This window comes from Balaenoptera physalus (genome assembly GCF_965194825.1).
Source record: "Balaenoptera physalus genome assembly, chromosome: 1".
In the NCBI taxonomy this organism is placed as follows: domain Eukaryota; kingdom Metazoa; phylum Chordata; class Mammalia; order Artiodactyla; family Balaenopteridae; genus Balaenoptera; species Balaenoptera physalus.
The window spans coordinates 36,671,140-36,912,912 of NC_138882.1; the positions used below are offsets into that span (position 1 = coordinate 36,671,140).

At 36.8% G+C, this 241,773-nt stretch overlaps 1 protein-coding gene and 1 pseudogene across 2 annotated transcripts; one reads left to right on the top strand and one right to left on the bottom strand.

Annotated features, from left to right (window-relative positions):
- Nucleotides 1-80,125: 80,125 nt before the first annotated feature.
- On the top strand, nt 80,126-239,943 carry CR1 (complement C3b/C4b receptor 1 (Knops blood group)). The gene is given in 53 exon segments (XM_082413050.1): nt 80,126-80,258; nt 86,296-86,475; nt 87,846-87,945; nt 88,373-88,458; nt 89,020-89,418; nt 91,335-91,511; nt 91,594-91,696; nt 92,333-92,418; nt 93,588-93,977; nt 95,380-95,568; nt 95,654-95,753; nt 95,981-96,063; nt 96,585-96,992; nt 97,594-97,770; nt 97,851-97,941; nt 98,236-98,312; nt 99,232-99,636; nt 100,023-100,210; nt 100,212-100,231; nt 100,233-100,361; nt 100,717-100,799; nt 101,664-102,056; nt 103,100-103,285; nt 104,375-104,563; nt 105,897-105,920; nt 106,616-106,691; nt 110,764-110,845; nt 121,280-121,512; nt 138,445-138,844; nt 138,969-139,206; nt 139,822-139,921; nt 151,239-151,473; nt 168,598-169,099; nt 171,540-171,909; nt 173,147-173,232; nt 175,026-175,244; nt 177,260-177,439; nt 178,031-178,130; nt 181,281-181,366; nt 183,476-183,874; nt 185,373-185,549; nt 185,633-185,735; nt 187,093-187,178; nt 190,666-190,895; nt 192,659-192,839; nt 193,474-193,573; nt 202,143-202,228; nt 215,808-216,206; nt 217,572-217,932; nt 219,114-219,199; nt 220,934-221,161; nt 222,126-222,302; nt 233,688-239,943. Coding segments are annotated over 53 exon segments (10,134 nt in total). The 5' UTR covers nt 80,126-80,200; the 3' UTR covers nt 233,981-239,943.
- Nucleotides 133,567-138,913, bottom strand: LOC309647510 (uncharacterized protein C9orf40 pseudogene; annotated as a pseudogene). The gene has a single exon. The product of its transcript is annotated as an uncharacterized protein C9orf40 pseudogene (transcript).
- Nucleotides 239,944-241,773: the final 1,830 nt, after the last annotated feature.

Here is a 241,773-nt window from a genome sequence, read left to right on the forward strand (position 1 = left end):
ATCAGCTCGGTGCTTTGTGACCACCTAGAGGGGTGGGATAGGGAGGGCGGGAGGGAGGGAGATGCAAGAGGGAAGAGATATGGGAACATATGTATATGTATAACTGATTCACTTTGTTTTAAAGCAGTAACTAACACACCATTGTAAAGCAATTGTACTTCAATAAAATGTAAAAAAAAAAAAAAGAGTCAATGCTTTGATGTCATTTCTCTAATTTCATTTTTTGTTTTCAAATTCACATATCTCATGAGAGGGAAAAAAGGGATATAAGAATTTATTTTTGCAAGTTAACACTCCTTTTAATAAAATATTAATTTCAGTACACAATTTTATTTTAGTTTTTTAAATTTCAATTGTATGCTAGAAATCCTTATTCATAATGGAGGCATGTGTCTCTCTGAGCTCATTATGTGCAAGATGCGCTTTTTTCATTCCTTCATTCAATGAACCTATTGTTGATTAGTTACTATGTAACCAAATACCGTGAAGAATAGAAAGAAACAGAGTGGGAGAGAGATAAAACCAGGATGATAGAAGAAAGACTTGAGCTTTTGTATCATAGAATGCAACCAGTAGTTTTAATGGTAGTGCAATTTGTTCATGCTAAACACTTTTATAGCTAAGAATACAATTTTATTTCAATCTCAGAATTAGTTCAGCTGCACGTAAAATAAAACAAAAATAACAATGGCTTAACTGTGATGGAAATTCATGTATTTCTTAGATAAACTGACTTCCAGCAAACTGACTTCCAGGTTGAACTCAAACCTGGTACCAAAATCATTAGAGACCGCAGTTTTTTTTGCCTTGTTTCTCTGTCATTCTCAAACTTAATTTCCACTTATGATCCAAGATGGCTGGTGAAAATCCAAAGATTATGTCTGCATTGCAAAGACAAGAAATTAAGAAAGAACAGAAAAGGTACACACCTCTTCCTTTTAAGGTCACATTCTGGAATTAACACATACCTGTTCTCCTTATACGCAATTGACTTCTACTTAGTCACAAGTTTGGTAGATACATTGTCTATTGCAGGTGGCTCTGTACTGATGCAAAAGTAGAAAATTCTACTCAAAAGAAAGAGGAGGTAAATGGTTATCGCATCCGTCCTGTATCCAGTTGTTTTCACGAGTGTTTTGAACTTTAGAATCACGTATTTTCTTGAAAGCTCTATTAGTGCTACGCTATTATTTTACTGTGTTTAGAGTTGCAAAGGGGTAATTTGTTTTGAAATTTGATTATTGGAGGAAAACCCAATCAATTTGCCTGGATGTTTATAGTATGTCTTTTTTACTCAGCAAATTTGAAAATAATGTCACCGTATGTGGTTTATTTTCATTAAGCTTTCCTAAAACACAATGTCCATTACTAATTTTCATAATAAGGAAGTGGAATTAGATATAAAGTTCACAGTGGTGATAAATTTGTTACAGAATGTGGAAGAATAATCTCTGTGCCATGGAGCTCTTTACTGAGTTTGGATGAATATTTCCAAGATCTTTGATTTTCTTCTAATCTTGGCCTGGCAACTCGTCTTCCTTTTCTATACACAGTTCTTCTCCAAAGAGAATAACATTAGTTGATTCTGTTTCCATTCCAAAAATTATACTTAAGTTCAAGATTTGTGAGAACACAAATGTACACCTATGTGACATAGATAAGAGTTTTGTGGATTGCAAAATACTTTAATGATACATTTACAGACATTTTAAAGATTTATACCCATCCATTATATATGGGTATATTTCTACCTTAAATCTGAGTCAAGCTTTATTTTCTCATTTTGAAGGGGGAGTCATCATATACTTGCCATTATGTATGACAATCTGTAGCTATGCTTCATTCTCACCCATCTGATAATACAGAATTTTTAGGGTCTTGTCCTTTTTTTTTTCATTGTTTTAATGGGAATTTGGTAGGGGATTGTGAGGCTTCTGAAGTCTTGATACCACTTTACCTGGTGATCAAATAATTTTTTCTCTTTTAAATAAATTTAAATTTTATTAATAAACTTAGCAGTTACATATGGTAGTAAAAAGTAGTGTTTTTTAAATTAATTAATTAATTTTTATTTATTAATTTATTTGGTTGCACCGGATCTTAGTTGCAGCCCACTGGCTCCTTAGTTGCAGCATGTGGGCTCCTTAATTGTGGCAGGCGGGCTCCTTAGTTGTGGCATGTGAACTCTTAGTTGCGGCATGCATGGGATCTAGTTCCCTGACCAGGGACTGAACTCTGGCCTCTTGCATTGGGAGTGCAGAAGTCCCAAAAGTAGTGTTAATACTTGAAATTATTTATTCTTTAGGAGATATGCATCACTGACATATGCATTCCTCAGATCCTTGTTATAATGTCACCACTGTGACCCTTTCACTGGCGTCTACTGCTTATACATGAAGAACATAAACCAATCATCAAGGTTTATAAAAATTAATAATTTACTAAAGATACATTATCCTCTCCTGTTATCCAAGTGTAAGTTTGTAAAAATGTAATCTTTTACCTTGTGTAACACAATTAGAGAAAACTTGATATTTGTCATTAATGAAACTATACAATATATTTTACATAATTAAATATTTGTGGAAAGAACACTGTCATATAACTGTATGTGATGGACAAAATATCACCCTTGCACAATCACACAATGGCATGATTGCTTTCTTTCTGCTCCAGACTCACTAAAATATAAGCTTTATGGGGGCATTGTACTTTTTTTCATTATATGTCCATTGCATAGATGGAGCCTGACACGTATTATCACTCAACACACATCAGCTTAAAAAATGAACTCTTTGGAAATGCAAATTTGAAATTTTAGGAAAAGATTTCAGTAAAGTATAAATGACTAAAATTGACCCAAGAGGATAGAATGCCTCAAAAATGCCAAAAAATTAATCAGAAACATTGTTAAAGATCTGCAATTTCAAAAGGCACCAGTTTCGGCTTCCCTGGTGGCGCAGTGGTTGAGAGTCTGCCTGCCAGTGCAGGGGTCACGGGTTCGAGCCCTGGTCTGGGAGGATCCCAAATGCCGCAGAGCAGCTGGGCCCGTGAGACACAATTACTGAGCCTGCGCGTCTGGAGCCTGTGCTCCGCAACAAGAGAGGCCACGATAGTGAGAGGCCCGCGCACCGCGATGAGGAGTGGCCCCCACTTGCCGCAACTAGAGAAAGCCCTCGCACAGAAACGAAGACCCAACACAGCCATAAATAAATAAATAAATAAATAAATAAACCCAAAGTTTAAAAAAAAAAAAAGGAAAAAGAGAATTAAAAAAAAATAATAATAATAAATAAAATGCACATCTGTCATTTAAAAAAAAAAAAGGCACCAGTTTCAAGACTGGATCGTTTTTTAAGTGAGTTTTTATAAGATATTCATTCTATTATTCAAAATATTCCAATCATATAAATTTGGAAAGCTTATCATTTCATTTTATAAAGTTAACAAAAGACAACCAACACATCATTAATATTGCATGAAAAAAATCCCTGCAATTGTAATTTTACTTATGAATAAAAATGCAAAATATTATTAAAATAGAATAAACATTATTAATATAAGTACAAAATGGTATAAATACGGATGAAATTAGCATATTTAATTCTACACTGTATTAAAAGAAAGCCCAATCATGATCAAACATGGATTATTCTGGGGCATCAAGGATGGTTCAATAATATGAAATCTCTCAAAACAAACCACTGGAAAATCTGGGGATTTGGAGACCTTCACTGGGCTTTCTCCCTCTTCCTTCCCAACTCCAACCTAGTTGCCTCGCTTGAGCCAATGGCTACTGTAAGCTCCAAACAGTTAATTATTTTCTAAACTTGTGATTGCTTGAGGTTTTAGCTAGAGATATATTATAAACCTTTATTCCCTGTCTTGAGCAAGGTATTGAAGAAGATATTTGGTGCCTTGAGACAAAGGAACGAAAGCCATAAAACCCAAGGAAAAATGTGATGTTCAGTGATCTAATGCAGGGGTCCCCAAGCCCTGGGCCCCTGACCATTACCAGTCCACACAGCAGGAGGTGAGCGGCGGATGGGCTAGTGAAGCTTCATCTGTATTTACAACCACTCCCCATCGTTCATATTACTGCCAGAGCTCTGCCTCCTGTCAGCATTATGGTGAGTTGTATAATTATTTCATTATATATTACAGTGTAATAGTAACAGAAATAAAGTGCACAATAAATGTAATGTGCTTAAATCACCCTGAAACCATCCCCCCCCATCTGTGGAAAAATTGTCTTCCATGAAACCAGTCCCTGGTGCCAAAAAGGTTGGGGACCGCTGATCTAATGAACTTCCTTAGGAAGACTGATATTTACTCCATGTGATTTTTCTAGACTCTTTAGATCCCCAAAAGGTCAAGAAGGCACTAAGGAGGTAGGCTGAATCTTCCCTGACTCTCAATAAATATAGACTCTTTTGGAATGTAAGTTTTAAATACTGACTTTGTGAGACTTTAAGGATTGAGGAAATCTGCAAAAGAACAAAGTAACATTATTCCCAAAAGTCTCATCAGCAGAGAAGGACAGAGAATAAAAGAAGGAAGAAGAAAGAAAAAGAAGTGTTCCAGAGATCTCATCTAGTTTATGTAAGAAGAAATTTGGGCTAATGCAGCTGTATGGAGAAAGATACAAATCATATATTTCTGATCTTGAGAGCATCACGTGAACAATGAAAGGGATGAAAACACACAACTAATCTTTGAAAGAACAAGTGAGATGAATTTATACAAAAAAAAAAAGAAAGAAAAGAAAAGAAAAAGTTAAAAAAGGAAATAATGAAATAAAATAGGTAACAACAAAAATAAGTTACAGGCATTATATAAAATGTGAATGGACTATCTTATCCTTCCATTAAAGCACAAAGACTGATGGTCTGGGCTAGAAAACAAAACTTGTCTACCAGAGACATGGTTAAATCAGTAAAGAAAGGTGGAATATAAAAAGATGGGCAAATATAAAATATCGATATAATAGGAACATTTTATGAAAAAAACACTCATAAATATGTAGATATCAAACTACATAGCAGCTGTCTAAATATATAAACAAAATTATTAGTAATTCACTAAATTTGATAAAATACAATTATAATGAGATTTCAATATACCTCTGCCAGAATCAGATATAATAGACAGAAAGAGACCAAGGGCATAGAAAAAGAACCTTATATCACTCAAAGAGAGAATGTGATGGTTTTCCTTTACTCTAAGACACTTTGATGCTGGTGTTTTCTTGACTTCTTGATCTTAGCAGAATGTGTGAACTGAACGTTTTACACAATTGCATCACCATTGCTATGGGCTGACAGCCATAAGGAGTTGCACCTCAGTTCCAGAGAGGTAAAAATGTGAGAGAAAATATGTTTCAGAATAAAAAAATGTTTTTGTTTTTCATATGTCCATAAAACTTTTGTACATGGACATCATATAGTTGGTCACGAAGTGTGTTAACTTTTTAAAAAGGTTACAATAATAAATATGAAATGATAAGAAGAAAGAAGGTGATCAGCAAAATCTTTACTTGGAAATAAAGAAACACACTCTTAGATCACCCTTATATTAAAGATAAAATTGAAAAATGAACAATTTAAAAAACAGTGAAAAGAAGAACAATTTTCACCAAACCATGTGGAACACAGAGAAAACTGTTTTTGCAGGCCTTCGTTATTAAGAAAAAGGATAGATTAAAGTTAAAGTTGGTGAACGTTTGGTAATGCGGGGAGAGTGGCTCACCTGGAGAGGGCATGGAAGCTCCTTACCCTTTCACCATCCCTTGTCCATGCTTCTCTCCCATCGAGCTGTTCCTGAGTTATATCCTCCTATAATAAACCAGTAATCTACTAAGTAACACTGCTAGAGGTGAAGCAGGATGAAAGTGGAAAGTAAAGTAACAATTACTATATCCCAATACAGGAAACCGTGAAAAAACAAAAAGACTTTAGTAGCCACAATGATCTCCATTATGCTAAAAACTGAGGGAAGAGCATCTCAGGCAGGGGACATAACAAACATTGTGGTAGGCTGTGTGAGACAACAGCCTGCTCCTCCCACCTTATATTTTGACAAATAGCTGGCCTCATTTAAAGATGGACAGGATCTCCCTAGCAGTCCAGTGGTTAAGACTCCATGCTTCCACTGCAGGGGGTGTAGGTTCGATCCCTGGTCAGGGAATTAAGATCCTGCACACCGCGCGGCGCGGCCGAAACTAGGAAAAAAAAAAAAAATGATTAGTAAAGATGGAAAGGAAAAGCAAGCAACCTAAGCCCTCCAACTCCATCAAAGAAAGATCAAGAAAATAGTGGAAAAGTTCAGATAAATATAATTCTTTTGAATCTTAAAGAAATTATAACGTGATCTCTGAAAGAGAGTTCAAAAAAGAGATTTTTAAGCCAAGAGACAACATTTACAGAGAATGATATAAGCAAAATGACAGAGCTTTGGGTAAAAAAGGAGATAAATAGAAATGAAAGCTTCTTTAGTCATAATAAAAAGTGGACTAAACACAATGAAAAATACAGTCATAATTGTAATAGTAGCTAGACTTGAAAAGGCATGTAAAACAACATAAAAAGGTCATAAAAAAGGTACTGTGATTGAAAAACAGTACGTGAGAGATGATAGACATGAAAGACAAAAAGAGATCTAACATATGCATACTTGTTGTTTCAGAAGAAGAAACAGAACAGGAGTAAACTTTTTTCCAAAGGTTTAACAGGAAAAAAAGAAACCCTAAAATAAAAACTAGTCTGAAAATCAAAAGGGCAAACTGTGTCCCAGGAAGAATATTATAAGCCTAATCAATTCCATGAGACATTCTGGTAAAATGATTTCAAGTTAAGATGAACATTTTAGGCAATTAGGAAGAAAAGCAAATTATGTATAAGGAGGAAAATCAGGCTGGCTTCAAACTTCTTCACAGCTACCCTTTACACCAGAAAAGAGTAGCCTAGAAGTTCTAAGAGAAAAAAGTATTGTTATGGGTTGAAATGTGTTCCCTTATAACTTATATATTGAAGTCCTAAACCCCAGTACCTCAGTGTGACCTTATTTAGAGGTAAGGTCATTACGGTGGAACCTAATCCAGTATGACTGGTGTGCTAAATCAAAATGCAAAGTTTAGACACAGCAACAGGAGAGAAGACACAGGGAGAAGCTGGCCATCTACAAGCCAAGAAGAGAGGCCTGGAACAGATTCTTCCCTCACAGTCCGCAGATAAAATCTATCTTGCCAACATCTTGATCCTGGACTTCTAGGCTCCAGAACTATAAGACAATAAATTTCTGTTGTTTAAGCCTAAATAAATAAACAAACAAACAAACTCAGAATTCCTCTGTAAAAATTAAACAAAGGACAGCAAACTAAACCAGAAGTTAACAGGAGAAGGAATTAATAAAGAAAGTATAACATTTTAGTGAAGATAGATATAAAGTAATATTAAATAAAAACTATGGCCTCAATCTAAGAACAATAGGAAACTTTAAGGTAAAGATTAGAATCCTAAGAGTTACACAATGAATACAGACATTTTTGACAATGGGAAAAGTAAAATAGATTTAATGAACAAACTCAATAGAAAAACAATAGGGGATAATTCTTTGTTACATAAATGATGTATAAATGGTTAGTGTCTATAAGCCAGGAAAAGCTTGTAGAAATTGACAAGGAAATGACATGAAACCCAATGGAATGGAAAAGCATACAAATAGGAAATCTTTAGCAAAGCAAATTAAATTGATCAAGAACACATGAAAAGATGCTCAAATTCACTAGTAGTCAAAGTAAAGAAAATTAGAATAACAACACTTCATACCTATGGGATTGGCAAAAATAAGAAGTGACATGATACCTACTTTGTCAAGGGTGTGAGGAATTAGAATAAACACTAGAAATGAAGGCACATTTTAAATTTACAAATTACATGAGAACATACCTAGACAATCCAATTAAACTTTACTAAAGTATATTGGATTAAATAATGGACTTGATATTAGGTAAATATTGACAATAACAAGTTATTAATAGATGTGAAAATGCAAAAATAATGCCACACATAAGAGTGGCAATTATTCTAAAATATCTAAGAATGTGGGTACCCAGAAAGATTCAGGACTATGTGAAGCAACTGTTAACATTTCATTAAAAATTATAAAAAATTGAAAAAATGAAGATAAATCATTCCCTCCACAAAACTATCTAAAAATTAAGAAGTCTTCACAAATTTAAAAGTAAAATAAATGCAATCCCAAATAAATTTTCAATGAAGTTTTTGTTGAACTGGACTGGAAAAGATAATCAAGCTTTGTATGTGTGAAATAAATTATTGTATTATTAATCATCTGAGGAAAATTTATTATTTCAGGAAAAGTATCAAAATCAGCTTTTTAATAATAAGCTTTACCAGGTAAGGTTGTTATTTTTAACTCCAAGAAATTATACTAAATTTTGTTATTTCTCCAAACAAAGTAACTTTTAGAAATGAAGCTAGTAAGTACATTGCTGAGTCATTACATAAATTGATGTAATTTATGAACTAACATTAATTTTCAATTTACATTGGCATATGACATTGTACCCAGATATTGTAATTGGAGTAATACATTAGAGCTACTTAATTTGTAATATGGTCTAAGATTCACAGGACACAATTTAGAAAGATACTGGTTATGTAAATTATTAATTAGTTTAGTTGAGCACTTATGGTAACATCTACGGAAATTCAGATAGTATTATAGATAACTTATCAAAGATCTATAAGCTTTATTTAATTTAGCCTTTTCTTAATTAAAGAAAAAAGCCTTGGCATATACTAAAATCAGGACCAACTATACAATTTGCAGAGCCCTGGGGAAAATGAAAATTCAGAGCTTCTTGTTCAAAAGTTATTAAGAATTCCAGGATGGTTATAGCAGAGCATTAAACCAAGTGTGAGACCCTTCTGAGCACACTTCCCTGTGCAACTGTATAGGTTGCATATCAACGAAGCCAGCACTGAGTAAAATGCCATGTTTGCATGATTTTACACTGTGAAGCATCAGAGAGAAGATATGTAGCTTTTTTTTCTTATTCCAAATTCACAAAATTATTTATTTATCGAAGAGTTTACCTTTAGTGTATTAATGAACTTGGATCATAATTCTTGCTTTAAAACACTTATTTCAGAAGTTTTCAAAGCCTTTAAATACATAAATTTAGGTTAAAATTTAACTTCTTTTCTTTTACAGAAAAAAAGGATATTTTCCCCTTAGACATTTTCATGGTTGAACATTTATTGGCTATTGTCTTTTTGATATCTTTATCTTTTTAATCTTGTTACTATGTACAGACAATGAAGCCATTAAAACAAAATTAGATTTCCCTTTTCCTTATTCAGATACTTTATAAAAAATAGAAGAAGTTTTAATTCTAGAAAACAACTTTTTGATTTGCCATTTAGATATTTTATGCATACTCTGGGTATTTTTCTTTTTTCTTGTCAAAGGTGTGTTATCTACCTTTAGCTAGATACCGTTAACTAAAAGGTTTAACACTCAATTGAATAACAACTTTTGGAAGGTATGATTTCCAAGGAGAAAGCAGCTTCGAGATAAAATTCTCTGATTATTAAATTCATTATCCTATTTCATATATGAAGATTACAGTGACCAGGTGATTGCAGAACCTTGACTATTCCCCAGTATGTGAGTTTTCTTATAGGAATGTAACATAGAAAGACTAAGAAAGTCTTGCCTAATTTCTTTATTTTTTCTTTATTTAAAAAAATTTTTTTATGTAACAGGTTCTTATTAGTCATCCATTTCATACACATCAGTGTATACATGTCAATCCCAATCTCCCAATTCGTCACCCCCCCTACCACTGCTTTCTCCCCTTAGTGTCCATACATTTGTTCTCTACGTCTGTGTCTCTATTTCTGCCCTGCAAACTGGCTCACCTGTACCATTTTTCTAGGTTCCACACATATGCGTTAATATACGATATTTGTTTTTCTCTTTCTGACTTACTTCACTCTGTGTGACAGTCTCTAGATTCATCCATGTCTCTAAAAATGACCCAATTTCCTTCCTTTTTATGGCTGAGTAATATTCCATTGTATATATGTACCACAACTTCTTTATCCATTCGTCTGTCGATGGGCATTTAGGTTGCTTCCATGACCTGGCTATTGTAAATAGCACAGAAATGAACACTGCGGTGCATGTGTCTTTTTGAATTATGGTTTTCTATGGGTATATGCCTAGTAGTGGGACTGCTGGGTCATATGGTAATTCTATTTTTAGTTTTTTAAGGAACCTCTATACTGTTCTCCATACTGGCTGTATCAACTTACATTCCCACCAACAGTGCAAGAGGGTTCCCTTTTCTCTACACCCTCTCCAGCATTTGTTGTTTGTAGATTTTCTGATGAAGCCCATTCTAACTGGTGTGAGGTGATACCTCATTATAGTTTTGATTTGCACTTCCCTAATAATTAGTGATGTTGAGCAGCTTTTCATTTGCTTCTTGACCATCTGTATGTCCTCTTTGGAGAAATGTCTATTTAGGTCTTCTGCCCATTTTTGGATTGGGTTGTTTGTTTTTTTAATACTGAGCTGCATGAGCTGTTTGTATATTTTGGAGATTAATCCTTTGTCTGTTGATTTGTTTGCAAACATTTTTCCAATTCTGAGGGTTGTCTTTTCATCTTGTTTGTAGTTTCCTTTGCTTTGCAAAAGCTTTGAAATTTTAATTGGGTCCCATTTGTTTATTTTTGTTTTTATTTCCATTACTCTAGGAGGTGGATCAAAAAAGATCTTGCTGTGATTTATGTCAAAGAGTGTTCTTCCTATGTTTTCCTCTAAGAGTTTTATAGTGTCTGGTCCCACATTTAGGTCTCTAATCCATTTTGAGTTTATTTTTGTGTATGGTGTTAGGGAGTGTTCTAATTTCATTCTTTTACATGTAGCTGTCCAGTTTTCCCAGCACCACTTATTGAAGAGACTGTCTTTTCTCCATTGTGTATCCTTGCCTCCTTTCTCATAGAGTAGTTGACCATAGGTGCGTGGGTTTATCTCTGGGCTTTCTATCCTGTTGCATTGGTTTATATTTCTGTTTTTGTGCCAGTACCATATTGTCTTGATTACTGTAGCTTTGTAGTATAGTCTGAAGTCAGGGAGTATGATTCCTCCAGCTCCATTTTTTTCCCTCAAGACTGCTTTGGCTCTTCGGGGTCTTTTGCGTCTCCATACAAATTTTAAGATTCTTTGCTCTAGTTCTGTAAAAAATTCCATTGGTCATTTGATAGGGATTGCATTGAATCTGTAGACTGCTTTGGGTAGTATAGTCATTTTCACAGTATTGATTCTTCCAATCCAAGAACGTGGAATATCTCTCCATCTGTTGGTATCATCTTTAATTTCTTTCAACCGTGTCTTATAGTTTTCTGCATACAGGTCTTTTGTCTCCCTGGATAGGTTTATTCCTAGGTATTTTATTCTTTTTGTTGCAATGGTAAATGGGAGTGTTTCCTTAATTTCTCTTTCAGATTTTTCATCATTACTGTATAGGAATGCAAGAGATTTCTGTGCATTAATTTTGTATCCTGAAACTTTACCAAATTCATTGATTAGCTCTAGTAGTTTTCTAGTGGCATCTTTAGGATTCTCTATGTATAGTATTATGTCATCTGCAAACAGTGACAGTTTTACTTCTTCTTTTCCAATTTGTATTCGTTTTATTTCTTTTTCTTCTCTGATTGCCGTGGCTAAGACTTCCAAAACTATGTTGAATACGAGTGGCGAGAGTGGCTATCCTTGTCTCGTTCCTGATCTTAGAGGAAATGCTTTCAGTTTTTCACAATTGAGAATGATGTTTGCTGTGGGTTTGTTTTATATGGCCTTTATTGTGTTGAGGTAGGTTCCTTCTATGCCCACTTTCTGGAGAGTTTTTATCATAAATGGGTGTTGAATTTGGTCAAAAGTTTTTCTTCATCTATGGAGATGATCATATGGTTTTTCTTCTTCAGTTTGTCAATATGGTGTATCACATTGATTGATTTGTGTATATTGTAGAATCCTTGCATTCCTGTGATAAATCCCACTTGATCATGGTGTATGATCTTTTTAATGTGTTGTTGCATTCTGTTTTCTAGTATATTATTGAGGATTTTTGCATCTATGTTCATCAGTGATATTGGCCTGTAATTTTCTTTTTTTGTAGTATCTTTGTCTGGTTTTGGTATCAGGGTGATAGTGGCCTCATAGAATGAGTTTGGGAGTTTTCCTTCCTCTGCAATTTTTTGGAAGAGTTTGAGAAGGATGGGTGTTAGCTCTTCTCTAAATGTTTGATAGAATTCACCTGTGAAGCCATCTGGTCGTGGACTTTTGTTTGTTGGAATATTTTAAATCATAGTTTCAATTTCCGTGCTTGTGATTGGTGTGTTCATATTTTCTATTTCTTCCTGGTTCATTCGGGGAAGGTTATAGCTTTCTAAGAATTTGTCCATTTCTTCCAGGTTGTCCATTTTACTGGCATATAGTTGTTTGTAGTAATCTCTTATAATCCTTTGTATTTCTGCAGTGTCAGTTGTGATTTCTCCTTTTTCATTTCTAATTTTATTGATTTGAGTCCTCTCCCTCTTTTTCTTGATGAGTCTGTCTAATGGTTTATCGGTTTTGTTTATCTCCTCAAAGAATCAGCTTTTAGTTTTATTGATCTTTGCTTTTGTATTCTTTGTTTCTATTTCATTTATTTCTGCTCTGATCTTTATGATTTCTTTCTTTCTGCTGACTTTGGGTTTTGTTTGTTCTTCTTTCTCTATTGCCTTTAGGTATAAGGTTAGATTGTTTATTTGAGATTTTTCTGGTTTCTTGAGGTAGGCTTGTATAGCTATAAACTTCCCTCTTAGAACTGCTTTTGCTGCATCCCATAGGTTTTGGATCATCGTGTTTTCATTGTCATTTGTCTCTAGGTATTTTTTGATTTCTTCAGTGATCTCTTGGTTATTTATTAACGTAGTGTTTAGCCTCCACGTGTTTGTGTTTTTTACCTTTTTCCCCTTGTAATTGATTTCTAATCTCATAGTGTTGTGGTCAGAAAAGATGCTTGATATGATTTCAATTTTCTTAAATTTACTGAGGCTTTATTTGTGACCCAAGATGTGATCTATCCTGGAGAACGTTCTCTGCGCACGTGAGAAGAAAGTGCAATCTGCGGTATTTGGAAGGAATGTCCTATAAATATCAGTTAAATCTATCTGGTCTGTTGTGTCATTTAAAGCTTGTGTTTCCTTATTAATTTTCTGTTTAGATGATCTGTCCATTGGTGTAAGTGAGGTGTTAATGTCCCCCACTATTATTGTGTTACTGTCGATTTCCTGTTATAGCTTTTAGCAGTTGCCTTATGTATTGAGGTGCTCCTATGTTGGGTGCATACATATTTATAATTGTTCTATCTTCTTCTTGGATTGATCCCTTGATCATTATGCTGTGGCTTTTCTTGTCTATTATAACATTCTTTATTTTAAGTCTACTTTATCTGATATGACTATTGCTACTCCAGCTTTCTTTTGATTTCCATTTGCATGGAATATCTTTTTCCATCCCCTCACTTTCAGACTGAATGTGTCCCTCAGTCTGAAGTGGGTCTCTTGTAGACAGCATATATATGGGTCTTGTTTTTGTATCCATTCAGCAAGCCTGTGTCTTTTGGTTGGAGCACTTAAGCCATTCATGTTTAAGGTAATTATCGATATGTATGTTCCTATGACCATTTTCTTAATTGTTTTGGGTTTGTTTTTGTAGGTCCTTTTCTTTTCTTGTGTTTCCCACTTAGAGAAGTTCCTTTAGCATTTGTTGTAGAGCTGGTTTGGTGGTGCTGAATTCTCTTAGCTTTGGCTTGTCTGTAAAGCTTTTGATTTCTCCATCGAATCTGAATGAGATCATTGCTGGGTAGAGTAATCTTGGTTGTAGGTTCTTCCCTTTCATCACTTTAAGTATATCATGCCACTCCCTTCTGGCTTGTAGAGTTTCTGCTGAGAAATCAGCTGTTAACCTTATGGGAGTTCCTTTGTATGTTATTTGTCGTTTTTCCCTTGCTTCTTTCAATAATTTTTCTTTGTCTTTAATTTTTGCCAATTTAATTACTATGTGTCTCAGCGTGTTTCTCTTTGGGTTTATACTGTATGGGACTCTCTGCGCTTCCTGGACTTGGGTAGCTATTTCCTTTCCCATGTTAGGGAAGTTTTTAACTATAATCTCTTCAAATATTTTCTCAGGTCCTTTCTCTCTCTCTTCTCCTTCTGGGACCCCTATAATGCAAATGTTGTTGCGTTTAATGTTGTCCCAGAGGTCTCTTAGGCTGTCTTCATTTCTTTTCATTCTTTTTTCTTTATTCTGTTCCGCAGCTGTGAATTCCACCATTCTGTCTTCCAGGTCACTTATCCATTCTTCTGCCTCAGTTATTCTGCTATTGATTCCTTCTAGTGTTTTTTCATTTCAGTTATTGTGTTGTTCATCTTTGTTTGTTTGTTCTTTAATTCTTCTAGATCTTTGTTAAACATTTCTTGCATCTTCTCGATCTTTGCCTCCATTCTTTTTCTGAGGTCTTGGATCATCTTCACTATCATTATTCTGAATTCTTTTTCTGGAAGGTTGTGTATGTTCACTTCATTTAATTGTTTTTTTGGCATTTTATCTTGTTCCTTCATCTGGTACAGAGCCCTCTGCCTTTTCATCTTGTCTATGTTTCTTTGAATATGGTTTTTGTTCCACAGGCTGCAGGATTGTAGTTCTTCTTGCTGTCTGCCCTCTGGTGGATGAGGCAATCTAAGAGGCTTGTGCAAGTTTCCTGATGGGAGGGACTGGTGGTGGGTAGAGCTGGCTGTTGCTTTGGTGGGCAGAGCTCAGTAAAACTTTAATGCATTTGTCTGCTGATGGGTGGGGTTTGGTTCCCTCCCTGTTTGTTGTTTGGCCTGAGGCGACCCAACACTGGAGCCTACCTGGGGTGTTTGGTGGAGCTAATGGCAGACTCTGGGAGGGCTCATGCCAAGAAGTTCTTCCCAGAACTTCTGCTGCCAGTGTCCTTGTCCTCACGGTGACACACAGCCACCCCATGCCTCTGCAGGAGACCCTCCAATGCTAGCAGGGAGGTCTGGTTCAGTCTCTTATGGGGTCACTGCTCATTCCCCTGGGTCCTGATGAGCACACTACTTTGTGTGTGCCCTCCAGGAGTGGAGTCTCTGTTTCCCTCAGTCCTGTCAAAGTCCTGCAATTGAATCCCGCTAGCCTTAAAAGTCTGATTCTCTAGGAATTCCTCCTCTGGTTGCTGGATCCCTAGATTGGGAAGCCTGACGTGGGGCTCAGAACCTTCACTACAGTGGTATAAGTGTTCTCCAGTTTGTGAGTCACCCACCCAGCAGTTATGGGATTTGATCTTATTGTGATTGCACCCCTCTTACCATCTCATTGTGGCTTCTCTTTTGTCTTTGGATGTGGGGTATCTTTTTTGGTGAGTTCCAGTGTCTTCCTCTCGTTGATTGTTCAGCAGTTAGTTGTGATTATGGTGTTCTTGTAAGAGGGATTGAGAGCACGTCCTTCTACTCTGCCATCTTGAACAAATCTCCCTAATTTCTTAATTTCTTATTTTTTTCAAGTTTTTATAGTCATCTTAGTTTATAACTTAGTTTACAGTTATAAATGTTTATGTAATATATATAATATCTATAAAGTTATATGTAACTTAGTTTATAGTTATCTTTAGATAACTACTTAGTGACTTTTAATACCAAGTAAAATAGAGATTCTGTTGTTTAAGGGAATATTGTGCCTTTAAATTTCAGAATTATTTAAAACACACATACCAGTGTAGATAAAATGAAATCTTCCAATCAAAACCTGTAAACTGGAATTATTTCATTTCTTGAGAAACACAGACAGCCATAGTGCTTCATCATCAAAGGCAGGAATCTCTTTTTTGGTGTTCTGGGAATCTCCCATTCCTCAGGGTGGATTTGGTTTTGCTGGGAATAAAAGATATACAACTGTTGGAAGGAGTGATGCTTTTTAAGAAAAAGGATACAAAACTGTGAATTCAAATGTAGTTACTACCACCTTGGAAAGGGTCATGCAAGGAAAGACCCCTGAGCATTAGCGTAATTGATGAAAATAGTCCATAAACAATCTATAATAAAAATAGAAAAGAGTTTTATTTGAGCCAAACTGAGGACTATAGCCTGGAAGACAGCCTCTCAGATAACTCTGAGGAACTGCTCCAGAGAAGCATGGTTTTTAGCAGTTTTGTATCTTGTCAGAACAAAGAACATTAAACAAGTCAGGGATACATTCCTTCAAGGTTTCAAAAACAACAAACAGAAACAAAAAAACAGAACAGATCAGTATGTACACACAGCAAGTCAATACGGCCTTGGCACCTGGAAAGGGAGTCTTATCATTGAAGGAGTACTTGCCTTGGCGTCCCAGGAAATAGGGCATTTAACCTTTAACATGGACATTATTTCTGGTCAATGTGCCCTTTTCCTAATAATTAAAGCAGATTACAATACATGTTTGATAGGCCACAACCTGGCTGTTTTAGTTGGCATAAAATTCAAGTTAACTCATGTATAATCCAGAATGTCTTCCCCATACCTCAATATGTGAAAATATCTTTTATCAGCTTCAAGCATAAATCTTCCTCTGGCCACTCCCCATCTCCATTCATGTTGGCTTTCACAAAGGGTAGAGAGGAAATGACCCTTAAACAGTGACTACACTTTTTTTCCACAGAAAAGAAAGAACTGTGTATATTCAGAACAAGTTTAGGTAAGCAGATAAAAGGTCATCTTTCTGCTTGCCTGCTTGACACAGGTTCAAGAGTGAAGCACACATTCAGAAGAAAAAATACACACAGCTTTCCTTTTACGCAGCTCCCCTGAGCTTCCACTTCTGCTAACCAGATCTTCACCTGCGTTGCATTCTCACTCTCCAGATGGTGGCAGTTTCTTGTGGTGAGGAACAGCCTCCTACTAAAGATAGGCGTTCACCAGAGCTTCAGCTCTGTACTCCTAGTCTACCTGTAGTGCTAGAAAACTTTGTCTCCTGAAGCTATAGGTCTCACAAAGGAACAAACTTCTTGCCCTGAAGTAGATAATTCTAACCTAATCAGCTCTCAAACACAGAAATATCTATTCCTAAAAGACAGACATTAAACACTCTTTCTCTTATCCTGATGCTAGCAGATCTCTTTCACTTTGTTGGGGAGAAAGAAATTTTTCTCCATCCTTCTACTTTTTTCTGGCTGGTCTAAGAATTAAATTGACATGAGACAGATTAACAGGAGAAAATCACACAAAAGTTTAGTAGCATATATACCTGGGAGAGACCCAGGAAAACTGAGTAACTCACTAAAATGCCTGACCCTCATCTTAAATACCGTCTTCAGCTAAAGGTCAAAGAGGATGTTGGGGTAGGGGTTTGGGGCTTCAAGGGGGGAGTGGGGAGGGAAGGCAATTTAGTGGGGATGGAAAAGCAAATGTTTGCTGGGCCAGGCAAAGATAATGGGACACAGAGAGGAATTTTAACAAACAGACGTTGCTAGGTTCCTCCCTGTCTATCATGCCTAGTACATACCATAGTTATCTATGGTGATAGCTCCCTTCCTGGAACAGGCCCTCTACCTACATTCTTTTAAGCAGTTAAGGGGAAGGTCAAAATTCTTCCTGAGACTTTTGGGCCTCAGAAACAATCAGCCTAGATTAATCCTTATGCCAAAGAGACAATTTGGGGTAGTGAACTTTGCTCCCCTAGGACTTCATTATGTAAAGCAATAAATTAATTAACAATTACATGCTGAATCCATCTATACTGTGGTTCCCTACAAGTAAAATGGGCAGAAGCTACAAAAATACAATCTCTCAGTGCTTCTGCTTTCCCACAGCATGGTATCCATAGATTTTCTCAGCAGATACCTCATTTAAGGTGGTTCAGAAGAGTTTACAGTGAAAAGGTAGAGGAAGGCAGGTTCTTTTAAAAGCATTCCCACTGGGTTTTGTCCTCTGCTTCAAAATACCAATTGTTATTTTTTAATGGAAACAAGACAAAGACTTTTAAAAATCTGTGTTTGAATAAAGAATTTAAAGCTATAGTCTCCCAGGCCTTCCCTAAGTCGCAAAAGCCTGGCTCAAGAATTAACGATTCAAGGGATGTGAACATGTAGTGACAAAAATAACAGTTGGGCCAGGAGAATTAATGCTAAAACCCCCACCAAATGGATGATGTTAACTACTTGATGACCATGAGCAAGTAGTCCTCAGACCTACTAGAGCCTGAAGATTGATAATGTTAATGCCTGTGACACTATTCTGTCACTTCACCATCAGCCAAACACAGAATTGTGCACAAGCTAATCACACACCCTCTGACTCCCTTCCCTCAGCTTGCCTTTAAAAATGTTTTCTTAAAACCCATCGGGAGTTTGAGGTTTTGAGCTGTCCAGACTCCTTGCCTGGCACTTTGCAATAAATGTTTCACTTCCCTTCACCACAACCTGGTGTCGGTATATTAGCTTTACTTCATACAGGCAAGAGGACACCAAGATTGGTTCTGTAACATAAGGGCTTTCCTATGGTTCCACAAAAAAGAAGTAGAAATGGGATACTTTGTAGCAGTGCTACTTATCATCATGCTCTGCTGCTTCTAAAAGTAACTCCCAGTTTCTACCCTCTTTTTTCTCTACAGAAGTTCAAAGTTGTGGCCACTATCAAGATTTTAAATTAATTTTAAAAGAGAAAGAAAACAATAATTATTATCTAAATATTGGCATGGGTAGTCAATATTTTATTTGTTCTAGTCCAATAATATCATCTCATAAATTATGACTAAAATAAATTAGCAAAAACTACAATCCACTTAAGTATCTTTTTAGTTGGTAATAGATCTTGGTAATTTAGCATATTTGTGAATTAGGTACCATCTTAAAAATGACGAAGCTTACAGTCTTTTAAATTATCACACACACATATTTTAAACATTTTCCTGACCAACTTTTAAACATGTATGTATCTTCCAACAGAAGTTTTAAAATTATATATTTTTGTCCACTATACCGTCCACTTGTCCCTGGAAAAATAGATACATAGATCTTAAGAAGCAAACAAGATTAGTGCATTCTGTTTAAGAATATATCATGATTATTTCTTTCACCAATAGCTTTCACTTTTCATAATTTTATATATTTCATTGTATATGTGTATTTCTATTAAATTAATCTTTCATTTTAATAACGTATTTTTCTCATAAGGAGAAAGAAATTCTTAACATTGCTTTTATGCATTTAAGCTAAGTCTCATAAGAATTCATTTCAGATGCTTAACTATTCTCGTTACAAATTTGTATCAAAGTGAATAGAAAAAGCATGAATGACTTCTGAACTGCTTTCGCACCTCTAGCATTATTATAGCCTGCCCACCAATGTATGACTCTTTGAGGTTTCATTATTTATATATTCCATCACTTTATTTTCTTATTTATTCTTTTTAATGTCTATTTGATGTGTAGAAGTGAATACAAGTTTATTGAGAAATGATTTGAAGAGATTCGCTTGATTTAAATCTTGTATTAGATCATTTCAAGATAATTAAATTTGTTGTCTTTTAGTGGCAAATTCAAACATCTGGAAATTTTCTCAAATTTTGGCTAATAAGTTCCAGACATTTTCCCTAGCATTACACTGGTATTATCTGTCCAGATTTTAGTGAATTTTCAAATAGATGTTTCTAATGGAAACCATTTTTATCAAGAAATAAATATAAAATTTTATGTTATAATTCTAATTCTACCAAAATTATTAAATTATAAGGAATTTTACATTTGAAGTAATTAAATAAAATACAAATTATATTTATGTCAAATAAAATTTAGCAATAGACTCGGTTCTATGAGGGATCTTAATATATGATTAAGGTATCATATATTATGGTGTGGAAAATGTGGTTTATTAAATTAATAATGCTGCAACAATGGTCGACTGATCGAAACAGTAATGTTGCTTTGTAATTTTTCCTAAGATTTATATTCTCATTTTAGTAGAATATGTGCTGTGATAAGTGTTCCATAAACCTGGGTAACAATGATAAGATCATATCAATATTTTTTTTGAAACTGTATTAAACATTTTACCTGAAAATGCTTCAGTATTTTTTCTATTTAATCATAGTGTTAAAGTTATGATGGTTTATTTTAACTTTTTTCATTTATTTTATCCACATACTGAAATAAAGTATTTTTTCAGAAATTTTGTTATTTCAAATATTTTAAGGTAGAATTTATTTAATATGTGTTTTTAATTTTTCTTTTTGATGATCACAACTTTTCTCTGAGCATGAGTTTTAACAGAACATTTTAGTCCCGTTTTGATGAAATATATGAGTATTTCATTTTTAAAGACAAAACTTTTGAGTGACATTTTCTCTCAGTTCTTTTCCTCCAAAGAGCCTTCACACAAGATGCTAGTTTTATTCTGTAGATTTCAGTCTTAATGACTGTCCTGTATTGGTTTTATATAATTTCAAATCCACTCATTTATAACTTAAGTGGAGTTGTTTTAATCCACTTGTTTATGACAAATACAAAAAAAAAGTCGTTTTTAGAAGTAAAGTTGTTTTGTTATAAGCATGAGGTCAGGATGTCATCATCCTTTCTGTTGTCGTTGATAAGCACTTGCAGGTCAGATGTTGAGGGGCCCCTCTGGGGGCTTAAGAAGAAAGTGTGGGGAAGCAACTCTGACGAGGGTACATTTAGACGAAGATACAGAGATTTTGTGAGGAGTATCCTAAACTTTGGGTCAGGACAAAGCTACCCTTTGCTGATCTAGCTCTCTGAAGATCTTGAGACATTTGCTTCTGCTGTGACCAGGCTACTTTTGGTGGGCAGTGGTAGTAAACCATGCAACCGTTTCAGGGAGAGAAAGGACATCTGTTCCTGCCCGGCGAGGCACTTAGGCAGTGGCTCAAGCCGTGTGACAGGTCCCAGTGAAAACCCTGGAAGCAACTTAGGCGGCCTGCCAACACTGGCGCGTCGGTTCCCTAGCAACAGTGCTCTAGCAACAAGGGACTTTTATTTTTGCTCTGGCCGCTGGACGTCGGTTCTCGGTTAGAAACCAAAACTCTCGAACTAAATTTGGACTTTATTCCTCTCATCTCCCCTTGCCTGGAACAATAGTGTGATGAATTTATCATTGGTTTGGAGTATGTTATTTCTTGATTATTGTATGCTGCTGGCTTGTGAAATTCCCGCAGTGAACCTGTGTTAAACTATTGGCAAAAAAACGATCTCAGTCTCTGAGCATAATTTGCCTCTCACCCAAACAAAACAGAGACCTTTTATGATCTGCCTGCCTGCCCCTCTGTTCTACCCACACCTTTCACTTCTCTCTGTCTCTTAATTTATGCTGCATCAAAAGCACACTTTCACATCCCCCACGCACTGTTCCATACAACTTATCATTCTTTGTTATTGTAATTGTATGTTTTGCTTAATTTTATGTCTTATCACTCAACTGTAAACTCCATGAAAGCAGGAACCATATTTATACTACTGAGCATTGCATTTCCACCCCTTTCAATGTACTGGTCCATTAAAGGTGCTTAATATATATTTATTTAAGAAAAATAAGCAAATAATGACAAAATGAACATATATATATATTTGTGATGTGATATTTATCCTGCTTTATTGTTGACTGAAAATGATAGTTTTATGGTTGAAATTATTAGTCTATTTAAATTCTTACAATGGTAAGAATAACTATTTTATAAGCTAGTTTTGTGAGTTATAAACTATTTTATAAGCTAGTTTTGTTAGTTATAAACAGTTATAGGTTCTGAATTCTACTGCTGGTTTCCTGATAAATGTTTCTTGCTTTATTTTTAGGGTTATCATGCTTCTTTTACAATTTTTTCCTCAGATTTCCTCTCTTCCTCTGCTAGTATTAAGTGTTAATCTAGAGGGCAGAATCAATCAAACAATTGATGAGGATTCAAATGAAGTGCTCACAGAGCTATTAAAGAAGACATTTTTGTTTCTTCCTAGCTTTTAGAAATAGTCTACTTTAGAAGATGAGATAGTTCTCATTAAAAATATCACTGAGATGCACTTTATAAATTACATTTAAAGGAACACAACATAATAAGAATGTTCAAAGCCCATTTGAAACATCTGTGGAGGTTTTATCTCAAACTCTCTCTCCTTTTATCACATAGTGGCAAGTAATCCTCCAGCTTTACAGCAGATTTCCTATAGATGTCCTAGTATACCCATTACTTTTATATTTAATAAAAAACCAAATAGAATCAATTGCTAATATTTTCTTTTTACACATAATGCTTGTATATTTACAAAATTATCAGACAGTGACAAAGGATTCTGTAAGGCAGTGGTCCCCAACTTTTTTGGCACCAGGGACCTGTTTTGTGGAAGACAATTTTTCCACAGACTGGGGGCGGGGGAGGGATATGGTTCAGGCAGTAATGCGAGCAATGGGGAGTGGCGAGTGGCAGATGAAGCTTCACTCACTCGCCCACCGTTCACCTCCTGCTGTGCAGCCCGGTTTCTAAGGTTTCTAACAGGCCGAGGATCGGTAGACGGGTAGAGGTCCATGGCCTGGGAGTTGGGGACCCCTGCTGTAAGGTACTCAGTAATTCCATAAGTTGGCTGTTATGAAACCCACCGCGTCAGAAATACTGATGCCTTGTTATAGATTCAGATAACTTGTATTAGATTTTCCAGTGGTGGTGAGGAACAGAATCTGAATTTGTAAAAGATCACAGGTGACTCTTACACATAGCCAAGTATGAGAACCACTGTTTTAGACATAAGTATTAATATATGTACAGAATGAGTAGCTAGATGTTTAAGTGTCTTCTGTTAAAGTCTGAAATATTCTGGTATGTACACCAAGGGTCCATCTACCCCAGTCTCTGGGTACAAGATGCTGAATTATAGTACATTAGTATTTATGAAGTTACTATAATTGAATTTGAAACCAAATTTATTTAATTTATATTTTTCTAGATTATTTCCCTTATGAGTTTCCTATTTCTCTAGTTTCTGCAGAATTCTTTCTCGCCAAACTTTTGCAATTTTGTTTTTAACTTGGATACTCCTAGCTAAGTGGCATAGAAGAAAATATCATCTTAAGCAAATTCATTCAATAAACCACAATCAAAATTTGAGTAAAATGTCACTTTAATTGAAATAGGCTATTTTCTAAAATCTTACATTTATTAGTTTGCTTAAAATCTTAATGAAATAATAAATAAAAATAGTATTTCAATCATATAGTTTTTAATATTTAAAAACCCAAGAAGAAATTACATCAGAAATTTACATATAACACCAATGCTTTACAATTATTGGGTTTTATTTTTCCTGACTTCTTCTTATAATAAAAGAAGCTTAATAGGTGATTTTGATTGTTTTAGTTGTGGTTTTGTTAAGACCCATTTTTGGTAGGTTACAGAAATCAACTCAATGAAACTTAAAAACAATTGAGCTCATGTGTGTGAGGGGATATTGTAAGGGTTAGGGGTCACATGGACCCCATTGACAATCATATAGCTGTCTTCAAACAGTGGGATCTGGTACTGGAAAAGCAGCCAGAGCTCTCTCTCCAACTCTCCTGTGTGCCTGCTTTTTTTTTTTTTTTTTTTTGTCTTAGCACAGATCCTCCTGCTACTTTGCCCATATATGGCAGGAGACACAACAACCAACAGTTCCCAGGTTTGGCATTTGTTTCAGGAGACACACCCAGACTGAAGGTGGAATCTCTTCGACCCAACCAAATTTTAGGGAACAGATGAGGCACTGGTCAGTCAAGGGCCAATCAACCCTTAGGTCAGTCTCTTTGGCCAGAGACATGAGGTCATTATGCAACAATATTTCATCACAACATCCAACCTGGTGACTTTGCGGATCAGCTATGTCAGTTTCCAGGGAAGAGGATTGCTGGGCAGAAGATGTAATAGGTGTCATTTCCAAAGCCAACTTAATGCATGTGGATAAAGGGTATTTTTTTTTTTTTTTTAAGTTTCAGGTACTATTTCATTATTTAATGCACACATTGATGCTGAATTAACTTTTAGACATAAAACTTTAACCATGTTACATTTACTTTCAGAATATTCAATGATTTGAAGAAGATTTCTCTCCATCTGTTTACTCCTAGATTCTTCACAATTTTTTATTGCCGAATATGCCTACTATGCTATTCTTGGGTAATTTCATATCTCCTAGTGGCAGAAAAAGATGGCAACATTGTTACTACTCCCAGTGCAATGGCTCTTTAGAACCTGTTTATATTGATATAGATCTTCTTATCCCTGTGTTTCCCTAATATCATTTATTCATTGTTAATTATATCATTATTCATTACATTGGTTATCCATTGTACTATCCATGATGTAGACTTAAAACCTAAAAGTTGAGAGTTATGTTTTATTCAGCAGGAATTTTTAAGACTTCAAGCCTGGGAGGCAGTATCTCAAGTAACCCTGAGAGAACTGCTCCGAGGAGGCCAGTGGGGGGAACTAGGTTATATAGTTTTGCAACAAAGGGCAGGTAATGAGGAACATCAAAAGATTATTGTAAATTAAAGAAAACCAGATATCCCAAGTTAAGGAATTTAGTGTTTTTCTATGTATGGGAAGATGCAAGAGTCTGGGCTCACCAAAATCATTCCTTTGATATGCACCTCAAATATCTGGGGCCAGTATCCTGTATTTTCACATCCTGAGTTTCCTCAGGGCTCAGTGTAGGAAGTGGCTGAAGTCTGATGGCTGCTAGATGGCAGGTATTCTTTCCTTCCTGAGTTTCTGCTCACGTTGGAGGGCTGCAATTGCTGATGACTGTGACATCCTTTATTTACTGATATGGTGGGAAATATTCCATTTCTCAATGAACACTGGCTTTCAATGACTCTCCAAGGTCATCAACCTTATAATATTGGCTTCATTGATGATAACTACAAATGCAAGTGTTATCCAGCCAGGAAAAATGTAAATAATACTTCATTTTCTAGTTGTGCTATATTTAGCATTGGGAATTTATTATATGTCTTAGCCTTGGACTTTTTACGCCATAATCACTGCGTTCTTAGAATGGGATCTTTTTTACTGTGGACTGCATCCCTGCCTTCCATCAGCTGGAGTGGGAGAAGTGAAAAAGCAGCCTATTCCTATAAGAATGCCTATCTCTTCTCCAGAATGGCCTAAGACTGTCCAAGGATAGCACAATATCTCTATATGGGTTGGATGCAAGAGAGAGAATTGAGAAGAAGATCTCATTGGCTTTGTGGAGCAATAATCTAGAAAGTTCTGAGGGAAAGATGGAAGTGGCCACCCCTGAATAATGCCTTACACATGGACCAGTGGAGGAAGTGGGTGACTGTTCTGGATACCATAAAGGGGGGAACAGAGGATAAAGGACATTGGTTACCACTCTCACCATCCTCAGGTGCCATATTCCAGAGGTTGGAACAAATAGGTGAGAGCTGTCACAGGGTCCCATACACATTCATAAGCCGCAGGGTTGGTGGTAGTTGGTAGCCCAGAACTCTAAACTGGAAATATATAAATAATCTCCAATAGATCTAATACAAAAAATAACACAGGCTCAGCTTCTTTAATGCAGTGTTATTGAAAAAAATAGTTACATAAAAACTATACCAAAAATAATTGGATCTTTACTGATTAAGGAGGAGTTGCAGGATTTAGTAGCATCTCAATGGTCATTTCCCTGTGGGAGTGTCAAATTATCACTTGTAAGATGGCTGCTATGGACTGGTTTTGTCCTCACCAAATTCCCAACCCCAAATGAGATGATATTTACAGATAGGGCCTTTGGGAGGTAATGAGGTTGAGATGAGGTCATGAAGGCAGGGCCCTCATGTGCGATTAGTATCCTTACAATATGAAACCCCAGAGAGCATGAACCTCCCTCTCTCTCTCTCTTTCTGCTTCCCTCACTCCCTCTTTACTGTATGAGGACACAGTGAGAAGGTGGCCATCTACAAGCCAGGAAGAGGGCCCTCACCAAAAACTGACCATGCTGGATGGCACTCTGACTTTGGCTTCTACCTTCTAGAAAGGTAAGAAAATTAATTTCTGTTGTTTAAGCAACTCAGTCTATGGCATTTTGTTATGGCAGCTCAAGCTAATACAACGGCTAAGTATAGTATTTACTGTTTATACTGTATTAGTTTATAGATGACTAGATAAATTCACTTTAAGTATATTTTAAAAGGACATTTTATATATTAATTTTTAAACTGAAAAGTACAGTTGACCCTTAAACAACATGAGTTTGAACTGTGTGGGTCCATTTATGTGTGTGTTTTTTTCACAAAATACATACTATCATGCTACACGATCTGCAGTTGTTTGAATCCTTGGGTGCAGAACCTCAGATCCGGAGGGTTGGCTGTAAAGTTATATCAGGATTTTCAAGTGCGTGGAGGATCCCCAAGTTGTTCAAGGGTCAACTGTATGTTGAGATCCTTAGCAGTGTTACTTTGTGCAAGGTATTTAACCTCTCTGTTCCCTCATCTAGAAATCTTATATAGAACCTCACAGGATTTTTATGAGTATTAAATTTGTCAATATTTGTAGACTGCTTAAAATAGTGCCTGGGACATAATAAGCTATAACTATATCAAAATAAATATTATAAAAATAAAGCACATTTCTAAAGTTATTTATATGTATGTTACTTGATTAAATGTTATCTTTTTACTGCAGAAAAGTTTAGGCCTAATGCCTCCAATGTTTTTCTCCTTTGGCCTTTTCATGACTATTAATTACTGGATTGCTGCTAATTAATATGTTGTTTTTCTTTATGTTGTAATTCAGCAATGACACAGAGGCCTTTAACTATAGATTTCCCTCTTCCTCATCTTTCTTAAAGGATAGAAAGCATTTATACTAGGACAGAAAAACATTCTCATTAATAATTTAGGTTTTTCTACACAGCTATGTGTATGTATTTTATTTCTCCTCCCATCAAAGTGTACTATTTCTTTAGCCAGTGATGCTATAACACCATTTAATAAGTCAGTATTTTTACTTGGAAGGCAACATTTTCAAATAGAGAAAATATTTTAAGACTTGCGCGTCTGAGTACTAATTTCTTGATCCTATATAAATAATGGTTGTCTTTGCAAACACAGTGGCTGCAATGCATGTACTTAACATTTTCATCTCTTCTACAGAGGGTTTTGCTGTAGTTTTATTGCTGTAGTTTTAGAGATAGCACGTTTAAAATATTAGGAATGTTATCTTGATTTTTAAATTTTTTTTGAATTTTAGGGACTCCTCCCAGATTTATATATGCATTTAGTCCTCTTTTTTATACTAATACTATGGAAATTCCATCGTATTCAAGAGGCATTATTGCCTTTCTGTTAAAGAAATAGGCACATAAGCTGATCTTGATCAACTTTCCCTGGGTCATATTCAGAATACATCAGGGTTATCTTCAATATACTCATTTCACTTCTCAGGAAATATGCAGATCCTGAAACTAATCTGTTTCTAAAAGACTAGAGCCCCTATTTAGAAATCATGCATTTCACTTGGATACCCCATTCCCCACCTTTTAATTCAGGGAAGAAAAAACAATCATCTTCAGTGATAGAATTCCATCAAATGCTTGTGCAAAGTGGAGGTTATGGTTATCCTTTTGCCCAAAGAAAAAAAGGGAAAGAGATAACTAACTCTGAAACTGGGCAAGTAGAGGCTGGCGTTGCAGAGGACTGTTCTATCCACAGGTTCCTAATCACTGCCAGGAGTGAGCTTTGGGGAACTAGAACATAACACTTGATATTTATCCACCAGGGGGTGGCAGTGTCCTGCTACTAAGCAAAGTATCTGGGGAGGTCAGAGGTTAGTCTACAGAGCTGCAGAGCTCCACTGCTGTCCACTCACACTGCAAAAACAAAACCTCCGTTCTGGGCCCTCACTTTGCCCAAAGAAACCTGTTGCCTGCCTTTAATCAGACTAAGGTTCAAATCAGGTGAACTATCCCACCAGAAATGCAAAACTTAGGAATTTAATAACCCATCCTCAAGTTCGAAGGCTTGTAGACTTCATCATGTCATTAAAAAAAAAAAAAAAAAAAAATCCAACTGGATCCAAACTCAGTAACAAACAGCAACAGGGAGCGATGGAAGCAGACAGCCTTCCCTCTGAGCCCCAGATGGAGGTTGATCTTACCTTTGTCAGCATACACCCCACCTCAGCTTAATCATTCAACCCTCAAACAGTTGGTAATTTAAAAGAGACATAGACTCTTAATTCTCTTCTTGAATAAGGAATTCAACAAAACTCTGGATTTTACTTTGTCTTTTGAATAATAGGAATAAACAATATTTCAAAGCTCTTCCTTAAAAATAAGACTCACGGGCTTCCCTGGTGGCGCAGTGGTTGAGAATCTGCCTGCCAATGAAGGGGACACGGGTTCGAGCCCTGGTCTGGGAAGATCCCACATGCCGTGGAGCAACTAGGCCCGTGAGCCACAATTACTGAGCCTGCGCATCTGGAGCCTGTGCTCCGCAACAAGAGAGGCCGCGACAGTGAGAGGCCGCGATGAAGAGTGGCCCCCACTTGCCGCAACTGGAGAAAGCCCTCGCACAGAAACAAAGACCCAACACAGCCATAAATAAATAAATAAAATTAAAAAAAAAAAAAAAAAGGACTCACAAGTACCTATATCTTTGATAAAACAGATACATGAATTTGAATATTATAACCAGGGCTAACATTATTAAAATAACCAATCAGAAGCCCATGCTTTCAGGGGATATGTTACAAACCATAGGATGACTTTTATATAATATGGTTCTGAGAATCTTTGTAGGAGAGCTGATGGGAAATACATTTTAACCAGGTTGGCTTCCAGTTAAGCAGCCAGTCCAGGCTTTCCCCTACTGAAAGTCCCACTCAGAGAAAAAGGCCTTTCACTAAGTTTAGGTAATTTGTGATAGGACAGTATGCCACACTGCTCCCAAGAAAACAGAATTATTTACTGAAGGGGAGAAAAAAAAAAACCCCAATGTAAATCAAGACAAAAGAACTATTCATTGTAGAAAAATTATTGAGACAAAAAGCACTGTGTTGTCTTTAGGTTTTAGGAAAACTAGGAATCATCTAGACTTATAATTTCTGATAAATTTATAATTTATCTTTTTTGATGCCTCAGAAAGAGGAAGAAGTGAAATTATTTATCTTCATCATCAGAAGTACAGGAATTATACTGAATTTGAGAGTTATTGTAATTTTCACAAGTCATTGTTTTATATCTTTATATAATTATTTAAAACAAGATTTTTCAAATTATCATATTGTATAGCTAATGCATATGTTCTTTTCCATATGCAGTTATTAGAAGGTGATGTCCTTTTTTCCTTCTTTTGAAGAGGAAAGTGAATTTTGTCAGTTATGATTATGTCTCCATCTAGTGGTGGAAATATATTTCAAGTACTTGGACAATAAGGAAACATCTTATCCTTATTTCCTATATTTCCACACTGTGAGACATCTGCAGTGCTGAATAAATAAGAATTACTGTGGTTGTTATTGGGTACATATCATTAGGGTCTCCACAATTTCTCTTGCTGTTATAAGGGAGGAAATACTATTTTCTGCTGAGTGATATCTTTATTTAAATTTTACTTTCTTCCGTTCAAATAGTAGCATCACGTTTTTGAAATATTCACAAGGTGTTTCCCTAAAATATGTAAAATTCTAATCTAAAAACATATAGTAAAGATGCTGGCACTTCTTATTTATGTGATGAAGTCAATTAGGTATATGGCCATTGTATCAGCTCTGCCTTGTCCTAACCTTTAGAGCTAAGGTTTGTTATTAACACTTTTCTTAAAAATAAAAAAGTTCCAGGTATAAAATTTAAATACTTTTGTAATGACTCTCACTCATTTACCAACTGAATCTTTCTGAGCCTTCATTTCTTTACCCATAACAATGTAAATAAACACTTGACAAACCTACAGTACTTCCTGCATTTACACACATGTTCTCAACCCTTCCTACAACTTTGCCAGGGGGGTAGGAAAGGTGTTTATGACTCTGTCTTATGATGAAGAAAATGTGGTGCAAAGAGGTCTTATAACTTATCCAACCTCAATAAACAGGTAATGGCAGAGATGGAAATTTATGGTAGATTTCCAGATTCAAAATTCAGTACTTTTTACAAGACCTCTCCCCACTTGACAATTATAATGATTAAGTGAAATAATATTCATACAAATGATTAAGCCCAATAGGAACATAAGTTATTGTAAAATTACATAATAAAGAGAATGATGAGGTCCCTGAATGTAAGAAGGTTATGGGCAGATAAGATAGAAAAATACTTCATAAAAGTATATATGTCAAGTTGAATTGAACTGACCATTAAAATAAAAAAATCTCCAGAAATTTGAGAAGCTTTTAATACATATAATTTATACAAATATATATTTTTCTACCACCCCACTCTTTTCCTATAACCATCTTCTTAAAATTCTGTTGGGTGGATTACTGGTAGGTTAAGATTTCTGCCATAAATTGGAAGAGTGACTAGGAGAAGATGCTATATAGCTCAGTAGACATTTGTTTATAATAGAAAAAAGAAAGAAAGAAAGAACAAAAGAAAGAACAAAAGAAAGAAAGAAGAAAGAAAGAAAAGAAAGAAAGAAAGAAGAGAAGAGAAAAAGAAAAAGAAAAGGAAACAAGCTAAGTGTTGATTGTATATATAAGGCACTGTATGTAAGAAGTGTGCATGTGGGGACTGGAGGCTGGCTGTAGAAAAGAGTAAGGTCAGGTTCTTTCTCTTGAAAAAGTTCTTGTTTCCTTCCTCCTATACTTCCCTTTCACATTTCACTCTATTCCCATCAAGGGAATTGTGACTTATATACAAGTATGTGACAATAGAAATGGAGGAGAGAGATAAAAGCTGAGTCACATCTTTTTCTGTTCCCATCAAGTTTCATGGGAACAACTAGTCTAAACAGCTAGTCTCCAAATTCACTTGGAGGTCCTTGTACTTAGTGGTACCTTAGGAACCTGCTGTATGTGGTTGTAGAAAAGTAGATTCTGAGTACATACTCCACGTAGAAGGGTAACTGAATTGCAACCTCAATTTCTCTTAACTTCTGCCTCCTGGCCCCCTCCTTCCCACCCCTTGTTCCTTTTAGAGATAATGAGATGCAAAACCCAAAGATCCAATCTCAAGCTCAGTCTTTCTTGTCAGCCATTTCTGAAAACAGAGGGGACTGGAATTACTTGTGGCCCTAATAATCCAACCAGGCATGCTCAAAGCCAATCACAGATTTTTATTTTAGGACTAAAACTGAGTTTGGAAACCTAGACTTTCCTCCTTCCTATCACAGGTAATAAGTACAGGCTAGCTCACATTTTTTCTGCCCTTGGAAAGGTCCCATTATGTCTGGACAAATGACTTCTCAACCAGAAGTTAATATTATCTTGTCTATCACACATAGGCCAACTCGGAGCATGTTCTCCAGCCCAGAGGAGCTGTTGGTTGTATCTGGAAAAGACATTAACTAGGTGTCAGGAAATCTGGTTCCAGCCCCAGCTGTCCCTGACTTGTGCTCACCTACCTTTCCGGACCTTAATGCCTTCTCTTGCAAATTGAATGAGTTAAACTAAAGACTCTCAAAACTTTCTTCTAGCATTAGTAAGCTGATTCTAGTGTTTAATAGAGAGCTGGGAATGAATCCCTGCCTGACATTTGCTTCAAAAGCCCCTGGTACTGGATTGAGTCAATTCTCTTAGCAATCCTTGCAGAGAATCTGCTGTAAAAATAACTGAAGCAAGCTTGGTATGAGTTCTTCCAAAACAGGATCCTTCCTTTCCTTTACGTTTAACATTTTATTTGTCAGCAAAGTTAACCTATTTTTTATAAGTTTATAATCTATTATAAACTTCATAAGTTTATAATCTATTTTTATAAGTGCCAAAAGGATAGACTCAAGTTCAGGGATGTCTTTATTTGACTTTGGAGAATCACTGTCATCATTGCTGCTTTTCCTCTTTCTTAATAAACTCTAAATTAAATTTTAAAATTACATGTAAATCACAGATATTTGATTGCATTTAGCTTTTTTCCAATATCAGCTGAATTTTTTCTTTAAGGGCTCTTCTAGATTCCCTCTCTGAAAGAGGAGTCACCTGTGGAATGAAACATGGCCCTCTGCTCTCAATTTGGCAACAGGCCCATCAAGTCTGTCATGCTTAGTACTGAGGCTGCCTCGCTCCTAAAACCTGCCCTTACTCCTTACTACTTGCCCCTCCAGGGATCCTGGATCCTTCTGGAGAGAGGTTTCCTAAGATCCTGATATAGGAATCAGGCACGCAAATAAATCACCCCCCTGCTGTGCTCCTAAAGTTTCTCAAATTCCTATCATGCCCCCTGCCCCCAATTCTCTCTGTATCCTCTTTAGGTAAATTGTCTAAAAAATTATCCAGAGTCCCAAGTTTTCCAAATGATTCATTTTTTGCAGAAAGCAGCAAAAAGTTCCTTCTTCCTTAAGGGAAGTCTGGAGCAACTCAATTGCATTAGTTACCAGCTAAGTGTCTCTAGGGATTTTCTTTAAGCAAAGAGGAATGGGGTACCTCTAACTACTGAAGTCTCCAGCTAGGAGGTCAACTGGAGGCCCTTTCAGTCCTGCACTGCATAAGCCCTCTGGGAGACCCCACCCCTTGTGGAGCTACAGGCAAGTGTGAGACTTGAAAGCTCCTACAGCTCTCGCCTCCTCCTCACAGAAGAGTCCCCTGCCTCTGCATCCCATTCTGCTCTGGCTCCAGATCCTGAGGCTGTCCCTGAGTGGTCCAATGACAGGTTCCCAAGGGTGCCACCACCCACTCCTTCCTGATGCCCCACCCCCATTTGCAAAGTTTTGTTTCTTATGCTGTTTACTAGATGTTTATTTTATCATTCTCTATGTATCTTTGTATATCTGAATTACTTAATGATAACCAAAAAAATTTCAGAGGATTGGATCTATTTTGTCACCTTCTACCTTAGTGAATTGAAACATTGCTTCTATGAGGAGATACTATTTCTTACTGAGCTTTTTCTACTGCTATATTTTCTTACCAGCTTAATAGAGAAAACTTTAAAAATAGCTACTAGTTTAGGGATCATTTATGTACTTAACTAATTAACAGGAATCTTGAGTCAAATAAAAACAATAAAATTTCATTTTAAAGAAATTGAACTTAATACGTACAAGTTTTTAATAAACTTTTAGAAAGCTCTCTTGTGTTCTTTTCAATAGATACTTATTCCACACTGTATTCGGCGGGTGTTGCATTAGGAGTCTTAGAGTGTACAAATTGAAATAACATGCTCCATGCCATTTAAGTAACTTATAATCAAATAAGGAGATAATAAATTCATGCACTAGCATCTAACATTATTTTTGGAACAAAGCATGGGATAAATATACTTTCATCAAGAGTTAAAAGCTATGATTCTGGAAATTGAGAGGGAGTATGATGCTCTTCTGAATACTCCACATACATCAAGGTGATATGGTAGATGGGACTGACTTTTGCAACTTCTCATCCCATACAAAATAATTAGAAAAACTGGGTACAATAAGTGCAAATTAGCTTTGAAAATACATAGCTGAACTTGGAGTTAAGAACGAGAGATCCCTAGGTAGAAGAAATGAATAGAATATTCAAAATCAATGTAGTGAGCAAGAGCTAAACCCAGTGACCCATAGAGGAGATAGAATGAAGTAAACCCCTATGGGGACCATGGTTTTAACACTTACCAGGATTCTGGACTTGAGCCCAAAATCCCAGACAACATTGGCACCTAGAACTGGGCCCTTTCATACATCTGAGAGCCAGTCTATAAAATGGAAAGTAGAATACCCTGCCCACCAAGTGAGTAAGGCAGCAAAGAAGCAAAAGGGAGGAAAAAAAGAAATAGAAAACATGCCTCTAAACCTTAGAGTGCTGTATGAATTTGCATTTTCTTGTCTATATGGAAAACCCCAACTGATAAATTCTTATAAACACTGAAACCCGTGGGGCCTTGGCAAAGTCAAATATGCTCCTGTCCCACAGGGAAACCACAAAGTAGTACACTGCATTACTGTGGAAACAACTCCCACTGAAGAAGAGCTCCTAGTAAAAATGTATAACTCACTAGAGGAGACAAAGAACTAGGGGTGAGGGTGGTGGGGGGGGGGAGGGAGAGAGGGAAAGCAAGAGAGAGAGAGAGAGAGAAAGAGAGAGAGAGAGAGCGAGAGAGAGCAATGAACTAGAGAAATCCCATGTATTATCTATCCCAGATAATAGAAAAATGTGAGCATGCCCTAAGCTAAGAATATTTATGATGTTCAATGAGAGGTAAGGAGTAGAAATTGTATTGCAAGAACAAGACATAATGAAGAGGATCAGACATGTTTAAAAAAGAGCAAAACAGAAATTCTAAAAATTAAAAATATAATAATTTGTACTTCCATATCTGGCCAGAGAGAATAACTAGTACCAGACTTACCCTGCTACATAAACAACAAGTAAGTTGAATAAAATATAGAGAACAATTGTTTTTAGACATTAAATTACAGCCTGAGAAAACGGAAACAAATTAGCTGACCCCTACAATTGCTCTGGCTTCTATGTGGTGACATATTTTGGATCACAACAGAGAGAGGGAACGCCCAAGCAGAGCACAGTTAGCTCAGAGAATTTAAGAGAAGAAGTCAGGGTTCAGGGAGGTTGAAGTGACAGGATTTTTCTGAGAAGAGTGAAGAGAGCAACACACAGAAAGAGCTCCATAAATTCCCTAAGCATCACCTTGCATCAGACATTGTAGAAGCAGCAACATAGGACTGTGATCCTTGAGAGAAGGGAAAGAGACAAGGTGAGCTTCCCCACAGGAACAGCTTGCTACCTGGAGATGGTTGCCAGGCTACAGTACTGGGAGCCAGCAGTCTCACTGGTTGACAGGCAGAGACTGGAGTTTGGTGTGGGCAAGGCAGCTAGGATTTGCAGGGTCAAGTATCAGACAGAAAAAGAGCTGCAAAGAAATCTACAGAGGGGTACTCTCAAGTATTTGGCTGAGTGCTAGCTACACATGTATAACAAATTACCTGAGACCAGAGAAACAACACCAGAAAGACAAAGGCAGAACATTCTCAAAGCTCAACAGACTGGGGTTAATTTGTGTTCTCACTGGAAAAACCTCAACACATGGGCCATCAGGTAGAAACCTGAAAGTGTATTATTGCCTTACCATTAAGGCCAAATTAACTTGAGTAAAGACTGTTCTGAATCAAGTTAACAAACTTTAGGAACAGGGAAAAAAAGAAAAACCAAAAAACTAATGTTTCTTTTTAGGATTTTTTTTATTGTGGTAAAATATACATGACACAAAATTTACCATTTTAACCACATTTAAGTGTACAATTCAGTGGCATTGTACACACACATTCACCATATTGTGTGGCTGTTACCAAACTCAGGTTCAGCTGCTTGCCACTCAAAAGCCAATAATCAAGGAGCAAGTGTTGGTAGAAAGGAAAGTTGTTTTATTCAGAAAAGCTGGCAACCTAGGGAGTAGGTGGACTCATGTCCCTAGACCAAAGATTCTGCTCAACCATGACAATTTTTAAAGGGAAGGAGGGGGAAGAATCTCAGTGAATCATCAAGGCAGGCAGTCAAGATCTGCATCATCTTCCATTGTGTACAGGCTGGCTGACTCCTCATGATCTTTCTTCAGATGTCTCATCTGAGTGGTCTGCCTGCAGGATTGCTAAGGTGGCTGCTGGGGGTAGAGAGAACTATTTAATTCTTCATTCCTACTTCTTTTAATCTAGGGAAAAAATCAGCAGGTTAGGAAAAGTATTGTGCGCATTTAGTAGAGCATAAGTCAGGAGTTAGGGTAAATGTTACCTATTGATCTCAGGGGTTTTTTTTAAATGCTTTTAAAATTTTTTTTATTGGAGTATAGTTGATTTACAATGTTGTGTTAGTTTCTGCTGTATAGCAAAGTGAATCAGTTATACATATACTTTTAAAAATATTCTTTCCTGTATAGGTCATTACAGAGTATTGAGTAGAGTTCCCTGTGCTATACAGTAGGTCTTTATTAGTTATCATCTGTTTTATATATAGTAGTGTGTATATGCCAATCCCAGTTTTATAATTAAGGTTTAAGGGGAACAGAAATGGAAAATGTCAACATGGGTCTGTAGCATCTCTTTGCTGACAGTTTCAGTTGCCCACTTACATACATGGGCAGAGCAAGCTACAATTATTTTAATGCCCACAAAAATATAGATTATTATGAACAATAAGGTTAATTTCATTCTCTTGAGGTCAGTTCTTGGCATTTTGCTAGCCATAGATGGAGTGGCTTATGTCATGGTTAGAGTCTGGTCATCATGCAGTTAGCTTTTTTCATCTTATGGCAGTTACAGTATCTGTAAAACAACTCAAGAATGTGCAGAGTCTGTGACTCTATTGTCCTAATTATTAACTGCTTGAGCCTGCTGTTTTGTGAGTCTGGGAGGCCTGGGAGACTTCAGCTTTTCTACAAACAAGAGACAGGGGATATAGAGGGATCTTTTTACTTGGGGAAGGAGCTGCACGTTTCTGCTCAGTTCCATAACTATCACCACTATCCATTTTTAGAAAATATTCATCATCCCAAACTGAAACTCTGTACCCATTAAACAATAACTCCCCATTCTCCCTTCCCTCTAGCCCTTGGTAACCTCTATTCTATATTCTGTCTCTATGAAGTTGCCTTTTCTAGGTACATTATATAAGTGGAATCATACAGTATTTGTCTTCTCATGTGTAGCATTTTCACTTAGCATAATGTCTTCAAGGTTCATCCATTGTGGCATGTTTCGGAATTCCATTCTTTCTTAAGGCTGTATAATACTCTGTTGTATGTATACACTGCTTTTTAAAAATATCATTTTCTGTTAACGACCATTTGGATTGTTTCCACATTTTGGCTATGGTGAATAATGCTGCAATAAACATTGGTGTACAAATGTATATTGGAGTTCCTGTTTTCAATTTTTTTGGGGGTGTGTCCCTAGAAGTGGAATTTCTACATCCTATGATAATTCTATGTTTACTTTTTTGAGGAACTGCCAAACTGTTTTCCACAGGGGCTGTACCATTTTTCATCATCATCAGCAATGCATAAGGGTTCCGTTTTCTTCACATTCTTCTTAAAAACTACTTAAGTCAATTTAATTTTTAAATCTTCCCATCACAGCTGGTTGAAAATTCCTCTTCATTTCTTCCTGTACCCTCCACACCCACCCCAGGGCTGTATTGAAGTCCAAGGGAGACAGGGTGTAGGGGTTTGGGCCCTTACATCACTGAAATGTTCTTTGCTGCGACTGATACCTTCAAGGTTGGCAGCTTTCTGTCACTTCCACCACCTTTACAACATGGGGCATTCTTGGCAGGCAGGGAATCCCAGGGTCTATAAGTTCTTCTCCCTATATATAGCATGCAGACATTTCCCTCTGAGGTCGCACAAGACCCCAGCATTATCAGAAAGCCCATCGTGGTGCCTGGTACTCTGAAATGCACAGATCCTCTCTTTCAATCTCTAGACTTCATTTTGCTCTCTGGGAGCAAGTTTCATCCCCTCCTTTTGTTTCTTCCAAATCCCCAGTTTCTCTTAAAAAATTTGCAAACTTTACACCTTCAAATGAAAGACCGGAAATCCTGCATATAACTTCTGCTTTCCTGCCAACCACATACTTTCCCAGAAGCAAGGAAGCCCAGGGTCAGTCCGTTACCTGATCAATTGAATAGGGGAAGGAAATAGGGAGATATGGGGGATGGGGGCATCATTAATACTTCAAAGTATTATCCAGACAAATAAACATTTAGATTTAAAACAAAAATAAACACTTATACATACTCATGGAGAAAATTTGAGAAATTCAGTAAATAGAAAGAAAAAATACAAATTATTTATAATCATAGCACCTAAAGTTAACATTTTGAAAAATAATCTTCCAATCTTTTCTCTAAACATAGAAATGTGCTTTACAATTTTAAGTTCATACAGTATATATGTTACCTTTCAACATATTAGTCACCGTTTCTTAAATAAATAAATAAAATACGTTAAGCTTCTATTTCACATGATTTCCAGAAATCTAGTGCCCTCTCTACTAGTTCTGAGATTTCTGAATGACAGAGAACCTTCTTCTGGTCATTTATTTTTCACCCACTATTTCTGGTTTTATCTAAACACTATGTGTTGTCCAATATGATAACCACTACCCACATGTGGCTACTTACATTTAAATTAGTTAAATTTAAATAAACTGAAATTTCAGTTCCCCAGTCACACTAGCCACATTGCAAATATTCAATAAGCACATGTGGCTAGTGGCTATTGTATTAACACAGACCTAGAGCATTTCATCACTGCAGAAAGTTTTATCGGACAGCACCGCTCAGGATCAACTAACTCATCTGACTTCTCCCCTGCAACTGCTACCATTTCCTCTCATCACCTAGCTCTCACTCCCACATTCCCCAGAACACCAAAAACACATTGCTGCTGGATGTAAAAAAAAAAAAAAAAAAAAAAGTATATTTATAAAAGTTTAGTAATTTCAGAGGACTACTATTGCAAAAGATAAGAAAATAACTTAAAACCAAATAATGGGTGTCACTGTTGCTCAAGTTCACTAACCTGCAGGCCCAGTGTATAAATCCAGGCAACTAGTTAACCAACCAACTAGTTAATCAGTTCTGCAACTGATGGGTAAATCATCATCATCTTTTAATCCAAATGTTAACTGGTTTTGAGTATTTATTATTCTCTTCTAATTAAAAACTGTATGTAAATATAAATATATACGATGTAAAGTTAAAAATTAAGATCGGGACTTCCCTGATGGCGCAGTCGCTAAGAATCCGCCTGCCAATGCAGGGGGCACAGGTTCGAGCCCTATTCTGGGAAGATCCCACATGCCGCAGAGCAACTAAGCCTGTGTGCCACAACTACTGAGCCTACACTCTAGAGCCCGCTAGCCACAGCTCGCCACAACTACTGAAGCCCGCGTGCCTAGAGCCCGTGCTCCACAACAAGAGAAGCCACCATAATGAGAAGCCCGCGCACCACAACGAAGAGTAGCCCCCACTCCCCACAGCTAGAGAAAGCCCGCGTGCAACAGTGAAGACCCATAGCAGCCAAAAATAAATAAATAAAATAAATAAATTTATTAAAAAAAATTGAGATCAAGTATTCCTATGAAATTAGATGTTCATTTTTATTACAAAAGCAACTTTTCCTTAGTCCCTGGCCTGCTGCTATAGTGCTGACCTTCTTTTTCCTTCTCCTCTCTTTCCTGAGTAAGTGCTCCAACTTTCTTTTAGGCTGCCAATGCACAAACTTAAAACTCCTGTTACATAATATGCTGAACAATTTAGCTCCTGATTTCTAAACCTCTACATATATAGACTGGCCCATGGCCTTCTCTTTCAGACCCAGAGAGTCTCCTTTATCAAAATTTCCTAAGCAAAAGAGTAGTTGTTCCCTAAGAATTTTGCCATTCTTCTAAAATGCTGAAGCAGCCACTGGGAAATTTGTTTTTATAACTGACAATTTTTCTTTCTGCTTCATGCTGCTTGTTTCACTTCTCAATATTTCATAAGTATTTTCATAATTATTTTGGTAGATGTCTGTAATATTCCTTGGCTATATCCTTTACTTAGCTATCTGTTGTTGGATACTTAGGTATTTTATTGGCTTGTTTTAATCTTATTACACATGCAGAAATTAGTAAATTTTGCACATGCTTATGATGATTTCTCTGACCTAGGTTTTTAGAAGGAGAATTATTTGATCCAGAATAATTTAGCAAATATTCACTACCCTCCCACTGTAGATGAGTTTACAGCCCTATGCTCCACACCACCCACCCCACCTCCATTGATGTTGGGTTTGGCCAAGCTACTTGCTTTGGCCAATGAAACTTTAGTACATGTGACACAAGCAGAAACCTTAAATGTGTTTCAGCAGTTGGGCTTGCCCTCTTGCACTTCAATAATCTGCCATGAAAAGAGCACACTCTGTGTAGCAACTGACCTTCAGACTTGGCCCTTGAATCCAGCCCATAGCTTAGCGCCAGCCCAGCTGACTCCTTCTAAAGCAGAGCCAGCCAGCTGAGTCGATCCTAGATTAACCAAACTACAGTCTACCTGTAGAAGCATGAGCATGAGAAAAAAATACTGTTTAAAATGGCAATGACTTTTAGGATAGGTAGTTACATATCATTTATTGCAGTGTTAACCAACTAATGTACTTTTCTTATTATGGTTTGCATTCAGTAACAAGGTTTCCAAAATGTTCTAGAGTCAGGAGTTCTAGCTGGAACTTATAGTTCTGATTCTAGAAAACTCAAAGGACAAAACCTTTACCATGACTAAAGAACTTTTTATTATACAACCAAGACCAAAATATAAACTAATCTTACCTAAACGAGACTAACATATTATAACTCAAGACATTAACTTTATAGTTCCAAAATCTTGTGGAATTCAGCTTTTAAACCCCAGGCAAGAGTCACTGTGATGATTTTCAAATGCGTATTCTTAAAGGTTTTACCACTGGGGCACAATAGTAACTGCCCACAAGGTAATACCTGGGTAACTTTGCTGCAGGCTCCAGCTGCTCAGCGTACACTGACCAAAGCTAAACAACTCCAAGCTTAGGAGATCTATAAACAAACATAACATGTGCCTCTTGCAACTGTGAAGGAAATAAATATATTTCTATTTTTTCATTAGCCCATGGATCTAATTTTAATGGAAATGAAGGAACTCTAAGGACTGTATCGTCCATTGATTGATTCTAAATGCACTGAAGAGCATGAAGGAAGAAAATGATAAGTTAAAGGCTTTAAATTCTCAATTCAAGGTTAATATAGGAACATGAAAAATATTTTGAATGCCATGAAAAATGTTATCTTTTATAGCCAAAGAGTCAAAATTTCTGAAAAACAAACCTACAATCAAATTCTAAGGGTAGCCAAGTTACAGTGTAATAAGAAACATTTATTTTGAAGAAGTTCTAATGAAATTTCCAGAGAAATTATACATGCTGATTCTCATCATGACCCACCTCTATCAGCTCTCATTTCTTCTAGACCTATAACCATTTCTAAATTCTATGAGTTCTCAGGGCTTGGGTAAATGTGTGACCTGGGAGGAGGTACCATATGCATGGAAAGAATTTCAAGTTTTTTCTAATTTATATTGACAGACACCTGGGAAATATGAATGGGAGTGTGTCCTAACACTGTTGGTTCAGGGTGGAAAAAATATAATGTAATATTTTGCCAGATTTCACATTGATGCACTAACAAGAAATGCTGAATTTGACGTATTCACTTAGGCAACTGGGAGTGGCTCTAACAGTTTGCTCCATTGGTTGACTTAAACCTAGACTCAAAGGTGGCCTATGCTGGATAAAATTGAAATGCCAGAATTTCCTTGGTCTATTGTAGAGGAAGGTGTCTAAACACTAAGGACATTTCTGCTTCCAACAAAGACAGAAGAATAGGAACCGGATTTACCCTTCCATCTCTGACAATCAAAAATGGATAAAATATATAAAATAATAATTTGGAAGACATTGGATATCACAGAACAAAGAACAGTGATCCCTGTGAGGTGGAGCGCAATGAACTCCATGAGTTGAGGAGATAATATTGAGTTTCAGGAGACCATGGGACCAAGGATGGTAGAGTTCATAGGACAGAGACAAAGAGGAGAGAAATACACAAAAAGAGAACTCTAGATATCTGTAGAGGGTCACCTTGAGTGTTCAGATGAGTAACAATCAATATATGCATGTGAGAAAAGTACCTGTCTCCAAGGAAAAATACACCCCCCAAAATGAGCTGTAACAGGGACTGCTGTTCACAAAAGGACAGGAACAGTGTCTGTTCTCATAGGCTTGAATTTTGAACCTCAAAATTCATGGGGCATTATGTAAAGTACCAGAGTGCTTTTAGCCCTGAATTGAGCACTGCTCTGGTCCCATCTAAAAAAACCTTAAAAATAAGATGCAAAAGCATCAAATGGTTTTTAAGTAAGTAAATTGCACCCAAGAACAAAGCTCAAGAATATAAAGAAGTACAAAAATATCTGCCACCCAACAAGGTAAAATTCATAATTTCTAGCATCTAATAAAAAATTACCAGCTATGCAAAAAGCAAGAAAAACAGTCCATAACAAAGAAACAAATCAACCAATTGAAACATACACAGAATTGACGCAGATGTTAGAATGAGCAGACAAGGACAGTAAAACAGTTATTATAGCCGTATTTCATATTTACTAAAAGTTAAACAAAGGTATGGAAGGTATTTTTTTAAAAAGACCCAAGCTGAACTGCTGGAGGTGAAAACTATATCTGAAATGAAAAATATAGTGGATAAGATAAACAGTAGATTAAACATTGCAGAAGTGATTAGTAAATATGAAGACAGCAATCACAGCTATCCTAATGAAATACAGAAAAAGGAATAAAAGGGGGACAGAGTATGTTTAAGCTGTGGGATAACTTCAAGTGACCTAATATACATGTAATTTGAGTCTTCAAAGAGGAGAGGAAAGGAGGACAGAAAAGAAATATTTGAAGAAATAATAGTCAGAAATTTTACTAATTTTATGAAAAACATAATGCATATATCAGATAAGCTCAATGAATCCCAAGCACAAGAAATATGGGGAAGAAAACCACACCAAGGCACATCATAATCAAATTACTCAAAACCAATTATAAAAAGAAAATCTTAAAAGTAGTCAGAGACAAACACCTTATGTACAGAGAAATCATGGTAAGGCTGACAGCAGATTTACTGTCAGAGACAATGCAAGCAAGAATATGGCACAGCAATGTCTTTGAAATACTGAAAGAAAAATCATCAATCTAGATTTCTATACCCAGTGAAAATATAGTGAAAAATAAAAGCTTTTTCAGACATACAGAAGCTGCAAAAATTCATCACCAGCAGACTTACACTACAAGAAATATGAAAGGAAATTCTTTAGGCAGAAGGAAAATAGCAAATGGAAATATTGACCTATACAAAGGAATGAAAAGCACCAGAATGGTAATACATTTGTAAATATGTCAGTTTTCTCCTATTATTCAAATACTAAGGGATATTGGAATTCTGAAATGGATTATGTACAAGCTATTCATCTGTCACATATTACATCCCATGGGAGAATCCAGAGGAAAATACTTTCCCAAGAGTTTGAGAAATACATTGGTGAGAGGAATTTCAAGATTCTTTAAGTCCTCTGTACTACATTTTCTTCGACGGCCGGAGATGACAGTAGGAAATTCTGCCATTTTTCAATGGCAGCATCCTGAAGTGTCTCTTTGAATTCAGTGGAGGTAATTGAATCCTGAAGTGGTAAGGACCAAGTGGTATCTCTTATTCAACAGAGACAAGGTGGTTATTATAATTAAAATCAATGTCAAAGCTGTAATAAGAATGGTTGACCCACAGATGTCCTTGGCTTTGGCTAATTGATTAAGGTTGTCCCTTTAACTGATATAGGTGAATGATGAGTGGAGTTTTTGACTCGGGTCTATTTCAAAGGGAGCTCATGTGGTCTCTGGACACATTTCATAGATATTTTCCAATTCTTGAATGCATAGTTGCAATACACATACTCAACAACTGGCAGAATCCAAATATTGTTTCTTTAATTGAGGGTTATTCTGAAAAGAAAACCAGAGAAATGACTAGTGGAAACCCCTAGAACTACTACTATTATCAAAAGAGTAAACCAAAGCAATCTCACTTTCCTTGAAGAAATTGCAGAGATTAATGCAACCATCACAGAATTGAAAGAACTGGAGATTATGATTTCTTCATCATCATTCAACTCACCTGTTTGGCCTATGCAGAAGAGAAATGGTCATGAAAAGGATATTGGTTTATTATTAACTTAATAAGGTGATGACTCCAGTTGATGGTGCCAGTCAACACAGTCCATCCTATCTGCTATGTAGTTGTTGATCCAGAAAATATTTTTCTTTTTACCTGTTAGTAAAAACCACCAGAAGTAGTTTGCTTTCACCTGGAAATGCCATCGATACACCTTTTCTGTTCTACTTATTATTACATCAATTCTCAATCCTTCTGTCTTAATCTAGTCCGTAGGGATCTTGATCATCTCTCCATTCCAAAGAATATTACAGCCCTGTGGCATAACTTAGGAACAAAGAGAAAGCTAGGAGGATAGTGGTAGAAGGCAAGGCTCGGAAGATTGGCAAGGGCCAGACAATTCAGCTTCTTTTAGAGGATTTCAAGAATGTTAAGGATTTTGGTCTTTAGATTAAACACAATGGGAAGTCTTTAAAGATTTTAAAGCTTGAGGGATTGATAAAAGCTGGCAACATTCTTTTAAAATTGTTATTCAATAACAATAAGAAACTTATTCTAGCTGAGAAGAACATGAGAATTGCATTTTGAAGAGACCACTCAGTATCTTGTCAAAAATGGATTAGAATGGTGAAGCACAGGAACTGAGGGGAAATTAATTAAATGACTAGTATGTTAATTCAGGTTAGAGATGGTGGTGGCTTAGAATATGTGACAGAAGATATGGAAAATGTGAATTGATAGAAAAGAATAAAGAATAGATGAATCTCAAAGAAGGATTAACTTTTGGAGTGTGAAAAGAGTCCAGTATCATGGATGAATCTGAGATTTTTAAGTTATGCATCTGTCTGCATTGTGTAACTATTCAATGACATTAGAAATATTGCAGAGAAAAATAAACTTTGGAAGGAGTTTGGTGTTTGACATACTGAGACTGAAGCATACATATGGAGATGTGAAATAAGATATATAGTAGGCTTATTAGGTTTAGTAGACTCTTAGGCTTAGAGAGAGATGTGAGCTACATTTAGAATTGTTAAAGTTATGTACATATACTTGGTAATAGATGTATTTGCCTGTAGATATGTAATAGAATGTGAAGAGAGACCAGGCTTGAGTCTTGAGAAAGTCCAACATTTAATTAACAAGTAGAGGAGGATGAATCTGCAGAAATTTTTTTTTTTTTTAATTATAGAAAGTTAGAATGGCCAGAGAGCTAGGTAGAAAACCAGTAAATAATACTACCCATGGAAACCAGCGGGATTGTTCCAAGAAGAAAAGTGAGGTTAATAATGTCAAAATCTGCCAAGAACTGAAAAGTGTCCATTGGGTTTGGTAGTATGGAGGTGATTGCTAACCTCAGAGGCCAAATTAAAGAAGATTGAACATCAGTCAAAGTGTTGAAAAGAACAGGGAATCTATAACTCTTTTAAGAGGTTAAAACATTTGGCTCTGAAAGTGAGGAGAAAGGTGGAAAGTGAGGTGATAGCCAGAATGGGGTCTGAGTATCGAGGTAAAAAATAGACTTTAAAACATATTTATGCATGTTTAAATGTCATTGGGAATGATCCAATGTTAGGAATCACTTTAACATGCAGAAAAGAGAGAGGAATTATTTGATTGTGTAATGTTTATGAAAAATCAGGAAAGAGTAGAATCCAAGACTCAGGTGAAAAGATTGACCTTAAATAGGAGTAGAGACAAGAGAGAAGGAAAAGATGAGTGCAGATGGAGGTTCATAGAACTGGTAGCAGGAAATTGGGAAAATGTATTTCTGATGGCTTCCAAGTGAGAAAGCAGGAAAGAGGCAGTATGTTTGGAAGGGTGAGGGGTATAAAGAAGATACAAAGTAATCACTGAGAAAGTGAATTAAGAAGAAAAAAATAATTGTAAGGTTGCTATGCAAGGTGGAAAACCGATTTGAAATTGGTTACCCTAAATTTATCTGCCATTGCAACCTGCAGTTGAAGGAAAACATTCAGAGAAAGAGGAAAATAGGGCTGATCCAGGTTTGAGGCTTTCTAAGCACTTAAAATAAGAAAGCAAAGAGGCAAAGGAGCATTTGTTATTGGCAGGAGTGCTATTGAATTTGAGCTTTGTAATCTCTAGACTGATTAAGGAACTGGAGAAAGAGTGGGCAAGTGGATTAGGAGAATAGGGAAGGGCAACAGAAAGTCCTGATGAGGTCAAACAAAGGTCAAGAGTGAAATAAGTAAGCTGAATATAGAGGAGATTATGGACAGAGAACAGGATGTTCGAATTAGCAATTTTGTGTGCAATATTGAGGTGCAGTATTATGATGTAACAAGGTCTAGTATATTACCAAGGAAGTAATTTGTTGGGAGAATCTACTTGAAACCACGCAAAATTTTAACCTCACTCTTCAAAGTCAATATAATGACAATTATCATTTTTAACCCTGACATTTGGGGTTTATATTATAAAAATATAATAAATCCACTAGGGATAGCTCTGCATGGTCAGTCTCTGAATCCATTCTCATAGACTTCATTTACATGTCTTCACCTGCTAGCAACTGTAAAATTTTATATTTAGAGGGCATACTTCCTCTCCATGGCATTCAAATTTCTCTTACCCATTTACCAGAGTTTCCTAAGTCTGTGGTTTCACAACCTTGGCTGATCATCAGTATCACCTGTGGAGCTTTTTAAATTCATAAATTCCCAGCCTGCCCAAGGTTAACCAGATTCAGTAGTTCTCAGGTGGGGTGTTGGAATCTGTATATTAAACAAAAGCTACCCAATTAATTCTGACAATTCGCCAGGGATGGCAACCATTGCCCTGTGGGTTGGGGGAAGTATTCTGCCTCTGACTTATCAACTCCTCAATACAAACTTCTGGAGCTAGACATGTCAAGGGAACCAGGTGGAATTCCACAGACTTTAAAATAATGGAGCCAAAATTTACATTTCATGGAGTTAATTTATGTATTTTGAATAATTTAAAATATTAAGACATTCTGTAATTTTGCCTTCTGGTTGTCTTTAAGTAAGGGGAAGGGGATATTTCACAATTTCTCTATTATAAGAGTAATACCCAGATAATAATTTTATTGTAACATTACTGTATAATAACAGTGTGATAGACTTTACTGTAAAATGGTATAATTATTTGTGATATCGATTTCAAAGTTTTCTTTTTTAAAATATTCCCCTCCATATCTGATTTTTGGAGACTGAAAAAGGAGAGAGGACTTGGGAAGCTGTTGTAGAAGACTACATTAGAGATAATGGTGATGGAATCTACAAAAGTAGCAAAATGAATCCAAAGAAGACAAAAAGTTGAAAGTGATTTATGAGCTAGTATAGAGACAATTTGGGATTGGGGATAGTTCATTCAGATTTCTACTGGAGTTCTAAAACTAACTTTGTATGAGTTATATCTTTAAGTGCCACAAAGTAGAAAGCGTCTTTATTTTGGTTTAAAGATTGTACCTTTGTCTTATTTCAAATTACACGATTATTCCTAATATTAGCTTAATTTTTTAACCAAAAACAGAGACTTAAAACCATCTTTCAAAGTTGCCACAAACACTCTTAACTCTTCCAACTTAAGAAGGACCAGAAAAAGAAGAATTGAGAAACAAGTGCAATGTACCTTGGTTCCTATTTCCTATGGGAAGTCTTATGAGAGTTTAAGCTAAAACCCGTGGGGGAAAGGAGGAAGTGAACTTAATTATGCAAGTCAGATCACCAGAGAACAGCTAGAATAAAACAGTAACAAGACTCACCAACTCCAGGTGGAGGAAATTAAACCCTTTTAAAGCCCACATGTAAGGAAATAGAGTTCAACACTACAGGGAAGCATATTCATGATCTATGAGGTTGTGCCTAAGTTAAACTCATTTTATTTTTACCTTAATCCTTACAAAATAATTATTCCTTTCAATTGATAGTTCATTCTAAACAGAAGCATGACTTTGGCTCTCTGGGTGACTTGGAAGAATTACTTATGGCTTGTGTATAAAATGTGTGATTGATATGAAGTAAGAATGAACAGCCAGAGCTAGTTGAAAGGATGAGGATCCAAAATAATATTGACCCAGGAAAAGTTTAGGCCAAATGAAGCATGAAGAATATTGTAAATATAACTATAAATACTGGTACTTAATTTTTAAAGCATCTCCAAATGTTCAAATGTATAAGTTCAGTATGGGAACTAACATGACTTAAGAGCAGCACATATTAACTTCAGGATTGTATCCAACTGCGAGTGAAGACAATGGTACTAGAACTTGAATCCATAATATCATTAATTAAAGAAGCAAAATACTTGCCTTATATAAGAGAAAGACATAGCTGGTGTCAAATATGTGAAGTAGCATTAGATTCATTCTGTGTAGTTCCAAGTGGCAGGACTCAGAAAGGCCAATGGGTGAAAAGAGCAAGTAAGCAAATTTTGTCTGTCTGCCAAAATAAGTAAGAAGAGAATGGCTTAACAAATTTCAAGCCAAGAGGGAACTAGTAAAGCTTTTTGGGGATAATACTAACACAGAAAGTCTTGCATAAGGTATAAGAATAAAATGTTCAGCGGCCTTCAAAAATTGTTCAGATATTGGTGCTAAACTGACTACATGCAAACAATCACCTGGGAGATCATTAAAAACAAAAGTTCTAGATTCTTCACCTGGGGCTTCTAAGTTATTTGGACTTAATTGGATTGTGGCACAGGAATCCAGATCTTTAACATGCTCTTGGGTGATTGTGATGAACAGCCATGTTTGGAAACCACTGAATCATATTTTTTCCAAAAGTCTATTTCAGCTCTTAAATTCTATAATTCCAAATACATAAAAGAGATCATACTATTGGCCAAATGATCTAATGAGATATTCAGTGAGGTTAAGATTTAATTTATATTTATTAATTTGTCATTGGTTAACATATATGAATGTCCTAAATAAACATGACCTGAAAGAGAATTTGGAAGAATTAAGAAGCAAAACCAAATACTAGTTTTTTTTTTTGCTATCTAGTCATTCCACTAGATCGTTTAAGAACATAGATGTTTGTTAGATGTCATGGAAGCCTTGGAGTCAAATATAATACTCCTTTGCAATCCTGCAGAAAGCACCAGTCTTTCTTAGTTTGATGTAGGGGTTTTCCAAAAGGGAGCAAGGGATCTTTTGTCCAAATAGTCAACTGTATTGTCTACTATCACTGCTCATTTAAAAAACATATTAGAAAGAAAGCTGTTATGATTAAAAGTTTCACAAAGCACAAATGTTCTTTAGTCAGCATGAACATAAGCCAGTAACACTTAGAAATTGTTTCTGCAATATCTGTTTTCTACTCCTGGATTCTTGTCCCACTGTGTGTACTCAAACATGTGGCAACCAGGACCTTGGACAGTAATTTGTTTCCTCAGAACAAGGATACCTGAACTGAAAAGGCTGGGATAAAAGCAGAGTTTTATGGGTGAGGCCGTAGACCTATTTTCAATAGGTCAGTCCTGAAAGTGCTAAGAGACTTAAAAATCATAACACACAAGAGTTGAAACAGCCCTTAAACAGTATAGAGTGCAACCCCCTTTAAAAACAAGAAAACAGATCCAGAGAAGGACTGTGACTTGACCTAATTCTTTCCCTTAGATAGTAATAGAACTGGGACTGGAATCTGAATCTCCAGTCTCAGGCCTGTTGAAAAAGAAAATCCAAGATGCCACTCTGAGGAAAAGGAGCCCCATATAAATGGAGAAGTCGTGATGGGAGATGTAATTAACACTTGATATGCTCTGTGCTGACAACCAGAACTGGATAGTGATTTGCTCTGCATGTAGAAGGCAGGCAAATAGGATGACAATAAGGGGCAATCAATAATTGTGGTAATTTAAAAGCCAGCCAAAGAAAAGAACTGCAGGCTAAATTCAGGTTATTGGGATGAAAATTTAATCTGGGATCTCTGGATTAGCATTTATAAAATGTCATTTATGTCATAAATAGAACATGAGAAATAGAAAGAGAACCAGAAACTTAAGAGTACAAAGAATACAATCCTGCAAAGAAAGAGAATTAGATGCATACAACACACTGTGGATTCTTTGGGGCTGGAGTGGGAGAGATAACATCTAGAGAGAAAGCATTGGAGTTCCCTGTACCACCACAGTAGTATCACACCATTCACACTAAAATACAGTTCTAGAGCAATTTTAAAATTAAAAATGAGGTAAATGTTAGAAGGATCTTCAAATAAATTAGTGTCTAGGAGGGAATATTAGGAAAGAATATTCTAGAAGGAAGTTAGGACTTTGATTCACCTATCAAATTGGAAAACAATCAGGTATTATAAAATGAGACTTTGTAGAAATGCTACAAACCTAAAACTTAACCAGCTCGCATTCAATCTTTTTGGATAGGAATATGGAGTCATAGTTAAATTGGATAAATGGTTAAGTAAATTTTGGAATATGTTTGGTGAATATTATGTGACTATTAAAGTGACACATATGAAAATTTTAGAAATAATTCTTTTAAATATAAGGCCTAGGATAAGTGAAACATATATCACAGGTTTATTGTGAGGATTAAAATAAATAATTGATGATAGTAATTTTAAACAGTAAAATGGCATTAAATATAAAATATCATTATTATGACTACAGGAAAAATATTTTGCATTTGGATAAAGATTTTAAAAGACCATAGAATATATATAGCTGTTTTTTTAAGAAGAATGGTCCTAATTTTTCATAAAATTGTTCAAATAATAAGCTTTTGTTTTAAACAGTTAAATTAAATTCTTTACCAAAAGTGAGAACTCACATATAATGTAAACTTCAGGGGCTTCATAGATGGAAATTAATGGATAAAATTTAGTTTTATCAAACCATAAAATCTTTAGGAGGAAACACTCAAAGAAATCATGTACTGCACTTATAATGATCTTATCGAAAGTGAAGGAATTGTAGAATGTTTTAGTGAAACATTTTCACAGTATAGAATTAGAAAGTGGACCAGATAGCTAATGACTGGGACAACAAAGTTGACCCCCAAACTCCAAACTGGTTTGGAAAATCTGCCAAATAAATGACAAGATCCAGAGTTTTGTGTGGGATAAATGGCAACTTCCCAAACAGGTGGTGTCAGAATCACAAGGAAAGAAGTCTGTATGCATTCTTGATTTAGCTAAAAGAAGTCTTCTGTCCTCATCTCACCTGAATCCTACCACAGTTAGCACTCAAACAGAAGTATCTGGATTGTCTTAATTCTACCATAAAAACCCTATGCAGCTTGGAGATGACTAAGGACATTCTCTTTTTAAAAATGCTTCTCTAAGTCACAGACATCTTGATGTTTCAAGTTTTTAAAATTACCTGCTTCTTTCATTAGCCCTCATCTTGATTTGTGTTGCCCCAGAAGCAAATCTGAGTACAAGAAGTCTGAAAGGGAGGCGACTCCAGGAAATACTAATAGGAGTATGAGAAGATGAGACATGGAAGGGAAAGAAACCAAAAGGGAGCATTATCACACTCCAGTCCACTGGGGAACTCCAACAGTGAAGAACCCACCTCAAATTTATCCCAACCGAGGGGCAGAGAAGGTGGGATGCTTCTCCATCAACTCCCAATTTGTCATTAGTTGAGAATTGCTTAGGGGAACATGGCTTTCAAACAGTTCTGACTTGCCCTCTTTGGGCCCAGTATTCCTTCATAGTGAGAAAAAAGTCCATAGACAGAGGATCCCAGTGTTTACAGTAAACAGCCTTAGGTGTGTAGAGGTAAAACAACAAGGGGACCTCTAGCTATAGCATCATCTGCTACAGACCTTTTCATATAGGACAAAAGATATCCCTCAAGAAGAGTCTCTGTGCTTCTGCCCTTCTCTCTATATATGAATTTACTCAGAGACCTAATTGTTACTTATCACTTTACACCTTTTCTGTGTTGCAAAATTTTAATCTGTATTTCACATTCTGTCTTTCCCTCAAACCCTGGTTCCACATCCCTGGCTGTTGATAGCATAAATACATTTGGATATCACCATCAACAAGTATCCACAAATATTTTCTGAGCCCTAGCTATGGTGCCAGGCATTGCCTAGGTAGTGGGGATATGCCAATAAATAAACTAAATTTGTCTTCGCAGATTTTAAAGCCTGAAGATGAAGAGAGGTATATAGTCAAACAAACAGGTGATTTTAGGGTGTGAAAAGCCCTGGGATACGGGACAGTCCAGAGTGCTGTGGGAGATGCTGGAGGGGCATACGTCTGGGTGTGAGGAGTCAGGAATGCTCCTTGGAAGAAGTAAGGCCTGAATTGAGACCAAAGGATGAGTAGAAGTTAATGATCCTTGTCAAGGCTGTTTTCCCAAGACTCAGCTCAGGGCCTAGAGCAAATTCCCAATTAATGTTTGCCAAATGTGTGAATAAGGAAAAAACACTTCAGGCAGAGATAAAAATATATAGGGGACTCAGTGTTTTGAGAGAAGTCACTTTACATTTGGGCAAATGGTAGTAACATTGTATGGATAGAAAAGGGATGAATCTCCATCTGAGATGAATAATACTGATGATAAAAGAAAACTATTCATTCCAATAGATAGAAATGTGATTGCAAACTTTTAAAAGTGCATTTCCTTCCTATGCATTATGCACTTCCTTCTAGCTCCAATAACATTGAGAATAGTTAAGCAGTAAAAGAGAAGGATCCCCAGGGGATGTGAGCTCTAAGTTTGAAACCTGAGAGATGAGTAGTTGTCCAAAAGAGGGAAAGTGGTAATAGTTGTGGAAAAGGAGTTGGAAAAATATCCTAGGCAAAGGAATACCTTGTTCAAGGATGAAAGCTCAGAGATTTGGCAACTTAAGGTGGTAAGGCAAGTGATTCAGTAGTGTGGAAGTGAAGACAAGAGCAAAAAGCCCAAAGGACCCTACTCATAAGTCTTACAGGTCTTGTTAAAATATTTGGACTTTACTTGAGGAAAATGATGAGTCAAAGATTTTATATGGAGCCATGTGATCAGTTAGAAGGAAAGAGTGAGGTGTTGAGAAAATCTGACTGGATGGCCACCCAGACAAGGTTTCTCATGGTTACTATTTGTATCTCCACATTCCAAGGTCTAATCTTTGACTTCAGAGTTTCAGAAATTGGCTTTCATCAGCATAAGGAGAATGGATTGTTCCTTGGTGGATAGTCTCACACTAACAGAACTTCCAAGGAACTTTTTCTATCAATTATATAAATTTTCCAGTGACCAGTATATTCACGTCTCCTACACGGAATATCACCTCCTTTCTCTGTATCTAAGTCTGGACCTCAGAAAGTTACTTCATAATTTAGAATCAGAGAAAAGAGACAAGTCAAATATATTGAGGGATATTTTACCCCAGCCTGCAGCTCTCAACCCTGACTGTACATTAGAATAATTCAGGGAGGTTTTTTTTTAAATTATTGATGTCCCTTTTAGCCCAATTAAATCAGAATCTCCAAGAGTGAGCCCCAATTTACTTTTGTAAACCTCTCACATGATTCTAATGCACAGCCATTGACCTAGGCCCTGGTATAACTTGATGAGACAACTCCTCTACTGAGTAGATGTTCACACCTTTCCAAATTCAGTGTTTGCTCACTGGACAAGACAGGATACATATTGACAACTTGTCTCTGACCCCAGGTTTTCTAGCTTCTGTTGCAAACCACCTCTGTTCCATTGACATATACTTTCTTTTTCACTTTAAAATATTTCAAACATAGACTGGAATAGAAAATAGAATAATGAATAACTGTGAATCCAAAACCAAACTTTGTCAAATCTAACTATTTTGTACATTTGCTTCAGATTTTTTGTAAAATTACAGATATGAATTTTAGTCCCCTATACACCCTTGTCCAATCCAATTTTCCTCCTTCTCTGCTTAGAGGTAACCATGATCGTTAAAGTGGTATTCATTATTTCTAAGCATATCCTTTTACCAAAAATGGATGCATTTTTAAACGGATGCAAAAAAACAGAACTGTTTTGTGTACTTGTAATTTTTATATAAATGGCATCATCCTTCACGTAGCCTGCAATTTTCCATCATTGATCAAGAGTATATTTTGGAGAATTATTTATTTTAATACATTTAACTTCAATTCAACCATTTTCACTGATGTATAAACTATATGAATTTATATAAATGTAGCTTCCATGCTAGAGTTTCTCTTGGGTATACATCTAGAAGTGGAATTACTGGGTCAATATATATATATGCATCTTTAACTTTCCTTGATGTAACTAAATTATTCTCCAAAGAAGTTCTAATTTAGTCACCGACCAGCCGGGTATGAAAGTTCCATTTGCATCACAGCCTTATCAATGCTAGATACTGTTGCCAATACCAACTTTAAAATTTTGCCAATCTAATGAGTGTAAAATAATATGGGTTTTAATTTGTAATTCCTTTATTACTAGTGAGATTGATCATCTTTTCATATATATTGGCTATACAGTTTTCCTTTGTTAGGAAACAAGAGTCAAATATTTTTATCCAGCATAGAAAAACTTAATGATATTCTTTAGGAGAAAATATTTCAAAAATATATTCATCAGTGGAAGTGTAGAATAAAATACCCATTTGGTCATGAATTATTACAAATAACAGAATTATAGGAGAAATATATAAATAGTATATTGTCGTATAAAAGCAGAAAGTGGAACAATATGTAATTAAATGCTTTATGAAAGAAAAGGATAGTTATAATACAATGGAAATTATTTAAAGGAAGAATTCCTCTATCTCATTGGCAAAGAAGATTGACCTTTCATTGGTTTTATGAACCCCACATTTTATCTACCAGAAAATTCAGTCTCATTATGGATCAGGTAAATACAGGGGATGTGCACTATCACTTTCAACAAGATGTAGTGCTTCCTAGAAAGGAGAGGAGGTTTCAGTAATACTGAAATCTTTGGGGAGCTAAAACATGTGTAGGTTCATTTTGTTATTCATAGATATTTAAAGCTATCCTTTGGGATCATTTCTAATAACACAAGAATGAGATTTTTGCCTGTTTTGTCTAGCAATTAGAATAATGCCTGGCCCACACCATTTGTTCAATAAACATTTGTTGGATGGATGAGTGAAAGAATGACAAAGTAAATGAATAAATTGATGCTAACTTGTAAAGATATCATTGTCCTTGCCTGTGATTTCTTTCCAAAAATAAATTCTATCTCCATGTCAGAACCCACAGGAACATGGCTCTTTAATGGCAGCAGAAGGGAACTGTATGTGATAGTGGGGTTGACCAGTTCTCTTGGAGACTCGGCATTTAAAACTCTTAAACCTCTAAGGACTTATAGCCCCTTCAACTATCAGAAAAGCAAAGATAAGTACAAGATAAACTGAATTACACTTAACATGAATATAGCGTTTGTACGTAGATTTTTCACAAAACGGAAGTCTCTTTAGGAAGTCTTACTATAGAGAAGCAATGGCCACTATGTTTTCAAAGAAACTGCAGCCTAGATACTAGCAGCCTTATTCTCCACCACTGTCCACACCCCTGGAAAGGTAAATGCTACGGACACCATTGTTATCCTTTCATTTTATCAATTCTACAGCAAAACATTAAGTTCCTTGATAACTACTCAAAATTCTTCAAGACTTTCTCTTCTGTAATATGTTAATACTGGTAGAAATAGTTCATAAACAGTAAATACAAACAGTAAATACAATAAATACAGACCCAGGAGAAAAGAACTGAAAGCATGTTAGCCATGAGAAAAGATGTTATGGAAGGAAGAAACCATGTGAGGTATTATTACATGTTGAAACTAGGGAACCAACTTCTGACTCAGTGGAAGAAGTGTCTTTATTTTTCCAAACAGACTTCAATGAAGTGGGAGAATCATGACAAAATTTACTCACAATCAAATGAATTTTTAAGAGTTGAAGAAATTAATGTTATAGGTTAAAGGTTAATGTTAAAGGTCCAAGGATAGAGTGATGCAATGCAGGAGCAATTCTGAATGAATGCAATAGAAGGGAGAGATAAACAAGCAAACAAGCAACCACCACCACAACAAAACCATTTACTGAGGCTTAAAACAGTTCCAGCATGTGATTGTGCAGTTTGCTCCACTCAAAGCTAAAGTAGAGGCTGAAGTCTGGTCCAAGCCATGTTCCCCAGCACAGGGCTCTTTTTGCCTAGAGTGGTACAAAATATGTTAACACATTTTCATGACTGCTGTTAAACTTTCAAAATCACCAACCAAAGAAGTAGCAAATGATCCCAAGAGGAAAAACTGCATGTCTAATCACTTTGCACAAGCTCATATTTTATCACTTATTCTACTTCTCAAAGTGTTTTGGAAAGTAAAATTTTAGATGTATGATTTACAGTAGACCAGGGAATTATTATCTATAACTTACGGTGGCTGAAAATATCCAAGATGCTAAAAGATAAATGGTTACTAAGAGGAGGAGGGAATATGCCTAGATGCAGTTTTGTTCATTAATATTTTCATGCAGTATTTAATATTGTTGCATGAACTGTCCTCTAAAACTTCTGAAGGAAGAAAGATTTTATTTTCTTTTATTTGCTCTATATACAGTGGAACTTGAAATGACTACTAATTACCAGTTAAAATTATAGGTTAACTGGCAAGAATTTATAGACTTTCTGGGAGATTTACAGTTTGGGGAATGACAGATTGTCTAAGTTTCCTATTTGCTGTCACTGCTGATTTTATGGAGCTTTGTTCAATAAAAACCAGAATCAAAAGTGAGATTGTATACATTGTGTGCTTTAGTATATTGACTCTATTGTCTTGTGATTACAAGTTGTAGACCCTTTATGAACTTTGACTTTTTCATCTACTTGCTATATGTGCAGGTGTTAGCTATCTATTTCTACCAAATATGTATAAAAATGCCATAATCCCAAATTGTTTTGTATTACCCAATGATCTAAGAAGTTTAAAAAGGAATTTTTCATAATCTCTAGGTCCATGCCAATGGCATTATTTCATTCTTTTTTATGGCTAATATTCCATTGATATACGTACCACATCTTCATTATCCATTCCTCTGTTGATGGATATTTATGCTGCTTCCATGTCTTGGTTATTATAAATAGTGCTTCAATGAACATTGGGATGCATGTATCTTTTTGAAATATTTTTTTTTCTGGATATATGCCCAGTAGTAGGATTTCTGGATCATATGGCAGTTCTATTTTTAGTTTTTTAAGGAACCTCCATACTGTTCTCCATAGTGGCTGTATCAAATTACATTCACCAACAGTGCAAGAAGGTTCCCTTTTCTCCACACCCTCTTCAGCATTTATTGTTTGTAGACTTTTTGATGATGACCATTCTGACTGGTGTGTGGTAATACCTCATTGTAGTTTTGATTTGCATTTCTCTAATAATTAACAATGTGGAGCATATTTTCATGTGCTTTTTGGCCATCTGTATGTCTTCCTTGGAAAAATGTCTGTTTAGGTCTTCTGCCAATTTTTTAATTGGATTGTTTGTTTTTTGATACTGAGCTGTATGAGCTGTTTGTATATTTTGGAGATTAATCTCTTGTCAGTTGCTTCATTTGCAAATATTTTCTCCCATTCTGTGAGTTATCTTTCCATTTTGTTTATGACTTCTTTTTCTATACAAAAGCTTTTAAGTTTAATTTGGTCCCATTTCTTTATTTTTGTTTTTATTTTCATTACTCTAGATAGTGGATCCAAAAAGATATTTCTGCAATTTATGTCAAAGAGTATTCTGCCTATGTTTTCCTCTAAGAGTTTTATAGTATCCGGTCTTACATTTAGGTCTTTAGTCTATTTTGAGTTTATTTTTGTGTGTGGTCTTAGAGGATGTTTTAGTTTCATCCTTTTACATGTAGCTGTCTACTTTTCCCAGCACCACTTATTGAAGGGACTGTCTTTTCTCCATTGTATATTCTTGCCTCCTTTGTTGTAGATTAATTGACCATAGGTGCATAGGTTTATTTTGGGGCTTTCTATTCTGTTCCATTGATCTATATTTCTGTTTTTGTACCAGTACCATACTGTTTTGATTACTGTAGCTTTGCCATTTGCAGCAACATGGATGGACCTAGAGATTATCATACTAAGTGAAATAAGTCAGACAGAGAAAGACAAATATCACATGATATCACTTATACGTGAAACCTAAAGAAATGATGCAAATAAATTTGTTTACAAAACAGAAACAGACTCACAGACTTCAAAAGCAAACTTATGGTTACCAAAGGGGAAAGGTGGGGGGAGGGATAAATTAGGAGTTTTGGATTAACACATACACAGTATTACATATAAAATAGATAATCAACAAGGACCTACTGTATAACACAGGGAACTCTACTCAATAATCTGTCATAACCTATATAGTAAATGAATCTGAAAAAGAATGGATATATGTATATGTATAACTGAATCACTTTGCTGTATACCTGAAACTAACACAACATTGTAAATCAAATTTACTCCAATATAAAATAAAATTAAATTAAAAAGGAGATCTTTCAAATTGTTTATAAAATTAAGGTTTTATCATGTTTATTGTTGCTGTTGCTTTTTATTGTTTTTGAGTTTAGAGGCATTGCTTTTATTTTAATTTTCAGATCCTATGAACTCAAGTGAACATACTGATTTAGAGCTTTTACAGAGGTGTTAAAATTGCTGTAATAAGGTTAGCAACTTTTTATGTATATCAGTATTCTTGTCATGAACAAATTAAAATTTTCACTGGGTTAGTTATACTATTTGTCATATTAATTACTAATTTTACAGATTATAGATTTTGATGGAAATTCAAAACTACTTCACTTGATTACTCTTTGTCTTATTTCCAAAGTTGAGAATAATTCCTTCTACTTCCTCTTAATACACAAACTGAACTCCAACTTATAAAAATTTGCTTAGAATACCAAATACTCTTGGGCTTATAAAGATGCCTTTTTAAACTCATACTTTGTTCTTTGTTCTTTGTAAGCTTGTATATATATTTCAGCTAACTACTGATAAACTGTATAATTTGGCACTGTCTTTCCTCAATCTTCAAATCTTCAACACAAAGTTTAAAAAATATACTTGATTGCTGAGTGAATTAGGGAAAGTGATTTTTTGAAAAATAAAATTATGTCTTAAGTGTTTGGAATTTAAATTAGTGTTATCAGTAAATTAGTCTGTTAAAGTTCTTTTTAAAGTGAACTCTCTGCAAGGAACATCAACTGAGGATTTCTTCACATGTCAGGCAGAAATGGGAGACAATGAGTGGTGAGAGTCCTGTGTCTTCTTGAAACCAAAGATCTTTGTTTAAATGAAAATTTGGATAAACCCCAAGTAAGAGAAACAAAGGAACCATTAAGAAGGTTGGAGAAGTCTGGAAGGAGTGTGAAAGGACACCTTCCTCCACTACTTACTGTCCCCTCGCTGCTCTTCTTAATCAGGCCTCCTCAGGAGGCAAGATAGGATGCCAAAAAGGACAGCAGTCAGTCTCCTTTCATAGGGCCTTCACGAGGAACATTCAGGGGTTCTGCACTTCTGAAAACTGTAATTGGTCAAGCCTTTGCTTCAGTAACCTATAAACACAGGATCACAGGATATAAGTTAAATATAGAAAAATATGATATGCAAATTCATGAGTTTTGCAGGTAGGTAGATCCAAATGGTAGCAAAATCTCTTCTGCCTTGACTTTAAAGGAATGAAAACAGAAATGGTGATGAAATGAATGTCTATAAAGAGTTAGGTAGCCTGCAAAGCCCCTGTAAATGTCCCTGTCCCCTAGCCTCCTGACCTCCCCACACCATTATCACCACTAGCACCACCACCTGGCCTCAAGGTTCTGAATTAGAAATTGATGTTTGACCACTTTCGTGGTCAGTTCATTCATTGATTAACATTATGTGATAGAAGTATTCTGAAGCAACTTAGTATAGGAGGCGCTTGTTTTAAACTGACCACTCACTGAAATAATCAAGCAGTTTGGGAGGGGGAAGGAATTGTCCTAGCCAGAATCTAGGCACTGATTCTACTCAGTCTGAAACTACATTCATTCTGCTTTCCAAAAAGGAAAGAACATTCTTCCTTATGTGACTCCTGAATGAACTTATTTAACTATTGAGGTCCAGCATTCCACACACCCAAGCCAGTGTGGAAACTCCCCAAAGGAGCAGTTCCTCTTCTGCTTTTTAAATGAATTGACCATATCTTTTTTCCCCAAGAAATCCCTAGGAATTCTTTCTTTCTTTCACACATTACTTTTTGTTGTATTCAAGAGACCACATTCCAAGCAATGTTAATGTTAATGTTAATGAATTAGATGGTAAAAACATTGCAGTTCTTTTAAAACTCCATATTAATGTCATGATAGGATTAGTGTCATGATAGATTTTTTTTAACACTATTTATTTTAAGTTGGGAAAAATTAAATTTCATGGAGAATGATTTTCCTCTCTTTTAGCTATCTGGGTGCTCTCTACCATGCCTATACACCCAGTATACATATGTGTTCTTGGCAATACCCCAGGAGGTTTGCACCCCAGATCCTGTCACCACTGAACATCACAATATGCAGATGTGGTAACCCCACTCTTATAATGGCAATTGCTCCATGCTGGAACCAGGTGCCCATCCACAACCTATGGTAACCTAAGCGTAAATATAATTTTGTCATAGGAAAGGGGGACTGGAGATTGTTTATGATGACTTGAAATCAATCTCCTTTATAATTCATCAGAAGTTTGAAAGTTCCAAAACTGATCATAGTCATAGATAGATATCTTTAGGTAAATCACAGACTGGGAGGCATTTTGCGAGGGAGTTCTGGGTTGATTCATTCAACAAACTTAGCATGACTTCTTGATCCATCTGCAGTAATGACCCTATAGATTTCTCTATTGTGGATTTTCGTATGAATGGATCATATAATGTGTGAAATTTTGTGACTGGTTTCTTTTGCTTAGCATGTTTTCAAGGTTCATCCAACTTGTAACATGTATCAGTACTTCATTCTTTTTATGGCAGAATAATATTCCATTGTATGGGTTGCTTATCCATTCATCAGTTGATTGACATTTGGATTATTCCCACCTTTTGGCTATTAAGAACAATGCTACTATAAACATTCGTTTACAAGTTTTATTATGAACACATGTTTTCATTCTCTAGGGTATTTACCAAGGAGTGGAATTGCTGGGCTTAATCATTTGAGAAATTCCCAAACTGTATTCCAAATAACTGCACAATTTTATATTCCCACCAGTGGTGTAAGAGAGTTCTGATTTCTCCATATTTTTAAAACACTTTTGTTATCTGATTTTGTTATTTTAGTCATCCTTGTGAGCCTTGATTTCTGTTCTCCGTGGCTCAAGAAACTTTCAGAATCAAAGCTCAAATTCTCCCACACCTAACTGGCTTCCCTCTTTCTCTTTTATTTTGCCCTGATAATTTCACTTACATATTCTGATTACATATACTTATATGGTTTTTCTAAATAGATAAATAGATCCATATCCATACATACACACACACACACTCTAGCACTTAGAATTGTTTTCAGTAGAATGATTTGTCTAATTTACCTAGGACATAATATAACTGAAAGGAGAACTTTGTTCTTTTGTCCATTTTTTATTGGGACTTTTTTATGATTGATATGTAGGAGTTCTTTACATATTCTGCATAATAATCTTAATTTTAGTTATATGTGTTGTAAATGTCTTATGTAGTTTATCTTAATTTACTCTTAATACTGTCTTTATTTTTTAATTAATTAATTTATTTATGGCTGTGTTGGGTCTTGGTTTCTGTGCAAGGGCTTTCTCTAGTTGCAGCAAGTGGGGGCCACTCTTCATCGCGGTGCACGGGCCTCTCATTATCGCGGCCTCTCTTGTTGTGGAGCACAGGCTCCAGACGCGCAGGCTCAGTAATTGTGGCTCACGGGCCTAGTTGCTCCGCGGCATGTGGGATCTTCCCAGACCAGGGCTCGAACCCGTGTCCCCTGCATTGGCAGGCAGATTCTCAACCACTGCGCCGCCAGGGAAGCCCAATACTGTCTTTTAATGAACAAAATTCTTAATTTTAATATAGTTGAATTCATCAATCTTTTCCTTTAGGGTTTTCATTTGTATGTCTATTATAAGAAATACTTCTTTACCCCAAGGTCATAAAAATACTGCCATATATTTTCTTTTAAATGTTTTAATGTCTTTCACATTTAAGCCTTTATCCATTTGGAATAGATTTAGTCTGTGAGGTTGGGATTCAATTTCATTATTTCATTATGTGTAACTGACTGTCCTAACAGTATTTATTGAACAGTCCCATCTTTCACCAGTGATCTACAGTGCCACCTGTGTCATATAGCTCTCTTCTATATATGACGTCTTTTTCTTTTTTTCTCATTAATTTGTCTGTGTATTTATAAATACCACACTGTCCTAAATATTAAGAATTTATGTCTTGATACCTAATAGAACAAGTTTCACCAAGTGCCACATTAACTGTTTCTGTCATTTTGCTTTTCTTATATATTTTAGAATTACATTACCAAATTCCTTGAAAATTGTTGTTAAATTTTGACTATAATTGCATTTAATCTATAGATCAGTTTGTAGAGAGCTGATACATTTTCTTTATCAAGTTTTCCTACCCATGGATGGGCTTACTTATCCACTTATTTAGGGCATATTCAACTTCTCTGAATAACATTCTATAATTTTCTTCAAAAAGATTCTTCACATATTTTGCTAAACGTAGTAAGCGTCTTGTCTTCTTTGGATTTAAAATGGGATACTTCTAATAGTTCACCATAAAAGATGGTATTAACTGTAGGTTTTTTGCAAATACCTTTATCAGGCTAAGGGAGTTCCTCTCAATTCTGATTTATTTAAGAGGGTTTTAAAAATATATATATAACTTAAATTTTATTAAATAATTTGATTGTGAGTTTATATTTGGTTGATCTTAATCTCTGAAAAATCTGATAGCCTCCATCAAGTATGCTTCCTCTGAAGGAATGTGTTTCCTTCAGTCAGAAGCTGGAGGATCACAATAACCCCCTTTTAGGTTACTCAGCTTAATTCAAGAATTTTAGATGGGGCCTTCCCTGGTGGTCCAGTGGTTAAGAATCGGCCTTCCAGTGCAGGGGACATGGGTTAGATCCCTGGTTGGGGAATTAAGATCCCACATACCGTGGGGCAACTAAGCTCATGTGCTGCAACTACTGAGCCCACGCTCTCTTGTGCTACAAGTAGAGAGGAAAGCACGCCACAACAAAAGATCCAGCATGCCACAGTGAAAATCCCACATGTCGCGACTAAGACCCATTGCAGCCAAATAAATAAATAAATAAATAAATAAACATTTTTTAAAAAAGAATATTAGATCAAATTACCTACCTTGTGCAAATCCCTACACTCAAACCTTAGTCTCTTGATTTCAGTAAAACTTGACATTTGCTCTCAGGCAACCTGCCTTTTGTGAATGCCTATAATTCACTGTTACAGTTTCAGTTCCATTTAGAGTTTTTAAATTGGCCCCACAGGCAAAAACATATGTATTCTGGATTTTGTTTATTAATAATAATTAGAAAATCCTCCCAATGCATACCTAGTGTCTTAACTGTAGTACAGGAGGAAAACCCTGTGCAGCATCCTCATTCCTCCATTGGATTCATATATTTTTTAAATTCAACAAATTTCTATTGAGTGTCCACTATGTACCAGACAATATTCTTGGAACTAGGGGGTTTGGTCATGGAAAAACAGAGAGACAAAAGAAATCCTGCCTTCATGGGTCTTACATTATAAACACAGATAAACAAGATCATTGTAAAATATATAAAGCATTCAATAGGGTTAAGTACTAAGGAGAAAAAATAAATAAATCAAAGGGAATATGAATGGAAAAGTAGGTAAAAAAGTGAGATAGGCTATCCAGGGAAGACCAGACTGAGAAGGTGTCTTAGAGTAAGATTAGAAAGAAATGAGGCAGCTGGCCATTGGGATATTCAGGAGAAGAGTCTTCTGGGCAGAGAACACAAGACACTCTGTCGTCACAGGACCTTAGTTAGAGCATGAAGCGTCTATTCTAGAACAGCAGAAGTCTTTGCAATCAGAGGGGAGAAAGAAAGGGAAGTTAGCAGAAGATGTACTCAAAGAGGTTAAAGGGAACCAGATCATATAGGGCCATATCGTTTTTACTTTGAATGAGACAGGAAATTATTGGAGGGTTTGGAGCAGGAAGAAGTAATTTTTTTTCTGCCAAAGGTTTAAATAGAATCACTGCAAAGCACTAGACACTCGGCACACTTACCAGCTGAGAACTTGGGTTTTGGTGTTGGTGAGAGGTGTTTATTTGCAAAAGAATATACTTTGGAAATCCAGGAATGAGCACAAGAGTCAACACCAAATTTATCATGGATTTACCTGTAAAATCAAGAAAATGATACAAGTGCAAGAACACATAGATGAATTACTTTATAACCTGGGTGTATTGTACATAAAGCTTTCTCACTATGGCTCATAATCCAGATACAATAAAAGAAAAGATTGATCAACTTGACTACATAAAAGTAAAAGAAAATGTTTACAAGGCAAAACCAACATAAACACACATCACTTGCACACCCCTCAGAAGGGCAAAAATTAGGAAGCTGGATAATGTCTAAGACTGGCAGGGATATGGAGGCAGAAGAAGCCTGATTCAGCTGTTGGTAGGACTGCAGACCAATGCAGGGGGGCCAATGGTAGCAGTGTGTATGGTCAAATAATACAGGCACACTGTAACCCAGTACTCTGCTCCGAGGTAAATTTCCCAATGAAATTCTTTTATAATTCCATATGGTACATATATAAGGATGTTCCTAATGGCATCGTAATAGCAGAGAGTTAAAGGCAGTCTAGGTGCCCAACATCACAGGGAGTAGGTAAGTGAAATGTGGTACATGCAGCAGTCAGAAGTAACAGATTAGATGCACATTTAGCAAAATAGGTGGATATTAAAAACATAGTGTTGATTGAAGAAAATAAATAGAACAAGGCCTATAGGATGATAGCATCTATGTAAATTAAAAGCAGATACCCATAAAACTATATATTTTGCAAGAACATATGCAAATAAAGGGATACACATCAAACACATTAGAATGGTTATTTATGGAGAGGAAGAAGAAGCATGAGAGTGAAGAAGGGAAATAAAAGCAAATGTCACGGAGTCTTCTGAGGCTCAACTATAGGTAATTCTCCTTTCCTCCTAAATGTATGGGAGGATAGCACTTCCCTGCCCCCCTCCACCCTTTACTTGGGCAATGTCATGGGGTTAGTTCTATCTTAAGAGTTGTAGGTGGAATTCATGTGTGCCAGTTCTAGACCAGAGCATTTAATTTCCGGAGGGAGATCATCAAGTGCTCTAGTCCCCTACTGCAAATAATCATGAAAGCACACATTGAGAAGAAACTTCCATCAGCCTGGATCTCTGAGTGAATACAAGGAGCTGAGCACTCCTCCAGCTCCTAACCCACTAACATGCATTGGACAGGTAGTTTTAGTGAAAGATATACTTTTGCTGTTTTAAAATTCTGGGATTTGGGGGTGTTTGTTACTACAGCATAGTCCTAGCCTATTCTGATTAATACAGGGAATAATCAATTAAATAAAATCAGAGAAGGGTCTTTCAGGGACCAATGATGCTGAAGAGCATGACTAACTCAAATGTATACACCTGAGCTTTCCCCTACCCCACCCCAAGTGAGATGGAGAAAGAAGACAAAGTAATTGCCTAAGATCACACTGCCTTGAATTAGGGCATGATAAAAACCCTCAAAAGAATGAACAAGAATAAATGCTTCACCAGCCTAGAATTCAATGAAGTTTTCACAGAGTTCCCTGTGCCATTTCCAGAGACAGGATGGAGACTTGTAGGCTGAGGAGTATCGCTACTGGTTTTCTCAAGGATGAAAATCCATCTTATCCTACAAGGGCTGAAGAGTGAATCCAAGTTAGCCTGAAGTTTCACCCCATTCAACCTTAAAAAAATAAATAAACAAAATCAAAATATTACTGACTGGGAGAAAATATCTGCAAAAACTGATAGAAAAGTGGACAAAAGCATGAACAGAGAATTCACAAAAGAACAAAAAATTAAAATTGCTATTAAACCTATCAAGATATGTTCATACTCATAATAAGAGAAATGCAAATTCAGAGTACACTGAGATACAATTTCTCACCTATTAGTTCGGCTAAAATTAAAAACTATGATGTCAACATATTTGTTTAATGAGACTGTGGGGAAATAGAGTGGTCTTATGCAACCCAGGTAGAAATGTAAATTGATACAACTCTTATTGATAGAATTTGGCAATATCTAACAAAACAAAATATTTGTTTTCTTTTTAAACCAAGAATCCCACTTCGAGGAATTTGCACTGAAGATGAACTCCCAATAGTAGAAAAATTAATATATACAAAGTTATTTTTTATAGCATTATACAGAATTGCAAAACATTAAATACAACCTAAATGCCTATATATAGGAAAATGCTTGAATAAACTATGGTTATCTACATGAGGTCCTGTAAGCTATGAAAGAATGAGGAATATCTCTGAACTTATGAATTCCAGCATATCTCTTAAGTGGGGGGAAAAGTGCCTAAACTATGCTTTTTTTATGTAATAAAGAGAGATAAGAAGACATACGTGGTCTGCCCATTTGGGCAAAATTTAAAAGATAGATAAGCCAGAAACTGCTGAAATTGGGTACCCATAAAAAGTGGGTGGAAAGGAAGAGGACAGAGTAGAAGTGGTGGGCAAAAGGAACATGTCGCTTATCATATCTTTTTATATAGTTCTGACATTTAAAACTATATTAATGTTTACTGATACAAAAAATAAAAAAATAAAAAAGGATGTGGAAAAAACTAAAATGGAATACAAAGAAAAACAAATACATCTATCTGTATAACATACCCACACTGCAGGGAGGAGGTAATTAATCTATGCAATTTTTGGACAAAGCAATGTTATTTTTATGCTCTCAGGCTAAAGGCAAAACAAAAAAATTTTAAACTATAGGTTTGATTTCCACCATGGTATAGGATTAGCAATTCCAAAACTTCTTTCTGTGTATTCTAAGACTGAATAAATAAGTTAATAGATTGTGGATAATGTGAACTAGGTATCTCACTGTTGGAAAGGGAGTTAGTTACAAATAAGGAAAGAGGGAAGGTTAAAATAACATCCATGGTATTGGCCTTGAGTTTGAAGAACTGATAAGAATTCATGACTTAGACATAAATATGAATAGAAATAGATTTAAATAGGTATAGGGATATATATACAAACATATATTTCCCAGCTCTGCTTTCTGAGAGAGTCTAGAAGCAATGTTACTCCAATGGCAATGAACACACTTAGTATCCAGATCATGGTTTTCAAATACCTTTCTCTACTAAAGGAACCAGAATCTGGTTCCTTTAGAATCTGGGACATCTTGTTTTGCCAGAAAAGAAATGTTCAAAGAATGAGGACTACCAGTCAAAGTGACACAGGAGCTACTTTGAGGGCTCCCACCAGCCATATCAAGGGCAATCAAAATAAATAATGATAGTAATAGATTATGACCCATTAAATAAATGAAGTCTATATTGATATAGATATTGAGTCTGTGTTGATACAAATAAATGGGAGAGAAGGGAAATCTTTTCTTTATAGTACAATGTCAACAATAAATATAGAAGTAATGACTGAATGAGAAAAAAATACAGTTTGGCAACCATCATGGTAATAATCGATTCAGGCAAGAATCATAAAAATACTAAAACTAAAATTAGTGGGTGAAAATTTGATGAAAAATGAGATATCTACATAGTTTTAAAGAATCTCTTCATAAAATGCTTATTCATTACAAAAGGAAAATATTAACTTTACACTAGAACAACTGATCAGACACCACTTTAACTAAGTGATCAAAATTAACACCATCAGTAACAAGACAAATAGATAATATATACCTCCTGATATAATGTACTGAAAAGGACATAATATCCCTTCTGTGATGTTCCTGAAAAAAATGCATAATCAGAATCTAATCTGATGAAGAAACATCAGACAAAACCAAATTGAGGCAAGTGCTCGCCAGCCTCCAGGATGGCTCTGAGTGATCCCTGCTTCCTGTTATTCTCATCCATGTATAATGCCTTCTCACACTGAAAAGGGCTGATCTGTGTGTCTGTATTAGTCAAGGTTCTCCACAGAGAAAGAGATATAGAGACAGAGACACAGAGACTCATACACACAGAGAGAGAGAGACAGAGACAGAAAAAGTGACAAAGAAAGAGAGTCAGAGGCAGAAACAGAGATTTATAATAAATAACCGGCTCACACAATTATGGAGGCTCATAATCCCCAAGATCTGCAAGGTGAGTTGGCAAGCTAGTGACCCACGAGAGCCAACAGTGTAGCTCTAGTCCAAAGGCCAGCAGGCTTGAACCTCTGGAAGAGCTGATTTTCAGTTCGAGTCTGAAGGCAACCAAAAAGCCAATGTCCCAGTCTGAGGGTAGTCACACAGGAGGAATTCTCTCTTACTCAAGGAATGGTCAGCCTTTTCTTCTATTCAGACCTTTAACTGATTGGATAAGGCACATTAGGCAGGACAATGTGCTTTACTTAGTCTACTGATATTACATGTTAATTTCAAGGATTCCAGTCCAAGATCATGACCTGGGAAGCTCCTGAACTTACCTCCTCCCACGGACATGCCAAAACACTCATCTCCCTGTCTTTCTCTGAAAGAGGCCTATTTCTATATCTTAAAAGATATAGCCTGAAGGTCAAGCTTCTATTTTAACACATATCTCGAGGTGGATTGCAATCCTCTCCAGAGACCGGGGACACTTGCAGGCACTATCTTCATGTTCTCCCCGTGGGCAGCACCAGGTTGCCGGTGTCACCCTGGAAAGAGCTTATGTACACATCTGGCATCCTGGCTTCTGCTACGGCCATCCAGGGGATGTACCCCTTGGATAGCCTGGTTCTGGTGGCCAGCGCTGCTTGAGGTCCAGTTCAACAGGACTGTATGAACAAAGAAACACTTCTTAATCAGCTATCCCTACCCCAACCCTCCAGGCTTAGTCCACAAGGAGCAGACAGAAATGGCCATCTCCTAGTCTTTCCCTAAAAGAGGTCTATTTGCCTGCTTTAAAATGTGCTGCCCAAGTGTCAGGCTTCTAATTTAGCAGACATCTATTAGACTGTGATCCTCCCTGGAGACCAGGGACGTTAGCAAGTGTCATCTCCATGTTCTCCCTCTGGCTTGCTCCAGGTCACCAGTGTCTACCTGGAATGAGTTTAAACACATGTCTGTCACCCTGGATTTTGTGGCTGCCACCCAGGGGCCTTTTATCACCTGCTTCTGGTGGAAAGCAGGGCTTGTGTTCATGTTACCACAGACTGTAGCAAACAATGAAACAGTTCTTAACCAGCTATCTCCCCAGGGCTCAGTGCAGGGGGAGCAGACAGAAATGCCCAGCTCCCAGTCTTCCCTTGAAAGAGGTCTACATACACACTTTAACAGCTGATTCCTGAGGTTCCAGTTTCCAATCAGCATGCTTCTAGGTGCTGACTGAGATCCTTCCCTTTGGGACACTGACAGATCTTGACACACCCACATCTACTGGGAGCCTCTGAGAACAAAGAGGTGGCTTGGGCAAAAAGTTTGAGAAACAACCAAGAGCTAGGGCTGGCATGAACAATATGATTCATTTTCTACATAAAACCACTCTGTCAAGACTGGAAGAGGTACCTGTTTTCTCTAATGCACAGAAATCAACAGAGAGAATAAAGAAGACGAAGGAACAGGAATATTTTATAAACAAAAGAATAAGATAAAACTCCAGAAACAGACCTTAATGAAAGGGATATAAGTGATTTACCTGGAAAAGAGTTAAAAATAACGATCATAAAGATGCTCGCTGAGATCAGGAGAACAATGCATGAACAAAGTGAGAATCTCAACAAAGAAATAGAAAATATATGAAAGAACAAAACAAAAATCACAGAGTTGAAGAATACAATAACTGATATGAAAAATTCAACAGAGTGGTTCAACATCAGGCTAGATCAAGCAGAAGAAAGGATCAGTAAACTAAAAGCAATTCATGCAATGAGTAAAGAGAAAAAAGAATGGGAAAGAACAAAGAAAAATTAAGGGATCTGTGGAACACCATCAAGTGGATCAATATTCACATTATAGGGGTCCCAGAAAGGAAAAAGTGGGAGAAAGGGACAGAAAGCTTATTCAAAGAAATGATAGCTGAAAACTTCCCTAACCTGGGGAAGAAAACAGACATCCAGATCCAGGGATCCCAGAGAGTTCCAGTTAGATTAATCCAAAGAGACTTATACCAAAATACATCATAACTGAATGGTCAAAAGTTAAAGACAAGGAGAAACACTTAAAAGCAGAAAGAGAAAAGCAATGTATTATGTATAAGGGAACCCTCGTAAGACTAGCAGCAGATTTTTCAGCAGAAACTTTGCAGGCCAGAAAAGAGTGGCATAATATATTCAATGGCTGATCAAGAATATTGTGTCCAACAAAGTTGTCCTTGAGAATTTAAGGAGAAATGAAAAGTTTTCCAGATAAGTAAAAGTGGAAGAAATTCATCACCACAAGAACAGCCTTATAAGAAATGTTAGAGGGACTTTCTCAACCTGAAATAAAAGGGTGCAAATTAGTAACAGAAAAACATATAAAGGTATCAATCTCACTGGAAAAGATAAATATGTAATTAAATTCAGAATACTCTAATGTTGTAATGGTGGTGGATAAATCACTTATAAATCTAGTATGAAGGTTAAAAGATAAAAGTAGTATAAATAACTATAACTACAATAATTTGTTAATGGATATAAAAAAGGTGTGAATTGTGATATCAAAAACAAAACATATGGGTGGGAGAGTGTGAAAATATAGAGCCTTAGTACATGCTCAATCTTAAACTGTTATGAGTCTCAAATAGGCTATTATAAATACAAGATGTTTTATACAAGCCTTGTGGTAACCACAGCACAAATACCTATAACAGATGTACAAAAGGTAAAGAGAAAGAAATCTAAGCATAACACTACAGAAAGCCATCAAATCACAAAGGAAGAGATACAGAGAAGAAAGGCACAAAGGAATTACAAAACAGTCAGAAAATAATTAAAATGACAATAGTAAGTCCATACTTAACAATAATTACTTTAAATGTAAATTGACTAAATTCTTCAATCAAAAGACATAGAGTGTCTGAATGGGGAAAAAAAAAGAGCCAACTCTATGCTGCCTACAAGAGACTCATATCAGCTTTAAGGGCACATACACAGTGAAGGAAATGAATGAAAAAATATATTCCATGCAAATGGAAACTAAAAGAAAGCAGGGGTAGCTATACTTATATTAGACAAAATATATTTTTAGTCAGAGACTGTAAAAAGAGACAGATGGTCAATATATAATGATAAAGAGGTCAATCCAACAAGAGAACATAATATTTGTAAATATTTATGTCCCTAACATAGGAGCACCAGAATATATAAAGCAAAGATTAACAAAGCTGAAGGGAGAAACAAACAATACAGTAATGGTAGGGGATTTCAAAACTGCACTTTCAGCAGTGTATAAATCATCCAGACAGAAAATCAGCAAAGAAACATTATACTTAAATGACGTTAGACCTGATGGACTCAACGGAAATTTATATTACATTCCATGTAACAGCAGCAGAATACACTTTCTTCTCAAGATGGAACATCTCCCAGGATAGATCATATGTAGGCCAAGAACAAGTTAATAAATTTAAGAAGATTGAATTGATATCAAACATCTTTTCTGACAACAAAGACATGAAACCAGATATCAATTACAAGAAGAAAAACTGAAAATTCCATAGGTATGTGGAAATTAAACATGCTACTGAACAACCAGTGGGTCAAAGAAAAAATCAAAATGGAAATTAAAAAATATCTTGAGGCAAATGAAAATGGAAATAAAAATACCAAAACTTATAGGATGCAGTAAGTGCAGTTCTGAGAGGGAAGTTCATAGTGATAAATGCCTGTATCAAGAAGAAAGATCTCAAATAAACAATCTAACCTACACATCAACGAATTAGAAAAAGAACAAACACAGCTCAAAGTCAGCAGAAGGAAGGCAATAATAAATATCAGAAAGGAAATAAATAAAAGAGAGACAAAACAAAAAACTAGAAAAGATCATTGAAACCAATAACTGTTTTTTGAAAAGATTAAAAAAATTGATAAGCCTTTAGCCAGGCTCATAAAGAAAATAGAGAGGACCCAAATAAATAAAATAAGAAATGAAAGTGGAGAAATAACAACGAATACCACAGAGATACAAATATCATAAGAGAATACTACAAAGAGTTATATGCCAACAAATTGGACAACTTAGAAGTTGACACGTTTTTAGAAACATACAACCTTCCAAAATTGAATCAGGAAGAAACAGAAAATCTGAACATGCCAATCACTAGTGGTGAAATTGAATTTGTAATTTAAAATAACTTCCAGCAGATGGCTTCACAGGGGAATGCTACCAAATATATAAATACCTACCCTCCTCAAAATATTCCAAAAAATTGCAGAGGACAGGGCACTCCCAAGTTCATTCTATGAGGTCACCATGACCCTGATACCAAAACCAGACAAAGACACCACAAAAAAGAAAATTACAGGCAATATCTTTGATGAATATAGATGCAAAAATCTCAGCAAAATATTAGCAAACCGAACTCAACAATATATAAAAAGGATCATACACCATTATCAAGTGAGATTTATTTCAGGGATGCAAGGATGCTTCAATATTCATAAATCAGTCAATGTGATACACCACATTAACACAAGGAAGAATAATCACATTATCACCACAATAGATGCAGAAAAAGCATCTGACAAAATTCAACTTCCATTCATGACAAAAACTCTCATCAAAGTTGGTATAGAGGTATATATCTCATATATGTTGGTATATATTTCAACATAATAAAGGCCATTTATGGCAAACCCACAGCTAACTTCATACTCAATTGTGAAATTGAAAGTTTTTCCTCTAAAATCGGGAACAAGACAAGGATGCCCACTCTTGCCAATCCTATTTAAACATATTATTTGTTTAGCAACAGCTACAGCAATCAGACAAGAAAAAGAAATAAAAGGCATCCAAATTGGAAGGGAAAAAGTAAAACTGTCACTATTTGCAGATGACATGATACTTTATATAGAAAACTCTAACATCTCCACCAAAAACTATTAGCGCTAATAAATGAATTTGGTAGAGTTTCAGAATACAAGATTTATATACAGAAATTTGTTGCTTTTCTATATACTAATAATGAACTATCAGAAAAAATAAGGAAACAATCCCATTTACAATTGCAAGAAAAAGAATAAAGTAGCCAGGAATAATCTTAACCAAGGAGGAGGAAGACCCATACTCTAAGAACTATAAAACATTCATGAAGAAATTTGAAAATGACACAAGGAAATGGAAAGATGTCCCATGTTCTTGGATTAAAAGAATTAATATTGTTAAAATGTCCATGCTACCCAGAGTAATCTACAGATTGAATGTAATCCCTATCAAAATACCCATGACATTTTTCACAGAACTAGAAAAAAAAATCTTAAAAAAAAATTATATGCCAAATCTTGAGAAAAAAGAACAAAGCTGGAGGTCTCATGCTCCCTGACTTCAGACTATACTAAAAAGCTACAGTAATCAAAACTGCATGGTACTGGCACTAAAACAGACACATAGGTCAGTGGAACAGAATACAGAGTCCAGAAATAAACCCACACACATATGGTCAATTAATCTACAACAAAGGAAGCAAGAATATACAATGGGGAAAAGACAGTCTTTTCAATAAGTGTGTTGGGAAAATTATACAGCTACCTATAAAACAATGAGAATAGAACATTTCCTGACCCCATATATGAAATATACTCAAAGTGGATTAAAGACCTAAATGTAAGACCTAAAACCATAAAACTAGAAGAAAACAGGCAGAACACTCTTTGACATAAATTGGAGTGATATGTTTTTTGGATCTGTCTCCTAAGACAAAAGAAATAAAAGCAAAAATAAACAAATGAGACCTAATTAAACCTTTTGCACAGCAAAAAAAAAAAAAAAAAATCGACAAAATGGAAGGACAGCCTACTGAATGGGATAAAATATTTGCAAATAATATGACCAATAAGAAGTTAATATCCAAAATATATAAACAACTTATACAACACGATATTAAAAAAAAAAAAACCCAATCACAAAATGGGCAGAAGACCTGAATAGACATTTTGCCAAAGAAGATGTACAGATGGCCAACAGGCACATGATAAGATGCTCAACATCACTAATCATCAGAGAAATGCACATCAAAACCACAATGAGATATCACCTCACACCTGTCAAAAAATCTACAAGTAACAAAGGTTGGCAATTATGTGGAGAAAAGGGAACCCTAGTAAACTGTTGAGATTGTAAATTGGTGCAGCCACTGTGGAAAACAGTATGGAGATTCCTCAAAAAACTAAAAATAGAATTGCCATATGATCTAGCAATTCCACTGTTGGGTATCAATGTGAAGAAAATGAACACACTAATTAAAAAAGATACATGCACCCCAATGTTCATAGCAGCATTATTTACAATAGCCAAGATATGGAAGTGCCTATCAACAGATTAATGGATATCATTTCAAACATTTAATGCCATAAATTTCTCTATACATGCTGCTCTAGTTCCATCCTACAAAATTTTGTATATTATGCTTTTATTATCATTCAGTTTGAAAATTTTAAATTTCTCTTGAGATTTTTGTCTTTGACACATGGGTTATTTATAAGTATTTTTTATAGGTATCTAAACATTTGGAGATTTTCTGGGTATCTAATATTTATTGATTTCCAGTTTAATTTCATTGTGATCAGAGAATATATTTTATAAGGTATCAATTATTTGACTTTTTTGAGACCTACTTTATGGATCAACATGTGGTTTATCTTGGCAAGTGGTACATGTGTGCTGAAAAAAAAGAATTGATTCATTGCAGTTGGGTTATTTAGCAGTTGTTTGGTGTTGTGTTCTTTGTTTTCACTTTTGTGCTTTTCATTAAATGCATGCACATTTAGAATGTTTGTTTTCCTGATGATTGTTTCTTTTAATATTATGTATTGTCCCTCTTATGCTCTTGTAAAATTCTTTGCCTTGAAATCTGCTTTGTCTGATATTAATGTAGACATGCCAGTTTTCTTGTGGTTACTGTTTGCATGTTATAACTTTTCAATTATTTTACCTATCTTTGTCTTTATAATGCATTTCTTGCAGAAAACATATGGATTTGCAATAAACTGATTTTCTAAGAAAAAATAACAGATGAATGGATAAAGAAGCTGAGTAATATGCAATGGAATATTACTCAACCATAAAGAAGAATGAAATTCAGTCATTTGCAGCAATGTGGATGGACCTAAAGGGTATTATGCTTAGTGAAATAAGTCACACAGAGAAAGACAATTACTCATGTTATCACTTATATGTGGAATCTAAAAAATGAAACTAATGTATATAACAAAACAGAAACAGACTCATACATATACAGAACAAACTAGTGGTTACCAGTGGGGAGAGGATGGGGGGGGAGGGGTGAGATGGGGTATGGGATTAAGAGACACAAACTATCACGTACAAAATAAATAACCTACGAGGATACATTGTATAGCACAGGAAAATGTAGCCATTATTTTGTAATAACTTTAAACGGAATATAATCTATAAAAATATTGAATCACTATGCCATACACCTGAAACTAATATAATATTGTAAATCAACTATACTTCAATAAAAATAAAATAGAATAAAGTAAAATGAAAAATAACTATACAAGACACACAAAAATGCAAAGATATTCTGTGCTCATGAATTAGAAGACTTAATATTGCTACAATATCCATACTACCAAAAGTGATCCACAGATTCAATGCAATCCTAATTAAAATTCCAATGGTAGTTTCAACATAAATAGCAAAAATAATCCTAACATTCGTATGAAGCCACAAAATACCCCTAATAGCCAAAGCAATCTTGAGAAAGAAAAACAAAGCTGGAGGCATCACACTGCCTAATTTCAAACTATAAAGAGAAAAATTCAGCTTTTTTCTTTCCTGTGTAGGGAAAAACCCAGTTCTTCCCAACTATGTTTTTCTTTCCTGTGTGTCTCCTTTACTTTTAATAGAACACTCCTTCTGACACTTCTGGTGACCAAATGTGTGCAGGATTTTCCTCACATCAAGCAATTCTCTGCAACACCTGCTGAGGTCCTACACTACAATTCTGACACTACCTACACAGAGATTGCATTAGATCTCACAGGTTAGGGGCTCAGTACCACAAAACTGCCCCCTCACCTCAATTCAGATGCCAGTCAGAAGCCCAGTTTATTTCCTGTGGCCGTGACCAACCGACTATAGATTGGAGGTTACAAAGGCTCCCTCCTTGAGTTTGATCAATTTGCTAGAACAGCTCACAAAACTAAGGGAAACACTTCCTTACATTTACCAGTTTATTAAAGGATATAATAGAAGATACAGATAAACAGCCAGATGAAGAGATACATAGGGCAAGGTCTGGGAAGGTCCCAAGTGCAGGAGCTTCTGTCCACATGGAGTTGGAGTGTGTCACCCTCCTGGTGTGGATGTGTTCACCAGCCTGGAAGCTCTCTAAGGCCATGCTATTGGGATTTTATGAAGGCTTCCTCATGTAGCTATGGTTAATTATTAACTCCATGTCCATCCTCTCTGGAGGATGCGAGGGGAGGCAAAACTTCCAAGCTTCTAATCATGGCTTGGTCTTTCTGGTGACCAGCCTCAATCCGGAGCCCACCCAGAGTCATCTCAAGGGAACAAAAGATGTTCCTCGTGCTCTTATCATGGGAATTTACTAGGGTTTTATGAGCCCTGTGTCAGGGATGGGGTCAAAGACAAATATCAGAACAAGAGATCTTCCTAGTACTCTTAACAGTTAGACAATTTCAAGGGTTTTAGGACGTCTGTGCCAGGAACAGGGGGCAGAGACCAACATATATATTTTATAGTATCTCCTATGAACTATATTACAAAGCTATAAAAATCAAAACAGTACAGTATTTGCATAAAAACAAACACACAGAGTAATGGAATAGAATAGAGCACTCAGAAATATACCCACACATATATGCTTAATTAATTTACAAAAAGGAGCCAAGAATGTACAATGGGGAGAGGACAGTCTCTTCAATAAAGGTTGTTGGTAAAACTGAACAGCCACATGCAAAAGAATGAAACTGAACCCCTATCTTACACCATACACAAAAATCAACTCAAAATGGATTAAAGATGTGAACATAAGACCTGAAACAATTAAATTCCTAGAAGAAAGCATAGGGGCTCAGCTCCTTGACATTGGTCTTGGCAATTTTTTTTTTTTTATTTGACACCAAAAGCAAAGGCAACATAAGCAAAAATAAACAACTATGACCACATCAAACTAAAAAGCTTCTGCATAGCAAACATGAAAAAATGCTCAATATCATTAACTGTCAAAGAAATGCAAACCAAAACCAAAATGAGGTATCACCTCACACCTGTTAGAATGATAATTATCAAAAAAGATAAGGGAAAGCAAATATTGGAGAGGATGTGGATAAAAAGGAACTCATATAAATTATAAACTGGTGCACCTACTATGGAAAAAGAGTAGTTCCTCAAAAAATGAAAAATAGAACTGCTATATAATCCAGCAATTTCACTTCTGGGTATATATCAGAAGGAAAAGAATCACTATCTTGAAGAGATGGATGAATGAATAAGGAAAATGTGCCATATATATATATATATATATACACACATATAAGTATATATATATATATATATTCAGCCATAAAAAAGAATGAATCTTGCCATTTTTGATACCATGGATGAACTTTGAAGGCATTATACTAAGTGAAACAAGTCAAGCAGGGAGAGACAAATACTGTATGATCTCATTTATATGTGGAATCTAAAAAAACTGAACTCATAAAAACAGAACAGACTGGTGGTTGCCAGAGGTGGGGGGTGGGAATCGGAGGAAATGGGTGAAAGTGATTAAAAGGCACTAAGATAACTAAGTTCTGGGTATACAATGTACAGCAGAATGACTATAGTTAACAATACTGTATTGTATATTTGAAAGTTGCTGAGAGAGTAGATCTTAAAAGTTATTATAAGAAAAAAATTGTTAACTATGTGAGGAGATGGATGTTAACTAAACTTACTGCGCTAGTCATTTGCAATATGTACATATATCAAATCATTATGTTGTATACCTTAAACTAATACAATGTTGTATATCAACTATATCTCAATAAAACTGGAAAGAATTAAAATAAATATATCAGTTACCCAAAAAAATTAATCTCATCCATAAACACCCTTACAGAAACTCTCAGAATAATTTTTGACCATATATCTGGGCACTCATAGCCCAGTCAAGCTGACATAAAATTAACCATCACAGTATCCAACAGGATATTATGGAAGTAATACAGTGTGAGTTCTGAGAATAGGTTTTAAATGACACTGTGGCTTCTGCCTTTCTCTCTTGTTCTACAGGAAGCCAGCTGCCATGTCACAAGACACTCAAATAGTCTTAGGGCAAGGTCCTCCTGGTGAGGATATCCGGCCTTCAGTCCACAACCATGACAGTGAGTCATCTTAGACTTGGATCCTCCAGTCCCAGTCAAACTTTCAGATGACTGCAATTCTGGCCAATGTCTGCACTGCAACCTCCTGAAAGATCCCAAGCCAGAACCACCTTGCTTAGCTGCTTTTAAATTCCTGACACCCAGAAATTGTGTGAGATAATACATGTTTATTCTTGCTTTAAATTAATAAGTTTAGGGTAATTTGTTCCTATGTAATAGATAACTGATTTAAAAGTCATTCTACATTTTTGTATAATTGCTGTGTACTCTTCAAAAATGTCAAGGTCAGGAAAACAGAAAAGACTTAAGATCTTTACCAGATTAAATGAGAAAAAGGACAATCAAGTGCAATGCATGATCCTAGAATGATCCTGGGCCAGACAAAAAAGGGGGGGGGGTGTGTGTTCGTGTGTGTGCACGTGCGGGCACCCGCCCACCCGCACGTGTTTGCTATAATAAGAAATATTAGCTGATTGGAGAAATCTGTACAATCTGTCCCTTATGTAATATGTTAATTTCCTCTTTTTGATCATTGTACTGAAATTGTGTAAGACTATGCTTTTGTTTTTAGGAAATACATACTAAAGTATTTAGAGGGGTATCATGCTTGTAACTCATCTCAAAGAGTTCCAAAGTAAAAAATTATATAATTATACTTATATACACATATAAAGTATATGTGTATATATCTAGATCTCTCTCTCTATAGCTATATTATAGCTATTTATCTAGAAATAGAGATGGAGAATGATAAAGAAAATACAGTAAAATGTTAACATTTGGAGAATCTGAGTGATGGGTGTAAAGAGATTCTTTGTATTATTTTTGCAACTTTTCTGTAGTAATTACTTCAAAATAAAAGAACAGCAGAGCTGGTTACTGTTCCTAAGTTTCCTTTGTAAATAAACGGTTTTCAAATGGAGGGTTAATAACTTTTGAAATGAATTTAGCGAATCCAAACCAGAATTTTCAAGAGAGAGAGTGGAGGGGAGTGAAGGGGAAGGGAGGGAATGGGAGGAAAGGGGAGGAGAGGAAAGGAGAAGAGATGATAATAGAATAGAACAGAATAGAATAGAACGGGAGCGAGCGTTGTAGATTAGTAAAGGCAGTACTATTTTGTTTCAGTTCTCCAGAGAGACAAAAGTGGATGCACTGGGTGGCGTGGTCAAAAACGTTGGAAAGCCACTGCACTGACGAGTAGAATCTGAGCCAAAGACTGAATCAGAGTTCTTCCGCCCACCCGCCCCCGGCCAACCCCTCGCCCCCTCTGCAGCCCTCACCGCGTGGTCCCGCCCCCAGCAGCCAGCAGGTGTGCGCTCAAGCTAGCACGTGGTGCCAGACACTACTTAAGGGCCCACCTTCCCCTGCTTGCAGCTGCCCCCTTCTCCAGCCCTGTCATTCCGGAGCTGCCGGAGGCTCGCGGGTCTCAGACGCATCCAGCCGCTGGGGCTGCAGCCTTGGCATGGGCGCCGCGGGTCCGCTCTGGGTTTTCTTGGCTCTCGCCGTGCCAGGGGTCCTCGGTGAGCTGGGAATGGGAGCACGGAGGTAGGGACGCGTCTGGGGCCGGGACGGCCACTGTGCCGCGATGCAAAGGAGACAGTCAAAAGTTAGAAGGCGGGGCAGTCTTGCATGCCTCGCTCGCTTTGGGGGACCCCGAGATCTCTTGGTCCTGAATATCCTTGCTCGCTCCTCCTGGGCTGGGGGACCACCAGAATTGCAGGCTGCATCAGAGACGCACTATGTGATCTGCCCAGTGTGGCTTGTGGCGTGGCGTGCCCGCTCTGTGCTCTCCGGGCTCCCCGCCCCCGGGACTCAGCATGTGCTCAGCGCTCTGGGTCTGGAGGTCTGCGAGCTCTAACGCCCGGACACATATCCGAAACCTACTCGTGCTGAGTGCATGCGACTCGGTTGCATGCTCCGCTAGGCGCGGGAGTTTCTGCGCACACTGAACTCCCTCCTGCCTGGTAAAAGCAGCACAGCCTCCTGCTGCCTTCCCAGAATAAGAATAATGTCTGATCCCCAGGCGTGGTTCTAAACGATAAACATCTTGAGTTATTTAGAAAAGTTGATACGTGAATAAAAATTGCAGTTCTTTGTGTTATTTACCTTCTGTAATGGCAAGGGCTCCAGAAGGTGTCATTAAACGTTTATTATAATTTTCTTCCTCCAGATTGGCTTAATTTTAAAGAAGAATTGTAATTTTTTAAGATTGGAGTCTCTAGGTGATAAGATAGGTATAACTTTTTAATAATTTTCAGAGTACATTGGATTCCCAGTTTATTAAGAAGTTTACTGTATACAGACCTCAATACCTGCGTGACTTTTGGCAAGTCATTTCGCTCCCTAGCCTCAGTTTCTTCATCGGTAAAATGAAACTAGAGATAGGCAGCCCTACACTTACTCGGCTGCCCTGAATATCAGATGAAATTAGGCAAATGAAAGTTAGATGTTGGATGTTACTACTAGATGCCAGTAATAAGACAACTGTCTGGACCTGTTTTGATGGAGTCGGCATTTAAGCTTGACCACTCCCAGCTTGTTAAGGGATAGTGCATACGTTTGTTCTATCACATTTCACTTTGTCTGCTTCCTGACATTCAACTTTATCCTGACCCTTAACTGAACATTTCCCCAAACCATTATCTTCATCTCTCTCTCTCCTACATATTAAATCTTTGAACAAACGCACTTTCACAGCATTCTCTAACACCTCCCGTGTGTTACAGTTCCCGACCTGACTTCTTGCCAGCATTCCATTCCTTTTTCTAAATTTCAGAGAGGATATTATCAATTGAAAATCAACTTCTTTTCCAGCCCTGTCAATTCATTGTACCCTACAAGGATGCCAGAGCATCCCCTTCCAGTACCAGAGCAGGACCATCCTTTCGGTCATTTAACTCCAGACGCACGAAAGGCCAGGTCTACCTTTCTGTCGACTGTCACAGCTAACGTGCTTCTGTTGTTTGTCTTATTCTTACACCAATATTTTAATCATATTCATTATGATTATCTTTGTAACAACCTCCTCTCTTACAGGTTATTCTGATACTAGTCTTTAACTTTTCCAATGGTGAAAACTAAAATTTAAAAACTTTTTTTTTTCATTATTCCACTCCCTTGCTCAAAAATCTAAAAGGGCTTCCTACTGCCTGTGGAATTAAAAAAAAAAATCTGTCTTCAGCCTTTCAAGCCTTTGGTAATTGGATCTCACCTAAGCATGCCCCTCCTGATTCCCCACTGCTTCCTATCACAAATGCACCACTCATCTTCTTGCCTGACCGACACCCCAAGGTCCTTTGCTCATGCTATACCCACGCCCCCTCCTGACTTTTGCAGGATGGTTTGATTTGCATATATTGTGGAATGATTACCATAGTAAGTTTAGTTAACATCCATCACCTCATATAGATACAATACAAAGAAAAGAAAAATTTTCTCCTTGTGATGAGAAATCTTAGGATCTACTCTATTAACAAATTTCCTACGTATCGTAAAACCATGTTAACTATAGTCATCATGTTGCACATTGCATCACTAGTACTTATTTTTCTTATAACTGGAAGTTTGAATCTTTTGACCACCTTCCTCCAATTCTCTCTCCTCCCACTCCCTGCCTCCCATAACCACAAATCTGATCTCTTTTTTTCTGAATTTTGTCTTTTTGTTTTTAGATTCCACATAAAAGTGAGATCATACATTACTTGTATGTCTCTGTGTGACTTATTTCACTTAGTATAATGCCTTCAAGGTCCATCCATGTTGTTGCAAGTGGTAGGATTCCCTTGTTTTTTTAATGGCTGAATAATATTCCATCGTATATATTCATCCACAACTTCTTTATCCGTTCATCTATTGATGGACACCTAGGCTGTTTCCATGAGTTGGCTGTTTCCATTTGTAAATAATGTCACTATGAACATGGGGGTGTAGTTATCTTTTCAAGTTAGTATTTTCATTTCCTTTGTATATATCCCCAGAAGTGGAATTGCTGGATCATATGGTAGTTCTATTGTTAATTTTTTGAGGAGTCGTGGTGCCTTTTTAGAATACAGGTTTCTGGGTTCCATCTCACCTTCCAGAGATTCATATGTTTGCGGGGGGTGGGGGGTGGCCCAGGAAGCTGAGATTTAACAAGCACTCTGGAAAATTCTGAAGCAAGTATCTTAAAGAGCAAATTTCCTTCTCAGAGTGTTTTCATTTTTCTCCTTTTATCTATTTGCATAAACCAATTCAAATTTCCTGCGCTGTTAAATTTCACTCTTGCCTTGACTGACTGCCTCACCTTAACCAACACTAAGAAAATAAAATCATTAAGTAGGAATTCCCTTATTTTCCAATCATCTACCTCCATCTGAGATCAGATTTTTTCTCTCCTCTGGTTAAAACATGCCAAGGGCTACCCATCACATTAGGACAAAATCCATGCTCCTTAACCTCAACTCCAGGCCTCTGCTTCTCTGAAGTTCTCTGTACTCCTCCCTCACTGACTCTTCTCCAGCCACACTGGCCTTCTTTCTATTCCTTAAACGGAGTCATGTTTGTTTAACTATGCACTAGGTGTTCCTCTCTTAAAATGCTCTTCTATGGGTCATCCCTTACCTGACTCCTCAACATTCAGGTCTCAGCTCCACTGACACTTTTCTGTGATGCTCTGACTCTTACCTGAAGTAGTCTATACCCCAGGTCACTCTCTATCACATAACCATGTTTTATTTTCCACAGAGCACCTATCATCATATAAAACCTTCTTATTTATTTACTTGTTTGTTCCCTCACTGGTATACAAGTGCCATGAGATCAAGGCCTTTATCTGTCTTTATTGCCTGATGAATCTCAGTACATGGTATTACCATCAACCAAGAGCTCAAGTCAAAAGCCTAGAAGCCATTACTGAATCCTCCCATTCCCTTAGCCCCACATTTAAGTACAACAGAGTCACCCACTTCTCACTGTCTCCTTGTGCTCAAGCTTCATTTTTTTGGTCTAAGCTACTATAATACCTTCCAGACTACACTCCCTACTTCTGAAAGTAAAAGTCCAGTCCATTCGCCATCCAATTGCTAGACTATTTTTTTAAAAAGTTAAATCAGGCCATGTGACTCTCTTGCTTGAACTCTCCAGTGACTCCTACCCAGAAAAACACGGGGACATACTCCTGTGGACTAAGAAGCCCTGTGTAATCCTTCCTTCAGGGCTTTTTAACTCGATTCCATTTCACTCTGATCACTAAGTTCCAGCCACACTTGCATTTCGTTTATCCCTAAAGCATAGTAAATCCATCCCTGCTGTTAGGCTTCTGCCTAACATGCTTTTACCCAGCACTTTACCTGTCTGGCTGGCACCTTCTTATCCTTCAGTCATAACTCAAATGTCTCCTCTTCATAAGCCTTCTTTAACCATCATAACTGAAGTCATATGCCATCCTGTCCCCTCCTTTTTCCAGTGCATTACATTTTGATACATCACTCTGTTTATTTCCTTTACCTACGATCTATTTATTTATTGGTATTTATTTATGGTCTCTCTCCCTCTATTGGAATATAAATTCCATGAATGTGAGAGCCTTGTGTCTAATGTTCACCGATGCATATTCTGTGCTTAAGACAGTATCTTGGTTGATATGCACACCCATCATTCAAAAATGATCAGATAGCCAGGAAACCCAGAGTTATGTTATGTGATCATAATAATTCTCATTATCAATAATAATTTTTCCTTCTACCTGCTGTCTGACCTAAATTTCAGGGTTATTTTGATCATCTTGTATATTTGTTCTTCATTCATTTCAAATGGATTTCTAAGCCAGTCCAGGTAAATCCCCTTAGACACAGATAAAGAGTTAAATGTATTTCTGTTCTCTAGAAAGGCCTTTGCCTAGTTAGTTTTAATATGGTTCAAGGGATGTGTATGTCAATGTTTTGTCACTATATTCTATTTTATATCCAGTCATGATCTACACTGATGTTTACTCCTGATTTTAAAAAGATGTGAAGAGAAAAAAAAAATGTGAAGAGGGTCCAATGACCCTTAAGAGAATTAATGTTACTTAATGGTTCATAGGCTAACTTTCCCTTTTCTGATATGAAAGAGAACATGATTGCTGGAAATTCTGTCCTGTGACCTGGGATTTTGGCAAAATCATTACTAATAAGAGCTGGTGTCCCCCAAGAGACAGGTGTCCCTAAGTCTCATTGAAGATAAAAATTTCCCATTGTTTCTCATCCAGAAAGTATGATTCTTATCTCCTTTCACCTTCTACTTTTTTTGCTTCAAGATCTTGGTTACTTCTCAGTCCATGTCATCACTAATGATTAAATCTTGTAAACTCAAATTGGTTTTCAGATTGTGGAAAATTATTTAGGATTGCCCTTATTCACATTGGATAATTACAGGTTAAATCATTTGATTAGGGTGAATTGGTACAAATAACAGCAGGGTCGTGAAGTTGGTCTTCATTGAGGTCAAACCCTGACTTTCCCTATAGAGTCTTGCTGTTTTGCGAAAGTATGCATTTGGAAACATTTGTAGGTGTTAATGGAGGAAACCAAAGGAGTTGAGGAAAGAAATAGGAGACCTACAGTGGGATCTGGGTCCCAAGAGTAATGGCTATTCTTAGATCCTGTCCATATGACTTCTCCAACAGAAGTGTTGGGCTACAAAAAGGTTGGGTCTGGCCACAGCTTTGGGAGTTCTGTGTTTGCCTTTGTGTCAGTTAGTCCATGTTTGTTCTTTGACTTGCACCTGTATCAGTTTCAGATTTGTTTGAAAAAGGAGATTTATAAATTTGATATTCAAATATACCACCATTCTGGAGTTGAAACTTGAACTCTCTTTCATACTTAGAAAAATTCTTTTCCAGGTACATCCTCAAGTATCTGGGTGTTACAGTTTCTTACCCATCTCCTAGAATAAGGTTTGTTTCATCTTCATCATCATAATCATCATCATAATTATTTTAAGTCACAGAGAAGTGTCTTGAAAAAACTGGCTCCTTTTATCTGGTACCCATCAGGAAGTATTTACTAAACTCTTTTGGGGGTATATTACTCTACTAAGTTAATGGAATAAAATAATGAAGAATAAAAACAACCCTATTTTCTTCTTGCTAGGACCTAAGGGTTTAATGACTAAGATAGTAATGTTAATTCATTAAAGTAATTTTAGAGGATCATACATGTGATGAGCTTTCCAGGTCTGATATACTTGATATACTTGTTTCCTGTGCTATCCCAGAAAAGTTTTTACTTATAAGGTTTTAGTTTTTATTTATGAGGTTGTAAGAAGATAGAACAACTCCAGGGTCTTTATGGAATTTTATTAAAAAATGATTTTCTCCAGCTCTTCTTCTGAAGTCTATCCTAAAAAGCCTTTGAACTCCCGAGCTTATTTCTCTGTATATGCATTCATACTGCAAGATATATCTTCTTTGACCCAGGAAATATTGACATCTTGGGTTTACTGTCTAAAGATCAAAGTTATTGTAACTGGTGACAAAACAAGCTGAACAGAGATTTTAGCCTCTCTTAGTTTTGATATTCCTGTGGTCTTTGTCTTTAGGTCAGTGTAAGTTCCTGCCAAGGTATCCTTTTGCTAAGCCTAAAATTCAGAGTGATCAGTCTGAGTTTGCTGTTGGGACAACTTGGGAATATGAATGCCTTCCTGGGTATGTCAAGAGGTCATTCTTTATCACCTGCCTAGAGACCTCCAAGTGGTCAGATGCTCAGCCAATCTGTAAACGTGAGTAATCAGTAATAGAAGAATCTTTGGGTCTATAGCATGTCTCTATGCACTAACCTATTATTTTCAAGATAAAAGATGAGAAAGTAAGTAATCTCAAATGAAGGGGGCTGCTAGGTTCTCCATGTTTTCTTTTACTCCTAAGGGTATTAAGTATCATGTGTTGGGGTTAAGTCACACAGCTGGCCAACCCTGTTTATCCTATAATCTTCATGACCTTGTTCTATGGTCTCTGTACTGTGTTACAGTGATCTTAGAAGTTAGTATACAAGGAATATTAGTTTCACCTCATATTAGTTTTCACCCAACTCAATTCAAGAAATATTTTTGAGTAACCACTGGGTATGAAGCATTAGGCTAGATGGTGGGGCTTGGAAGAGACATAAAAATTAACCTGCTAGTCTCTGTCATTGAGGAAGTCCTATAGTATTTGTAAAGACTGGTTTTTGAACAAATACTGTACTATGGTGTAATTGCTTTTATTTATAGAGATAAAATTTTATGATATCATAGAGAAGTAAATAATAAGTGCTATCTAGGAGAATAGAGAAATCTAGGCACTACAGACAGAGGAAACAGCATATGCCAACACATAAAGGTATGGAAGAACATGACGTCTCTGGAAAATAGGAAAATTCAGAGTGGTTAGAATGTAAGGTGCATGGTGAGGAATAGTAGTTGATTAAGTGGATTGGAGTTTAAGTGTGGTAAGCCATGCATTCTTTTCCAATAAACAATGGTAAGTCAGTGTAAGTTTTTGAATGTGGGGAGTGACATGACCACCTTTATACTTCTGAAAGATAATGTGTGCAGCAGCGTAGAAGATGTGCTGGACCAATGGCGACCAGCATTAGAAAGGTAAATTTTATTACTCGATGATCCAATGAGAGATTCTAGTGGTGGCAAAATAGTTGGTTTGGAGAGAGATTTCTGGAATTCAGTCATGAAAACTTGGTGATCTATTGAATTAAGGGCAGGGGGTAGAGAAAATGAGTTACAGATAGGAAATGATGACTGTGAGGTTTTGTTTGTTTGTTTATTTGTTTGTTTGTTTTAAGCCATAGAACTTGGTAGATGTTGCCATCAACTGACAGAGTATAAAAAGGGGAAATAGAGATTATAAATTATGGTTGACTACAAATAATGTTTGCATCCATGCTCAGAAATATAGACTACATGCATTAAACAAATAGTGTTATGGAGTTGACTGATCCTTTGGAAGATAGAAGTTCTGTAAATGCCCCAAATTTCTTTGAATAAACATAAGTAAACTACTCAGCAAGTCCAGTCAGGTTGGAATTTAATGTAAAACACAAAACATCCCCCAAATCCCAGTCCCAAATCCTGTTTTGTCTTGTTTTCCCTTATAGGTAAATCATGTGTAAGTCCTAGAGAACTCCTCCATGGCTTTGTCCTTGCACCCAGGGGTATCGTGTTTGGGTCAACAATTACATATTCTTGTGATAAAGGGTGAGTCACCAGGAGACATCTCCAGAGTACATGGATATTAGAACACTAGTTTCAACCAGAAATCACCCATCTTCCAAAAGAGAGCTGAATAATTGCCACCCACCCTTAACCATAGATAAGTAAAAAGAGAATCACTTCTCTGATCTGCTCCAGAGGCAACTCTTCAGGATTACCCACTAGAGAGGATCCCTAGAAGAGAAAAAAGTTTGGGCTATTCTTCTTCCAATTTTAAATCTTCAGTGTTACTGACCAGGAGGTCAAATTTCATTTGTCTTTAGATTGTTGAATCTTTTGTATGAGTCCTTAATCTGTCACCATTATTTGTCATATATGATATTCTATTCTTTGCCATTCTTTCAGTGGAAAAAGAACTAAGCTTTCCTAAAATGTCCAGCTGGGAGATGATCACTCATCTCTTTGTCTTTAGATATCGACTCATTGGTGACTCCTCTGCCACATGTATTATCTCAGACAATATTGTAACCTGGGATAAGGACATGCCTTTTTGTGAATGTGAGTAGAATTTTCCCTTTATTGCACCTAGGTAATTCCTCTTGTCACCCTCCAAAGGGAAAGTGGGCATCTACACATCAAAATAAGTACCCAGTTGGGTTACACTTGGCTTGAGTAGTTCTGGACACAGATCTGTGGTTTATCTTCTTCTATGCCCCCAATCCTATTACACTTTCCTTTGCTTACTGTCCTTTGATGGTACATTATCTCATAGTGAATAAGTGCTCAAATCTAAAATATGCCACAAGATTACACACTGCCAACTTTAGTCCATGCAAAATGTACATTTTATCTTTTGTAACAGTTTATCTGTACTCTGGTGGTCAGGACTGGTGACCAGATCATATTTTTGTGGGTTTTTATCAGGCCAGTTCCATGTATCTTCCTACCTTGCTACTTCCCATTTAGAACCATCTTTGAGATGAGGATACAGAATTTCAATAATAGGGGTTAATTGTAGGCTAAGTGGAAGTTTGGTTTGCAAGAGTTAAGACAAAATTCCCAGAAGGTATAACATTTAAATGCCTTCTCTCTTTTCCTATCTACCCCATCCCCCCCAAGCTATTCCTTGTGAGTCACCCCCCGCCATCTCCAATGGAGACTTTTACAGCAGCAGTAGCGAGGACTTTTACTATGGAATGGTGGTTACTTATAAGTGCCATGTTGGACCGAATGGGAAAAAGCTGTTTGACCTCGTGGGTGAGAAGTCAATATATTGCACCAGCAAAGACAATCGAGTTGGCATCTGGAGCAGCCCTCCCCCTCGGTGTATTCATGTAGTCAAATGCCCAATTCCAGAAGTTGAAAATGGAATTATGGAATCTGGATTTAAACGCTCATTTTCCTTAAATGATTCTGTGATGTTTAAGTGTAAGCCTGGCTTTACCATGAAAGGCAGCAACACAGTATGGTGCCAACCAAACAGCAAATGGAACCCTCCACTGCCAAGGTGCTTCAAGGGTGAGTTGGGCTGAAACTTTGGGGATCTAGAAATAAATTGAGACTTTGGGAGGAATAGATATATGGTACCTATGAGAAGAGGAAGATAAAGACAGTGAGTGTATGTAGTTGGGTGTCCTGGTTAAAGAATTTAAAAGTAAACTTTGAAAGTAGTATCTAAATGTAGAAGAGTTGGGAAATTTACTATATTCTGGGACAGTGCTAGATATGCATTAATGTAGGGGAAATTAGAAGACACTTAAAAAAAAAAAAGCAGGTAGTACCAGAGCTAATGACCAGAGATTTTTATATGATTAAAATCATATGTGATTGCCAACAAACACATGAGATTGCCAACAAACACATGAAAGAATGCTCAATATCATTAATCTTTAGAGAAATGCAAATCAAAACTACAATGAGATATCATCTCACACCAGTCAGAATGGCCATCATCAAAAAATCTACAAACAATAAATGCTGGAGAGGGTGTGGAGAGAAGGGAACCCTCTTGCACTGTTGGTGGGAATGTAAATTGATACAGCCACTCTGGAGAACAGTATGGAGGTTCCTTAAAAAACTAAAAATAGAACTACCATGCGACCCAGCAATCCCACTACTGAGCATACACCCTGAGAAAACCATAATTCAAAAAGAGTCATGTACCAAAATGTTCATTGCAGCTCTATTTACAATAGCCAGGACATGGAAGCAACCTAAGTGTCCATCAACAGATGAATGGATAAAGAAGATGTGGCACATATATACAATGGAATATTACTCAGCCATAAAAAGAAACGAAATTGAGTTATTTGTAGTGAGGTGGATGGACCTAGAGTCTATCATAGAGAGTGAAGTAGGTCAGAAAGAGAAAAACAAATACCGTATGCTAACACATATATATGGAATCTAAAAAAAAAATGGTCATGAAGAACCTAGAGGCAAGACAGGAATAAAGACACAGACCTACTAGAGAATGGACTTGAGGATACAGGGAGGGGGAAGGATAAGCTGGGACAAAGTGAGAGAGTGGCATGGACATATATACACTACCAAAAGTAAAATAGATAGCTAGTGGGAGGCAGATGCATAGCACAGGGAGATCAGCTCTGTGCTTTGTGACCACCTAGAGGGGTGGGATAGGGAGGGTGGGAGGGAGGGAGATGCAAGAGGGAAGAGATATGGGGACATATGTATATGTATAACTGATTCACTTTGTTATAAAGCAGAAACTAACACACCATTGAAAAGCAATTATACTCCAATAAAGATGTTAAAAAAATCATATGTGATTAGATTTTATTTAAATGAGGATGAAATAAACTCTCAATCCTATTGGCCAGGCCAATGGGAGAAATGGGCTGATCAGAATTTGATTCAAATTACTATAGGTATTATACATTCTCCTATTGAAAAACGTAGGCTTTATGGAATAAGGCTAGAGTTAAGATCAAGTCACTTCCCGCATTCCCCCTTTTTCCCCTACTCTTATTGAGAAGTGCCTGACTTATTAAAAACCTGGCAACATTGGGAGCCCCCCCAACAAGGCTCAGAAACTTCATCAGTGGTTTGGGAAGCAGGAAGAAAGAGGAGATTTTTGGTGGTAAAAATGCATTATAATAGTTTGATTCCTTTGGCTACAACATTAGTGAGAGAGTATATCCATTTAAATGAAATGGGAAAATGATGAATGGGAATAATGTTTCTTGGCATAGATCAAGGTACAGAGGAAGATAGATGAAAGGTTGATCGTGTCTAGAATATGAAACACATGTTAGCCCCACTGCAGCTCACCCAAAAGAGTGTCTGCCTTATACTTTGGAGAATTGACATGACCACCTTCATCCGACTCCTGCCAACCTCAAGTTGGCTTAGGTTGTAGAGAAGAAAGTTCTTATTTCAGAAATAAAAGGACTCTGGTCCTGTTCTTTTCTCAGGGTGTCTACCACCTCCACATATCTACCATGGTAATCATAACAAATTGGATGAGGAATTCTTTGCAGTTGGACAGGAAGTGTCCTACAGCTGTGAGCCTGGCTATACTCTCATTGGAACTAACCCTATGCAGTGTACATCCTTGGGAACCTGGAGCCATCCAGCCCCCAAATGTGAAGGTGCCTAAAGGTCTATTCCATCTCAAGGAAACTTAGCTGTTTCCTGACTCTTCATGTGCCAGCCTTGTCTCTTTTTTCCTAGCAAAATCATGTGATGCCATTCCAAACCAACTTCTCAACGGTCATGTGGTAGCTCCTCCTAATCTCCAGCTTGGGGCAGAGGTTGCATTTGTTTGTGATAAGGGGTGAGTGCAAGGTGATGGGGCCTGACTTGAGGCCTATGATCCATAGCTAAGCATTGCAAAGTGTGATCTTTAAAGGTAGTTAAAATTTTTTTCTCTCCTTTTCTTTACCCTTTATGATTAAGAATTCTGTTATTAAGCAAATTCCATTGATTTCCCCCAAATGTGTAAATTGTGCATGGCCAGCCAAAGCTGAGAATTATCCTTTCATCATTTGCAAAAGCAAAGTTTGGGCTCTGAAGTTAAGGCTTCTATTATGGAGTCTGAATAGATGTTGGGGGTTCAGTAAGAGGGACTCTTTAAAGTGAGCTTAGGGAACAAAGTCTCTGATGTTTTCTTTACTAGGAACTTAGGTTATTTCCTTCTAATTGTCAAGAAAATCTTGACATTTGGTTGCCAAAGAGGAAAGAGAGAATTCAAGAAAAGAACAGATCATTAGGACTGTTTTCTCTGTGTTTTCAGCTGGTCTGAAGGCCTCACATAGCTTAGCTGATTCACAATCTTAGACATTTTCCTTAAGCCAGAAATGCTTACAAAAATAGAGGCTATTAATACCATATACTTGAGAGAAGTGATGAATTCCATGCAACCGAGAATTAGTTTGTTCTGGTGATGATTTGCTACCCCTTATTGTTTAAGGTACCGGTTAAATGGCCAATCTTCTAGTCAGTGTGTCTCAGAAGGAATGAGAGTACTCTGGAATAATAAGTTTCCTGTCTGTGAACGTGAGTAGAAAGCAAAAATAATAAAGTGTGGATCGTGCCTCTTGATTTTTGGTGTATTCTCATGCATTTATCAATTATAAAATCTTATCAATATGAACATATATATGCCACTCTTCTATATGTTCTAGAATGCAGACAAAAACTAAATTTATTTAGTTGACTACATATGGTATTGAGTATTCTATGTGTATAAGGATAAAGGCTCTCAAAAATTATCCCTACTGAAAATGAATAGTACTGATGTGCTGAAATGGTTTGGCTGTGTCTTCTTATGCCATTTCCTCATCTGATGAGCAATTCTTGGAGCTAAATGGAAATCAACCAGAAGTTTTGGAGGTTGGCAATTTTTCCTTTATTCTAAGACTCACTCAGGAAAGGTGTGCATATACCAACGCAGCTATAAACAATTAATATTTTCATGTCTATTAGGACAAATAAATAAAAGATATGAGGTCACTATTCCAAACCTCTGATCACTTCCTGTGGGTCTTTCAAATGGGACCAGCATCAAAGGATGACAAATGACTTGCAGTGAGGCTGCAGTATCTTTTGTAACGGGACAGAATGTGGTCTCACTACTTATAGCCCCAGCTGTGTTTTTGAAACAGGCACTGCATAATTAGTATGTTCCAGGTATTGTACTTGCCCCTTTCAGGTACTTTTATGTCACTGGATTCTCATTACAACCTTGAATTATACTAGACTAGGAAACCGAGGCTTAAAGAGGGTGAGACTTGCCTAAGGTCACACAGCTATTGAATGACTGTGGGGATTTGAAACCAGGTCTAATGAGCCCAGATTTCATTAGTCCATGGTGCCTCTCCACGTGTGATTAGTATGTCATTAATATATTATTTTCATGTACTGTTTGCCTTTTGTTTCATTATTAAAGTTGATTAGACACAGAACTATTCAATAAATTCTGTTTCATTGTTATTGTTTGGTCAAGATGGCTTATAGTTCTATATTGCTTTGTTTGCTGAGGATCAAGAGAAAGGTAAGAATTTAGGAACTTGGGGACAGGCAGGGACTATGAGTAAGAAATAAATTATACAAATTTCTAAGTCTATTTCTGAAAAAGTGCCATGACCTATATTTGGACTTTTATCTAAATTTGAATCTTATTGTCATGATCAGTATGACCACATATTTTCTTTTCTACTTTGCAGGGATTTTTTGTGACCCTCCTCCTCCTATCAAAAATGGGCGGAATAGTTATCATTCTGGTTCCATAGCTGTTAACGCTGTGGTGAGGTACAGCTGTTTGGGTGCCTTCCGCCTCATTGGAGAAAGTATTCTTTTTTGTATAACTAAAGACAAAGTGAATGGAATCTGGGATAAAGCTGCTCCTATATGTGAATATTACAATAAAAATTCTATTTGCTCTGAGCCCATAGTACCAGGTGGATACAGAAATAAAATGTCTAGACCACCATACAGACATGGTGATTCTGTGACATTTACCTGTAATACCAACTTCACCATGAAAGGAAACAAAACTGTTTGGTGCCAAGCAAATAAAACATGGGGGCCAACACCACTACCAACCTGTGAAAGTGGTGAGTAGAATGAAAATAAAACTGATTCAGGAACTTGGAGCCTCGCATTTCTGTGCAGATTAAGTTTGGTATCATTCTGAAGGAAGAACAGTGTGGATGTGTGAGTGGTAAGGGTGGAGGGAGGAAGCAACGGAAATGGTGAAAATTATGATTTCCTGGCTTTTTCTTGGTTGTAGAGGGATATAAATATTCATTCAACAAACATCAGTAGAGCAAAGAATTTTAAAGTATAATGGGAAAATCTAACTAAACACACCTAATAATTGAATGGAATAAGTCCCACAAGGATGGGGGCCAGAATTTGTTTGGACTGCGGGAATTGGGTTTTACAGTTTTCAACTGCATATCTGAGTTATTGTTAAAATGAGAAGAAATGTGGGCTCTAATAGCAAAAACACAATGAGTGGATTTAAAATTGATCTACAAAAGCTGTTAGTATAGTCTGGCAGAAATGATGTGCTGATCTCTTTGGCCTCTATAAATACTTTCTGAGTGATCCACTATTTTTCAAACTCATGTCCTAAGCCATAACATTTCAAATCAAGTAACTTTGAAAATAAGAAGTACTGTAAGCTCTTCCTTTCCTTATTATTTGGTGTGGTTTATGTTGCTGCTGAACTCTAAATCTGAATTTCAGTGATGTAATTATGGGAACTGGCAATACTTGACAAAAATTATACCATCAAAATAAGGTATTTATTTTCTTAATAAAGAACAATATTGATAAATTCTAAATTGATTAAAGAGTTGAAAAAATTACTATTAGAAAAATATGATTCTATCTATCTGTAAACAGATATATAATCTTGGAGGAAGGGAAGATCTGAAGATAGTCTCAAATGGGGTGACCATGAAAAACAATTAAAGATTATAGATAGGATTAAAGATTATAAAGATTTAGATAGGCCTATATGTATTGACATGGAAAGATATAGATTATTAAGCAAATAAAGCAGGGCCTAGAATAATATGTATTGAGTATACATACACACCCAAAATATGTGTATAGATATATCATGTATAGGATCCAAAAACACTATATTACTAGTATCTGGCAGGATAACCCCATAAATAACAACATGCTACTTTTGGAGCAGAAAATAGGCTTAAGGGTAGAATGAGAGTATGAGTGAAAATGGACTTTTTTTTGGTAATTGAAGTTTTTCACGCTGCAAATGTGATTCATAAAGTGTAACTAAAAATAAAAAATAATGTACTATTTGCGGTATAAAATGGATATAATTAAACCATACCTGTTTGATCTTTAAAAGACTGAGTCGAAAATTAATGACGACTGCTGAGCATAGACCATGTATCATTTATTTGGATGTATGTACTAAGTCAAAATACAGACTGTGAAGGAGCTATCTGATGACCTTTTTCCTAATGTGTGTGTGTAAAGATATCCCCCTGGAGTGTCCATCACTTCCCACAATCGCCAATGGGCATCACACAGGGGAGAGTGTTGATTCCTTTGCCCCAGGATTGTCCGTGACCTACAGCTGTGAACCTGGTTACTTGCTTCTTGGAGAAAAGACCATTCGCTGTTTGTCTTCGGGAGACTGGAGTGCTGTCACTCCCACATGTAAAGGTACCCTAAATTTACAATCAATGTTAAGAATTTGGGCTATTATGTTACTTGCCACACTTTGCTCATCTTTGGCTTGTTTTCTTAGAGGCACAGTGTGAACCTCCAGGACCATTTCTCAATGGGCAGTTAAAGAGGCCCACAAGTCTTCGGGTTGGTGCAACTGTGAACTTTTCCTGTAGTGAAGGGTGAGTGTCTAGAGGGCCTATGAGATTTAACTCATTTGACTTATGTGTGCATGGTGTGAACTGTGAAACCTGCAGAAGGCTTCTCTGTGACGGTCGATGGACAGCTTAAGGTTGTGAGAGATAATGCCAATAAAAGGAGTTGGTGCCCACAAATTAAGTGAATTTGGATTTTAAATAGAGGGTTTTGTTCTGCCTAATAGTTCTGAATGACCTCCCTTTGTCTCCAGGTATCGATTACAAGGCCAACCTTCTAGCCAGTGTGTAATTGTTGGACAGCGTACTTTTTGGACCAAGATGCCAGTATGTGAAGGTATGTTAAGTGACTGTGGTTTGCAACTCGTTCCTTGGCCAGAGGTTCAACAGGACACCACATTCTCAGCTTAACTGAAAGTGTTTCCTCCAGTTGTTACTATACAGGATCTTATAGAACAAGGATCTCCCCCAGAGATCTTTAGATCTTTAAGGGATATGTTCTTCACTGAAACATCCTTGAATTATCTCTTTGTCCTTTGCTTACTCAAGTAAAACAGGGTTTCTAAGCTTTTCTTTCTCTGAAAGCTATGTACATTTGCCAGCCAGGTCATGCACATAAAGGAGATTATACACTTGGTAAAAGAAATCAAAGGATCAGCAAAGTAGATATATTAAGGAATAAAGCTTTAAATCATACTTTCTGAATTATATTGCTATAGTCGCTTTGACAGATTCATTACAGATTCCAATATTACTGTCCCTGAACCCAGGATGTGAGAGTGGCATGTAGCAACACCCGAGACATTCTTTGTTTGTAGTACAGTTGGAATCTTGTCATCTCTCTCTGTAATTTCCTAGAAATTCTTTGCCCACCACCTCCTTCTATTCTCAATGGAAGACATACGGGCAGCTCTTCAGTGAATGTTCGGTATGGAAGCACAGTCACTTATACCTGTGACCGGGGCCCAGAGCAAGGAGTGAACTTCATCCTCACTGGGGAGAGAACTATCCATTGTACCACTGATAGTCAGAAGACTGGGACCTGGAGCGGCCCTGCCCCACGCTGTGAACTTTCTGTTTCTGAGGTTCGGTGTCCACCTCCCCAGATCCTAAGAGGCCAAATATCATCCGGGCAGAAAGATCAATATTCCTATAATGACACTGTGGTATTTGCTTGCGTATTTGGCTTCACCATGAAGGGCAGCAAGGGAATCCGATGTAATGCCCAAGGCACATGGGAACCATCGGTACCAGTCTGTGAAAAGGGTGGGTATTCCAATGCTTGGAACAGGTGCCACTGATTCATCCTTCTGAAGCATTAGAGAAGGGGTTATGGAGTTCAGCAGGGCCTTGTCCAACTTCCAGTCCCCTCAATTTTACAAAATATAGTGAAGATAAATTATATAGAAGGCTTTTTAAACACTGTCTCCCATTCATTTTGTAGGATTATCCTTGGGGGGAAAAATCATTAGGGACCACTAAGTTGCCTATTTCTTTAAAGGGAAAACAACTGGGAAAAAATGTTTGTCTTAACAGTGATTTCTTAAAAGAAAAGTGATTTTGACTTCAGCAAAATAACCCTACAGATAGGTCAGAATCTCCCATTCGAAATGTACAAGATGATTCCTTGTACAACAGAGGAATTGGAGCACCCAGTGGGAATGGAAAAAAAAAAATCTGCAGCTGCCTAAATGCAGAAAAAAAATTGACAACCACTGGTCTAAAATTACCCAAAATTGGGCTGCAAGATTACTTCTGTACTGTACAACTGCCACCAGAGTGGAATTGTAGCATAAATGTCACTTTCTTTGGCTCAGTTTCTTCCTATCATTGTTTACATAAGAAAAATTCTGTGTCTTTCCTTTAGATTGTCAAGCTCCTCCTAAAATCCTCCATGGGCAAAAGGAAGATAGACACATGATTCGCTTTGACCCTGGAACATCCATAAAATATAGCTGCGACCCTGGCTATGTGCTGGTGGGAGAAGAATCCATACATTGTACCTCTGAGGGAGTGTGGATACCCACTGCCCCCACATGCAAAGGTTCCAGGCTTTGAATGTCGATGTTTTTTTGGTTTTGAGATTGCCTTGAGTTGACTTCTCATCCTCCTCTCTTTTTTTAGTGGCAGAATGTGAACCTATAGGAAAGCAAGTCTTTAAAAAACCCAAGAACCAACTTATCAGACCAGATGTCAACTCTTCTTGTGATGAAGGGTGAGTGAGGACTGTCTCAGTCTGAACTAGGTCTGGCTTATCAGTTACATTGCAAGCTCTGTGTAGGAGTTAATCTCAAAGACCCCCTCTGTCACGTGTTCATGGAAGTGTGATCACTCTATTTTTCCATTAATGGAAACTATGCTGTGCAATGGGTGGGTTGTGCTGATGCTGGCTACGTTTTTGTTCCTATTGATTCCTGTACTGAAAGTAATGTGTCTGCTATTGAGTCAATAGCTCTTGCTTAGGTTAGTGGTCACCAGATGGCAAAATGTCATGACTCTTTGTCCCTAGGTACCGGCTAAGCGAGAGTGTTTATCAGCAGTGTCAAGGCACAATTCCTTGGTTTATGGAGATTCGTCTCTGTAAAGGTGAGTAGAAAAATAACAAAGAATCTTGAATAATGTGAGATCTATAAATATGAATAACAGAGGGTCTAGAATCCTGTGAGATTTCTGTTTTAGGCATGTTATGGGAATAAAAATATTAGATTCTGTTCTATTCACTTTGTCAACAGTTATAGTTGCACAGTTTTGCTTTCTTTTACTTCAAAGCCTAGCAATCACTTAATTTAAATGCATTTAGTTACTGATTCTCTTTTGTGATATGGGAGAATAAGAGTAATGAGGTCAGTGAGTATATGAGCCACCATCCTTAATTTTGGGTACACTGTAGTTTAGTGGAGAGAAAGGGAACTGGTGTGGGATCTGAACTCGGATTCTATTTCTACTGCTTATTGACCAGGGGCAACTTATGTAACTTCTCTGAACTCTAGCCTCTTATCTGCAACATTAGCATCAGACTGCAGACCTCAAAGTTATTATAATTAAATGGTACTACCCCATCCCTCCTTTGCAGATGAGACAATTGCCTGTCAAAAAGTAGATGTTCAATCAACAATAAATATTCTTGGCTAGCCTATCATATCACCACAGCAAAACAATGTACCATCTCAAAAAAGTTTAATTCTATTCCCCTGTGCCTTTTATTGACCTATTGGTTATTAAAAAAAGAATTCTTCTCTTAATTAATAATTTGCTATCAGACTTTACTGCCTCACAATATGATATTGATCTACATCTTCATTTTTAACACATTACAAAAATCTTTCCTATGAAATCTTTTAAACTGAATTTTGCGTAATAATGAGCTTTGATAGAATGCATATCATCACATCTCACCCATATGCTTCAAGAAACCTGATAACAAAAGATTCATAACCAGCCTCATTTCTCTTCTTTGGTGTTTAATACTGGAACAGAACTGTACAGTAACTTTTCATCTCTCCAGATATCACCTGCCCACCACCCCCTGTTATCTACAATGGAGTACACACAGGGAGTTCCTCAGATGTCCTATATGGTACCACAGTCACTTACACATGTAACCCCGGGCCAGAGAGAGGAGTGAAGTTCAACCTCATTGGGGAGAGCACCATCCGTTGTACAAGCAACGATCAAGAGATGGGCATCTGGAGTGGACCCGCTCCTCTCTGTAAACTTTCCCTCCCTGCTGTTCAGTGCTCACATGTCCACGTTGCAAATGGATACAAGATATCTAGCAAGGAAGCCCCATATTTCTACAATGACAGTGTGATATTCAAGTGTAATAATGGATTTACTTTGAAGGGCAGCAGTCAGGTTCGTTGCAAAGCCAATAACACCTGGGATCCTGAAATACCAGTTTGTGAAAAAGGTAAAAACTCAGTGGAGAGAAAAATGAGGTATTTACTTGTTTATTCTTGTTTATTATCTTCCACCCAAAGCTAGAGTTATGGAAAAAAGCAAGGGGGCATAGATTACTGTCCCATTTCTTCCATTCTGTAACAAAACAGTCTATGTGTGTTGTTGTATATATTCTTTCTGCAAATGCTCCCTTGGATCTGGGATACAGTCAGGGTAAATAATTGAGAGGATCTTTTTTAAGGTTCCAGGTTCCTTCAAAAGAGCAGAAAGCACTCAGTAATGAATAAGAGCTTGATGATCTTTGGCTTAAAAGTTTCAGACTGTCTATTGTCAAATGTTGTATACTTAGTGTTCTTGAGTTTTTGTTGGTATTTATGTGGGAAGTTTTTTCTTTAGGCTGTCAGCCACCTTCTGGGCTCCACCATGGTCGGCATACAGGTGGAAATAGGGTCCTCTTTGTCTCTGGGATGACTGTAGACTACACCTGTGATCCTGGCTACTTGCTTGTGGGAAACAGATCCATTCACTGTATGCCTTCAGGAAATTGGAGTCCTTCTGCCCCTCGGTGTGAAGGTACTTTCAGTTCCTGAGTTGTCTTTCTCTTTTATATCAGTCATGTATAAGTAATTCCAACTTTGCTCCTCTAGAAGCACCATGCCAACCCTTGAAGGAAGGTCTTCAAGAGCTTCCACTTGGTTCACCTGTGGTACCAGTTAATATGTCCTGCCAAGATGGGTAAGTATGATTCATTCTCAGAAAGGGTCTCCACCTTGCTTTGTGCATTAATTCTAGCCTCAGTTTGTCTTGGTGACTCCCTCTAGAGGTTCCTCGTTGTCACACTAACAGAGATTGTGAGGTTCCAAAGGTCTAAGTAGCATCTCTAACTTTTCAGTCCTTTCTTGACATGGAAATGGCTTTGTTGGGAGTAACTCTAAGTCTAAAGTAGTTTGCTTACTTGAAGGGCCAGGAGTTTTGACTCCTTTCTGCCAAATTTCTTATTTAGAAGTGCCTCTGTATTAGTGGTTTGAGGAGGCTAGGTTTCAGAGACGTGATTTTTAGGAAGAGAAAACGTATTATAATCTCTCTCTAGGTACCAGTTGACTGGACATGCTTATCGGAAATGTCAAGGTGATAAGAATAGGGTTTGGTTCCAAAAGATTCCACTTTGTAAAGGTAAGTTAAAAAAAAAAAGTTGTCAGTGGGTTGTAGGGGATTAAAGAGACCAGGTCACTACAGAACTAATCTATACCTTAACAGTCGATGTGTTCTAGCTCAGTGTACATAAGAAACATGTTTTAGTGTTTGGATGGTACTAGCATTGGGAAACAAAATTGTCAAGTAGGAAATGAATACAGTTGGCCCTCTGTAGCTGAAGGTTTCAAATCCATGGAGTCAATCGACTGCAGATCAAAAATATTTTTTTAAAAATCCTGAAAGCTTCCAAAAGCTAAACTTGAATTTGCTATGTGCTGGCTACTATTTACCTAGCATTTACATTTTACTTACAACTATTTACACAGCGTTTACATTGTATTAGGTATTATAAGTCATCTAGAGATGATTTAAAGTATATAGGAGGTTGGGCGTAGGTTATATGCAAACACTATGCTATTTTATATAAGGGGCTTGAGCATCCTCAGAATTTGGTATTGATGGGGGATTCTGGAACCAATCCCCTGTGGATACTGAGGAATGACTGTATTTGCCATATACCTGCTAATTGCTCAAAATTTAAAAAATAACAAAAAGAGACTATTTCTCTATTTCATGAGAACATAGCTGTATTTACTCCTTTCTTAATACTTTACTGCATTTTCTGAATCTTTTTTGGAATGAGTGTGTATTATTCATGTAGTCAAAAATTTAATAAAGCTTTTTAAAAGAAAGCATAATCCAGCATCTAAAATTTAAATAACTTAATAGCTATGTGCACTACATGCAGTTGCATAGTTTTATTATTTAGTTTTATAGTATCTGATTGAAAACTGTCCACCATGGTGTACTAGCTGAAGTAGACTTTCCTAATCTCTTCTGCAGTTATCCACTGTCAACCTCCACCAGTGATTAACAATGGGAGGCACAGGGGTGTGATGGCAGAACACTTTCTGTATGGAAATGAAATCTCTTATGAATGTGACCAAGGATTCTATCTTCTGGGAGAGAAAAGTATACGGTGCATAAGTGATTCTAAAGGACGTGGATCTTGGAGTGGACCTCCCCCACAGTGCATAAAATCTCCTCCTGTGACTCACTGCCCTAATCCAGAGGTCACACATGGATACAAGCTAAATAAAACTCGTTCTTCATATTCCCACAATGACATAGTACATGTTGCCTGTGATCCCGGCTTCATCATGAATGGGAGTCACTTGATTAGGTGTCATACTGACAACAAATGGGTGCCAGCTGTACCAACTTGTATCAAAAAGGGTAAGATATTTTCAGCACTAAAATATGAGATGTTGCACAGAATAAAGAAAAAGGGTTTTGAATCTGCACTTGCCATTCCGCCTAAAGAAAAGCAAGTAAAAGCTAAGGCAGTCATATTATTTTACAAAATACCTGCCTTGCCTTATCTTCTCAGCTCATTCTTTTTTTCCCTTTTCTTTCTAAGCTTGTTGAAAAAAGGTACATGAAAGGATAATGGTTAACTTCGAAACTGATGGAGTCTCCCAAGTTTATTATTTTTATTACTTTAGAATGGGGAAAATGCACATACCATTTTGGGCAAATGTTTGGCAGTAATATTGCTTGATAATTTGATATGTAAGGCTGTGATACAAGCCAGAAAGGGATCTTTGAGTATTCTAGAGAGTGGAGCTGGCCTTAAAACTCACTGAATTGTCTTGTAATTTTAGTTATCATCGGTAGTTTTATCCCTATCAGTGGCTATCTACAACAGAGGCTGCCAACTGGTGACCAAGAACTGAGTTCAAAACTGTTTTCTTTGGCTAGCACAGTAGTCTTATTTTAAGTGAAACCCATCTCCACCACCCAAGGCAAACAGTGAACCTGTGATACAGTGAGGGCCCCCTCTGCTTTCCTGCAAGGTACCAGTATCTCGAATTGGGCAGTGGCTGCCATTTTTAGAAGGACAGGTGCTCTGTGACTTACCATATCTGGTGGCTTCACTTCCTGGCTCCTGTAGATATTTGAGGGTGTGACCCTTGACTACAGCCTTTTTACCATTTAAAGAGAAAAGAAAAGATTACTATTCTCTGATAGATTACAATTGTGGGCTGTAACCACTGATGTTTCATTGTCTTCCATTTGACATTTGTCTTCAGATCATATATGATATAGGTAGGAAATGCAAATCTCTGTTCTGTACTGTTTGGTTTGGGCTAAATGAATATTTTTGGATACTGACTAGTTGGCTTGTTGCCTGTCTTCTTTCTGTATTGCTATCACCCATTTGCTGGCTATGTGTTCCTCTGTACTAAATTAAAGATCTTTTTAAATTGGTGTCTAAGCTTTCTTAGGATGTCAACATCCATTTAAGATCCCCCACGGAAATCATACTGGTGGAGACATAGCTCGATTTTCTCCCGGAATGTCAATCCTGTATAGCTGCAACCAAGGCTACCTGCTTGTAGGAGAGGCACTCCTTCTTTGCACACATGAGGGAACCTGGAACGGACCTGTCCCTTATTGCAAAGGTGTGTTGTTTATTTGTTTTCTTATTTTTTAAATAAAATTTGTCCGAAATAGATATATTCAGTTAGGTACTTTCAACTTAAAATAGCCAAATAAATGCATTAATTGGATCATTTAATTAAATGCATTTAATTGGATTAATAGATGAAGTCATCTAAATACTGCAAAATAAGAAAAGTGGCTGAGGCTCTATCTGAGCTATCACTTATGTAGTCATTTAAATATGGAAAGTTGAAGTCTTTATGTAAATCAAACAACTAAAGTACAGATTGAATTTACACTGTGGTTACAGTTATTATAAGTGTGCATTTGACAAAATACTCATAAAAAGTAAAGTTATCTTTTGAGTATGTTTCCTCTAAGTGGTGGTAGGATTATAGGTATATTTTTATAAAAGTTTCAGAATGTCATTTTCATTATCATAAGCAGTGCATATGAAATATGAGTAATGAATTAATACTGAATATTAGTTAAGCACTTCTTACCATATGCCAGATACTGTGCACAGCACTTTGCATGCATTATCTCATTTAATCCTTGTGAGAACCATATCAGTGATTGGTGCCATTATCCCTGTATTATAGATGAGGTCCCAGTAGAATGGAGAGATTTGTAACTTACACAAAGTCCCACAGCTAGAAAATCCTAGAGTCAGGTTCAAATCCAAAATCTCACACTATTGGCCCCTACACTGAAAAGATGAAAGAAGAAATGAGGAAGCATTTACATGTAAGAAGAATTGGAGAATAAGAGTCAAAGTTGATGAAACAAAAATTCAGAAGTCTTAATGTTACTCATTCAGCCCTCATCATTTCTCTAAGAAGCCACAAAAATTATTCAACATTATTGGTTTAGAAACTAAAGCACAAAATAGGAAAGTAATCTGGTATGATTACCTGGACGTTCCTGAGGTAGATGGCTGACACTAAAAGGCTATGCCTAGGACATCATTTTGTGTTATTTCAGTGAAGTTTTACTAACTGAGAATAAACGAAATTGGTTTCATAAACCTTTCCATTAAGGGCAGTATCTACGTTCTTGGTAAAATGTCAAAATATGACTCAGCTTCAATTAGATTCCTTTAATTTCAGAGGTGAACTGTAGCTTCCCAGAGCATATAAATGGAATCCAGAGTGGGCTGGAGCCTGGAAAAATGTATCAGTATGGAGCTGTCATCACTTTAGAATGTGAAGATGGGTATACCCTAGAAGGCAGTCCCCAGAGCCAGTGTCAGGAAGATCACGGATGGAACCCTCCCCTGGCTGTTTGCAAATCCCCAAGTAAGTACAAAGGGCTTCACTGCAGCTCCTACTTGTTTCACTGGAAAGAAGAGAGTGAGTGGTATCCCTCAATGTTAGGGACTCCTGGGTTTTAAACTGACATAGGTCTGTGACCAGTGGTATAGTAACAGATGAATTTGAAGTTGGTGGTCTACTGTAGTAAAAGTGAGACTTTCAGAGAATGGGGAAAGTAAAGAAAGGAAATAAAGAGAGGAGAGCACTAATTTAAAAGGTGCAAAACTAACAACCTTATAGAGTTGTCCTTTGGTATCCTCAGGGGGATTGGTTCCAGGACCCCCTTGAATATCAAAATCTGCAGATACTTAAGTCCCTTATAAAAAATGGCATAGTACTTGCATATAACCTGTGCATATCCTCCTGTATACTTTAAATCATTTCTAGATTACTTATAATACCTAATATAATGTAAATGTTATGTAAATCGTTGCTGGGCTCGCAGTGTGAGTTTTGCTTTTTGGAACTTTCTGAAATGTTTTGCTTTTTCGAATATTTTTGATCTGTGGTTGGTTGAATCCACAGATACAGAGGACAGACTGTATTTTGAAAGGACTTGCTGCTGAGACTTCTGTTATTGCTGAATCTTGATTTATTTATAAGTGCTTAGCAATATGACAGGGGCCTCCAAAAATATGTTAACCAACCTGTTGTAAAAGTTAATGTTTGCATTCTGACCTGAGAAATCCCTGATTATAAAGTTGAGTTTATTGGTTTTTTTCATGAATGAACTACCCCAACTTAATTAATGTGGAAAAAAAATTTAAAGGCCAATGAAGTTGTTACATAAGAAATGAAGAAAGAGTGGGTAGGGACTTCCCTGGTGGTGCAGTGGTTAAGAATCCACCTGCCAATGCAGGAGACACAGGTTCGAGTCCTCGTCTGGGAAGATCCCACACACCACGGAGCAACTAAGCCCGTGCTCCACAACTACTGAGCCTGTGTTATGGAGCCCGCGAGCCACAACTACTGAAGCCCGTGCGCCTAGAGTCCATGCTCTGCAACAAGAGAAGCCACTGCAATGAGAAGCCTGCGCACCACCACGAAGAGTAGCCCCCGCTCGCCTCAACTAGAGAAAACCTGCATGCAGCAACGAAGACCCAATGCAGCCATAAATAAATAAATAAATACATATATTTATTTAAAAAAAAAAAAGAGAAAGAAAGAGTGGGTATAATTCAGGGTTCCAATACCTCTTTTTAAGTAGACTTAGAGAGGAGGGAGCTGAGATTAATTTCTGGGACATTACCATGGGACTTAGAACTATGTGGAACCATGCAACTAGACTAATATTTTCATGATTTTGTATTCTCCTTAGGCTCACTTGTTCCTCTTATTTGCGGTAAGTTTTCTTAAATACTCGAAGAAAACTTCTAATGGTGATTTATAAAAATGTATGTAACATTTGAGGCCCTATATCCTGACTTTTTTTTTTTTTTCACTTTAACTCATAAGAAGTTATCTTCTTTTTAGTGTTTTAAGGATCTTTTAATGTATACTTCACATCACAAACTGTCACTTTTGGATAGAATGGAATAAATGACTTGAACAGCTATTCCCAGTTTTTAAATTGAAAGTTAAGTTTACCAAAAATTTAGTTTAACTCTTGGTCTTTTGCATGATTTGGTTACTATCAAAATAGACTGGCTTATTCTACAGTAACAAAATATATTTCACAACTGAGAGTTAAATGTTGCTATGCAAAGTCATGGGATCCTGGTGTCCTGAGCTCCTAATTTCACCCCAGTGACAAGAATATTACTGATAAAACTGAAAAGAACAGAAAAGCTCAACAGAAACTTGACTGGAACCCTGTGGTCAAATGCTTGGTCCTTTAGATTAAATATGGACTGGATTGAATCCAAAACGTTAGGCCCACATATGATGATTTAGGAATTCAGTATTTATATGGTTTAAGAAGAACAAGTAGAAAAGTCACATAACATTTTCCCCACCACTAGGAATAGGCCCCACAGTCACTTCAAATCAAGGTAGGTCACATTTTTCTAGCATTTGATACTCTGTTTTGTTTTCTAGGTTTTTCTGCAGGGGTAGTAGCTCTTTTCTGCTTGGGTGCTATCACCTTACGCATGATATTAAAACACAGAGAATGGTAAGTTCAACGCATGCTTGACCAAAACGCACAAAAGGTTTTGACTTCTTGCCTGAAACTAAACACAGAAGGACAAGTTAAATGAAATAAATACTGCAATGGGATAACTGGAATAAGGTATCTTGTGTTAAATAGAAGGCCCTTTCTGTAAGAACTTAAAAGATAACAAACTAATTTTATTTGAATGGTGTTTATTCAGATCAGATTATGTTTATTTATATGTAATAAAAAATCTAGAAAATAGAAAAAAATCCCAGTCATAACAACTGCAGATATTTGGTACGTTCCTATACAGGTATGATCATTTTCCTTATATTATTTTTCTTTTTCCTTTTAAAACTGAAATTTTGGCCTTATAGTCTCCTGCCTTAATTATTTTTTTCATTTAGCCTCAGGTACAGATTTTTTTTTTATTAAATCATGTTTTCTTTTTACCTACTTAATTGCATATTTTTCTATTATATGTATCTATATTGTTGAAATTTTAGGTTGCTTCCACACTTATTTTGATAATAAATAAAGATATGAGAAACACCTTTAAAGAAACTTTTTCCACATCTCCTTATTTCCTTAGCCTAGATTCCTAGAATTGCTAGGGATAAGTGTATGAACATTTAGATGCTTAGTAAATATAGCCAAATGACTTTCTAGAAGGTTAGTTCTAACTTGATCATATGTTAAATAATTAATCTATCTGGATGTATTGTGTTTCTGGATTCTTTTGTTGTTGTTGTTGTATTGATCTGTCTATTCTATCACAAACCACTTTGTGTTTAAATAGTATAGCTTTCTACTATTATAATATCTGATAAAGCAAGAATCCCCTCACTATAATTTTTTCAGCTTTTCCTCTCTCTTCTGTTTGTTCTTACAGGAGTTTTAGATGATTTGTCATTTTCTAAAAACAGATATGTTGTGATTGCATTTAAGTTTATAGATTAACTGTTGAGAACTGGCACATTTTCTGTAATGCTTTCCCTTTCAGAAATTTACTAGGCCTTTCTATTTGTTCAAGTAATGTTTTCTCTCGCTTGGTTGTTTTCATGACTCCTTAAATATACGACTAGGTTTCTATATTTTGTTATGTTTTGTTATCCAGAAATTAGACATACTTTTACATTTTATTTTTAATTCATGCTTTTTAAAAAACATTTGTATCCATAAAGTAATGTTGCCATAGTGGGTCATGTGATATTTGGTGAGGACACAATCAAATGAGCAGTGCTTGGGAATTTTGATTAGAAAAGTTTCCATAGTGGAGAAGATATTTCAGGTGCATCTCAAGAGAGTGTAAACAAGGGGAGAAAGGTATTCCAGGTAGAAGGAGCAGTTTGAGCAAAGACCCAGAGGCTTGTAATTCCATTATATATTATGAGAACTACATAAGCAGTTGACATGACTGGGAAAATAGTATGTGTGATGGTGATTGAAGGTGAAGGTGGCATAGGTTTATGTGGAGGAGTGACATAAAAGACCCCTCTGACCACATACATCTTGTGGAAATTACAGAATATTCTGATAGGTGCAAAGGATACATTTTTAGCAAATGATATCATCAGGCATCAGCCTGGAAATGTTCCGTGTGCTCAGGTTCTTAAGTCTCCATACATGCTAGTGTTAGGGAGGATAATCATGTGAAGTCTTACCAAATCTCAGGTAACTTCCAGTGGGGGATGATCAAGTCATGTCACCCTAAACATGTCACCCACAAACTCCAGCAAAATTACTTTAACATGCCAAGTCACTTGGATCTATCTAAATGATCTGATTACACTGTTCACAGTTCTATAATGCCTAGTGCAGGCATCAGACATGAAGGGGTTACATTGAAACTATGTAATAGTGGCATCTTTGAACCTGAATAGTTTGCTCTAAGCCTGGGAGGGCCTGAGCACAGTTGGTCTTGCAAGGGTTTACATTTGAGATGTACTTTAGGCAGTAGTGTTTATCAGAGTATGTATCACATAACCCTGGTTTTGTGAATGATTTCAGGAGAAACAGTGTTCTCTGACCAAAAAAGATTGGGAAATACTTCATACTACATTTTTCTCATGGAGATTCACAATGACCATGAGAATATTTAAAGTTCTACAATAAAGATGCCTGTTTAATTTTTTAAAAACTAATCTCTCAAACTAGTTGGACTGCAGAACTTTTTTTTTTCTCATATAAGGCTTTTAACATCCCATTGAACTAATGTTTAATTTAACAGTCTTGGGGAAATCTGGAAAGATGGTCAAGAGCTAGATCATCAAAAGCCTTGCATGTGATGACAAGGAATTGGTGTTTATCCTGTAGAATCTTAAGCGAAGAAGCAATACGTTCAGATTTGCATTTTCAAAAGAAGGGGCGGTACTGGGCTGTCAACAAAAGCAGCAGTGGTGGGGCTCAAGAGGATGGAATAGATGTAAGAAATGCCTTCACTATGAAGAAGATAGGCTTTCCAGGATTTAGTGAACTGATGAATGTGGGGAGAAGGGGACACAAAGAATGAGTCAAGCAGATGTCACTGGGTGGGCCCAACGGTTCATCAAAAGAAGAGAGGGACATGTTTGTGGGGAAAGATGATGAGTTCAGTTCTGACCTGCTACTTCCAGGCACCCATGACGTAGGACTCAAGAGAGAGGACTGGACTCAGGTAGATGACATTTAAATCACAATTGAAGCCTTGGTACTAAACAGAACATAGAAGATTAAAATAGGGATGAGAACAGATCTCAAAAGGACAGTAATGCTTAAGAGGCAGGAGGGGAAGGAACAGTCAGAAGTAAGATGAAAGGGGAAAATAGTTTCACAGAATTCAAGACAGAAAAAGGTCTCAAGAAAACAAAACTAGGGATGTCATTTGCATGGCTTTCCTCACAGGAAGTTAGAAGATAATTTTAGCCAAGTGTAATTTAAATAGAAGTTTAAGTAAAATAGAAATGTGGTCTCTATCTCCTTCCTTCCTGCTACTAAGTTTGTTATCAGAGCATTACATGTGTAGGAAAATTTGCAAACTTTGGGAATGCTTACAAGCTCAAATAATTCATAATGTTCCGGTCTGATTATTAAGGTTATTAACATGTTTTTATCAAATACTATATGTAAGTGCCTCAGTTGATATGAACCAAACGTATATGTTAAACTAAATTCTTAATCATCACTCACTTGTTTTATTTCCATTTTCTAACTGACTTCAGTTTAGTTTCTGATACTTAATGTAGACATTTGAGTTGCCTTGAATACTTTTTGTAAGTAAGATGAGTAATGAATCATTCGAAAATTGATGTCTAGTAACAAAATTAAATATTTTTAAAAGTCATCCAAACATCTGAAGAAGAGAGTATGTTATTTTTTTTTCTTGTCTTCTAAGATATTTTAATAAAACCTAAATCTCACATTAACCTAAAAGTTACCATTTTATAATAATTTTAATGTATCTTCCCCTTAAATATGTAAGTTGACCTCTTAAATGTGATAGTGAGTGGCAGGCTGTAAGTACTCTCAACAGTAATCTTTTTTCCCCAATAATTTTGTATTACTTTATCTCAGAGTTCTACATGATAGTTCAATCACATTTTATTGTCCTTTGCTAATTTTGGCAAAGAGTTTTAGAAGCACAGCAAAGTACATGTGTTTTCAGAGAATAAAAGTAAAAATGTCTTCAAAATCATTTAAAACTTTTAGCGCTGCATGACTATGTAAGGATTTTGAATTAAACATCAAATCTAAAAAATTTATTTTTAAGTTAGATTGGAAGATTGGTTCTCCAAAGGTAAATTTATGATCATATTATAAAATGAAAGCTTATGACTTTTTTTCAATCTGGGAGTCATAGTTATTAGTCATTAAGAGTCCTGCCTAATATCAACTTCTGTCTTGGATACTTAGCAGCTTAGCAAGTTATTTTTATGGGTCTTTCCAAAAAATGGGGGTTACTTCATAGGATATTTAAGACAATAAAATGAAATCATCCATGAAAAGTACTTACTTGGTGTTGGGAATTATGGAAAGGAAACAACTTTTACACCTTTATAATAATCATGGCCAATGAGTAAAGAATTTCTTTTTTCTTTTTTCTTCCATTTAGCAATTACTATACAAATACAAGCCGTAAAGAAGACATTCATTTAGAAACACTGGAAGTATATTCTGTTGATCCATACAACCTAGCAAACTAATCAGAAGAAAAACTGGTATCTAATGAAATTTTAAATATTCTTATTAATTTATATGTCAAAATTTCCTTCAATTTAAATTTATCAATAAGCATAGTACTAAATATATATGGTTCTGTTGCACATCTTTACTAATCATGCACAAAAATTGTTAGCTTACCTATTTCACATTGCCAACTATGTCCCTGTTTTTGTTAAAATTTATTCATCTATTCAACAAATATTTAAATAAATAGCAAAATAATTAAGAATAAGATAAATAAGAACATGATTAAGTATTGTGGAGAAAAAGAAAGCAAGAAAGCGGATAGAAAAAAAAAAAAAAAAGAAAGCGGATAGATAGGCCAGGGTAGTTGGAAGAGAAGTCCTCATTAAGAAAATGACATTTGAGCAAAGACTAATGTGAAGTAAGGAGCTAGCCTTGTAAAGGAAAGAGCATTCCAGGAAGAACAGTAAGTGCAAAGATCATAATAAGGTGGAGTGTTCCTGCTGCAGTGTGGCCTTGCATGGACTGACCAAGGGAGAGAGCAGCAGAGACAAAACCAGAGAGGTACAGGAGGAGGGTGAGGATGGTCGACCCTACAGAGTATGCTAGGTCATCATAATGAGCTTAGTGTTTATTCTGAGATGGGAACAACTGGAGGGTTTTAAGCAGAGAAGCAAATGATCACTTTAACTGCTGTGTTAAGAAGAGAGTGTATGTAGCCACGGGTGGAAGATGGGGAATCCCTGTGGACCCTATCACAGAACTCCAATAAATTGTGAGGGGCCACCAACAAGCTGGTGAGAAGAATTCAGATTCTGCATGCATTTTTGAGATAGCGACAGTAGAGTTTGCTGACAGTTTGTATCAGGATATGAGAGAAAGGGAGGAGTCGATGATGATGCCTGGGTTTTTTGGCCTGAGTAACTGGAAGGACAGAATTGCCATTAATTAAGACAACTGAGAATGGAAAGCAAGACTGGGAAGAAAAATGAGTTCCACCTTGGAGAAGTTAAGTGTTAGATATCTAATAGATATCCACGTACAAGTGCCGAAGAGGTAGCTGGATGTACAGGTCAGTGCTTCGGGAATAGGACCAGGCTTGGCATACAAATTTGGGCCTTGTCAGTGTATGGATGTACAGAATAATGAAACCGAGTAAGATCAGCAAGGGGGTGAAAGAGGCTAGCGAAGAGGAAAGGTCCAAGTGCTGAACCCTGGATCCTCCAACATTAGGAGTCATGGAGTGGGGAGGAGCCAACACAGGGGTGAAGAAGCAGCTCTGATTCAGGAGAGAACCCCAGAGTGTGGTGTTCTAGAGTCATGCAAAGAGAGAACTTTAATGAGGATGGAGTGACAGACCCTGTCAAATGCTGCTGAGAGATCGAGAAATATTAGCCGTGAAAACTGACCATTGTGTTTAGCAGCACAAGATTTGCTGGTGAACTTGACAAGTGCAGTTTTGGTGTAGAGGAAAGAGGCAAATTAGAGCTGATTGAAGTGGCCTTAAGAGAGAATGAAAGGAGAGAAATTGGAGATATTAACTCTTTCAAGGAGTTTTTCTATAAAGAGGAGCAGATAAGTAGAGTAATGGCAAGAATAAGAAGTAAAGGGAAGTATTTTTAAGAATGGAGGAATAGCTGTTATTCCTGTAAGCTGAAGAGAATATTTAGTAGGAAGGGGGAAAATGATGGCAGGAAAGAAAAGGAAGAATTGCTGGAGCAACATCTGGGTAAGCTAGAAGGAGTGGGATCCAGGACTTAAGCAGAGGAGTAGACCTTAGATAGGAGCATGGCCTTAATAACAGGAGGGAAGGTAGAATATATGGGTGCAGATGAAGGTAGGTGGGGAGATGTGATGGTGAAAGCACATGTGGAAGTTCTCTTCTGATGCTTCTGTTTTCTCAGTGAATAAAAAGAAAAATGATCAGCTGAGAGGGAGATTAGGAAAGGAGATGTTAGAGATTTAAGGAGAAACGAGAAGGTATTAAATAGTCACCATGAGAGTTGAAACCTGAATGATAGGGAGTATAGAAAGTTTGACAGGCAACATGAAGAGTCCCCCTGAGGTTCCCAGGAGAAAAAGGGGGTGAACATTTGACAGTTTGCTAAGCCCAGGCTGTACGCTGAGGCTCTTTCATGCCTTATCTCATTTAGCCCTCACTATAACTTTAAAAGGTGTGTATTATTCCAAGATAATACCTAGGTGAGCATATAATATCCCAGCTGAGAAAACCAAGGCGAAAAGGCTCTCTTGGCCAAAGACTTGGGGGTCAGTATTTAGCAAAGGTAGAATTCAAGCTCCAATCTGACTTCAAGCTGCTTTCTCCTACATAATCTATAAGATATAAAATAAAGATACCACCTCTGCCCTCTTGGAACTTATTTTAGTAACAAAAATAAGACATATACATATCATAGTGTAAGATTAAGTGCTATAAACAAGATACAGAAAAACTGCTGTGGCAGTTGAGGAAGAAAAGCTTCCTTGTTGCTAGTGAGTCATAGCCAAAGGGAAGAAGAGAACAGGAAAGACTACCAGAGTGATATCTAAATCCAAAGCCATGGGGGCCCAAAGTAAAGTTATTACCTAAATGTTTGTTGAATGAGTATTTGAATGAGTGAGAATGAAACCATTGCTTCAATTTCTCCCTCATTTATTTTTATTCATATTTATCAGTATAAAATTTAATTATTATTTGCTTTACTTCATGTTATATGAAGAAGGACCACCTAATTGAATGATACCTTCTCATAGGCTTGATGCTCCATTATTTACAGCACTTGTAATTGGTATATATAGAGAGAATGTTAACACTCATATTTAAACTTTGAGTTATACCACTGCCTTTCATGCTGTCTCCTAAATAGAAATTCATCTATTTCAGTATGCCTTGCTGCTTGGAACCCAACTGAACATCGGTTGGAGAGAAACCTAATATCAGCAAGTCTATTGGTATGGTCTCAACATCAGTGAGATTATTTCATATGTTTTAACTCCTACATGCACTTAGCCTCAAGCAAAACAAAGAAAGTTTGCTTGATGATAAAGATGGGAGCCCAGTTTTACTGCTACGTGCTCTTCAAAGACTTTTTGAAGCCTCACCTGTGACGTACTTGGAGCCAGGCTATGGATATAAACAGTTACATAGCTCTGAAAATTGTCACATTTTTTAGGAAGGCACTAAAAAGAGCTGTCCTCATGTCTAGACTCTTCTTTTTATAATCAGCGTACTTACTGTTACCATATACTTTTGGTTATAGTGTGGTTTTAATTATTTAAGCAAAGTATGAAGCGTATCCTGTGGTTATGATGGGCATACATTTTTTTGGGAAGTCTGATTTTATTTTAATAGGAGTATCTTTCTCTGATATAGTTAAACGTTTCACTTTTATTTCTGCTTGGTTTAAGTTTTTCTCATCGTATATACTTTACCTTTGCATAATCACTCAGTAATTCCAATTTGCACAATTTTTTTTAAATCATGGGAGTCAAGTTTTAATTCTGAAGTTTAATCCTGAAGTAACTGTAGTTGCCTGTAAAATATCATTTGATAATGTGTACATTCATCATTCAAATAAATGTTGTCTTTAAAGAAAAACACTTGCCTTATGTGATTTTTTTTTTTTCTGGAGTCAATGAACTCTTGAATAACAGACATAGTCTTAGGGTTTTTAGAGTTCCTAATTTAACGTTTATGCATTCTGGATCCCACCACTTCATCATGTTAGCCAAACTCTCAACCCCCAAACTCACTTCCCTCATCCTCAAGACTTATCCAGCCAATACTTTCCCCCAGGGCACTCATTCTCTCCTTCCACACTCTAAATCCAGCTGTCAGTTTTCTCTGTTCCAGCATTTCAATTATTGAGAAAATAAAATCTTGCTCATTGGCTACCACAGACTTACTCTCCCCATTTTCTCTTAGACTGTGTATGCTGTTTGACATCTTTTTTTTTTAATTGTGGTTTAAAAAAACATGTAACATAAAATTTACGATCTTAACCATTTTTAGTGTACAGATCAGAAGTATAGAAGTAAGTATATTCACATTGCTATGCAACAGATCTCCAGAACTCTTTCATCTTACAAAACTGAAGCTCTTTATCCATTAAACAGTAACTCCACATTCCCTTCATCCTTCAGCCCCTGCCAACCACCATTCTACTTTCCATTTCTATGAATTTGACTACTTTAGATACCTCATATAAGTGGAACCATACAGTATTTGTCTTTTTGTGACAGGTTTATTTCACTTAGTATAGTGTCTTCAAGGTCCATCTATGTTGTAGCATGTGTCAGAATTTTTCTTCAGACTGAAAAATATTTCACTGTATGTATATACAATATTTTTTTAATCCATTCATCCATCAGTGGACATTTAGGTTGTAATGCTGCTATGAACATGGGTGTGTGGATATCTCTTCAAGACATTGCTTTCAGTTCTTTTGGATATGTACCCAGAAGTAGTATGCTGTTTGGTATCTTATTCATTCACAGTCAGTACCGGTTTCATTTCTACAACTCATCTGTTCATGCACCTCAAGCCATCTGCTCTATTATACCTTCATCTCTACTCTATTCTCCTTCCTTATCATAGCAGAGGATGAAAACATCACAGGATAACTCTATTTCCTCTCCCTTCACCTCCAAGCTTATCTATACCCACTCATCCTTATTCTCATTTCCACCTACCACTTTTTACAGACTATACAGTTCTCTTCTCATCCCTTTCGGTTTCTTCCAGGATATTGCTCCCTCAGTAATACCATCTCTCATCACTGGCTTCTTCTTTCCACCTACAAATATGTTCAAGCCAGTACCCATTCAGCTGTAAGTGACAGAAATCCATCTCACACTGGCTTAAACCAAAAAGGAATTTTATTATGTCACATGAGAGAAAAGGTCAAGCGTGCAGCTGGCTTCAGTCAAAATGGGAATTAACTATTCAAATCATATCCTCAGGACTCTGTTCCATTCCCTGGTTCTGTTTTTTCTTGCTGGACTCATTCTCTGATAGACATTCCCTAAAAACTGGCAAAATGTTTGTTGACGATGCCAAGCGCACATCTCGTCAGCTTAGCATTCCAGCACAGCGAACTTCTCTTGTCCAATAGCTCCTGCAAAAGTGCATTAATTACCTCTGATTTGTCCAACTAGGGTCACATGTCCCCATTTCAACCACTTACTAGGATGAGAGCAGTGAAATAAGCAGATGACAAGGCCTAGGCTGCTTGTCCAGGCTTAGAGCTACGGATAGGATTGATCTACTTCAGTTGTTCTCAAGTGGGGTACTCACACCTCTTCCCCACAGAGGACATTTGGCAATGTCTATAGACATTTGTGATTGTTACAGCTGGAGGAGGGGAGTGCTACTGGCATCTAGTGGGTAGAAGTCAGAGATGCTGCTAAACATCTTACAGTGCACAGGACAGCCTCCAAAACAAAGAACTGTCTGTTCAACGTGTCAGTAGTGTTGTATTTGAGAAACCGTGGTCCACCTGAACCACATGGAACTGTGGAAAAGAGGAAAAATCAGGGGCCCAATTCCAGAAGAAGGGGCCCAGTTAAAGCAACAAATATCCACTGCCAAACCTGAAAACAAATGCTCCCCAAACCATCCATGCTTTCTATCTTAAACTATCTCCCTTCTCTTTACCACTAAATTTTCTGAAAAAGGGGTTGACCTTAGCTGATTTACTCATTTCATTTATTCACTTAACAAACAATTGTAGAAATCATTCTTGTGTGCTAAGCAATGTTTTAGGTTGTGGGATATAGCAGTGATAAATGGACATGTTCTCTCATGTAGCTTTTATTCTAGTGAAGAAAGGCAGACAACAAGCAGATTGTCAGATGGAAATAAAATGAAAAAATAAGTAAAATTTTAAAAATTATATGAAGCAGAGAAAGAGGAAAGGAAGTTCTGAATGGACATGCAATTGTAAATAGTGGTCAGAGAAGGCTTCACTGAGAAGATCACATTTAAGCAAAAAAACTCAAGGAGATGACGGAGGTAGCCATGCAGATAGATATCTGGTCAGAAAGTGTTCCAAGCAAAAGAAACATTAGGTGAAAACAAAAAAACAGCAGAACAAACAAAAACAAAAAACAAACAAACCAACCAAAAAAAATCAAAGAGGGACTATGTCTGCTGCATTTGGAGAAATTTGTTTGCATGCTTATGGTAAAATCCAGTAGAAAGGGGGGAAATAATGATTCTGGAGAAAGAGGGGAATTCCTGGAGTGATGTCTTTGAGCAAGTAAGAACAAATTGAATCTAGTGCACTAGTGGAGAAGTTAGCCTTCGATAAGGGTGTGAACAATATAACCATACTAAGAGGACATAAGGAAACTATATAAACCAGATAGAGGTATTGGGATTAAGTAATGAGAGAAGTTTATGGAAGTTTTCTTTGATTTTTTTCTATTTTTTCTGGAAAAAAAAAAGAAGTGAAGCTATAAACAGAGACTAAGAATGATGGAGGAGAAGTCAGAGTTCAATGTCAAAATAAAAAATTTGAAATAGTCACTTGGAAGAATGAGAGAGTAAATGGACTAGGTAACTATAGTAAGAACACCAGGCAGCGTTACAAAGGTCCATTTGAAATGAGTTGTCATTAAACAGACTAGTTCTCATGGATATGTGTTTTTCTCCAACCACGTTCAGTTTCATGGGTACAGGGGCAAAATTATGGAGAAATGAATCTAACCAAGACTGTTCATTTAATAAATATGATAAAGTGGGAGAAGGGTAAGGAAGCTGAGGTTGTATGCAAGATAGTGATTATAATGATCGACCATGGAATTTAACCTGGTAAGGATGAAAGTGAGGACACTAAGGGGGTTTGAGATTGAAAGATGGTGGTAAGATCAGTGGACTGTAGGTACTGAGAGATACAAAGATTGTTGGGATCAGGGTACTAGAGGTGAAATAGAAGGATAGGATTGGTGGTTAGACAGTGGGATGGCCAAAATTATGAAGGGATTATAGTAATTGATGGTGACAGGGTCTAAGGTATGGCCATGGGCATAAGTGGCAGAGTAGAAGGAAGAACAAGATCGTTGGCAGAGAAGAGGTCAAGGTGCCGAAAGGCCAGGTATTTGGAAAATACCATCACTGTGAATATCAAATCACTGAGGACTATGACAGGAGTAACAGTAGAGGAGTTTGCCATGAGCTAGGAGCTAAAACCTTCAAGATATGAGGGAAAAAAGCAGATGTTAGGAGATTAGTGTAAAAAGATGTGGTAATGAGTGGCATATTCTGATAGCATGTGAGGTAAGCCTGGGGAATTGAATCTTCTATTCCCTTTTCCATGGCCTACCATGATCTGGCTTCTTTTTCCATTGCTCTGTTGAGAATATCTTGAAAGGATAATATCAAATCCTTGATAGAGTGGTATTAAAGTATTAAAAAGGAGGTGTGGTAAGTGATGTGATCAAAGTAGATGTTTCTTGCAGTAGAGTCTTGGGAGAGAGTCTAATGGAAACGAATGGAAAATTAAGAACATATCTGGCCTTTGGGACACTGCCCTTTCTCAACTAGTGAGGGTAGGAAGTGAGACTTGAATAAAAGGGACAAATGAAGTAAGACAGTATTCTGGATTGTTTGTGTGAGCTAAGGCTGTACATGTTGAGTGATATAGGTTTGCTGGACTGTGTGTACATGGGTTTCCAACAGTGAAAGTACACTGAGTAGAGATAGTTTTCAACCTTGAGTGTCTTTACTCCACCATGAATCATATCTATGCATGGAGGAGAAAAGAGCTAGCATATTTACTGAAATATCTGCTACAATATCTTTTCAACCCTCATCCACCTCTCCTCTCTACAGCATTTGATATTTGGAATTACTCCACTCTCCATACGACTTGTTCCGACTCTTGCTTTAGAAATGAGTGGCTCTTGTTTCTACTAATTTTTAAATCTGGAGTTCTTGTCTTAGGAACCACAGACCTCCAAAAATTCGTGGCTAGAACTGTATTTCAGTATAACCAGTTTTCTTTGTAATCCTATGTACTTTATTTTTTACATCTAAAAAATAATTCTGAGAAGAACAAAAATGTTAAAAACCTCTGGTTGATAAGTCAGACAGAAAAAGACAAATGCTGTATGTTATCATTTGTATGTGGAATCTAAAAAATAAAACAAAAGAATTAATATAGGGCTTCCCTGGTGGTGCAGTGGTTAAGAACCCGCCTGCCAATGCAGGGGACACGTGTTTGCGCCCTGGTCCCAGAAGATCCCACATGTCGCAGAGCAACTAAGCCCATGCGCCACAATTACTGAGCCTGCGCTCTAGAGCCCTCGAGCCACAACTACTGAGCCCACATGCCACAACTACTGAAGCCTGCATGCCTAGAGCTCATGCTCTGCAACAAGAGAAACCACGGCAGTGAGAAGCCCACGTACCGCAACGGAGAGTAGCCCCCACTTACTGCAACTAGAGAAAGCCCGTGTGCAGCAATGAAGACCCAACACAGCCAAAAATAAAAACAAATAAATTAATTAATTTTTAAGAAATGAATGAATATAACAGAACAGAAACAGACTCACAGATATAAGGAACAAACTAGTGGTTACCAGTAGGGAGAGGGAGGGGGTGAGGGACAAGATAGGGGTAGGGTACTAAGAGGTACAAACTACTATGTATTAATAAATAAGGTACAAGGGTATATCATACAGCACAGGGAATATAGCCAATATTTTATAATAACTTTAAATGGAATATAATCAATAAAAATTTTGAATCACTATGTTGTACAACTGAAACTAATATTGTACATCAACTATACTTCAACAAAAAATTTTTAAAACCTCTAGATGAATCCTTATCTTTCTATTGTTTATTGTACATGTTCTCCCTTAGCAGACCCAACAATTCCTGAGATTTTTAACCCTCTTCCATCCATTTCCTTTTCAGAAGTCCTCTTTATGGGCCTTACTAGAAGTCGAGCTTCATAATCAACAAACTACCTATATTCCCAAACTTTTCCTAGAACATTCCCACACCTCCTGGCTGTCACGAAACTCCATTTGTCCCATGACCATAACTTTCTCAGTTAAAAATCCAAATAGCCTTTGACATCCTCCCTTGATCAGGCTACCCTCCCTCCTCCATATTAATTTCCTGTTACTGCTATAACAAATTACCTTGAATCTTAAAACAACACAGATTTTTGTTTTAACAATTCTGGAGGTCAGAAGTCTAAAATGAGTATTACAGGGCTGGACCAAGGTGTTGGTGGGACTGACTCCTTCTGAAAGCTCCAGAAAAGAATCTGTTCCTTGCCTCTCCCAGCTTCTAGAGGTAGCTGGCATTCCTTGGCTTATGGCAGCATCCCTCCAATCTCTGCTTCAGACATTGCCTTTTCCCACTTGTTCTGTTGCCTTCCTCTTATAAGAACCCCTTTGATTATGTTGCCCACCCAGATAATACAGGATAATCTCCCCACCTCAAACTCCTTAATTTAATCACACCTGCAAAATCCCTCTTGCCACATAAGGTGACATATCACACGTCGTGGGGAATAGGATGGGGACATCTTGGGGGCCATTATTCTGCCTATCACACACCCCCATTTCTCTCATCTTTGAATTCTTACCTTTCCCTCCCCCATACTTCTTATTTCAATAAATAGCACTACCATTCATTTTGAATCCTCGGGCTAACTATTGATTCCCTTCTTTTTCTCACCACTAACTTTAAGAAAGAAATTAACCAAAATCCAATGCTTGAGCTAATTTTGTTCATCTCCAATATCTTTCTTAATTGTCTACTTTATCCCCAGTCACAGTCGCCACCAAATCCCACCCAGATGATGGCAAAAGCCTCCTTGCTGGTCTCCGCTATTGCCTTATTCCTATCCAGTCTCTATACTATAGACAGAATCATACTTTTTAAAATGCAAATTTGATTTAGTCACTCTCTTTTAAAAAATCTTTCAGTGGCTTAGTGTATCTCAATTCAACATAAAGAAATTGGTTCTTCATATTCCCTGTACACTGTGCATGCTGCCTGCAACTGTTGCTTCAACAGAGAGAGCAGGCATTTCTTTAGGTGACCTACCCACGTGGATTCTTGAGAAGGGGAAAAGTCGTGCAGGGGTGTATAAAAGCGAACTTGTGAGAATCCACCGCCTTTGTCTGGAACTGCCCATCCTCCCACGCGGAATACATCAAGGAGCTGAAAGCGCTGCCAGATTTTCCTGCTGTATCTGGATCTCTAAGCTGGTCTTTGGGAGTGATACTTGTTAGAAGCAATGCAAACTGGGAGTAAACAAGACCTTGCTCACCAAGGGGAAGTTGTGGTCAAAAGGTTTTTGTCCCGGAACCTCCGCCACGCTTCCCAGACCCTGGGAGCGGAACCGGCTGTGTGGTACGTCTCTCGGCTGCACTTCCCCCTGACTTCGATTTTCTCCGAGATCGCATCTGGTTACTAGAGGCCCTTGGGGAGGATGCGAGCCACTTCTCCGAGGAGCCAGGAGCCTCTCCTGCCGCCAGCGCTGCCTACCTCCTGTCCCGGAGGAGCCCTCCTGGCGGTTCTGGTGCTGCTCGCGCTGCCGGCGGCCTGGGGTGAGATGCGGGCGGGCGTGGGAGCGGGCGCGGCGGGCACTACCTCGTTGGCCCTCGCGTCCGAAGTGTCTCAACATGCGTTAAGCGCGCGAGAAGGCAAGTCGGCTCCGGGATTCCCTCTGTGTCCCGGGACCCTGGTGGCACTGGTCAAATTCCTCTCTTCGGGGGGCTTATGTTGTGCTCAGCGCAGACGATGAACAGGTGCTGCACGGAATTGCTTGCCTTTGTGTTAATACAGAGACTGGCTTATAGCAGTGTGGCGCTGATCACAGGGAAAGAAAGGGGGGTTGGAAATTCGACAAACTTGGGTTCTAATCCTAGAAACATATTAATTGTGAGGAAAGTTACTACACGTGTTTCGTCGTCTGTCAATGCGAATACTGATCTCTGTACCTCATGGGGTTGGTACCTAAATGGCATAAAGCGTGTCAAAGGTCTAACACAGGGCCTGCCACTTGATTTCTATCGTCATTACTTCAGCTCTTTGTTCACGAAGGTGTTTGGACAAGCAGTCCAGGGGTTGCAGTTATCACCTGAAAAGTGCCCTGCATCTGGCTATATTCACCCCACCCACACCCCAAACAACCACTGCCATCATTACAGATCCCAGGTGCTTGGGGTTAGAAGAGCTAGCTAAGCCGCAGAACCCTCAGTGTAACGGTTACCAGTAGAAGGAAAGTGTGGAGATGTTTACATATTGTCCCATTTTAGTCAATTGTTTAGAACAAAACTATCATGAAAATTTTGACGTGGCATCCTCCCTTCCTTCCGTTAGCTTCAAACAGGTAAACAGAGATTAGAGCCCTTCTCTTCTTATTTTTTACTTTCCTAGAAGTCTTCTTAGTTGCTTAGACTTGTGTCAACATCTTGGTTGAAGTGACAGTCTTTTTTTGTCCAGCCTCTTGACAACGCAGTTTGTTCTTCGCTGTCACTAGATGTTTTGCATTCATTATTTGATTGTGCCTTCTCTTCTAAGAGGAAAAGGGAAACCAAGTTTCCAAAGAAATTGTTATTAATATCTTATCTCCTTAGATGTCATAAAAGAACCTGTTCGGTGAAGAAATGGGATAAAACCTAAAGCTTTATTTTCAGAGGTGAAGCATGCCAAGTAAATTAAGCAATCTGTGCTTATAATTTTTGTGGACTTTGTGGGTATCTGGCCCCCTTCTTTCTGGAATGTTGTTGTAGCCTGTCCGTGTTTATTAAATTACTATTATAGTACAATCCCAGACACTATTTTTTTTTCAATGTCAATTTATCTCTTTATTTTTAATGTAACATTTGTTCAATTTATGGAACTAATTTTTTTAACACCTTTATTAGAGTATAATTGCTTTACAATGTTGTGTTAGTTTCTGCTGCATAACAAAGTGAATCAGCTATATGTATACATATACCCTCATATCCCCTTCCTCTTGCGTCTCCCTCCCACCCTCCCTATCTCATCCCTCTAGGTGGTCACAAAGCTCCGAGCTGATCTCCCTGTGCGAGGCAGCTTCTTCCCACTAGCTATCTATTTTACATTTGGTAGTGTATATATGTCAGTGCTACTTTCTCACTTCGTCCCAGCTTACCCTTCCCCCTCCCCGCCAGACACTATTAATTACAAAAAAAATTTCCTAAGGTCATCATAATAACTTCAAAATGTGAAACAGCCTAAACTAAACTATCTAGTAATTTACTTGCCAAAGTAATTTAGCTAAAGAAAATGCTGATGGAATGCTGACAGTGTGCACAGCACTTTGGAGTTTGAAAGAAATGTAAGAGAGAGCTATGCCTCCAAGGTGTATGCATACAGGGTGGTATGGTGGTGGGTTTTTATGAAATCTCCTTAATTAGGAGGCCAGGGTTCTGGTTTGTCCAGCCTCTGCTACTTACTAGCTGGGAGCCTTGAACCCAGCAAGTCAATTAACATTCCTGATCTTGAGGGTCCACACATATAAAATAAACATAATTGACATTCTGCTATCTTAGAGGGTTATTGTAAAAATCAGATGAGATAGTGTACGTGACAGGGTTTTATAACCTGAAAATCCCCATGGGGATCTACAAAACCATGACTAGGAAGTCACACAAGAGCCTGAAGGCCATGGGGTGATTGAAAAGGGAGACAGCTCCAGTGATCTTCACCTGAGTGGAAGCAGCATGGCTTTAACAGCACTAGAGGAGTGAATCCCCCCAAAAAAAAAGATTGTAAAGCATGTTTCACAGGTATATTTATTTTACATAAAAGTTAGCACACTAGTTAAGCATTACTAGGACCACTTTGAACATAGAGCAGACTCTGGCACCCTCACTGGGTCCTCGGGTCAGATCTCACTGTTACCCTGGTGTGGAAAGATGCAAGGTAGAAAGGAGGGGCATTCCAGTTGGCTTTCTGTAATTTGTGACCTATTTCAGTTTACATATGCTCAGATGAGTAGATTTATGTTACCTAGCTTTATCTAATATAACCTTCACAATGGGACAAGTAACTTCAAAATTTTCCTGCATAGAAACAATAATTCTAATAGGACCAACTCAAGCAAACAATTGAACGGCATAGCTGACAATCTCCTCCACACACACAGCCATTAAGAGGAAGAAACCCTGTCGGTTTAATCATAACTGACCAAAAGTTGACAAAAACAAAAAAATATCTAGAAAGTATCAAGAAGACAAGTTGAAATGTAGCTTTATATTCACTACTGGTAACAGAGAAACTTACTGTGATTCTATTTGTTCCAATATGATCATATTAAGTCATCATGATTAACAAAGCATTTAAAATGTTTTTCATCTGTTTCATATTCTTTAAAGTTCAATTTATATATAATATATATTGGTATATACCTAAAATTATTAAATATACATGTTTAAATATATTTAACATTTAAATATACATAATAAAACATGTTACATATAAATTAACAATATAATTATGTTATATTCTGTAATATAACATACTGTTTTATATACATAAATTGTTATATTTATATTATAAAACATATGCTATATTTATGCTCTTATATAATATAGCATGTATGATTACATTGTATATTGCAAACATATAATTATATATAATAGCTTTATTAAGTTATGTAATATATATTATAATGTAATATCTAATATTAACTTCTTATAGTTTGTATAGATTATATATAATATATATTAACCTATATAATACATAATGTGCATATTAAATATTATATATTATTTAATACCAAACTATACCAAAGTATATATTATATTATGCCATATAGAAAATCTAATGTATATTATACATTATAACAAAGTATGTAGTACATAATATTATATAATATATAATACACCAAATATATAACATTTAATATATATCACAAAATATATAAATATATTTAAATATTTAAATATAAAATATATAAAAAATTTAAAAGTGCATGCTCTTTTTTTCTTTAACTTACAGAGTCACTTAAGCAAAACATTCTCAGGTCCCTTCAATAAAGAGCAGAATATGCAGTATGGGGAGCAGAGCATACTCCAGGTTGTCAGCTGATGTTTGAACAGACATGGAAGAAATAATGGATAGTTTGTACTTATAGTATAGAATAAATCAACCTGCCTTGAGTAGAAGTTTTGAGTCAGGTGTATTTCAAAGTGGACTGTGTCATCCAAGACAAAAATCACAATGAGATGACACTATACATCCACCAGAATGGCTAAAATTTTAAAAACTGACCATGCCAAATATTGGTTATAAGGCGAAGTAACTAGAATTATCATGCATTGCTCATTGGTAAAATGATACAACCACTTTGGAAACAGAGTTTTGGCAGTTTCTTAAAAGGTTAAACACACATGTATCTAAGCATTTCACTCCTAGGTATTTACTCAAGAGAAATGAAAGCTTATGTCCTCATAAAGACTTGTTCATGAATTTTTATAGCGGCTTTATTTGTAACAGCCAACAACTGGAAACAATTCAAAAGTCCTTCAACAGCTGAAAGGGTAAACTGAATTAAGGTGTATTTTTGCAACTGAATGTTATTCAGCAAACAAAACAAAACAAAACCATGCAAATTTTTATATGCAACACCTGGATTATTCTCAAAATAATTATTCTATGTGAAAGCTAGACAAAAATAAAAAGTACAAACTGAGTGATTCAGTTTATATGAAATTCTAGAAGTCAGATCAATCTGTGTAAGAGGAAGCAGGTTGGAGGTTGACTAGAGAAGGAGATAGAGAGATGGATGGATTACAAAGAAACATTAGGAAACTGTAGGGAGTGTGATGGAAATGTTTGTTGTCTTGATTATGGTGGTCATTTCATGGTGCATACATATGTCAAGAGTCATCAAGTTGTACACTTACTGTATTTAATATATCTTAATAAAGCTATACAAAAAGGTTTTTTGTAAACTCTTGTAGATCTTGAGTTTACAGAGTTCATATTAATATAGTTATCATAGGAACCAGCCATAATTTGAGGGATTGGCAATGAAGGAGGAAAAAGAGACTAGATCAAGCTTTCTCAGGTGAAGTTTCATATAGTCCTTTTTATTTGGGATATTATCCAAATTTGAATTTTTAATTATTCTATATACTATACCCAGAACTCAGGTAAGAATTTTAGGTAATTAAAGGAAAGTAATGCCCTTCCAAGAACTATCCATTCCATTTGCTTTTTTGTTTTAGATCTCTGTCTTCTCCTTGTGAGCTTTGCTGTGACATTCAGCCTCTCCTAGTAAAACTTTTGGCACCAGAAGGTCCATTTGGAATCTCTTCCCTTGTCCAGCATCAATGGATGAGACGAATATCAAAATTACACTCATCCCACATATCAACTAAAGAAAAGGTGAAGACATAACATTTGAAATCGCAGGAGTTGTTTTTTATTTGGTAGCTTTTTCCTGTTTGTCACGGTGGTTCTCAAAGTGCTGTTGTCTATCAAAATCACCTGTGAAGCTTTTTAAAAAGATAGTTTCGCAAGCTGTAACCCACAACCACGAAATTAGAGCTTTTAGGGATATAGCCCAGACTCTTGATTTTTTAAAGTTTTGTAGGTAATTCATCATTCATCTATTCATTGCAACAAATATGCACAGACTACTTATAATTGAGTGCTAGGCACCTGGACTAGGTATTAGTTTAGAGGAGCAAAAATCATGGGGTTTCTTTGCCTTCATATTATGCATGTCTAATATGCATGTCTAATACTTATTGAGAGAAATAGATATTTTTAAAAGCACATAAATATAAAAAGCACAACTTATAGTAAGTGATATAAAAGGAAAAGTAAAGGGTCCAATTAGAAATTATATGGGGGTGGGCAGAGGGAAGTAGTCCAGATGCAAAATCCCTGGGAGGGTCAGGGAAGGCTTCAAAAAGGAAGCAGCATTTTAGCAGAGACCTGGAAGAAGAGTGAAAGTCAGAATGAAGATAAAAGTAATCACATGGAGGGAATATCACAGAAAGAAGAAAGAACATATATCTTAAAGAAGGGGGAGAATGGGTTGTGGCGAGGAAGGACTACAGCTCAGTCAGAGGAGACAGTGGTACAAGATGAGGAAAGAAACACAGGCAAGGGCACTCATGCTTAACAACTGCTGGTTTAATAAAGAGAATGTGTAGTGATAGATATAAGACTGTCTAATATTAGGAAAAAATAAGTAAGAAATATGAGCTTTCTTGGGTCACCATCCTTTGCTTAAGTAGGGTACACAGATTAAGTCCCCTAATTCTGATTAAGGCCATTAAACAGGAAGAAGCAACTTAGCAACTCTGCAGGCCTAATGGATAGTTGGATCCAGTTTCTTCAGGAATTCTCATGTCTGTCAGTGGTCCGGTGGGAACCATGATAGAACTCATGGGTTGCAGAGATTAAATCCCAGTCTGAATCTGGGACACACTCATTCAGGAGACCTTCTGAGATCACTGGTCACTGAGGTCCTTCAGGGCTTTTCCAACTAGATAAGTTTATTCTAAACTAGCTCTGTACACCTAGGTAGAAAATAAGCTCTTGGAAGCAAAGTGAGCATGCCCACTTTTGCAGAATATTCGAATCTACCTGTTAGCATCTACCTTTCTCTATGGATGATAACTATAACGACAATTTATTAAGTGCTTTCTATGTATAAGATGCTACTAAATGCTATGCATCTTTGACCCTCTCAGCGAAAGTACTAGGTAAATATTATTATCACCTTTATGAAAGTGAAACTGAGGCTCAGAGAAATTTAAGCAGCTCATCTAAGACCCCACAGCTAGTAAGTAGAAGACATTGGATTCAAGGCCAGGTCTCTACAAATTCAAACGTTTTAACACCATGTGCCATTATCTTTTGTGTTAGTTTCTTATTGCTGTTATAACAAATTACCACAAACTCAGTGGCTTAAAACAACAGAAATTTATTCTCTTAAAGTTCTGGAGGTCAAAATCTACAATGGGTCCATAGGGTTGTGTTCTTTCTGGATGCTCAAGTGGAGTGTAGGTTTCCTTGCTCTTTCTACCTTCCAGAGGCAGCGTACATCCTTTGGCTCATGGTCCCCTTTCTCTACTTTCAAAGTCAGCAGTGCATCATTTTCAAATCTTCTTCGGTCTCCTTTTATCCTTTGCTTCTTTCCTATAAGGACCTTTGTGATTAAATTTAGGGTCCATCCAAATAATGCAGGATGATCTTCCCATTTCAAGGTTTTTAACCGAATCACATCTGCAAAGCGCTGTTGCCATCTTATGTAACATTCACAGTTTCCAAGGATTAGGGCATGGATGTTTTGGGAGCTCATTATCTAGCCTATCACATATTTCCAAAATTTTAGCTGAACCTGATGAGGGAATCCATCGCCATTAAGATCCAGGTTAGCAGCAAATGGTTACAGCCCAGCAAACAGCCTGCAGTGTGTACGTTGATTATGACTAGTGTTAGTTTAAAATGTATGTAGAATTTAAGTACATGATAATGATAGAACAAAAGAGAGGAGGGAAGTAAATGGAGTTAGCATTTTCTATGATTCTTGCATTGTTGGGGAAGATATAATTGTTAATTACCTGCTACTATGTTAAGGATGCACATTATCTTTAAAGGAACAATAAAAGTAGATTATTATTATGTTCATAATAATCTAATAAAAATAAATAAGTAAAATAATAAGTATAATTGATAATCAATAAGAAGGCAAAATAGAAGAGAATAAAGCACATAGAAAACATAGGATAAATAAAAAACAAATAGTAAGATGATTGATTGAATCCCAAAGACATCAACAATTATATTAAATATAAACAGACAATTCCACTTTAAATACAAAGATTGTCATACTACTGCATTTCCCAAACTGTGGGTTGAGGTGCCCTGGGGGCCTTCATAAATTCACAGAAGACCTAAGGAATATTTTAAATTTTCAGTGGAAACACAGCAATATTTGATAGCTCTCACGTATTTTGCAAACTGCTAGCTCAGAGTAGCTCCCAGTTGCATTAGGTTGCAGAAAGTTCCGCTTGGTGACATCAAATCTTTGCAAAGCTGGGTTTTCAGCAGTGACTGTGATAAAGAAAAAGTACCAAATGAAAATTAATGGTATAGGAAATTAAGTGGCAGTTTACAATCTGATTCCAAGGTTTGGGATGTTGAGCAGTGTCTAACATTCTATTATTAAGAATTATGGTGGGCACAAGACTTATTAAGCTGTTTGGGTCCAGTTATTTAATAAATAAAACTGTTAAGTATTTCTTTTTTGGCTAGGAATGACGTGAAAAAATTACTAAGACCTCAAGAGCACTGTGAACTTAGTTTGGGAACCTCTATCATAATTAATTAAAAATAAAAACTACAGGGAATTCCCTGGTTGCCAAGTGGTTAGCACTCCATGCTTTCACTGCCAGGGCCCAGGTTCAATCCCTGGTCAGGGAACTAAGATCCTGCAAGCTGTGCTGTGCAGCCTAAATAAATAAATATATAAATAAAAGAATAAATAAAAGTAAAAATAAAAACTATGTGTTCCATACAAAACAAATAATATACATGTTCAGAGACAGAATGAATGAATATAAAAAGATGGAAAACACATTATGCAAAAATGAACCAAAAGAAAGCTGATTTGACAAATGTGGCATTATGACAATCTTTGTCTTTAAATTATCATTGTGTGTTTATATTTAAAATAGTTATAGATATATTGAGGACTAAATCTACAAACTTGTTATTTGTTTCTTAATTGCCTTATAAATAAAGCAGACAAAATAGAATTTGAGGCAAGATTCATTACTAGAGATAAAGAGAGATATGTTCTAATTATAAAAGAGTCTATCTACTAGAAAATATAATTTTAAAATATATAAAGATACATTACTGTACCTAAATAAAAATGTTAAAAATATGTATATATTAATATATAAAAGTAAAAGAATGGACAGAGTTAGAAAAAGAAATAAGACAAATGTACAATAGATGGAACATTATCTGGTAGAATAAGCAGACCCCCAACAAATCAGTAAGTGTGTAGAAGATTTAAACAAATATTAACAGATTGTGCCTCACTGATATACCCAGGGCACTGCACCCTCTACGACAGACACATATTTTTTACAAATACATACACATACAGTTATCTCAGTTGATCATACGCTGAGCCATAAAACAAACTCAATCAATCTCAAAACTTGATAATAAATATACAGCTAGAAACATTCCTCAAATGGTTGTAAATTCTGAAAAACATTTCTAAGTAAACCATGGGTCATTGAAGAAACTACAATGGTCATTATCAAATATTTTAAACTGAAAAAAAAGAAAATACGACACATTAAAACTTGTGGAATACAGCTAAATCTATGCTTAGAATAAAAATAATAGTCTGAAGCTTTTTTTAGACTATGATAAGCTGAAAATAAAAAAATTCTAAGTAATTATATCAAGAAATTCATTTTTTAAAAAAGAACACCAAATAAACTCAAGAAACTTTTAGTAAAAATAAAATGAAGATAAACATAAATCAACAAAGCCAAAAGCTGGTTCTTTGAAGACTAAAAAAATTGACCAGTTAATTGATTGGTTTCAATCTATCCTCCATTATTTGAATTAATTAGTAGGGAGTGTGGGGAGGAACAACAGATTTTAAAAAAAAAACAGAAAAAAGAGATTTTTAAAACTAAAGTAAAATGGTATATTTCCAGCAGATATTTCTTCTTGATTACATATTGATTAACTCTAAACGGTATTTTTATTACTTTAACTTAAACCTATGAGGTCTTAAGGGGTAGTAGCTGAGTTTAATATTTAAAATATGCATTTAAAAATATGCTTTCATAGTTGTTGAGCTTTGTCTACAAATCATGTGCTGAAATTTCTTTTTGCTGACTTGGCAACAGACTTCCAACAGTGGTTACTGCTACAACTATGAAACATATTGGAGAAAAAAAGAGAAAGTAGCATAGAAATTTCTCCACTAGCTTTTTTTTTAAACTCAAACACAAATTGTTTACTTTATTTCTTTAACAATAAAACAGTAATAATGACACAATCATTTAGTTGTAACAAAGCCCTCAACAGAGCAAAATAAAAACAAAGGTAATTAAGGAGGCAGAGCTTCAGCTCAAGTTACTTGTCTCCTTTAAACAGGAAAAACTATCATTAGTCTAGTGGTTCTTGAACAGGTCTGCTCATTTGAGGAATGGGAGGAAGGAGAACTGGTGCTTAAAAGAAATAGCTACACCCAAAGCCCACCTCAGAACAATTACATGAGAATCTCTCAGGAGTGGGGCCCATTCAAAACTTTTTGAAGTGTTGTCAGCGTTTACAACTACAAGTCTAAAGTAATAAGCATTAAACACCATACCCTCAAAACAATCCAAAACCAAGGAATTAAAAAAAAAAGAAAAAGAAAAAGAAATATGAAAAATTTCTTTCCTCTTATCCTGGGAAAAGGGGGAAGGAAGCACCTATTCATTTCTCTTTCTTTTTTATCCAATTTTGATTGCCCAAAGTCAAGTTTAACAAATGTTAAATATTGGAACTTATGCAACTATCCTACCCAATAAAAATTTTCACTACTTTACATCTAGAAAGCTCTTTTAAAACAATACAATGGGGAAGGAGCTTCAAGATGGCAGAAGAGTAAGACGTGGAGAGACCTTCCTCCCCACAAATACATCAGAAATACATCTACATGTGGAACAACTCCTACAGAACACCTACTGAACGCTGGCAGAAGAACTCAGACCTCCCAAAAAGGGTCTCTGTGCTCCGACCGAGTGTCAGGGCTGTGCCTCTGAAGTGGGAGAGTCAAGTTCAGGACATTGGTCCACCAGAGACCTCCCAGATCCACATAATATCAAACGGTGAAAAACTCCCAGAGATCTCCATCTCAACACCAAGACGCAACTCCACTAAACGACCAGCAAGCTAAAGTGCTGGACACCCTATGCCAAACAACTAGCAAGACAGGAATACAACCCCACCCATTGGCAGAGAGGCTGCCTAAATTCATACTAAGTTCACAGACACCCCAAAACGCACACCAGATGTGGACCTGCCCACCAGAAAGACAAGATCCAAACTCATCCACCAGAACACAGGCACTAGTCCCCTCCACCAGGAAGCCTAAACAACCCACTGAACCAACATTAGCCACTGGGGACAGACACCCAAAACAACAAGAACTATGAACCTGCAGCCTGCAAAAAGGAGACCCCAAACACAGTAAGTTAAGCAAAATAAGAAGACAGAGAAACACACAGCAGATGAAGGAGCAAGGTAAACACCCACCAGACCTAACAAATGAAGAGGAAATAGGCAGTCTACCTGAAAAACAATTCAGAATAATGATAGTAAAGATGATCCAAAATCTTGGAAATAGAATGGAGAAAATACAAGAAACGTTTAACAAGGACGTAGAAGAACTAAGGAGCAAACAAACAATAATGAACAACACAATAAATGAAATTTAAAATTCCCTAGAAAGAATCAGTAGCAGAATAACTGAGGCAGAAGAATGGATAAGTGACCTGGAAGATAAACGAGTGGAAATAACTACTGTACAGCAGAATAAAGAAAAAATAATGAAAAGAATTGAGGACAGTCTCAGAGACCTCTGGGATAATATTAAACACACCAACATTTGAATTATAGGGGTCCCAGAAGAACAAGAGAAAAAGAAAGGGACTGAGAAAATATTTGAAGAGATTATAGTTGAAAACTTCCTTAATATGGGAAAGGAAATTGTTAATCAAGTCCTGGAAGCACAGAGAGTCCCATACAGGATAAATCAAGGAGAAACATGCCAAGACACATATTAATCAAACTATCAAATATTAAATACAAAGAAAAAATATTAAAAGCAGCAAGGGCAAAACAACAAATAACATACAAGAGAATCCCCATAAGGTTAACAGCTGATCTTTCAGCAGAAACTCTGCAAGCCAGAAGGGAGTGGCAGGACATATTTAAAGTGATGAAAGGGAAAAACCTACAACCAAGATTACTCTACCTAGCAAGGATCTCATTCAAATTAAATGAGAAGAGAAATTAAAATATTTACAGACAAGCAAAAGCTAACAGAATTCAGCACCACCAAACCAGCTTTACAACAAATGCTAAAAGAACTTCTCTAGGCAAGAAACACAAGAGAAGGAAAAGACCTACAACAACAAACCCAAAACAATTAAGAAAATGGTAATAGGAACATAAATATCAATAATTACCTTAAATGTAAATGGATTAAATGCTCCAACCAAAAGACATAGACTGGCTGAACGGATACAAAAACAAGACCCGTATATATGCTGTCTACAAGAGACCTACTTCAGACCTAGGGACACTTACAGACTGAAAGTGAGGGGATGGAAAAAGATATTCCATGCAAACGGAAATCAAAAGAAAGCTGGAGTAGCAATTCTTATTTCAGACAAAATAGACTTTAAAACAAAGACTATTACAAGAGGCAAAGAAGGACACTATATAATGATCAAGGGATCAATCCAAGAAGATGATATAACAATTGTAAATATTTAGGCACCCAACATAGGAGCACCTCAATACATAAGGCAAATGCTAACAGCCATAAAAGGGGAAATCGACAGTAACACAATCATAGTAGGGGACTTTAACACCTCACTTTCACCAATGGACAGATCATCCAAAATGAAAATAAATAAGGAAACACAAGCTTTAAAGGATACATTAAACAAGATGGACTTAATTGATATTTATAGGACATTCCATCCAAAAACAACAGAATACACTTTCTTCTCAAGTGCTCATGGAACATTCTCCAGGATAGATCAAATCATGGGTCGCAGATCAAACCTTGGTAAATTTAAGAAAATTGAAATCGTATCAAATATATTTCCCGACAACAACGCTATGATACTAGATATCAACTACAGGAAAATATCTGTAAAAAACACTAACACATGGAGGCTAAACAATACACTACTTAATAACCAAGAGATCACTGAAGAAATCAAAGAAGAAATAAAAAAATACCTAGAAACAAATGAAAATGAAAACACGACGACCCAAAACCTATGGGATTCAGCAAAAGCAGTTCTAAGAGGGAAGTTTATAGCAATACAATCCTACCTTAAGAAACAAGAAACTTCTCAAATAAACAACTTAACCTTACACCTAAAGCAATTAGAGAAAGAAGAACAAGAAAACCCCAAAATTAGCAGAAGGAAAGAAATCATAAAGATCAGATCAGAAGTACATGAAAAAGAAATGAAGGAAACAATAGCAAAGATCAATAAAACTAAAAGCTGGTTCTTTGAGAAGATAAACAAAATTGATAAACCATTAGCCAGACTCATCAAGAAAAAAGGGAGAAGACTCACATCAATAGAATTAGAAATGAAAAAGGAGAAGTAACAACTGACACTGCAGAAATACAAAGGATCATGAGAGATTAATACAAACAACTCTATGCCAATAAAATGGTCAACCTGGAAGAAATGGACAAATTCTTAGAAAAACACAACCTTCCGAGACTGAACCAGGAAGAAATAGAAAATACAAACAGACCAATCACAAGCAGTGCAATTGAAACTGTGATTAAAAATCTCCCAACAAACAAAAGCCTAGGCCCAGATGGCTTCAGAGGCGAATTCTTTCAAACACTTAGAGAAGAGCTAACACCTATCCTTCTCAAACTCTTCCAAAATATAGCAGAGGGAGGAACAATCCCAAACTCATTCTATGAAGCCACCATCACCCTGATACCAAAATCAGACAAAGATGTCACAAAGAAAGAAAACTACAGGCCAATATCACTGATGAACATAGATGCAAAAATCCTGAACAAAATACTAGCAAACAGAATCCAACAGCACATTAAAAGGATCATACACCATGATCAACTCGGGATTATCCCAGGAATGCAAGTATATTTCAATATACGCAATCAATCAATGTGATACACCATATTAACAAAATGAAAAATATAAGCCATATGGTCATCTCAATAGATGCAGAAAAAGCTTTCGAGAAAATTCAACACTGATTGATGATAAAAACCCTCCAGAAAGTAGGCACAGAGGGAACTTACCTCAACATAATGAGGGCCATATAGGAAAAACCCACAGCCAACATTGTTCTCAATGGTGAAAAACTGTAACCATTTCCACTAAGATCAGGAAAAAGACAAGGTTGTCCACTCTCACCACTATTATTCAACATAGTTTTGGAAGTTTTAGCCACAGCAATCAGAGAAGAAAAAGAAATAAAATAATCCAAATTGGAAAAGAAGTAAAGATGTCACTGTTTGCAGATGACATGATACTATACATAGAGAATCCTAAACATGCTACCAGAAAACTACTAGAGCTAATCAATGAATTTGGTAAAGTAGCAGGGTACAAAATTAATGCACAGAAATCTCTTGCATTCCTATACACTAATGATGAAAAATCTGAAAGTGAAATTAAGAAAACACTTCCATTTACCATTTCAACAAAAAGAATAAAATACCTAGGAATAAAGCTACCTAAGGAGACAAAAGACCTGTATGCAGAAAACTATAAGACACTGATGAAAGAAATTAAAGATGATAGAAATAGATGGAGAGATATACCATGTTCTTGGACTGGAAGAATCAACATTGTGAAAATGACTATATTGCTCAAAGCAATCTACAGATTCAATGCAATCCCTATCAAACTACTACAGGCATTTTTCACAGAACTAGAACAAGAAATTTCACAATTTGTATGGAAACACAAAAGACCCCGAATAGCCAAAGCAATCTTGAGAAAGAAAAGCGGAGCTGGAGGAATCAGGCTCCCTGACTTCAACTATACTACAAAGCTACAGTAATCAAGACAGTATGGTACTGGCACAAAAACAGAAATATAGATCAATGGAACAGGATAGAAAGCCCAAAGATAAGGCCACGCACGTATGGTCACCTTATCTTTGATAAAGGAGGCAAGAATATTCAATGGAGAAAAGGCAGCCTCTTCAATAAGTGGTGCTGGGAAAACTGGACAGCTATATGTAAAAGAAAGAAAATAGAACACTCCCTAACACCATGCACAAAAATAAACTCAAAATGTATTAAAGACCTAAATGTAAGGCCAGACACTATAAAACTCTTAGAGGAAAACCTAGGCAGAACACTCTATGACATAAATCACAGCAAGATCCTTTTTGATCCACCTCCTAGAGAAATGGAAAGAAAAAGAAAAATAAACAAATGGGACCTAATGAAACTTAAAAGCTTTTGCACAGCAAAGGAAACCTTAAACAAGACGAAAAGACAACCCTCAGAATGGGAGAAAATATTTGCAAATGAAGCAACTGACAAAGGATTAATCTCCAAGATTTACAAGCAGTTCATGCAGCTCAATATCAAAAAAACAAACAACCCAATCCAAAAATGGGCAGAAGACTTAATAGACATTTTTCCAAAGAAGATATACAGATTACCAGCAAAAACATGAAAGAATGCTCAACGTCATTAATCATTAGAGAAATGCAAATCAAAACTACAATGAGGTATCACCTCACACCGGTCAGAATGGCCATCATCAAGAAATCTACAAACAATAAATGCTGGAGAGGGTGTGGAGAAAAGGGAACCCTCTTGCACTGTTGGTGGGAATGTAAATTGATACAGCCACTATGGAGAACAGTATGGAGGTTCCTGAAAAAACTAAAAACAGAACTACCTTACCACCCAGCAATCCCACTGCTGGGCATATACCCTGAGAACACCATAATTCAAAAAGAGTCATGTACCACAATGCTCATTGCAGCTCTATTTACAATAGCCAGAACATGGAAGCAACCAAAGTGTCCATCATCGGATGAATGGATAAAGAAGATGTGGCACATGTATACAATGGAATATTACTCAGCCATAAAAAGAAACGAAATGGAGTTATTTGTAGTGAAGTGGATGGAGCTAGAGTCTATCATACAGAGTGAAGTAAGTCAGAAAGAGAAAAACATATACTGTATGCTAACACATATATATGGAATCAAAAAAAAAAATGGTCATGAAGAACCTAGGGGCAAGACAGGAATAAAGACGCAGAACTACTAGAGAATGGACTTGAGGACACAGGGAAGGGGGAAGGCTAAGCTGGGACAAAGTGAGAGAGTGGCATGGATATATATACACTACCAAATGTAAAATAGATAGCTAGTAGGAAGCAGCCGCATAGCACAGGGAGATTAGCTCGGTGCTTTGTGACCACCTAGAGGGGTGGGATAGGGAGGGTGGGAGTCAGGCAGACATAAGAGGGAAGAGATACTGGGATATATGTATATGTATAGCTGATTTACTTTCTTATAAAGCAGAAACTAACACACCATTGTAAAGCAATTATACTCCAATAAAGATGTTAAAAAATTTAAAAAATTAAAAAATTAAGTTAAATTACATTAAATTTAAAAAAATAAAATAAAATTGATCATGGATAAGGACCTACTGTATAGCACAGGGAGCTCTACTTAATACTCTGTAATGACCTATATGGGCAAAGAATCTAGAAAAGAGTGGATATGTATAACTGTTTCACTTTGCTGTACAGCAGAAACTAAAACAACACTATAAATCAACTATACCAATAACAATTTAAAAAATAAAAAAAATAATAATAAACTAAGGGAAGGAAAAAAAAAAAAAACAATACTAGGGGGAATTCCCTGATGCTGCAGTGGTTAAGAATCCCCCTGCCAATGCAGGGGACACGGGTTTGAGCCCTGGTCTGGGAAGATCCCACATGCCGCAGAGCAACTGAGCCCGTGCACCACAACTACTGAGCCTGCGCTCTAGAGCCTGTGAGCCACAACTACTGAGCCGCGTGTCACAACTACTGAAGCCCTTGAGCCTAGAGCCCGTGCTCTGCAACAAGAGGAGCCACCACAATGAGAAGCCGTGTACCGCAAAGAAGAGTAGCCACCGCTCATCGCAAGTAGAGAAAACCTGCGTGCAGCCAAAATAAATAAATAAAACAAAACAAAACAAAAACAATACCAGGTTTCAGAAAGAATCCCCCACATTTTAAGTTTGCATAGATGTTTAAGTCAGCTATTTGTTCAACGAAGAAGAGTCGATGAAATGTATTAGAAAGCATTTTATTAATAAGTTATTATAAAACAATATTCATTTCATGTAGCACAAATTAACTTTTTGGTGCAACAAGAGGAATATCTGAATGTTTCCCATCTATTTCTAAAACTGTCAGAATTCCTTTGTATAAGATTGATATCTTCAAATTTAGAACCTAAACATAAATTTTTCTTAAGAATGCATACATAAAATACTTCTCCTGTAACTGCACTATATCCTTGACAAATCCCTATTGGGAGGTACAGTAGTGGCTGCAGGCATTTATCTTTAAAACAATTTTTCCTCATTTTTCAGGTTTGGGAATGATATCACATCAATTATGGAAAATAACTTTTTTCCTTAAGAAGACATAAATTCACTTAGAGATGTCTCCTCAAATTCAGAAAAACCCATTTCTTCAGCTCCTTCTGTCAGGACTCCATATTAATCTCAACCACTGCATTCTTGCCCGGAAGTGTTGTTTTTGTCGGGTTGTCTTCACTTACATCTTCAATGTCTGCCAGATCAATAGGTGGTAAAGGATTCCTCCAGCACTGGAAGCTGTTTTACTGCCAAAATTCTTCATTGAGCTGGCGCAGCGCGGCCCCCCAGTCTCCCCGCAGGGACTCTGAACGACCCGCCCCGTCGTCGCCACCGCCCCTCCCCTGGCCCGCGGGGCCGCACGGGCGGCTGCGGCAGCGGCGGATCGCCACTCTCCAGGCCGCGACCCTCAAGCTCCGCGCCGTCCGGGGCGACAGTGTCCCCGCTGTCGCGGTGCTTGCTGGGCGAAACCGAAGCCTCAGTCATACCACCCGTGTCGATTTTACGCTTTCGGGGCAGCTCCGGGATGCTGAGGGGCTGCCCGGAATGCGAGACCCCCGGCGGCGGGATCCAAAGCCGTGGCCGCGCTGGCTCCTCAGGAAAGTCGCGGAGCAGGAACCGCTTCCAGGTCACGTGGAACGTCAGGGGCTCTGCAGCACGCTGCTTGCCCATGGGCCCCGAAGGCTTGGGCGGAGCCCGCCCGGCGCGGGTGGCCGAGCTCCCGTAGCTGTGGGAGCGGGGGGCCTCTCCACTAACTTTGATGTCCCTGTGGTCTTGCTCTCCAGGTCAGTGCCAATCCCCGGTGCGCCTTACATTCGCCATGCCTACAGAACCGATTGACAAAGATGAGTTTCCTGTTGGGACATCTGTGAAGTATAAATGCCGCCTTGGTTACTACGGAAGAGTGTTCTCTATCACCTGCCTGCAAAACTCTGTCTGGTCAAGCCCTGAAAACAACTGTAGGCGTAAGTAACTCTAGACTGAGGACTCCTCTGTGTCAATAATCCTTAAGATCTGATCAGTCGTTCAAATTTTGAAACAAAGACACGTGTCTTGGTAACTTTGCCTAAGGTATAAAAAGATGTGAGAGTTATTCTTGTAGGTCATATCTTCCTACTGCTTTGAGTTCCTAGCACCTTCATTACAAGTTCATTTCATGAGAAATGACCATCACAAGGCATGATTGAGGGAAAATCTCCATTCACTAGGGGTGTCCCATTTTTACAACTGAAACTAAGTAATGAATGACTCAGGAAAGGAAAGAAAAGTGTAGGTGGGGAGAGAATCCCAAACTTCAAGACTTTTGATGTACACTGGTTGAATTACAGAGTAAGCATTTTAGTAATAAAGCAAAGTTTACATCTTTCTAAGAGGCAAAAAATATGGGGATGAGATCTGGAAGGGAGGTCTTTTTGAAAGTGGTGCTTAGTAGGTGGCTGATCCTGAGGCAGTCTTGTGAGTTTCCTGAAGGTGGCAAATCTATGGAACTACAAGAGCTATGGCCAGTTTGGAACCTTATGTATTAACAGACGTTCAGAGTATTCTACACCCAGTCCCCACATTCTGCTTCTTTCCCATAGGTAAATCATGTGGATCTCTTCCAGAGCTCATAAATGGCAAAATGGACATCAACAAAGACACCCAGTTTGGATCAACTGTTAATTATTTTTGTAATGAAGGGTGAGTTGGCAGTAGCTTTGTTTGGGATGACAGTTCTAGAATTGTAACACTAGTCTCTAAACAGTAGTCTCAGAAAGGAAAGTCAAACTACCTGTCCATTTAAAACATAGCAATAAGATTTCTAAGTAGAAGTTGTGCCTTGAATCCAGGCATTTAACTACCCTTGCAATGACTAAACAAATATTTGAAAAAATAGGAAAAAACCTGTATCCATGCTAGAAATTGGAGGGGTGAGGGTAGTGTTTTCACACCAAATTAATGCACCTAAAGCCAAGTGAAGCATTTACTAGATGAGAAGGACCAGCATTCTAAAGAAGTAAGTGGAACAAACACACATATATTCTTAACTCAAAGCAATAAGAGCTAGAAATGTTGGACTCAGGAAAAAGTAGGAAAGAGTTGTTTATTTGGGATGATGGAGTAGATGTGGTGGATGGGCAAATCTTAATTGTTATAGCACCTCTCCAGAAGTGTACACAATACAGGAATCTTGCTGTGAGCATACTCTTGGCTTATCCTTAGGGGAGACAACCAATTTAGGAAAGAAATAGGTACACCTTATATCTTAACTTTTGTTCTGTTTTTATTACTTATTATTACTTACAATACATGCAAAATAACATAAGTGAAACATAAAAATAGTAATAAGAATAAAATTAATTTCAGTGCATATGCCACCCACCTTAAAAACCATCACTAGTACCTTTGATGCTGACTATGTGCTTTTCCCAATTTCCATTCCTTCACCTCCAAAACTTCTCCAGAAGTAACCACCATCCTGAATTTTGTCGATCCCTTGCATTTCTTTTCCATTTTCTCCCATACATAGTCCTAATCATTATATTTTTAGTTATACATATTTTGAACTTTATATAAATGACATGATTTTATATGAACATCTTTGCAAATTGCTTTTGATTTAATAGTTTGTTTCTGACATTCATTCATGTTGTTGTTGTTAATTCATTTTCATTTAGGATAGTGTTCTCTTGTCTGGATACAGAAGAATTTATTTCTTTTTTTTGTTGTCGTTAGATATTTGGATTATTTCTAGTTTGTTTTGCTTTGTTTTGTTTTCGCTATTATAAGCATCCCTGTTATAAAGATACTCATACATGTCTCCTAGTACACATGGGCAAAAGTTTCTCTAGGACAGTGGTTTTCAAACTTATTTTACCATGTCAACAACTAAGAAATATATTTCTACAGCACATACACACACACATAAACAGACACACATGTATACCACATCACATACACATTTATATAAATTAAAATTGTCACACAAATATTTACCATTATACTGGAAATTCTAGCCAGGAAATTAGTCAAGAAAAAGAAATAAAAGGCATCCAGATTGGAAAGGAGAATTAAAACAGTCTCTGTTTGGAATTAAAACAGTCTCTGTTTGGAGGCCAGATCAAGAGCGTGGAGTAGAAAAATCCTAGCCTTCTCCCACAGACATACGAAAACTACAGCTACATATAGAATAACTATCTCTGAAAGTGACCTGAAGACTAGAAGAACAGATTTTCTACAACTAAGGATATAAAGAAAAGGCCACGTTGAGATGAAGAGGAGGGGAAGAGATGTGGTCTAGTCAGAACACCTCCCCCCCCAATGCAGTGACCCACAAGCCAGAAGAAAATCACAACCATGGGGGTCCCCCCTGAGGAGTGAGGGGTCCAAGACCAACAATGGGCTCCCCAGCCTGGGGCACCTGCACCGGGAAGACAAACCACCATAGTGTCTGGCTTTGAAAACCAGCAGGCTTATCTTTCAGGGGAGCCAGAGGGCAGTGGGAGACTGCTCTTGAAGGGCTCACTTGCTCTGAGTCCCAGCACAGACAGAGCAGCAACTTAAAAAATGCCTTGGCTTTATGAGGAGGAGATTTATTGATTAATTCTGGGGCAGGTACCAGGGGATGGAAGTGCTGGTAGGTGCCATTTTTTTCTCTCCTTACACCTAGCTGGCCCAGTGCTGGTAGGTGCCTTTCTGTCACTCTTCATCAACATAGGTAACACTGTGTGCCCCACCCCAATGTTCCCCTAAGTACCTGCCCAACCCAACCCACCTGCCTCAACCAGTCCCTCTAAAGAAGCTCCCACCCCATCCTACCTGGTACATGGTTCTGCCCAGGACCAGTGATCCTCCAAAGTGGCTCACATTCTGGGGGACCTAGCCCTTCCCACCAGCGAGTCCACAGAAGTTGCAACCAGGCCTCACAGACAGCTGGGCTGGGGATCAGCCCTGCCTACCAGAGTGTCTTGTAGAAGTCATGGCCTAAACACAACAGGAGGATGCAGGCAGTCCATGCAGGGGATAGCCTTGAGCACCTGGCTTGGGTGACCAGGGGGGATTATGCCACTGGGCTCTACATAAAACTATCTACATAAGGCCACTCTTTTAAAGTTGGGAGATGTAGCTGATGTACCTAATGTATAAAAACAAACACTGAGAGTTAGGCAAAATAGGAGACAAAGGAATACCTTCCCAGTGAAAGAACAAGATAAAACCCCAGAAAAAGAAATATACAAGATGGAGATAAGCAATTTATAAGATAAAACGTTCAAAGTAATAGTCATAAAGATGCTCATCAAACTCAGGAGAAGAATGGATGAACACAGTAAGAATGTCAACAAAGAGATAGAGAATACAAAGAAGAACCAATCAGAACTGAAGAATACAGTAACTGAAATGAAAAATACATTAGAGGGAATCAATTACAGAATAGAGGATGCAGAAGAACAGATCAGTGATCTGGAAGACAGAGTAGTGGAAATCATCCAATTGGAACAGCAAAAAGAAAAAAAAAGGAATTAAAAAATGAAGATAGCCTTAGGAACCTCTGAGACTACATCAAGCATACTAACATTTTCATTAGAGGGGGCCCAGAAGGAGAAAAGAGAAAGAAAGGGACAGAAAGCCTATTTGAAAAGATAATGGCTGGAAACTTCCCTAACCTGGCAAAGGAAACAGACATTAAAATCCAGGAAGCACAGAGAGTCCCAAACAAGATGAAGCCAAAGAGACCCACACGAAGACACATTACAATTAAAATGTCAAAAGTTAAAGAGAGAATCTTAAAAGGAACAAGAAAGAAAAAAGTTGTGTGCAAGGAAACCTCCATAAGACTATCAACTGATTTTTAGGCAGAAACTTTACAGGCCAGAAGGGACTGGCACAATATTTTCAAAGTGCTGAAAGGAAAAAACTTATAAGAATACCCAGCAAGGTTATCATTCAGAATTGAAAGAGAGCTGGAGCCTCCCAGACAAACAAAAGCTAAAAGTTCATCACCACTAAACCAGCTTTACAGGAAATGTTAAAGGAACTTCTTCGACTGGAAAAGAAAAGGCCATAACTAGAAACAAAAAAAACTATGAAAGGAAAAATATCTCACTAGTAAAGGCAAACACAGAGTTAACGTAGTGGATCTACCACTTATAAAGCTAGTATGAAGTTTAAAAGACAAAGGTAGTAAAATCCATCTAAATCTAAAATAATTAGTTAAGCAATACACAGAATGAAAGGATGTAAAATATGATGTCAAAAACATAAAATGGGGGAAGGAGTAAAAATGCAGTGCTTTTAGAATGTGCTCCAACTTAAGCAACCATCAAATTAAAATAGGCTGCTATATACATAGGTTGCTATATGTAAATCTCATGGTAACTACAAACCAAAAACCTATAGCACAAAATATAAAGAGAAAAGAATACAGACATAAAGCTAGAGAGAGTCATCCAATCACACAGGAAGAGAACAAGAGAAGAAGAAAGGAACAGAGCAGAACTACAAAAACAACCATAAAACAATTAACAATATGGCAAAAAGTACTTACCTATCAGTAATTACTTTAAATGTAAATGAATGAAATACTCTAATCAAAAGATACAATGTTCTTGGATTGGAAGAATCAATATTGTGAAAATGACTATAATACCCAAAGCAATCTACAGATTCAATGCAATCCCTATCAAATTACAAATGGCATTTTTCACAGAACTAGAACAAAAAATTTAACAATTTGTATGGAAACACAAAAGACCCCAAATAGCCAAAGCAATCTTGAGAAAGAAAAACAGAGCTGGAGGAATCAGGCTTCCTGATTTCAGACTATAATACAAAGCTATAGTAATCAAGACAATATGGTACTGGCACAAAAACAGAAATTAGATCAATGGTACAGGATAGAAAGCCCAGAGATAAAGCCATACAGCTATGTTCACCTAATCTATGACAAAGGAGGCAAGAATATACAATGGAGAAAAGACAGTCTCTTCATTAAGTGGTGCTGGGAAAAGAATGAAATTAGAACAGTCCCTAACACCACATGCAAAAATAAACTCAAAATGGGTTAAAGACCTAAATGTAAGGCCAGAAACTATAAAACTCTTAGAGGAAAACAGGCAGAACACTCTTTGACATAAATCACAGCAATATCTTTTTTGACCCACATCCTAGAGAAATGAAAATGAAAATAAAAACAAAAATAAACAAATGGGACCTAATGAAACTTAAAAGCTTTTGCACAGCAAAGTAAACCATAAACAAGATGAAAAGACAACCCTCAGAATAGGAGAAAATATTTTCATATGAAGCAACTGACAAAGGATTAATCTCCAAAATATACAAGCAGCTGATGCAGCTCAACACCAAAAAAAACAAACAACCCAATCCAAAAATGGGCAGAAGACCTAAACAGACATTTCTCCAAAGAAGACACACAGATGGCCAAGACACACATGAAAAGCTGCTCGACATCACTAATTATTAGAGAAATGCAAATCAAAACTACAATGAGGTATCACCTCACACCAGTCAGAATGGTCATCATCAAAAAATCTATAAACAATAAATGCTGGAGAGGGTGTGGAGAAAAGGGAACCCTCTTGCACTGTTGGTGGGAATGTAAATTGATACAGCCACTATGGAGAACAGTATGGAGGTTCCTTAAAAAAACTAAAAATAGAACTACCATATGATCCAGCAATTGCACTAAGGGGTATATACCCTGAGAAAACCATAATTCAAAAAGACACATGCACCCCAATATTCATTGCAACACTATCTACAATACCAGGACATGGAAACACCATAAATGTCCATCGACAGATGAATGGATAAAGAAGATGTGGTACATATATACAATGGAATATTACTCAGCCATAAAAAGGAATGAAATTGGGTCATTTATAGAGATGTGCATAGACCTAGAGTCTCTCATACGAAGTGAAGTAAGTCAGAAAGAGAAAAACAAATATTGTATATTAACTCATACATGTGGACTCTAGAAAAATGGTACAGGTACATATTTACAGAGCAGGAATAGAGACGTAGACATAGAGAACAGACGTGTTGACATGGGGGGAAGGGGAGGTGGGATGAATTGGGAGGTTGGGACTGACATATATACACTACCATGTGTAAAATAGATAGCTAGTTGGAAACTGCGGTATGGCACAGGGAGCTCAGCTCGGTGCTCTGTGGTGACCTAGATGGGTGGGATGGAGGGCGGTGGGAGGGAGGTCTGAGAGGGAGTGGATATGTGTATACATATAGATGATTCACTTTGTTGTACAGCAGAAACCAATGTAACATTGTAAAGCAACTATACCCCAATTAAAAAAAAAGATACAGGATGGCTGAATGGATTAAGACAACAAGACCCATATATATGCTGTCTACAAAGAGACTCACTTCAAATCTAAAGACACACACAGACTGAAAGTGAAAGCATAGAAAAAGATATTCCACACAAATGTAAACAAAAAGAAAACTGGAACAGCAAGACTTATATTAGGCAAAATACACTTTAAAACAAAGACTGTAACAAAAGACAAAGAAGGACATAACATAATGATAAAGGGATAAATCCAAGAAGAGGACATAACATAAATATATCTATGTACAATAGTCAAGATATGGAAGCAACCTAAGTGTCATTGACAGGTAAATGGATAAAGAAGATGGAGTATATATACAAAACAATATCACTCAGCCATAAAAAAGAATGAAATCTTGTCATTTGTGACAACATGAATGGACCTAGAGGGCATTATGTTAAGTGAAATAAGTTAGACAAAGAAAGACAAATATGATTTCACTTATATGTGGAATCTAAAAAACAAAACAAATGAACAAACAAAACAAAGCAAAGCAGAAATGGACTCACAAATACAGAGAACAAACTGGTGGTCATCAAAGGGAAGGGGAATAGGGGGTTGGGTGAAACAGGTGAAGGAGATCAAGAGGTATAAACTTCCAGTTATAAAGTAAATAAATCACAGTATGTAATGTACAGCATAGAGAATATAGGCAGTAATATTGTAATAACTTTGCATTATGACAGATGGTTACTAGGCTTATTGTGGTGATCAATTCAATATATACATATATATACATATATATGTATATATATAATATGTCAAATCACCATATTGTACATCTGAAATTAATACAATATTGTATGCCAACTATAGTTCAATCAAAACAAGAAAAAGAAAACAACCTCTCTGTTTGCAAATTACATATCTGGTATAGAAAATACTAAGGAATGTACACACAGACACACACACACACACACACACACACACAAACATATTATAGCTAATAAATAGTTCATCAAGATTTCAGGATACAAGTTATCAGATGATTTATTTTTAACATGGGTGTTTCATTGATGTAAAGGAAGATTATTTTTAGAGAAGGATTTAAGAACATAATTATATCTAAAATCACAGAGTATAAAAAGAAATCTTGAAATTAAGAAAATTTTAAAGTGCTAGACTTATAGTCAGTGTCTCATTCTTGACCTCAAAAAATGGAGAAAACAAATTCATATGTATTTTTAATGGATGTTACCCTGGTCGGGTAAAAAATAATTTCCAACTGAACAAAAGTAGACAAATTAATCCATGTAGCAAAATAGAGGGAAGAAAATGTTATGCTTTCTTCATATAAGTTGGGGTCACAATTGGGGTATTTTTGTTTTTTCCTTTGAGAAATTTATTTTATAAAAATGAGATCATGTTCATTGTAATCAGGATGTAAAAGAAATTTATTGATTTTCTACATGAAGATTTTCTACCTAGTATATCTATTACTTTGCTTGAATAACCTATAGAATTTAAAAGTACATTCTCTCACCGTAGAGAACAAAGTTGAAAACCAATCTATTAAAAGGGCTTCGGTTTATATTATTCAAATCTTCAACATCTTTACTTCAAAGCATATTATTAAGTTAAAGTAATTTTAAGTATATTATAATGGTATATTATAAAATACAGAGCTCAAAAGAGTAGAATAGGAAGTCCAGAAATAGACCCAAATTTGTAAAAGAGGGTATTATATGAAGGTATCACACAGCATTTCAAAGCAGTAAGCAAACTAGTATTTTTTATTTATGTTAAATAATTAGCACATTTTATGCACCACAATAAATTTCATATTGATCAAAGAATTACATGTTATATGTGACACCTAAATAAAATAAAATAAAAAATAATAAATATGTATCAGATTTAGGAACATTCCAAGTCAACGGGTTCATTTCAAGCAAAGGCAGAATCCACAGAGAGGTTAATAGAATTGACACATATACAAATACTAAAAACAAATAAAGTACAAATGAAAAACCACAAAAATATATAAATAGGCCTTACAAACAAAATATGAACACCTAAATAGAGAAATGATCAAAAGATACAAAGTGGCAATTAACAAAAGAAAAAGGTACAAATTGTAAATACATGTGGAAGAGTCTGGCCTTGCTATTAATAAAATTAATACAAATGAAAATAACAATAATATGCTACTTTGACCACTTATTCAATCCAAAAGTATTTATTCAGAGCCCACAAATACTAAGAATAGGTACTATTCTGGAAGCTGGAGATATAGCAAGAAACAAAACACACAAAAATCCCTCTGTATAGCTGATAGTTTTGAAGTTCAGGGTAATGGGCATTGACATAATCTCCTAGTAGCAGTATAAATTGATACAAATTTATACCATTTAACACAATTTAGGCAATGCACTTTTGCCAAGAAGTCAAGCTTAACAGTCTTCCTTTTTGAAGTCTTTTAGACTCTAAAGGCTTGGAAAGGTTGGAATGGAAAACATCTTAATGTTCAACAACAGGGGATTATTTGAGTAAATTAGGGTCCATTCATGTGATGGAATATTATTCTGCCAATAAAAATATTGGGGATTGATTATAATATATTTGCTGGAGTTTGAGGGATTCCAATAAACAATACATGTATCTTCACCACCAAATTTCTGGACCAGCTGAGGAATCAGACAGATGAAGATCAAATTATATCTTTATTGCTGAAAGAGATTAGTAGAGAATATAACTTTAGGTCAGGGCTAAATGACCTAATTTTTAAAATCCCATTATTAAATGTAATTACCTGTTCTCAGACACAGCTGGACAACTGTAAGCTTCCTGCATCCATCCCATCCCCACGCCCACTCACCACAGGGGTAGGAGAGGCCCCTTAGCACATAGCAAAGAATAAACTAGAATTCATCCTCTCTGCAGGCATGAAGAGTGGGAATGCAGAAGTTTGAGATGAATTGCCCTATTCCTTCTCCCAAACTCACCAGTCTGAGAACTCATGATGGGTAGGTAGGGGTAAACAGAGAACCCAGGACTGTCGATCTCAATAAGCCCCCAAAAGGAAATCTGAAAAGCAAATGTAGGTGTCCTACCCAACAATATTGTATATAATGAAAACAGTTTTAGGATAGATGTTATATTTAAAGAAGGTGAGACCCCAAAGGGCCTGTTCTGTGCAAGGCAAGGAGAGGAAGTTGCTTGTTTTTCCAGAGAAGAAGGAGAAAGACAAGTGAGGGATGGAATAAAATGCCTAATGGCATTCACTTCCCAGTGTAACACTCCCTAAAACTTCCCCCAAATGCAACAACAAATGCTTTGAGCAAGTGGATTTGGGGGAGAAACCCACAAAAATCCTGGGCATTGCTGCTAGATAAAATGTTGTGCAGAACCCAAAGCCAGCAGGGAGGGACACAGGAAAGTGAAAGCAGAGAGAAGTATGGGGAAATTAGCCCTAAGACACACAGTAATCATGTGTGTGGAAGAGGACTCTCACACAGCTGTGAAATATAGGTCCTGGCCAGTTTAACCACACCTACTTGACAGCTGACATCCATGTTACATGTATATCTCTTCATGTAAGAAACTGAAAGAATTTTCTGTAAGTTCTTGACCCAGAGTATGCTGCACAGACCAGCAAGGTCAGCATCTCCTGGGAGCTTGTTAGAAATGCAGAATTTTCATACCCACTGAATCAGAATCATATTTTCACAAGATGCCCTGGTGATTTCTATGCAAATAAAACTTTGGAGAAGCACTTCTCTAAACCATTAACTATGTTGTAAGATACTGTTTAGGTAATTTTTTTCCATTACTGGAATTTTCTGTATCTTTCACTTTTTTTCTACAATGACTGAGTATTAACTTTTATAATCGGCTTTTAAACAGCTGTTACTGAACTTCCAGTTCCAGATTCACTTTTCCCTGCTTCTCTCTCTACATATAACTAAATACCCTAGAAATTGTTCAACATACAACCATCAAAGGACCACAAAAGGTAGAAAGAAAGTGGACTGGCTAGGGACCCCAGAACTTAAAGAATGACCCTGCAGTGAGTTCCCTGGGTTTTCTTTTTATCTCTCAGGATGGGTGCTATAGAAGACTGTAAGCCAGAACAGTCAACAAGCAGAGAGAGAGAGAAGCCTACTCTCCTGTTAAAGGACTGGGGAAGGGAAAGCTCAGCAAGGATGTAGTAGGGAGACCCACACTTAGTGATAGTGGTGGCCCAATCTGCCTAAATTAGCAGCATAGGGAGAAATTGGGGATGAGGGAAGTCTATCCTTCCCATGTCACACACCCATGGGAAGCAGCAGGTCCCAGTCCACCAGCAGCTGTATCAATAGCGGAACCTGGGTGCGCTGACATATCTCATGCCCCAGCATATGAGCCTTATTCTGCCTGCAATGGCAGCATCAGCAGAGCCTGGTTGGTGAGACCGAGACTTCAAGATAGCAGCAGGAGGGCTCCTCCACTCACACCAGACATGGGATTGGTAACTTATTTGTCTGGCTTCTTGGAGGCACCTCTGTGCATTTGTCCTCAAGTGGTCTTATGGATGTCTTTCAGAAAATGGTTCTTTTATATGATTTGTCATGGAATTTGTTCTAATAAATCATTCTTCTATCATGTGGCAACATGCAAAAAAATAAAACAAAACAAAACGTTTCAGAAGAATTGCCGACTCAAGTTAGAACTTGCTTCACCATTTTTATCCCAATCCTCATGATTAAAACATCAAAAAGAGCACTTTAAGAAATAATCTTTATGAAGTCAAAAACCAGAGGAGTCTCCATGATTCTCCACTCCTATGGCAAACAGGAAGGAAGAGGTGCACACATAGTGGAAAGATTGAAGCTTTACTTTACTCCATTTGTTGTCTATTTGTGTGTATGTGTGTTTGCAGTGCAATTTAGAATATTTTCATTTTTGATGGTGTACTGGAAGGCATTAAAAACCTGAAAACAATACTGAAGGCATTAATAAATACAACATAACCACTGCTTCAATGTAACAGTGCTTCAGGTTTCTTCAAGAACATCCACAGCTCTTTTCATTTGATCTCCATTTGACCCATTTTGATGTTTGAATAAAGTTTGTGCTGCCATAGTTTCTTATATATTCATAAGGCAGTGTTCTCAGCTATACCAAATAACACTTGACGGTTATTTGACACTATTCGTCTTAACCTGTAGTAGTATCAAGTTCGGCCTTACTCTCCACCAATTTTCATGAATGGTTCAGCCCAACATTCCATGACTATAGAAAATTTCAGCTGAAGTAAAAATAAATGTCATCAGTTTTTCCAAATTGTATAGCAAACTTTGAACAGCTTTTGGCGTACTAATTGAGAATTTCTGCCTTTAACATTTATAATATGAAATAAGTGTTCAACTGTGTTTGTCTTGCTTGGATTTCCTTTGGTTATAGTTTGATGAATCTTATTTATCTTAGATGTATATAAAAAATGTGCCTTAACCTAATAAAGAAGAGAGATCTCATCTAATTTAGAAGGCATGAAGAAGATAATTTTAAAGTCCAAATAAAGACACAAAAGTTGGGAAAGCAATAGTACTTTGACAAATGGAAATTGTCCTTCTGAATTCTCCCAGATTGTAATCTCTTGTAAGCAGCAATTTAAGCAGGATTAAGTGTTTATTTAGAATATAACATTCATTATTCTTTGCCTCTAGATACCGACTCATCGGTCAATCCTCTGCTGCATGCATCATCTTTGGCAACTCTGTCATCTGGGATAATGACCCACCTATTTGTGAGAGTGAGTTGGAATATTCTTTTCTATCACCTTTACCAATAAGTTCTCACTTTCCCCCTGGAGTTATAAAAATCTTGATTGATGTTTTTCATTCTGTCATTCAGATGGCTGAAGACAGCTATAATGGTCTCAAAAATACATGTGGGGTCCTGGCAACTGTTTTCTTAAGTTCTTCTTTATCCTGGGTTGTGCCTTTTCTGAACCTGGGGACTTAAATGCATAAAAGTCTTCAAACTTTATTTTTACCTCAGTTAATTTGGAATTATGTTGGTTCTGCCATCCCCAGTATAATAACCATCCTGCTTAGAAAATTAGTAAAGATTTTTAAAGTTATACTCTTTGAGGTTTGATGAAGCTGTGGAGGAATTCACACTTTCATGTGCCAATGGTTCAACACACTCTCTTGAAAGTCATTATGTAATATAAGCCTCAAAATTGGGCTTATATTTTGACCCGCTTCTTAGAATTTATACTTAGGAAATAAACAGATTGTAAACTTTTTATTGCAGCATACTTTATAATGGCAAACATGTTAAACTAACCTAAATGCACTGCATGGTTCCTAATATGGTTTGCAAATAACCTATTGGAAGCAAAAAGACATGTTAAAAGTGACTACTGAGAATTCCCTAAGAAGCATAAAATAGCCATGCAGAATTAGAAGAAATACATCCATACATTGGAAATTCATTCAGCCATAAAAAGATATTATGGAAAAACACTTAATATTTATAAAGATGATTATTATATATATTTCTGTGAAGAAAATCAGATGACAAAATAGTATGTTTTTATACACAATTTATACAAGACTATACAAGATCTCATTATATTAAAAATAATACACCTTGACATATTTCCATATTTTTGTCTCTATCTATAATTCTGTAACCTTTTCTATATCCAACCCTGGCAAATGGTTTTAAGCCTCCTTGGTAAAGGGTAGGGAGGAAACTTACAGTATACATTTTGGCTGTGCAGCAGTTGCTTCCTCTTCCTCAAGAAGAGCCAGTCTCCCGTTTTATTGAAGCTGCTCTGGGTCTCTAAACTGGTTCTCAAGTCTTAGAATTGGTTGATAAATAACCACAACTCTCTTCTGTAGTGATTCAAGTCAGACTTCTGTTCACTAGACCTAGATCTTCTCTGCTAATACAAATCAACTAAAACTTTAGACCACTATCCATCTGCTTCAGTTTTAGCGATTCCATGATCAATGAGCCAATGACAAAGATCTTTGCAGGAAAATCATTCTGATTTCTGCTTCAGTTGTCTCTGACAGTTAAGTGCTACCACTTGGCCTCTGTGACCCTGAGGTCCTTTCATCCCCATTGGATTCAGGTAACCCCATTTAATAGCTACCATTCCCACTGTCATTCCTGGCCTATGGAGAATAACCATCACAGAGTTCTTCAAGGATGCTGAAACTTCTGCATAAATGTATTTCTCAAAGCCTTGGGTAAAAGGTCTCACTTTCAACCTATGTGCACCATGGAGATAATTAGGGAGTAGATGAACAGGTCTTACATAATAAATCCACTCTAGCATTCCTAAGTCCCTAGGCCACAGGATGTTTTCCTCTGCAGTACACTAATAATGTTCTGCTTTTGAACTTCATTCTGTTAGGCCACACTCAAACTAACACATTGAATTCAGAATCTCAATTCTTTTGCTGTATTTTATACTTTCTCACAGGTCATAAGTTTTATTTCTGCAGATCTCCCTGGTCCTGTCAGGGCTTGAATCTGGTTAGAGGACTAGAAACAATGCAAGGTGGTAGGGATAGGTCCTGAGGAAAATCAGCAGTCCCTGCAATTTGGGTTGCCAGACTTAGTAAATAAAAATGCAAGATGCCCAATTAAATTTGAATTCAGAGAAGCAACAAATATTTCTGTAGAATAAATGTGTGCCATGCAATATTTGGGATATACTTAGAAATTTTCTTTTTTTTCTGAAATTCAAATTTAACTGAGCATTCTGTATTTTCCACAGCAGTCCTATCAGGACAGCTACCTCACGAGAGTCTGTTAGTTTCTTCAGGCAAGAGGATGCTTTTCTCCTCAGACCAGGGAGGAAGGCTCTCCTTCTGGCAAAGTAGGCTTGGCAGAATTTCTTTTTTTCTTCTTTGCCATCTGTGTATCTTCTTCTTTTTTTTTTTTTTTTGTATTTAGAATTATTTACTTTTCTTTGTGGTTACAATTTTTTTTAACATCTTTATTGGAGTATAATTGCTTTACAATGTTGTGTTAGTTTCTGCTGTATAAAAAAGCAAATCAACTGTCTGCATACATATATCCCCATATCCCCTCCCTCTTGCATCTCAATCCCACCCTCCCTATGCCACCCCTCTAGGTGGTCACAAAGCACTGAGCTGATCTCCCTGTGCTATGCATCTGTTTCCCACTAGCTATCTATTTTATATTTGGTAGTGTATATATGTCAATGCTACTCTCTCACTTCATCCCAGCTTACCCTTCCCACTTACCGTGTACTCAAGTGCATTCTCTACGTCTCTGTCTTTATTCCTGTCCTGCCTCTAGGTTCTTCAGAACCTTTTTTTTTTTTTTTTTTAGATTCCATATATATGTGTTAGGATACAGTATTTGTTTTTCTCTTTCTCACTTACACCACTCTGTATGACAGACTCTAGGTCCATCCACCTCACTACAAATAACTCCATTTCATTTCTTTTCATGGCTGAGTAATATTCCATTGTATATATGTGTCACATCTTCTTTATTCATTCATCTGTTGGTGGACACTTAGGTTGTTTCCATGTCCCAGCTATTGTAAATAGAGCTGCAGTGAACATTGTGGTACATGACTCTTTTTGAATTATGGTGTTCTCAGGGTATATGCCAAGCAGTGGGATTGCTGGGTGGTAAGGTAGTTCTGTTTTTAGTTTTTTAAGAAATCTCCATACTGTTCTCCAGAGTGGCTGTATCAATTTACATCCCACCAACAGTGCAAGAGGGTTCCCTTTTCTCCACACCCTCTCCAGCATTTATTGCTTGTAGATTTCTTGATGATGGCCATTCTGACCGGTGTGAGGTGATACCTCATTGTAGTTTTGATTTGCATTTCTCTAATGATTAGTGATGTTGAGCATCCTTTCATGTGTTTGTTGGCAATCTGTATATCTTCTTTGGAAAAATGTCTATTTAGGTCTTCTGCCCATTTTTGGATTGGGTTGTTTGTTTTTCTGATATTGACCTGCATGAGCTGTTTATATATTTTGGAGATTAATCCTTTGTCAGTTGCTTCATTTGCAAATATTTTCTCCCATTCTGAGGGTTGTATTTTCATCTTGTTTAAGGTTTCTTTTGCTGTGCAAAAGCTTTTAAGTTTCATTAGGTCCCATTTGTTTATTTTTCTTTTTATTTCCATTTTTCTAGCAGGTGGGTCAAAAAGGATATTGCTGTGATTTATGTCATAGACTGTTCTCCCTATGTTTTCAATTAGGAGTTTTATAGTGTCTGGCCTTACATTTAGGTCTTTAATCCATTTTGAGTTTACTTTTGTGTATGGTGTTAGGGACTGTTCTAATTTCATTCTTTTACATGTAGCTGTCCAGTTTTCCCAGCACCATTTATTGAAGAGGCTGTCTTTTCCCCATTGTATATTCTTGCCTCCTTTATCAAAAATGAGGTGACCATATGTGTGTGGGTTTATGTCTGGGCTTTCCGTCCTGTTCTATTGATCTATATTTCTGTTTTTGTGCCGGTACCATACTATCTTGATTACTGGAGCTTTGTAGAATAGTCTGAAATCAGGGAGCCTGATTCTTCCACCTCCGTTTTTTTTTTTTTTTTTTTTCTCAAGATTGCTTTGGCTATTCGGAGTCCTTTGTGTTTCCATACAAATTGTGTAATTTTTTGTTCTACTTCTGTGAAAAATGCCATTGGTAGTTTGATAGGGATTGCATTGAATCTGTAGATTGCTTTGGGTAGTAGAGTCATTTTCACAATGTTGATTCCTCCAGTCCAAGAACATGGTATATCTCTCCATCTGTTTGTATCATCTTTAATTTCTTTCATCAGTGTCTTATAGTTTTCTGCATACAGGTCTTTTGTTTCCTTAGGTAGGTTTATTACTAGGTATTTTATTCTTTTTGTTGCAGTGATAAATGGGAGTGTTTCCTTAATTTCTCTTTCAGATTTTTCATCATTAGTGTATAGGAATGCCAGAGATTTCTGTGCATTAATTTTGTACCCTGCTACTTTACCAAATTCATTGATTAGCTCTAGTAGTTTTCTGGTAGCATCTTTAGGATTCTCTATGTATAGTATCATGTCATCTGCAAACAGTGACCATTTTACTTCTTCTTTTCTGATTTGGATTCCTTTTGTTTCTTTTTCTTCTCTGATTGCTGTGGCTAAAACTTCCAAAACTATGTTGAATAATAGTGGTGAGAGTGGGCAACATTGTCTTGTTCCTGATCTTAGAGGAAATGGTTTCAGTTTTTCACCATTGAGGACAATGTTGGCTGTGGGTTTGTCATATATGGCCTTTATTATGTTGAGGTAAGTTCCCTGTATGCCTACTTTCTGGAGGGTTTTTATCATAAATGGGTGTTGAATTTTGTTGAAAGCTTTTTCTGCATCTATTGAGATGATCATATGGTTTTTATCCTTAAGTTTGTTAATATGGTGTGTCACGTTGATTGATTTGCGTATATTGAAGAATCCTTGCATTCCTGGGATAAACCCCACTTGATCATGGTGTATGATCCTTTTAATGTGCTGTTGGATTCTGTTTGCTGGTATGTTGTTGAGGATTTTTGCATCTATGCTCATCAGTGATATTGGCCTGTAGATTTCTTTCTTTGTGACATCTTTGTCTGGTTTTGTATCAGGGTGATGGTGGCCTCGTAGAATGAGTTTGGGATTGTTCCTCCCTCTGCTATATTTTGGAAGAGTTTGAGAAGGATAGGTGTTAACTCTTCTCTAAATGTTTGATGAATTCGTCTGTGAATCCACCTGGTCCTGGGCTTTTGTTTGTTGGAAGATTTTTAATCACGTCTCAATTTCAGTACTTGTGATTGGTCTGCTTATATCTTCTCTTTCTTCCTGGTTCAGTCTCGGAAGGTTGTGCTTTTCTAAGAATTTGTCCATTTCTTCCAGGTTGTCCATTTTATTGGCATAGAGTTGCTTGAAGTAATCTCTAATGATCCTTTGTATTTCTGAAGTGTCAGTTGCTACTTTTCCTTTTTCATTTCTAATTCTATTGATTTGAGTCTTCTCCCTTTTGTTTTTGATGAGTCTGGCTAATGGTTTATTTTGTGTACCTTCTCAAAGAACCAGCTTTTAGTTTAATTGATCTTTGCTATTGTTTCCTTCATTTCTTTTTCATTTATTTCTGATCTGATCTTTATGATTTCTTTCCTTCTGCTAACTGTGGGGGTTTTTTTTGTTTTTCTTTCTCTAATTGCTTTAGGTGTAAGGTTAGGTTGTTTATTTAAGACGTTCCTTGTTTCTTGAGGTAGGATTGTGTTGCTATAAACTTCCCTCTTAGAACTGCTTTTGCTGTATCACATAGGTTTTGGGTCGTCGTGTTTTCATTGTCATTTGTTTCTAGATATTTTGATTTCCTCTTTGATTTCTTCAGTGATCTCTTGGTTATTTAGTAGTGTATTGTTTACCCTCCATGTGTTTGTATTTTTTACAGATTTTTTTCCTGTAATTGATATCTAGTCTCATAGCATTGTGCTTGGAAAAGATACTTGATGAGATTTCAATATTCTTAAATTTACCAAGGCTTGATTTGTGCCCCAAGATATGATCTATCCTGGAGAATGATCCATGAGCACTCGAGAAGAAAGTGTATTCTATTGTTTTTGAATGGAATGTCCTATAAATATCAATTAAGTCCATTTTGTTTAATGTATCATTTAAAGCTTGTGTTTCCTTATTTATTTTCATTTTGGATGATCTGTCCATTGGTGAAAGTGAGATGTTAAAGTCCCCTACTATGATTGTGTTACTGTCAATTTCCCCTTTTATGGCTGTTAGTATTTGCCTTATGTATTGAGGTGCTTCTATGTTGGGTGCCTAAATATTTACAATTGTTATATCTTCCTCTTGGATCAATCCCTTGATCATTATATAGTGTCCTTCTTTGCCTCTTGTAATAGTCTTTGTTTTAAAGTCTATTTTGTCTGATATAAGAATTGCTACTCCAGCTTTCTTTTGATTTCTGTTTGCATGGAATATCGTTTTCCATCCCCTCACTTTCAGTCTGTATGTGTCCCTAGGTCTGAAGTGGGTCTCTTGTAGACAGCATATATACGGGTCTTGTTTTTGTATCTATTCAGCCAGTCTATGTCTTTTGGTTGGAGCATTTAATCCATTTACATTTAAGGTAATTATTGATATGTATGTTCCTATTACCATTTTCTTAATTGTTTTGGGTTTGTTGTTGTAGGTCTTTTCCTTCTCTTGTGTTTCCTGCCTGGAGAAGTTCTTTTAGCATTTGTTGTAAAGCTGGTTTGGTGGTGCTGAATTCTGTTAGCTTTTGCTTGTCTGTAAATATTTTAATTTCTCTTCTCATTTAATTTGAATGAGATCCTTGCTAGGTAGAGTAATCTTGGTTGTAGGTTTTTCCCTTTCATCACTTTAAATATGTCCTGCCACTCCCTTCTGGCTTGCAGAGTTTCTGCTGAAAGATCAGCTGTTTACCTTATGGGGGTTCCCTTCTATGTTATTTGTTGCTTTTCCTTTGCTGCTTTTAATATTTTTTCTTTGTATTTAATTTTTGATAGTTTGATTAATATGTGTGTTGGCGTGTTTCACCTTGGATTTATCCTGCATGGGGCTTTCTGTGCTTCCTAGACTTGATTGAGTATTTCCTTTCACATGTTAGGGAAGTTTTCAACTATAATATCTTCAAATATATTCTCCGTCCGTTTCTTTTTCTCTTCTTCTTCTGGGACCCCTAATTCGAATGTTGGTGTGTTTAATGTTGTCCCAGAGGTCTCTGAGACTGTCCTCTATTCTTTTCATTTTGTTTTCTTTAATCTTCTCTGTGGTAGTTATTTTCACTATTTTATCTTCCAGGTCACTTATCCATTTTTCTGCCTCAGTTATTCTGCTACTGATTCCTTCTTAAGAATTTTTAATTTCATTTATTGTGTTGTTCATCATGGTTTGTTTGCTTTTTAGTTCTTCTAGGTCCTTGTTAGATGTTTCTTGTATTTTCTCCATTCTATTTCCAAGGTTTTGGATCATCTTTACTATTGTTACTCTGAATTCTTTTTCAGGTAGACTGCCTATTTCCTCTTCATTTATTTAGTCTGGTGAGTTTTTACCTTGCGCCTTCATCTGCTGCATATTTCTCTGTCTTCTCATTTTGTTTAAGTTACTGTGTTTGGAGTCTCCTTTTTGCAGACTTCAGGTTCGTAGTTCCCATTGTTTTTGGTGTCTGCCCCCAGTGGGTGAGGTTGGTTCAGTGGCTTGTGTAGGCTTTTTGGTGGAGGGGACTGGTGCCTGTGTTCTGGTGGGGAGGCTGGATCTTGCCTTTCTCGTGGGCAGGGCCACGTCCTGTGGTGCGTTTTGGGGTGTCTGTGAACTTAATATGAACTTAGGCAGCCTGTCTGCTAATGGGTGGGGTTGTATTCCTGTCTTGCTAGTTGATTGGCATGGGGCATCTAGCACTGGAGTTTGCTGGCCGTTCGGTGGTGTTGCGTCTTAGTGTTGAGATGGAGATCTGTGTGAGGGCTCTCGCCAATTGATATTATGTAGGGTGGGAGGTCTCTGGTTGTCCAATGTCCTGAACTTGGCTCTTCAACCTCAGAGGCTCAGGCCTGATGCCAGGCTGGAGCACCAAGGCCCTGTCAGCCACACGGCTCAGAAGAAAAGGGAGAAAAAAAGAAAGAAAAAACAATTTAAGAAAAAAAAATTATTAAAATTTTAAAAATAATAATAATAATTAAAAAAAGAAGAGAGCAACGAAACCAATAAACAAATGCACCAATGATAACAAGTGCTAAAAACCATACTAAGATAAACATAAAAATCAGAAACAAATCAGTCAAAGACAGCAAACCCCAAGTCTACAGTTGCTCCTAAAGTCCACCACCTAATTTTGGGATGATTCATTGTCCATTCAGGTATTCCACAGATGCAGGGTACCTCAAGTTGATTGTGGGGATTTAATCCGCTGCTGCTGAGGCTGCACAGAGCAATTTCCCTTTCTCTTCTTTGTTCACACAGCTCCTGGAGTTCAGCTTTGGTTTTGCCCCTACCTCTACGTGTAGATTGCCCTCAGGCATCTGTTCCTGCCCAGACGGGACAGGGTTTAAGCAGAAGCCGATTAGGGGGCACTGGCTCACTGAGGCTGGAGGGGGGAGGGAGGGGTACGGTAGTTATAATTGGAATGCCTGGCAAGCCTGTGGCGGCAGAGGCCAGCGTGGTGTTGCAACAGCCTGAGGCGCACTGTGTGTTCTCCTGGGGAAGTTGTCTCTCGATCACAGGACCCTGGCAGTGGCGTGTTGCACAGGCTCCCAGTGGGGTGTGGATAGCGACCTGTGCTTGCATACAGGATTCTTGGTGACTGCAGCAGCAGTGTTAGCATTTCATGCCCGTCTCTGGGGTCTGAGCTGATAGCCCTGGCTCATGCCTGTCTCTGGAGCTCATTTAGGTGGTGCTCTGCCTTCTGTGGGCAGAGAGGGAAGGAATCCCCTCTCCTTGTGTACCCTGAAACAATGGTGTCTTGCCCCTTAGGCAGGTCTAGACTTTTCTCCACACTCCCTCCTGGTTAGCTGTGGCACACTGGCCCACATCAGGCTGTGTTCACGCAGCCAACCCCAGTCCTCTCCCTGGGATCTGACCTCCGAAGCTCGAGCCTCAGCTCCCAGCCCCAACCCACCCTGGCGGGTGAGCAGACAAGCCTCTCAGGCTGGTGAGTGCTAGTCAACACTGATCCTCTGTGCGGGAATCTCTCCACTTTGCCCTCTACACCCCTGTTGCTGCACTCTCTTCCGTGGCTCTGAAGCTTCCCCCATGCCCCACTCCCATCTCCACCAGTGAAGGGGCTTTCTAGTGTGTGGAAACTTTTCCTTCTTCACAGCTCCCTCCCAGAAGTACAGGTCCCATCCCTATTGTTTTGTCTCTGTTTTTTCTTTTTTCTTTTGCCCAACCCAGGTGCATGGGGATTTTCTTGCCTTTTGGGAAGTCTGAGGTCTTCTGCCAGATCTTCAGTAGGTGTTCTGTAGGAGTGGTTCCACATGTAGATGTATTTTTGATGTATTTGTACAGAGGAAGGTGTTTTCCACGTCTTACTTCTCTGCCATCTTGAAGATCCTCTCTCGGAAGAATTTCCTGGTTCAAGATATTCTGTTTCATTAGAAATTTTTCCATATATCTCCATCTCAATTTTCAGAGTCTTTCTTTTTCTAATCAATGCCCAAACTTTAGCATAAGAGACTCTGAAATTGTGAATTCAATTTGCGTTGTAGTTCAGCCACAGGATTAGGTGGTGTGTTTGTTTTTCAGGAATCTTGGCCCTGTGGCCACAGGATACAAGTGTTTCTTTTAGGACAGATGTAGAAGCTTCCAGATCCAGACCTTGAGCAGGAATTTAAAGCTTTGTACTCACAATTTTCTTTCTCTTAAGTTCTCTGGTGCACTTAGAAGTATGCAACCAACTCCATTATTTGCCTTCCTTAAAATGTTCTAGGACAGCAACCACTTGGTCACCCAAAACCTTGCTTCTATTGATTGTAGTTGTCTATGGGTGTTAACTGAGGTTATCTTCTTTCTCTACACGCCATAAACTACTTGTGTGCCCTTTTTCATGGGCAACGTTAATTCCTTTAAATCCAATCGTATCAAAGAACCAATCCCAGACTCTTCTGTTACTCTGGGATAAATTTTGGTCCAAATATGGAAGCAGAACTACTATTGGCATTATGAAATAAGAGATTTATTATGCAATTAAACTTTATCCAATTGCATGTGGAGCTGCTCTACAAAGATCAGAAAAATCACTAACCAGCTGTCTTGGAGTTGGGGCTTTCAGGAAACTAAGCACATCTGACTGCTGGGGTAGAACTGGGAAGAGGGCTGGTGTTAGAAATCTATAAAAGTGTTTTGCTCTTCATGACTACTGCTTCTGTAAGCTCACAGTGAAGCATCTGAGAGTGGGTTGGAATCACTGTAGGTAAGCATGGCCAGCAGTTAAGGACAGCTGGATGCAGAAATAAGGAGAGCAAGAACAAATGGGAACCTGTCCGTTTGTTTAGTGCATTTGTCCCCTTGCCACCTCTAACCAGGGATGGCCTTCAGAGTGGAACGGCTGTTGCTTCATTTCTACCTTGCATTTCATGCCAATTTCTCAAATTCTAACCCCAACCTAGAACCATACAGGCAAAGTAAGTCTGGGAAAACTAGTTCCAATTTAGCCTGGATGACATTGTACAAAAACAGTAGATAACTACAAACTTTCTGTCTCCCTCCCTCTTCCTCCTCTTACTCCTGCTTCTTTCTTTTCTTTCTCTATCCCTTCCTTCCTCCTTCTATCTTTCTTTCTGGGTTTTTTTGTTTTTTTGTTTTTTGTTTTTTCCACGCCACATGATTTCCAGGATCTTAGTTCCCCAACCAGGGATTGAACCTGGGCCCATGGCAGTGAAAGCACTGAGTCCTAACCACTGGACCACCAGGGAACTCTCTCTTCATTCCTTCCTCCCTCCTTCCCTCCCTCCCTCCCTTCTTTCCTTCCTTCCTTCCTCTCTTTCTTTCACTAGGTAGACCACCAGTGTAACATTTCACCTTGGGGGCTAGAAGGCATCCTTGTTTTGTTCCCCATCTCAAAGGGAAAGATTCAATCAAATATTTCACTATTAATCTGGTATTCATTGTAGGTATTTTTGTAGATACCCATTTTTAGATTAAGGAAGTTCCCTTTTGCTCTTCATTGCTAAGAAATTTTGAAAGACAAACTGATTCAAATTCCAATTTTACATTCTTGAAATAAATCAGCTTGGCCATAATATTTTATAATTTTTATTTGTTGTTTAATATGCTTTTGTTTGAGATATAATTCACATACCATAAAATTACCCTTTTAAAGTATACAGTTCAATGATTTTTGGTATATTCATACTTGTGTAACCAGCACCACTAATTTTAGAACACTTTTATTACTCCATTCTTAATACTTTTTAGAGAGATTAGACTGTAATTTTCTTTCTTGTAATGTTTTTATCAGATTTTAGTATCAAATTTATGATAGTCTCATAAAGCCAGCTGGTAGTGTTCCATATATCTGTTTCCCTGTAAGGGTTTAGGTGAGATTGGCATTAATTCTTTTTTAGATATTTGAAAGAATTCATCAATAAAGCCTTGTGGCCTGGAATTTACTTTGTTAGATGGTCTTTTTTGCCCAACAATTTATTCACACTGTGCAGACTTTTTATTGAAGTTTAACATATATAGTAAAGTGCACAATCTTAATCATTCAGTTCATGGAATTTTTACAAAGTGAACGCACCCATGTAAATAGCACTCAGATAAGGTATAGAACATTATCACCACCTCAGACTCCCCATCTTGCCCTTTCTCAGTTATTATCTTCCCAAAGTAACTATTATTCTGTCTTCTATCACCAAAGATTATCTCTGCCTCTTCCTAAATTTTATATTAAAGGAACAAAACAATGTGTATTCCTGTGTCCAGCTTCTGCTCAGTGTTATACTTAGGAGACTCATCCATGTTGTTGTATGTAGGATTAATTGGACCTTTTCTATTGCTATACTGTATTTAATTAATTTGTAAGTTCAGCTGTTTAAATATCAGCAGTATTTCTTACAGGTACATATGCAAGTCTATAGAAATTTGGGAATCTTTATGCAAATCTCTACATATTTATGTACATGCAAATCTATATAAATTGTTTATATTTCTATAAGTGGAATTGCTGGCTATAAATGTATTCAGTTTTAATAGATACTGCCAAAAGATTTTATAAAATGGTTGTACAAATTTACACTTCCACCAGAAGCATATGAAAGGTCCAGCTGCTCCACATCCTTGGAAACTTGTTATTTATCAATTGTTTAAATATTAGCTATTCTGGTGGCTCACTGTGGTTTTTAATTTGCATTTTCCTAATGACTGATGCTGAGCACCTTTTCATACGCTTATGAATGCCTGTTTAAAACTTTTCCCCAATGTTTACCTGTTTGTGTGTCTCTTTATTGCTCTGTAGAAGTTCTTTACATATTCTCAGATTTTCCAATAAATGTAACACAAAAATTTTCTTCCAGGCTAAAACTTGTCTTTTTGCTTTCTTAATGATGTCCTTGGTAATAGAAATACATTTTAATAATGTCTAATTCATGAGTCTTTTCCTTTCTAGTTACTGCTTTCTCTGTTCTACTTAAAAAATATCTTTGCCTATCATTTTATTTTTCATGTTTAAGTCTGTGATTCATCTCAAATTTATTTTTTGTATGGTGTGGAGTATGGTCAAAGTATTCTATTTTGGGGTTTTTTTCCCTGTTGGATAGATAATTAATCTAATAACATTTATTTAAAAAGACCATTCCTTGTATACCACAATGCCCATAAGTCAGGTGATGTGATATGTGAATCTCATTCCAGAGAGGTTCTGTTCCTTTGGTTTATTTACTACACTGTTTTCATTTCATTTCATAGCATTATATTAAGACTGATATCTGGTGGCTCGTATCCTCTAACCATTTACTTTCAAATTTACATGGTAACTCTTGACCCTTTGCATTTCCATATAAAATTTAGAATCAGCTTGTCAGTTTACACACACACACAAAAAGAAATCCTGCTTGAATGTGTATTGAGCCTCTATTGACTCAGTAGATCAATTTGTGGACCATAAACATATTTACATTTTTGAGTTTTAAATTCATGAACATCCCTCCATTTTTGAAGTCTTCTTTAATTTCTCTGAATATTTTCCAGTTTACATTATAGAAGTCTCAAATATCATTTATTAGATTTATTCCTAGATATCTTTTTCAAAATTTTATTTTCTAATTGTTTATTTCTTAGACATACAATCATTTGACCTTGAATCCAGCAATTTTGCTAAATTTTCTTTTAAATTCAATAGTTTATCTGCCTATTCTTTTTGATGTGCTGCATAAACAATCATGTTATTTGTGAATAATTATCATATTTTTAAATCTTTCCTTTCCTGTATCTTTTATTTATTTATTTTATTTTATTGCATTGGCTAGAAACTCCAGTACAATGTCGAATGGAAGAGATAATATTGGTTTTACATAGTCATTATAAAGCATGATATTTCCTGTAAATTTTTGGCAGATATCCTTATCAGATTAAGGAAATTCCTTTTGCTATCTAATTTGCTGAAAGACTCATCATGAATATGTGTTCTAATTTATCACTCTGCATCTATTGAGATAATCATATCTGTTTCTCCTTTACTTTGTTGATGTTTTGTATTACATTGATTGATCTTTGGAAAGCTAACCAGCTTTGAATTACTAGAATAAATCCATCTTGGTCATGATGTGTTATACATGATTATCTTGTGTGTGGTGTATGTGTTTGTGTGTGTGTGATTGCTAATACATTTTATTCAAGTATTGTAAGATTGGTTTAATATTTAAAAATTAGTCAAAGTCATATTTTGACCATTATACCATCCTCTGTAAGTAATGCTCTGTTCAGTTTCTTAATATTTTGTTTAGAAAATTTGCATTTATGTTCTCAAGAGATGTTGAACTCTAATTTATTTTTTTCTTTTAATGCCCTTGTCAGGTTTGGGCATCAAGATTATGCTAGTCTTATAAAATGTTTTGGAAAGTATTCATTCTTTTCTATTCTCTGGAATTATTTATGTAACATTAATATTATTTTTCTTTATATCTTTGCAATAATTCAGCAGTAAAGCAATCTGGATGTGAGTTTTTGTTGTTAGGTTTTTAATTACTGATTTAATTTCTTCAATAGCTATAAATTTTTTTTAAGATTTTTTAATATCTTATTTAATAAGTTTTAGTATGTTGTGCTTTTTAAGGAATGTATTTCATTTACATTTGCTAAGTTATTGGTATAATGTTGTTCATTATATCCTCTTATTATATTTTAACGTGTATGGGGTCTGTAGTGATATCTCTATTTTAATTCTTGATAATGGTAACATTTTAAAATTTCTTCCTCTTGATTACTTTTACTAGGCGTTTATAAATTTTACTAAGATTTTTTGAAAAACAACTTTTAACTTAATTTTCTGTAGTGTATAACTAGTTTCTATTTTATTGATTTCTGATTTATTATTTCCTTTCTGATACTTTCTTTGAGCTTAATTTGGTGTTCTCTGTTCATTAATTCTTAATATGGAAGCTTAGATAATTTTGTTTCAGCTTTTATTTTTTCTAACAGATATATTTAAACCTGTAAATTTTTCTCCAAAAGTGCTGTATTTGCTTCCCACAATCTTTATATTTTCATTATCACTATACAGAAAAATTGTCTAATTTTCCTTTTGATATCTTCTTCTAGCCATAGTTTATTTTAAAGTGTGTTACTTAATTTTCAAACACTTGGAGATTTTTTAGTTATCATTCTTTTGTTTTAATCCTTTGAAACTTATTGAAACATGTTTTATAGCCCAGAATATGGAGTTTTGGTAAAATGTTACATATGCCCTTGAAAAGAAGGTGTAGTTGTTTTATGTCATTTTCTACAAATGTCTCTTAGGAAAATATGATTTACTGTGTTTTTTTTCCTGCACTTGTTCCCTCAGTTATTGATGGGAATGTGTAAAATACCTGTGTTACTTTCCTAGGGCTGCCATAACAAATTACCACAAATGTAGTAGCTTTAAACAATAGAAATTTATTCTCTCATAGTTCAGAGGCCAGCAGTCCAAAATTAAGGTGTCAGCAAGGCTGGTTCCTTTTCCTGGGAGAAAGAATCTGTCCTATGCCTCTCTCCTACCCCTGGTGGCTGCTGCAATCCTTGGCATTCCTTGGCTTATAGATGCATCACTCCAATATCTGCCTCCATTGCACATTGCCTTCTCCTCTGTGCGTGTCCCCTTCCCTTCTGTCTCTCACAAACACTCTGGTCTTTAGATTGAAGATCTACTCTGTTAATCCAAGATGATCTCATCTCAGGATCCTTAACTTAATTATATCTTCAAAGACTCTTTTCCAAATAAGTTCACATTCACAGGTACCATGCGTTAGGACATGGAATACCTTTTTAGGGAATCACCATTTAAACCACTACAATCACCAAATATGACTGGATTTGTCTATCTCTCCTATCAGCTCTAGCAATTTTTCTTTATGTAATTTAAAAGCTATGTTATTGCAAGCATGAAATTTTTGAGTTATTATATTTTCCTGCTTAATTGACTCTTTTATCATAATGAAATGTCCCTCTTTACCTTTCATAATATTTCTTGCCTTAAAATCTATTTTGTATGATATCAATATAGATACACCAGCCTTCTTTTTTTGTTTTCTGTTTTTGTATTACATATGTTTCAAATCTTTTACTTTCATCCATTCTTTGTCCTATATTTAAGATTTACCTGGAAATTCCCTGGCAGTCCAGTGGTTAAGACTCTGTGCTTTCACTGCCGAGAGACTGGGTTCAATCCCTGGTCAGGGAACTAAAATTCCACAAGCCGCCCAGCACATCCAAAAAATAAATAAAAATAAAATAAAATAAAATAAAATTTATCTCTTGTAAACATCATATACTCAGATTTTGTTGTTTCATTCAGTGTGAAAACCTTTGCTTTTAATTAGAATGTTTAGGACATTTCAGATTAATATAGTTACTGATATAATTAGGTTTAAACTAACTATAGTTATAGGTTAGTTAGTTATAGGTTTCTCACATTTTAAAATTAATCAAGTATTTTTATTATTCTATTTTTTTCTCCTCAAGAACATTTTAGTTGTACTTTATTTTCTTATTAATGCTATCCTAGAGACTCCAATATAGATCCTTGATTTATTATAATCTAATTTATTATAATTATAACCTATTATAATTGTATAATCTAATTTATTATAAATAATGCTTTTTACCACTTCCCAAACAATGCAAGAACCATAGCAGTTTAACTCCATTTATGCTCTCCTGCCATTTTCTACTGTTTTTTTTAACATATATTATATATCTCACAAGACAGTATAGTTGCTGCTTTTATAAAAATGGTATTTATTTATATTTATCTACACATTAACTCTTCCTGTTACACTTCCTCCATATTGCAGTTCTATCAGTTCTATGTGACACTATTTTCCTTCAGCCTAAACAATTATTTCTAAGCATTTTTGTATTGTAGGTCTTCTGGCAATAAATGCTTTAAACAGTTTTCTAAGTATGGTTCCTCTGTTACTCTTTTGTCTATTTATGATCTTTTTGTCTCTCTGTGTTCTGTCCTGGATATTTTTTTCTGTCCTAGTTTCCAATTCATTGATTTTTCTTCAACTGTGTCTAAACTGCAACTAATCTTATCCAAATTCTTAATTTCAGTATCAAATGCCCCCTCCTGGTTCAACTAACCTTCCTAGGGGGGAAAGTAGCCCAAATGCTTGGCTCTCACCTGGATTTTAACCTTCTATGAAACCAGGTTGTTAGCACCCTGATGCATTCTGATATGTTTTATATTTTACCCAGCATTTCTAGTTTTTCTCTGGGGGTGAGATGGGTGGAGTGATGTTTGATTTGAATTATTGAGATTACCATTACCAGAAGCAGAAGCTTCCTAAAGAATTTTCATTTTTAATTTTGTCTTTTGGAATTTTGGTTGATGTTATTTAGTTCCAGTTATATAGTGTTAGAACAATACAGTTTTTTCTAACTATATCCTACTATGTACTAGTCTTACTTCTACATTTTAAAATGTATTTTGCTTTTTTTTTGGTGGAGTACTATATGATCACTTTTACATGGGTATAATATTATGATATCAAACTTAGGCTTGATAAAATGGGTTGCTAAGTTCTCTCCTTTACCTCTTGTGAAACACCTGAAATTACGGTTAGAAGTATATATTACTTGAAATTGTGATAGAACTTATAGGTGAAATTTTTTCTTCTATTTTTACAAGTTTCTTGGTCTATTCTAGCTTTCTATATCTACTTTAATGAATATTAGTAATTTATATTTCCATTTATATCGTTTAGATTTTCAAAATGTTTAACATCCGGTAGTCTACAGTTTCATAAATATTCTCATGTTTACCCAGATATACTCAAATTCTACTTAGGTATGCCCACCTAAATTACAACTTCATAAAAACTTACACATTAGCAAAGATTAAAAGCAAATAATGAAGGTAAAAACAGTTACAGTTTAGTGACTCATTTGATTTCTCTCACTAGTTATTTTAATTCACTGCTTTCCCTTTTCACAGGCATTCCTTGTGGGCCACCCCCAGCCATCGCCAATGGAGATTTCATTAGCACCAACAGAGAATACTTTCCATACGGAACAGTGGTGACCTATCGCTGCAATCTTGGAGAGAGAAGAAAGAAGCTGTTTGACCTCGTGGGTGAGCCGTCAATATATTGCACCAGTGAAGACAATCAAGTTGGCATCTGGAGTGGCCCTCCCCCTCAGTGCATTACACCTAATAAATGCACACCTCCAGTCATTGAAAATGGAATAAGGATGTCTGAGAACAAAAGCTTATTTTCTTTACGTGAAAGCGTGAGGTTTAGGTGTCAGCCCGGCTTTGCCATGAAAGGACCCTCCACTGTTGAATGCCAGGCCCAAAACAAGTGGGGGCCGGAGTTGCCCAGCTGCTCTAGGGGTGAGTCTGACTGAGGCTTTGAAGGGGCCTACAAATGATGTGAGTTGTAGGAGGATCAGGAGTTTAGTTTTGGTTCTGGGGGGAGGATGTGTGGTGAGCAATGTGGATGGGAAAGTTTTCTTGGGAGGAAGCATTAAATAAAGCAGGTGTGTGTATATGTGTGTGTGCATGTGTATGTGTTCAAACTCAGAAGCAAAGATAAATCTGGGCAAAGAATGTAAAATTTCCTTGGGATGTCACTACTGACATCATCATCTTTCAGTTCTTTCTTTTTTTCAGTTAAAATAATCTTTTTTAAAAAAAATTTAAGAGTTACTCTTGAGTATTGTAACTGCTAATACATAATGACTGATTCTTCTTGTTAAGCACCGCTATATAGTCTATGGATTCACTTAAATTTTTTTTTTATTAAATTTATTTATTTATTTTTTGGCTGCATTGGGTCTTCGTTGCTGCACGCAGGCTTTCTCTAGTTGTGGTGAGAAGAGGCTACTCTTCGTTGTGGTGCGCGGACTTCTCATTGCGGTGGCTTCTCTTGTTGTGGAACATGGGCTCTAGGCACGCGGGCTTCACTAGTTGTGGTGCGCAGGTTCAGTAGTAGTGGCTCACAGGCTGTAGATTGCAGGCTCCGTAGTTGTGGCGCATGGGCTTACTTGCTCCGTGGCATGTGGGATCTTTCTGGACCAGGGCTCGAACCTGTGTCCCCTGCATTGGCAGGCAGATTCTTAACCACTGTGCCACCAGGGAAGCCCCACTTAATTCTTAAAACAAAGACATGAGGTAGTTACTATTCTTTCCGTGTTACAGAGAAAATGAGTCTTAGGTTAGATAACTGTCCAAGATTAAATAGATACTAACTCTGTGAAGACAAGAACCCAAGCCTACCTGACTCCAGAGCCAGGGAAATAAAAAGCTACTCTAGATATTTCAAGGAGTGAGGGATTTAGTGCAGGTAAGAGAATATGAAGATGTTAAAAGGGCAGGAAGAGCAAAAGGAGGAAGGCAGTGTTACCAGAGCTCAGGGGGCTGCCATTCCTCCTGGGCTAGAGCACAGGGACCTGCACTTACTGAGCAGGTATTTCCTCCAGCTGCTCATGCTGCAGAAGCTGCTGCTGCTGCCAGAACGTAGCTGAGGTTGCTGGAGCCTGCAGTCATTGACATTGATAGAGTTAATGTTGCTGCTACTAAGGAAGAGCCATCAATTGCCACTTCCTGAGCCTCCTTTACAAGAAGAATGACTTCTATCATCTTCCTACCTTTTAATTTAGTATATATGCCTCCAATTGTCAGAGCTTAACCAGGACCCAGCTGGCAAGGAAGATAAGCAGTTATACTTTCAGGCTTCTAGCCCCAGCAGTCAAAGGAGAATGCAGAAGTGTAAGGCTGGGAGTCAACAGAGATTTAACCAGCACAGCACTTAAATTATCACATCACAGTGCACTTATTAATCAAGGAAAACAGGGGGGTGATGAGCCCTGAAATTGGGTGTTACAGCATCAGAGTATTTACAAAATCCTTAAGGGGGTCATTTATTCTAGTCCAATGCCCCATTTTATACTTGAGAAAGCTAAAGTCCAGAGAGAGAGAAACTGACCTGATCTAAGCCAAAATGAAATGATTTTTCATGTTACTACAGTTTTATATAATTTAGGAGATTCAAGTGCATTCTGATTCTGAGTTCAAACCAACTGTATAAAGAGACAGAGGCTCAGTTACAACATATGGTATGGAATATGCACTCTCATTGTGAGGGCTGTAGGTTTCTTAGAAGATTTCATTCAATGGTTTCCCATCTTCTCATTGGAATGAAGTGAATGGTTAAGCAGGACCTGGCCCTGGAGAGTGCAGAAAGGAGACTTATCTTCTCCACCAACCCATGTCAGGTGGCGTGACCACTGGAGAGAAGCTGGAAAGAGATGAGAAGAGATGTATGAATCTTGTTTGTCACAGCAGAGTGTGATAGGTGATTGGGAAATCTGTTGGATGAGATTTGGGCTCAAGCATTCCTTATTGCCAAAAAGGTGGATATAAACTGGTGATGCCAATAAAAATAAAAATATAAAAATAAAAATCCATCAATCTAACAACTGCATGCTAAGTGAACAGTAACAGGAAGAATTGTGGAGGGGAACTGTTTGTTGTGTCATCTTGGGTGTGTACTTTAGATGGAAAACCATGAACCAAAGATGTCTCAGTTCTAGTCACTGTCCTGCAGTGTATCAGTTCTATGACTTTTCGCAAGACTCCCTCTCTCTCTGTCGGTCTCTGTCTTTGTTTCTCTCTCTCTCTGTTCAATTTTGCCATCAATAAAACGAGAGGGTGTTAGTCTACCAGATTTTTAAAAACAAATAGATTTATGATTATGATTCTCTTAGCCAGTTTACCACTGAGGAAAAGTTATTTTCACACAGTTAACAGCACTTTGGTTCTCTTTCCCTAGTATGTCAGCCACCTCCAAAAGTCCTGCATGGTAAACACACCCCAAGCCACAAGAACAACTTTTCTCCTGGGCAGGAAGTGTTCTACAGCTGTGAGCCCGGCTATGATCTCAGAGGGGCTGCTTCTCTGCATTGTACGCCCCAGGGAGACTGGAGCCCGTCAGCCCCCAAATGTGCAGGTGCCTATACTGTCATCTGGTTTGTGGATCAGTCTCTTTGTCCCTCACAGGAACATCTCACTCCTGTGTGTGTGTGTTTTTTTTCCCTAGTGAAATCATGTGCTGACTTCCTGGACCAGTTACCTAATGGACATATACTCTTTCCACTTAATTTTCAGCTTGGAGCAAAAGTATCCTTCGCTTGTGATGAAGGGTGAGTGTGAGTTTACCTGGCCTGCTGAACACTGAAATTGAGATTAATTCAAAAAGGGAAGGTTTAGTGTGATTTTTAAAATAGGAAATACTCAGGGATGTTAAATTTGGAGAGTGTATATGGGAAGTTAAGAGTAAGGAACAGGTGGAACTAATAACAAGATATGAAGGAAAAACTGAAACGTATATTAAATGGCATGCTTAAACACAAATACAACTAATGTTTAAGAGTATACATAGGTGACACATTAAGTGAAAAAATCATATTTTCCAAGCATAAAAGAAAACGAGTAATTTGGAGAGTTCCAGAAAAAGTTTGATATGTGACAAAAATCTTATTAAAAATAAGATCATTTAGGAATTATTTCAGAAAATTTTTTAACCATCAAAAGTGAATTTTGTAATAAGAGAGAAAGTATAAGAATAAGCATTTTTAATCCAATCATATATCACTTGGTTGATAACAGGCCAAGGGCTCTGAAATGGTATTATGGTGGCTGATATTAAAGTTTTAAGTAAGGTCATTCACTTGACCTTACACAGCATGCACATCTCTACATGGGAAGTTTCAAGCATCGGCAACAAAGCACCTGATCTCGAAATGTTCCAAAGAATCCTTGACAGGCACCAAATAAAATTTAGGAGCCATCAGGGTCCAACATACATTGAGAAATTTGGAGCATTTTGTACAAGAGTCATTTCCAATCTCCTTTTGTTCCCCCCCCCCCCAGAATATTCACGCTTACTCTTCCGTAGCCCAGCGTGCTGTTGTGAGCCTTCTGCATAACCATCACAAATATAGAGAAAAAAGAACAATCTTTGTTCTCTTTCCAGTTATTCTCTGCTTGTCCAACCCAAACTGGGAGCTGTTTTACTAGCTGTTCCAGTGTCATCACTTGGAGGATGTTTTATTCCAATAATGACTATGAGTAGATTTATCAGCTTTACCATGGGATGCTCAGTGAGAGACTGATTTCTCTGAGCCTAGGTCCAGGATCATGGAGATGGCAGCTATGCTACAACTGCCTTCTTCAACTTAGGCTGGGACTATATTATGTGACCAAGTGACAGTGCTTTGCCGTTCTCCCTCACTGGAAGCTGTGACTTTTCCAGATTGATGTGGCCTCTGAACCTCTGCCACCTGCTGGTTTCAGATCCTCAAAATGCTGAGATTTTTGCAAATGGAATGGCATTTTGGCTGAAGCAGCTCACATATTCACTACCATTTTCTTCCTTAGATTCCAATTAAAAGGCAGTTCTGCTAGTTACTGTGTCTTGGTTGGAATGGAAAGCCTTTGGAACAGCAGCGTTCCTGTGTGTGAACGTGAGTAGAAGGGATAACACTTCAGACCAATCTCTCCCTTTAATCTGTTTGGTAATTTGACCCATGGCCTCCCCAGCCGTGGTTCTTCTATTTTCTAATCTGAATTATTGATAAATAGTTGCTTATTTTATAATATTTTATTGTGGATCAATTTGTTATGATGCACTTTCTTGTGATCAGAACCATCTGATCAGTCTCTTTGTTTTACATGATAAATCCTGCTGTAGTTTGCCTCTGAATCAGGAGAGATTAGCTAATGTGAAGCTTTGACAAATTTCTTTCTTTCTTTCTTTTTTCCTTCCTTCCTTCTTTCTTTTTCTTTTTTATGCCATCAAGGTGCAGTCACTCTACAATATTCCTATTTGCTAATATACAAATATGAAACATTCATTCATTCATTCATCCAATTATTTATTGAGCACATACTATGTGCTTGATGTTCTTCCAGGCACTGGTGTTATAGCAGTGAACAAGATGAACAAATTCCCTGTCCCATGTTATTTATACTCAAGTGGGGAGATGTACAAGAAAGAAAATAAACAAATTAAATCTTATGGAGATGATAGGTCAGAGCAATGCAGAAATGAGGGGAAAGTGGGGAACAGCATTACACAGGGTGAGCAGTTTAAGACTCCTTAAACTCTCAAAACTTGTATCTAAATAGATTCAGAAATAATAAGCTGATTAAAAAATGAGTCTCCTATATGCAATGCCACCACTAATTTCTCCTAGTCTACCCATTTGTATTTTCCCCAATAGAAGATAGGACTTTGCCTCATCACTTGATCCTAAAGATTGGAAAATATATAACTTTTAAAATAATCCAAATTTTACTAAAATGTTTATGTTGCAAGAAATCTGCTTAGTTATCCTATGATGCATTTTATAGTAAAGCTTTATAAAAAAAAACATAACTTCTGTATAGATCCTGTCATCCAAGAAACCCAACTTTCATTGAAGTAACATGACAAATGGCTGTCCACTGGCATGGGTTAGAGCTCAGTTATTGATTGTACTATTTCTCTTATTTTTCACGACTCTTTCTAATTTAAGCAGCTTCTTCCAAATCCCAAGCCTAATAAGAAACACTAAATAGAAGTAAGGAAAGGACTGTTTAAACAGACAAACAGATACCAGAAAGAAGTAACAATTTGAAGCCTGACGGAAAGTAAAGAAATAAAAATAATAATAAGCAATCCCATGCATCAAAAACAACAACAACAACAAAACAGTCTGGATCATTTAGAGTTTTTACAATGAACCATATATGTTTCAATTCATTGTGACAGCACTACTGTCATAATTGATTGATGGTCACTATGGGTAAGTTATTAAGGAAAGGTTTCATATGATTAGGTGATTAGTACATATGGAATACATTGTAGAAATATTTCCTGAGAATGTAAGTTCCCTGGAGGACAGAGACTTTATCTGTGCTCTTCACCATTTTATCCAGCCAGCCCTGACAAGTGGCTGACACAGAATAAGTGCCCAATTAATATGTGTTGATTAAATGAATGAGTTACTCTCCAATAGATTCTTTTTCTTCTTTAAAAGTTTTGGTGCGTAATTTAAGGTGTAAAGTTTCTATCATCCAGAAAACTTAAAAGTCTGGAAGATTCAGGATAGGCAAATTCTTTTGTACTTTTTCAATTTAAAAAATGGGATTGAAATCTCACTTCATTTAGTCCATTTGCTGTTTTTAGGTCGTACCAACCATAACACCCAATGACTATAGATTACCTCTGGTGAAAACTCATCAGTGAAACTTAGAGCTTTTGCCTTCTTTCCAGAAATCTTGTGTCCAAATCCTCCTGATATCCTTAATGGGAGACACACAGGAAAACCTCTGGAAGTCTTTCCTTTTGGAAAAGAAGTAACTTACACGTGTGACCCGCACCCAGAGAGAGGGATGATCTTCAGCCTCACTGGGGAGAGCACCATCCGCTGTACCAGTGACAGTCAAGGGAACGGAATTTGGAGCAGCCCCGCCCCTCGCTGTGGACTTCTGGGTTAGTGCGTGCTACCCCACATTCCAAATGGATTCAGAATATCTAAACCAGACTCTCCAAATTCCGTAATTACAATGTGGTGTTTATTTGTGCACTCGATACAATTAAATGCCAAATCAATAATAAATGGTTTTAAGATACATCAACATGTAAGATTCTGATGATCTTTGCTTCTAGAGGGCTGGTGAAAAGAGATGGAGGAAGTGGGTGGCGGTTCTAGTTCTAATTAGAATTAGAAGGAAAATGTTTTCAAAGCATAGGAATTGAAAGCAAATGCCTATGAACCTTAACTAGCATAAGTTGTACCATCTTCACAGGTTTTGGAGAAAAGCACAGATCAGCAGAGAACAAAGCCTGGCAAAATCGCTTTTAATTACCTATTTGGCCAGAGACCACTGTGTGTTCTCTCTGAAAACTGGGCTGCATTGTAGACAAAACACAAAGATTCTTTTAGCCAGTATGGGCTGAGTTCTAAGTTAAGATAAGGCTTACTTGCTCCTTAGCCCCGCACTAATTTCAGCTATTGAAGTTTTCCCTCTTTGGTGGAAAGAAAAAGCAAAGCAATGTGAACTCAAGGGAAAAATGCAAAATAGAGTGTGTATTTCTAAGGTCTGGAGAAGGTATCCTAAGGTAACCAATACCATTATGACACCCACACTCAGGAAGTGAAGACGGAAGGGGAAAGTAAATTGTCGAAGTGACCCTAGTCCCAGCATAACATACTGACTGCTGAGGAACTCGGAAACAAAAGAGCAGTTCTAAAAGGAAAGGGACCAAGAACGGACATTCAGAAGTCATTTTTGCCCTCACTCTCCTTCTGTAACACCATGGCTTCAGCTTGGGGTGTCCCTATGAGCCTGTTTACAAATACAGAGACCTAGTTCAGATTCACTGAATCGGCAGTGAAAGGCAATCTTCCCCTAAGTTCTATGACTTTTTTCACCAGTACCCTATCCTGAGATGGCAGTCCTAGTTTTATCAGCTAGATTTTTTAGACTGGAGACCTGCCAGACTATCTTCATGTGTGATTTGGCCTTAGGTAGTAGATTTTAGTCATAAGGGGGACTCCTTGAACAAGAAGCTAGTATAGCTAATATTCAAGCTATAAAATAAATAAAGAAACAGGCAATATAGATGGATGTATTTCCTGTGAAGCCTGAAAATAAGCCAAATTTTCATATTGAGAAAAATCATTTAATTATATGTTAAAGAAATGAGAAATTGGTTTGCAAGTCTTCATACAGAGAATTATCTGGGTGCAGAATTGGCTCTAGCATAGCTTTTACTATTTGAAAAAATAATTGAAAAGGAGGTGGAGGACAGCTGGAATAGAAACTAAAAGAGAAGTTATTGTCAAAACCAAGTGGAAACGATTTCTATTTTTCCAAACATATACACTTTTTTGATTTCATACTACTTGAATCCAAAGTGAGTTTTTACTTCTCAAACCTAGAGCTTTAGGTGTAGGGGCTTAGAGCTAAAGCTAGAATTTGATTCAACATACACTTCAAACAATGTTTCTGTTTTTGTTTTGTTGTTGTTTTTATTTTGAGGAGATGCTGTTTATTTCCTTGTTGTGTTGAAATGGCCAGCTTAGGAATCAGACCTAGAAAGTTGGTGGCTGCTTCCTAGTTTCAAGAAACATCTTGAGTTCTCCATTCTTGCTTGTAAGCATGGGTTCTGATGCACTGAAGTATAAAGAAACCAGACCAGGTGTAACCTAGGCAGAAACACTCCTCTGTCTCCCTAAAAATGTGAAAAATTGAATTGGAACTGTCTTTTACAGTAAATGATATGAGTAAAATGCCCAGATAGCAAAATAGCCTTCTGGATAGTATATTTTCTAATGGGCACATGCTAATGGAACTTTCCCTTCAAAGATTACAAGGAAATTATCTTTCCACAACTAAAAGTTTCTTTTGTTCTGATATTAAATCTAACAAGAAAGAGAAAAGGAAGGATGGCATTGGGTATCTTTTTGTTAACTCTGATGTTCTTGATTTTTTGGTCTCTAGGTCACTGTAACACCCCAGATCATTTTCAATTTGCCAAGTTGAAAATCCAGACCAATGAATCTGAGTTTCCCATTGGGACATCTTTAAAGTATGAATGCCGCCCTGAGTACCACAGGAAGTCATTCTCTATCACGTGTCTACAAAACCTCACGTGGTCAAGTGCCAAAGATGTCTGCAAACGTGAGTAAGCCCTGCATTGGAGCGTTCCTATGTTTGTCAAAGTATCTATAGGATCTTATTTAATTTCTCCAAATTTTAGAGATAAGAAAACTTTGGGAAACATGTCCACATAGGTGGAGGTAAGAGTTGGTCTTGTAGGTCATCCCTAATTATTGGTTGAAATGCTTATCTCCTGAGAATGTTTCAAGGAATATTTGCAGGAGAACTCCATTTTTTTATGGGGAAGTGAATAATGAATTACTCCAGATCAGGAAAAACTTTTGTAAGGAGACATAAACTGTTTGAATAACCAGGTAATAAAAAATATTATACTGGTGGGATATAAGGCCACAAATGACCTTTATATTTTGATAAGAGATTTGGGACAAAGATAGGAGAGATTTAGAGGGGAGGTCTCTTTGAAAGTGGTGCTTAGTGGGTGGCTGATCCTGAGGCAGTCTGGTGAGGTTCCTCAAGGTGGCAAACTCTGTAGAACCATCAGAATTGCATATGCTCTTCAGAAAGCTACAGTCAGGTGGGGACTAACTTGTTATACACTAACAAAAGTTCAAATTACTCTTCCTGGCTCCAAAATTCTCTTTCTTTCCGAAGGTAAATCATGTAAAACTCCTCCAGATCCTGTGAATGGTGTGGTGCACATAGATACAGACACCCAGTTCGGATCCAGAATCAATTTTTCTTGTAATAGAGGGTGAGTAGGCAGGAACATCTCTTGGTTCAAGAGTTCCAGGACAGCGATACTACCTTCTGGTCATATCTTGGAAAAGAGGACTAGGCTATTACCATCTGTTCTCAAGAAGCTTGAACATAGGTGTTTAACTCCTAATTGAAATGGACAAAGGTATGATAAGATTTAAGGGGAAATCTGTCTCCTTGCTGGAAACCAGGGCAGTACATACAAGAAAAGTGAGGTATTCACCGGGTAGAAAGGAAGAAGATTGGGGGAGGGCATAGTCAAACCATACAAACAGCCCTTGCCCAGAGCAGACATTGCTGAAAGAAAGGGAAGGCCGCGGAGCCACTGTGTAGAAAGCAGATCTTATAAGGTAACTGCACTATTCGTTTGCTAGGGCTGCCATAACAAAGTAGGACAAACTGAGTATCTCAGAACAGCAACAAAAATTTATTCTCTCAAGGTTCTGGAGGTTAGAGGTCCAAAATCAAGGTGTCAGCAGGACATGTTCCCTCCAAAGCCTCTGAGGGAGGAGCCCTCCTTGCCTCTCCCAGATTATGGTAACCTCAGGGCCTCCTTGGCATGTGGCGCATCACTCCCGTTTTTGCCTCTGTCTTCCCATAGCCATCTTCACTCTGTGTCTGTGTCTTCACATGGCACTCTCCTCTCTGTGTGGGTCTATGTCCAAAGTTCTCTCTTTTTATAAAGACTCCAGTCATATTGGATTAGGGCCCACCCTAATGACCTCATCTTAACATGATTATATCTGCAAAGCCCTATTTCCAAATAAGGTCACATTCATGGGGATTGGGGGCTAGGGCTTTGGCATACTTTTTGGGGAACACTGTTCAACCCATAACAGAGTCCCCTGTGAAAATGTCAGATATAAAGTGTTTACTGGGCAGCAGTCACACTTTTGGTGCTTAACCTTGCTCAGTCTCAACCTCACTCCCAGTGGGAGCAGCTGAACCAGTTAGAGAATATGGGCTAAATTTGCACTGCCATGATAAACACTGAAAAGGAACTTGTGGCCTTCAGCATATTTGCTAACCAAGGCCTTACAGATCATAGTACTTACAATCTGACAAAGTGAAATTAGAGTAAATCTAAACACTTCTGTCTTTCTCCGAGCATTTTTAAGTACAATCTATAAATTCTCTGTCTGTACCCTCTTTATATTGTATTATGGAATAAGAGTGAACCTCTCAATGGCATAAAGTAGAAAACCATTGAGCTTATGATATGTTACAGGAAATTTATGTAAAAAAGAGCAATCTGAAAAATCAGAAGACGTGTCCTCTTACAATATAGAGTTACTTCCAAGAAATAAGAGAAACTTTTAGAAAAATCTCCTGTTTACGTTTTTAACAAGATTCAGTTGCACGCTGTTTCTGTGAAACTAGTTAGGAAATAGAGAATGTTTGCGTATGAATGAAAAGCACAATTGTCAAACTAAAGAAAAATTCTGTGATAAACACACTGAATATTGTAGAAAATTAAAGCAGAGGGTAAGAAGACGAATTAATCAAATTCTCCCAGAATTAAGTGGAAAAGGATGAAGAAGAAGAGAAAAGAGAAGATATGTATAAAAGAGTATGGGATTCAAATTACATGTAACAAAAATTCCAGAAGGGAAAACAATAAGCCCATATTTAGCCATCACTAGGGAATCATCTGTATTTCAGGGATTATGAAAAAAACCTCAAGAATGCAGAAAGGAAATTAATAAACTATAATAGCTGTGAAAGAAATTAATTTGTATTGATATCACATTGATCCTTCACATCACTAAATTGCAGAAGATGGAGTTTCTAATGAGCTAAGCTAGTATTCACATCTAGAGGCTACAGATGTACAGTAAAGGATAAGCAAGGACCTAAAAATCACACCTGTGTACTTTGCAGGAAGCATACTTCCTGGGAGAAGGAAAAAGATAAACTCAGGCAATCCATAAGTATTTTCTTAAAGGATAATGATAAATTCTGGTGAGGTAGAAAATTGCCAAAAATCAAACAAAAGAAAAACAAATTTTAAAAAAAGTTCAAATATTTTCAACAAAGTTATAAAACTTAATACAATGACAGAACTAATTGTTAAAAAGTGAAACTTGACAATGTAATCATACTCTAATAACAATTTCAGAAGTCATAAAATATATCCATAAAACTAGAAAATGGAAGAAAGCAAAAAAAAAACCCATAATCTAGACTTCTATTACATAGGAGATGGGTAGACTGTATATATTTTGACACCAAAATTGAGAAAATAGGTTTGAATACCTGTGTTGTGTATGTATTGGGTTGGCCAAAAAGTTCGCTTAGGTTTTTCCATAGGATGTAGCGGAAAACCCCGAACGAACTTTTTGGCCAACCCAATATATAACACATGAAATGAAATTTTGAAGGAACAAAAATCAGTTATTTAGCTTCCAAATTATTAGAGCAACTAAAAGAGGTTCACCTATCTGGTTCATGTAGCAAATGAGAGGGAAGAAAAAGGAATAGCATGGACTGTATCCATCTCATTCACCAGAAATAAGCCCCCTTATATTTGGGGCAGATCTGTTGTATTCACTGCTAGGTGCTTACCATTGAACATTATGAAGGAACATTATGAAGTGATGACAAAAGCAAGATCAACCATACCATTTAGTTCAGTAAATTTGTATGGTTTAATATCCCTGTTGAAAAAGAGAAGTTTCCAAATAGGATGAAAAGCATCACAAATCTTGTTGTATTTACAAGAAACATGCCTAAACTAAAATGACATAGCAGTGTTAATATACAATATGTATATTTATGTATATCAGGAAAATGCAAAAAGAAAATTAAGTAACAATAATAATATAAGAAAAAACAGATTTTAAGAAGAAAATTTTCAGGCAGGTCTACAAAAGTATTGTTTTATTTAGGTACTGGGTATAATCCAAAATGAAACCAAGAAATTAAGAAGCAGAGTGAGCCATGAGGAATTAGAGAGGAAATATTCCTTTCAACAGTGAGAGGATAGAAAAATAGAAATAAGAAAAGCCAGATAAAATAGGTGGAGTTTGGGCTAGTCCTTGAACTTCTTTCAGATTGTAGCCTTTCAGATTTGCCATGCATGTATGCATGCTGAGGAAGTTGATGGGATGTGTACAGCAGGCTTATTTTTCATTTTTGGTTTCAGGTATCAACTCATTGGTCACTCAGCTGCTGAATGTATTATCTCAGGCAATACTGTCTTTTGGGATTCAGAGCCACCAATTTGTGAACGTGAGTTGAAATCTCTAGCCCCATTTATTCCATGCTCAATCCTAGAGTTGGCCCCTAGAATTACAAAGAATAAATTTCATCCCTTTTGGCAATAGTATCCTTCTGATATTTGAAGAAAACACTCCTACCCTTAAAGGTGCTCACAATGTTCCAAGCTTCTAGTTCCTCCTGATTTTTCCTTATCCTAGGGTATAATTTATTTTAAACAATAGTTTTGAACTCATTTAGAAGAGCACCCGAATTCTTCTTTTGTTGGTTGAACACCTTCCAGTTTGAAGACTGTTCTCTTTAGTGAAGTAAATGAATACAAGGTTAGTGAAAGTGCCTTCCTTCCTCTCTGTCAACTCTTAATACCAGGTCATCTGTTCAAGCCGTGGGCCCTCCCTGCTCTCTTATTCTTTGTCTGAACAGTGACATGCCATCTTTCCCATGAGTTGTTTGGAATATGAACGTTCTACACTTCAGGGCACAGAGAAAGGAGCAGTTGCAAATTAAAAAAGAACATAAAGATATAACCCTGGGTTTGGTGATAATGTAAAAAAATCAGCTCGGTACTTTGTGACCACCTAGAGGGGTGGGATAGGGAGGGTGGGAGGGAGATGCAAGAGGGAGGGGATATGGGGATATATGTATACGTATAGCTGATTCACTTTGTTATACAGCAGCAACTAACACAACAATGTAAAGCAATTATACTCCAATAAAGATGTTAAAAAAAAAAAAAAGAAAAAAACACTCTCTAACTCAACTGGTAGTAGGATAAGTGGTAACGAATTTTCTAACAGGCCAGTACACAGTATGTATCAAAAACCTTAACTGTACGCAAGCCTTTAATCCAGAAATTCTACAGTTCATGACTTTAAAAAGTCACCATGAGTTTTTGCGAGGATTGGTGTACAGATGTTACCTATATTATTATTTTATGATAGTGAAAAAGTCAAAAGAATCTAAATATTGTGCATATTTCCAAACAGTGTTCTGGAAATAATATACTAAATAATCTAGTAAATAATAATCTAATAAAGGTACACGGAATGTGTTCTAAAAAAAATGTTTAAAATATGCCAGAATACATTAGACAAGAGAGGGAACACTTTCAAAAGGAATCAGTTAGTATGTTTGTACTCTGAAATATTACTTAGGCAAAAAAGATATTTTAGAAAAAAAATGTGTGTGTGTGTGTGTGTGTGTGTGTGTGTATTAAAGATTGCACATTAAATAGTTAATAGTGATTCCTTCTAGATAATGGGCTTAAAGGTGATTTTTATTTATATTTTATATATTTTCTACAATAAATAGGCATCTTCTTAAATATTTTCTTAAGCAAAAATAAATAAATAAATAAATAAGTGTCTACTTTGATATTCATGCCAAAAATGATATAAATATTTTATATGCTCAGGAATGATTTAAACTGCCTAGGAATTATCTGTTACTTGCATATTAGATTAAATTTGTCGATAAAATTATCTGTGCTTCATACCTTTTTAGCAGTATTGTTTTTGATATATTTTTTTCCACTTCTTCTATATGCTACCTTTTCTTGAGTCAGTATTGGCAAAGTATATTTTTATTTCGAACATCCTCATTTTCAAGATTATTAGCATAGAGTAGACACATATTCAGCTATTTTTATTACTTCTGAATCTGCGATTGTTATGTTTGTTGTGTGTAATATTGTGTATTTGTTTATTTTTTATTAGTTGTACCAGAGCTTTTGGTTTTTATTTATTTGATAGACTATATTGTATGCTATACCATATTAATAACCAATAGAATAAATCCAAATGCCCTCTACAGAGAAAGAATTGAATTAAAAATAGTTAAATAACATATAAATTCTCACTTAAAATGAGAAGTATGTGGACTATAATAATATATGGATACATTTACTGAAATAGCATTAATTGAGAAGAGCAGAGGTCATAATATTGTGGCTATCTAATCTGCGATCATGTAAAAACATGTCTGTACATTAGCAAACATTAGACAAGAGCAGAAGTGTTCTGAATAGTGACATTTTGATCATTTTTTAAACTTGTTACCAAAATTCATAATTGAATATAACTTTAAGAAACTGAGGTTTTAACTTGCTGTCCCTTTTCCCAGGCATTCGTTGTGGGCCACCCCCAGCCATCGCCAATGGAGATTTCATTAGCACCAACAGAGAATACTTTCAATACGGAACAGTGGTGACCTATCGCTGCAATCTTGGAGAGAGAAGAAAGAAGCTGTTTGACCTCGTGGGTGAGCCGTCAATATATTGCACCAGTGAAGACAATCAAGTTGGCATCTGGAGTGGCCCTCCCCCTCAGTGCATTACACCTAATAAATGCACACCTCCAGTCATTGAAAATGGAATAAGGATGTCTGAGAACAAAAGCTTATTTTCTTTACGTGAAAGCGTGAGGTTTAGGTGTCAGCCCGGCTTTGCCATGAAAGGACCCTCCACTGTTGAATGCCAGGCCCAAAACAAGTGGGGGCCGGAGTTGCCCAGCTGCTCTAGGGGTGAGTCTGACTGAGACTTTGAAGGGGCCTACAAATGATGTGAGTTGTAGGAGGATCAGGAGTTTAGTTTTGGTTCTGGGGGGAGGATGTGTGGTGAGCAGTGTGAGTAAATTTGGGGCGAGGAAGCACAAAATTAAGAAAATGTGTCTTTGCTCTTGTGTGTAAGTGCCTTCATTTTGAGAAGCAAGAGTTTAATTATTCAAGGAAGGAGACATTTGGGACTCTCATATTGAGGAATTCTCAAGGCAAACTACCAGCTCCAATATCTCTCAGATGTATTCAAGAATGATGTGGACTTTCTGGTCAGCTGTATAATAATCTTGTCTACTCTTTACAACACTCCTTTGAAATAGTGCTATCCTTATATCCATATGACAGTGAAGTTAGCTTGGTCTTTCAGAGGTTAAATAAGGTGTCTAAATTATGTGCTACTAAGTGGCATACCCAGGAATAGAATGCAGTGTGTCAGCCCCTAAAGTTGAATGCTCTGGTTCTTGACATACTTTTATCAGCATCTATCACAGAAAGAAACTGGCTTATGAAGAAAGATATCGTAGCCTCAGTATAGTGACAAAGACTTTAGAGTTTGTTTTGGTCCACCTCCTACATTTTATCATTAGAAATCTGAAATTGAAAGTGCGAGTAACTTGCTCAAAGCCAAACAGATTTTTCGTTCATCTTTAGTTAGATACAGGTTAAGTTGAAGTTCAAATGAGTTCTGATGCCCCTAGCACACACCAAAAGGACTGTGAATGGAGGCAGCCACACCTTGAGTTGAATATTCTCTAAGAAATATGTCCTCTCATTACAGGGACTGGCTTATTTAGGGGATTTTGTTCTCAATGGCTGGTCTTGTCTTCTTATGCCACAATAGCTGGCATAAGAAGGACTGTAGAAGTGGATTGGTAAATATTGTGGTTGATACTAGGGACAGAGAGGGAGCTTACAGTTTTTCCACCAACCCATATCAGCCTTGTACAACCAATGAGAGGGCAGCTGGGAGGACAAACAGATACAGTATGGATTATTACTACACTTTGATCATAGAAGTGTGAAAAAAACAGATAAGGGGAAACCTGTTACAGGTTTAGGCTCAGGCAACCTTCTCATTACCTGAAAGATGAGGCTGTAAATTTTATTGCCTTTCTAGCAAATATGTGAGCGGGGTAGCCCACCAGTACTAGTGACTCTATACTAGAGAGCCAGCAGTGGAAGAAGAGACACCGTGCCTGGTGGACTAATGAATGTATTTTAGAACTTGTGCTGGGAAGGACTGGGTTCTAATTCTCTACCTCTTACTAGCTGTGAGGTTTTTGGCTACATGTCTTCCCTATCCTTAACTTCCACATTAGTAAAACAAGGGGATTGGAGTATCATTTGACTTCCTTTGTTATACCTGTACCCCCTTAATTATGATTCTCTAACTCCTTGGAAGGGTTAGAATTTAGCAAAAGGTATTTCCCTATAACTGACAGGTACTTTACTGTTCTTTACCCAGTATGTCAGCCACCTCCAGAAGTCCTACATGGTAAACACACTCCAAGCCACAAGAACAACTTTTCCTCCGGGCAGGAAGTGTTCTACAGCTGTGAGCCCGGCTATGATCTCAGAGGGGCTGCTTCTCTGCACTGTACGCCCCAGGGAGACTGGAGCCCGGAAGCTCCCAGATGTGCAGGTGCCTATACTCTCTTCTGGTTTGCAGATCAATCTCTTTGTCCCTTACATGGCAGTCTTACTCTTGGTTTTTTTTTTTCCTAGTGAAATCATGTGCTGACTTCCTGGACCAACTTCCTAATGGACATGTGCTCTTTCCACTTAATTTCCACCTTGGGGCAAAAGTGTCCTTCATTTGTGATGAGGGGTGAGTGTGAACTGCAAAAGAGACCAGGGCCATATTGCCGGATGCTGATATGCTGATGCCCTGGGTTTTATCCAAAAAGGGGGCTGACTAATGGAGAAAAAGTACTAAAAGAGACTAATATCTCAAACAGTGATTGGGAAGTATGGTAAGAACCAGATGGACCATGAACAGATGCTTAAAAAGGAAAAGTGGTAAATATACTGAACAGCAGAAACATAACAACAGAACATGAATATTTAGGTGGAACATTAAGTGTTTGGATAAAATGGATAAACAGTAATTTGTAGGCATGAAGAGATAAATATTCCAGAGGTTAAGAAGTTCGATATATATATATATGTACATATATATGAAAGAAAGTTATTTATAAGACAGATGACATGCAAGGATTGTGTCAGGAAATTTTTAAACCAATCATTAGTGGCATTTGGAATAGGAATGAAAGAGTAAGCAGAAGTATTTTTAATCTATAATAATTACATATCATCTAATTAGTATTAGGCTCTGTTGAAAGAGCATGAAGACTGCTGTTCATATTTCAAGTAACATCATTAACTCTTTGTGTGAACCTAAATGATCTTGATATTATGTTCCAACACCATTGGCAGGTAAAAAGCATGGACAATAGAGCAGCTGTTCTCAGTATATTCCAAGGACTCTTGACAAGCATCAATTACCAGTCACCCAATAAAGACCCAGAGGCAATTCAGGAGCCACTGGTCTGACAATAAACCAGATGTTTTAGGATGATTGTTCTCCAAGGAATCCTCTCTCCTCACCGTTTCTTCTTTTTCCTAGATAATTTGGCTTTACTCTTCAGTAATCCAGATATGTCAGAAGTCTCATTCAGGAACATTCCAAATGTATTGGCAAAAGGAACAGTCTCTGATATCTTTCCTCATGTTCTCTGATTTGCTTAAATCGGGAGTTGTTTTCCTCCTGGTCTACTAAAAGAGGAAAATGCCACACTTTGCATTAGAGGACAAAATTTCTCCTAATGACAAAAGGGGGCTTGTCAGAGAGCAGTCAGGGTAAGATGGTCTCCTGAAGGTCCAGGACCAGACTAAGGAAATGCCTGTCTATGTTTTTTGTACATTCTTTAGTTCAGGCAAGTCTGATTACTGAGCTTTGACAGGTGTTATTGCTTTGTCCTCACTGGAAGCAACAATCTTTTTAAATGTTTTGGTTTCTGAGCCTCTATCAGCTGAGAAACAAAATGGGCTGAGCTTTTTCTTTCACCTGGGATTTAACTTAGGAATTAAATTGTGTTTTAGCAGAAGGGAAGTAGCTGAGATCTGTCAGTGGATGGAAGAGGGAAATGGTGTGCTCATCCAGTCACTACTGCTTTGTTCCTTAGGTTCCAGTTAAAGGGAAGTTCAGCCAGTTACTGTATCTTGGTTGGAACGAAAAGCCTTTGGAATAACAGTGTTCCTGTGTGTGAACGTAAGTAGAAAGAATATCTGTTCAGGTCTGCATCTTTCTCCTTGTTTTTTTCATTTTCTTATTGCATTTTACCACATGAAATTATCTAATGTCTTCCCCTCTGTTTATTTTGTTTTTGATAGAAATATTTATTGTTGAAATAGTTACGAAGAATGTTTTTTAAGGAAATAAACCTGAACATCATGGGCTTTGGGTGTCATTCTATAAATATTTATAAACATACTATGTGCTATAAATGGGAAGAAATGCTTCACAGATGGGGAGAAATTTATGGCCTGAAGCTTTGTCAAATTTTCCCTTTTCCTTCTTAAAAATGATCGTCACACTTCAGCATTTTTTATCATTTCTTCAATCATCCATCCATCATATACACATTATTTCAATAGATTTTTTTTGAGTAACTACTATGTGCCAACCAGTCTTCTAGATACTAGGAATATGCCTGTAAACAAGACAGACTAGGTCCCTGCTCCAATGTTGTTTATATTCTTGTGCAGGGAGAAAGGCAAAAAAATAAATATATGACAAGTAAACAAGCAAACACATAAATAGACAATTTCAAATAATACTAAGTGTTATTAAGAAAAAAACAGGGTAATGCATAAAATAGTTGTGTAAAGGGGAAAAAGGAATTCCAGAAAAAAATTGTTTCCATTTAAAATAAAATGATTAAGGAAGAAAAAGAGAAAATAACATTTGAGCATTGATGGAAATTGATTGATTACCAATGTGCAAAGATAGAGGAAGAACTTTCCATGCAGATGGAGCAGAAACTACAAAGGTCCAAGGCAGAAGTGTTCCTGGCATTTTCTTTGAAAAGCCTGCTCCTGACATTTCTCAGAAGCCAATATGGCTGATGTTCAGTGAGCAAATACAGAAGTATACAGAAACAATAAAAGAGAGTAACTCTATACTCTGTAAGAATTTAGGTTTTCACTCTAAGCAAGATGAAAAGCCATTGGCGTATTATGAGTAGAAAAGTAACATGATATAACTTATTTTTAATGATTTCACTCTGACTACTCTAGAGAGAGCTGAGTTGAAAGGGTATCTCTTAGATTGAGATTCCCCAAAAAACAGTGCCAGAGACAAAGCTTGAGTTATAATGCTCTACTGGAGGGTATAGTCCCAGGGCAGCAAGAGTGAAGGAAAACAAAAAGGGAGGTGGAGAGGAAAGAAAAGCAGATAAATAAAAGAGACTGTGTTATTGAAGTGGCCATAAGCTTCACAAGAAAGACGGCTCGTTGTTTGGCCGTATAGGACATCTCCAGAGAGATTCTGTGGAATCAGAACTGACCATTAGAAGAGAAAGAACAAACGACTTATCTGCTCGGTCTTTCCTGTCTCTCATCTTCTGTTTATTCCAAGGCTATTAAGTCCTTGGATTTCATGTTGTATTATTTCTCTCCCTGATCAGACTCTGGGGACACTAGAGCCCATGACCTGTTGCCTGGTACTCCACCTAAGCCAGGAAGTGATAGAAAGAGCCAGAGTGGACATGGATCCAGTCACGTTGGCTTCGATTTAAAACTAATGTGACCTCCACTGCAGTGGTACAGCAGAGGCTGTGCAGAAGCCCATCTCACCCTTGGGGGAGCTGAGACAGCCAGTGTTGTCAGGAAATGAGGTAGCAGTGGTATCAGCATTCTCAATTGAGAAAGCAACTGAAGGCCCAAAAGATACCTGTAGCCAAGAAAAGCTGAGGGTAGAGCTGAGGATACAAGCTGGGAGGCTATTGCAAAAATCTAACCAGAGATGTTGGCCCAGGTTAACACTGAGAGAGGTGATAAACAGTATTCAAATTCTGGATATATTCTGAAGGTAGAAATGACAGGATTTGCTGATGGTTTAGATATAGAGTTTAAAATAGAGATTAAATGAGATCACCCAGAGAGTGAATGGGACCAGAGAATAGATGCGTGGTCTGAGCCTTGTAAATTCAACATTAAGATGTTGGAAAGATTAGAAGGAATCAGAAAAGGAGATTAAGAAGAAGCAGCCAGTGCGTTGAGAGAAAAATCAGGAGGATGAGTTATCTTGGAAGACAAGTGGAGAACTTTAAGGAGATGAGACTCAGAAACTGCATTATATTCTTCAGAGAGGTCAAATAAGATGAGGACAGAAAATTATCATTGGGTTTAGCGACTTGGAGGTAATGAATGACCTCGATAAAAGCAGTTCAGTAGAGTTGTGGGGGCAAATGCCCGATTGGAATGAGTTCAAGGGAGAATGAAGGGGAGGAAGGGCAGACCATAGACAACATCTTAGAGGACTTCTAATGTAAAGGGGGTAGAGAAAAGGGACTACAGCTGCAAAGGAAAGTGGGATTAGGGAGCTTTTTCTTTTTTAACGACAGAAATGTAACCTGTTAAATAGAGAAACACTACTAATATATCCAATCTGTACATTTATTTCTTCACTAAATCACCAGGATGTTGCTTCATCTTCTGATTGTAATGACTGAAAGATATATATTTATTTTTTCAAATGAATACTTTGCTTTAATGTTACTTGAACATATCGTACTGATTTATATAATGAAACCATAGTTACATCTTTCATGTTTGAAAGTCGGCTCTTAGAAAATCTTAATGTAATTAAGAAACATGAAAGAAAGAAAGAAAATTATTCCCATGAACTCAAGGATATACCTAAAATCACTTAATAGAGTGTAAACATTCGTTAAGCTATTCCACACTTTGAATAGTTAGTTTATCCATACTTCTTTCAAGCTGCAGTATCCTCTTCCTAAATACAGATCAGATCAGAAGGGGAAAGGAGCATCTCTCAAAAGATAACGCTCAAAAGAAGAAATGTGTGTCTCTTCAATGAGAAAAACAAACTGTAAAACCTATAAGTATCTCAAAAGTCAAAACATTTCTGAGCCTTTGGAGCATGCACTGGAGTATGGAGAATGTTTCATTTCACTGTGGCAGCTTTTCTGTAACCATTCATTTTGCTTTTGAGAATAACAGCCTCAGGGTATCAAGAAAAGATTAAATCATGGATAGACAAATAGTAAATGTATATATTTGGAATATATTTGGAAAAAATTCTCTAGGATAAAGATCCTTGATGTTAAAAGATCTCATCTATTTTGTGCTTAAAATAGTACTTTCTGTATAATAGGTGCTCAAAAAAAAAAAAAAAAAAAACCTTCTTGGTGAATTAATGGATGATTTCCTTGTTAAATGGATGTGGTTAAGAAGATTTTTGTTTATTTAAGCCTCAATTATCCAGAAGGCTTAACTTACTGAAGAGTTCAGGATGCTTAAGTTCCTTTTAGACTTTTATAATAAAAATTGATTTTGATGTAACTTTATTTAGCTGTATCTTGGCAGTGTCCTAATATATTTATTTTGTAGTTTGTACTCTCCCTAAGAGTTTAATTGTTGTTGAACTGGCAACACAGTCACAGAATCCCACAATTGTGTAATCGACCCAGATTAAAATTTAAGCATTTTAATGTAATTTTTAGCTCTTTTAGAAATCTTTTGTCCAAATCCGCTGGCTCTCCTTAATGGGAACCACACAGGAACTTCTCTGGGAGGCATTTCCTGTGGAAAAGAAATATCTTGCACATGTGACCCCCACCCAGACAGAGGGATGACTTTCAATCTCTTTAGGGAGAGCACCATCCACTGCACAAGTGACAGTCAAGGGAATGAGGTTTGGAGCACCCCTGACCCTCACTGTGAACTTTCTGGTTCTGTTGGTCAGTGCCCACTCCTATATACCCTAAATGGGTTCAGAACACCTGGACCACATCCTTTATATTTCTATAATGAGATGTGGTGTTTTCTTGTGAGTTTAACTTTGTCATAAGTGGAAGTGTCGAAATTACATGCCATAGCTAAAACAGATATTTCCAGCAGTGCCAAGATGTTTGACTAGGTAAGATGCTAATCATTCTACTTGCTGGTGGAGTGGTGAGGAGAGTGGGGCAAGAGAAGAATGGAAGCTGGGATAGAGTGAGGGTGTGGCACCAACCTTGGAATACTGCATCATTGGCAGGGGAGCCCTGAGATAGAAGAGCAATCCAGTGAGAAAAGGCTACACATGATGAGAGGCATTTAACCTTTCCTTGATCTTCCTCACCCTCCAACTGGGTGGTATATATCAGAATCCAGTGAGATTTCTTTAAATGCAGATGCCTAGGTCCCCAGCCAGGCTTATTGAATGGGCAAATAGAAGCAGTCTCCACCAAAGAGGAGATAGTTGAGTTCAGACTCTATTTCAAATTATGCAGCACACAGTATACCCTCTCATAAAGAAGACCTAGCTTCTTAGAGGAAGCTACTGAATGACTTAGTCTGTTTTGTCCTTGTCCTTGAATGTCTGCATCAGAATGAGAAGAGTGGTCTATTAGTATCCTAGGACTGCCATAAACCATGAACTAGGTAGCTTAAAACAACAGAAATTAGTTCTCTCACAGGTCTAGGGGTTGGAAGTCTGAAATCAAGGTGTTGGCAGGGCTGCACTCTCTCCTATGGCTCTAAAAGGAGGGTCCTTCTTGCAGCTTCTGGTGGCTCCTAGCATTACTTGGCTTGTGGACACATCACTTAAATCCCTGCCTCTGTCTTCACATGGCCTTCTCCCCAATATCTCTGTGTCTCAAATCTCCACTTCCTCTCTCTTAAAAGCACAGGGAGCTCAGCTTGGTGCTCTGTGATGAGGTGGAATGAGGTGCTCTGTGATGCTCTAGATGGGTGGGATGGGGGGGTGGGAGGGAGGTGCAAGAGGAAGGGGATATATGTATACATATAGCTGATTCATTTTGTTGTACATCAGAAACTAACACAACATTGTAAAGCAATTATCCTCCAATAAAAAAATAAAGGCAAAAAAAAAAAAAAGGACATCAGCAGTCACTGGAGTTAGGGTTCACTCTGGTAATCCAGGATAATTCATCTCAAGATCATTACCTTAATTGTATCTGAAATGACCCTTATTCCAAATGAGTTCCCATTCTAATGTTTTAGATGGTTGTATCTTTTGGGGGACATCATTCACCCCACTACAAGTGGTGACTGCTATTTAGTACCAGAGAGGCAGCTTATGGTAGGCATCCTGAGACTGAGGTAGGGAGGAATAAGTGAAAAGAGACAGTAAATATGTCTTAATATACATGAGTATGTTAACACCAGTAAATGAGGATGTAATGGTTAACTTAACTCTAGATAAAGGCACCCTGATAGGAGGCCTGGCACGTGAAACTATTGGCTAAAACTCTTGCTTTGAACAGAAAGGCCAAAAAGGTGAATAGTCTTCCAAACAGTAAAAATTTCCTGATGAGTAGATGTTATTGTAGAGCACCATCCTAAGGTAACTTCAGGGTTTACCTTAGGGGAAGAAACTCTTTTGCCATTATTATGTCTCTGTTTCTGTGATCCCATCTATCAGCTCAGTTGTAGAGAAAGAGGAGATAGGGTGAAAGTCTCTCTGCTCACTTTGATATTTCTGTGGTTTTGGTCTTCAAGTATTGTAAAGCCCCTAAACAGTTTCCATTTACAAAGCCTACAACCCTGACTGATGAGTATGAGTTTCCAGTTGGGACATCTTTGAATTATGAATGCTTCCTTGGGTATTTTGAAAATATGTTCTCTATCACCTGCTTAGAAAACTTAGTCTTGTCAAGTGTCAAGATATTTAGAGATATGAGTAACCCCTTCCTGGGAGCCAATTCATGTATATCAAAGAATCTGTGAGATCTGATTTAATTTGTTCAAATTTTGAAGGTGAGACATCTAAGTTTGCCTAAGGTATTTAAATGGAGGGTGGACTTGTAAGTCATCCCTTCTTATTGCCTTGCATTTCTACACCTTGACTAGATATTCATTTCATAGGAATGGCTCTCACAAGAGGAATTGGAGGAAAATTTTCCATTCACTGGGGGTACCCTTGGTGGCTAAAACCATGAAATGAATAAAACAGGGGCACAAGAAAATTATGTGGGTCACAGTGAATTGCGCTTGGCTAACTAAGATAGGAGGAAAATCCCAAATTTAAGGTCTTTGATTTAGGCTGATGGGATGGAAAAACCACAAATGACCTTTATTGGGTGATTTGATGGGATTATTTAACCACAAATGACCTTTATTGGGTGATGCTCTTTGGTCTTTTTAAAAGCAGGTGCCCTATAGCTACCTGTATGGTGAGTTTTCTCAAAGTGGTCAATTCTGTAGAACAATCAGAAGTATACAGGCTGTTCAGTATGCTACACTCCAGTCTGAATTTAAAAACAAATGTAAATTGAACTGTACACCTCATCCCGAATTCTGCTTCTTTTCTGTAGGAAAATCATGTGGAAAACCTCCAGAACCCTTCAATGGCATGGTGCATATAAACACAGATACCCGGTTTGGATCAACAGTTAATTATTCATGTAATAAAGGGTGAGTTGGGAGCACTATCTTTGGAATGTGAGTTGCAGAACAGCAATGCCAACCTTCCACCCAGTCAAAGATATGCAAACCAGACTACTGACGTACGTACTTCAAAAAGTAAGCAATAGGACTTCTAGGTAGAGATGGTAGCTTGAACAACATAGGCATGTGACCAAGGAATCTAAAAAAAGAAGGCGCAATGTGTACCTGTATTAAAACTAGGGGAGGGCACCATGCTTCTGCTGAAGGTAGTACATGAGAAAGATATTCACTGGATAAAAAGGACCAGCTTGTCAAATAAATAAAAGGAAAAATGCTGGTTGAACCATGCAAACATCCTTAACAGGTTAGTGGGTGCATAGCTGATTAGAGGACCCTGGGGCAGGGTTTGGGAGGATAAATATTAAAGGTAACGGCAGCTCTGGGAAATGTAAGTGTTAAAGTGCACACAGAGTGGGGACCTTAAGGGAGTTCTTGCGCTTGACTTTTCCCTGGAATGGGGAAACATCCTAGAAGCCATTGCCTCAACTTGGAGCAATTAAAGAATGTTTACTAATTTTCATTTGGCACAATAACTTAGAGGGAAAAAAGATATCTATATTAAATCTTCCTGCAAAAACTGTCCCTAGTCATCAGCCCCATGCTATTCTGCCCAGGCTATTATACCTATGATCCAGAAAGTTTAAACTAGGGTAAATCAATATTCACCCCTTCTCACTTTGTCTGAGCTTGGGAGACTTAAAAACTTCCATACAATCTCATCACCAGTCCCTTCTCAACTCCCCTTAGGAATAAGCCTAAAGCTCTCTCTGTAGTGAGCAAGCCAAAACATCATTAAATATAAGGTAAGATACAGCAATTGAAAATAAAAAGACCAATTTGAGAAATCAGAGAAAATATTCCTCTATAAATCAGAGTATTCCAATAAACATGGGAATAAGCTACAAAATAGGATATTAGAAATCTCTCATGTGTGTTTATAACATAGAATCTATGAAAGGCATTTATAAGATTTAATGATCTGATATTAGGAAAATTTACCTATGGATAAAGCACACAGGAATCTAAAAAGCAACAATAATCAGGAGATTGAATCCAGGAAAAAAACAAAGAGATCATTAGAAAATAAGATTAAATTCTCCAGAATTAATCCAGGACAAAACTGGAAATTATACACATATTCACTCACACACAATCTAGATATGAGAAAAACAAAAGAAAGCAGAAAAAAGTGAAGCATTAATTAGCACATAATGGAAGATAGTTTCTCAGACCAGAATAAAAAAGACTAGATTGTTTGAATCTTTAAGGCTTACTAAACAAATGCAAGGTTAATGGTAAGAGGCACTGGCCCTACATGAAGGAAATTTATGAAATTCAGATACTGAATAAAAATACTGCAACTATCGAGAGATAAAATAAACAGAAAAAGAAGAACTTCATATTGGCATCAAAAGTCTCTTCCACACACTAAATTACAGAAATTAGTGTTTGAGAGAAAATATTATGCCATAAAATATCTGTGCTCAGCCAAGCTATCATTTATCTCCAAGGCACAGATATATAGTCTTACATGAGTAAGAACCCAAAACATATGCCAATTAGATATGCTTCCTGAAAAAAGAATAATTCTCACAAAAATATGAGTAAATTTTTAAAAGAAGAAATCAAAGAAATAGTAGTGAGTCACAAAACTATTTAAACAGACTTAAAATTGTTATTTTTAATATGGTTGTGAAACTAAATATAATGGCAGAACTAATTCTTACAAGATAACTCATGTATGAAAGGAAGTATAGTAAACTTGATATAAAATAATAGATTTTTATCACAACAACTAGGAAGTTGGTGATGCAGTAAAATAAATATATATATATATATATATGCTTAACTTATAATACATACGGATAAGTACATATTCTTGACATGATAAATAAAGAAGATATTAATCCATACTAGTATAAAATCAAAATATATAAATTCAAAATCGCAATGGCAATCAAAAAAGCACAACCACGTGGTCCATATGACAAAAGAGGGGTAAGAAAAGGAAGAACTAGAAAGCTTTCTATCTCTCTTGCTGGAAACAGCATCAGCAGAGCAAGAATGGAGCTGGTTTTATACAGTACTGAGTTCCAACCCTGGGAATTGTTAAATAAATAAAAGGAAAGAACACTATAAGCAAGATAAAATGTGTAAGTTATTACAGTACCTGTGAATGGCTTAAATTCCCCTTTTGAAGAACAATGCCTTCTAAATATAGTCAATAAAAACTTCAAACTACATGATAATTAAAAGACACATTTCTAAAATAAAATAATAGAAAAATTCCATTTATAATTGTATCAAACAATAAAATCCTTAGACATAAATTTAACCAAGGAGACATAAGACTTATACACTGAATACTATAAAACATTGCCGAAAGAAATTAAAGAAGACTTAATAAATGGAAATACATTCATATTCTTGGATTGGAAGACTTAGTATTGGTAAGATGAAAATACTGCCCAAAGTGATATACAGATTCAATGCAATAGCTACAAAAATCCCAACAGTATTTTTTGCAGAAATGGAAAACCATCCTAAATTTTGTATGGAATTTCAAGGGACCCAGAAAACCCAAACAGTCTTGAAAAGAACAAAGTTGGTTGACTCACACTTTTTATTTCAACACTTACTACAAAGCTATAGTCATTAAAATAGTATGTTACTGACATAAAGTTAGACACACAGACCAATGGAGTAAGTGATAGCCCAGAAATAAAGCTGCATATTTATGGTCAATTGATTTTCAGCAAGAGTGCAAGGACCACTCACTGCGGAAAGAACTCTCTCTTCAACAATGGTCCTGGGAAAATTGGATATTCACATGCAAAACAATGAAGCCACCTTACACCATATACAAAACTAAATCAAAATGGATCAAAGACTTGAAGTTAAAAGTTAAAATTATAAAATTCTTAGAGGAAAATATAGGGACAAATCTTCATGACCGTGAATTTGGCAATAGTTTCTTAAATATGACACCAAAAGTACAGGCAACAAAAGCAGACATAGACAAATTGGGTTTCATTAAAATTAAGAACATTTTTGCATCAAGACACTATCAAGTTCATTCAGTTTACTATAACAAAATATCACAGGCTAGGTAGTTTATAAACAACGGAACTTTATTTCTCACCATTCCAGGAACTGGAAGTCTGAGGTCAGGGTGTTGGCAGGGTCAACAAAGGTCCTCTTCTAGGTGTATACGTCTCGTATGTCCTCACATGGTGGAGGGGTTAGGAAGCTCTGTGGGGTCTCTTTTATAAGAGCATTACTCCCACCCATGAGGACTTCACCTTTATGACATACCTCCTAAAGGCCCTACTTATTAATGCCATCACTTTTGGAGGTTAGGATTTCAACATATGAATTTTGGGGAGACATAAACATTCAGACCATAGCATACACTATCAAGAGAGTGAAAAGACAACTCATAGAATGAGAAAAAATATTTGCAAATCATATATCTGACAAAATTAAATATACAGAATATATAAAGAACGCTACAACTCCACAAGAAAAAGACTACCCAATTTAAAATGGGCCAAGGACTTGAGTAAGACATTTCTCCAAAGGAGGTATACAAATGGCCAATAAACACATAAAAAATGCTAAACATTATTAATCATTATATAAATGCAAATTAAACCCATTCATACCTCTTAATATGACTTTAATAGTAATTATTAATAAACAGAAAATAAAAAGTGTTGGTGAGAATGTGTAGAAATTGGAATCCTTGTACATTGCTGGTGAGAATGTAAAATGATTCAGCCACTATAGAAATTGTTAGGTATCTACACATGAACTATTTTGCAGCAATCAAAAAGACTTAATTAGATCTTATATTCAGTGATCTGGATGGATGATCATGATGTGATATGGACTGAGAAAACAATTTGTAGAGTTTGTTTTCAACTTGGAAAAATAATGACAAATTTTGAAGAGATACTCTATATGCATATATATGTTTGAATGTGCTTGGAGAAAGTAGGGTTATCTGAAATACATGGTATTCTAAGCAAAATCATATGTTGTAATTTTCTGTTGTTAAGTTACTGAAAAGAAATAAATTAAACTTAAATAAACAAATAGCCAAGGAGCAGATGTTAACCTGGACGAATAAAATGTAGATTGCTTTGACAAAGGGATGGCAAACTTTTTCTGTCAAGACCCAGATAGTAAATACTTTCAGCTTTGTGGGCCATATAATCTCTGTTATAACTACTCACCTCTGCAGTTGCAGTGGGATAGTAGCCCTAGACAGTGAATGAATGAATGTGTGATACAGCATACATGGGGCCTGCAGAACTCAGTTTGCCAACCTATGGTTAGATGAAAGAGCATTATTTTTCCTCAATTTCTTTTATTATTCCAAGCCAAGGAGGTTCTAAAAAGAAGTAAAAAGATAAATTGATAAAATAATAATAATAGTTGAAAACATCAGATTGGGTAAGCAAAGGTACAAAAAATAAGACATTGATGGATGAGGCTGCTTTGGTACATGTGTGTTGAATTTTGTACCTTACAGAGAATGTAAGCTCTTTCTAGGAACCATTTATAAGAGTTGATAGCATATCACTTCACAGGGTGTACCTCAATAGATTTGAACATAGGAGAAACTAAAACAGCTACATACTCTTATTATAATAAAAATAACACTAGGAATTAATGACAAAAGAATAAATAAAAGTTCAAGTTTTGGATCTTAGTCAAAGAGAAAATTAAAACAGACATTACAGATTACATATCAAATAACAATAAGGAATGATTATTGAGTGCATGAGCCCTGAGAACTCTTCTAGTGCTTTACATGAATTAACTTAATCTTGAAAATGACTCTGAAGTGAATATTACACATAGCCCCATTTTACAGAAGAGAGAAACTAAGACAGAGGGATGAACCAATTTACCAAAACTCACAGGACAGAGGTTGAGGTTAGAATTTGAATATTGCCAGTCTGCCTCAACAGCCCGTATTGGTAAACCTTACATTATTCAGCCTGTTCATTATGAATGCTGCTGCAAATATTACTCATGAAAATTTCTGGGATGCTGATGCCAAAACTGTCCTTAGAGAAATAGTCAATACTTTTGTTATCTGACAAAAAGTTTTCAAATAAATGAACAAAACATTTTACCTAAGAATTTTTAAATGACTAGAACATGAACATATAAAAGAAGCTGGACTAAGAAATTAATAAAGAAAGGAAATTTAAAAAAAGGAAAAAGGGAAACGATAAGTAAAAATCTCAGAGTAGTTTCTTAAAGTGGCCAATTAAACAAACGGAATTTGGCCAATTGTAATTTCACAAAATAACAAATCTGCAAATACACGTGAATGAGAAAGGAGATATCGTAGATATTGAAGGGATTCAATCAATACTAAATAAAAATAGTATATCCTCTCTATCCTAATGAAATTGAAAACATCCATGAAATGTGCCATTTTGTAGGAAAAATACAATTTCCAGGATGTACTTAAAAATACATAAATCAGCTGATAAACCTGTATCTACTTGAGTCTCTGTTGTCAGTCTTTTTGGATATATAGCTAGGATTGGAATTGCTAGACCATATGTTAATTATATATTAACTTTTTGAGGAATAGCCAAACTGTTTTCTACAGTGGCTGCACCATTTTACATTCCCACCAACAATTACAAGCATTCCATTTTATCCACATCTTCACCAATGCTTTCATTTTCCATTTTTAAAAAGTTATTATTAAAAAAAGCTCAGAAAAGTTATTATAGCCATCCTGGAAGGTCTGAAGTGGGTTTGACTTGGATTTCCCTAATGACTAATAATGGTTAGTATCTTTTCATGTGTATATCTTTTGTACATTTGTATATCTTCTTTAGAAAAATGTCCATTCAAGTTCTTTGCCCATTTTTCAATTGGGTTGTTTGTCTTTTTGTTGTTGTGTTACAGGAGTTCTTTATATATTCTGTATATTAAACACTTCTCAGATAAATGATTTCCAAATATTTTCTTTTATCCTGTGGATTATCTTTTCACTCTCTTGATAGTGTCTTTGATGTTGACTGGGGCTGCAGTCATCTGAAGGACTGATGGGGCTGAGAAATCTGAGAATGTTTGGAGGGGTTTGGAGGGGTTTGGAGGGCAGATGGGAATCTGTACTTTACAAATGTAGAATTGGTGCTTGTGTCCAATTTAACCAGCTCTTCCTTCTAAAGGTAGCTAAGCCCAGTTGACATCTGGGTTACACATATATTTTTAGATAAAAAGGGTAGAAGGATTCATAGCAAAATATTAGCTACTACGAGTGGTGCTATCTTGGATGGTGATATTTTTGATCTTTGGGTTATTCACAACTTCCAAATATGTCTACAATGAATGTATGTTAACTTTTATAAGCCAACAAAATTCAATTTTAAATTTCTTTTTTTAAAAAAAAAAAAAGAGGACTGCTGAAAATCATATCTGTGAGCTACTTTTAGTAATTTGCAACCTACTGAATGTCTCCATAGATTCCCTCCACTGCTAAATAGTTCAAAGTACACGAACAAATAGGAAAAGATAAAGATGACACCATCCTAGCCCTTGATTCTCTCATCCCTGACCTTCCTTAATGGGCTCTCCAATGCCTCAGCATGCTTCTCCACAGTATGTATGATGCTTATAGGGAAAGGAATCTCATGGCTCTTGAACAACAATTTAGAGTTGTTCTATACAGAAAACTATACAGATTTCTAATGCTCAGGGGAACTGAGTGGGCTCCAGTAAAAGAAATTCACAGAGATGGGAAATCCATCCAGGAAAAAAATTACAACATAATCACTACTGCAGCATACTAGTGTCTTACAATATGTTCAAAAATATTCACTGCTTTTTACAGTCATACAGAGGCTGGAACCTGCTTCACATTTTTACTCCAAAGCTCTAGTTTAGTCATAGTGAGTACACTAAGAGCAGCCTTTATAAGGTCAAAAGTCAGAGGATACCCGTGACCCTCTGCTCCTAAGGCAACATTTAAATGTATGATAGGAGACAGGTGGAAGGAAACACACACGTAGTACAGGGATGATTATCCTCTTTCCTTACTAAAGTGGTTCTCAAAATGTTTGTTTGCAGACATTTTGAAGATTAAATATTTGTTGGCACACTTAAAAGATTTTAGAACACAGCTCATAAAAAACAAGGTAACAACAAGTAAAATTTAATCACTACCTAAATATAAAAGTGACTTACCGTGTCTACCAAAATATTCACTGTCATTGCTCTACCAACGTAGTTCCCACCATCTTTTTGTTACTGTTTTGGGAAGAGCTGGTATACCAGTTAAGATTAGATTAAGTTATAAAAGACAGAAAAAACACAAAATAACAGGAGCTTGAACAAGATAGCAGTTTACTTATCTCTCATGTTAAGAACCATGGCGGCCCAGGGCTCATACAGTGGCTCCAAGATCCACAGAAACCTGGGATCCTTCCATTAGAGAGTCCATCTCAATTCATGGTCCAAACTTCATTTAGCAAAGAGCAAGAATGGAGGAAGGGAACACTTATCCTTGTGAAGACACTTTCCAGACACTCCATTTACATCCCTCTAGCCAGAACATAGTCACACGGCTGTAAGGGAAGCTGAGAAATGAAGCCGTTATTGAAAGTGGCCAATGGTCCAGTTAAAAATACAGGGTCATGTTACTAATGAAGAAAAGAAAAGTGGATACTGGAGATTCCAGTAGTCTCTGCTACAAATGGGTACTGCCCTGATCACATGTCCTAGGTAATCAAAAGACAGATTTCTTAACTGTTGCAGTAACTACCTCACTGTTATGTGACTTTGCATTACACCCATCACCTTTTACTTTATTAAGTTTAGCCCTGCTGTACATTGGAACATATGAATAGCTTGGCTGAGTATCTTTTGTGACATTTCTCACAGTAACAACATAGAGATGTAATAAATAAAAAATAAATGATGAAGTTTCAAATTTTGTGACCTACTTTGAATGATTTTATGACACAGTGGGTGAGTACCCCTGCTTTCTACATTTCAAAGGTCAAATGGTTAGCTGTTTCCTCTGACTCTCATTTACTAAGTCTTCAGGGTAAAGCCTTCATTCTTTCCTTCACTCAATAGATATTTTTGAGCACCACATGCTTGAAAGTCTCTAGGCTAGATGCTGAAGAGTGTATATATTTCAGTAAGACATCTTCCCTCCTAATCAAGCACTTATAATTTCTTATCTGAAAGTACAAATGGATAAAATAATTCTGAGGTACCTTTAAGCCAAGTACAGAAGTATCCCATGAATAATAACGGGAATATTGCAATGAGTTGTGAGGGGACTAGGAATGGAGATGGATTAAAAAGGTAAGAATTTTAGCTTGCCCTGAAGAATAAAGACTAATTTGTAGGTGGAGATGCGGTTTCTTTCTTGAGGTCTCTCATGTTTTAATCTGTCCTGTAATTTGTAACATCCTCCTGCTATTGTTTTCTCATGGTGATTTAAGTGGGAAATCTGTGTAGAGTCTAATAATTTTTCATCCTTTGCTTCTAGGTATCGACTCATTGGTTCCCCTTCTGCTACTTGTCTCCTTTCAGGCATTGATGTCACTTGGGATAAGAAGGCACCTATTTGTGAGAGTGAGTTGAATTATTTTTTCCCATAATTCCCTCCATTTTATCCTTATTTATCCCTGGAATTATGAAGAAGGAATTGAATCCTTCTTGCACAGAGTTGTCTCTCAGTTGTGTGAAACTTGGAGTCATGTGCTGCATGGTCCTCCTGGTTTTTCTTTACTTTATGAGGTAATTTATCTGAAACTGTGGACTTAAACTCAGGTAAAATTGCCCCACTTTCCTACTTTGATAATAAACTCTCAGTATAATGATCATTCTCCTTAGTGACTAAACTTAAAAGATACTAAAGAAAATTAATTTTGTCTCTACAACCTCTTAATATCACATTATAAGCCCAGGAAGTAGATTACTCCCTTCCTTATCATTCTTACTCTGAAGCATAAAAGATCTTACAATCCTTAGCAATTTTCCCAAGCCTCGGGTTATTCTGCTTTTTATTCTTCCCTCAAATTCTTCCAAGCTCATGCCCTAGTTGTATTTGTTCTTGATTAGTTGGCCATTCATCTTTTCAATGGAATATTGTAAAGTGAATCTCCAAAATTTTGAGGAAGATAGAAGAATGATTGCAAATTGGTAAAGTATTAAGGCTGTGAAGAAATCAGTATCACATGCAGAATTGATGGCAGTAAAAGTGGGCACAAACTTCTGGAAGGCTAATGAACAATATATACTAAAGCCTTAAATGCAAATACCCTTTGACCTAGCGATTCCATTTCCAAGAATTTATCCCAAGATAATAATCATCATGGACTTTTCCCGTGATTTTCATCCAAAGACACTCAATGCAACAATATTTATGGTAGTGGAAAATGTTAGAAATCATGGTTTGTAAATAGCTGATGGAAGACATAAGACCTATTAAAAATGGTTATGATAAGTTTTTAAGAAAGGTAAAAAGTATACCATGAAGAATTAGAGATTGAGATGCCACAGCCAAGTGACAATAGATAGTATATTTATATATCTACATCCTAGAATATTATTCAGCCACCAAATATACCATAGAAAATATAACCATAGACACATGCACGTGCACACACATATCTGAAACAATATACATTAAATTATTAAGAATATTTATTTTTGGACCTTATCATTTTTTGTTTGTCCACATTTTATAAATTTCCTACAATGAATATGTTCATTATATTCACAGGTATTCCTCCAAAAAATACTGTCCTTTTCCCATTGGGTTATTTTCCCTCCGGAAAATAACATTGGCTTTTAGATATCCAAAGACATAAATGAGAAACTATAAAAGGTACCTTCTTTACTTGCCAAAAAATATTAAATTCTCTGAAAAAAATTCAAATTAGCAAGGTATTATCATTTACTATATACAATTTTCAAGGTCTGGCACCTTTTGTAGGAGGTTATCTTTAATGAAAAATGTTTCCACTTCTACTATATTTATAGGTCAATAAACATTTAACTGAGTCAATATTGGTCGTGTGTGTACATGTGAACGTATGACTAGTCAATTATACCAGTATGTTTTAAATTACTATGTTGTGATAGAACATAGTAGTCATTTAGCATTTTATTACCCCAAATCTGTGATTATTTCCTCATGTCTTATCTTTTATATTTTCTTTTCAACCTTTTTTTGAAATATATTAGACATATAGCTTTATGTAAATTTAAGATGTACATTCGTATATTGTAATATGATTGTCATCATAGGAATAATTATCACCTCCATCACATTACATAATTATTCTTTATTTTTAGTAGTTGGAATAATTAGTTTCTAGTCTCTCAGCAAGTTTTATGATTATAGTATAATGTCGTTGTGTATATTCATTGATCTGTGCATCTCTAGGGCATACTTTCTACTTGTTGTAAGTTTATACTCTTAGACAGCATCCATCCTGTCCTCCCATCCCCTGGTAATCACCATTTTATTCTGTTTTTAAAACTTGGCTTTTTTACATTCCACATATAAGTGGTATCATACAGTTCTTGTCTTCCTCTGTCTGACTTATCTCATTTAGCATAACGTGCTAAAATTCCATCCATGTTGTCACAAATCTCACTTAGCATAATGCGCTAAAAGTCCATCCATGTTGTCACAAATGGTAGGATGTCCATCTTTCAATATTTCATTGTATATGTACCACATTTTCTTTATCCATTCATCTATTGATGGATACTTAGGTTGTTTCCATATCTTTGCTATTGTAACTAATGCCATCATGAACATGGGAGTGCATACACCTTCTTGAGTTAGTGTTTTTATTTTCTTTGGGTAAATACTCAGAGGTGGAATTCCTGGATCTATTTTAAGATTTTTTAGGAACCTCCATATGTTTTCCATAGTGGCCACACCAATTTACATTCCTACCACATTTGCACAAGTGTTCCCTTTTCTCCATATCCTCATCACCACTAGTCATCTCTTGTCTTCTTGATTACAGCCATTCTAACAGATGTGAGGTGATATCCCATTGTGGTTTTAATCTGCATTTCCCTGATGATTAGTGATGTTGACCATCTTTTTATGTACCTGTTGACCATTTGTATGTTTTCTTTTGAAAATTGTTTAGTTGTGCCCATTTTTCAATCAGATGTTTTGTTTTTTGTTATTAAGTTGTATGAGTTCTTTATATATTAAACCCCTTATCCAATACATGGTTTGCAAAAATTTCCCCCCATTCTGTAGGTTTCCTTTTAATTTTGCTAATTGTTTCTTTTGCTGCACAAAAGCTTTTAAGTTTTAAGTTTGATGATTTTTCCTTTTGTTGTTTGTGCTTTTATTGGTATCGTATTGAAAAAGTCATCGCCATGACTAATGTTAAGAGCCTCTTCCCTACACTTTCTTCTAAGAGTCTTATAATATCAGGTCTTATATTTAAATCTTTGATCCACTTCAAGATACTTTTTGTGAGTGATATAATATAGGGATCCAATTTCATTGCTCTGCATGTGTTCATCCAGTTTTCCCAGCACCAATTATTGAAGAGACTATCCTTTTCCCATTGGGTGCTCTTGCCTCCCTTATCAAATATTCATTGACTGTATAAGCAGGGGATTAATTCCGGGCTCTCTATTCTGTTCCATTGGTCTATGTGTTTATTTTTGTACTAGTACTGTACTGTTTTTTATTATTGTAGTTTTGTAGTGTAGTTTGAAATCAGGAATTGTAATACCTCCAGTTTTGTTCTTTTTCATCAGTACTGCTTTGGCTCTTCAAAGTCTTCTGTGGTTCCATACACATTTTAAGATTTTTTTTCTATTTCTGTGAAGAGTGCCATTGGTATTTTGATGTGGATTGCATTAAATTTATATATGGGTTTGAATAATATAGACATTTTAACAATATTAATTCTTTTGACCCATGAACATGGGGTATCTTTCCATTAGTTTGCGTCTTGTTCTATTTGTTTCAGCAAAGTCTTGTGAGTTTTGTTGTGCAGATCTTTCAGTTCCTTGGTTAAATTTATTCCTAAGTATTTTATTCTTTTTCATGCTATTGTGAATGGAAAAGTTTTCTTTATTCTTATTCAAATGTTTCATCCTTTGTGTATAAAAATGCAACTGATTTATCTATATTGATTTTGTATCTTGCAACTTTACTGAAATAATTGATTAGTTCCAACAGTGTTTGGGTTGAGCATTTCAGATTTTCTATATACAGAATCATATCATCTGAAAGTAGCAACAGTTTTACTTCTTCCTTCTTGATTTGGATGCCTTTTATTTCCCTATCTTGCATATTCACTCTAGCTAGGACTTCCAGTATTATACTGAATAAGAGTTGTAAGAGTGGGCATCCTTGTATTGTTCCTGATCTTAGAGGAAAAGCTTCCAAGTTTTTCTCCATTTTGTATAATGTTAGCTGTGGATTTGTTATGGCTGGCCTTTCTTATATTAAGATATATTCCTCTATACCCAATCTGCCAAGACTTTTTATCATGGAAGAATGTCATTTTGTCAAATGCTTTTTCTGCATGTATTGACATGATCATATAAGTTTTTATCTTTAATTTTATTAATGTGATGTATTACATTTATTGATTTGGGTATGTTGAACCATCCTTGCATCTCCCAGGGGTAAATCCCGCTTGGTTGTGGTGTATAATCCTTTTTATGTGTTCTTGAATTTGTTTTGCTAATTTTTTGTTGAGAATTTTTGGACTTACATTTATCAGAGATATTGGTCTATAGTTTTCTTTTCTTGTGTTGTCCCTGTCTGGCTTTGTTACCAAAGTAATCTAATGCTGGTCTCATAGAATGAATTTGGAAGTATTCCCACCTCTGTAATTTTTTGGAATAATTTGAGGAAAATTGGTATTAATTATTCTTTAAATTTTGGTAGAATTCACCAGTGAATCCATCTGGCCCTACGGTTTTCATTGTTGGGAGGTTTTCGATTACTGATCCAAACTTTGCTCATTATTGGTCTGTGCAGATTTTCTGTTTCTTCCTGATTCAGTCTTGGTAGGTTTTGTGTTTCTAGAAATTTATCCATTTTTTCTAGGTTATCTAATTTTTTGGCATATAATTTTCCATAAAAGTCTCTTACAGTCCTATGTATTTCTGTAGTATCAGTTGTAATATCTTCTTTTTAATTTTTAATTTTATCTATTTGAGTTTTCTTTTTTCATAGTTAGCCTGGCTAAAGGTTTGCCAATTTTGTTTATCTTTTTGTAGAGCCAGGCTTTAGTTTCAATGATCCTTTCTATTGTTTATCTGGTGTCTATTTCATTTACTTCTTCAGAGATCTTTATTATGTCCTTCTTTCTGCTAACTCTGGGCTTAATTTGTTCTTCTTTTTTTTAATTCTTCAAGGTGTAAAGTTAAGTTGACTGTTTGAGATCTTTCTAATTTCTTAGGATATGCGTTTATCACTGTAAACGTTCCTCTCAGAATTGCTTTGCTGCATTCCATAAATTTTGATTTGTCTTATTTCCATTTTCATTTGTTTTGAGATAATTTTCTAATTCCCTTTTGATTTCTTCTTTAACCCATTGGTTGTTCAGAAGTGTATTTTTTAGTTTCCACATATTTGTAGATTTTCCAGCTTTCCTCTTGTTGTTGATTTCTAGTTTTATACAATTGTGGTCAGAAAAGATAATTGGTGTCATTTCAATCTCCTTAAATTTGCTAAGATTTGTTTTGTGCTTTCTCATATGATCTATCCTGGAAAATGTCCCATGTGCACTCGAGAACAATGTTTATTCTGCTGCTGTTGGATGGAATGTTTTATAAATGTATGTTAAGTCCATTTGTTCTAGAGTACGGTTCAATTCCAATGTTTCCTTGTTGATTTTCTGGATGATCTATCCATTGCTGAGAGTAGGTATTGAAGTCTCCTACTATGATTGTATTGTTGTCTATTTCTCCCTTTAGATCTCTTAGCATTTGCCTAATATATTTTAGTGCTCTGATGTTGGGTACATATGTATTCATGATTGTTATATATTCTTGATGTTCTGACATTTTTATCATTATATAATAACCTTCTTTGTCTCTTGTTATCATTTTTGACTTGAAGTCTATTTTGTCTGACATAAGTGTGAATATGCCCTCTTTCTTTTGTTTTACACTTGCATGGAATATCCTCTTCCATCCCTTCACTTTAAGCTTATGTGTTCTTTAGAGCTGAAATGAGTTTCTTGTAATCAGCATACACTTGGGCTTTGTTGTTGTATTTTTAAATCTATTCAGCCACTCTGTGACTTTTGATTGATGAATTCAATCAATTTATATTTAGAGTGATTATTGATATGTAAGAACTTACTACTGCTGTCTTATCATTTTTTTTGTTTCTCCTTTGTTTCTTTTTCCCTCTGTTTCTGTCTACCTTTGTAAAGTGGTGGTTTTCCATGGTGATTTTCTCAGTCTCCCCTTGTTTTGTTTCATGACTTCTAGAATTTTGATTTGTAATTACTGTATGGCTTACATAAAACATCACATAGATAAAATTGTCCTTTTTATGATGATAGGAATTTATCTTAATTCACCTATAAAATTTCCACCATTTTAGTCCTCCCTTTTTGTATTTTTGATGTCACAATTTATCTTTTTTTAAGCTATAAATTTGTTGAGAAATTATAGTAGCTATAGTTTTTTTTAGTTGAAAGCTATAGTTTTTTTAATACTCTTTTCCTTAAACCTTTATACTATAATTAAGTGATTGACCCACTGTTCTAATATTGAAGTACTGTTTTCTAATTCTGACTGTTTATTTTTCACCTTTGCTAGAGTACTGTGTACTTTCATTTGCTTTTATGTCACAAAGTAGCATCTTTTCATTTCAGCTTGAAGAACTTTCAGCATTTCTTGCAAAGCAAGTCTCATGATGGTAAACATTCTCAGTTTTTGTTTGCCCAGTAAACCTTTACTTCTGCTTCATAGCTGAAGAATAACTTTGCTGGATAAAGTATTCTTGACTGGCAAATTTTATCTTTCAGCACATTGAATGTGTCATTCCACTCCATCTGTCCTGTAGAGTTTCTGCTGAGAAATCTGCTAGTAGCCTCACGGCTACTTTGTAAGTTACTTTCTTTTTTCCCAGGCTGCATTTAAAATTCTTTCTTTGTCATTGAGTTTTGACAGTTTCATTATAATATATCTTGGAGAAGGTCTTTTTGCATTGATATAATAGGGTGTTTTATTAGCTTCTTGGACTTCCAGTAACTTCTCCAAGTTTGAGAAGTTCCCAGCTATTATTTCTCTAAATACGCTCTCTGCTCCCTTCTCCCTCTCTTCTTTTTCTTGTAGATCAATTATTCTCACATTTGTTTTTCTCATTATATCTGATAGCTTTCATAGGACTTCTTTTATTTTTTTAACATCTTTATTGGAATGTAATTGCTTTACAATGTTCTGTTAGTTTCTGCTGTATAACAAAGTAAATCAGCTATACGTATACATATATCCCCATATCCCCTCCCTCTTGTGTCTCCCTCCCACCCTCCCTATCCCACCCCTCTAGGTGGTCACAAAGCATGGAGCTGATCTCCCTGTGCTAAGCGGCTGCTTCCCACTAGCTATCTATTTTACATTTGGTAGTGTATATATGTCCATGCCACTCTCTCACTTTGTCCCAGCTTACCCTTCCCCCTCCCCATGTCCTCAAGTCCATTCTCTACATCTGCATCTTTATTCCTGTCCTGCCCCTAGGTTCTTCAGAACCATTTTTTTTTAGATTCCATATATATGTGTTAGCATACGATATTTGTTTTTCTCTTTCTGACTTACTTCACTCTGTATGACAGACTATAGGTCCATCCACCTCACTACAAATAACTCAATTTTATTTCTTTTTATGACTGAGTAATACTCCATTGTATATGTGTGCCACATCATCTTTATCCATTCATCTGTCGATGGACACTTAGGTTGCTTCCATGTCCTGGCTATTGTAAATAGTGCTGCAGTGAACATTGTGGTACATGATTCTTTTTGAATTATGGTTTTCTCAGGGTATATGCACATTAGTGGGATTGCTGGGTCATATGGTAGTTCTTTTTTTAGTTTTTTAAGGAACCTCCATACTGTTCTCCATATTGGCTGTATCAATTTACATTCCCACCAATAATGCAAGAGGGTTCCCTTTTCTCCATACCCTCTCCAGCATTTATTGTTTGCAGAATTTTTGATGATGGCCATTATGATTGGTGTGAGGGGATACCTCATTGTACTTTTTTTTTTTCTTTTTCTTTGTGTTATTTATTTAAAATTAAAATGAGGTTTTAGGTCTCAGCTTTCTGAAATCAACAGACTGTGTTGATTTACTAAAGATATCTCTTCAAAAAGCATTCTTTCTTCCAATTTTCCCTCCCCCCCTTACTCCCTGGTAACTATAAGTTTGTTTTCTACACCTATAACTCTATTTCTGTTTTTGTAGATAAGTTTGTTTGTACACTTTTTTTTTACATTCCATGTATAAGCAATATCATGTGATATTTGCCTTTTTCTGTCTGACTTACTTCACTCAGTATGACAATCTCTAAGTCTATCCATGTTGCTGCAAATGGCATTATTTTGTTCTTTTATATGGCTGAGTAATATTCCATTTTATATACGTACCACATCTTCTTTATCCATTCCTCTGTTGATGGACATTTAGATTGCTTCCATGTGGAGTGCACGTATCTTTTTGAATTATGGTTTTCTCCAAATATATGCCAGGAGTGGGATTGCAGGATCATATGGTAGCTCTATTTTTGGTTTTTTAAGGAACCTCCATACTGTTCTCCACAGTGGCTGCACTAATTTACATTCCCACCAGCTGTGTAGAAGGGTTCCCTTTTCTCTACATCCTCTCCAGCGTTTATTGTTTGTAGATTTTTTGATAGTGGCCTTTCTGCCCAGTGTGAGGAGATAACTAATAAGGATCTACTGTTAAAATAGAATTATCATATGACCCAGCAATCCCACTACTGGGCATATACCCTGAGAAAACCATAATTCAAAAAGAGTTATGTACCAAAATGTTCATTGCAGCTCTACTTACAATAGCCAGGATATGGAAGCAACCTAAGTGTCCATCGACAGATGAATGGATAAAGAAGGTGTGGCACATATATACAATGGAATATTACTCAGCCATTAAAAGAAACGAAATTGAGTTATTTGTAGTGAGGTGGATGGACCCATAGTCTGTCATACAGAGTGAAGTAAATCAGAAAGAGAAAAACAAATACCATATGCTAACACATATATATGGAATCTAAAAAAAAAAAAAAAAAAGGTCATGAAGAACCTAGGGGCAAGATGGGAATAAAGACACAGACCTACCAGAGAATGGACCTCATTGTAATTTTGATTTGCATTTCTCTAATGATTAGTGATGTTGAGTATCCTTTCATGTGTTTGTTGGCAATCTGTATAACTTCTTTGGAGAAATGTCTGTTTAGGCTTTCTGCCCATTTTTGGATTCGGTTTTTTGTTTTTTTGATATTGAGCTGAATACGCTGCTTGTATATTTTGGAGATTAATCCTTTGTCAGTTGCTTCATTTGCAAATACTTTCTCCCATTCTGAGGGTTGTCTTTTCATCTTATTTATGGTTTCCTGTGCTGTGCAAAAGCTTTTAAGTTTCGTTAGGTCCCATTTGTTTATTTTAGTTTTTATTTCCATTTCTCTAGGAGGTGGGTCAAAAAGGATCTTGCTGTGATTTATGTCATAGAGTATTCTGCCTATCTTTTCCTCTAAGAGTTTTATAGTGTCTGGCCTTACATTTAGGTCTTTAATCCATTTTGAGTTTATTTTCGTGTATGGTGTTAGGGAGTGTTCTAATTTCATTCTTTTACATGTAGCTGTCCAGTTTTCCCAGCATCATTTATTGAAGAGGCCATCTTTTCTCCATTGCATATTCTTGCCTCCTTTATCAAAGATAAGGTGACCATATGTGCGTGGGCTTATCTCTGGGCTTCCTATCCTGATCCATTGATCTATATTTCTGTTTTTGTGCCAGTACCATACTGTCTTGATTATTGTAGCTTTGCAGTATAGTCTGAAGTCAGGGAGCCTGATTCCTCCAGCTCTGTTTTTCTTTCTCAAGATTGCTTTGGCTATTCAGGGTCGTTTGTATTTCCATACAAATTGTGAAATTTTTTGTTCTAGTTCTGTGAAAAATGCCAGTGGTAGTTTGATAGAGATTGCATTGAATCTGTGGATGGCTTTTGGTAGTATAGTCATTTTCACAATATTGATTCTTCCAATCCAAGAACATGGTATATCTCTCCGTCTGTTTGTGTCATCTTTCATTTCTTTCATCAGTGTCTTATAGTTTTCTGCATACAGGTCTTTTGTCTCCTTAGGTAGGTTTATTCCTAGGTATTTTATTCTTTTTGTTGCAGTGGTAAATGGGAGTGTTTCCTTAATTTCTCTTTCAGATTTTTCATCATTAATGTATAGGAATGCAAGAGATTTTTGTGCATTAATTTTGTATCCTGCTACTTTGCTAAATTCACTGATTAGCTCTAGTAGTTTTCTGGCATCCTAAAGTAGCATCTTTAGGATTCTCAGGTCATCTGCAGATCATGTCATTGCAGATCATGTCATCTGCAAACAGTGACAGTTTTACTTCTTTTCCAATTTGGATTCCTCTTATTTCTTTTTCTTCTCTAATTGCTGTGGCTAAAACTTCCAAAACCATGTTGAATAATAGTGGTGAGAGTGGGCAAGCTTGTCTTATTCCTGATCTTAGTGGAAATGGTTTCAGTTTTTCACCATTGAGAACAATGTTGGCTGTGGGTTTGTCATATCTGGCCTTCATTATTTGAGATAAGTTCCCTCTGTGCCTACTTTCTGGAGGGTTTTTATCATAAATCAGTGTTGAATTTTGTTGAAAGCTTTTTCTGCATCTATTGAGATTATCATATGGTTTTTATTCTTCAATTTGTTAATATGGTGTATCACATTGATTGATTTGCGTATATTGAAGAATCCTTGCATTCCTGGGATAAACCCCAATTGATCATGGTGTATGATCCTTTTAATGCGCTGTTGGTTTCTGTTTGCTAGTATTTTGTTGAGGATTTTTGCATCTATATTCATCAGTGATATTGGCCTATAGTTTTCTTTCTTTGTGACATTGAGTGGTTTTGGTATCAGGGTGCTGGTGACCTCATAGAATGATTTTGGGAGTGTTCCTCCCTCACTATATTTTGGAAGAGTTTGAGAAAGATAAGTGTTAGCTGTTCTCTAAATGTTTGATAGAATTTACCTGTGAAGGCGTCTGGTACTGGGCTTTTGTTTGTTGGGAGATTTTTAATCACAGTTTCAATTTCAGTGCTTGTGATTGGCCTGTTTATATTTTCTGTTTATTCCTGCTTCCATCTCGGAAGTTTCTGCTTTTCTAAGAATTTGTTCATTTCTTCCAGGTTGTCCATTTTATTGGCATAGAGTTGCTTGTAGTAATCTCTCATGATCCTTTGCATTTCTGCAGTGTCAGTGGGTCCTTCTCCATTTTCATTTCTAATTCTGTTGATTTGAGTCTTCTCCCTTTTTTTCTTGATGAATCTGGCTAATGGTTTATCAATTTTGTTTATCTTCTCAAAGAACCACCTTTTAGTTTTATTGATTTTTGCTATCATTTCCTTCATTTCTTTTTCATGTATTTCTGATCTGATCTTTATGATTTCTTTCCTTCTGCTAACTTTGGGGGGTTTTTGTTCTTTCTCTAATTGCTTTAGGTGTAAGGTTAGGTTGTTTATTTGAGTTGGTTCTTGTTTCTTGAGGTAGGATTGTATTGCTATAAACTTCCCTCTTAGAACTGCTTTTGCTGCATCCCATAGGTTTTGGTTCAGCGTGTTTTCACTGTCATTTGTTTCTAGGTGTTTTTTGATTCCCTCTTCGATTTCTTCAGTTATCTCTTGGTTATTTAGTAGTTTATTGTTTAGCCTCCATGTGTTTATATTTTTTACAGTTTTTTTCCTGTAATTGATTCATAGGTCTTCTTTACCTGTGTATGTATTATTTACAGTTTTTTTTTTCCTGTAATTGATTCATAGGTCTTCTTTACCTTTTACAAATCTTAGTTCTCTCCCCTCTTCTGAGTCATTTCTAAATTCCTATCCTCCAGGCTGCTAATTCTTTCTTTGACCTAATTTGCCCTATTTCCTAAGCTCGCTAATGCATTCTTCATCTGATTCGTTAAATCATTCATCTCCAGAATTTGTCTGGTTCTTTTTAAAAATTTCAGTCTCTTTGGTAAATAACTTCTTCTTGTTTATTAATTTTATTCCTGAGTTCACTGAATTGCCTTTCTGAGTCTTCTTGTAGCTCATTGAATCTCTTTATAACAGCTATTTTGAATTCTTTTTTAGTCAGATTGCAATATTCTGTGCCTTTGGATTTGGTTGCTAGAGAATTATTGGGGTTTTTGTGGTACCATATTACTGTGACTTTTCATAATGTTTGATAAAATGTGCATTTGAAGTACAGCATACTTTTCTTAGTTGTTTACCTTGATTATTGCAATTCAACAGGTGGCACTATAGCTCAAGCTTTGGTTTCTTTTTACCTGAGTTGGCTCTGGGGATGCACTTCGGAGGAAGGGTACAACAAACAAACAAACAAACAAACAAAAAACATGACATAGGAAAAGCTAGTGGCAGAGTGAGGAGAGGTGTGGGCTTAGCAACTGTGGCTTATGTAAGCACCACTGAGCAGTAAGAGGATCCTCCAGTAGAGCTAAAATCTCAAAGCAGACAGCAGGCAAAGAATTCCTTCAATGCTCTTTGTTATTCATGTCCACCTCTTTCCCTTTCCTCTCCCTCCCCCAAGTCAAGGAAGTCCCTTCTCAGAAATTCATGCTTCTGGAGAGCAATGGCTCCCTCCAGTTGCAACTAGGTAGCCGGGCAGTAAATCATTCAACACTTTTGCTTTTCACCTCCTCTGTGAGGGAGCTTGCTATTGTCACCAGAGGGGAAAGCCCAGCCCCTGCCAGGGTCACCTGGGGCAGGGGAACTCAATCCCTTTCCTCTGCCTCCAAACTCATCTCTATCCTCCTCTTATACTGTGCCTGATTCTCCCATCAGGCTGGTTAGACTTCCACAAATTCTCTGTCTCCTTGTATGTCCACCCTGTTTTGTACTCTTCAGTTTTGCTTCTTCTCCAATTACAGCAAGTGAGAGTGGATCTGTCCCCCCCCCATCCAAGGTCCTACCAACCCACTTCCTGAAGCATGCATGGATAAAAATTTCCTGGGTGTTCTGGTGTAATGTGCAGAGGCACTTTTGTTCAGATATGAATGACCAATTCATTGTTAATAAAAGGGGAGAGAAAAAAGCATCAATACATACTGACATGACTCTTTTCTTTTTGGTCTTTACTTGATGAGTAGTGGCAGAGGTAATATATTTAACCTGCAAAGATGTTATTAAATAAACAATAGAAAAATAGCCCAGCAGTAAGTAAATAACTTAAGAATCTATGATAAAATCACATAGATTATCCATTTAAAATCATAAGTATGTAAACCTTAATAATACATGGATATTTTACATGAAATTATTATGGACAGAACCCAATCATACACAACTAAATTTCAACTATGTAAATAACATGATATTAGCAAATATTAGAACAAAAGAACAGTACTGTAATTACTTACAGTTTAGGAAGTGACTTGATTCTTTGTATTTGTTATTTAAATTCATAGTAAAATAATTCATAGTAAAAAAAATAATTCTGGAAAAGGCAAAATAACAGAGACAGGAATAGCATCAGTGGTTGCCAGGGGATGGGTTGGGGTGGGATTAATGGGCAGAGCACTGAGGAATTTTAGGGAAATGAAAATACTTTGCATGATACCATAATGATAGAAACATGTCATTACATATTTGTTAAAACCCACAAATTTTGCAAACCAAGAGTGAACCCTCATGTAAACTGTAATGTTGAGTGATTATTATGTGTCAATGTATGTTCATCAATTGTAACAAACGTACCACTCTGCTGGGGGATGTTGATAATGGGGGAGACTATGCATTTGTAGGGGCAGAAGGTGTTTGAGAAATCTCTGTACTTTCCTTTCAATTTTGTTCTGCAACTAAAACTTCTCTTTAAAAGTTGTATTAAAAAATAAAAAGTTAAGCTGTTTACCACACTCTCCCTTATCCCAGGTATACATTGTGAACCACCCCCAGCCATATCCAATGGAGACTTCTACAGCAGCAATAGAAACGTTTATCGATATGCAACAGTGGTAACTTATCAGTGTCACACTGGGCCAGATGGAGAAAAGCTGTTTGACCTCGTGGGAGTACAGTCAATATACTGTACCAGCAAAGACAATCAACTTGGTGTTTGGAGCAGCCTTCCTCCTCAGTGTATTTCTGCTAATAAATGCACAACTCCAGAAGTTGAAAATGGAATTAGAGTGTCGGGAAATAAGAGTTCACTTTCCTTAAATGAGATTGTGAGATTTAGCTGTCAGCCTGGCTTTGTCATGAGAGGGTCCAACACTGTGCAATGCCGGGCCAACAACACATGGGTACCTGAGCTGCCAAGCTGCTCCAGGGGTGAGTTTCATCCACTGAGACTCTGCTGGGGGTGTAGGGAGTATAACTTGTAGGAGTTGTTGAAACTAAGGAAAGGGTATGCATGTGTGTGTATAGGCATGCAAGCCTATGAAATTGGGATAAACCCTCTAAACATAATACTAGCTGTACTATCTGTTACCTCTGATAATAATAATTGTCAAGTAATGCTTACTGTGTCCCATCTGTAATGCACCCATTTTATATACATTGTTTAATTTAATACTTAAGCAAGCATATAAGGTAGGAACTATACTTATTCCTATTTGCATTGAGAAAACTGAGTCTTAGGGATGTTAGGGAACTATACCCAGGTCACAGAACTAGTAAATAACAGAGTAAGGCCTAGAATTCAAGAGCCTTTCTGATTGCAGAGCTCAATGATAATGTGTAGTGAAGTGTACTATGAACAATAATGTATGATAACAATGACATTGATCTATCATTGGAGAAGGTCAGAAGGCAAATGAGCCATGGGTTCCGAAATGATAGCATCAGATTAAAAAGCCTTAGACATCAGTCATTCTGTTCCAGCTCCCCTATGTTATTACTGAAAACCTTGAGGCTCAGGAAGTGGAAAGGACTTGCTCAAATCCAAGCAAATGTTTTCATTTTTATTCCACTGTATACAGTTCAGATTGAGGCTCAAGTGTGTTCTGATTCCCTGAGAACACACCAATTGGTCTGTGGATGGAGGCAGCCAAACTTTTGAGTCAAAATATGCTCTAAACAATATGTTCTCTCTTTTAAAAGTCTATAGCTTTTTTCTTTTAAGGGGATTTTGTTCTTGATGGCTTCTCTTGTCTTTTTATGCTGAAATGCCTGGCTTAGAAGTGGAATGGGAAGATTCCAGACTGGCACATAGGGACCAAGCAGAAGCTTACAGTTCTCAAGGAGGATCTTGGAAAAAAGATGAAGGGGGATGGGTGACTAACTGTACCGTAAGCTAGGTGTGGGGTCTGTTGGATGACATTTGGGCAAAGGTATTCCTTGTTGAAGCCAGAAAGGATAGCTTTCTAGGAAGTGTAAGAGTGGAACAGTCCACCAGCTCTCACAGCTCTGTACTGGATGGACAATCCTAGAAAGCAAAAGGAACATTCTGCTTGTAGTCTTAGGAATGTTTTAGTAGAAAAAACAGAGAAGGTGTTGGAGAAAGATTCATTCTACTCATAGCTCTGCCCTGTGGCCTTAGTTTGCTCATCAGTAAACTGTGGGTACTGAATTAGCAAATCTTTGCTTTTAAAATCCACACTGTATAAATAAGATTTTTAAACTCCCTGGTAGGCACAGGATATAGTAAAAGATATTTCTCCATAATTGACATGTATCTTGCTGTTCTTTCCTCAGTATGTCAACCACCTCCAGAAATCCTGCATGGTAAGCACATCCCAAGCCACAAGGATGACTTTTCCTCTGACCAGGAAGTGTTCTACAGCTGTGAGCCTGGCTATGATCTCAAAGGGGCTGCTTCTCTGCACTGTACATCCCAGGGAGACTGGAGCCCAGAAACTCCCAGATGTGCAGGTGCCTATACTTTCATCTGGTTTGCGGATCAATCTCTTTGTCCCTCACGTGGACATCTCACTCCTGTGTTTTCATTCCTAGTGAAATCATGTGCTGACTTCCTGGACCAACTTCCTAATGGACGTGTGCTCTTTCCACTTAATTTCCAGCTTGGAGCAAAAGTATCCTTCATCTGTAATGAGGGGTAAGTGTGACCTGGAATAGAGAACAGGAACACAGTGCTGGGTAGTGACTCTCTTGGGTTCAGGAGTTAATCCAAAAAGTAAGGCTGACCTGTGGAATAGAAGTACCTGGGGAGACTGACTTCTGAGCAGTTTTGAAATGTGTCAGGACCCAGGGGCACCACTCTCAGGAGATAAAGAAATTGGCACATGCAATTCAATGTTGAATACAAACATAAATATAGACACTAATCTTGAATTCATGGTTGGAGCTTCAAGTAAATGGGGAAATAGTTGTTTGGAGGCAGAAAATTATAGTTCTGTGGGAAATTTACTAACAAAAAGTTTAATGTATAAGACAAGAATTGTTTGCAATGTGATAATCAGGCAAAGGTTGTTTTAGGAAACTAAAAACTAATCAATAGTGGACTTTGTAATAGTATATGGGCAAGTATTTTTAATCCAATCACATCTGTTCGCATCAGTAAAGTCTTTGACATTGGAATCATAATGGCCAATGTTATTGTTTCAGGTAATGTTATTAGTTATTCATGTGGATCTAGGACTCTCAGTAGAATGCACTGTCTGTGGGAGGTAACAAGGCTGGGCAATATAGTAGTTATTTTTAATAATTTCCAGGAATCTTTGACTTTTGCAAAGTCTGCCACCCAATAATGATGAGCAGATTTCATAAGGACCCTAGGATCTAATAATAATCTGGGCATTTCAGTGGCAGAGACCTCTGTTAGCCTCCTTCTGGCCATTACAGCTGTAGTGGCAAGAAGTGTCAGTTCTCTTTTCAGATGTTCCCTGCTTTGCTTCCCCAGATCAGGAGCTGTTCTTTCTCATGACCCACTAATGAGGATAAGAGGAATGTCAGAGGACTGTCAGTGAGAGATGGGTGTGGGTCTAGAGCACAGGGGAGAGTCCACCTCTTTGTTCAGGGACTTTTGAGGTGACACTGGGCTATGTTGTTTGTTTGACTATTAAGTGTACAAGTTCTGCTTGCTTTGTCTGTCACAGGACCCCGTAATACTTTACAATACTTTGGCTTCTGAATTTCTGGCAACTACTGAATTCAGGTTCCTAAAGAACTGAGACTTAATGGTATTTAGGCTGAAGTGAGAAAGCTGACCATCTATCAATGAAGAGATGGAGAAATAGGAATTTCTCCCCTACTTGCTACCTTTTTTTTTTTCCTTAGGTTCCGATTAAAAGGCAGCTCTGCTTCTCATTGTGTCTTGGTTGGAATGAAGAGCCTTTGGAACAGCAGTATTCCTGTTTGTGAACGTGAGTAGAAAGAATAACTCTGCAGTCTGGATAGCTCCCCTTATGTTTTTCTAGTATGTTTCACCTCATGGAATCACCTGTTGTCTGGATCTTTATTTAACAAATTACTGGTAAAATACTTCTTTGTTGGAAGAATTTCAAAAAATGTCTGGCAGGTATTATACATCATGTGTTCATATTACTAATCTGTAAGTCACTAGTTTAATGTCAGTGTTGAATTTTGTGGGGAATATGTGGGGAGAAAGTAGATGACATAACAGTACACCAAAATTTCTTTATTCATTTACTTTTTCAGTTTTATCACCAAGGAGTAATTTCTCTTAAATTTTTATGTCCTTTTATCTTCTCACATATCTGAACTATTTATTCAGCCTCTCATTTTGTTCATGGTATTTATTGAGGAAGGCTTCCCATGTGCCAGGACTTTGAATCTAGAGAGAGTGCTGAATAGTGTTATCCCTGCTCTCACGAGGTTCATTTTCTGTTCAAGGAGGCAGACAATGAAAATAAACCAGTAAACAAATTTAAAAATAGAATATGTAAAATAGTATGTCAAAAAGTGGTAAGTGTTACAGAGAAAAGAAAACATTTTTAGGATAAATTAGTGTGGTGCAGGAAGGTGAGTCAGTATTTGAAATGATTAGGTGAGGTGCCCTAAATTTCAATAAAACTCAAATAAAGATTCAGAAATTGATAAATATATAAAAGTGTTCTATGTACAAAAACAATACTGATTTGTCCTACTCTGTTTACTAAGACTTTTTAAAATGCCTTTGCCTGATGACTAGATTGTTCATTTTATTTTGGATTTTGTTAAAACGCTTTGCTAGAAGTCTGTTTGAACATCTTATGGGATTATGGTGGAGCTTTACAAGAACATTCAATATGTATTAAACGCAGATATCAAGCAAGCTCAACCTTCCTGTGACACATAAAGCTGAAAATAAATATATAAGTAAACTGGAAAAACAAGCACCTAGTTAAAATCCAGATATGAGAAGTCAATCTTTAGTGTACCCTCACTTTATACACGTTTCTGACAAGATCTGATATCTCTTCCTAAATTGGTACCAGATTAAGAGCATCAAATTAGTTTCAGGGCGGGAACTGCTAGAAACAGATACACTGTTTGACAGAAAGAAATGTCAGCTGATAGCTTCAAAGAAAGAAAAAACAAAAAAGGAAGAAGAAAAACAGGCTCCCTGAGGCCCTTTAATCTGGCTATAAAGAGCCCTATGGGAATCAATGTATTCTGATGACACTATTGTATATTTGGTATTGGTACTGATGATAATTGTCTTGAGTCATCAAGAAAAATTTTCATCTGCTGAAAATGATAGTCCATGTTTAATAAACTTAACCCAGATTTCCCTAGAATTTCAAATCTTTGAGGGAAAAATCTTGTCTGTGTTGTACCCCATTGTCAACCCAGGATTCTTATGATGCCTGACATAAATTAGTCAATAAAATGGTTGCTGGAAAAAAAAATTAATTAACTCCAAATGGATTAAATATTTAGCTACCTGAAGAGCATTTTGTACTTTCATAACAAACTGTAATTTGTCTCACCTGAGTTAGATCCTTCTCAGAGGAAGCCTTACATATTTCAGTTCCATCCAATTTAAGTACGTTGTCATAGAAAAAATGTATTAATACAACAATCACAGGGCATAATTATTTTATAATCCTTTTGATTGAAACTAATGGAACCTAAAACTTTTGTGTTCTTTCTAGAAATCTTTTGTCCAAATCCTCCAGCTATCCTTAATGGGAAACACACAGGAACTTCTCTGGGAGACATTCCTTATGGAGAAGAAATTGGTTACACATGTGACTCCCACCCAGACAGAAGGATGACCTTCAGCCTCACTGGGGAGAGCACCATCCGCTGCACCAGTGACAGTCAGGGAAATGGGGTTTGGAGTGGCCCTGCCCCTCGCTGTGAACTTTCTGTTCCTAATGGTCAGTGCACATTTCCCCATGCCCTAGAAGGATCAGTATGTCTAAGCCAAACCTCCATATTTCTGTAGTGACAGTCCTTTTTGCTTGTGAATATAGCTTTGTTATAAATATGGGACAGAATTACCTGCCAGGTGAATAACAGATGGCTTTAGATGTGCCACACTCTGTCCCAGTTGGGGGTGTTCTGATGACCCTTCCCTCTGGAGTGATGATTGTGGGATGGTGAAGAGAGGAGAGAGTGGAGAGAATCAGTGAAGCCTAGATTTTATAGGGAATATTTTCAAAGCACTGAAAACAACTGCCAAAGAAAACATTGTTATGCCATCTCTACTGAGTTGTCTTTATACTAGATGGATGGGTGTGCAGAGCAAAAAGCACATGTTGATGTTAGTAATATATTTCAGAATTGATGATGTTGTAGAAATAATTAAGGAAACTCTGATATAGGAATTTATCCTACTTTTGTTATTTCTGAGTTCTGCTCCAGCATGTGACTCACCTTTCATCTCACCTTTAGCCAAGGGAACTCAGGATGCCCTGGAGAAGTGGAATGTAAGGTTGTGCTCTTGACCTCTGTAGCTCATTCCTTTTACATGTTAGTCTGGCTTTAAATGACAGTACCAGACAATCAGGTGCACTTGTGGCTGTGATTATCCACACGAGCTCCGTCCTCCAGTGAGGACAGAATGCACTGAATTGGTAGTTTGTGGATCCCAGTGGTATTCCCAGCTGATGCAGTTTACAGGTAGAGATTACAGATGGTCCTGTTTAAAGGCTGAGAAGTCTGGCTTTAGAGACTTGGTTTTCCCACTGATCAGCAAACATTTAGTGCATTGGGACCTGCCTGCCTTGGGTTTTCTTGTGATTCTAATAGACAGAGATATTATTAGTTGTGTTGGAGTGTTCATACTTCTAAGTTTAACTGAATGTCTTTTCTTGTGTTTTGGAGGGAATTTGTTCTTAGCTTGTCCACATCCACCCAAGATCAGCAATGGCCACCACATTGCAGGACATGCCTCTCCATATCTTCCTGGGATGACAGTCAACTACACCTGTGACCCAGGCTACAAGTTGGTGGGAAAGGCCTTCATTTTCTGTACACACCAGGGAACCTGGAGCCTGTTTGATCTTTATTGCAAAGGTATTTGGTATTCTTGCCTGATTTTTATGAAATACTGATGCATGAGGCTAATAAGGCTGAGAGATCACTTCTGAGGGGATCATAAAATGAGTATCAATAGAGTTGGAGAAAAGCAGAAGAAAAGGTAGGAAGCAAGGCTGTCCAAGCACCCTCAACTCTCCCAAATAAGTAGGAAGAACTTTTGGAATTTCCAGTAGTACAATAGACATCAAACACCAATTTTAAATGCTTTATGGGCTTCTAACTAATAAAATATTTCAGCTCTAAAGGACCTGAGAGAATCACAGGTGGTCCTCACAAAAACCCTTAGGAGATTAATAGGAGACTTAGAAGCACACTTTGTTGTGCGGAATATTGAACCTGAAGCATGGTTAAAAGCAATTAATTCCTAGAATTACTGGGTACAAAGCCTCATTACAATCTCCAGGGCTAAAGGTGAGATGTTTATTTCCTCTCTTCCCTGGAGCAAGTCTGTTTATAAAAATGACATCTGACTTTAAAATCTTTGTTGGCAATATTCTAAAAAGCTACAAAGTGTGGAAATAAAAATAATATTCTGTGACTAGGCATGATGCTGAGGTCTTTACGAAAGTTATTGGTGTTAGTCTCCGAAACAATATGATGAGGTGGGATTATTATTTCTGTGATCTTACAGAGGAGGAAATTGAGGTTAAGAGAGATCCAGTAACTAGTCCGTGATCCGCAGCTCAGCAGTGGTGGTGCTAGGATTGGACCCCTGCTCAGCCCCTGCATTTGAACACTGCACTGAACACTGTCTCCTTTTTTTAATGGATTCACACTTTACTATATCTCATAATTACAAAAAGAACCTTAAACACGCATTTTTAAGTTTTAAATTCAAGCATTTACAATACACAAAATTAACACCAATTAGGATTTGAGGCAAGTTACCACAGGAAACATACAGCAGAAATTGTTTGCACCACTTACTAATTCATCTTCAAACTTAAATAAATAAAACCCGAGATTTGCTAGGACCTATCCAAATCTGTAACAGAAAGATGCAAATTACAAAGTACAGCTTGGTTAGACAAGCCATAACAACTCTAGCTATAAAATGTATTCTCTCAATGTGTTTCATAATGCATTACAGTGGTGAATTTTTAATTAGTTAAAAACTTTTTTCAAATGATGACTTTCTAAAACACTTTGGGTAATAAAATTATATAGTTTTCAGCAATAAAGATTGTGGTAAATTACAGACACTGAAGAAAGTTGTAAGGCAAGTATCGAAATTCTGGTGTATGTTCTGCTTTCAGAACACTGTCTCCTTTCAAATGTAGTTCTTTTGATTTTGCAAAACTATAAGTTAAGTGATTTTGCTTTGTTTGTTTCTTTTCTATTCTTGCTTTTTAGAAATACTAGACTAAGGTCAGGGATGAGGCAAGAGAGATTTCAGACATGCATGTGTTTCTAATGTTGAGGAGCAGTTAGTCCTATGGCTGCTGTGGTTATAGGATCTTAGGGCTCTCCCCAACCTAAATCCTTCTTGTCCTCCTAGCCCTCTGATTTAAGAGATAGAGAAAATTAGGCCCACCACAGAGATGCTCCTGTGTTTATTTGCAAGAGTGGACTGCACAAAATCAGAGTCCCCATGGCTCTGCAGAAACTGGAAAGCTCGTCCCGCCTTGCTTTAGTTACATAAAGAAATATGAAGATTCAGGGAATAGTTCAAAGATGAATTATAAAAATTAAGACTCTGTGATAGTTCTTCTCCTGAAAATAAGAGGGTAATATTCCATTCTCTTGACAGCTGCTTTCTTCTCATGTAAATAAAATTCATTTTGTCTTAATAACTGTCTTCTTTAAACATGCTTTTTAGCAGTCATTCTCTGTCTTTATCATTAGCAAAGTCAGCCAGGGAACTTTCTAAAAATATGGAGTCTTTTTTTGAAAATTGAAATATAATTGATGTGCCATATTATGTTACTTTCACATGTACTACATTGACATTTGCATACTTTATTCAATGACCATCAAAATAAATCTAGTAATCATCTGTCCCCATACAAATTTATTACAATATTATTGACCATATTCCTTATGCTGTGTATTATATCCCTGTGGCTTATTTATTTCATAACTGGAAATTTGCATCTCTTAATTCCCTTTACCTTTCCCACCCACCCCTCTAGAAACCACCCATTTGTTCTCTGTATCTATGAGTCTGTTATTTTGTTTTGTTTGTTTGTTCTATTTTTTTAGATACCCCATATAAGTGATATCATATGATATTTGTCTTTCTCTGTATGGCTTATTTCACTTACCATAATACCCTCTAGATCCATCTGTGTTGTCACAAACGGCAAGATTTCTTTTTTTTATGGCTGAGGAATATTCCATTGTGTGTGTGTGTATATATATGTATACCTCATCTTCTTTGGATGAAGAATTCATACATTGATGGACACTCAGGTTGCTTCCATATCTCGGCTATTGTAAATAATGCTGCAATGAACATGGGTATGCATATATCTTTTCAAATTAGTGTTTTTGGTTTCTTAGGGTAAATACCCAGAAATAAAATTTCTAGATCACATGACAGTTCTATTTTTAATTTTTTGAGGAACCTCCATACTGTTTTCCATAGTGATTTCACCAACTTACATTCCCACCAACTGTGTACAAGTTCCCTTTTCCCCACATCCTCGCCAACACTTGTTACTTGTTGTCTTTTTGACGATGGCCATTCTGACAAGTATGCATTGGTATCTCAATATGGTTTTGATTTACAGCTCCCTGATGATTAGTGATGTTGAGCATCTTTTCATCTGTCTTTTGGCCATCTGTATGTCAGGTCCTCAGACCATTTTTTAATTGGGTTATTTGGGGATTTTTATGTTGATTTGTGTGAGTTCTTTGTATATTTTAGACATTGACCCCCTTATCAGATATATCATTTGCAAATATCTTCTCCAATTCAGTAGGCTGCCTTTTCATTTTGTTGATAGTTTCCTTTGCTGTGCAAAAGCTTTTCAGTTTGTTGTAGTCCCATTTGTTTAGTTTTGCTTTTGTTTCCCTTGCCTGAGAAGACATATCCAAAAAAATGTTGCTAAGACTGATGTCAAAAAGTGTACTGCCTATATATTCTTATAGGAGATTTATGGTTTCAGGCCTTACACTTAATTCTTTAATCCATTTTGAGTCTATTTTGTATATGGTAAGAAAGTAGTCCAGTTTGATTTTTTTATATGCTGCTGTCCAGTTTTTCCAACACCATTTACTGAAAAGACTGACTTTTCCCAGTTGTACATTATTGCCTACTTTGTCATAAATTAATTGGTTATATAAGTGTGGGTTATTTCTTGGCTTTATATTATGTTCCATTGATATATATGTCTGCTTTTTGTGCCAGTACCATACTGTTTTTATTACTGTAGCTTTTTAGTATTTTTTGAAATCAGGGCGCATGATACCTCCAGCTTTGTCTTCTTTCTCAAAATTGCTTGGCTCTTCAAGGTCTTTTGTGTTTCCATATAAATTTTAGAATTATTTGTTCTAGTTCTGTGGAGAATGCCATTGATATTTTGATAGGGATTGCATTGAATCTGTAGATTGCCTTGTGTAATATGGTCATTTGAACAATATTAATTCTTCCAATCCATGAGAATGGTATATCTTTCCATTTGTTTGTTTTGTCTTCAGTTTCTTTGATCAATGTCTTATAGTTTTCAGAGTACAAGTTTTTAACTCTTTGGTTAGATTTATTCCTTTTTATTTTATTCTTTTTGACACAATTGAAAATGGGATTGCTTTTGCAATTTCTCCTTCTGATAGTTCATATTAGTGTATAAAATTGCAAGAGATTTCTGTGTATTAATTTTGTATCCTGCAACTTTACTGAATTCTTTCATTAGTCCTAATAGTTTTCTGGTGACATCTTTAAATTTTTCTACATATAGCATCATGTCATGTGCAAACAGTGACAGTTTTACTACTTCCTTTCTGATTTGGATTCCTTTTATTTATTTTTCTTGTCTGATTACTGAGGCTAGGACTTTCAAACCTATGTTGAATAAAAGTGATGAGAGTGAGCACCCTTGTCTTCTTCCTGATCTTGGAGGAAATGCTTTCAACTTTTCACCATTGAGTATGATGTGAGCTGTGAGCTTGTCATATATGGTCTTTGTTATGTTGCAGTATATTCCCTCTATACCCACTTCGTTCAGCGTTTTTTTGATAAATGGATGCCAGATATTGTCAAAAGCCTCTTCTTCATCTATTGGATGATCATATGATATTTACTCTTTAATTTGTTAACATGGTGTGCCACTTTGATTGATTTTCAGATTGAACCATCCTTGCATCCCTGAGATAAATCCCATTTGATAATGGTAAATTATCCTTTTATTGCATTGTTGAATGCAGTCTGCTAATATTTTGTTGTGGATTTTTGCATCTATGTGTGTTGGACATATTGTCTTTTAATTTCCTTGTGGTATCTTTGCATGGCTTTGGTATCAGGGTGATGCTGACCTTGTAAAATGAATTTAAAAGTATTCCTTCCTCTTCTATTTTTTGGAATAGTTTGAGAAGGATAGGTGTTAAGTCTTTAAATGTTTTGTAGCACTCTCCTGTGAAGCAGTCTGATCCTGGACTTTTGTTTGTTGGGAATATTTTGACTACTGATTCAATTTCATTACTAGTAATTATTCTGTGCCTAGTTTCTATTTCTTCCTGATTCAATCTTGGGAGATTGTACATTTCTAGAACTTTATTTCTTCTAGGTTGTCCGTTTTATTGGTGTCTATTTGTTGCTGTGATCTCTTATGATTCTTTGTATTTCTATGTTGTTGGTTTTAACTACTCCTCTTTCATTTCTGATTATAGTTATTTGGGCCCTTTTTTTTTTTCTGGATGGGTCTGGCAAAAGGCTTATCAATTTTGTCTATCTTTTCAAAGAACCAACTCTTAGTTTCACTAAACCTTTATATATTTTTAAATGTCTATTTCATCTATTTCTGCTTTGACCTTTATTATGTCTTTTTTTCTACTGACTTCGGGTTTTGTTTCTTTTTTCTTTTTCTAGTTCCTTTAGGTATAAGGTTAGCTTGTTTATTGGAGATTTTTCTGGTTTCCTGAGGTAGGCATGTATTGCTTTAAATTTCCATCTTAGAACTGCTTCTGCAGTTCTTTAGATAGTTCTAGATATATATCATAGATTTTGGATCATTGTGTTTCCATTTTCATTTGTCTCCAGGTATTTTTTGGTTTCCTCAGTGACCCATTCATTGTTTGGTAGCATATTGTTTAGCTTCCACGTGTCTGTGGTTTTTGCAGTTTTTTTCATATGGTTGATATCTCATCTCATAGTGTTGTGGTCTGAAAACATGCTTGATATGACTTCAGTCTTCTTAAATTTATTGAGACTTTTTGTGACCTACAATGTGTGATGTATCCTGGAGAATGTTCCACGTGTACCTGAAAAGAATGTGTATTCTGCCACTTTTGGATTAAATGCTCTGTATATATCTATTAATTGCATCTGACCTAATGTGTAATTTAAGGCCAGTGTTTCATTATTGACTTTTTGTCTGAATAATCTGTCCATTGATATAAGTAGGATGCTAAAGTCCCCCCCCACTATTGTATTATTGTCAATTTCTCTTTTTATATTTGTTAATATTTGCTTTATATATTTAGGTGCTCCTCTTTGTGGTATGTGTGTGTATATATATATACACAATTGTTATATCTTCTTGTTGGATTGATGCCTTTACCATTGTGTAATGTCCTTATTTGTCTCTAGTTACAGTCTTTGTTTTAAAGTCTATATTTTCTGATATAAGTATTGCCACCCAGCTTTCTTTTCATTTCCATAAGCATGGAGTATCTTTTTCCATCCCCTCGCTTTTGATCTGTGTGTGTCCTTACATCTGAAGTTAGTCTCCTATAGGCAGCATCTATCTATATATCTATATCTATCTATCTATCTATCTATCTATCATCTATCTATCTATCTAATCTATCTATCTACAGCCACTCTGTGTCTTTTTTTCTTTCCATGTATTTTGCAACTGGAAGTTTGTACCTCTTAATCTCCCTCACCTATTTCTTTCCTCACCCCATTTCCCTCCCCTCTGGCAACCACCTGTTTGTTCTCGGTATCTATAACTCTGTTTCTGTTTTCTTATGTTTGTTCATTTGTTTTTTGTTTTTAGATTCCACAATAAGTGAAATCATGTAGTACTTGCCTTTCTCTGTCTGACATGTCATTTAGCATAGTACCTTGAGGTCCATCCATGTTGTTGTAAATGGTAAGATATCATTCGTTTTATGCCTCACTAATATTCCATTGTGTATGTATACCACATCTTCTTTTTCCATTCATTTATTGATGGGTATTTAGGTTGCTTCCATATCTTGGCTTTTGTGAATAATGCTGCAATGAACATAGGAGTGCATATATCTTTTCTAATTAGTGTTTTCATTTTCTTCAGATGAATGCACAGGAGTGGAATTGCTGTCATGCAGTAGTTCTAGTTTTAATTTTTTTTAATTAATTAATTTATTTATTTTTGGTTTCATTGGGTCTTCGTTGCTGCGTGCAGGCTTTCTCTAGTTGTAGAGACCACGGGCTACTCTTTGTTGTGGTGCGCGTGTTTCTCATTGCAGTGGCTTCTCTTGCTGTGGAGCACGGGCTCTAGGCATGCAGGCTTCAGCAATTGTGGCACGCAGGCTCAGTAGTTGTGACTCGTGGGCTCTAGAGTGCAGGCTCAGTTGTTGTGGCACACGGGCTTAGTTGCTCTGCAGCATGTGGGATCTTCCCACACCAGGGCTCAAACCCACGTACCCTGCATTGGCAAGCAGATTCTTAATCACTGCACCACCAGGGAAGTCCCTAGTTTTTAGTTTTTTGAGAAATCTTCATACTGTTTTCCACAGTGGATACAATTTACATTCCCAACAACAGTGCATGAGAGTTCCCTTTTCTCCACATCCTTGCTAACACTTGTTATTTGTTTCTTTTGCTATTAGCCATGCTGACAGGTGCTAGGAGATATCTCACTATGGCTTTGATTTGCATTTCTCTGATGATTAATGATGCTGAGCATCTTCTCACATGCCTGCTGGCCATCTGTATGTATGCTCTGGAAAAATGTCTATTCAGATCCTCTGCCCATTTTTTAATCTGATTGTTTGTTTTTTTGATGTTGAGTTGTATGAGTTCTTTGTATTTTTCACCCTTTCTTTGTCTTTTGATTGGAGCATTTAGTCCATTTACATTTAAAGTAATTATTCATAGACATGGACTTATTGCCATTTTGTTAATTTTGGGGGATTGTTTTGTTGTGTAGTTCTTCTTTTCCTCTCCTCTTTTGCAATTTGATGACTTTCTTTAGCATTATGTTTCAATTCCTTTCTCTCTTTTTTTGTTTGTATCTATTATAGGTTTCGGTTTGTGGCCACCATGAGGTTCATCTACAATAGCTATCTATCTATCTATCTATCATCTATCTATCTATCTATCATCTATGATTACATATAGATGTATATATGATTAATTGATGATCTCTTAAGTTCGAATGTATTCTAAAACCCTGCATTTTTACTCCCCCCCCAACAATGTTGAATATTTTTGGTGTCATATTTTACATCTTTTTGTTTTGTGTGTCCCTTAGCTACTTATTTTGTATATAGATGATTTCCCTACTTTTGTCTTTTAACCTTCCTGCTAGCTTTATAAATAGTTTATCTACTATTTTGCCTTTACCAGTGAGATATTTTCTTTCATAATTTTCACATTTCTAATTGTGGCCTTTTCTTTTCCACTTAAAGAAGTTCCTTTAACGTTTCTTGTAAAACCAGTTTAGTGGTGCTGACTCTTTCAGTTTTTATTTGTCTGTAAAACTCTCCTTCAAATATGAGTGATAACTTTGCCAGGTAGAGTATTCTTGTTTGTAGATTTTCCCCTTTTATCATTTGATTATATTGTGCCATTCCCTTCTGGCCCGCAAAGTTTCTGTTAAAGAGTCAGCTGATATTCTTATGGAGGTTCCCTTGTACATAACTAGTTGCTTTTCTCTTGCTGTTTTTAATATTCCCTCTTAATCTTTCACTTTTTGCCATTTTAATAGTATGTGTTTTGGTGCAAATCTCTTTGGGTTCATCTTGTTTGTGATTCTCTGTACTTCCTTACTTGGGTGTCTGTTTCCTTCCCCAGGTTAAGGAAGTTTTCCACTATTATTTCTTCAAATAAGTTCTCTGCCCCTTGGTCTCTGTCTTCTCCTTCTGGGACCCCCACCATGTGAATGTTAGTATGCTTGATATTATTCCAGAGGTTTCTTAAACTATCCCCATTTAAAAAAACTTTTTTCTCTTTTCTGTTCAGCTTAAGAGATTTCCATAACTTTTTCTTTCAGATCACTGATCTATTCCTCTGCATCATCTAATCTACTGTTGATTCCTTCTAGTGTATTTTTTATTTCAGTTATTGTATTCTTCAGCTTTGTTTGGTTCTTCTTTATATTTTCTATTCCTTTGTTAAACTTCTCACTGTGCTCATCCATTCTTCCCCTGAGTTCTGTGAGTATCTTTATGACCATTACCTTGAACTCTTTATCATGTAGATTTCTTATCTCCAATTCAGTTATTTCTTTTTCGGAAATTTTGTCTTGTTCAATCATTTGGAACATACACCTCTGTTTCTTCATTTTGCCCAATATTCAGTGTTTATATCTGTGTGTTAAGTTGGTCCATTTTGTTTCCTGATCTTGAAGAAGTGCCATCGTAGGAAACATCCTGTGGTTCCATCAGCATGCTCCCCTCTGGTCATGAAAGCTATATGTTCTATGGGTGCCCCCTATGTGTGATGCTTGTGCTCTTCTTTTGTGGTGGTACCAACTACTGTGGGCATACTGGTATGTGAGGCTGACAGCTAGCCAAGTTGGCTGCTAGGCCACGCTTTGTACAGTAGCTGTGGGCCCACTGGAGGGCTGGGTAAGCTTCCTTCCTGGTTGGCTGCACAACCAGGGGGATGTGGGGCTGATGCTGGCCCACTGAAGGGTAGGACTGTGTCCCTGTGTGGCTGTCTGCATTGTCTGGTGGTGGTGGTGGGCTCAGCATTGGTGCTGGCCCACTGGTATGAGTGGCTGGGTCCCCATGGGGCTGTCTACATGACCCTGGGGGCTCAGGGCTCATGCAAGCCCACCGGAGGTCAGGACCAGGTCCCTATGTGGCTGTCTGCATGGCCCAGAGGGACTCAGGGCAGGTGCTGACCTGCTGGTGGGTGGGGCCAGGTCCCCACATGGCTGTGTACATGTCTGGGTTGGGTTGGGCTGGTACAGGCCCACTGGTGGTGGTAAGCCTCCAGCACTAATAGGCTAGAGGGAGGATTTCCAAATGGCATTTGCTAGCACTGGTGTTATCTCGGTAGAATGAGCTCCCCAGAATGGCTGCTAACAGTGTCTAAGGGGAATCCCAGTTGCCTGCTGCCTCTCTGGGAGGCTCTTCATGATCAGCAAGTAGGTCGGACTGAAGCTCTTTTCAAACTACTGCCTCTGTGCTGGGACTCGGAGCATATGAGACTTTGCACGTGCCCTATAAGAGTGACATTTTTGTTTCCTATAACCCTCTGGCACTCTCGAACATAAGCCCCACTGGGTTTCAAAGCTAGGTGTTGTGGGGGCTCATCTCCCTGGAGCAGGACCCCTGGCTGGGGAGCCCAGTGAAGGGCTCAGACTCCTCACTCCTCGGGGAGGACCTTTATGATTGTGATATTCTTCCCATTTGTGGGTCACCAACTAAGGCTGTGGGTCTTCACTATACCATATCTCTGCCTCTCCTACTCATCTCATTATGGTTCCTTCTTTATCTCTTTAGTTGTGGAAATTTGTTTTTCTGCTAGTATTCAGGTCATTTTCGTAGTTAGTTGCTCTGTAAGTAGTTGTAATTTTGGTGTGTCCATAGGAGAAGGTGAGTTCAGGGTCTTCCTATGCTACCATCTTGGACACCTTTCCCTAAAAAGACAGATTCTTAAATTCCATTTCCAAGGGCTTCCCTGGTGGCACAGTGGTTGAGAATCTGCCTGCCAATGCAGGGGACACGGGTTCGAGCCCTGGTCTGGGAAGATCCCACATGCTGCGGAGCAACTAAGCCTGTGAGCCACAACTACTGACCCTGCACGTCTGGAGCCTGTGCCCCGCAAAAAGAGAGGCCGCGATAGTGAAAGGCCCGTGCACCGCGATGAAGAGTGGCCCCCGCTTGCCGCAACTAGAGAAAGCCCTCGCACAGAAACGAAGACCCAACACAGACAAAAATTAAAAAAAAAAAAAAAAAAATTCCATTCCCAAGAACTATCTTTCTGACATGTTGAGGCAGAGTCCAGAGGTCTATTTTTAACAAACCCATCAGAATATTTTGATGTAGCAGGACCACAGACCATATTTTGAGAAATGCCACTTTACCCTGTTGGTTCTTATTTTAAAAAGAGAACTTAGGCTAATTTTGAGACCATTACAACTGAAAAGCAGGCTTTGCTTGGAAGGTATCAGTGGCAAGGCAGAGAAGGAAAGCAAAACAAAGGATGGGCTTGTTGGCCTAAAACAAATAGACTGCCAGTTATTTCTCCAGCAGAAATGGTCTTGCTTGGGATCAGCAGAGAATTGCGGTTTGAGGTCTGCAGCCATGGTGAGCCACATGCAAGTCCCAGCATAGCAAAGGAAGGAGAACTCTTTTAACAGAAGGGAAAAGGAAGTTGTAAGGGCTCTAGCAAACAAAGAGTCCATGACTTTTCCTTGCTGATTTGCTGCCAGGAAAGAAGAGGAGTCTTTCTTCTTGCTGATGAGCTCTGCTGTCATCACAGGGTGTGAAAGCTCCCCCTTCTGGTCTCCAGACTCTATTTAATTATTTAATTTAAGGTTTCTAGTTATTAATTTTTATAAGGTAAATGAGATAAAATTAAGTAGAAAATTAATACCTTAAATTCAGAATCATAATTTATTAATTGCTTTGTTCTATGTATAGAAATGAGCCAGAAATATGCATTTATTCAAGAGACAAAATACCCGTATTATTTGTATACCTAAAGAGAGTTAAAATGATATTCCTGTTTTCTTATGGTGTGGCCCAAGTGGTTCCAAGGCTGGAACATGGTTATCCTAATTCCTAACCTTTCCACAACTTTCCTGTTGAAGAGTTAACAATAATTTAAAGTATGATAATTTAAAATAATTATAAGCAATACATTTATATTCCCTTGCTTTACATAAAAAGGGAAGTCAGAGAATTTTAAATAATAAGATGTTGTAGGAGAGGTATCAATAATTTTTGATGGAAGACATGACTCATCTTTGCTAAAAGCAAAGTTTCAACTAACAATTAACAATAAAGTATCAATTTCTTTTTTTATTTTTCTAATTTCAGAAGTAAATTGTAGCCTCCCACAGATTATGAATGGAATCCAGAAGGAATTGAAAGTGAGAAAAGTATATCACTCTGGAGATAATGTAACTTTGGAGTGTGAAGATGGGTATACTCTGGAAGGCAGTCCCTGGAGTCAGTGCCAGGAAGATGACCTGTGGGACCCTCCTCTGGCCATATGTACCTCTCGTAAGTGCAAGTGCAAGGAATGTAGGTCCTTCCCAGCCATGGTTACTGTTCATTCATTCATCTATACTGACACTGAATGTGGTGGTGTGCCATATGGTGTGCATTAGCTAAGAGCTAAGGAGTGCAGTAAGAGCTCCTAATTCTTCCACCAAAGCCCTTAGCAATGAGAATAAGGCAAGCCTTGCTCCTCACACTTCTTAACCCATCCATCTCTCCTCAGGCCCCCCTCTGAACCTTTTTGCCCATTATCACTCTATTGCTCTATACATTGCACAGTAATAATTTGATTACATCCTATGGGTCTTAAAATTCAGTAGCAGATTAGTGGTAGAGCAGGCCTTCAAGAATGTTTTCAGCATGAGTTGAGGATCACCTTCCAACTTGCAGAGACTAGCTGGTCGGTCTCCCGCACTGGTGTAGACTACAGGATTTTAACCTGGTACATTGGATACAGTGATTTAGGAATCATGTGTCATTGAGATCTGTAGAAGGGTAGCCTTCTGCTGGCAACTAGAGGGTGATGTAAAATAGAAAATCCTAAACCTTAAACTTGTACACATCAAGTAACATATGGGCAAAATGAATAATGAATAACCTTCCTTAATCTAAATTAGTCTTAGCCTTCTCTTCTCCCCCATTCTTATCACTCTTACTTAAAATATGTGGTTTAACACCAAAATTGTTCAAGATACAATTTTTCTACAGTTAATGCCTTAAATGCAATAACAAAGCTCACTCACAAATAATATTTCTGAATTATAAACTTGACACTCCCTTAATATCAAATTATATTCATTTCTTTGGCAAAAAGATCACTGCCTATCTGAATGCCTTTTGAGTATTCTAACCATGTGGCTGTGAGAGACAGAAAATTCACATAATTTGGGGGGACTGACCTGCCAGATATTAAAATAGAAAGTCACAATACATAAATCATTTTATATCACCGAAAATAGACTTATCTTTATTAAAAATGGAATAAAGTAGATATTAATAAAATAGAGCTCAGTATAAATAGAAATTAAAGTATCTTACAGAAAACAATCTAATAACGGAGACATCATCAATCCAAGGGGAAGAAAAAGATGATCAAATAGTATACGTAGCACTGAAAAAATTTGGAACCTTTCTTTTTATCTTACAATAAATACCAGATGTAATAAATAGTTAAAAGTTTTAAAAGTCAACATAGGAAAGCTAAAGTAGAAAAGGAAAAAAAAGAAGATAAAACAGCTAGAAAAAGAAAAACAACTTTTGGAACTTTTTGATATGATAGAGAAAATTATAAAAGGTCAACAAATTTGACTTAGAACTTATGAACTTTGAAAAGTAAATAAGAAAGCAGTAGACAGATGAGAAATATGTTTAAAATATAATGAAGGGTTAATAGTGTTATACACGTAGCAGTAGTGGTGGTTGTGGTAATAATAAAGATTGTAAAAGTTAACATATGTTGAGCACTTAATTCAACTGTTCAAAGATTAAATAGATATTCTATAACTATGTAAAAACTTAGATGCATGAGAAAATGTACTAGAAGGGAATGTACTAAACTATTTCAGGATAGTAGGATTATGGATGATATTTTTCTTTTATTCTGTTTTATAAATTTTCTGCTCTAATTATACTACTTTTATGACAAAACAGTAATTTTTAAAGAAAAAAACAGACTTTGCTGAGTACACAAAATAATATGAGATTGTGTGAGTAAAGTCAATGGCTTTTTATATTAGAAAAAATTAAGAATCTGTACAGAAAAAATCAGGATGAATTATAACTGGCTGAGAGCTCCTGTTTGATCATGTTGTGTGCCAGACTGATGTCTTTTGTGGCTTTTGCTTCCTTTTAGGCACGAGTGATTATCTCATAGTTGGTAAGTTTTATGAAGGGTTTGCTGAGGAAACATCCTTAACAGTAGGTATCCACTGATAATAAATGAAATGTAAAAAGAGAGATCAAAATATCCTAGACTGCAATTTTAATTAGAAAGAAAAGAATAATGAATTCAGGCCATAGTGTAGCAAAACTGGTATCCTTATATGCATATAAAGTGAGTGTCCTTTATCAAAGTTTCTGTGCTATCTTTGAACCATTATAAAAAAAGAACCATTCTTCCTATTTTAATGTGTCTGGAGAAGGCAACTTGCTCTTTAGTTTATAACCTGGGAATAGTCTTCAGGATGGTAGTCGTGCCCATTTGCATAAATTGAAAGCCACAAAGACCAATTTTCTAAGCCCATTTCTGTGATCTGCCTATGTGAGAGGAATAGTTTTGTGGTAGAATTTCTAAGAGAGTCAGTAGAGTCTGCTGCATAGAGTAACTCGCGCCTTGTGCCTCACACAAGAGATGTGTGCAGGGTCATGGCAAGCTGAGCAGAGGCGCTCCAGTGCTTGTTCTCACCCACTTGTTGAAATGCTGCTGTTGGACAAAGGTCACAAACTGCTTTCTCACTGATCATTTATAACCCTGTGGTAATAAGACTAATATGCTAGATTAAACCAGGAACAGAGGGGAAATCTTAAAGATAAGCCTGTGGGGGGTGTTTTTTAAAAACAGAATTTATACTTACTTTTTAAAAACTCATTAAGACACAGTTTGAAACCTACAGGTTATATTTTCCATGCATTTAATTACCATGTTTTACTGCCTAGGTATGTTCCTTGGTATGATCCTCTTGATTTTACCCATCATTGCTTCCTGTTTGATAATTATAAAGTGCAAAAAAGGGTAAGTACAGCCATATTCTCCTAGAATATGTTTATAACTCTATTTGCTGCTTCTTGGAAGCCAAAGAGATGTAAAAGATGTTGACCTAAAACAAATAGACTGCCAGTTATTTCTCCAGCAAAAATGGGTTTATTTGGGATCAGCAGAGAATAGCAATTTGAGGTCTGCAACAACGGAGAGTCATATGCAAGTCCCTGCACGGCAAGGGAAGGAGAGTGCTTTTCTTGGGAGGAAAAGGAAGTTGGGAGGGATGTAGTAAACAGAGTCCATGGCTTTTCATTGGCTGAGCCCATGCCAGGAAAGAAGAGGAGTCTTTCTTTTTCCTGCTGGTCTCTGTTGTCTTCCCAGTGCAGGAGAACTCCCCCTTCTGGTCCCCCAACTCTATTTATTTGAGGTTTTGGGGGATTAATCTTTTACAAAGGAAACCTCAAAAAAGAAGTACTACATAAACAGAGGTGATAATTCTTATAAAGAAGGCTGATGACACATATTAGGCATAAAGAAGTATTCACACTATTATAAACAACAAAATTCAGCTGGGTAAATTTGAAGATCTAATTGGCTTTATTAAAAGATTCATGGATTGGGCAGCATCCCATTTAGTAACTAGAAGGATGCACAGAGGAGTAGTACAAATGGAAGGTTTTCATAGGAAGAAGGGTGGGGCAAAGGAGCTATTAGGGGAAAAAAGGATTATTTTAAAATCAGGACATCTTCCTTGGGGGCAGGGCAGAGGTGTTAGACAGCAAGGATTTATGAAATTGATTGCCTCTTCTTCCTGTGGGAAGTGGAGAGGACCTACATAACAGATTACCTCACTGATGTTGAACAGAAAATTTCAGACTGGTTGATTAAGATTAATTTCTGCAGAAGATCAAAACTGCAATTAAGTCTTGGGATCAAATGATTCCATTTTGGGTCTGTTACTTTCTTTAAAGAAATATATATGATACTAAGAACACTTTCTTTAAAAGCTTAGAATTTATGAAGGACTCAAATTTTGCAAAAGAGAAAATAGAAGAAATTTTTAAAGTGTGTTGATGAGAATATTGGTATCCTTGTTTTGCTAAAACATTTCAGACTCCGACCTCTATACACTGACCCTATCAGGGCACTAGAAGTTAGAAAGTGTGTCCCACTGGCACACATACCCAGGCTGCCAGTGTGGAAGAATTAAGGTTTTGCATGGGTATTTTTAAAAAATAATAATCTTGGAGATTGGTTCAAGATGGCGGAGTAGAACAACATGCTCCCACTCCCTCTTGCAAGAACACCGGAATCACAACTAACTGCTGAACAATCATCAACAGGAGAACACTGGAACTCACCAAAAAAGATACCCCACATGCAAAGACAAAGGAGAAGCCACAATGAGATGGTAGAACGGGCGCAATCACAATAAAATCAAATCCCATAGCCACTGGGTGGGTGACTCACAAACTGGAGAACACTTATACCACAGAAGTCCACCCACTGGAGTGAAGGTTCTGAGCCCCACGTCAGGCTTCCAAACCTGGGGGTCCGGCAATGGTAGGAGGAATTCCTAGAGAATCAGACTTTGAAGGCTAGTGGGATTTGATTGCAGGATTTTGACAGGACTGGGGGAAACAGAGACTCCACTCTTGGACGGCACACACAAAGTAGTGTGTGCATTGGGACCCAGGGGAAGGAGCAGTGATGCCATAGGAAACTGAACCAGACCTACCTGATAGTGTTGGAGGGTCTCCTGCAGAGGTGGGGGGTGGCTGTGCCTCACCATGAGGACAATGACACTGGCAGCAGAAGTTCTGGGAAGTACTCCTTGGAGTGAGCCCTCCCAGAGTCCACCATTAGCTCCACCAAAGAGCCCAGGTAGGCTCCAGTGTTGGGTCGCCTCAGGACAAAAAACCAACAGGGAAGGAACCCAGCCTCATGCATCAGCAGGCAAGAAGATTAAAATTTTACTGAGCTCTGCCTGCCAGAGCAACAGTCAGCTCTACCCCCCACCAGTCCCTCCCATCAGGAAACTTCCACAAGCCTCTTAGATATCCTCATCCACCAGCGAGCAGACAGCAGAAGCAAGAAGAACTACAATCCTGCAGCCTGTGGAACAAAAACCACATTCACAGAAATATAGACAAGATGAAAAGGCAGAGAGCTGTGTACCGGATGAAGGAACAAGATAAAACCTCAGAAAAACAACTAAATGAAATGGAGATAGGCAATCCTCCAGAAAGAGAATTCAGAGTAATGTTAGTGAAGATGATCCAGGACCTCGGAAAAAGAATGGAGGCAAAGATCAAGAAGACGCAAGAAATGATTAATAAAGATCTAGAAGAATTAAAGAACAAGCAAACAGAGATGAACAATACAATCACTGAAATGAAAACTACACTAGAAGGAATCAATAGCAGAATAACTGAGGCAGAAGAATGGATAAGTGACCTGGAAGACAGAAGGGTGGAATTCACTGCTGCAGAAGAGAATAAAGAAAAAAGAATGAAAAGAAATGAAGACAGCTGAAGAGACCTCTGGGACAACATTAAATGCAAGAACATTCGCGTTATAGGGGTCTCAGAAGGAGAAGAGAGAGAGAAAGGACCAGAGAAAATATTTGAAGAGATTAGAGTGGAAAATTTCCCTAACATGGGAAGGGAAATAGCCACCCAAGTCCGTGAAGTGCAGAGAGTCCCATACAGGATAAACACAAGGAGAAACACACTGAGACACATAGTAATCAAATTGGCAAGAATTAAACACAAAGAAAAATTATTGAAAGCAGCAAGGGAAAAATGACAAATTACATACAAGGGAACTCCCATAAGGTTAACAGCTGATTTCTCAGCAGACACTCTACAAGCCAGAAGGGAGTGGCATGATATACTTAAAGTGATGGAAGGGAAGAAACTACAAGCAAGATACTCTACCCAGCAAGGATCTCATTCAGATTCGATGGTGAAATCAAAAGCTTTACAGACAAGCAAAAGCTAAGAGAATTCAGCACCACCAAACCAGCTCTACAACAAACGCTAAAGGAAATTCTCTAAGTGGGAAACACAAGAGAAGAAAAGGACCTACAAAAACAAACCGAACACAATAAAGAAAATGGAAATAGGAACATACATATCAATAATTACCTTAAACGTGAATGGATTAAATGCTCCAACCAAAAGACACAGGCTTGCTAAATGGATTCAGAAACAAGACCCATATATAGGCTGTCTACAAGAGACCCACTTCAGACCTAGGGACACATACAAACTGAAAGTGAGGGGATGGAAAAAGATATTCCATGCAAATGGGAATCAAAAGAAAGCTGGAGTAGCAATACGCATATCAGATAAAATAGACTTTAAAATAAAGAATATTACAAGAGACAAGGAAGGACACTACATAATGATCAAGGAATCAATCCAAGAAGGAGATATAACAATTATAAATATATATGCACCCAACATAGGAGCAATTCAATACATAAGGCAACTGCTAACAGCTCTAAAAGAGGAAATCGACAGTAATACAATAATAGTGGGGGACTTTAACACCTCACTTACACCAATGGACATATCATCCAAACAGAAAATTAATAAGGAAACACAAGCTTTAAATGACACAATAGACCAGATAGATTTAATTGATATTTATAGGACATTCTATCCCAAAACAGCAGATTACACTTTCTTCTCAAGTGCACACGGAACATTCTCCAAGAAAGATCATATCTTGGGTCACAAATCAAGCCTCAGCAAATTTAAGAAAATTGAAATCATATCAAGCATCTTTTCTGACCACAACGCTATGAGATTAGAAATCAATTACAGGGAAAAAACCGTAAAAACACAAACACATGGAGGCTAAACAATATGTTACTAAATAACCAAGAGATCACTGAAGAAATCAAAGAGGAAATCAAAAAATACCTACAGACAAGTGACAATGAAAACACGACAATCCAAAACCTATGGGATGCAGCAAAAGAAGTTCTAAGAGGGAAGTTTATAGCTTTACAAGTCTACCTCAAGAAACAAGAAAAATCTCAAATAAACAATCTAACCTTACACCTAAAGGAACTAGAGAAAGAAGAACAAACAGAACACAAAGTTTGCAGAAGGACAGAAATCATCAAGATCAGAGCAGAAATAAATGAAATAGAAACAAAGAAAACAATAGCAAAGGTCAATAACACTAAAAGCTGGTTCTTTGAGAAGATAAACAAAATTGATAAACCATTCACCAGATTCATCAAGAAAAAAAGGATAGGACTCAAATCAATAAAATTAGAAATGAAAAAGAAGTTACAACAGACACTGCAGAAATACAGAGCATCCTAGGAGACTACTACAAGCAACTCTATGCCAATAAAATGGACAACCTGGAAGAAATGGACAGTTTCTCAGAAAGGTATAACCTTCCAAGACTGAACCAGGAAGAAACAGAAAACATGAACAGACCAATCACAGTAATGAAATTGAAACTGTGATTTAAAATCTTTCAACAAACAAAAGTCCAGGACCAGATGGCTTCAAAGGTGAATTCTATCAAACATTTAGAGAAGGGCTAACACCCATCCTTCTCAAACTGTTCCAAAAAATTGCAGAGGAAGGAACACTCCCAAACTCATTCTACGAGGCCACCATCACCCTGATACCAAAACCAGACAAAGATACTACAAGAAAAGAAAATTACAGACCAATATGACTGATGAATATAGATGCAAAAATACTCAACAAAATACTAGTAAACAGAATCCAACAATACATTAAAAGGATCATACACCATGATCAAGTGGGAGTTATCCCAGGGATGCAAGGATTCTTCAATACACGCAAATCAATCAATGTGATACACCATATTAACAAATTGAAGAATAAAAACCATATGATCATCTCAATAGATGCAGAAAAAGGTTTTGACAAAATTCAACACCCATTTATGATAAAAACTCTTTGGAAAGTGGGCATAGAAGGAACCTACCTCAACATAATAAAGGCCATATATGACAAACCCACAGAAAACATCATTCTCAATGGTGAAAAACTGAAAGCATTTCCTCTAAGATCAGAACAAGACAAGGATGTCCACTCTCACCACTATTATTCAACATAGTTTTGGAAGTCCTAGCCATGGTAATCAGAGAAGAAAAAGAAATAAAAGGAATACAAATTGGAAAAGAAGAAGTAAAACTGTCACAGT